Source organism: Saccopteryx bilineata, chromosome 12, assembly GCF_036850765.1.
Source record: "Saccopteryx bilineata isolate mSacBil1 chromosome 12, mSacBil1_pri_phased_curated, whole genome shotgun sequence".
Classification (NCBI taxonomy): Eukaryota; Metazoa; Chordata; class Mammalia; order Chiroptera; family Emballonuridae; genus Saccopteryx; species Saccopteryx bilineata.
The window spans coordinates 858,551-1,146,908 of NC_089501.1; the positions used below are offsets into that span (position 1 = coordinate 858,551).

Sequence of the window (288,358 nt, forward strand, 5' to 3'; positions counted from 1 at the left end):
ACCTGAACCTGTTTCTTTCTGGACCCTCCCTGACAAACTATCCTTTACTGAAAAGGTTTCAGCACAGCTCAGAAAATTTGAAGGCTAATTGTCACAGTGAAAAGTGAGAACTAACTAAATACCTGGCAGACTGCCAGTTGTTCTGCCATTTTCATGTTTTGTTTTTACCAGTATCCCTAAGTGATTTGCATGCACACTATAGTTTGAAAATAATTTAACTAATTCATGTTCCTGGTTAGCTGGTTGACTAAAAGTGTGCCTCAGTGCACGCGCGTGCGTGCGTGCGTGTGTGTGTGTGTGTGCATGCAAGGCTATCATCTAAATATGTTACTTTCAATTATTTAGTGAATTCATAATCCAGACCTGACTACACTAGAGTTGCTAAGAATCATCTATACTCCACGCAGAAATAAACCGCCTCTGCCCTTACTCTTCCTCTGCCTGGTATTTTCTCTCCCAGATCTTTGCATAGCTCTGCCTCACTTCCTCAGTTCGCTCCTCAGAGAGTCCTTTCTTAATCACCTTATCTAAATGGTGTCCGCATCTTCAATCCCCTAACCCGGCTTTATATTTCTTCATATCACTTATTCATTTCTCTTATTATCAAAGATATGGGGTTTTTAGAAAATCGTAATTGCCTGCTGTCTCCCCAACTCCTGCAGTAGAATGTGAGCCCAGTGGGAGCCAGGAATCTGTCTGCTAAGCTCTCCATGTAATCCCTGAGTCTCTGCTTACTCAGTTAAAATATTTTGCCTCATTTTCTGCAAATCACATGAGTGATTTGGTAGCACAAATTACTTTTCAATTTTCTTTTCATGAGAAGAAATTCAAGAAGTCTTGCTCATGATTTTGTACTAATTTTTTCAGTTGAGATTTCTCTTTGTGTTTGAGTATATTTTAAACTTGGTTCCTATTACACAAATTTGTTGATAAAAAAACTAATGAATAAATCTTTTGCAATTGTGCTTTTAACTAGTTAGCTGTTTCATTTTTACTTACTGTGATCCAATTCTTATCTATATGAATGAACTCCGATTTTGTTTTTCTTTGAGAAAGAGATACAGGAAGGGAGAGAGATAAGAAACATCAATTTATAGGAGATGACGTCAGAGTAATGGCGGGGTAGGAAGCGATACCGATAAATCTCCCCCAAACCTCAACAAGATCTTCAACCAGAAACAGAAAAACCTATACTTGGAGCTTCCAGATGCTTCGCAATACACTCAAAGGTACGGTCGAGTGAAAAATTGGCTAAATATATAACCAAACCCCGAAGGAAATAGGGAGTAAGAAATGCTCCGCCTTCCTCACTAACCTAAACAGGGCGGCTTTCTCTGGTAACTGTGAATATAGAAACTGAGGCGGGCAAAGGGGGTGAATAGATCCAGGCCGCGGCACAAACGGCTGAACCAGGCTGTGGCACGGAGATCCAAGCCAAGGAAAAACCGATCCTGTGGCAACCCGGGCAATACAAGCTAACACTCGCGCCGAACCCAAACAAAGAAAGACAAGCAGGGCAGCCATTTTACCCTGGTCGGTGCGCAGTTAGTGGGCGAGAGATTTCTTCCTAAGCCCTGGAAGTGGGTGCCGGTGTTACCCCACAGAGAGGCAGAGTCAGAGGCCTTTCTGTGGGCCAAATGCAGAATCTCTGGGCAGCCCCAGCGCTCTGGGAAAGCCGCGCACGAGAGGGAGCGAGAACTAATTCCAATGGTGGAAATTTTCCGTGCTGGTGGGGGTTTCACTCAGAGGGAAACGCGGCCGGCGTCATATCCTGGTCTGCGCGCGCAGACAGTGAATGAGAGATTCCTCCGAGTGCCTCGGCAGTGCGCGCCCATGTTATAGCACAGAGGGGCAGAGTCAGGGGCCTTTGTGTGGGCCAACGCGGAATCTTGGGCCGCCCCAGCGCCTTGCAAAAGCTGCGCACGGGAACGGAGCGAGACTCAATTCCAACGCTGCAACTTTTCCCTGCAGTTGGGGGTTTCACTCAGAGCGTGAGACTGCTGGCCGGATATCCTGGTCTGTGCATGCAGATAGTGAATGAGAGTTTCCTCCAAGCGCCCCGGAAGTGGGCGCCCTGCCTGTGTTACTGGACAGAGTGGCAGAGCCAGAGGTCTTTGAGTGGGTGGAAAGCCCGCCTGATTATGCTAGCAGCTCGGACTGACTGAGCCTTACCCAGAGCCCTGTGCTGAGTGGAAATAGAGTGGGGAGTTGCCAGCTCTTTGAGCCTCTTACTATCCAGGCAGAGGCAGCAGCAACCCCATAGCTGGATTATCAGGCTACTAATTGAGGAAGGAAAGACTAGGAGAAAGGCTCCAGGAACACGGACTCTCTCACTGTCGGAGCCTATAAATGCTAATGAGCTTCGACTGCCAACGAGACTAAAGCACAATACATGAAATTGCCATAGAGACTTATCAACTGCAAACCTCTACCTGAGCGTGCCAAAGGGGCAGAACTCGGGACACAGAGTCACCGACCAGGAAGAGGGAGAGAAAAGAAAAAGCAAGAAGATAACCTCTCAAAATCAAGAATAATCTGCAGACTTTATAACCTATCCCATTTTATTATATTTGTTCGTTTGTTTCTCTTATCTTCATTCTTGATACTTTTTTTCCTCCTCCAATCTGGCCGATTAACTCTCTGCCGGTCTTACTCTCTCCTCTCCTTGAACTACACTACCCATAAGTGTTACATCTCCCATAATCTTTTCTCTCCTCTTCCTTTCTCTCTATGAGGGTTGCACTCCAAAACCCTTAACTCTCTCTCTCTCTCTCCTTTCTTTTTTCTTCTTTTAGTGGTTCCCTCTTTTTTCTCTCTCTCTCTTTCTTTTCTCCCTCTATATTAGTTTATTCCTTTCTCCTTTACATCTCCTCTCATTCAAACCTCATTAACAAACAAATTATCTTATCTGGGACTCAAACTTATGTTTGTGGCATTTTGGGGGGTTTTTACTTCACCTTTTTAACTCACTAGCAGTGCTCCCATCCCTGGCTCTCCATTTTATCTAGTTCTTGTTCCACTAAATACAATAGTAATTTTTTAATTTATCCCCCTATTTTTCTGTTTTCCTCTTATTCCTCTCATCATAACTCTTAGACAACCAACACCTAAAAGCAAATCATTTTATTCTTGACCCAATTTTTTTCCTTATTTGCTTTTTGTGGGTCCATACCCTCTTTTTTTTCTTTTTTCTTTTTTTTTTTTTTTGCCCCTTTATTACTTTTCCCCAATTCAGGCCCTCCATCACAGGCATTGTTTGTTAAAATTCACAGTTCACCACAAGATTTTCTCAAGAAAGAGGGGAGAGGAAAGGAGAGGAAAAAAGGAGGAGGGGAATAATTTCCTTTTTTTTTAATTTTAATTTTATTTTATTTTTCTTTATTTCATTATTAATTTTTTAGAAAAAACAACTCTTTTCGATTTTTTATTTGTTATTATTTTTTTATTTTTTTAAACTTTTTATTCTTTATTAAATCTCATTAATACTATCAACAAAACCACCCTCAGATGCCATTAAGGAAGAGAAAATCGAATATCATGGATACAAAAGAAAGAGAGGTATCACAGCTAGATGAGGAAAAATCTATGGAGAAAAAATTTAATATATTGGAAACCTTGGAGCTAAATGACAGAGAATTCAAGATAGAAATCCTAAAAATCCTCCGAGATATACAAGAAAACACAGAAAGGCAATTTAGGGAGCTCAGAAAACAACTCAATGAACACAAAGAATATATGTCCAAGGAAATTGAAACTATAAAAACAAATCAAACAGAGACGAAAAACTCAATTCACGAGCTGAAAAATGAAGTAACAAGCTTAGCTAATAGAACCAGTCAGATAGAAGAGAGAATTAGTGAAATAGAAGACAAGCAACTTGAGGCACAACAGAGAGAAGAAGAAAGAGACTCAAAAATTAAAAAAAATGAGATAGCCCTACAAGAATTATCTGACTCCATCAAAAAGAATAACATAAGAATAATAGGTATATCAGAGGGAGAAGAGAGAGAAAATGGAATGGAGAACATACTCAAACAAATAATAAATGAGAACTTCCCAAGCCTGTGGAAAGAACTAAAGCCTCAAGTTCAAGAAGCAAACAGAACTCCGAGTTTTCTTAACCCCAACAAACCTACTCCAAGGCATATCATAATAAAATTGACACAAACCAACAGTAAAGAAAAAATTCTCAAGGCAGCCAGGGAAAAGAAGAATACAACATATAAAGGAAGGCCCATTAGATTATCATCAGATTTCTCAGCAGAAACTCTATAAGCTAGAAGAGAGTGGACCCCAATATTTAAAGTCCTGAAAGAGAGGAACTTTCAGCCACGAATACTATACCCATCAAAGCTATCCTTCAAATATGAAGGAGAAATAAAAACATTCACAGATACAGAAAAGATGAGGGAATTTATCACCAGAAAACCCCCACTCTAGGAATTACTAAAGGGGGTTCTCCAATCAGATACAAAGAACAAAAAAAAAAACAGAGCCACAAGTAAAAGCTCCAAGAAGAACACAATAAAACCAAATTTAAACTGTGACAACAACAAAAAGAAAGAGGGGGAGAAGATGGAGATTAACAGTAGCAAAGGACGATGGAGTGCAAAAGTACTCACAAATAGTTTGCTACAATGAACAGGGTAGGGACCCTTTTCATTACTCAAAGGCAACCACCATTGAAAAAACCACCACAGAAGCACATAAGATAAAAAAGATAGCAACAGAGGAAAGATGTATGGAATACAACCAAATCAAAACAAAAGATAGAAAAACAAAAGAGAAGGATCAAACAAGACACAAAACTAACAGAAAGCAAGATATAAAATGGCAATAGGGAACTCACAAGTATCAATAATTACACTAAATGTAAACGGATTAAACTCACCAATAAAAAGGCACAGAGTAGCAGAATGGATTAAAAAAGAAAATCCAACTGTATGCTGCCTACAGGAAACTCATCTAAGTAACAAGGATAAAAACAAATTCAAAGTGAAAGGCTGGAAAACAATACTCCAAGTAAATAACATCCAAAAAAAAAGCAGGTGTAGCAATACTCATATCGGATAATGCTGACTACAAGACAGGAAAAGTACTCAGAGACAAAAATGGCCATTTCATAATGGCTAAGGGGACACTGAATCAAGAAGACATAACAATTCTTAATATATATGCACCAAACCAAGGAGCACCAAAATATATAAGACAGCTACTTATTGATCTTAAAACAAAAACTGACAAAAATACAATCATACTTGGAGACCTCAATACACCGCTGACGGCTCTAGATCGGTCATCCAAACAGAGAATCAACAAAGACATAGTGGCCTTAAACAAAACACTAGAGTACCTGGATATGATAGACATCTACAGGACATTTCATCCCAAAGTGACTGAGTATACATTTTTCTCCAGTGGACATGGATCATTCTCAAGAATTGACCATATGTTGGGCCACAAAAACAACATCAGCAAATTCAGAAAAATTGAAGTTGTACCAAGCATATTTTCTGATCATAAAGCCTTGCAACTAGAATTCAACTGCGAAAAAGAGGGAAAAAATCCCACAAAAATGTGGAAACTAAATAACATACTTTTAAAAAATGAATGGGTCAAAGAAGAAATAAGTGCAGAAATCAAAAGATATATACAGACTAATGAAAATGACAATACGACATATCAGAATCTATGGGATGCAGCAAAAGCAGTGATAAGAGGGAAGTTCATATCACTTCAGGCATATATGAACAAACAAGAGAGAGCCCAAGTGAACCACTTAACTTCCCACCTTAAGGAACTAGAAAAAGAAGAACAAAGACAACCCAAAACCAGCCGAAGAAAGGAGATAATAAAAATCAGAGCAGAAATAAATGAATTAGAGAACAGAAAACTATAGAAAAAATTAATAGAACAAGGAGCTGGTTCTTTGAAAAGATCAACAAAATTGACAAACCCTTGGCAAGACTTACCAAGGAAAAAAGAGAAAGAACTCATATAAACAAAATCCAAAATGAAAGAGGAGAAATCACCACGGACACCGTAGATATACAAAGAATTATTGTAGAATACTATGAAAAACTTTATGCCACTAAATTCAACAACCTAGAAGAAATGGATAAATTCCTAGAACAATACAACCTTCCTAGACTGAGTCAAGAAGAAGCAGAAAGCCTAAACAGACCTATCAGTAGAGAAGAAATAGAAAAAACCATTAAAAACCTCCCCAAAAAGAAAGTCCAGGCCCTGACGGCTATACCAGCGAATTTTATCAAACATTCAAAGAAGACTTGGTTCCTATTCTACTCAAAGTCTTCCAAAAAATTGAAGAAGAAGCAATACTTCCAAACACATTTTATGAGGCCAACATAACCCTCATACCAAAACTAGGCAAGGATGGCACAAAAAAAGAAAACTACAGACCAATATCTCTAATGAATACAGATGCTAAAATACTAAACAAAATACTAGCAAATCGAATACAACAACATATTAAAAAAATAATACATCATGATCAAGTGGGATTCATCCCAGAATCTCAAGGATGGTTCAACATACGTAAATCAGTTAACGTAATACACCATATCAACAAAACAAAGAACAAAAACCACATGATCTTATCAATAGACGCAGAAAAGGCTTTCGATAAAATACAACACAATTTTATGTTTAAGACTCTCAACAAAATGGGTATAGAAGGAAAATATCTCAATATGATAAAGGCCATATATGATAAACCATCAGCTAACATCATATTAAATGGCACTAAACTGAAGGCTTTCCCCTTTAAATCAGGAACAAGACAGGGTTGTCCACTCTCTCCACTCTTATTTAATGTAGTACTAGAGGTTCTAGCCAGAGCAATCAGACAAGACAAAGAAATAAAAGGCATCCATATCGGAAAAGAAGAAGTAAAGGTATCACTTTTTGCAGATGATATGATCCTATACATTGAAAACCCCAAAGAATCCACAAAAAGACTACTAGAAACAATAAGCCAATACAGTAAGGTCTCAGGATACAAAATTAACATACAGAAGTCAATAGCCTTTCTATATGTCAACAATGAAACAATTGAGAACGAACTCAAAAGAATAATCCCCTTCACGATTGCAACAAAAAAAAATAAAATACTTAGGAATAAACATAACAAAGAATGTAAAGGACTTATATAATGAAAACTATAAACCATTGTTAAGGGAAATCGAAAAAGATATAATGAGATGGAATAATATACCTTGTTCTTGGCTAGGAAGAGTAAATATAATCAAGATGGCTATATTACCCAAAGCAATATACAAATTTAATGCAATTCCCATCAAACTTCCAATGACGTTTTTTAAAGAAATAGAGCAAAAAATCATCAGATTTATATGGAACTATAAAAAAACCCCGAATAGCCAAAGCAATCCTAAAGAAAAAGAATGAAGCTGGAGGCATTACAATACCTGACTTTAAACTATATTATAGGGCCATGATAATCAAAACAGCATGGTATTGGCAGAAAAATAGACACTCAGACCAATGGAACAGAATAGAAAGTCCAGAAATAAAACCACATATATATAGTCAAATAATTTTTGATAAAGGGGCCAACAACACACAATGGAGAAAAGAAAGCCTCTTCAAGAAATGGTGCTGGGAAAACTGGAAAGCCACATGCAAAAGAATGAAACTGGACTACAGTCTCTCCCCCTGTACAAAAATTAACTCAAAATGGATCAAAGATCTAAACATAAGACCTGAAACAATTAAGTACATAGAAGAAGACATAGGTACTCAACTCATGGACCTGGGTTTTAAAGAGCATTTTATGAATTTGACTCCACAGGCAAGAGAAGTGAAGGCAAAAATTCATGAATGGGACTACATCAGACTAAGAAGTTTTTGCTCAGCAAGAGAAACTGATAACAAAATAAACAGAAAGCCAACTAAATGGGAAATGATATTTTCAAACAACAGCTCAGATAAGGGCCTAATATCCAAAATATACAAAGAACTCATAAAACTCAACAACAAACAAACAAACAATCCAATAAAAAAATGGGAAGAGGATATGAATAGACACTTCTCCCAGGAAGAAATACAAGTGGCCAACAGATATATGAAAAGATGCTCATCTTCTTTAGCTATTAGAGAAATGCAAATCAAAACTGCAATGAGATACCACCTCACACCTGTTCGATTAGCTATTATTAGCAAGACAGGTAATAGCAAATGTTGGAGAGGCTGTGGAGAAAAAGGAACCCTCATACACTGTTGGTGGGAATGTAAAGTAGTACAACCATTATGGAAGAAAGTATGGTGGTTCCTCAAAAAACTGAAAATAGAACTACCTTATGACCCAGCAATCCCTCTACTGGGTATATACCCCAAAAACTCAGAAATATTGATACGTAAAGACACATGCAGACCCATGTTTATTGCAGCATTGTTCACAGTGGCCAGGACATGGAAACAACCAAAAATCCCATCAATAGATGACTGGATAAAGAAGATGTGGCACATATACACTATGGAATACTACTCAGCCATAAGAAATGATGACATCGGAACATTTACAGCAAAATGGTGGGATCTTGATAACATGATACGAAGCGAAATAAGTAAATCAGAAAAAACCAGGAACTGCATTATTCCATACATAGGTGGGACATAAAAGTGAAACTAAGAGACATTGATAAGAGTGTGGTGGTTACAGGGGGGAGGGGGGAAAGGGAGAGGGAAAGGGGGTGGGGAGGGGCACAAAGAAAACAAGATAGAAGGTGACAGAGGACAATCTGACTTTGGGTGGTGGGTATGCAACATAATTGAACGACAAGATAACCTGGACTTGTTATCTTTGAATATATGTATCCTGATTTATTGATGTCACCCCATTAAAAAAAATAAAATTATTAAAAAAAAAAAAGAAACATCAATTTATAATTGCATCACTTTAGTTGTTCATTGATTGCTTCTCATACACACCTTGACAAAGCGGCTCCAGCAAAGCCAGTGACCCTTTGCTCAAGCTAATGACCATGGGCTTCAAGCCAGCGACCTTTGGATCATATTGATGATCCCATGCCCAAGCTGCCAAGCCTGCGCTCAAGCTGGACAAGCCTGCACTCAAGCCAGAGGAGCCCGCACTCAAACCAGTGACCTTGCAGTTTGGAACCTGGGACCTCAGCATCCCAGGCTGATGCTCTATCTACTGTGCCACCACCAGTTAGGTTGGATTAATTTAGATTTTTAAATCAATTGCAGAGGTCTGCTGAACTAATTGACAAATATAGATCAGAGTTTCTCAGAGCTAGGGATTTGCAGTACATTTTTCCTTATTTTTGTTGTATTTTTTTTTGTTTTATGTTTTAAATATTTAAACCTTTAAACATTGTAAGTGATAAAAATATTCTATAATTTAACCTTAAAATAATTATATAAAAAATTCAGTGTTTCTAAGGAATATGGAAGGATCATGTCTATTTGCAAGGGGTAGGGAACCAAAAGCCAGAAGGTGATGTTAAGATGGTTTCTTACTCACCATATTCAATGAGACATGAAAATTGCTTAAATGTAAAAGAAAGCTTATCCAATATAGGAAATAAAGAATGACTTTCCCCAAAAGAAAACATCTTTATAACACAGTGGTTCTCAACCTTTCTAATGCCGTGACCCCACAATATAGTTCCTCATGTTGCTGTGACCCCAAACCAAAAAATAATTTTGGTGGCTACTTCATAACTGTAATTTTGCTACAGTTATGATTCAGAATGTAAATACCTGATATGCATTATGTATTTTCATTGCTACAAATCAAACATAATTTAAACATAGTGATTAATCACAAAACAATATTTAATTATATATTGAGAAATATTTATTACTAATTCCAATAAGTAACATTTCACCATGGCATAGCATGGGTTTAAATATAACAACAGTAATATAACAGTAAACAACAGTGTGATATTTTGCAACAGTATGCTGCCAAATTCAGTGAGATGGTTGTCGTTGCTTCTTGCTTACCAATTCAGAAATTCTTGGGGCAAGGCACAGTGAAGATAATTTTCCACAACAAATCTACTTCGGTATTTAGACTTGATTACCAGCAAGCTGGAAAACCCTATTTCGCAAAGATATGTTGTTGGGCCCTGGCTGGTTGGCTCAGCGGTAGAGCGTCGGCCTAGCGTGCGGAGGACCTGGGTTCGATTCCCAGCCAGGGCACACAGGAGAAGCGCCCATTTGCTTCTCCACCCCTCGGCCACGCTTTCCTCTCTGTCTCTCTCTTCCCCTCCCGCAGCCAAGGCTCCATTGGAGCTGGGGATGGCTCTGTGGCCTCTGCCTCAGGCGCTAAAGTGGCTCTGGTCGCAACATGGCGACGCCCAGGATGGGCAGAGCATCGCCCCCTGGTGGGCAGAGCGTCGCCCCCTGGTGGGCGTGCCGGGTGGATCCCGGTGGGGTGCATGCGGGAGTCTGTCTGACTGTCTCTCCCTGTTTCCAGCTTCAGAAAAATGAAAAAAAAGATACTGAAGATATGTTGTTGGAAAAGGAAGAAGAAGGCGCAGCACAGTCTCAGACAGAATAGGATATAACTGTAAACACTTAATCCAGAATTTTGTCAGTGGCATCGTAGAGAAATCTGTTCTCACTGCATCATTGTTAATTAGGTCAATGAACTCTTCTTGCATTGTCTCCGGAACATCTTCAACTTTCACTGTGAGTGGACTTCTGGCAAGTGCAAATGGGGTGTCAGGTAGATTAGGAAAGTATGATGAAATTTCGTCTGCAAGCATGTGCAAATGTTCTTTCACAGAAGTCAAGTGCCTTAAACAGTCGGCTGTTTTGGCAACTGTGCAACGAGCTAGATGCGCCAAACGATGCTCTGTTATTTCACACTGAAGTCAGATGGCTGTCAAGAGGAAAAGTTTTAAAACGTGTCTTTGAGCTTCGTGATGAACTGAAAACATTTTTTAATCAGAAAGTAAGACCACAATTCAAAGCACTTTTTAGCGATAAAACTGAGCTGCAGAAAATAGCTTACTTGGTGGACATCTTTGTCATCTTGAATGACTTAAATTTATCACTGCAAGGACCAAATGCAACGTGCCTCGATTTGTCTGAAAAAATTAAATCATTCCAAATGAAACTTCAGCTTTGGAAAAATAGGATAAAAATAAAATTTACATGTTTCCTACATTATCTGCCTTCTTTAAGGAACATGACATTGAGCCAGATTTCTATAGGAGGCAGATCTTTTACACTGCAGAATCCGCACAGCAGATTCCTCCGTGTGAGGCCTCTTTCAGTCTATTGGGGGTGGCGGATTCCACCTTTGGAATTTTTCTGCTCTAGGAAAAGTTCTAGTGTGGAAAAAATTAAGCAACATGCTCTATATTTGAGTGGAATCTGCTGAGGCCTCCCATTGACTTGAATAGGAGAGGAAGAAATGTGTCGGAAACTGTCATTTCTCCGCCTCTTATTGAAATCAAAAGGAGGCTGCAGGGGATTGTGTGTGGTAACCCGAGATTCTCGGGAGCTCTCTTCCACAAAATCCGCTGCACTCCCAATGAAATCAATAGAAGGCAGATTCAATGCCGGAAACCGCTGATTTCAGCAGTTTCCTCATTCAGAATATGGGAAAATAGTGGGAGATATGGGAGATAATTATACATTGGGGAACAGTGTGAACTACATCTTATAGTGGTCTCTTAGAGTATAAGACCAATGTAGTTCACACTGTGTAAATGTATGGTGCTTTGTGTAAGTGTAAGCTGCTTTGTGTACTGTGTAATGATTACATACAAAGCACCTTACACTTACACAGTATTGTGTGTATGGTGTGTGTACTGTTTTTACATTATTAACCTTTTTTACACCAGCAGGCTGTCTCGCAGGCTCTCGGCTCTCCACCTCTTGCCTCTCCGCCTCCTAGGCTTCTGTCCTCGGGCGCTTGCTGCACCCACCCACTGATGATGTCAGCAAGCGCCGGACACATGTAATGCGCTGCTATGGACGAGCAGCTGCGCTGCTATGGACTGTGGAGCGTCCCTGTATCCCCCCTCCCCCGCTTCCCCCGCCCCTTAGGCCCTGGACAGATGATGCAATCACGTCTGCGCATGACCGCACGTCCATAACAGCGTGCATTCAAGCTGAATAGCGCTGCTGCAGATGGTAGCACGGCTTCTCAGCGGCTAAAGCCATCGGAAATATGTATTTTCCAATGGCTGTAGGCGACCCCTGTGTTTTGGTCGTTCAACCCCCGCCAGGGTCGCGACCCACAGGTTGAGAACCACTGTTATAACATGTATACATGCCATAATATTGGAGACATAATACTCACCCTAATAGTCATACCATGTTCATCCTTTACTCAATTTTTGAGCTTTTAAATGTCATTTTCTTATATTACTTTAACCAGAATTATGGCCAGGCCAACCATCTGAATATTTTCATAAGTGATGACACTTGAAGGCATCTAATCAAAGTTAGGCAGCTAACAGTTCACAAAGTAGAAAATACCAAGTTCACTACATTGTATTGCATGTCATAAACAACTAGTCAATTGTACCTCATGAATAACAACTCGGCAATGGAATTTACTTTTTTATGCAAAAACATAAACAAATCTTGAAAAAAATAAGCTGAACAAAAGAAGGGTGTCACATGCTATATGATGTATGGTACCATTTATATGAAATTCTAGAAAAGGCAAAGTTAATTGGTAGAGGCAGCAATTAGATTACTGGTTACCTGAGGTCAGGGAGAGGGGACCTAAATGCAAGAGTACAAGGAATATTGCGGGTGATGGAAATATTTTGTATTTGATTGTGGTGATGATAACATGGTTGTATACATTTGTCAAACTCATCAAAATATATGTCTAAAGTGGATGTATTTGGTTGTATATAAATTATACCTTAACAAAATCGATTTGAAAAAAATATTTAAGTCCATCTTCTCAAAACTTTTATTCCATGTATTTTTCTCATCGAAACAATTCCAAGATTCATTCAATATGATTAGTGCATTATCTGTTAAAAATGTGTTCTTATTTACTGTATGTGTTAACACTCCCAGTAACGATAATAATAAAATTAGCCATGTTTTATTAAACCACTATTCATGTTATTTAGTGAACATTTTCTTTAGGATCTGCCTTATATGAGCATCCATACCTAAATATCTGCTCCTGAAAGCCTTCTCATTGGTTTATTTTTATTTTCTAAGAAATAATAGAGAGATGTGACAAGTGTCATAATTTTAACACATTATGAAATATACAAATGTATATTTAAAGGAGTAGAATAGAATGGTGAGTGATGATTTCCGTATTAGCCTCTTTGGTTAGTTATTCTTATAAATAATAACTTACTGAACATAATTCTTTTTCTTACTATAGCTAGTAATTGGACTTACATGAACAAAATAAGACTAACAAGGGAAAAAAATAGAAAGAGCCCAAATGAAATTATTTATATTGTGAATCGCATAGTAAAAATAAAAAATAAAACAAATTTGGCATTTCTGAGATACCTTGGAAATCACACTCCATGCTGGTTGGTTCTGTGGCTGCCTGTTAACATGTAAGTTACTTTTGCACTCAGATTGAGATAGTCATTTTTTTGTTGGTGGCGGTCGTTGTAATTCTGCTAATGCTGGTGCTCTTATTATAGCAATCATATAACTCAATTGGCTAGGATTGATTTGTTGACTTTGGGTCTTATCGATAACTTTTACTGACCTTGTGAAATTCACATCCTCATTATGGCATATGTCCAAAATGCTTCAGGAAACAAACTGTGTTGTCACAAGCGTATGATTCTGTGAACACTGGACAGAAGAAAGGTTGCTCTGCAATGAGAAACCATAATACCCAAACCAAAGATTTTCCTTGAAAAGCCTAGTATGAAATACGCATATGTATGTGTTTATTTCTTCTCCGGCTGGACATATCTAACTCCCTATTCCTACATTCTTTGAGTTCCAAGGCCTTTAAAGCTTGCTTTGAATTCTGATGAAGCTGCATCAACACAAAAACCATGAAGTCTTATACATATCTGTGTCGACACAGAGATCCTTTACAGCTCTCATAGCAAAACTGAACTCCTGCAGTAAATAATTGTTTCACACAATAAGATGTAATCCCTTAAATCTTTTACCATTCATTTCTTATCATTTGATTTGGAGACTTATGTGTTGGGGATGTGAATGTGTTAGTGAAGAAAATAATGTTATGAAACCCAGAGAAGCAGCTTTTTATTGGTATTCCTGAAAAACAAATCCATATTTTCTAAAAGAGCAAAGCAAATGATCACATTCGCTACAGTAACTTCATCAGTTAGTTCATAAATTTCCTGGAGTGTCCACCCACAGTATGTAGAAGCCTGTTTTACATGCTCTGGAGCATTAGGAGAAGAAACATTGGAGGAGGCATTTTGCCCCCAAGGAATGTAAATTTTAATTAGTATTAAATGAGGGACATATAAGAACACTATGTGTGTATGTGTGTACATATACACATATGTCTACATTCATCTCTCTTCATCATCATCCAGCTTCTGCAGCGAAATACAAAGATTAACTAGGACTGCTGGGTTTTTCTCACGCTGAGAAAGAAATTTTTTATTTGCATAATCATTCTTTTCATTGTTAAATTAGCAGGGTGAAGCAGTGATTTTTAAGTTTTTTTATTGAATTTATTGGGGTTACATTGGTTAATAATATTATATAGGTTTCAAGTATACACTTCTAAAATATATCATCTGTATATTGTATTGTGCGGTCACCATCCAAAGTCTGGTTTTCTTTCATCACCATTCATTCCATTTACCCTCCTCTACCTACCCGAACCCTCTTTTCCACTAATAATCACCATACTGTTGTCTTTGTCTATGTTTTTTTTTCTTAATCCCTTAATCTATTTCACCCAGCCACTTAGCCCCCTTTCCCTCTGACAGCTGTCAGTCTGTTCTCTGTATCTATGTGTCTGTTTCTATTTTGTTTATTTTGTCCATTAGATTCCACATATAAATTAAATCATATGGTATTTGGTATTTTTCTGACTAGACTGTTTCACTTAGCATATCCTCTAGTTTTCTCCATGCTTTCACAAAAGATAAGATTTCCTTTTTTTTCTATGGTTGAATAGTATTCTATTGTGTAAATGTACCACAGCAGTTTTATTATTCTTATAATTATTATTATTACAGTTATTTGTTCATCTACTGATGGGCACTTGGGCTGATTCCAAACTTGGTGATTGTAAATAGCACTGCAAGGAACACAGGGGTTCATATATATTTTTGAATCAGTGTTTCAGGTTTCTTCAAATATACTATATTCCCAGAAATGGGAATGCAGGGTCCTAAGGCAGTTCCAATTTTAATATTTTGAGGAAACTCCACACTGTTTTCCATAGTGGCTGCACCAGTCTGCATTCCCAACAACCGTGCACGAAGGTTCTGTTTTCTCCACGTGCTCGCTAACACTTGTCATTTCTGGATTTATTGATGAGTGCCATTCTGACAGGTGTGAGGTGATATCTCATTGTGGTTTTAATTTGCATTTCTCTGATGATTATGACATTAAGCCTCTTTTCATATGCCTATTGGCCATTTTTATGTCCTTTTTGGAGAAGTATCTATTCAGGTCTTTTACCCATTTTTAAATTGGATTTTTTTTTTTTTTTGGTGTTGAGCTGTTTGAGTTCTTTATAAATTTTGGATATTAACTCCTTATTAGATGTATCACTGATGAATATGTTCTCCTATTTGATGAGTTGCCTTTTCATTTTGTTGATGGTTTCTTTCCTGTACAAAACTTTTTTAGTTTGATTAGTATTATTTGGTTATTTTTTCCTTTTGTTTCCTTTGCCTGAGGAGATATATTAGAAAAAAAAAAATTGCTCCGAGAAATATCTGAGGTTTACTGCCTATGCTTTTTTTTGTATTTTTATTTTTTATTTTAACAAAGTGAGAAGTGGGGGAGAGGCAGACAGACTCCTGCATGCGCCTGACCAGGATCCACCCAGCATGCCCACCAGGGGGCGATGCTTGGCCCCTCTGAGGTTTTGCTCTGCTGCAATTGGAGCCATTCTAGCACCTGAGGCGGAGGCCATGAAGCCATCCTCAGCACCCGGGCCAACTTTGCTCCAATGGAGCCTTGGCTGTGGGAGGGGAAGAGAGAGAGAGAGAGAGAAAGGAGAGGGGGAAGGGTGGAGAAGCAGATGGGCGCTTCTCCTGCGTGCCCTGGCTGGGAATTGAACCCAGGACTTCTACGTGCCAAGCCAATGCTCTACCACTGAGCCAACTGGCCAGGGCTGCCTATGCTTTCTTGTAGGATTTTTACAGTTTCAAATTTTACATTTCATCTTTAATCCATTTTGAGTTTATTCTTGTATATGGTGTAAGTTGGTGGTCTAGTTTCATTTTTTGTATGTATCTGTCCTATTTTCCGAGCCCCATTTATTAAGTAGACTGTCTCTACCCCACTGGATGTTCCTGCCTCTTTTGCCAAATATTAATTGACCACTTAAGTGTGGGTTTATTTCTGGGCTCTCTATTTTGTTCCATTGAAGAAGTGGCCAAGCCTCAGGGGTGAGGATGGAAGCTACGCAAGCCTGGGGAGGTACATAAACTCAGTTTCATATGCTCTGAATTTACTTTATTAAAATAAGGTAGGTTAAATGCTTGACTTTTTCCCTTTTGAGCCATTTTTTCAGAATGTTGAATTGGTTCCATAGCTCCTCCAAGGGTGATCAATAAGGAATTTAAGTTTTTAATATTTTTAGGAGGGTGAGCATATCATTATAAATCCATGATTTAAAAAAAATAGATTAATTTCAATCCACTGAAATTTGTATTTCACATAAATGCATATTTTATAAATGTCACAATTATCCTTTCTTTGGCCAGTGAAGCCACTTTAAGTTGTTTCCTGATTCCTACATGTCTCTAATAGTCTTTGAGAGCTTCCTTTCTTGCTTGTGCAACAAAGTATCTTGTGCATTTCCTGCTGCAGGCCTGAAAGGGCCATTTCTGCAGAGGGCTCTGGTTCATGTTGGTGGTAGTGGTTTTAAAAGATAGAAAAATTAAATTCTTAACAAGAAAACTAAAATTTTGACAAATGCATATAATGAATATATATATTTCAAATCTAGAGAAAAATTCCATTTTTTTAGTTGAGTGATTTGGCATCATCTACTTAAAAACTCCTAAAAGAAGACAATTCCTGCCCTGGCTGTGTAGCTCAGTTAGTGCGTTATCTGGAAGCAGGGAGGTTGCCCATTCGATCCCCATTCAGGGCACATTTGGGAACGGATCGAGGTCCTTGTCACTCTCTCTTTCCTTTCCTCTCTTACTAAAATTAATAAATAAAAAATTAAAGAAAGAAGAAACAAAGATAACATTTCATTCAATTTATCAATCAACATTACTTGGATACTTGGATACTTTTTGTTTGAAAATTATGTGATGTTAGTTGGGCCAAAGGAGGGATGCATGAGGCCTGATGAGTTGTATAAGAAGTTTATTTATGCATCTGTAAAACAGACGGGCTGAGACCCTAGTGACATCAGCAGAGAACTGCAGGAAGGAGGTGTCTGATATAAGGGCTACTGCAGGCATCTGCCCATGTGGGGGTTGGTGCCCCTGGAGGTGCTCAGATTAGCATTTCATGGTTTGTGGCCTCTTTTCCAACCCTCAGGCCCCTCCCGATGGCCCTGTCCCAAGGACACTTCCTAGAACCTACCAGGGTGGGGGGAGTTGCCTAAGGGAAGGGAGAAGTCAGGTGACGGAGATTGTTAATGAAGAATCTGCCCCAGTGGAAAGTTGGGTGGGGGGAGTCTGAGTGTAAAGAACCTTGAATTTGCCTGACCAGGTGGTGGCACAGTGGCGCAGTGGATAGAGCGTTAGACTGGGATGCGGAGAACCCAGGTTTGAGACCCCGAGGTCGCCAGCTTGAGCATGGGCTCATCTGGTTTGAGCAAGGCTCACCAGCTTGGGCTCAAGGTCACTGGCTCAAGCAAGGGGTCACTTGGTCTGCTGTAGCCCCCCGGTCAAGGCACATATGAGAAAGCAATCAATGAACAACTAAGGAGCGCAACGAAGAATTGATGTTTCTCATCTCTCTCCCTTCCTGTCTGTCTGTCCCTATCGGTCCCTCTTTCAGACTCTGTCTCTGACACACACACACACACACACACACACACACACACACACACACCCTTGAATTTAAAGGAGCCCTGGACCCAAACTTAACATGTGAGGCCTTCTCAGTGCTCATAGGGTTTTAAGAGTGTATGTGGGTCCTGAGACTGGAAGCTTGCAATGGGCCAAGGATCTGTGTACATTCATTTTACAAAAGAAGCTTATTAAGTATAGTGGTTAAATGTGAATGGGCCGTGGGAGAATGAGGCATAAGAAAGAATTGACTTATTAGCCACTTACCTTCCATGTACTGGATTCTGCCATCAAGAGTTCAAGAGTGAATTTAAATATGGGGTTTTTCTCTCCAGGGTATTTCCAGATAATTTGAAATTAAGAGGAGAAAATAACTAAAAATACTGTGTCTTATGGCCTACTAAATTCCATAGACAGAGGTGGGGGAGGCCTACAGCCAAAGTAGAGTTGGGGGAAGGCTTCTGGGAGAAAGAACCATTAAACTTGGTTGTGAAGAGTGATTTTCCCAGGTAGAGAAAAGGCTGTGGTTCTGGAGAAAAGAACACTCAAGCCATGTAAAACAGCCTCTGCAAAGCCAAAGAGCAGGGAGAGAGAATGTTCCAGTGGAATGGCAAAACATTTGTGTGTTGGAAACAAGGAACAGGAAAGTGGAGCCGGCCTGCAGAGAAGGGCGTGGAAGACCACGAGTCTGGAGATGCAGGTAATGATGTAACTGAGAAGGGGGTTATACACCATTCTAAACCGTGTGAGCTGTTTAGATAACTAAACAAGTCTGAGTTCAGGCCCTGGCCGGTTGGCTCAGTGGTAGAGCGTCGGCCTGGCGTGCAGAGGTCCCGGGTTTGATTCCCGGCCAGGGCACACAGGAGAAGCGCCCATCTGCTTCTCCACCCCTCCCCCTCTCCTTCCTCTCTGTCTCTCTCTTCGCCTTCCACAGCGAGGCTCCATTGGAGCAAAGATGGCCCGGGAGCTGGGGATGGCTCCTTGGCCTCTGCCCCAGGCTCTGGAGTGGCTCTGGTAGCAACAGAGCGACACCCGGGAAGGGCAGAGCATCGCCCCCCGGTGGGCAGAGCATCCTCCCCTGGTGGGCATGCCGGGTGGATCCTGGTCAGGTGCATGCGAGAGTCTGTCTGTCTGACTGTCTCTCCCGGTTTCCAGCTTCAGAAAAATACAAAAAAAAAAACCCAAGTCTGAGTTCATGTGGGAAGTATCATTTAAGAATACAATTTTGTCATTTCCTTTATAGATAAAATGTTGACCTTAAAAAAAACCAACTTTCAAGCTTAGCTGGATAGGGCAAAGAGCACAGTGTTCTGAACAGGCCTGTGGACATCAGGAGGGCAGGGCTGCGGGCTGGCAGAGCGGGGGATGCATCTGGGAAGCAACTGCCCCAGACGGCCACAGGACTCCCGAGCTGCTTCTCTGTAGCTCTGACTCCGGCTTCTGCAGTGCCTCTCAACTTCCAGTCTTGACATCGCAGGACGTGCCATTAGGAACTCTTTTTCTTCCCTAGTTCCTGACTTTGCTGATGATTTCTGAGTGACTGAATCTTCTAGGACAAGGGTCACTAAATAGTGATGGGAGTTAATATTTGAGTTCCAAAGTCTCACCCGGTGGATATTTAAGCTGGTATGAGTGCAGGCTTGTGGCAGGGTTTTAAGATTGATCCTTAATACTCTGGTTTCTCTTCAGATCGCATAAATCTTTCGCCTTTTTAAGATTGATCCTTTTGGGCATAGGCACTTCCATGGGAAATTTCAATAAAGTCTGACAAATGAGACCCTGTAGACAGTATTACCCTAGTGTTTATATTAGGAGAAATAGGTGCTTCAGTAATAAAGATACTCCAAAAACACGACCTTAATAATGATAATAAAGTTTCTTTCTCCCTCTCACATAGTAGTTTCGAAGTGAGAGTGGCAGAGCAGCAGAATAACCCTGCTCACAGGAGAACCCAAATTTGTTCCAAGTCATGGCTCTGCCATCTCCTGGCCAGTTTGCCTCCAACTTCAGTGCATATGAATTCCCTAGGGATCTTCTCAAAAGGCAGATTCCATTTTAGTAGGTCTGGGTGGGACCTGAGATTCTGCATTTCTAATAATTATCAGCTGCTGCTGCTGTTCCCTTCTCACACTGCAGTAGCAAGACCCATGAACGTTATCATTGTCTACATTGTCAGAGCGGAGTCACTACTACAGTCAGAGTCTGACCTGCAGGACGGGGAACGTAGGGTGGCAGAGGCTTCCTTGTTGACTTGGAGGTGACACAGATCACTTCTGCTCATGTCCCTTGGGTGAAATCTTAGTTACATGGCCACACCTTCTGCAAGGACGGCCGGCCGAGAAAGGTCATCCTGCCAGGCAGCCATGTGCACAACATAGCTACAACTCTGTTACTTTCAAAGAGCAGGGAGCAGATGTTGGCAGACAACTCCCAGGCCCTGCCACATGACTTTATCTGCAGTGCCCTCGTGCCTCCCAGAGAGCTCTGGTGGCCACCCAATCAGGTGAGCGCACTCAGAAAAGTGTCCAGGATGCTTTCCAGACCTGCACTTCACAGCATTCTGCCCTTCAGCACATTCTCACAATATTTCTTTCCTGGAATTTCCTGAGCACAGAGGTGGCCTATTTAGGAGAGAATTCAAGAGCAGATTTTCTCTTTCTACCTTCATGGCTTTGGAAGTGATCAAGATGACCAGATTATACCTCTTCAAGATCTACTTGTTTAATGCTTCCTGTTTTGGTAAGAATAAATTGACACTTCAAGCCTAGTAGCTCATTATTCTAGCAAAGACAGCTTGCTGGGTTGGATCAAATGGGCTGCCGGTTTTCCCGTCCAGTGAGTGAGATAAGATAAGGAAGGAGTCCAGGCTGCTGGCCTGAGAATGAATCATAATCACAGTGCATATATAATAAAGCTCAGCTTGTATGTGGATAGACAGCAACAACATGTGGTCAAATAGCTCAAGGATATTGAATGAAAAACTGACTGTTCACGAGTGATGATATTTGCCTTTCTGTTTTTATTTGCCTGATTGAAAAGTGTCTGGCTTATTTAAACTGAAGGAAATTTTCATTTCCTGATATTCTTCTCAATACTCAGGCAAATGAAATAAAATTAACTAAAAATGGAATCAGGTGATCTGTTTTAGCCAAAAGGTTAGAAGGGCAAAGAATAATCTAGTAAACAACTCCATGTCTGCTTTAATATGTCCTTGATAAATGAATGTGTTGGGAGAGATATTAAGCTGCTCTCTGAAAAAGAAAAAAAAAACCCTGAATATGTACAGTCCCCCAGAACTGCAGGCTAGGGAACAATGAACCCTTAGTTGGATTTTCTCACCAGCATGGCATTTCTGTGCTGTTTTTCATTAAAGTGAAAAATTTCAAAGTCGGAAAATAACCCTGAAATCTTACTTATGAAATCAAATAAGCCTACCATGTCCTTCCATTAGCCCAAACAATTGCTGCCAATTACTGTGACCAGATTTTCTCATTTGTGCTTTTTAGAGAAACAAATTTATTTCAGGAGGAAAGCTGAGAATTGAATCATTTACAAAGATGCTTAAGACCATAGCAGTGGTCTAGAAGAGCAGAATAAATTCTCCTTGGATTCTAAGTCAAAAGATGGAGACTTAAATCCCAGCCCCTAGTTTTCAATAATCATGATAATGATGAAAAGAGTGGTAATGAAGATGTTGATGATGACAATGACAATGACAATAGCCAGTGTTTGTGGAATGCTTCCTGAGAACATGGCACTGTTCAAATGCTTCCTGTGAATTAACTCATTTAACCCTCATAAAAACTCTTGGAGGCAGGTAATACCACAATCCCCGCTTTATAGTTTAGAGAAAATGAGGCACAGAGATGCTACGGAACTTTGCTAAACTCAGACAGTGAGGGTAGCGGCCACTTCTCACCCAAGACCTGTTTATTTTGGGGGGGGGGGGGGACATATCCAGCTGACATTTCCCAGCATCTTTTGCAGTAAGACCTGCAATGGCATGTGAAAGATATGTGCATGTCTAGACTAAAACTGTTAGAAACAGGATGCCCCCTTACGCTTTTCCATCTATCCACTGGCTGGACGAAGGTGATGACGAAGCCCTGGAGGTGACAGAGCCACAGGTGGAAGGAGCCCAGTCCCTGCATCACTTCCAGCAACCAGAACGCCTTTCCTGGAGTATCCCACAGACAAAAAACAACTTCTACTCCATCTGAATCATTCCACCTTTGAGGGTCTACTTGTGACCCCAGGCTAGCCAATCCCAGCTGAGTGAACACCTCAGGAAGTAGGGAAGTCTGGATTTCAGTCCAGGCCTTTGGGCTCCATAGTCCGCCTCGGTTAACTTGCTAACCTACTTCTTCACTTGAAAATGAGATTGATTGCTGCAACCTGTCTCTGCAGGCTTCAAAGCCAGTGACCGGAGGCTTCCAGAAGATGGAATTCTATGCAGTTCCTGAGGCAGTTTGGGGCAGAGTAAGAAGTGTCCTGGGCAAGGTGGTCTGCTTGGTTTTGGTAACAGGTATTGGAGACTGTCTCTCTCTGGGGACCTCACTCATCAGCTGGGCTTCTGTGGGCTCCATGATGCTCCTTCTGCCATTCCCCATTTGCCATTCCCCATCTGCCATTTACCATCTCCAGATGTCTCTGGCCCAGCCCCAGCCAGCCCTCCTCGGTAACGTGCGGCATTGATCTCCCTCGAGGAGGCTGCGCTGGAACACTGCCAGTTCTCCCGACTCTAGTTCCTCCCACTATAGTTTTCTTCTCTTTCCCAACTGTCCACTACTGAGATCTCAGTATAATATAAGCCAGCCTGCCTGACTTTTCACCCTGATAGTATCTACTCTGCCGACTTAGAAGGGTTATTGTAAGAATGAATTTAGGTGCATGAAAGTGTGTTGCAAACATTTGGTATAAAATTAGAAATTATTATTAACATGTTTAAGTCTTTATTTCTCATGCGAAAGATGAAATTTTATTTTGTTCAAATAAATATTAGTTGAGAAAATGATTACAAAAGTTTTTTTAAACAATAGTCTTTAAAATTTGACTTTGCAGATGAAATTAATCCAAATATGCTATGTGTCATAAGAGAGTTCTAGAAAGAATTGGAGTAAAAAATGAATGTGGCATTGGAGTATAGAAATAATTATAAAAGTTCACAACTACTGCCTGGCCAGGTGGTGGCATGGTGGATAGAGTGTCGGACTGGGACACAGAGGACCCAGGTTAGAAAACCCAAGTCACCAACTTGAGCACAGGCTTATCCGGCTTGAGTGCGGGCTCACCAACTTGAGTGTGGGGTCGCTGGCTTGAGCTTGGGATCATAGACATGACCCCATGGTCGCTGGCTTGAGCCCAAATGTCACTGGCTTGAAGCCCAAGGTTGCTGGCTTGAGCCCAAGGTCGCTGGTTTGAGCAAGGGGTCACTTGCTCTGCTGTAGCCCCCCTCCTCCCATCAAGGCACATATGAGAAAGCAATCAATGAACAACCTAAGAGCTACAAACAAAGAATTGATGCTTCCCATTTCTCTCCCTTTTGTCTCTCTGTCCCTCTCTCTGTCTCTGTCTCTGTTACATACACACACAAAAAGTTCACAATTGAGAAGTGTTAATAGCTGCAAATAACACATTCACTAGTAGTTCTTAATGGCAGAGACTGCTGGCTCCTTTGTGGTTTCTTTATGCTGAATTATGACATGGAAGCAAACTGTTAATTATGAAAGACTGAGATGAAGCCTTCGCAATGACGACCTGTAACTCTTTTTATTCATCTTTGGCAGATGCTTTCCCAGGGCATCACAAGCTCTGCCCATGGGGTTGGAAGTGTTTCTATAATATTCATTTTAATTCATGAGCACAATGCTTTCTTCCAGATCTGCATATCCTGCCTGGTTGATTTTAAAGAATCAGGTTTCAGCTTCCAAGCAAAGCAATTCAAAATAAATGGAATAGAAACACCAGAATGGAGAGGACGCTTTTATTTGCTTGAGTCATTGGCCAATACATTATATATTATATATTATATAATATGTACACTACATAGTTATACTATATAACATAAAAAGTATTGAATATATATTATAATGCATAATATAATACATATTGAAAACCTTTTGTTCTGGAATAATTTTAGATTCATAGACAATCCCAAATCAGGAACAGAGAGTTGACATATGTTCTTCAGCAGCCTCCCCTGATAATAATGCTGTATAGAACCATAATATATTGTCAGACTAAGCAATGAGTACTGCAAATTATTAACTCAACTACGGCTGCTGCCTGCAGGTCACAGCTTTCCCACTACTCTTTCCTAGTCCAGGTTTCTATCCAAGATTTCACTGCATGTAGTTCTGATGTCTCCTTAATCTTCTCTGGTCTGTGACAGTTTCTCAGCCTTGAAGAGTCCTGGTCAGGTATTTTGTAGATTGTCCCTTAATTTTTAAATTTGTTTGATGTTTTCTTATGACTAGACTGGGGTAAGAAGTTTGGGGGACAAATACTACAAAGGCAAAATACAATTCTCATCACATAACAGCAAAAAACTTGACTTATAATGAACTTGACTTATCACAGGTGGTGTTTACCTTGGTCACTTGGACAAGGTAGTGTTTGCCAGGTTGCTCCACTGTAAAGTTACTTCCACCCCTTGCCAGTCTATCCTTTAGAAGCAAGTCACTAAATTAAGGAAGAAGGAGGATAAATATCCACCTACTCAAGCGTGAAGTATCTTCAAAAATTATTTGAAATTTTCTGTAAGAAGGATTTGTCTCTTTCCTCAAATTTTTCTTCAATCAGTTATTTATATTAGCATGGACTCATAGATATTTATGTTATACTTTGGGTTATAATCTAATGCTATGTTATTTTCTTTTTTTAAGTGAGAAAAAGAGAGTTAGAGAGACAGACTCCTGCATGCACCTTGTCCAGGATCCACCTGGCCATCCTGTCTGTGGCTGATGCTCAAATCAGCTGAGCTATCCTCAGCGTCTGAGGCTGACGCTTGGACCACTGAGCCACTGGCTGCAAGAGGGGAAGAGAGGGAGGACGGGGAGGAGGGAGGGAGATAGAAGCAGATGGCCACATCTCATGTGTGCCCTGACTAGGGATTGAACCTGGACATCTGCACACTGAGCCATCACTCTATCTGCTGAGCCACCAGCCAGGGCTGGTTATTTATTTCATTACTCAAATCGGTCTAGCTTGGCCCACTGGAAGCACTTTCATGTTCACTCTTGAATCCCTTTGACATGTCCTGTCTTTTTAACATTTATTTATTTATAAGCATGTTTTTTTCTTTCTGGCACTAAAAGATGTTCCTAGTTTACCCTGTGTTTTCATGACCCTACAATGAGCCATTTAGTCAAGAAGCCCTGGTTCATTTTATTGGAGAATCCTGCTTTGTATTTCATAGTCTCTGGAAGCTTTAGCAGTGTTCTCTGTAGAGAAAACTTTGGCTCAAAGTGGATCTAACTTGGGCTCAGACTGAGAATTAAAATATAGTAGCATCAAGTTGCCCTACAAGGGGCTTCAGGGCAGGATCCAGAGGATTTGTATCGTGTGTGAGGTGACAGGGCTTTCTTTTCCTGACCTTTTAGGCCTGGTGCTGAGAAATGAAAATCCTTTGCCCTGTCTCTCAATAGGACTTGGTGTGCCTATATCATATATGTCTAAGTTAATTATGCCTTTGTGATTATTATCCATGATAGTCTTCCACAGTTAATCTTAATGCCTCTTTTGCCAATGGTTGTTTTAGAGAGAAGTCTCTTTTCTCAGTCATAAATTGTTGTTGCAAGTTCTTGTCTATAGAGGTTGTAAACAAGGAAGAGACTGGTGATGTCCTATGGAGATGATGTGTTAGAGAAAGGCTGGTAGTAATGAATTGTCTATAAGTAGCAGAGAGATGATATTGAAGAAGAATTCTTGACTGGTATTAATAAGTAAATGTCTTTGGTCAGAATGTTCTTTTAAAAAATTTACTATATCTGTAGCAGGACAATGTATTAGTATACTATTTTCTACTCTATTCATACTGTTGTAGAAGATGCAAAGAATAAATAGTTAATATTCCCTGATATTGTCATATAATAAATATACATTTGGTTTTTGTCCTCAGTTCTTGCAAGAGCTCTTAAAACCTTTGGAATTTTGTGGTAGGTATGACAGAAGCATCTTTTATTATTTAAAATAAGCTCCATTCAACCATAACTGAATTTACGCTAATAAGGTGACTTCTGCAGGATGGAGGCTGGTTGCCAGAGCTGCCAACCCTCAATTAGAGGGTCAGAATGGTCAGCCTCACCCCCTGACTTCTGGGGAAGGGAATGAGATTGGAGGTTGACTTGATCACCAATACTGAAGATTTAATCAGTCATGCCTATGTAACAAAGCCTATATAAACACACTAAATGATAGAATTTGGAGAGCTTCCAGGTCAGTGAATGCACTCATGTGCCAAAAGATTGACACATCCCAACTCCAACTCCACAGGGACAGAAACTTCTGTGCTCAGGACCCTTTCTATGCACCTTTTCACTCAGCTGTTCATCTGTATATCCTTTATTTAAAAACAAACAAACAAACAAACCTTTATATAGTAAGCAGTGTTTCCCTGAGTTCTGTGAGGCATTATAGCAAATCATCAACCCTGAGGAGGAGGTCGTGGGAACCCCTAATTTGTCACCACGTTGGTCAGAACTACCAGAGACTTGCACCTTGCAATAGGCATCTGAAGTGGAGGCACCTGGTGGGACTGAGTCCTCAACTTTTGGAATCTGACACTAACTCTCTGCAGTTGGTGTCACCTAGTTGGTGTCCAGAGTGTTGGAGAACTGGTTGATGTAGGTAAGAAAACCCATACCTATTTGGTGTCAGAAGTGTTGTGAGTAAACAGTTTTCTCTTTTATTCTCCTCTTCTTTTCCCTCTGTTTTCTTCACACACACACGCGCAACACACGCACATACACTCTCAACTCCATAATCAGGTATTAGATCTTTGCTCATGTGCTGTGGGATCTATAGCTCCTGGGAGGAATTAACAGTTACCAGGGGTTGGGTAGCAAACTCTAAAGATGAAAAATTTCAGCTAATTGTCTAAAGGGAAAGGGAGAGTGTACTCTGCAAGAAAGGAAAGGACTGGGATAGAATCTCTAGAATCTACATTTTCCTGGTACACGGGTGGGAGAGGGTGGAGCAGAGTGCCCACATGTCAGCTTGTGGACAGAAGGAAGAATTCTGAAAGAGACATACCTGGGGAGAGTCTTGGCCTCAGGAAAAGAATCGATAGTGAAATAGCAGCAGCTACAGACTGAAAATCTTTTGCAGGGCTTTTCCACAATTTTACGGAGAACAAAGAACTCAAAAGTGACAACAGCATATATCAGCCTTAGTGAATGATGGATGTGGAGCAGACTTGCTTTGATTAGAAAAGTAAGGGAAAATTACAGCATCTGAACTGGAAGAATGGCTATCATGACTCATAGGACTCAGTTCATAGTTGTACTCATGACGATGATTTACTACAGCAAAAGTATACCAGGCACAATCAACAAAGAGAAAAAAAAATGCACAGGGTAAATCCAGGGGGAACAAGTACAAGCTTTCAAGGATCCTCTCCCAGTAGAGTCACATAGGATGTGCTTAATTCTCCCAACAATGAGCTGTGACAACATATGTAAAATGTTGCAAACCAGAGCAGTTCATTAAAGACTCAGTGTCCAGGGTTTTTATTTGGGCCACCCTCTGCCTGGTATATACGCAAATTCCAAACTCTCCAAAGAAAAGTATGTCTTCTTCATAAATCACATTGTTTGTACAGATAATATAGAGACAGTGAGCCACTCTTAGTAGTTAATGATGGGAACCCTCCTGAAATCTAAGTTCTCAGGCACCAGCCAAGGGCCAACTTTGTAAGCAAATCTTTTGAAGGATAACATCAGGCCTGCTACTGTTAACTCTTTTCTTCACAGCATGGTTTTGGATTCTGTTTAGGTAGGATCATTTGATAGAAGAATATTCGCACTACTCTCACTCCCCTTCAGAATGTTGGGATTGGTGGTTTTGGCTGGCTCTTCATCTCAATTGTACCCTTGGAATTTTTCATTTATGGAGGTGACTGAGTGACAACAGGAGAAGTGATGGCCATTGAAAGAGGAATTTATTACAGACAGTTTCCAAGAGAAGGAGGAGGTGGAGGGAGGAGGCTACTTAGGGCCATGTGGGGAAGCACCAGGTTTATTCAGGAGGCAGAGGAGCAAAATGAAAGCATGGCCCAGAGCCTTTCTGTGTTTCCTGTGGGAAAGGCAAGGCAGGAGATTAGTTAGTTTGACTAATGTCAGTAACCTCTGGGTTATGCAGGTAGTCTCCAGTTTTCTGGTACTTGACTCTAAATTGATTTAGGGCAAAGGAAATATTTAGGGCCTAGTGTGTGAGAGTTAGATAAAATTTGAAGGTGAGTTGTTTATTATCTCTAGGAATTACCGAGCCCTAACAAAGACCTTGTCTCCCCACCAGCAAGCTCCTCAAGATGTCAAAAACATTATAAAACTAAAAACATGATTACTACAAGAACCATGTAGTGTTTACAGTTAGCACCATCCATCTCCATCTATCAGAGTTCCACGAATAGGCAGATCCACTTTCAAACACCAAGAACATTGTTGGTACAATTAATGACCACTGGGACTGGATCATAGACTCACAGACTTTTAAGGAAAATGATTTATGAACATTTAAGAAAATGTTTTAGGTGCATTTGGTAAAATGGCTGGAAAGAAATAGAAGGATTCCAACTAGGTAGAAAGATCTATTTTATGAGAGTGGCTAGATCATATGTAAATATTGGTTAAATATTTGGTTTACATGAACCATAGTATAAACTGAAACAAATACAGGTGAATTATGGCAGTGGTTCTCAAACTTTTTGAAGTTGGGGTGCATTTAAAATCCTACAAATAATTGTAGATGCACTATGTACAAATTTCTGAGAAATATGTTATAATAATTAAGTCAAATATTAAAGAAAAAATAAAGTCCAAGCGTGTTTTTATGGTAATTAAACAAAATAAATACAACAAAATTAAATTTATACTGACATTAAAAAACATTTTTATGTTACATTTTTTGAGTTATGCTTTTTAGAATTTGTAAGAAAGAGGGGTTAAAAATAAAAAAATGACAAAAAAATTATCTTTTTATATATATAGATACATTCTTAGTAAGATTTAGTAAATTCGGCAGGTCCCGGTGCGAATGTGTTAAGTTTTTTCATTCTTGTGTTTATGAGAAACATGAGCCTGATGTGTCCTAGTGATTTCTTCAATGTTTCAGCATATATTTGAAAGGCAAACTCTCATTTCCTCGTCAATACATTGAAGAATTCCTCTCTTTTTACTCTTAATTGTGTTGAGGGTAGAAAATCCTAATTCACATAAATAGGATGTTGAAAATTGTAATAAAATGTTCAAAGCTTTTATAGATATTGCCACATATTCTTCTGTTATAGAAATTCAAAAGCCTTCAAGAGACAATTCCTTATGTTTATCATCAATCCAAACCCTCCGCCATACATATCATCTTAACTTTACACCAAACAAAGAAACTTGTCTCCAGTCTTTCTGGGGAACATGGGGGGTAGTGTAAACAATCCAGCACCACAGCTTAACAGCCTTTTGCAACATAATCAGGCAAGTGAGGTGCAGGGTTGGGCAGACTGTCAGCTTACAGCCAATTCCCCACACCTCTGACCCCCAAAAATCTAAACTCCAAAAACCCTGTTGGTGTTTTGGCCCCCAACGGGCACATATTTCTCTGGAATACTATAGGGCACACCTCGATATCTTCTAGGGCGCACCAGTGCACCCTGGTTCACACTTGGAGAACCAATGAATTATAGCAAAGAGAAAAGGCAGTTTGTCACTGGTTATTCATAGATGTATGAACTGAGAAGCAACTGCGAGTTACTTTTTGAGTTGGAACATGAATTGTTCAAAACCACATGTGAGCAAGAGAAGACTTATATCTGAAAGTGAGGGAATAACAATGATTTGTGGAGAATAGGGGTAGTTTGCAGTGAGTGAGGTCAGTAAAGATACTTGTAGATAAAAAAACAGGAACAAATAGGGGCAGGTAAGAAATAAAATAAAGGGAAGACAAATTCTCCAGTCTTAACAATATGAAGAATGGATGGCAAAATGGGAGAAATCTCATAAGTGTCTCTCAATGGATGAATGGGAAAACAAAATGTGGTCTGTAGACACAATAGAATATTATTCAGCCATAAAAAGGAGTGAAATTTTGTTACTACAATATAGACCTTGCAGGTATTGTGCTAAGGAAAATAAGCCTGACACAAAAGGACAAATATTATATGATATCACTTACATTAGTTACCTAGAATAGGTGAATTCATTGGAACAGAAAGTTGTGTAGTGGTTACCATGGAGCTGGTGGGCAGGAGAGAATGGGGAGTTCTTTTGAGTAGGTACAGAGTTTCTGTTTGGGATGAATAAAAATTTCTAGTGCTAGATAATGGTTATAGTTACACAACAATACGAATGTACTTAATGACACTGAATTGTATACTTAAAATGGTTAAAATGGTAAATTTCAGGTTATGTATATTTTACTACGATAAAAAAAGAAAAGAAACACAATTGAAGGGGAAAAAAATAGATGTAGTTAAAGTGACCCTGAGAGGGATTCCAAGGTGGTGATGGAGTAGTCGGATGTTCCAACTGCCACCTCCCAGGACCAAATTGGATTACAACTTAATTTAAGAACAATAATCTTAAACGAAGAGGAATCTACAACGAAGGATCACAGAAGAAGCCACACTGAGATAAGAAGGAAGGGTGGAGATGTGGAGGCGACTGCCTAGCCCCCAGGAGTGAGTGGTGGCTAAGGATTCGGAGGAACTCTCACAGCAAGGAGGGTTGCCCTGAGAGGTGTGCGTCCTCAGCCTCAGGCCAGGGGCTCCAGACTAGAGTGCCAGAGCCTAGAAGAGGCACCCACATAGCATTTGGAGGTGAAAAGAGCCAGGTTTCTGTCTGTGAGAAAGAGACAGAGCTCTCAGAGAAAACTTCATCTAAAATGGCCTGCGCAAGTAAATCTCATTCACAGCTACTTACCTGGGGCTCCGGTGGAGGAAGAGCTGAGAGGATTAGAGTTGCATGAGGATAGTGTAAAAGTTGGAAGCCCAGAGAAAGACATTGCGGGGGACAGCCACTGGAACCCCTGTGCTGAGTCATTCTCTAATTCTGCCGTCGCCATCTTTATTGAGTGGGGCAGTCCCTTCTGAGCAGCATAAGCCTGGGGAAAAGCAACTTCTATGCCCCCAGGAGTCTCTCCTACCCCAGTCATGGAGACTGGGTTGTTCTGAAAGGCCAGGAAGCAGGAGACACATCAGTAAATCAGTTTTCTGGTGTTGAGGCTGAAGCTTTTCCACACATGCTCCCGAGTCTAAGACTCATAATTCTGCCTCATGAGAGACTCAGTAGAAACTGTTTGGCATGTGGGAAGACCACACCTCTGGGTCTCAGAGGCCACACCCACCAGACTTCTGGGGCCACACCCTACTGAGGTCTGCGAAAAAAGTCTGGACAGACTGATAATTGGGGCCGAGGGTTGGAGCCATACCCACCACTGTTCCTAATACATGAATTGCCACAGACTCTAGACTCTACCAGAGGTTTTTTCAGTGGCCAAGCCCAATAAGTCCCATCAAGGTGGGACTCAGGGAACCTTGACCTTTTAAGAAGACCTTGCTCCAGGCCTAGAGTGGATAAAAGCTAGCCTGCATGTGCAGCTTGGTATTTCCATGAGCACCTGGGCCCAGCAGAGGCAGCCACAAACACTGGATTGCTTGTGGCTCAAAGAAGGTTGCTGAGGGCCATTCATGGGCAGTGTCTTCCACTGGTCTGCACAGGGTGTCCTCCATGGAGGCCCAGGGTGGGCATATCCAGTGGCCAGCTGCAGAAAGCTTTGGTTCAGGACCCTTGCTAGTGGGGTATCCTAAGAAAGGGCTCTTCACACCTGGCCCAGTGGAGGTGAGTTCCACTCTCTGATCAGCACTGGCACAGAGGCTCATGTGCATTGGATAGGGTGGAACTTCACAATCAGCCAACCTGGGTGCTGGATATTCTGCCTTGTTGGACTAGATTCCTCAGGGGGAAGGGAGAGAGGCCAGGAGCATAGACATTTAATGTGTGGGTCCCTGTGATCTTATTGTTAGACCTGGTCAAGGGGCTTAGCCACTTTCTGGGGGGGGCACAATCAGCCTCAGGAGAGCACTCTCTCAGTCTTCCTCCCTGAGACCAGAGTCTAACCAGCAGTAAGAACTTCTGCAGAGGGGACTATGAGCCACAGTCAACCTAAATTGCTGCTCATCTTACTAAGGAGAAATGAAATTTGAGGGTCCAGCAGTGTCTGAGGGATTAGGGTCTAGAGTAGGGGCCACTTTTGCCATTATAAGCTCCTGACCAAGACAGCCCTGAAGTAAGGGGTTACAATAAGGTTGTATTCCCAACATCAGCTGCCCTTGCATGCAACCTGTAGAGAGGTTGGTTGGGTGAAGGCCATTTGAGCCCACCCTACAATCTTTCTACAGAAGACTCTGTGGGAAGACTCAGCAGCTGCAAGAGAAGAAGGAGCAGCTGAAAAGTGAAGACTAATCTTACAGAACTTGAAGCTTTTATGGAGCTGCTGTCATCTCTAAGCAGGAGGAAGCTGATCCTTATACAAAGGTTGGCCCCACTCACATTACCCAGGAACAGAAAATGCAGACAGAAACAGCAAAAGCAGCAGCAGCTATAGGTAGGTAGCCTACAGTGGGTTACAAAAAACAGCTGACACCAACCCAAGAAGATCTAGAACCAACACAATGGGTAGTGGGTGGCAGATAGCATCAACCCTAGACTCAACTACCTACAAAAGCAGCACACCCAATGGTGATATCAAGCAGGCACCAGACACTGTGAAGAATAAATATGCCCAAGAGGACAGACATTGCAGAGTGTGTAATACACATAATCAAGATTGACCCTTACAGCCAGCTAGCCTTAAGGGATAAACGTACCCACAAAAAGACCAACTTCATCTATACTCACATATAGCAAAAGGGAAAATAGTACCCTTAAGAAGCATTCCTAGAACAAGGAAAACAAGTGGCCTGGAGGACAGTACCACTGAGCCCATCTTCTTCATACAGACCACACAAAAATTTCAAAGTCAAACAGCACTACCTAATACATTTACAAAATGGGCAGACAGAGAAACACAACCAAAAGAAATCAACAAGAGAAATCACCAGAAAAAGAACTAAATGAAATGGAAGTAACCAAACTACCAGATGCAGAGTTTTAAATAATGATTTTTAGGATGCTCAAGGATCTTAGAACAAAAATGAAAGGATATAATGAGCACCTAAATAAAGTGATGGCAAGCATCAAAAAGGACATTGAAATCATATAAAAGAACCAGTCAGAAATGAAAAATACAATATCAGAAATGAAGACTGCAGTAGAAAGAATTAATAGCAGACTGGATGAAATAGAGGATTGAATTAGCGATTTAGGGAACAAGATAAACAAAAGCATAGAAGCAGAGCAGCAAAACCAAAAAGGCTCAAAAAGTCAGAAGAAATTCTAAGAGATCTCTGTGACAACATGAAGAGAAACAACATCCCATCATAAGGGTTCCTGAAGGAGAAGAGAAGAAGCAAGGGATAGAGAACCTGATTGAAGAAATCATAGTTGAAAATTTCCTTAAATTGATGAAAGAAAAAGTCACACAAGTTCAAGAAGAACAGAGAGTCCGATTAAAGAGGAACCCAAGGAGGCCTAAACCAAGACACATCATAATTAAAATGCCAAAGTTAACAGACAAAAAAAGAATACTAAAAGCTCCAAGAGAAAAGCAGTTAATTACATACAGAGAAGCCTCCATATGGATGACATCTGATTTCTCAACAGAAACACTCTAGGCCAGAAGGGATTGGCAAAAGATATTTGAAGTGATGTAAAACAAGAACCTACAACCAAGGTATTTTATCCAGCAAAGCTATTTAAAATTTAATGAGAAATAAAAAGCTTCCCAGATGAAATAAAAAAACAAAATAAAACAATGAAAGACTAAAGGAATTTATTACAACCAAACTAGTACTGCAAGAAATGTTAAGGGACCTGCTGTGAAAAGAGCAAAGAAATAGAGAAAAAAGATTATAGATTTAAAGAATAAAATGTCAGTAAATAAGCACATATCAATAATAACCTTAAATGTAAATGGATTAAATGCTACAATCAAAAGACATAGGGTAGCTGCATGGATAAGAAAACAAGACCACTACATATGGTGTCTACCATCTAGAGCCAAAGATACACATAGACTGAAAGTGAAGGGATGGCAAAAATATTTCACACAAATGGAATTGAGAAAGAAGCTGGGGTAGAAATAATTATATCTGACAAAATAGATTTTAAAACAAAGGCTATAGTGTGGGATAAAAAAGTCACTACATAATAATAAAGGGAACAATCACGCAGGAGGATATAACCATTGTAAATATTTATGCACCTAATATAGGAGCACCTAAATATAGAAAGCAGACTTTGATGAACATAAAGGGAGAGATAAACAGCAATACTATAATAGTAGTGGATGTTAATGCCCCACTAACATCAGTGGATAGTTCCCCATACAGAAAATTAACAAAGAAACAGTGGCCTTAAATGACACACTAAATCAACTGTATTTAATTGATACCTCCAGAACCTTTCATCCCAAAGCAGCAGAATGTATATTCTTTGCAAGTGCTCATGGTACATTCTCTAGAATAAACCACATGTTAGGACACAAAACAAGTCTCAATAAATTTAAGAAGATTGAAATCATATCAAGCATCTTCTCTGATTATAATGGCATGAAACTAGAAATCAACTACATTAGAAAAACTGAAAAACATTCAAACACTTGGAGGCTAAATAGCATGTTATTAATAATGAATGGGTTAACAATGAGATCAAGGAAGAAATCAGAAATTTCCCGGAAACAAATGAAAATGAAGACACAACAACTCAAAATTTATGGAACACAGCAAAAGCAGTCCTGAGAGGGAAGTTCATAGCACTACAGGCATACCTTATGAAGCAAGAAAAAGTTCAAATAAACAACTTAACCCTGCAACTAAAAGAACTAGAAAAATAACAACAAATAAAGCACAGAGGAAGTAGAAGGAAAGAAATAATAAAGATCAAAGTGGAAATAAATGACATAGAGGCTAAAAAACAATACAAAGGCTCAGTGAAACCAAAAGCTGGTTCTTTGAAAGGTATACAAGATTGATAAACCTTTAACCCAGACTCATGAAGAAAAAAAAGAGAAGAGACTCAAATAAAATTAGAAATGAAAGTAGAGAAGTAACAAATGACACCACAGAAATACAAAGTATTATAAGAAAATACTATGAAGATCTATATGCCAAAAAAATGGACAACATAGGTGAAATGGATAGATTCCTAGAAACATACAATCTTTCAAAACTCAATCTGGAAGAATCAGAAAACATAAACAGACCAATTATAACAAATGAAATTGAAACAAGTTATCAAGAAACTCCCAGCAAACAAAAGTCCTGGACCAGATAGCTTCACAGACAAATTTTAACAAACATTCAAAGAAGAACTAACATCTATCCTTCTCAAGCAATTTCAAAAAATTCAAGAGGAGGGAAGACTTCCAAGCTCCTTTGATGAGGCAAGCATGATCCTCATTCCAAAACCAGGTAAAGACACTACAAAGAAGGAAAAGTACAGGCCAATATCACTAATGAACATAGATGCTAAAATTCTCAACAAAATATTAGCAAACTGAGTTCAGCAATACATCAAAAAGATTATACATCATGATCAAGTGAGATTTATTTTGGGGAGGCGAGGCTGGTACAATATTTGCAAATCAAACAATGTGATTTATCACATAAACAAAAAGAAGGATAAAAATCACATGATAATATCAATAGATGCAGAAAAAGGATTTGATAAAATCCAGCACCCATTTTTGATCAAAACTCTTAGCTAAGTAAAAATACAGAGAACATACCTCAACAAAATAAAGGCCATCTATGACAAACCGACAGCCAACACCATACTCAATGGACAAAAATTAAAAGCAATCCCCTTATGATCAGGAACCAGGCAGAGGTGCCCCCTTTCACCACTCTTATTCAACATAGTTCTGAAAGTCCTAGCCTCAGCAATCAGACAATAAGAAGAAGTAAAATGCATCCAAATTAGAAAAGAAGAAGTAAAACTATCATTATTTGTTGATGACATGATACTGTACATAGAAAACCTGAAAGTCTCAGTCAGAACACTCCTGGACTTTGATAGATGAATTTAGTAAGATGGCAGGATATAAAATTAATATTCAGATATCAGTGGCATTTTTATACACCAACAATAAATGGTCTGAAAGAGAAATTAAGGAAACAAGACCCTACATCATTGCAACAACAACAAAAAGCACCTAGGTATAAATTTCACCAAGGAGGTAAAAGTCTTGTACTCAGAAAATTATAAGACATTGAAAAAAGAAATAAAGGAAGATACAGACAAGTGGAAGCATATACTGTTTTCATGGATAGGAAGAATAAACATCATTATAATTTCTATAATAGCCAAAGAAATCTATGAATTCAATACAATTCCTATTAAAATACCAATGGCATACTTTAAAGATACAGAAGAAATATTCCAAAAATTTATATGGAACCAAAAAAGAACACAAAGAGCTTCAGCAATCTTGAAAATAAAGAATAAAGTGGAAGATATCACATTTCCTGATATGCAGTTATACTACAGGCCATAGTTATCAAAACAGCTTGGTACTGGCATAAGAACAGTCATACAGATCAATGGAACAGAATGAAGAACCCAGAAATAAACCCACAGCTTTATGGTCAATTGACATTTAACAAATGAGGTAACAGCCTACAATGGAGTAAAGACAGTCTTTAATGAATGGTGTTGGGAAAATTGGACAAGTATGTGCAAAAAATCAAACGAGACCACCAACTTACACCATTCACAAAAAGAAACTCAAAATGGATAAGAGACTTAAATGTAAGTCGTGAAACCATAAACATCTTGGAAGGAAACATGGACAGTAAACTCTCTGATATCTCTCATAGCTGATTTATGTCCACAGGCAAATGAAATAAGGGACAAAATAAACAAATGGGACTATATCACACTCAAAAGCTTTTGCACAGCAAAAGACACCATGGCCCTGGCCGGTTGGCTCAGCGGTAGAGCGTCAGCCTAGCGTGCGGAGGACCCGGGTTCGATTCCTGGCCAGGGCACACAGGAGAAGTGCCCATTTGCTTCTCCACCCCCCCTCCTTCCTCTCTGTCTCTCTCTTCCCCTCCTGCAGCCAAGGCTCCATTGGAGCAAAGATGGCCAGGGCGCTGGGGATGGCTCTGTGGCCTCTGCCTCAGGCGCTAGAATGGCTCTGGTCGCAACATGGCAACGCCCAGGATGGGCAGAGCATCGCCCCCTGGTGGGCAGAGTGTCACCCCTGGTGGGCGTGCCGGGTGGATCCCGGTCGGGCGCATGCAGGAGTCTGTCTGACTGTCTCTCCCTGTTTCCAGCTTCAGAAAAATGCAAAAAAAAAAAAAAAAAAAAAGACACCATGAACAAAATAAAAAGACAACCCACACATAATTTGAGAACATATTTGCCAATACGTCTGATAAGGGGTTAATAACCAAAATTTATAAAGAACTTCTAAAACTCAACACCAGGAAGGTAAACAATCCATTCAAAAAATGGGCTAATAAACTTGTGGACCGTATATGGCAAAAAGCCTTTTTAGATTCGAGGCTTAGCAAAAGGCTAAGTTCTCTCCCCCCCCCCCCCCCCCCCCCCGCTTCACCTCCATATTGGCTATGATGCTGAGTATTTGCACCCACTTCACTTGCTTGCTTAAGTTGCTGGAAGCAATTTACATGCCCTTCCTCTGACTCTTTGTTTGTTCAGATGTTGGTTGATTTCACTTATGCATGGTGGGGGTATTCCTATTTTTGCCTTGGGAGAGTTCCTGCTTTGGCCTCAGATGTGTAACTTTTTAACAAGGACTTCCTTGATATGCATATGGCTATATAATAAAGCAAACTGTAGCTATGGGGCACTCGGATATTGCCATCAGCATTTGAAGAGTCCTCCCGGTCCCATCTTTTTTTCTTAATAAGTATGTTTCCTTAATTCCGCACCAGTATTAGGAGCTGGGCTGGTCCGCGGCATAAACTAAATAGACTCTTCTTCAAAGAGAACAGAGAGATGGCCAATAGGCATATGAAAAAATGTTCAACATCACTAATCATTAGAGAAATGCAAATTAAAACCACAATGAGATACCACCTCACACCTGTCAGAATGACGCTCATGAACAAATCAACTCATAATAAGTGCTGGCGAGGGTGTGGAGAAAAGGGAACCCTCCTGCACTGCTGGTGGGAATGCAGACTGGTGCAGCCACTGTGGAAAACAATATGGAGATTCCTCAAAAAATTAAAAATGGAACTGCCTTTTGACCCACCTATCCCACTTTTAGGAATATATACTAGGAATACCAAATCACTTATTCAAAATAAGATATGCACCTTCATGTTCATTGCAGCATTGTTTATAATAGTTAATATCTAGAAACAGCCCAAGTGTCCATCAGCAGATGAGTCATAAAAAGCAGTGTGTGTACACACACACACACACACACACACACACACACACACACACACAATGGAATACTTACATGGCTGTGAAAAAGAAGGAAATCTTACCTTTTGCAATGGCATGGATGGACCCGGAGATTATTATGCTAAGTGAAATAAGCCAGGCAGAGAAAGAAAAATAGCATAGGGTCTCACTTATATGTGGAATCTAATGAAAAAAGTGAACTGGGGAACAGAATAGAGGCGGAGCTAGGGTCACAGGGAGCAGAGGGACAGCTGTCAGAGGGAAAGGGGATGAAGGGAGTTATGGGAGGGGGAAAAATGGGGTGTATTGGAGAATATGGGAGTGGAGGGTGAGGGTGTTATATTGAGTGGGACCCTTGAATTCATGTTAAATCAAGAAATTAAAAAAAATAAAGTAACTCTGAGGTAAGTATGGATAACAGGATTGGTAGTGGTAACTCTGAGATGTGAGAATCTCATGGTTAGTAAAGCTGATATTAAGGTCATACATTTTATATTCATGTAGACATATCAGCTTTTTCTAGTTCCTGGTCACTGACAGTTCCATTACCCTCCCTGAACATTGTATGAATGCATGGCTTGGATCCAAGGAAGAAGAGCAGGGTTTTTGATAGAACAATGTAACTGTATTAATGCTCCTGAAAAAGAAAGTGCCTTATGACAATAAATCAGCAGATTTGCGTGAGTGTGTATAACATAGAAACACTCTACATTTGTGGCAGTAGTAAAACTATGGGGTACAACTCTAAGAATAATAAATCAAAGGACTGGCTAGTGTTTTGGACAGAGTACTGGATTAGGCATCCAGACCTGGAGTCCTAGTTCTTTCTCTGCCATAAACTGGACCTTGAACAAGACACTTATCCTGTCTGAAGCTCAGTTTCCTGAATTGTCCTTTGTTTCCATACAAAATAAGGGAGCTATTCATGTTATATCTATTCTTTAGTAATTATCTTTAAATTTAAAAAAAATTTTTTTTTTTGCATTTTTCTGAAGTTGGAAACGGGGAGGCAATCAGACAGACTCCCGCATGCGCCCGACCGAGATCCACCTGGCATGCCCACCAGGAGGCGATGCTCTGCCCATCCAGGGCGTTGCTCTGCCGCAATCAGAGCCATTCTAGCGCCTGAGGCAGAGGCCACAGAGCCATCCTCAGCACCCAGGCAAACTTTTGCTCCAATGGAGCCTTGGCTGCGGGAGGGGAAGAGAGAGACAGAGAGGAAGGAGAGGGGGAGGGGTGGAGAAGCAGATGGGCGCTTCTCCTGTGTGCCCTGGCCGGGAATCAAACCCGGGACTCCTGCACACCAGGCCGACGCTCTGCCACTGAGCTAACCAGCCAGGGCAAAAATTTTTTAATTTTTAATTTTGTCTGAACTACTTGTTAATTTTGTCTAAAATCAATCAGCCTCTCTACCTTTGGGGCGGACACTGTTGAGACCCAACGCAAAGGCTAATCTTCATGTGCTCATTACCATAGAGTTTGCCTCCCACAAAGGTGTTGAAAATGCCAGTCTCACTTTTCCAGTTTACCTTCCCTCAAAACCATAAGCATGTTACAGAATTCCCACCCATGGGACTTAGAGGAAGTCTGCTGGATGGGAAACGTTTTCTACCTGGAAACAAGAGTCATGTGAGAAGCAAGGTCGGTATTTCCTCTTCAGTCATATACTGTGATGTCTGCAGCAGCCATCTTACAATCATAAAGAGACAAATTGAAGAATCAAGTCCTCAGTCTTCTTTGAGGATTCTTTTCAGCTTCCTGACCACTAAATATTGATGCGCCTTGGGCTCAGTCTTCAGAATTATTCCCCAGGTAATTTTATTTAGTTATATTTGCTACAATGGTGAAGCTCAAATATCTCCACTCCGACTGATGGCTCAGTGTATCTAACTGTCCAGTAGACATCAAGGTCCAGTTGCAAGGGCATTTCAAATTTAACATCATCTAAAACTCTCCTATTTATTTTCCTCTTAAAACTGCTTTTTCTCATTTCATTTCCAGCTCAGTAAATGGTCTGGCCAAAATGTTTTGAAAACATCTTTGATTCATCCTTGATGCTTTAAAAAAAATTATATTCTACATTCAATCAATCAGAAAATGCCTCTTGGTTCCACTTCTACTGCTACCATCCTTCTCTGAGCCACTACCAACACTTACCATATTATTGCAACAGATTTTAAATCAGTTAAAGATGGAATCTGGGTATGAGGAAATGGTTCGCAAACCTACTCTATTCTTGGACTAAGATTGTTCAGACATAGAGGGTAGTTAACACAGCAAATAAATAATGGAATCAACTGAATGTAAAATGTCTTTGCCAGCATAATCACAAGGACTTTTTATTGCTTCTCTTTCCTTACATTATTGTTTTCCCCACCTTTGTGATGAAAGGTGATTAATTGTGAATAAATGCTAGGTTTACTTCTTATTTTTCCTGAAAGATTGCTCCTAATTCTAACATTGCTTCACCAAGACAAGCATGTGTCCTCCCATATTTCTTTCCACCACTACAGTGCTCCAAAGGGTGCTGCTGGAGACATCTTGGTTTGACCTTGCTTTCTCCCACCTTTAATAAACCTGAGGCAATCTGAAATTGCAGGAAACAGCAGGTAGTCATAACCTGACCCACTGCTTGGCTCCTCACAGAGCTGAATATGGTGGCACTCATTAAATATTCAGCAATCTATTCCAGTTTAAGACAAACAGGCGTGATCTTTTCAGATGGTCTAGTGGGTCTGCATTTCAACTGAAGAATGACTTTCCTGCCTCATTAAACATTTAGTCTATTTCTTGGCGTGGTGCAGCTAGCTGCCTGTCGTGACAGCAAACTGAGTGTAGCAGGGCAGACTCCCTTCAATGCAGGAAAACTTTTATCATATTCTCATTGCTGATCTTTGCTAAGATGACAAAAGTGGATGGAAGTGTCAGGAAGAAAACTAAACACTCTTATTCCCAGAAAACTGGCACATGTTCTTAAGAAACAAATATTAGAGCTATCTAGTATCTAGGATGGTTGTCAATAACATTATTACCATTTATTTCAGTCCTGAAAAGCATTATCTTTGCTCTGTAGTCTTAATGAAAGCATGAGCGATTTCCACAAACTTAGCTAAAAGCTTTTGTAAATGTGTGCTATTATTCACACTAATAATGACCTAAAAGACATGAAAAGTGTAAGCTTTTTTGGTTTCATCATCTTGTTTTTTTTGTATTTGGAGCTTTTTGGCCCTCCTGATACTTATCATCATTATTTTAAGATTATCATTTTGTCATATTAATTGTTCCAAGAGACCATTTATGATTTTGGTTGTCAATTGCTGCTTTTGTAGCATACATATACTCAAATGTCCCCAGTAAGTGCTGAGTGAACCAGGAATTCAAAGAATCTGTGTTCCTACTAAACTAGTCAAATGATAAAAATCACAACTACTGTTTATTTGTGAAGTGCTTTAAAATTGTGCTCACATGTTTAAAAAAAAAATTGAGACAACTGCATTTCTTCTTCCAACTTTAAAACCAATAAAACATTGAGCTATTAAGTATGAATTCATTTTAAATATAAGCTCTCAAATTATTTCATTTTCCTTTCACTTCCTCTCCCTTCCATCAACGTTTTCTTACATTATAGCGTCTTCCTCATGATCTCATAAAGCCAACTTCTAAAAAAACTTTTGTGCATAAATCACATGCTGTTTTACTTGTTGCTCAAACTCTGGGGTTGGGTTTTTTACTGCTTTTAATGTATTTTGTCATAGGAGACATTCCTTTGCTTTGGCCTAATTATTCTGCTTTCTACTAATTCTTTTTTTTTTTTACATCAATTCTTTGTTGCAGCACCTTAGTTGTTCATTGATTGCTTTCTCATATGTGCCTTGACCAAGGGGCTACAGCAGACACAGTGACCTCTTGCTCAAGCCAGCGACCTTGGGCTCAAGCTGGTGAGCCTTGCTCAAACCAGATGAGCCTGTGCTCAAGTTGGCGACCTTGGGGCCTTGAACCTGGGTCCTCTACATCCCAGTCCAACACTCTATCCACTGCGCCACCACCTGGTCAGGCTCTACTAATTCTTAAATATCATTTAGTAATGAAATTTTCAAGCTGACTCTGATGTTGGAAATTGTCTAATCTAACTTTCTTATTGTGTAGATGTAAATCTGAAGTTTAGACAGGTTACATATACTTCCTGAGAATTGTTTCAAGTCCTTCTTGATTTCTCAATCTATTTTCTATCCCCTGAGAGATGTTTGTTTCTATTTGCCCTCAGACCCCAGGCCTTTATCATGCTCCACTTAACATGCCTATTCCAGGGAGTGCCTTTCTGGGTTGTATATATTTTTCTTTCCTCCCTGGTATCTCTCCAGCCTCCTCACTTTGTGTTTGGGGAGGGGTGTTGACCTTTGATAGCCATATTTTGTCATCTTCTACCTTAGACAAATTTATTAAACCAAGAAAAAGTTGTACATAAACAATTCTCCACTGCCTATAATGGTAGCATCAAGTACCGTTTTCTGAGTCTTTGTCCTCATATCACAGGGCTGGCTACAAAGTGTTCAGTCTATCAGATCCCCAGACTTGTTTCTATCAGCCATGTATAACACACAGAATGTTGACACCAAGAAAGTGCTTAGTTTAAGTTTTGTCCTGATTCCTTCAGTTAATGTCCAAACACACATTTAGATTTTATCCTTTCTACTTAATTTTTCTGTGTTTTTAAAAAATATTCTTTCTATATCTAAAGAATGTGACAAGAATCGTCACTGGCCTAAGTTCTGTGTGGATTTAATTGAAGTATGCATAGGAACAGGGTCTGGTTCTTCGGATTCTCAGGATTGTCATATCCAAGTGACAAATCAGAACACTGATTTATTTGTTTGCATGGAAACATAGAATAACTGCAATTGGAGTCCTTTTCTGGCAGGGCTGGCTCACCCTTGTATACCTGGCCCCTTAACTAACCTTTCTCTACACTTTGGCTGAGCCACAGTTCCCTAAGCACATTGCTCCTTGCTGTAAGACAGTGGTTCTCAAAGTGTGCACCAGGGCGCACTGATGTGCCCTAGAAGATTTCTAGGTATGCCCTATGGTATTCCAGAGAAATATGTTCCTGTTGGGGACCAAAAACCAACAGAGTTTTTGGAGTTTAGATTTTTGGGGGACAAAGGTCTGGGAAATTGGCTGTAAGCTGACAGTCTGCCCAACCCCATACCTCACTTGCCTGATTAGGTTGCAAAAGGCTGTTAAGCTGTGGTGCTGGATTGTTTACACTAACCCCCATGTTCCCTGGAAAGACTGGAGGCAAGTTTCTTTTATTCTTTGGTGTAAAGTTAAGATGATATGTATGGTGGGGGGTTTGGATTGATGATTAAACATAAGGAATTGTCTCTTGAAGCCTTTTGGATGTCTATAAAAGAGACTATGTGGCAATATCTGAAAAAGCTTTGAACATTTTACTACAATTTTCAACATCCTATTTATGTGAATTAGGACTTTCTACCCTCAACACAATTAAGAGTAAAAAGAGAGGAATTTTTCAATGTATTGATGAGGAAATGAGAGTTTGCCTTTCAAATATATGTCGAAACATTGAAGAAATCTCTAGGACACATCAGGCTCATGTTTCTCATAAACATAAGAATGAAAAAACTTAACACATTCATATCGGGACCTGCCAAATTTACTAAATCTTACTCAGAATGTATCTATATATATAAAAAGATAATTTTTTGTCATTTTTAATTTTTAACCCCTCTTTCTTACGAATTCTAAAAAGCATAACTCAAAAAGTGTAACATAAAAATGTTTTCTAATGTCAGAATAAATTTAATTTTGTTGTATTTATTTCATTTAATTATCATAAAAGCACACTTGGACTTCATATTTTTTCTTTAATATTTGACTTAATTATTATAACATATTTCTCAGAAATTTGTATATAGTTTGCCTACAATTATAAATATTTGTAGGATTTTACATGCGTCCCAACTTTAAAAACTTTGAGAACCACTGCTGTAAGATTATGGTACAATTGAGTAAAGGACATTGGCCTCATTGCAGGCCCAGAGCTGTAGCCTGGTCAACTTTGCCAGCTCCCAGCATATGATGTGAAATAAGAGACCCTTAAGCACTTATTTAAGTGGATCCATTTTAATTTTCCTGCTCCTATCAACATTTTCCCAATGAATATTTGAGTTGCTTAGATCAAATTTTGCTTGATTTCCCCCATTAGATTTATTAACTTCACTCCAAAAGTGCCTTTTCTGATTTTTTTTCCTCATCTTCTTCCTTAAAGAGTGTATCAAATACATGACAAATTTAGATGCAATATTTAATAATGTCAGAGATCCCCAGTTTTGAGTGTTCACCCTATTTCTGTCTACCATTAACCCCGGCCAGCCCTCCTTGTTCATTGTGCTCTCCTCTGGTCACTGCTCTGTAGACCCCTGTCTGCCTTCCATCTGGATGGAATTTCTGGGGATAAAGAACATAGGTCTCACGTTTCATAGCACAATAGCAACCTTAGCCTCCACTTATCTGGTTTCCAAAGCACATGTCCACACTCAATCAGCAGCTTAGAACACTGCGTTAGAATGGCAACAGGCTTCCGTGCCAGCCCTTGTAGTCCATTCCTGGCTCTCATCCACCATCCAGCTTCTAGCAAAGCTTGGCACAAAGGTGTGCCATTCTGTCTGAGAGCCTGGCTACTACTTCCACCTCCTCTACTTGGTTAGAAAACAATAAACTTGACCATGATGGTTTGGTTCAAAGTGATCAGTTGGAGAACTCAGTCTCATGGAGGCCACTTCTGCGCTGTCTGTAAAACAACTGTCATGTGACTTGTTACTAGCACGTGACTCAGTGTTGCTTATATGGGATTACATGTGAGAAGTATCCTTTATGATCCACTGTTAGCACTTCCATAACACTTTGTTTTCCGTTGTTTCATGGCCATTTGTGTAGTTGTTCATCTCTCCTGTTTGCCCTCTCTCTCTAGATTGTAAATTCCTGGCTTGTGGACCCTGACTTTCTTATCTTTCCCCTTACCTACAGCTTTTTGGCCTATAAGGAGCTGAATAAAATGTCTGTATAAGGAATTTCACAAAATATATCCTAGAACTGTGATTGAGAATGCACAAAATATTTCATGGGTGGTGATGAACTGTTAGGTAGCAAAAAACTATAGTGTGGTTGTGAGAAGTTTGGACATCTGATCTTCTTACAGCATGATATATTTTTTGAAATAGTACTTAAAGGAAAGGAGATTGTGTGTTGGATTGGTCATCTGAGGATATACACATGACCAGAAGGCAGGAGTCAATGTGGTCATACAAAAAGACACACGGCTTGCTTCATCCTCAAACATCCCCTTTCTGTGTTTTCCCCAAGGTTCCTATTTAAGCTAATCTTTTTAGGGGAACTTTTCAGCCCTGTTCAATCAGAAGAGAGGAAATATGAGGCAGAGAGAGAAACCGTTACAGGAAGAGGTTTTTCTGAAGAATGTGTATGTTCTTTGAAATATTTATATATTAAAGAGAGTATGGATGGATTTGCATTTTCTGACCAGAAACATCTGGTTTGCCTTGAGGGAAGATTAGGTAGGTGTACCATAGCAGGAAGATGAAGAAAAAACTTCAATATCCAGCCTTTGACATCTAGAGTAGGACTTCTGAGTCTTCAGAAAAGCATTTGTTTTGAAAGGCAAGCTTAGTGGAGAGAGGAAATTTCTTTAGCACCTATCAAGAGCTGTCCTGTGGACCATAATAAAAGGCAGGGACAGGGAGACATCAGTGCAGGACATAGGGGTAGGTGGTTGAGCAGAAGAGGAGAGAAATGGAGGGGAGCTGGCAGTGAGACCCATATGTCCTAATCACCCCTCTTTGAGCTGACCTCCAGGAGCCATGGGGAATAGGTGCAAAAGCCAAGGGCTTTGTGCCCCACACCCCTCCATATCCCTAGGAGGATGGCAATGTCCACTGGAGGGCACATGTAAAGGAGAAGTTGGCTTGACAGATGGCCGTGGGACAGCTCCCAGCTCTCCACAGCCGGCGGGGGCTGTGTAGGAAGCCGAGGTCCTTCTGTGGCCCACTGAAGAAATCCAGAGGTTCTGGGAGGACAGAGGACTATTTGGAGTCTGAGATCAGAATGAAGAAGTGACAGAGAAAGGGGAAGTGGCCAGCATGCTGGATCCAGGCGGCAAATAACAGAATGCAGGTGCATGAGCATATTGAGCACGGTCGCCAGGGTAGGTCCAGAGCAGACCGTTACTGTGTGGAGAGATCTGCATCCTAGAAGGAAGGTGGAGACAGACTAGCCAGAGCAGAGACTGTCCTTTGTCAGGGAAGACATTTGTTCATGGAATCCACTTGTTATCTAGGAGCCCTGTGAGTTAAATAGCATTTTTATTTTGTCACTAAAGAAGCTGCAGCTCCTGAAGTTGTGGGCAATATGCCCAGGTTCACCCAGGGTCTGGCAGAGTTGGGGCTGTTTCAGCATTCAGCTCCAGCAGCTCATCCAGGTGTTTAACATCACTTTTTCTGCTCCTGTGAAGTTTTTTTATGTTTTCTGGTTTCTACTTTTACACATCTTGTTTATTTTGAAAGATTCCCAGAATTCTTCCAAGATATACACTCCAAACAAATAAAATGCAGTGAAGGTTGGCACCGTGGTAATGACTCAATCAATTACCTGTTAATAAAAATGCTGTAGTGATCCCAAAGGAAAAGCTCCACGCAGGATGAAAGTGGCTGTTAGAGAACCCTTCTCCCAGGTGATCTATGACTCACTCATTTGGAGCTCAATGGATTGATGTTTTGGACTCCACAGTCAACAGGAGGTAGTTAAACATAACAGAGTATCTAATTTTCAAATGCATCACACTTTCATTTTCCTTTGTTCTGTATATTGTCAGAGTTCATCACAGTAAGATTACTACTACCTCAATACCTATATTTTCCTCATTAATTAACCAAAACAGAAAGTACTACCAAAAGGAGCTTCATTTCCTTTTTAAAACTTTATTATTAATTTTAATTTATTGTGTTTACATGGATTCAAGTGTCCAACCAAATATAACTCCCTCACCCCCACCCCCTTGTCCCCACTTAGACCCTTCTTGCCCCCCTTCCCTCTAGGATTTGCTGTCCTGCTATTTACATCTCTGTGTTACGTACATATAATTTCACTAATCCCTTTATCTTCTCTAATCCCATCCCCTCAACCCCCTTCCCTCTGACAGCTGTCCCTCTGCTCCCTGTGACCCCACTTCTGCCTCTATTCTGTTCCTCAGTTCACTTTGTTCATTAGATTCCACATATAAGTGAGATCATATGATATTTGTTTTTCTCTGCCTGGCTTATTTCACTTAGCATAATACAGTGTGTCCGTAAAGTCATAGTGCACTTTTTTTTTTTTTTTCATTTTTCTGAAGCTGGAAACAGGGAGAGACAGTCAGACAGACTCCCGCATGCGCCCCACCGGGATCCACCCAGCACGCCCACCAGGGGCGGTGCTCTGCCCACCAGGGGGCGATGCTCTGCCCATCCTGGGCGTCGCCATATTGCGACCAGAGCCACTCTAGCGCCTGAGGCAGAGGCCACAGAGCCATGCCCAGCGCCTGGGCCATCTTTGCTCCAATGGAGCCTTGGCTGCGGGAGGGGAAGAGAGAGACAGTGAGGAAAGCGCGGCGGAGGGGTGGAGAAGCAAATGGACGCTTCTCCTATCTGCCCTGGCCGGGAATCGAACCCGGGTCCTCCGCACGCTAGGCCGACGCTCTACCGCTGAGCCAACCGGCCAGGGCCCCATAGTGCACTTTTGACCAGTCACAGGAAAGCAACAAAAGACAATAGAAATGTGAAATCCGCACCAAATAAAAGGAAAACCCTCCCAGTTTCTGTAGGATGATGTGGCAGCATGTGTGCATGCGCAGATGATGATGTAACACTAGGTATACAGCGGAGCAGCCCACGGCCATGCCAGTCGAGATGTGGACAGTACAGAGGAAAGTTCAGTGTGTTCTGTGGCTCGCTAAATTCAAATCCGTGACCAAAGTGCAACGTGAATATCGGTGCATTTATAACGAAGTGCCACCACATAGGAATAGCATTACTCAGTGGGATAAGCAGTTGAAGTAAACCGGCAGTTTAATTTTGAAGAATGAGAAACCCCATTGTGGTAGGCAATCAGTCAGTGGCGAGTCTGTAGAGGCTATACAGGATAGTTACCTAAGGAGCCCTAAAAAATCTGTGCGTGAGCCCACATCAAACTGCACTGAATAGATATGAAACTGGGAGAGTTTTCCTTTAATTTGGTGCAGATTTCACATTTCTATCATCTTTTGTTGCTTTCCTGTGACCGGTCAAAAGTGCACCATGACTTTACAGACACACTGTAGTCTCTAGCTCCATCCATGCTGTTGCAAAAGGTAAGATTTCCTTCTTTTCCACAACTGCATAGTATTCCATAGTGTATATGTACCACTGCTTTTTTTTTTAAGTGCCAGCACTCAAGGCTTCTCTCTCTTTTTTTTAAAAAATTTTATTTATTTATTTATTTGTTTGTTTATTTATTTATTTATTTTACAGAGACAGAAAGTGAGTCAGAGAGAGGGATAGACAGGGACAGACAGGAACGGAGAGAGATGAGAAGCATCAATCATTAGTTTTTCATTGCGCGTTGCAACACCTTAGTTGTTCATTGATTACTTTCTCATATGTGCCTTGACTTCGGGCCTTCAGCAGACCGAGTAACCCCTTGCTGGGGCCAGTGACCTTGGGTCCAAGCTGGTGGGCTTTTTGCTCAAACCAGATGAGCCTGCGCTCAAGCTGGCTACCTCAGGGTCTCGAACCTGGGTCCTCCGCATCCCAGTCCGACGCTCTATCCATTGCGCCACCGCCTGGTCAGGCCTGTACCACTGCTTTTTAATCCACTCATCCACTGATGGACACTTGGGCTGTTTCCAGATCTTGGCTATTGTAAACAATGCTGCAATAAATATGGGGGTGCATATCTTCTTTTGAATCAGTGATTTGGTGTTCTTAGGATATATTCCTGAAAGTGGGATGGCTGGGTCAAATGGCAGTTCCCTTTTTAATTTCTTTTGGAAACTCTATACTGTTTTCCACAGTGGCTGCACCAGTCTGCATTCCTACCAGTAGTGCAGGAGGATTCCCTTTTCTCCACACCCTTGTCAGCACTTATTGTGTGTTGATTTGTTAATGAGCACCATTCTGACAGGTGTGAGGTAGTATCTCATTGAGGTTTTAATTTGCATTTCTTTAATGATTAGCGATGTTGAGCCTTTTTTTTTTTTTTTTTTTTTTTTACAGATACAGAGAGAAAGTCAGCGAGAGGGATAGATAGGGACAGACAGACAGGAATGGAGAAAGATGAGAAGCATCAATCATCAGTTTCTCATTGCAACACCTTAGTTGTTCATTGATTGCTTTCTCATATGTGCCTTGACCATGGGCCTTCAGCAGACCGAGTAACCCCTTGCTCAAGCCAGCAACCTTGGGTCCAAGCTGGTGAGCTTTTGCTCAAACCAGATGAGCCTGCGCTCAAGCTGGGGACCTTGAAGTCTTGAACCTGGGTTCTCCGCGTCCCAGTCTGATGCTCTATCCACTGCGCCACCGCCTGGTCAGGCTGAGCATTTTTTTATATACCTATTGGCCATCTATATGTCTTCTTTGGAGAAGTGTCTGTTCAGTTCTTTTCCCCATTTTTTTTTTATTTTATTTTTTTAATGGGGTGACATCAATAAATCAGGATACATATATTCAAAGATAACAAGTCCAGGTTATCTTGTCATTCAATTATGTTGCATACCCACCACCCAAAGTCAGATTGTCCTCTGTCACTTTCTATCTTGTTTTCTTTGTGCCCTTCCCCACCCCCTATCCCTCTCCCATTCCCCCCTCCCCCCCCGTAACCGCCACACTCTTGTCAATGTCTCTTAGTTTCACTATTATGTCCCACCTACGTATGGAATAATACAGTTCCTGTTTTTTTCTGATTTACTTATTTCGCTTCGTATCATGTTATCAAGATCCCACCATTTTGCTGTAAATGTTCCGATGTCATCATTTCTTATGGCTGAGTAGTATTCCATAGTGTATATGTGCCACATCTTCTTTATCCAGTCATCTATTGATGGGCTTTTTGGTTGTTTCCATGTCCTGGCCACTGTGAACAATGCTGCAATAAACATGGGGCTGCATGTGTCTTTACGTATCAATGTTTCTGTGTTTTGGGGATATATACCCAGTAGAGGGATTGCTGGGTCATAAGGTAGTTCTATTTTCAGTTTTTTGAGGAACCACCATACTTTCTTCCATAATGGTTGTACTACTTTACATTCCCACCAACAGTGTATGAGGGTTCCTTTTTCTCCACAGCCTCTCCAACATTTGCTATTACCTGACTTGCTAATAACAGCTAATCGAACAGGTGTGAGGTGGTATCTCATTGTCGTTTTGATTTGCATTTCTCTAATAGCTAAAGAAGATGAGCATCTTTTCATATATCTGTTGGCCATTTGTATTTCTTCCTGGGAGAAGTGTCTATTCATATCCTCTTCCCATTTTTTTATTGGATTGTTTGTTTGTTTGTTGTTGAGTTTTATGAGTTCTTTGTATATTTTGGATATTAGGCCCTTATCTGAGCTGTTGTTTGAAAATATCATTTCCCATTTAGTTGGCTTTCTGTTTATTTTGTTATCAGTTTCTCTTGCTGAGCAAAAACTTCTTAGTCTGATGTAGTCCCATTCATTAATTTTTGCCTTCACTTCTCTTGCCATTGGAGTCAAATTCATAAAATGCTCTTTAAAACCCAGGTCCATGACTTGAGTACCTATGTCTTCTTCTATGTACTTAATTGTTTCAGGTCTTATGTTTAGATCTTTGATCCATTTTGAGTTAATTTTTGTACAGGGAGAGAGACTGTAGTCCAGTTTCATTCTTTTGCATGTGGCTTTCCAGTTTTCCCAGCACCATTTATTGAAGAGGCTTTCTTTTCTCCATTGTGTGTTGTTGGCCCCTTTATCAAAAATTATTTGACTATATATATGTGGTTTTATTTCTGGACTTTCTATTCTGTTCCATTGGTCTGAGTGTCTATTTTTCTGCCAATACCATGCTGTTTTGATTGTCGTGGCCCTATAATAGAGTTTGAAGTCAGGTATTGTTATGCCCCCAGCTTCATTCTTTTTCTTTAGGATTGCTTTGGCTATTCGGGGTTTTTTATAGTTCCATATAAATCTGATGATTTTTTGCTCTATTTCTTTAAAAAACGTCATTGGAAGTTTGATGGGAATTGCATTAAATTTGTATATTGCTTTGGGTAATATAGCCATCTTGATGATATTTATTCTTCCTAGCCAAGAACAAGGTATATTCTTCCATCTCATTATATCTTTTTCGATTTCCCTTAACAATGGTTTATAGTTTTCATTATATAAGTCCTTTACATTCTTTGTTATGTTTATTCCTAAGTATTTTATTTTTTTTTGTTGCAATCGTGAAGGGGATTATTCTTTTGAGTTCCTTCTCAGTTGTTTCATTGTTGGCATATAGAAAGGCTATTGACTTCTGTATGTTAATTTTGTATCCTGCGACCTTACTGTATTGGCTTATTGTTTCTAGTAGTCTTTTTGTGGATTCTTTGGGGTTTTCAATGTATAGGATCATATCATCTGCAAAAAGTGATACCTTTACTTCTTCTTTTCCGATATGGATGCCTTTTATTTCTTTGTCTTGTCTGATTGCTGTGGCGAGAACCTCTAGTACCACATTAAATAAGAGTGGAGAGAGTGGACAACCCTGTCTTGTTCCTGATTTAAGGGGGAAAGCCTTCAGTTTAGTGCCATTTAATATGATGTTAGCTGATGGTTTATCATATATGGCCTTTATCATGTTGAGATATTTTCCTTCTATACCCATTTTGTTGAGAGTCTTAAACATAAAATTGTGTTGTATTTTATCGAAAGCCTTTTCTGCGTCTATTGATAAGATCATGTGGTTTTTGTTCTTTGTTTTGTTGATATGGTGTATTACATTAACCGTTTTACGTATGTTGAACCATCCTTGAGATTCTGGGATGAATCCCACTTGATCATGATGTATTATTTTTTTAATATGTTGTTGTATTCGATTTGCTAGTATTTTGTTTAGTATTTTAGCATCTGTATTCATTAGAGATATTGGTCTGTAGTTTTCTTTTTTTGTGCCATCCTTGCCTGGTTTTGGTATGAGGGTTATGTTGGCCTCATAAAATGTGTTTGGAAGTATTGCTTCTTCTTCAATTTTTTGGAAGACTTTGAGTAGAATAGGAACCAAGTCTTCTTTGAATGTTTGATAAAATTCGCTGGTATAGCCGTCAGGGCCTGGACTTTTATTTTTGGGGAGGTTTTTAATGGTTTTTTCTATTTCTTCTCTACTGATAGGTCTGTTTAGGCTTTCTGCTTCTTCTTGACTCAGTCTAGGAAGGTTGTATTGTTCTAGGAATTTATCCATTTCTTCTAGGTTGTTGAATTTAGTGGCATAAAGTTTTTCATAGTATTCTACAATAATTCTTTGTATATCTACAGTGTCCGTGGTGATTTCTCCTCTTTCATTTTGGATTTTGTTTATATGAGTTCTTTCTCTTTTTTCCTTGGTAAGTCTTGCCAAGGGTTTGTCAATTTTGTTGATCTTTTCAAAGAACCAGCTCCTTGTTCTATTAATTTTTTCTATAGTTTTTCTGTTCTCTAATTCATTTATTTCTGCTCTGATTTTTATTATTTCCTTTCTTCGGCTGGTTTTGGGTTGTCTTTGTTCTTCTTTTTCTAGTTCCTTAAGGTGGGAAGTTAAGTGGTTCACTTGGGCTCTCTCTTGTTTGTTCATATATGCCTGAAGCGATATGAACTTCCCTCTTATCACTGCTTTTGCTGCATCCCATAGATTCTGATATGTCGTATTGTCATTTTCATTAGTCTGTATATATCTTTTGATCTCTGCACTTATTTCTTCTTTGACCCATTCATTTTTTAAAAGTATGTTGTTTAGTTTCCACATTTTTGTGGGATTTTTTTCCTCTTTTTTGCAGTTGAATTCTAGTTGCAAGGCTTTATGATCAGAAAATATGCTTGGTACAACTTCAATTTTTCTGAATTTGCTGATGTTGTTTTTGTGGCCCAACATATGGTCAATTCTTGAGAATGATCCATGTACACTGGAGAAAAATGTATACTCAGTCACTTTGGGATGAAATGTCCTGTAGATGTCTATCATATCCAGGTGCTCTAGTGTTTTGTTTAAGGCCACTATGTCTTTGTTGATTCTCTGTTTGGATGACCGATCTAGAGCCGTCAGCGGTGTATTGAGGTCTCCAAGTATGATTGTATTTTTGTCAGTTTTTGTTTTAAGATCAATAAGTAGCTGTCTTATATATTTTGGTGCTCCTTGGTTTGGTGCATATATATTAAGAATTGTTATGTCTTCTTGATTCAGTGTCCCCTTAGCCATTATGAAATGGCCATTTTTGTCTCTGAGTACTTTTCCTGTCTTGTAGTCAGCATTATCCGATATGAGTATTGCTACACCTGCTTTTTTTTGGATGTTATTTGCTTGGAGTATTGTTTTCCAGCCTTTCACTTTGAATTTGTTTTTATCCTTGTTACTTAGATGAGTTTCCTGTAGGCAGCATACAGTTGGATTTTCTTTTTTAATCCATTCTGCTACTCTGTGCCTTTTTATTGGTGAGTTTAATCCGTTTACATTTAGTGTAATTATTGATACTTGTGAGTTCCCTATTGCCATTTTATATCTTGCTTTCTGTTAGTTTTGTGTCTTGTTTGATCCTTCTCTTTCGTTTTTCTATCTTTTGTTTTTATTTGGTTGTATTCCATACATCTTTCCTCTGTTGCTATCTTTTTTATCTCATGTGCTTCTGTGGTGGTTTTTTCAATGGTGGTTACCTTTGAGTAATGAAAAGGGTCCCTACCCTGTTCATTGTAGCGAACTATTTTGTGAGTACTTTTGCACTCCATCGTCCTTTGCTACTGTTAATCTCCATCTTCTCCCCCTCTTTCTTTTTGTTGTTGTCACAGTTTAAATTTGGTTTTATTGTGTTCTTCTTGGAGCTTTTACTTGTGGCTCTGTTTTTTTTTGTTCTTTGTATCTGATTGGAGAACCCCCTTTAGTAATTCCTGGAGTGGGGGTTTTCTGATGATAAATTCCCTCATCTTTTCTGTATCTGTGAATGTTTTTATTTCTCCTTCGTATTTGCAGGATAGCTTTGATGGGTATAGTATTCGTGGCTGAAAGTTCCTCTCTTTCAGGACTTTAAATATTGGGGTCCACTCTCTTCTAGCTTGTAGAGTTTCTGCTGAGAAATCTGATGATAATCTAATGGGCCTTCCTTTATATGTTGTATTCTTCTTTTCCCTGGCTGCCTTGAGAATTTTTTCTTTGCTGTTGGTTTGTGTCAATTTCATTATAATATGCCTTGGAGTAGGTTTGTTGGGGTTAAGAAAACTTGGAGTTCTGTTTGCTTCTTGAACTTGAGGCTTTAGTTCTTTCCACAGGCTTGGGAAGTTCTCATCTATTATTTGTTTGAGTATGTTCTCCATTCCATTTTCTCTCTCTTCTCCCTCTGATATACTTATTATTCTTATGTTATTCTTTTTGATGGAGTCAGATAATTCTTGTAGGGCTATCTCATTTTTTTTAATTTTTGAGTCTCTTTCTTCTTCTCTCTGTTGTGCCTCAAGTTGCTTGTCTTCTATTTTACTAATCCTCTCTTCTATCTGACCTGTTCTATTAGCTAAGCTTGTTACTTCGTTTTTCAGCTCGTGAATTGAGTTTTTCATCTCTGTTTGATTTGTTTTTATAGTTTCAATTTCCTTGGACATATATTCTTTGTGTTCATTGAGTTGTTTTCTGAGCTCCCTATATTGCCTTTCTGTGTTTTCTTGTATATCTCGGAGGATTTTTAGTATTTCTATCTTGAATTCTCTGTCATTTAGATCCAAGGTTTCCAATATATTAAATTTTTTATCCATAGATTTTTCCTCATCTAGCTGTGTTACCTCTCTTTCTTTTGTATCCATGATATTCGATTTTCTCTTCCTTAATGGCATCTGAGGGTGGTTTTGTTGATAGTATTAATGAGATTTAATAAAGAATAAAAAGTTAAAAAAATAAAAATAAATAAAAAATCGAAAAGAGTTGTTTTTTTAAAAAAATTAATAATGAAATAAAGAAAAATAAAATAAAATAAAAATTTTTAAAAAAAGGAAATTATTCCCCCCCTCCTTTTTTCCTCTCCTCTTCTCTCCCCTCTTTCTTGAGAAAATCTTGTGGTGGACTGTGAGTTATAACAAACAATGCCTGTGATGGAGGGCCTGAATTGGGGGAAAGTAATAAAGGGGCAAAAAAGAAAAAAAAAAAAAAAAAAAAAAAAAAAAAAGAAAAAAAAAAGATCGTATGGACCCACAAAAAGCAAATAAGGAAAAAATTTGGGTCAAGAATAAAATGATTTGCTTTTAGGTGTTGGTTGTCTAAGAGTTATGATGAGAGGAATAAGAGGAAAACGGAAAAATGGGGGGACAAATTAAAAACTTACTATTGTATTTAGTGGAACAAGAACTAGATAATATGGAGAGCCAGGGATGGGAGCACTGCTAGTGAGTTAAAAAGGTGAAGTAAAAACCCCCCAAAATGCCACAAACATAGGTTTGAGTCCCAGATAAGATAATTTGTTTGTTATTGAGGTTTGAATGAGAGGAGATGTAAAGGAGAAAGGAAGAAACTAATATAGAGGGAGAAAAGAAAGAGAGAGAGAGAAAAAAAGAGGGAACCACTAAAAGAAGAAAAAAGAAAGGAGAGAGAGAGAGAGTTAAGGGTTTTGGAGTGCAACCCTCATAGAGAGAAAGGAAGAGAAGAGAAAAGATAATGGGAGATGTAACACTTATGGGTAGTGTAGTTCAAGGAGAGGAGAGAGTAAGACCAGTAGAGAGTTAATCGGCCAAATTGGAGGAGGAAAAAAAAGTATCAAGAATGAAGATAAGAGAAACAAATGAACAAATATAATAAAATGTGATAGGTTATAAAGTCTGCAGATTATTCTTGATTTTGAGAGGTTATCTTCTTGCTTTTTCTTTTCTCTCCCTCTTCCTGGTCGGTGACTCTGTACCCCGGGTTCTGCCCCTTTGGCACGCTCAGGTAGAGGCTTGCAGTTGATAAGTCTCTATGGCAATGTCATGTATTGTGCTTTGGTCTCGTGGGAGTCGAGGCTCATTAGCATTTATAGGCTCCGACAGTGAGAGAGTCCGTGTTCCTGGAGCCTTTCTCCTAGTCTTTCCTTCCTCAATTAGTAGCCTGATAATCCAGCTATGGGGTTGCTGCTGCCTCTGCCTGGATAGTAAGAGGCTCAAAGAGCTGGCAACTCCCCACTCTATTTCCACTCAGCACAGGGCTCTGGGTAAGGCTCAGTCAGTCAGAGCTGCTAGCATAATCAGGCGGGCTTTCCGCCCACTCAAAGACCACTGGCTCTTCCACTCTGTCTGGTAACACAAGCGGGCGCCCACTTCTGGGGGGCGCTTGGAGGAAACTCTCACTCACTGTCTGCGACCAGGATATCCAGCCAGCAGTCTCACGCTCTGAGTGAAACCCCCAACCGCAGGGAAAAGTTGCAGCGTTAGAATTGAGTCTCGCTCCGTCCCCGTGCGCGGCTTTTGCAAGGCGCTGGGGCGGCTCGAGATTCCGCTTTGGCCCACACAAAGGCACCTGACTCTGCCCCTCTCTGTGATAACACGGGCGCGCACTGCCGAGGCCCTCGGAGGAATCACTCACTCCTTATCTGTGCGCGCAAACCAGGATATGAGGCCGGCCGCGGTTCCCTCTGAGTGAAACCCTCACCAGCACGGAAAATCTCCACCGTTGGAATTAGTTCTCACTCCCTCCTGTGCGTGGCTTTCCCAGGGCGCTGGGGCTGCCCAGAGACTCTGTCCTTGGCCCACAGAAAGGCCTCTGACCCTGCCTCTCTGTGGGGCAACACAGGCACCCACTCTCGGGGCCTAGGAAGAAATTGTCGCCCACTAACTGCGCACCGACCAGGAGACCGGGTAAAATGGCCGCTCTGCTTGTCTTTCTTTGTTTGGGTTTGGCGCGAGTGTTAGCTTGTATTGCCCGGGTTGCCACAGGATCAGATTTTCCTCGGCTTGGATCTGTGTGCCACAGCCTGGTTCGGCTGTTTGTGCCGCGGCGGCCTGGATCTATTCACCCCCTTTGCCCGCCTCAGTTTCTATATTCACAGTTACCAGAGAAAGCCGCCCTGTTTAGGTTAGTGAGGAAGGCGGAGCATTTCTTACTCCCTATTTCCTTCGGGGTTTGGTTATATATTTAGCCAATTTTTCACTCAATCATACCTTTGGGTGTATTGCGAAGCATCTGGAAGCTCCAAGTATAGGTTTTTCTGTTTCTGGTTGAAGATCTTGTTGAGTTTTGGGGGAGATTTATCGGTATCGCTTCCTACCCCACCATTACTCTGACGTCATCTCCTTTTCCCCATTTTTTTAATTGGATTGTTTGCCTTCCTGGTGTTGAGTTTTAGAAGTTTTTATAAATTTTTGTTATTAACCCCTTATCAGAGATATTGGTGAATATGTTCTCCCATTGTATGAGTTGTCTTTTTATTTTCTTTATATTGTCTTTTGCTGTGCAAAAGCTTTTTAGTTTGATATAGTCTTATTTGTTCATCCTGTCCTTTATTTCACTTGCCTATGGAGATAAATCAGCAAAGATATTGCTGTGATAGATGTTGGAGAGTTTACTTCCTATGTTTTCTTCCAAGATGTTTATGGTTTCATGACTTACGTTTAAGTCTTTTATCCATTTTGAGTTTATTTTTGTGTATGGTGTAAGTTGGTGGTCTAGTTTCATTTTTTTTTGCATGTACCTGTCCAATTTTCCCAAGACCATTTTTTATTAATTTTAATTTATTGTGTTTACATAGATTCAAGTGTTTCATCAAATATATCTCCCTACTCCCACCCCCTTGTTCCCCTTGATCCCTCTTTGCACCCTCCCCCAACACCTTCCCCCCTTCCCTCCAGGATTTGCTGTCCTGCTCTCTTTATCTGTTTATGTATAAATAATTTCACTAATTCCTTTCCCTTTTCTGATCCCATCCTCTCCTCCTCTCTCCCTCTGACCACTTTCCCTCTGGTCCATTTGACCCTGCCTCAGTCTCTATTCCATTCCTTAGTTCACATTGTTCATTAGATTCCTCAAATGAGTGAGGTCATATGATATTTTTCTTTTTCTGCCTGGCTTATTTCACTTAGCATAATACTCTCCAGCTCCATCCATGTTGTCACAAAATGTAAGATTTCTTTCTTCACATCCTCATAGTATTCCATTGTGTATATGTACCACTGCTTTTTAATCCACTCATCCACTGATGGACACCTGGGCTGTTTCCAGATCTTGGCTATTGTAAACAACGCTGCAATAAACATGAGGGTGCATGTCTTCTCTTGAATCAGTGATCTGGTATTCCTAGAATATATTTCTAAAAGTGGAATAGCTGGGTCAAATGGAAGTTCCATTTTTAATTTTTTGAGGAATCTCCATATGGTTTTCCACAGTGGCTGCACCAGTCTGCATTCCCACCAGCAGTGCAGGAGGGTTTCCTTTTCTCCACATCCTCACCAGCACTTATTCTGTGTTGTTTTGTTGATGAGTGCCATTCTGACTGTTGTGAGGTGATATCTCATTGTAGTTTTAATTTACATTTCTCTAATGATTAGTGGTGTTGAACCTTTTTTTCATATGCCTATTGGCCTCTTTAGAGAAGTGTCTATTTCATTCTTTTGCCCATTTTTTGATTGGATTGTTTACCTTCTGGTGTTGAGTTTTAGAATTTCTCTTTAAATTTTTCCAGATTGATGTTTGGAAGATTATACATTTCAAGGAATGTATCCTTTTTACCTAGGTTGTCCAGTTTTTTGGCATACAGATCTTCATAGTATTTTCTTATAATCCTTTGTATTTCTGCAGTGTCAGCAGTTACTTCTCCACTTTCATTTTTAATTTTATTTATTTGAGTCCTCTCTCTTTTTTTCTTGATGAATCTGGTTAAAGGTTCATCAATCTTATTTACCTTTTCAAAGACCCAGCTCTTGGTTTCGTTGATCTTCTGTATTGTTATTTTAGCTTCTATGTCCTTTATTTCCACCTTGATCTTTATTATTTCCTTTCTTCTACTTCCTCGGGCTTTATTTGTTGTTCTTTTTCTAGTTCTTTTAAATGCAGTGTTAAGTTGTTTATTTGAGCTTTTTCTTTCTTTATAAGGTATATCAGTAGTGTATGAACTTCCCTCTCAGGACTGCTTTTGCTGTGTCCCATAAATTTTGAGTTGTTGAATGTTCATTTTCATTTGTTTCAAGAAAATTTTTTATTTCTTTCTTGATCTTATTGTTAACTCTTTTGTTATTTAATAGCATGCTATTTAGCCTCCAAGTGTTTGAATGTTTTTCAGTTTTTCTGTTGTAGTTGATTTCTAGTTTCATGCCATTGTGATCAGAGAAGATGCTTGATATGATTTCAATCTTCTTAAATTTATTGAGACTTGTTTTGTGTCCTAACATGTGGTCTATCCTAGAGAATGTACTATGAGCACTTGAAAAGAATGTATATTCTGCTGCTTTAGGGTGAAAGGTTCTGAAGATATCTATTAAATCCTCTTGATCTAGTGTGTCATTTAAGGCCACTGTTTCTTTGTTAATTTTCTGTATGAAGATCTATCTTTTGATGTTAGTGGGGTATTAAAGTCCCATACTATTATAGTATTGCTGTTCATTTTGCCCTTTATGTCCAACAAAATCTGCTTTATATATTTAGGTGCTCCTATATTAGGTGCATAAATATTTACAATGGTTATATTTTCCTGTTGGATTGCTCCCTTTATCAGTACTTTGTGACTTTCTTTATCCCTTACTATAGCCTTTGTTTTAAAGTCTATTTTGTCAGATATATGTATTGCTACTCTACCTTTATTTTTATTTCCAGTTGCATGAAATATTTTTTTTCCGTCCCTTTACTTTCTAGTCTATGTGTATCGTTTGTCCTGAGGTGGGTCTCTTGTAGACAGCATATGTATGGGTCCTGTTTTCTTTTCCATGCAGTTACCCTATGTCTTTTGATTGGAGCATTTAATCCATTTACATTTAAGGTTATTATTGATATGTAGTTGTTTATTGCCATTTTATTCTTTAAATCTACATTTCTCTTTTTCTAGATTTTTTTCCTTTGCTCTGTTTACAACAGGCCCCTTAACATTTCTTGCAGTATTAGTTTGGCTGTATTAAATTGCTTGAGGTTTTTTTTGTTTGTTTGTTTTTTGTTTTTTGGTCTGAGAAGCTTTTTATTTCTCCTTCTATTTTAAATGATAGCCTTACTGGATAAAGAAGTCTTGGTTGTAGGTTCTTGTTTTGCATCTCTCTGAATATTTCTTGTCAATCCCTTCTGGCCTCAAGTGTTTCTGTTGAGAAGTTGGATGTCATTCTTATGGGGGCTCCTCTGTAGGTTAACTACTTTTCTCTTGCAGCTTTTAGTATTCTTTCCTTGTCAACTAAGTTTGGTATTTTAATTATGATGTGTCTTTGTGTAGGCCTCATTGGGTTCCTCTTAATGGGACTCTCTAGGCTTCTTGAACTTGTGTGACTTTTTCTTTCATCAATTTAGGGAAGTTTTCTGCTATGGTCTCTTCAAACAGGTTCTCTATCCCTTGTTCTTTTTCTTCTCCTTCAGAAACTGATGTGGATGTTGTTTCTCTTCATATTGTCACAGAGCTCTCTTAGAGTTTCCTCTGACTTTTTGAGCCTCTTTTGTTTTTGCTGCTCTGCTTCTGTGCTGTCGTTTATCTTGTCCTCTAAATTGCTGATTTGGTCCTCTGCTTCATCCAGCCTGCTGTTAACTTCTTCTAGTGCAGTATTCATTTCTGATATTGTATTTGTCATTTCTGACTTATTCTTTTTTATTATCTCAATGTCCTTTTTAATGCTTGCTATATCTTTATTTAGTTCCTCATTATGTCATTCCATTTTTGCTCTAACATCCTTGCGCATCCTGAAAATCATTATTTTAAACTCTGTATCTGGTAGTTGGTTACTTCTGTCTCAGTTGTTTTTCTGGGGATTTCTTTTGTTGATTCATTTGGATTGCATTTCTCTGTCTTTCCATTTTGTTTGTGCATAGACTCCTCCTTTGGGTGTGCTGTTTGTGTAGTTAGCTGAACCTAGGGTTGTTGTTGTCTGCCTTCAGCTTCTAGTTGTGTTGTTTCTAGATCTTCTTGGGTTGGCATCAGCTGTTGTTTGTAATCCACTGTATGCTATTTGTCTGCAGCTACTGTTCTTTTTGCTGTTTGTGTTGGTGTTTTCTGTGCCTTAGCTCGGTCAGGTGTGAGAAGCCCTTCTTTCAGATATTACTCTAACAAGGCTTGTTAGGTCCTGGACTAATGCTCTTTGCATTTGGCCACTGGATGTGCCAGCCCTGGACCTCCTTGGAAGGAACCTGGCACCAACCAGTGGGAGTCACTGCTTATGACTGGCCCTTAGCAACCTTCTTGGAACCACAAGTGATCCAGAGTTTGGGCCTCCGTTGGCCCAGGTGCCATTGTAAATATCAGCTGCACTCCTAGGCTGGATTTTATCTACTCTTTGCCTGGGGAAAGTCTGCTTAAAAGTTCAAATTCCCCTGAGTTCTGTTTTCTGCCACCTCTTACTGCTGGCTGCTTGTTAGGCTCAGCATGGTAATTCAGGGATTCAGAAGAGTAGTGGGTGTGGCTTGCCCCTTGGCCTCAGGTTTCATTTTATTGAGACTTTTTTTTTCAGCCCTCAGTAGGATGTGGTCACAGGAGTCCAGTGGATGTGGCCTCTGAGATCCAGAGGTGTGGTCTGCCCGCTGGCCTGCCACCAGCCCACTGCCAGCCTGCCCCTGTCCCTCTGGCAAGCACTCAGCAGAGTGGTGGGGCGGTGCAGCTCAGGCCTCAGCACCCAAAACCTGTGTCCCTGATGCACTCCCTGTCCCCGAGTGACCCCTTGCCCTAACTGGAGCAGGAGAGACTCTGGTAGGTGGAGCAATTGCCTCCCTTTGAGGGTGCTGCTGGAAGGTGTTGCTTCTCCCAGGAAAAATGGCCACTTTAGTATTGGGAAATGACTCAGCACAGGGGTGGCCTTCCCCTAAAGTGTCTCTCCCTGGGCCTCCGAGTTTACACTCTCTTCTTGCAACTCCAGTCCTCTCAGCTCTCTCCGTCACTGGAGCTGCAGATAAGTGGCTGTGAATGAGGTTTTCTGTGCAGGCCCTTTAAGATGGAGCCTGGGTCTGAGAGTTCTGTCTCTTTCTCACAAACAGTAACCTGGCTCTTTTTTCAGCTAAAAACTGTCCTGGCACCTCTTCTAGGCTGTAGGGCTCCAGGCTCAGGCTCTGATCCTAGGGATGAGGACCCACACCTCTCAGGGCAGCCCACACTGCCATGAGAGTCCCTCTGGGACGCTGCTCACTCCTGGGAGCGGGGCAGCCCTTTCCGCGTCTCTGCCCTTTCTACCAATGTCGGTGTGGCTTCTTCAGTGATCCTTGGTTATAGATTCCTCTTAGTTTAGTCCAAATTTGGTTTTTCAAGATGATTGTTCTTAAATTAAGTTGTAATCCAATTTGGTCCTGGGAGGTGGCAGTTGGAACGTCCGCCTACTCCATCGTCATCTTCTAGATCAACTTTGCATCTTTCCTAGTCATTCCCTTCCCCAGGGCAGTTTGTTCAGCCAGCTTGGTTTGCAAAAGGGAGCTTGAGCTTTAAAACCTGTGGTGGTGTAGTGGATAAAGTGTCAACCTGGAATGCTGAGGTCATCAGTTCAAAACCCTGAGCTTGCCTGGTCAAGGCACATATGGGAGTTGATGCTTCCTGCTCCTCCCCCTGTTCTCTTTCCTCTCTCCCCCCCCTAATAAAAATGAATAAATAAAATCTAAAAAACAACGACAAAAAACCCTGGTGTTTGCAGGGTGTAATTTAAGTGTGCTTGGGGACATGGGTGGTAAAATGCACCAAAGAGACTTCATTTCTTAATCAAGATATTGTCATAATTTATGTCCCCAAGTTTTTCTTGAGAGTTAAAAAGTATATACATTTCTCGCAGAAAAATTAACAAAGGAGAGGTGGTGAAGGCGCTGGGCCTGAGGACAGGGAATCTACTCCATCTGCTTCTTGCTCAGAGCAGAGGCACTTAGGGACCCAGGTAGTTTTAGCCTATCACAGGCTGGTACATGCTAACTCAAGGTATCCACCTCTTATCTCCACCAGCATGTCCCTGGGAAGTTCAACTGCAAAACCAGAGTGGAGGGAGGTGCATGTTGACAAAAAATCTGATTAAATACCACCCCTCTTATTTTGTTGGGAGACAAAATGTGTTCACATTATATATTTATTCAAATCTTATTGGTGTAATATGTGTTTTGTTTATAAACACCAGGCTAAGAGTTACTGTTGGGTATTATGCAAAGGCTTACATAAGTGTATACTTTTAGAGGGTTCAGGTCTTTACCCTTCTAAAAGTATCATAAACTTGACATAAATAATTGCTTGAATTTTCAAAATTGCTTACTTCTTAAATTTGAAAATATTGGTAATGACTGCATGTTTAGTGCTGGGACTGACTGTATTTGTCTTTCTTTCCTTCTTTTGGAGGAGAGATAGTGAGACAGACTCCCGCATGTGCTTCAACCTGAATCCACCCAGCAACCTGTCTGGGCTGATGCTCGAACCAGGAGCTGGGACCAATTAAGCCAGTGACTGCAGGAGGAGGAGAAGAGAAGGGGTAAGGGGAGAGAATGAGGAATGGGAGAAAAGGGGAAGAGGGAGAGAAGGGGGAGAGGGAGAGAAGGGGGAGACAAGCAGATGGATGTTTCTCTAGTGTGCCCTGACTGAGAATTGAACATGGGATGTCCACACACCAGACCAATGTTGTATCTACTGAGCCAACTGGCCAGGGCCTGTTATTTGTCTTTCAAATCTTGGGTGCCATAATGATGTGTAGCATTTCCTGTACTCCACAGCCAGCCATCCTGCCCAGCCTGGCTTTACAGTATAGGGACTAGAGCTTGGTACATGGCTTTGCTGGATACTGCAATGGTTGGGACCTTTAAATTTCATGATCCAAAGATTTACATGCATACCACTAAGGAGTTAAATTTAAGTAGTCTTAGGAAATAAAATTATCACCTTTCTTAAGAAAAATTACAATATTCTTGTAATATATGCAAATTCAACTGAAGTTAGAATATGCCAGGACTTCTCACTTAGCTGATTTTTTATTTCATGTAATTTTCAATAAATTTAGATACATTTACTACCACATTTACCCATGTATAAGATCCACCTAGTTTTGTAAAATTTGGGATCTAAAAACTGGGTGCATCTTATACAGTGGTTGTAAATTTTTTACTTGCAAATCCCATTGTTTTGACAGTGATGAGGAGTTGTATGAAGATTATGATGAATAAAACTTGAGTTCAATAACTTTATATATTACATTGTTTTTTCAAATTTTGGGCCCCAAAATTAAGATGCGTCTTATACACAGGAGTGTCTTATACATGGGGAAATACAGTAATTATGACAGGATTGCAACATCATTACAGACATTTGAAAACTCAAGAAAACTTTCCGCATAGCTCCCCTTAAGAACTAATGCCACTTTGGTGTGTCTCATCTGTGATTCCTCGGCTGACCCCCATATCTGAGTCATCTGGGAGCTTGTTACCTTGCAGAGCCCAGGTTCTTCCTCTGAGTCAAACTCTCCATGGGTTGATACGTTTAACAAGCTCCCCAGCTGGTTCTGATTTTCCGCTGGGAGACTGACTTGCTCAGCTACCCAGGGGATCATTTTATCACCACTCCATCTGGAGGGCCCACTGCAGGCTTTGCTGCATAGATAATCTGTGCCTAAGGGCAGTGGGAAGCCACTCAAGGCTCAAGGTGGAAGGTAACCTGATCTTACTTGCTTTTTATAGCTCACTCTGGAGTTAATGAGTAAATAGAATTTGAGTGGATCAAGACTTGGAATCACTCAGTGGTAGAGCATCGGCCTGGCGTGCAGGAGTCCTGGGTTCAATTCCCGGCCAGGGCACACAGGAGAAGCACCCATCTGCTTCTCCACCCCTCCCCCTCTCCTTCCTCTCGGTCTCTCTCTTCCCCTTCTGCAGCCGAGGTTCCATTGGAGCAAAGTTGGCCTGGGCACTGAGGATGGCTCCATGGCCTCTGCCTCAGGCACTAGAATGGTTATGGTCACAACAGAGCGATGCCCCAGAAGGGCAGAGCATCACCCCCTGGTGGGCATGCTGGGTGGATCCCGGTCAGCACATGCGGGAGTCTGTCTGACTGCCTCCCCGTTTCTAACTTCAGAAAAAAAAAATGAAGACTTGGAATCAGAGAGACAAATTATGAAACATGATGGGGCTGGAGAGAAGAAGACACAGCTGGGGCATAGTTAGAAGGTGCAACTGGTAGAACCTGGGATGACTGGATTTAAGAAGGAAATAGTAAGACTTCTTGCAGGCTTAGGAAACAAGTAAGGACTATTCATTGAAAGAGGACATGCAAGAACCTTATTTGTATATCTATCTCTTTTATTGTAATTTGTCTCAAATAATTTTCCCAAAGAATGGCATTTAAATATGTACTTTAATTTAGGCAAAATATAACTATCATTAAGTTATAAGGTAATCTGCAAGAAGGAAAAGTAGTAACTTTACAGTAGTGGAAAAATCAGGCAGACACCACCTTAACCAAATGATTCAAATTGATATCACCAGGAATAAGGCATACTGTGAGGAAAACAGCTGTGTTAGGCTTCTCAATGGTTTACTGGCTGCAAGCACTTTGCTTGATTAGTGCGTGAATATGTGGCAGCGCCACATGTGGATAGTCTATGTAAGGCTGTGGGTGCTTGTGCTTAGGGTGGATTGCGGATTGCAGTGGCAGATGGCAGATTGCAGATTGCCTGCCTGCCACTGTGAGGGGCCGTTTCTCCTGTTTGTTTGCTTGAAAAAATGGTTTTCCCCTGCCGGTTTGCTCATCCACTTTTGCTTGCAAGAGTCTATTAAATGGGAATGGCCCAATGCTTTTTGTCTTTGCAGTTTTTCTACCATCTGCCTGAATCCAATGTGGACCTGCCTGGCCTCGACCGCTGGCATTACATCTGGCATAGTGGGCAGGATTTGGAGCAGATTGGTATAGGGCCACCAACACCCTTGAAAAGTGGGTTAGGGGAGTGGTTCTTGTTCTCCAGCATATGGTTCCCTGTGGCTATCCTTTCGGAGCCATGGACTGGGTGTTTTTTACAGCCCAGAGCAGGGGTCCCCAAACTTTTTACACAGGGGGCCAGTTCACTGTCCCTCAGACCATTGGAGGGCCGGACTATTAAAAAAAACTATGAACAAATCCTATGCACACTGCACATATCTTATTTTAAAGTAAAAAAAACAAAACGGGAACAAATTCAATATTTAAAATAAAGAACAAGTAAATTTAAATCAACAAACTGACCAGTATTTCAATGGGAACTATGGGCCTGCTTTTGGCTAATGAGATGGTCAATGTGCTCCTCTCACTGACCACCAATGAAAGAGGTGCCCCTTCTAGAAGTGCAGCGGAGGCTGGATAAATGGCCTCAGGGGGCCACATGCGGCCCGCGGGCCATAGTTTGGGGACTCCTGGCCCAGAGAGAAGGGACCAAGCACCAACAATGACGTGAACTGGAGTGCTGGAGAAGGAGGCTGACCCTTCTGAAGAGTTGCTGCATGACAGGAAGGCTGAGCACCAATGGCTCTGGAGAAGTAATAGTCTCTGGAGAAGGAATTACAGGTTTGCAAGTTGCAATTTGCCCCGGAAGCTGAACATTGGCAGAGACTGTTGTTTGAGAAATAACTGCGGGTTTAAGAGCTCAAGTCTCAACTTCAGACCAAGAGCCGGCAGCTGTAGGAGCTGAAGCAGGTGCCAAAGAAGGAGCTGCATACATGCTGGCAGAGTGGCTCTGAGTCAGCAGGAGCAGGTGTTTCCAATTCCTTGTCTTCTGAGGAGGAGGTTTGGGCTGAAACTGCCATCCGCAGACTCAGAGCCTGGCCAGTAGTCACCCAGAAGGTAAAATCCCAGCAGCCAAGAGTCCCTCAGGGGAAGGCACAGCCCCCTCTGCAGGTATGCAGCACTCTGTGGTCTGGCCCTACACCCATACAAAGCTGATGGAGTCGGGGGTGAAATTCAGGCAGAAACCCACCAAGGCCCTGGCAGCCTGGTTGCTACAGTTGTGGGACCTAGGGGTGGATGGTATCATGCTCTCAAGAACAAAAATGGAGAAATTGGCCACCATTACCATGCACAACTTCTTGAGGCAGCGTCTTCAGAACTGCCATGACAACCCAGGAAATGATCCCCTATCAGAATGGGTGATGGCTGCCATTCGTACAGCCTGGCAGAATGCTGGGGACTGGCTGGGGGCAGTGAGTCAGTGACAGTCCTATAGTGAGCTGCCCCAGGCCCTCCAGAAACTAGTTATGAAGAATGCTGCTTTCAACCCAAGGTCTTGTAGGCCAGTTGAGGAAGTGTTTACAGCAGGGAGGAGGGACCTTATTCTCTGTAGTGCCCCATCAGCCCTTTTTGGGTCACTAGTGGCTATCCTGGGCCCCTTTGTGGGGCAGCCCATCAATGTGGTTACACAGATTTGGGGGAGCTGGAGGCAGCATGAAATCATAAAGCTGTGAGGGCAGTAAGGGAAAGGGGACTGTAAAGGCCGAGGGACCCGTCCAACAGAGATGGGCAGGGGGCTGGAGAACCCATGTGAAATCAGCAACCCATTGGTCCACTTCTAATGTGCAGCAGGTGTTGGCATTAGAAGATAATAGATGGGTTTTTTTTGGCTTGTTTTTTGTTTTTTGCAGCAACAGCTAAGAGAACTTATCAAGGTGGCTCAGGCCTTGAATGTGTTTGACTCCACTAGGCCCTGTGAGCTTGGACCTCTGAGAGGTTTGGATGGGCTTGTGGCAATGGACAGAGCACTATGGAAAGGTGCTGAGGTCCATTAAGAAAGAGCTGTATGGCTAGTTGCCTGTAATGGACCTTTACCTTGGTGATTTGCACAGACAGCTGGGTTGTCTATCGTGGATTGAGCACTGGACAGTGTAGTGGATTCTTGGACTGTGACCAGAGAGGGGCACTGGCTCCCTTGCTGGATGGACATGCCACTTGTGGACAGTACTATGAGACCTTGATGTGGGGTGCAGCACCTGCAGAGGCCCTCCCGCACTGGAAAGCTGCTCCCATCCAGTTGCAGAGATGTGGTTTCAATGGACACAGCCCTGGACTATGTACATGGCCACCCACCTACCATGGGGTAGGAAGCTAGAGGTGCGCCTCCAGTTAACTCCCTGGGCAGAGAGCTCTGGGAGACATTGTGAAGGGCACCTTGGTAATTATTGTATAACTTGTGCTGTTGCTGTAGACTGTTTATTTCATGTACCTCACTCCTCGCACAGGGAACATCACACGGAAGATACCTGTTGTGCAGATTGTGAGGTGAGCTACCCTAAAGGGGTGAAATGTGGGAAAAACAGCTGTGTTAGGCTTGCTTGCTGGCTTACCAGCTGCAAACACTTTGGTTGATTAGTGTGTGAGCATGTGGCAGCACCATGTGTAGGTAGACTATGTAAGGCCCTGGCTGCTTGCCTTCAGCGTGGATTGTAGATTGCGGATGGTGGATTGCCTGCCCGCCACTGTGAGGGGCTGTTTTTGCTGTTTGTTTGCCTGAGAGGTGGTTTTCCCCTGCCAGTCTGCTCGTCGGCCATCGTGAGAATCTATTAAACAGAAATGGCCCAACACTTTCTGGCTCCACAGTTTCTCTGTTGTCTGCCTGAATCCAATGTGGAGCTGCTTGGCCTCGACCACCGGCAGTACACATACCTATTCTATGTTCCCCGATATTATGCACTGAGAAGGGCACAACGTCACAGTGGGGGATATTCTTGCCAAAAGCTCATAACCTCATTCTAGTTTTGAGAAAATGTCAGGAAAACTAAAACAGAGATGTTCTACAAAATAACTGGCCAGTCCTCTTTAAAGGTGTTAAGGTGGCCCTGGCCAGTGGCTCAGTGGATAGAGCATTGGCTGGCTGTATGGACATCCCAGGTTTGATTCCCGGTCAGGGCATACCAGAAGAGCTCCAGATTATGTGCTGACTCAGTAGTTAATTCATAAGACAGCCGCCTCTAATAGCTTCATCACCCATAAACAAGGGAGCCGGAATGGATGAACTCAAATGTATTATACATATTTCCAGTGCTAATGTTCTGTAACTCCATTGTTTGGAAATTAGTTTGTGTGGAAAGGCAAACTGCTTTTTTCCATAAAAAAGGGACGTGGGCCAGAATGACTACACTGAGGGAGTTAGTTGTCCCTCAAAACAAAGGAACCAGAAATAGCGTCTCAATCTTAAATAACATTTATTGTTGTTGCAAAGAAGTCTTTCATGAGATCAGTTCTCACATTTGTATCGAGATATATTGGTTATGACTATAGAAGCAAATTTCACTGAGGTGTTATATATGGAGTATGCCTATGACTCTTATTCAGCAATTGAATATTCACAATGCATTGGCCGCCATTTAGTAAATTATCCAAATATGCCTTTTAAAAAAAACAACAACAAAACAACATGTGCCCGCACAGGGTGTGGGGGGAAAAACCGCTAAGGGCTTGCTGAAAAGAAGAAGCCTAAAAAAAGATAAAATAATTCCTGCAGCAGTTCTGTTCAACTGCAGTCTGTGGGTGCAGGAATAATGTTCACGTGGGGAGTCTCATGCCCAGTGGTGTCTCGGTTTTAATGGTGTGGAAGCCCTTGAGGTTTTTTGCGGCTGCCGAGAGCAGAGTAAGTCCCACTTACTGAATCCAGTCAATGTTCAGGCACCGTGCTATGAATGCAAACATGTCTGAAACTTCTTCTATCACTTTGGCCGTGGGCTTTCCAGCCCCATGGCCCGCCTTGGTGTCCACATGGATAAGCAGGGGGTTGCTTTGCTTCCGGCTGCGGCCCACAGTGTACTGAAGGGTGGCAATGAACTTTAGGGAGTGCAGAGGGACCACACGGTCATCGTGGTCAGCAGTGAGGAGAAGCATGGACGGGTACTGGATGTCGTCGGCCTCTGGTAACTTCACATTATGTAACGGAGAGTATCTGGAAGGCAAAGACACTTTCGTGATGCTAAATATCAACAGCAGTTGTTTGTTCACTAGGATGATCAAGGAGGACTGCAGGGCACAGTGGCCTGTGTGGTTTACCAGTCTAGCAGCAGCAGCAGCCAGGGCTACGCTACCTAGTACGTAGGTGAGCACCACACCGCTGTGTGGGCCTTCACTGGCCAGGGCCGCTGCCAATTGGAAGAGCTGTGTCGTTTATTTGGCTCCTACTATGGAGGGCTGTATAAGAAAAGAAACTCTCAGGGCTGTTGAAATAACCCCACTATAGGCACACTTACTGTTTTGAGAATTTTCACATTCTTTAAACTTATTTTCTCACTGCTACTAAGTGGACTGATTGTCATTTTAGATTATTAACCTTTTCTTTGTTGAAAACTTGAAATCAGCTTTCTGTCCCTTTCACATCTATAGAACCTTTATTCCAGGCTCAGCTGGGCAGTCTTAAGAAGATTGTGCATCCTCGCCAGGTCTACGTTCCTGAGTGTACACCTGGACGGGCTGCTGGCCTCCGGCAGGAAGGAACTGCCTTGGGCAATGGTGAGAAGGTTCGTGGAGGAACAGAGAAGGCACTTTCTGAAGTACGAGATAAGTTCCTAGTCGGCTAACAAGTGTTTTAGAATAACAGCATAGTTGAATTAAACACTGATTGATATAGTTAAGTGAGGGAAATCTCTGGGTATTTTTTCTTTACATTTCTTTACATTATTCAATATGGATGTCATGTTTTTCAAAGGGTTCAGCATTAATGAATAGAACCAACTACTTTAGTTGAGTTTTACTTTGGAGGGTAGCTGAAAATGGTAAAATTGCTATTCAGTTAACCAAGTCACGGCTAAACATTCTGGGGTTTAGCCCTCCCAATTGATAAGATGAGATGTCAATGAACCAGTTTTCTGACCTCATTTTGGTGTTTCTGGATTAGCCCCAGACTTCCAGGTAACAAACAGTTCTATGGGGAAACAAGATTGGAAAACTCTGTCTAGTAATATAACCCAAGATACACCTGCCACCTTTATACATGAAAGATCCTGAGATACGCTCTAGAAAAAAATCTGTTAGGCTTTATTTATCCACCTCTTTTTTTAGGGGCCCCCATTAATATTCCAGATGGTGCTTCATGGGACATACTCCAGGGGTGTGGGGCTTGAGCAGCTCCCTACATGGCCCCTTCTGGCTCCATGGTGTGGGGCTAAGCTCTCAGCTTGCTTGGGAGCGGCAGGTAAGAGGAAAATGCAGGCCTGTGAGTGCTAGGCTGGAAAGTTCAAGTCTGAAGTGGGAATATAGGTGAGTGGGTAGAATGGGTTTACAGTCGTGATACAAACAATAAGTGATAAAGAATAAACCGAGTTTCGCATACTCACAACTTTAAACCTACATTTACCTACCCTGTATATCACAGACATCATGAGAGGAAAAAAAATTTAGAACTTTCTTTTTTTGCTTTCAAATTAATTTTAGAAGTATCAGGTTCCATCAAATATTTTTCTGTCTTCAAGATCCAATTAACTCAGTATTTTCAGTTGAGTCCCCCTAAATGTGTATTTCTTCTAAGTTAATTTGAATTATGGCTTCTTCAAATATTCAGCTTTTACCAGTATTTGTCAATGAGGCTATTTGTGCATTTAAAAGTAATAGTTTTTAAATGCACAAAGTAAAGTATCCCTACCCCTGCCAAAGAACTGGATTTAGTAGTTTAAAAGGATCCAATTTAAGAAATTCAGTCATTTTAGATGAATTTCTAACTGGAAAGAACTAGGCATAAAAAGCATACAAAATGAAAGAAAAAATCTTGATAAATTTACAGTTAATTGAGAAGTGTGGGGCACAGGCTTGTTTTATTTCAACAGCAATTCTTAAATACTGCTGATAATCCCTAAACCAGTGGTTCTCAAACTTTTTGAAATTGGGGCGCATTTAAAATCCTACAAATAATTGTAGGTGCACTATGTACAAATTTCTGAGAAATATGTTATAATAATTAAGTCAAATATTAAAGAAAAAATATAAAGTCCAAGCATGCTTTTATGGTAATTAAACAAAATAAATATGACAAAATTAAATTTATTCTGACATTAAAAAACATTTTTGTTAATTTTTTGAGTTATGCTTTTTAGAATTCATAAAAAGAGAGGTTAAAAAATGACAAAAAAGTTATCTTTTTATATATATACATTCTTAGTAAGATTTAGTAAATTTGGCAGGTCCCGGCACGAATGTGTTAAGTTTTTTCATTCTTGTGTTTATGAGAAACATGAGCCCGATGTGTCCTAGCGATTTCCTCAATGTCTGGGCATATATTTAAAAGGCAAACTCTCATTTCCTCCTCAATACATTAAAGAATTCCTCTCTTTTCACTCTTAATTGTGTTGAGGATAGAAGATCCTAATTCACATAAGTAGGAGGTTGAAAATTGTAGTAAAATGTTCAAAGTTTTTTTAGATATTGCCACATATTCTTCTTTTATAGAAATCCAAAAGGCTTCAAGAAACAATTCCTTATGTCTAATCATCAATCCGTGATCAGTGGATACAGCTGCCAGTTCTTCTTCTATTAATGTTAAACCAAAATCACTTGAAGCTTCCACAAATGGGTTTTTAATCCAATCGTATTGTTCAGTGTTAAGTGATGGAAAATGCTATAAATTAAATTCTGCCCATCAGCTTTCAAGTTTTATTTTATTTACACTTAACCTTTTCTCACTTCCAGAATCAGATTCTTCAATACCATGTTTCTTTTTGAGAAATCTATCAGTTTTATTTGGGTGTATTTATCTAAAAATAATATAATGATGTGTTAATAATAAATATAATAATGATGTGTTAACAAAAGAGCGGTATTTCTGTAATGAAATGGTATAACAGAGTAACTATATTTATTTTTATATCTGGGCACATGCCGTGAACCAGCGCAGCTAGTAATTCCAGGTCCTGAGTGGGAACAGTGCAGAATTAAGAAAATACGGGATTGGGAAGGCCCTGTAATTGCTGCTTGCAAGAACAATGTGCGCCCCAAAACCACATCTTGCTTTATTTATAGGGCAAAGTGAGGCCATTAGCAAATCAATGGTCTCTGATCATGTTTCCAAGGCAACCCAAGAATTTTACCAAATGCAGAAAACCCCACCATACATATCATCTTAACTGTTCACCAAACAAAGGATAGAAGAAACTTGCCTCCAGTCTTTCCGGGGAACATGGGGGTAGTGTAAACAATCCAGTACCACAGCTTAACAGCCTTTTGCAACCTAATCAGGCAAGTGAGGTGGGGGGTTGGGCAGACTGTCAGCTTACAGCCAATTTCCCACACTTGTCCCCCAAAAATCTACATTCCAAAAACCCTGTTGGTTTTTTGATCCCCAACAGGCACATGTTTCTCTGGAATACCATAGGGCTCACCTGGAAATCTTCTAGTGCATACCAGTGCGCCCTGGTGCACACTTTGAGAACCACTGCCCTAAATAAACCCTTATATGTGTGAAGAAAAGAGAGTGAAGAGCCAAGAAAGAATGTAGCCTGTGGTCTGGTGAATCTAATATCTGTCATTTTCTCATTATCTCCAAAGTTGGTTGAGGCTACGAAAGGGAAGCTGGATAGTATTTCTGTAATGCAACTCGGAGCTTCAAATATACATAGTTACACTGAGAGCACAAAATAAGTTTACATGTTCCTCTTTATTTCCTTCATTCTTGATTTAAAAAAGAACTCCCATATAATGATATAAGGTATAGTGACACGACACTTTTTTAAAAAGTAGTTTTTGCTTAATGTACTATTAACTTTAGTAGCTTTTAAAAACAATCCTGTTTTCTTAACTCACAGTTCTGTAAGTCAGAAATCTGCATTGGTTTAAGGGTTTTCTGCTTTAATCCATCCAGACTAAAATCAAGATGTCAGTTGGCTGAGTTCTTAGCAGGAAATTCCAGGGGAAAAAAAAATCTATTTCCAGACTCTTTAGGTGGTTGGCACAATCCAGTTCCACAAAGCTGTAGGACTGAGGTCCCCATTTCTTTGCCCTGTGGTTCTCAGGTGCTAGAGGCTCCTTTGTGCATCTTCAGAGTGAGCAGGGGTGGGCAGGTCCTTCCCATGTTCCAGTCTCTGTGACCTCCTTTTTTGCTGCATCCCTGACTCCAGCCAAAGTGCTCTGACTTTAAGGGTGATGTCATTATAGATTGGGCCCAGCTGGATAATCTTATTTTCATGTCAGATGATCAGTAACCTTAATTTAATCTGCAAAGTCCCTTCACATCAGTACCCAGATTAGTGTTTTAAGTGAAGAAAGTAGCAAATCTTTGCCAGGGGGTGAGCTGGGGTGGGGCACACATTTAGAATTCTGCCTTTCACATTTCTGTAGTTTGTTTTTGCTAAAGACAACATTAAAACAAGGCAGACAGACAGTATTCTCATCACTTCCCCTACTTTTAAAGTAAATTCTATGCAAATATGAGACTTAGAGGAGAGCAAGAAGTCAAATGGTATAATTCTGAAGTCAATCAAAGGGATATCAAAATGTTAGCAACACATACATCAATATAAATGAAAACCTTACTTGATAAGCCATTCAAAGTGGTGTTCGCTGTCTGAGCACCCGTAATCGGTGGTCCAGGCATGACCGATGGTGTATTTATGGAACTTTAGCATGTCCATTACTCCGACTTGGGCAATAACACAACCGAAGAGGTCAGGACGCTGATTTGCACAAGCAGCTAAAAACCAAGGTGAAAAACCAGGGAGGCAGTCTATCATTAAACACTTAAATAAACCAAATCAAAACAACACTTAGATGCTTTCAGAACCTTGGTTGCCTTTTTACTTAGAGCACAGGAAGAAACCATCATAAATTACCTGCTTAATGGTCTACAAGCTTTCCCCCCTCCTTCCACTATATTGGAGGGTGGAATATTCTCACCAGTAATAGAGATTTACTCCTCAAAGTGAATCTCAATGGAGAAGGGTTATTTGAAAAACTCAAGGAAAACCTATGTCCCCTTCCTCTTATCTCTACTTACTTTCACAGCTGATGAAGAAGGTTAAGAAAACTGTTCAGGATCTCAAAACAAGCCTGCGATATTGTGATATAATAATATATATATTAGTCGTTGTCCCTGACACAGAATTCTGGAGTGTCTTTTGTAATTTATAACTAGCCCCTTTCAACCATACCTGAGTTTATGCTAATGAGGTGACTCTTGGTGGGCCTCTAGATAGCTTCAGGATGGGGACCAGTTGCCAGAGCAACCAACCACATGATTAGAGGGTTGGAACTGTCAGTCCTACCAACCTTAACTACTGGGAGGGACTAGAGCTTGAATCATCACCAGTGGCTCAATGAGTTCATCAATCATACCTAAATAATAGAACCTCCATAAAACCCCCTAAACAACAGAATTCAAACAGCTTCCAGGTTGATAAACATATTCAGGTGCCAAAAGGGTGGTGTGCCCAGAGCGCAGGCAAGTTCTACACCCACCCCTCCCCCACACCTTGCCCTATCTTTGCGCCTCTTTCATCTGACTGTTCCTGGGTTCTAGCCTTTATAACAAACTGTGACTGTGAGAAAAGAGTGTTCCTGAGTCTAAGAGTTGCTCTAGCAAATTATCGAACCTGAGGAGGGGGTCCTGGGAACCTCAGTTACTAGCCAGTCAGTGAAGAATAGGGGACTGAGACCCTGTGATTAGCATGCGAAGGGGAGCAGTGTGGTGGGTCTGAGCCCTCACCCTGTGGGGTCTGTGCTAACACTGAGTAGTGTCAGAACTGGTTGGTGTGGGAAAGTGTTTTGAGAAGAAATAGTTCTGCAGCCCATGGCAGAAGAGGGGCCTAAAACCCAGCTCAGTGTTCTAATCAACATTGGCACACCATCTTGTACTGTTTTAAAGATACTCATCTTTGTATATATAAGTCACTTAAATAATTATTTTTTGATAATTCAGCAACTATTTATTGAACATTGGCCATGTGCCTAGCAGTGATAGGTCAGTGAATATTTCAGTGGGAAAGACAAAGAAACGGACAAGCAAGGACAGTGTTGAGAAAATTCAGGTGCTATGAAACTAGGGCACAGGGGTACCCAACAAGGTGTAAGGTGGTTAAGGAGGAAGTCACATTAAAGCTACACATGACTAGGACTTCATCAAGGGATTCGTACTTCTCCTGCCTCTGGCAAAAAATATAGTTCCTACCCTCTGACTTCAGAGCTTATTCATAATGCTGAATCCTTAGTCCCACCCTTGGAGATCCTCCTCAAAGGCGGGAGAGACAGGCATCTGTCCTTTTAAATAAGCACTGTGCACTCAGCATCCTGCTGGGGGAACTCGATCTCTGCAGACTCCTTAAGGGACCAGGTTTGTCAACAGATACAGACCAATGCCTGAATATAAAACTCTGAAAGTATAAAGAGAGTTACTGGATGAACCAGTAAATTTCACAATTCTCCCACTATTGAAATTAGATGGTATTTTCAACATCTTCTGTAAATCTTAGACTTGTCCTTAGTTTGTCTTTCTTTTACAATTCACACATGTAGTCCATAGGCAAAGTCAAGTGGGTCCAATTCAAAATACAGCCAAATTTGACCACTTCTCAGAACTTCTGCCACTACACCCCAGGTCCATGCCACCACCGTCTCCCACTGGATAGAAGTCTCCTACCTGGACTGCTTTTTGGCCTTAACCTACACTAACACCATTATAGGTAAGTCAAATTGTGGTACTTCTCTCAAAACTCCCCCAAAGCTTCTCATTTCTCAGTAAGCAGTTCCTCTAGTCTGGCTCTGAGGTGCTGCCTGGGTTAGCCCGCGCCACCTCTTACCTCTCCCTCGCTCGCTGTGCTCAGACACGGACGTGGGCCCCTCCCCTTTGCTAGAACCCTCTGAGCTCATGCTGGCTGCAGGGCCTGAGGTGTACTGCCTGCCTCCTTAGCCTAGAATGAAAGCTCCATGAAGGCAGAGGCACTGTCTGCATTGTTCATAAGGTTTTTTATCAGTATACTTTCTAAACTTAAAACAAATTATCTAGGACATATATATTTCACCTTCAAAGGACAATGTTTTTTTTCAAGATTATATTATTTTGGGGTAAACAGTTCAGAAAAGGAGTTCAGGTTTTGACATGGCTCAGTATATTTCCAAGACAAGGAAAAACAGTGTGTGTGCTGCTACCTGGCCACCCTCCTCCAAAACCGTGGACTGAAAACCCCAAGAACTGTCACATGTGTTTTAAGCTGAGCTTACATATGCTATTCCACCTTTGTACGATGGTCCCTGATGTCCTAATGACACTGGATGTAAGACTCAGCAAGCAAAGTTTAGGTCCACTATACATGTCCATACAACGTCCAGTGCTACTGAGAGAGAAAATGCAAACTAAAATTTCATTACCACCAAGAGTTAGGTACTTGGAGGCAGTGCTGGGCCCTGACCCCAGCATCACCATTCGTGCTGTGTCACACTGGGTAAGCTGCTCAGCCTCTGCGTGCCCAGTGTGCCCTCCTCTGTGACATGGAATACTCTAGTCCCCTCTCCTAGGCTGCGTGCTCGCCAAGGGCTCAGCCTGGGCCCGACACACGAGGTACTCATTATCTTGGGAGCTTTTCTGTGGACTATTTCATTACTATTGTGCCGCGTGTCCATTTCTGTATGTACCTCACTTTCCTCATGTCTTTTCTCTGTTCCCACAGCATTTAGCATCACCGGGTGTAGTAGCTCAACAAATGTTTAGTGCTATTCACATCTTACAGGTTCCAAGTGACACAATTCGAGGGGTTATCAGGTTTTGTGCTACCTGACGCCTAGAAACCTGGGGCTCTAGTTTGTGGGGCAGGGGGTCCCACCCAGCCGGGGGGAGAACTGCAGGCCAGCCTGGAATAGCACAGAACAGGAGGGCAGACAACTTCTCTGGCTATCATGAGTCAACTCTGGAGTGTGGGTTCAGCTGGGTCTTCAGGCCCAAACACAAAGGAGTTTTGCTTACTTTGTACCACTGCTTCCACCCACAAGCCAGAGCAAATCAAGAGCTGTCTACAGACAGTGTATCTGAAAACCCCAGAGTATTAACTAGTAAGTACCATGAATAAAATTTAGTTCTTACCCACTAAGAGGCCTCCGTTCGAACCTCCATTAATAGTCAGCCTCTTGGGAGACGTGTAACCTTCCTTGATAAGATACTGGGCAGCACACTGGAAGTCGTCAAAGCAGTTCTGTTTGTTGGCCAGGATCCCACCTACAATGTTCCAAGGTGGAAGATAGTTAATCAGCAACACAAAACATTAGCAAACACCACTGTTTAACCCAATGGGAATTCAAATGATGACAGGGATAGTTTCAACTACTGCTCAATTTAATTTAAATACAAGGGGCTAATTCTACATTTAGAAAAATGCCTCAATTCAAATTTTGTTATTCATTGTGAAAATCCACAACAGTTCCACAATTGCTAATTCATTCTGGAATTGTTTGTTTTCTAAGAAATCCTGGAACTTCAAAGGTGAATGTCGCGCAGAGAAGAAAGAAATGATCTGTTACGTCAGCGAACCATGAAAATGAAAGACCCTCCACTTTGGAGAAGCCGAACTGAAGACTGGAAGGAGCCTGGAGCAGCGTTCCATCCCAGCGAGAACACGCCGGCCTGTGCGGCTTCCCTCCCAGGAGGGCAGACATGAGTGCTCCGTGTGGGCACACGGCTCACCCTCTTTGCAGGAGTCTGAAACGGGTAAGTAAGGAATATGTCCTCCAATTTTGTTGTAAATAAGAATTAGGTGGGGAGATTTCTTAAGTCTTTAATGAAGAGAGTCTCAAACATCTCCCCAGGGACTTTGGGCTTTTTCATTGTAAAGCCAGTAGCCTCGACCACCACCATCACAGCTGCCTGGCCTGTGCAGGTTCCCATTGAATTCGGATAGATCGGATATATCGTAATGAAACAAGGGAGCCAAGAACAGGTGGGCCATTACCTTTAATCCTAACTTGCACCTGGCAAGCGAGTAAATACACACAGAGGGAAAACACTTCCCTTTCCATTCAGGCCTCCTAAAACCACTGACTCATCGGAGGTCTCCTAGAATCAAGGGCCCCACCTCTGTTCCCCTTCAGCTCCCCACCATCTTGCTCCCTGCCTCCTCTACAACCACGTGGTCTCCCCCCAAAAAGGCCTCCTAGCTCCTTCTTTTAAAAATTTTGGGCACGAAAATCCCTCCTCCAGCACACATTAGCATAACCAAGCCCCTTCCCAAGCAGAAAGGTAATTAACCGAATCACCTGGGTGATGGCCATTCATGTGGGCAGAACCATTTTTAACAATAAAAGTGAGCAAAACCAGAAAATACAGATTTTACAAACTTATTTTTTCCCAACACTCAACTGGAAGTCACTCCAATGTTTAAAACCACACAAAGCACTTACTTACAGAGAGGAACATTTGTAAGGTCTTGGAATATCTAAAAGTAAAAAACAATGGCCAAGGCATGCCCTCCAAGGGACCGATGTCTAAAATAAGCACCTATAAACTGAAGAAAAGGCAGCCAGGCCTAATATGATATTTGAGATTAACCACGTCTGCAGAAATTCAATGAAAGATAAAGCAGTGGTACTAAAAAAACATTTTCATATCAAAACAAATGCTATTAAGATTTTAATAAGAAATTACTGGTGAATTAGAACAGCTAGGATTACTCAGTTTCCAGGATAATATCATTTTGGCTAGATGATTATGTTTTTTAAAGAGGATTATATTAGCAGAATGGAGTTTAGCTTCATCAACATTCAGTAGACTAGGGTCTGAGAAACGTCTGTTTCTGGTCCTTTCACTGTCTAAATTTAGAGAAAGTTTATGAATCAGTCTAAAACATGGTCTACTTTTAGCCTCAAACTCCCCAAGGCTTTGGATAATAAATTGGTTCTAATTAATAGAGAGATGAGAAAGAAAGTGTTGGCCAAGACCCGGGCACTCTGCTGGGTGAGAGCATGGTGGGCCCCTGATGACTGGGGGGGTCTTAGAGAAGAATCCGGTTTCTCTGCGGAAAGACCACAGGCGTTTGTGGTGTGTGTGTGTGTGTGTGTGTGTGTGTGAGTGTGTGTGTGTGTGTGTTTGTGTCTGGGTACATCACAAACATTTAAACTAGAAAATTAGGCAAGTTAAAGGGTCTAGAGCTGGCATATGAATTTGGAATGTAAATCAAACATACAGTATATAGAGATTTTATTCTCCTTTTATCAGTCATCTCTTAATATCACAATTTCACAGTATGATTTTAAATTTTAATATCAGGTCAAAGTTAAAAATATATAATGGATTCTATGCTGTTTCAAACATAATGAGAAGTGATAAAGTCTTTGGGAATGACATGGCAGAATTCTACCTAAGATGGGAGGCAGGCCTACAGCCCATGTGTTGATTACGAACTCTTGCTAAGACACTCCAACGGTTTGTTGTCCACCGTCAGCCCTTGGGATGTATACCCAGGGTTCGGGCCTTTCCTTAATCTCGACACCTAATAGGTACGTATGAAAAATGTCTTTATAGATCTGTCATTTCTGATCATTTGACTAGTGCAGAAAAGCAGAGCCATTGGCCTCAGGTTCGGGAAGGTAGAGAAGAACAGTGGATGAAGGGTAGTGTCTGATGTTTCTACTGTGGGAGAAGACCTCTCTTGCCTGGTGCTGCTGACCAACCCCACGTACGAGTGGCTCCCTTTGTCCCTGAAGGCCTCCTTATAAATGAGGGCTGGTGATGAAAGAGGAGGAGCAGGGAGCTAGAGGGCATGACGGGGCCACGTCCTCCCCACAGGACACAGGAGTGAGGTAAGCAAGAAACACGATTTTCAGGCCAGTGGTTAGCCCATGAATTCCAGATACACAAAAGCCTGGAAGGGGGTGTGTGCTCCATATATTAAGAAAAGGGAGAGGTAAGGCTTTACAAATAAAAATTACTATTTTTTAAAAGAGTTGTGAGAATCCAGGAACAAGGCTGAGTACAGAAGCAATCAACTCAGTCGACGAGCATACATGCCTCAGGAGGCCAGGGAATGGAGAGGGAAGCATTTAAACCAGAAAAGAACAATGCCCTGGTTCCTGTGTCTGAAACCTGCTTGTGCAGAGTCATAGCAGCAGCGCTTGGACGGTGCTATTTCTCAGTGACGCTGGGGAATGAGAGAACCAGCAAAGGGTGCCCACAGTGGGAGCAGGAAAGCTCTCTTTCAGGTTGCTCTTGTAAGAGAAAATGACCCACTTTGAAGTCTTTTTTGAGATAGCCAATTAATGCTGAACTGTAGAAGCCAGGCTAGCAGGAGAAAGAACAAATACCCAAGAGTGCCCCCAGACTCACTTCTGAGAGATGGAGAAAAATTTACCCACTGTATTGCCAACACAGCAAATAATTCTGATTATGGTCTACAGTGAATGCTTCTGAAAAACAGGTACTTCATTAAACGAAATACAACGAAAAACAAAATGTGTAAAGACCAAGTTGTTTTTAAAGGAAGGAAATATCCTTTTCATTTGGTTATAATATGTTTTCTGTTCCTAACCCCCTCAGCCATTCAGACACAGCTCTGACTATGCCGCATTGTGTTTCTGCAGAGAAAACACCTCACCTTTATGCCACGTCTCTCCGTATTCGCCACCTCCTCTGATGTTGGCCACTGCGAGGACGCCACCCATGTGTCTCACAAAGATAAGCCTGGACACACTGAGAAACAGTAAAAAAAAAAACTAATGGCCTTCCATTATCGCCTAGTAAGGACCACATTATTTCCCTCCATTTCAGAAAAAAATGTACCCCCAAAACATCCATGTGTAGTATCATCTAGTTTGGAGCCCAATATTTTTATGTTACTTGATTAAAGTAAAAAAAAAAAAGTATGTGTGTGTGTGTGTGTGTGTGTGTGTATATATATATATATATATATAACCTCTGTTGAATGTTTAACTGCAAAACACACATGTTCATGAGTACTCAGTATATGTCATTTTTCAATATTGGTAAACCTTTCACTGTACAAAGTTGGAATGCAGAAGTTCTCATTTCATACTGAATCTACCTGTCAACTATCCTGGCAAACCAAATCCCACTAGCCACGTGACACAGGTCTGGTGTGAACGGGCGGCTCGCAGGAACACCCAGTAACGGCTCCTGCTCTGCTCTTCTTTTTTCCCGTATCTTTCTCCATAGTCCTCAATTTGGAAAAAAAAAGACAAGATTCTTTCTGAAATGTGGATTTTTAAAGTTTTACTGAAACTTAGATGTTATACTAGATAAGAGATGATGAGAAAGGTAGAGGAGCTGAAAGGACACAGCCCAGAAATAAGAAGGGAGAGCTCCCAGACGGAGTGTTTCTAGAAATAAACAAAAGAAACTATAGCACCAGGCTTCTAGGAAAAGAATGGAAAGAGAAAAAGGAAACTTTGGATTTTATGGTTTTCTCCTCTTTCCACTGATTCTAAAAATGCTAAGTGATACGTATTTTTCTAGCTGCTGTTAGTTAAAACTAAGTTGTCTTTGTGAACTGTTTCTGAGAATTTTACATTGTTTCTTTTAGTAACTGGGGAAACCGTGAGCTTCTGCCACCTCGGGCTCTGGATGGTCTGAGTGCTAGTTCCCGGGGTCTGGAGGACGGAGAGCAGAGGGGAGTTGGGGTCGGTGGCGTGAGTACACAATTAGACTAGGCTGGCCAAATGGATTTGCAATTGCTTGGTCTTTTCTTCATTGTTTTTCATGCACCTCTGATGGTCTCCACTGAAACTATCAGCATATCCCTGGCGTTCTGGGTGAAAACGGTAGGGGCTTTCCCTTACTTGTGTCCTGATTCCCAGCAGAGCAGGCTTCACACATACTTGTTGCACAAATGAACAAAGACAGAGGTTAACTACAGATTTGCTCAGGAGTTCGTGTTGCCTTGATAATAGCCTCCTTGTGGGGATCACGGGTATGGGCTTAGCATACAAGTCTGACTTGTTCATCAGATGAAGCATGTGATCACTGGCCCTACACTCAGGCATAACTGTGACTTGAAACTGAAGCTTGTATTTCATCACTGTGAGAGAAGGGGCAAACAATGACATACGGTATTCTTGTTGTAAGGATTTGGTGAACCCAATGAACAAACAGCGACTGCCTTGTATCCTAAGACTAACAGTTACAGAGAATAAATATGGCTTCTGCTTTTACCACATAGATAAGGATACTACTGAAACAGTGACTCTCACGGCCTGGGAAACTCTAATAAGAGATGGGTAGCCCGTCTGTGGGCTCGGGCTTTGCCTAAGATGGTGCTTAGTAGAGAGGAAGCATTCAAGAAGGTAGAATGGCGCCTGACCAGGCGGTGGCGCAGTGGATAGAGCATCGGACTGGGATGTGGAGGACCCAGGTTCGAGACCTTGAGGTCACCAGCTTGAGCACAGGCTCATCTGGTTTGAGCAAGGCTCACCAGCTTGAGCCCAAGGTCGCTGGCTCGAGCAAGGGGTCCCTTGGTCTGCTGTAGCCCCCCGGTCAAGGAACATATGAGAAAGCAATCAATGAACAACTAAGGAACCGCAATGAAGAACTGATGTTTCTCATCCCTCTCCCTTCCCGTCTGTCTGTACTATCTGTCCCTTTCTCTGACTCTGTCTCTGCCAAAAAAAAGAAAAGAAAAGGAAAGAAGGTAGAATGGTGAGGTCACTACAATGAGTGAAGAGCAACCATCGGTACACTCATATGATGGTGCCTCACAAACTCTGAAAATACTCTTCTACATGATTTTACACCTTCATCAGCTCCTTAGTAACAGAAGGACAAAATCAAACTGTTTCCCCAGATGTTCAAGACAGTTCACAATTTGGCAATAAACAACTTTGGGGCAGGGACCTCTTTTCAGTTTGATTAAATCCTAAATAATTAGCAGAATGGTCTACTGATATCAAGTACTCAAAGTAACATTTTTCTTGTATTTAAATTTGGGACAGCTGGTGTAATTTACCCTGAATTTATGTCCTGACAGTCACCAGCCCATGAATTTCTTCCCAAATCAGACAGATGAATCATTGAATCAGATTTCATGGGAGGTACTATTTATAAGTTGGCTTAGAACTGATCTTGATGGTAGGAGACTTCCACTGGAAGGAGGGGATAAAATATATTCTGAGTGCCAGGAGTGCTCCATGCTCACCTGTAGTTGGGGGTGATCGATATGTTGAAGCCACCGTAGCCATATAAGAAGGCAGGATGAGAGCCATCCAATTTTATGCCCTTTTTATGCACGATGAACATTGGAATCTTTGTACCATCCTTGCTAGGGTAGAAAATCTAGAAAAGAGAGAAGAATAAACGTAATACTACTTAGTACACAGCATGCTTTTACATGGGAAAATTCAAGGGTAGCAATACTCTCTTCAAGATGCAGAGCAGCAGAGTGGAGGTCCAGGACCACAAAGGTGCCCAATGGTGGAGCAGGGAAGAGTTCATGGGTCTGAAAATAGGGCCACTTGAATTTGAATTCCTGTTCCAGAGCGACCAGCTAGGAGACGTCGGGCAGACTGTTCATCCTCCCTTAGCCTCAGTTCTTCCTCCCTAAAACATGGCCTTCCTGGGGCACACAGAAAACACACATTTGTTTTCCGCCCCAGCTCTGGAAAAAGTCAGATTTGGTCATCCTGCTGAACAATTCAATCTAGGGAGAGTTCTTTTCTAGAAAAGAAATTTCACATTCATCTTCCTCTCTAAATGTTAATATACTCAACTCGCCTGCAATTTTCTTTTTCCTTATGTGGGAGGCAGAGAGGCGGAGAGGCGGGGAGGCGGGGAGGCAGAGAAGCATGCTCCCACTAGCACCCTAGCCTGAATCCACCGGGCAAGCCCTCTATGGGGAGATGCTCTGCCATCTGGGGCTTGCTCCGTTGCTCAGCAACTGAGCTATTTTAGTGCCTGAGGCAAGGTCATGTAGCCATCTTCAGTGCTGGGGGCCCACTTGTTTGAGCCATTGGAGCCATGGCTACGGGAGAGGAAGAGAGAGTATGAGAGAGAAGGGGGAGGGTGGAGAAGCAGATGGTTGCTTCTCCTGTGTGCCCTAACCGTGAACCAAACTCGAGATTTCCACACGCTAGGCCGATGCTCTACCACTGAGCCAACCAGGCAAGGCCAGCATTTTTCTATGTACAACTATTAAATTAATGTTAGCGACAACAAAACATTAGCTTAAAGAGTAGATGAGAAACATAGAAATCCTATTATTCTAGGTCAAAGACATTTTTTCCAGGATTTTTAATTAAGGCTCATAAAATCTTCCTGAATCTGAGTAACTTCAGTCAACATTTCTATATTCATTACTTTTGGGATAAAAGGAGTAAGAGGACAAGGATAAGAAAGAGAGTATTAAATATTCAAGTATTGTCAATTTGTTATGAAGTGAGTTGATAAGCCAACAAAAGCCAATAATGGCTTGTTTTGGACAGAAAATCTATAGATAGCTTTCCCTTGGGGTATACATGGTTTCTTTACCTCAGCTGACACCTGGAAAGCAATCTGCTTACAGACATCTTGATGACCTTCCATGTTACAGTCAAATATATAAGCCTTCATACTTGGTGTGACCTGCAGCCATAGTTTATCCAGTGTTTCAGGTAGCAGTTCTATTGCAGAAAGATGCTACAAGGTGCTTGGAAATAAACAGTGGGAGGCGGGGGTGGGGGTGGGAGGCTGAAAGTGGAGAAGCCATGCAGATCTGCAGGAAGGCGCACAGGGCCACAATGTGTGCCAGCGAGTCTGGAAGGTTTCTGAAACCTTCCGAGAACAGCACAAAAGCATGTTTCTAACCTGGTGAGAAATATGGAGAAATAGATAAATCCGATAATTTAGGAATCATGGAGAATACTCCTCAGGGTCTAGAATCATCAGAGAGCACAGTATTATTTAAAGTTAACTTAGTGGCAGGTAGAAACCTCTGATAAAGTAAAAATAAATGCAGAATAAGTAAAATGCATTTCAAGTGATTGGCTGGCATTAATGAGCTAAAATCAAGGGCCTTCAGTGCAGACTTGGGGAGAATTTGGAGCACCCTAACCACAGCATCACGATTTTCTTCAGTGACTTTAATCAATGAAAATGATGACCCATCCAGCATCCTGACCTTTCAGAGGCTTAAATGCCTCAGTGTGAAGATCTTTGCTGCTACTCCATCCTATCTACTTGTTCATTCAAATATTTCCCAAGTCCAGTGCATTACGCGCTGGAGACATAAAAATGAACAAGACTTGGATAAATGGCTCACATGATTCTACCTGAACTGTGTCAGCTGTTCAAAACAGTGTTCCCTTTAACACCCCACCCTCAATTTCCCACCTGTCCTCAAATTCCTGCCCCAGCCTCTAAGTCAGTGGTTCTCAAAGTGTGAACCCTAGAAGATTTCCAGGTGCACCCTATGGTGTTCCAGAGAAATATGTGCCTGTTGGGGACCAAAAAAACCAACAGGGTTTTTGGAGTTTAGATTTTGGGGGCCAGAGGTGTGGGGAATGGGCTGTAAGATGACAGTTTGCCCAACCCCCCACCTCACTTACCTGATTAGGTTGCAAAAGGCTGTTAAGCTGTGGTGCTGGATTGTTTACACTACCCCCATGTAACCCGGAAAGACTGGAGGCAAGTTTCTTCTATCCTTTGTTTGGTGTAAAGTTAAGACATTCATGCTGGGACCTGCCGAATTTACTAAATCTTACCAAGAATGTGTGTATTTATATATATATATATATATATACATACATATATATATGTATGTATATATATATATAACTTTTTTTGTTGTTTTTTATTTTTAACCCTTTTTACGAATTCTAAAAAGCATAACTCAAAAAATGTAACATAAAAATGTTTTTTAATGTCAGAATAAATTTAATTTTGTTGTATTCATTTCATTTAATTACCATAAAAGCATGCTTGGACTTTATATTTTTTCATTAATATTTGACTTAATTATTATAACATATTTCTCAGAAATTTGTAGTATATAATACGCCTACAATTATTTGTAGGATTTTAACTGCATCCCGACTTCAGAAAGTTTGAGAACCACTGCCCTAAGCCCTTTTTGTGCAGGTCACCCCTCCAGAGGGAACACACTGCTCCGTACCTGCTCTGCCCCCAGTCAGGACTGATGCACCCCTAGTTCCCCCTAAGCTAACTGTCAGACCCTTTTTCTGTCCCCAGAACACTCTTTCCTGTTGCTCTGTGATGACCTGGCTTCCTTCCCTGGCACCGCTTCCTTTGCTGTCACCTGTAGGGTTTCTAATGCCTGCCAGTCGGTCTGCAATGCGCCCATCTGGCTCCACGGCCAAGGCATCCTTTTAGAATACCAACACAAGCACAAAGCCCCCTTTAAACCTGCAGTCGTAAAGACATACTTGTAAAACTATATCCAAGCTTAAGTTGGTGTGGTTCTGATGTTAAATAACACTCTGAACACTGACCACAAGTGAAAGGGCACTGTAAAGATGACTGCAATAAAATAATCTTCAAAAACTCCTTACAAGAAGGTTTTTTTCAGTCTTGAAATAAATATACCTCATCTATGCCTGTATATATATTCTATCAAGTCTCTCTACACACACACATGTACACACACATATACACAGTTAGCAGCAGCATTCTTTGCCATTTCCATTCATGGAAAGGCAAATGATTTTTTTCTTGTATTTTTCTGAAGTTAGAAGCAGGGAGGCAGTCAGACTCCCACATGTGCCCTACCAGGATCCACCCAGCATGCCCACCAGGGGGCGATGCTCTGCCCATCTGGGGCATTGCTCTGTTGTGGCCGGAGCCATTATAGTGCCTGAGGCAGAGGCCATGGAGCCACCCTCAGTGCCCGGGCCAGCTTTGCTCCAGTGTAGCCTTGACTGAGGGAGGGGAAGAGAGAGAGACAGAGAAGAAGGAGAGGGGGAAGGGTGGAGAAGCAGATAGGCACTTCTCCTGTGTGCCCTGGCCAGGAATCAAACTTAGGACTTCCAGACGCTGAGCTGATGCTCTACCACTGAGTCAACTGGCCAGGGTCTTGATCTGACTTTTCAATGAAAGCATAAACTGAGTCCTGAGTCTTTTTGAAAACTATGGAAAGAATCCATGTGGACATTTTAGACAGAGTCATTAAAAATAGCCCAGGCATTTTCCATCATGCACTTTCTACTTCCTTAACTAAAACTGAAACTTCCTTAACTTGAAACCACTTCCTTAAAAACTTTTCTTTAAGAGGCTCTGGGGTATTTTCTTTCCCACTGCCCTAGATTTGCTCAATTTGGAGGAGAAGCTAGTAAGCTCCTCGTTCCCATTTGGTTCCCAAATCTGGCCAAACCAGGAAGCTCCACTTCAGAATCCATGCCACTGGTTCTTGAACCTTATTGTCTGGTTCTACACATTTGTGATGGACACGTTAAAAATATAGTTCCCCAGGCTGCCTTCCTCAGAGATTCTGCCTCCACAGGGCTGGGGTGGAGCCTTCAAACTGCAGTTAGTAAGTCTCTTCACTAGTCTGACACGGAGGGACCAGAACTCAAAAAACCTAGTCAGATCATCTGTTTTTATCACCTTCTCTGTTCTCATCAATTAATATAAACTAAAATCAGTTATTTTTCCATAATCCCTGAAAGTTTCAATATGGGACTCCATAATTCTTTTTACCTGAGTCCCCTGTAATTTTCTCCAGTAAATTTTTTTTTTAGATTTTTATTTACTCATTTTAGAAAAGGGTAAGAGAGAGAGAGAGAGAGAGAGAGAGAAAGGGGGAGGAGCAGGAACTCCCATATGTGCCTTGATCAGGCAAGCCCAGGGTTTCAAACCGGCGACCTCAGCATTCCAGGTTGATGCTTTATCTACTGCGCCACCACAGGTCAGGCTTCTTCAATGATTTTGTCCATGAAATTACTGACTGGTCCAGCATCCTGACCTCCCAACAGTCTTAAATGTCTCACTATCAAGACCCTTGCTACCATCCCACCTATTCAATACTTGCTGAGTCAATTATGTGCCAGCACTGCACTAAACACTGGAGACATAAATACGAACAAGACTTGAATAGTTCTTTCCTTCATGGGACTTAAGAGCCTACAGAAATAAACCAACAGGCACTACAAACACTCATCGCCTTAACTTTGCCCTTAGGACTCACCCTTCTGCAAGCAACTCTGACAGTCCCCATGTGACTCCATTTTGTTCTTTCACCACCTCCTTCCCTTTCCTACTCTTGGGGCATCTGATTTTACTCTTTCAATTTATGTATGTATGTATATATTTATAACTTTTACTAAAACATTCCACCCCTTATACTCTGTCTGGCTGTAAGTCCCCCTTGGGCTTTCTTCCTCAGCTTGGGACTCTTAGCCAACCCTTTAAGTATTACTAATGTCTAAAACCCTCTAATTCTAACCTAACCCACTGGATTCCTTCTCCTCTGCGCTGTTGGGTACTCAGGAAATGCCAACTCACTTCATAACAAATTGACAATACTTGAACTCATAGGCTTTGAACTTATGCCTTTAGTTACGCCTGCTACCCAAATGAATTCCTTACGTGTTTCCTTGTGTTTTGCTTCCTATGCCTTTTTAAAATGTCTTCCTTATACCTTTTTTGTTCCTAAGTCAATTCCAGAGTAGTTGTTTTCAATGTTTTCCATTTTCTTCCATGACCAGCACCACCCATTTGCACCCCCTGCTCTTTTTGTCCGCCACATGCTAGGAGGGCTTTCTGCCGACTTCACTCCCTATCTACCACCTCAGAGAAAGAAGGATCGCTCAGCCTTGACTCCACTCCTCACCCACTCCACCCCGATCTCACTCTCCCAATTACCACAATTTTCTTTTTGTATTATCTTTCTTTTCTTGGCATACAGACTCAAATTTCTCCTTTACTATATAACAGAACAAAGACTCCAAACCTTCTGCATTGTCCTGTCCACCCCTCAAGTTAAGTCTCCATCTCCCTCCCTCCCTGACCAAACATACCCAGTAACTTGTACCCACTACTTGTCGCTTGTTACCCTGTTCATTTCTCTGTCCCCATCATTTTTCAAAGGGCCTCAGTGAACATTTGTGTCTTTCCTCCTGTCCCTCTGTCCCTGCCTCTACCCAGGGGTGTATACCCTTCCCAACCTTTTCCCAAGTTTATAGAGACACATCTCTTTATAATTATTCACACACAATTACATGTGAATTAATATTATATGGATATTTGCTAAGTTTACTCCTCCTACTCCTCACTTTGCAATACTTCATGGAATTCTATCCAGGATAAAGCATCCTGATTTATCTCATTAAAAAAAATCACTGCCTAATATTCCATTGTATGGGTATATGTACATTTATTTAAACATTTGTTCACCTAAAGATATTCAGACTATTCTTTTATTCTGTTAACAATGATGGAATGCATTCTTTTAAGGTAAATATTATGTACTCATGCTATGATGTCTGTGGGATATATTCTTAGACATGAACTTTGCTAGATCAAAGTGTATGTGCATTTGAAAATTCAATAGATAAATAATTCTCTAAAAATGGTGTATTAAGTTAATCGCCTAGAGACAATGATTACCTACATGTCCCTTTCTCACCAGCAGTGGATGTTAAAATGGATTTTAATTTTTGCTAGTCTAGAAGACAAACAGTACCATCTCATTATTGCTTTAAGAATCAGTTTTTACATTAGTTAAAATTTTCATCTATTTACTAGTAATTTTCTATCTCCTCAGAGAATAAAGTATGACTCCCCTTTTACTATGTTACTGTTCAAATAGTTTATAGAAACTCTTCTTACATTAAGGATATTAACCTTTTGCCATCATTATGTTTTATTTGTATTTCTTTCTAGTCTATGACCTGTTGTTTTTTTAAAATTGATTTTAGAGAGAGGAAGGGAAAGAGATAAACATGGATTTGTTGTTTCACTTATTTGTGCATCTACTGGTTGATTATAGTATGTGCCTTGACCAGGGATCTAATTTTCCCTAAATGGCCAACTATTACACATCATTTATTGAAGAATCACTCTTTCCCCCACTGCTCAGAAACACCATTTTGAACTGGTTTCTTCCCAGGCCTCATCTGTTTCAATCCCCACCTGGCCCCACCACTCCTTTGGCTCCTGGGTGGAGAATTTCTCTGGTTCTTTTTTAATTGCTCTAATTCTTTTTCAACCTTCTTTGTGGGCCCATTACTAGCTCTTCTTCCTGTTGCCGAATGCTACTGTTCTGCAATTTTGTCTGGTTAGTCTTCTCTTTTCTGTCTGAAATATCCCTCTGCCATCTTAGAAAGCTCTACTAAACTACTGAGGACCCCCTGTGCACAGCTGCAGGCCCACAGGAGGGTCGTGGCTGCCTGGTCCGTGCTCCTTTTCCACATACTCTTGTTTCGCCTAGGAGCTGCAGTCTCTTGCTTCTCTCTCTTCTCAGCCACCCGCTGCCAACTCTCTGAATCATATCTTGTGCCAAGGACCCCCATGCCCAGGCCCTCACTGAATCATTTTAGTTCTCACAATCAGGCCCCTCCTCTCTATTTGGCAAACCTCAAAATTCTCTACCCCATTAGCCTCAAACCAACTGGTCTAGAATAAAACCTTAAATGATTATTAGTAGCATACAAAAATTATAATGTAAATGATATATACAGACAGTCCCAGCCTTACAGTGGTTTTACTTACAATTTTTTTTCAACTTTACAATGGTGCAAAAGAGATACACACTCATTAGAAACGATGCTTTGAATTTTGTTCTTTCCCAGGCTAGATGTGTGGTCCCACACTCTCTTGTGTACTGGGCAGCAGCAGTGAGCCAGCTCCCAATCTGCCACACAATCAGAAGAGTGAAGAACAACTGCGTCTTTACTGTGTAGTATTAAATGCATCTTCAACTTACAGTATTTTCAACTTAGGGATGGGTTGGTACATTAGAATGTAACCACATTGTAAGTCTAGGAGCATCTGGATATATAATACAACAGCCATTAGTGCTGGATGAGTAGACAAGAGCAGACAATTGCCAGAGCTTAAACTCACATGTTACTTCTCCATTTGCAACAGTTTATTACTACCACAATACTCAGGTTCAAGTTAAAAAGTAAAAACACTTATATTTTTCCTCTTACATATAACCAAACAAGACAGCTGACAATACATATCCATTCTTTTTAAGTGCCTGTAGGTACCACCCTTTCATTAGATGACAAAGCTTTTATGGGATCCTTAATGGACAGGGAAACAAAGTGCTCACATGGCGCTGACAGGCACCCATTTGAGAAACAGAAAAAGTCTGTCTGTTATCCAGGCTCATCATGTGATGGGCCCTGTCTTTCCTGCTCGCTGTCAGCAGCTGAACAAATGGGTTGTGCAACAGATCGAGGACAGCAAAGAGCCTGTGACAGCAGCGTTACCAACAGGGTCTCCCCCTGGCGTAATCTTTCATCCTAACAGATGACAAACACACCTAAGAATCTAAGACGACTGTCTCTGGAAGCATCCATGAGATCTTAAAGAGGGACTACTTTAGTGTGCTTTTCTTTTTTTTTTTTTTCATTTTTCTGAAGCTGGAAACGGGGAGAGACAGTCAGACAGACTCCCGCATGCGCCCGACCGGGATCCACCCGGCACGCCCACCAGGGGCGACGCTCTGCCCACCAGGGGGCGATGCTCTGCCCATCCTGGGCATCGCCATGTCGCGACCAGAGCCGCTCCAGCGCCTGAGGTAGAGGCCACAGAGCCATCCCCAGCGCCCGGGCCATCTTTGCTCCAATGGAGCCTTGGCTGTGGGAGGGGAAGAGAGAGACAGAGAGGAAAGCGCGGCGGAGGGGTGGAGAAGCAAATGGGCGCTTCTCCTGTGTGCTCTGGCCGGGAATCGAACCCGGGTCCTCCGCACGCTAGGCCGACACTCTACCGCTGAGCCAACCGGCCAGGGCCTTTAGTGTGCTTTGCTTTTTCTTTCCTTTTCCTTTCCCTTTCCCTTTCCCTTTCCCTTTCCCTTTCTTTCTTTCTTTCTTTCTTTCTTTCTTTCTTTCTTTCTTTCTTTCTTTCTTTCTTTCCTTTCTTTCTTTCCTTTCTTTCTTTCTTTTCTTTCCTTCCTTCCTTCCTTCCTTCCTTCCCTCCCTCCCTCCCTCCCTCCCTTTCTCCTTCTTTCTTTCTTTCTTTCTTTCTTTCTTTCTTTCTTTCTTTCTTTCTTTCTTTCTTTCTTCCTTCCTTCCTTCCTTCCTTTCTTCCTTCCTTCCTTCCCTTTCCTTTCTTTCTTTCTTTCCTTTCTTTCTTTCTTTCTCTCTCTCTCTCTCTCTCTTTCTTTCTTTTTTTTTTTTTTTTTTTGTATTTTTCTGAAGTTGGAAACGGGGAGGCAGGCAGACAGACTCCCGCATGTGCCCGACCGGGATCCACCCAGCACGCCCACCAGGGGGCGATGCTCGGCCCCTCTGGGGCGTCGCTCTGTTGCGACCAGAGCTGTTCTAGCACCTGAGGCAGAGGCCACAGAGCCATCTTCAGCGCCCAGGCCATCTTTGCTCCAATGGAGCCTTGGCTGCGGGAAGGGAAGAGAGAGACAGAGAGGAAGGAGAGGGGTAGGGATGGAGAAGCAGATAGGTGCTTCTCCTGTGTGCCCTGGCCGGGAATTGAACCCGGGGCTCCTGCACGCCAGGCCGACGCTCTACCACTGAGCCAACCAACTAGGGCCTAGTGTGTTTTTCTATGAAACCTTCATCAGGGACACCACACATAAGAAAATAAATAAACACCCCCACAGTGATTCAAAGCAACAGTGGTTTCCAAATATGAATGAACCAGCCAAAGGTTGAGCAAACATTAAACTAACAACGCTTCTTTCCTTAAATTTTGTTTACCTTCTCTTAGAAAAAAAATTCCTCATTTTGGAGACTCACATTGTAGCATCGAAAACCAAGACCATTAAGCACAGCGAGGCATAAGGAACCGCACCCTCTATGAAGGGCACACTGCTCCGCGATGGACAGGGATGGGTGTTTTCCGGGCGGCTGCAAGACTGCCAGCCTGGTAAAGAGTCTGTGCCAGGTCTTTCTCAGCACCAAGGAATTAAGATAATTCCAAATTCTGGGAACTTAAAATGTTTGAGAGATGAGGAGAGGTGGTCATTCCGGGACCTCACCTCACCAGTCACCCCGCTTACTTTTACAAATGACAAACCTAAAATCCAAAAGAGTAAGAAATCTGCTAAGCTAACACAGCAGCTTATGGAAAATTACCATATAGGTCTCCCAAGTCCCTGCTCCAGAATTTTTTCTTCCGTGACACAAAGTAAATCCCTTCAATTTATGCCTTCCTTGTAAATACCTTTATTGGGAGTAATTATGCAAATTTTTGAAAATGTTAGAACACAGATTTAAGATAGTCTCCCCTCACCCCCAACAATGATTACTCGTCTCTAGAGAATCTAGGAGACAAAGATACTATGCTTTCTTTGCCTGTCTTTGTTACTCTCTTGAAAAGGAGACTCATTTAAGAATGTCAAAAGCCATGTCCCAGATGAGAAGTTATTATCTATTATTATTATCTGAAATTGGAGATAGATTATTAAAGTAATAAAAATGCCACCACACCCTCTCATGTTGCACCACTAAAAACATTCAGTTTCAATAGTATTTTTAAAAGGCTTAACTGACACAATTCATTTCACAAACAAAATAAATGCTTGAGGGAACCATAATAAAAAGCATCTTCAAATATCTAAGTAATTAAATTTAAAGCAGCTTCTAATTTTGTACATTTAAAACCATATTTTAATGAATGACTGCTTAACAGATAAGAGCTCACAGATTTCTGAGCTGAAATCCTTTAAATTAAAAAAAGAACTATATTGCTCTGGTCAGTTGGCTCAGCGGTAGAGCGCTGGCCTGGTGTATGGAAGTTCCGGGTTTGATTCCTGGTCAAGACACACAGGAGAAGCAATCATCTGCTTCTCCACACCCCCTCTCCTTCTCTCTTTCTCTCTCTTCCCTTCCTGCAGCCATGGCTGAAATGATTTGAGCAAGTTGGCCTCAGGCACTGAGGATGGCTCCATGGCCTCACCTCAGATGCTAAAAAAGCACAGTTGCCAAGCAATGGAGCAGCTGCTCCAGATGGGCAGAGTATCACCCTGTAAGGGGCTTGCCAGGTGGATCCCAGTCAGGGTGTATGCAGGAGTCTGTCTCTCTGCCTTCCTGCCTCTCATTTGATAAAACAAAAACAGAACAAAACAAAACACTATATTAAGGGAAAGAAAGAAAAGGTCTGTGCTTACATAAAGTACATAGTCTAAAATGTCAGAAATGACCCATCCTTATCATCAAGCATGACTTTCCAAAGACATCACCAAATAGAAAGTGGTTTTACTCTGGAACAGTGGTTCTCAACCTTTCTAATGCCGTGACCCCGCAATACAGTTCCTCATGTTGCGGTGACCCCAAACCAAAAAATAATTTTGGTGGCTACTTCATAACTGTAATTTTGCTACAGTTATGATTCGGAATGTAAATACCTGATATGCATTATGTATTTTCCGATGGCTTTAGGCGACCCCGCTGGGGTTGCGACCCACAGGTTGAGAACCGCTGCTCTGGAAGCATGTTTTGGTGCAAGGCAGCATCTCTGAGTACATGGCTAGCTGTCTTAACATCTGAATATGGCCTCAGATAGAGGAAATAAAATATCTGCCTTTAAAGAAAAAGAGGAGCAAGTAAACATAAACCAAGGAAACATGAATGTTCTTCAAGAGAATGACATTGGTCATGAAAAGATCAGCTGTCTCTACCGAAATGATTACTTTTCTTGAGAGGAATACATTTAGTAACAAAATCAGTCATAAGACACTCAAAGATGTGCAACCATTTAAGCTCCTGAAAATAACCTTCATCCCTACATTTGATCTGGTTCAGATTTGGTGCTATGAGTCAAATGCCAGGACTCACATTATCATTAGCAGCGGGACCGCTTATCCACGGAAGATGAAGGTGAACTGCAGAGGGCCAGCCCTTCGGAGAGGAGCGTGTCTGGTGGCGGCAGCTCCTGCTTAATTTTAGAGCCTGACAGGCAGGTTTAAAGGACAATGTTCATAAAAGGGTGTTGAGCTTTCCTTTTTATCAGAGTTGACAGGAGCCACTTGTATGGCCTATGCTGAGTGTGGCAAATACATCTGACAAGGATGGGTGAGAAGGGGTGCAGGCCGACTTCCACATGTCCCCAACTGGGATCCACCCGGCATGCCCACCAGGGGGCGATGCTCGCCTGCAATCGGAGCCATTCTAGCGCATGAGATGGAGGCCATAGAGCCATCCTCAGCACCTGGGCCAACTTTGCTCCAATGGAGCCTTGGCTGCAGGAGGGGGAGAGAGAGAGATAGAAAGGAGAGGGGGAAGGGTAGAGAAGCAGATGGGTGCTTCTCCTATGTGCCCTGGCCAGGAATCGAACCCAGGACTTCCACATGCCAAGCTGACGCTCTACCGCTGAGCCAACTGGCCAGGGCATGCGGCTACTTCTATAAGTGGGAAAGAACTTTAAAATGGCACAAATGACAGCTCATTTGACTTTGGAGCCTAATTGTTAGAAAGTTCTTCCTTCCCTGAAAACATCAAAATAACTAAAAGCATAGAAAACAAAAGTTAGCCAAGGCTCTGGAGACAGAACCTAGTGATAGTAAATTCCTATATAAGCTAACTAACAACTAAAATTTCCATACATTTAAAAACAGATATTAAAAATCTTGCCAGTTAGTTTATATATTTTTCACAATAGAGTTTTCCTTAGTCCTTATATAGGTCAAAATACGTGTTACTTATTTTACTTGTTTTGTTTAAAACAGTCACACAGTTCTTACCATGTACCAAGCAGTATTCTAAGGATTTTATAAAATATTCCCTCATTTTAATTCACATGTGAGGTCTATGACATGAATACTCCCACTTTTTAGAGGGGGGTCTTTCTGACCCAGAGGAGTATTTAGTCCAAGTCATGTATCTCCTAAGTGATGGAGTCTGGATTTGAACCTGGGCCGTCTGACTCGACTCAATGCATTTGTGACTCTAAGTGAGGGATCAGCAAATCCCCTGAAACCTCCCGCCAGGGGCACTTCCTGAACCCTCCATGGCAGGATCGTGCCCTCACATATGTCCCTTCTGGGGTTATGTGTCTATTCTGTACCTAGAGGGGGCCTGGAAGACAGTAGGACAGAAGGCACTTGAAAACAAAAGCTAGATAAATGCATGAATGAATGCTTAAACCGGGCCCTAAGCTTCAATCAAACAGCATGAGATTAAATATTTTAAATGGCAGTTCATTAAAAAAATCCATACAAAAATAGCAACCTAAAGTCTAGCATCAAAATGCTTGTAAGTTGAACAGTAATAAGACAAATTAACTCAGGTTAAGGAACTTAGAAGCGACATAGGCACATGGGTATGGTTACAAATTTCCAACTTAGTGAAAAAGATTTAACAGCTGACATTTTTCTTATGCACAGCTGTTAATCTATTTTAGCCATGCCTGGCAGAGGAGCTGTATGGATTTTAAATTGTTTAGTTATGGTAATTTACTGCATGAGACTGCACCCACATGATAAAACTGGACAAGAATACTTGAAATCCATTTCAAACCCTCATTACTTTAAAATTATAGCAGACTGCTTATTTATTTTATTGCATTAGAAAAATAAAAATAAAATCAATAACCAAAATGTTGCAAAGACAAACTCTGGGCAGGACTATCAGTAACAGAACAGAACAGAAAGAACTGCAGAGCTTTAAGAATCTGTGGCTGGTAGTTACGCGCACCGTAAAAGGGTGAACTCCAGAAATGTTAGCCAGAGGAGGAGGAGCAGCAGGGTGGGGGTGTGGACGGACAAAAGCCCAGGAACCAGGACGTTGGCACAGATTGTCCAGTTACCATTTGCTGTTTGTACGTCCAAGGGGTGAGATACCACAAAACCCCGCGAGAAGCAAATGCACACAAAATTTTATTGCAGAAAAACAAATTATTGGAATACTGAAAAGGTGAATTTGGAAGTAAAATTCTCTGGCACAAAGACATATTTCTGTTGGTAAATATGTCCAACAGTGTAATAACACTCTGATCCACTTCTACCTAGAGCCTCTCAGACAATATAAATTCAAATCATCAAAGAACAGCCTTCCAGCGAGTGAGAGGCAGGAAAGAAACCCATCTTAGAAGACTCGAGGCGCTTACAGAGGCATCATCAAGAAGCCAGGTCCTGAGCACTGTGGTGCATTTCGCTCCCCCCACTAGGAAACACGAGGCTAGGAGTTCAAAGAGGGTCACTTAGAGCAGTGGTCCCCAACCCCTGGGCCGCGGACCGGTACCGGTCCGTGGGCCATTTGGTACCAGTCCATAGAGAAAGAATAAATAACTTACATTATTTCCGTTTTATTTATATTTAAGTCTGAACGATGTTTTATTTTTAAAAAATGGGCCCTGGCCGGTTGGCTCAGTGGTAGAGCATCAGCCTGGCGTGCAGGAGTCCCAGGTTCAATTCCCGGCCAGGGCACACAGGAGAGGTGCCCATTTGCTTCTCCACCCCTCCCCCTCTCCTTCCTCTCTGTCTCTCTCTTCCCCTCCCGCAGCGAGGCTCCATTGGAGCAAAGATGACCCGGGCGCTGGGAATGGCTCTGTGGCCTCTGCCTCAGGCGCTAGAATGGCTCTGGATGCAACAGAGCGACGCCCCAGAGGGGCAAAGCATCACCCCCTGGTGGGCATGCCGGGTGGATCATGGTTGGGCACATGCGGGAGTCTGTCTGACTGCCTCCCGTTTCCAGCTTCGGAAAAATGAAAAAAAAAACCAAAATTTCATTGAAAGTTTTTTTGCGAAGTGGAAAAGGGCCAGTGAGGAGACAGAAGAAGAACCTACAACCTTGAAGAAAAAGAAGGCTTCATTTAACAGACAATACCAGGAGTCCTACTTGAATTATAGATTTATTGCAACTGGTGATTCTCATGCACCAAGGCTGCTCTGCATAATATGTGGCGACCAGCTAAGTAATGAGGCAATGAAGCCTTCAAAACTGCTTCGCCACTTGGAGACCAAGCACCCTACTTTAAAAGACAAGCCTTCTGAGTATTTTGAAAGAAAAAAGCATGAACATGAAGGACAGAACAATTATTGGTGGCCACAACATCAATAAATGCGAGTGCACTGAGAGCATACTTGGTGGCTAATCGTATTGCTAAGGCTAAGAAGCCATTCACCATTGGTGAAGAATTGACCCTTCCAGCCACTAAAAACATTTGTCGTGAACTTCTAGGAGAGGCTACGGTTAAAAAGATAGCACAGATGCCTCTTTCGGCTACCACCGTCACACGGCGCATTGAGAAAATAGCAGAGGACATTGAATCACAATTGTTAGAAAGGATTAATAAATCACCGTTGTATGCTCTCCAGGTTGATGAATCTACAGATATTGACAAGGTAATGCTACTTGTTTACGTGCGTTACCTTTATCAAGAGCATGTGCGGGAGATGATGTCAGAGTAATGGCGGGGTAGGAAGCGATACCGATAAATCTCCCCCAAAACTCAACAAGATCTTCAACCAGAAACAGAAAAACCTATACTTGGAGCCTCCAGATACTTCGCAATACACCCAAAGGTACGGTCGAGTGAAATATTGGCTAAATATATAACCAAACCCCGAAGGAAATAGGGAGTAAGAAATGCTCCGCCTTCCTCACTAACCTAAACAGGGCGGCTTTCTCTGGTAACTGTGACTATAGAAACTGAGGCGGGCAAAGGGGGTGAACAGATCCAGGCCGCGGCAAAAACGGCCGAGCCAGGCTGTGGCATGGAGATCCAAGCCCAGGAAAAACTGATCCTGTGGCAACCCGGGCAATACAAGCTAACACTTGCACCAAACCCAAAGAAAGAAAGACAAGCGGAGTGGCCATTTTACCCGATCTCCTGGTCGGCGTGCGCGCAGTTAGTGGGCGAGAGATTTCTTCCTAGGCCCCGGGAGTGGGTGCCCATGTTGCCCCACGGAGAGGCAGGGTCAGAGGCCTTTCTGTGGGTCGAGGGCAGAGTCTCTGGGCAGCCCCAGCGCCCTGGGAAAGCCACGCACGGGAGGGACTGAGAACTAATTCCAACAGTGGAGATTTTCCGTGCTGGAGGGGGTTTCACTCAGAGGGAAACGCGGCCGGACTCATATCCTGATCTGCGCGGGCAGATAGTGAATGAGAGATTCCTCCGAGTGCCTCGGCAGTGCGCGCCCGTGTTATCACACAGAGGGGCAGAGTCAGGGGCCTTTGTGTGGGCCAAAGCGGAATCTCGGGCCGCCCCAGCGCCTTGCAAAAGCCGCGCACGGGGACGGAGCGAGACTCAATTCCAACGCTGCAACTTTTCCCTGCGGTTTTCTTCACTCAGAGCGTGAGACTGCTGGCCGGATATCCTGGTCTGCGCACGCAGACAGTGAGTGAGAGTTTCCTCCAAGCGCCCCGGAAGTGGGCACCCGCCTGTGTTACCGGACAGAGTGGCAGAGCCAGAGGTCTTTGAATGGGCAGAAAGCCCGCCTGATTATGCTAGCAGCTCTGACTGACTGAGCCTTATCCAGAGCCCTGTGCTGAGTGGAAATAGAGTGGGGAGTTGCCAGCTCTTTGAGCCTCTTACTATCCAGGCAGAGGCAGCAGCAACCCCATAGCTGGATTATCAGGCTACTAATTGAGGAAGGAAAGACTAGGAGAAAGGCTCCAGGAACACGGACTCTCTCACTGTCGGAGCCTATAAATGCTAATGAGCCTTGACTGCCAACGAGACTAAAGCACAATACATGACATTGCCATAGAGACTTATCAACTGCAAACCTCTACCTGAGCGTGCCAAAGGGGCAGAACCTGGGGTACAGAGTCACCGACCAGGAAGAGGGAGAGAAAAGAAAAAGCAAGAAGATAACCTCTCAAAATCAAGAATAATCTGCAGACTTTATAACCTATCCCATTTTATTATATTTGTTCATTTGTTTCTCTTATCTTCATTCTTGATACTTTTTTTCCTCCTCCAATCTGGCCGATTAACTCTCTGCCAGTCTTACTCTCTCCTCTCCTTGAACTACACTACCCATAAGTGTTACATCTCCCATTATCTTTTCTCTTCTCTTCCTTTCTCTCTATGAGGGTTGCACTCCAAAACCCTTAACTCTCTCTCTCTCTCTCCTTTCTTTTTTCTTGTTTTAGTGGTTCCCTCTTTTTTTCTCTCTCTCTCTTTCTTTTCTCCCTCTATATTAGTTTCTTCCTTTCTCCTTTACATCTTCTCTCATTCAAACCTCAATAACAAACAAATTATCTTATCTGGGACTCAAACTTATGTTTGTGGCATTTTGGGGGGTTTCTACTTCACCTTTTTAACTCACTAGCAGTGCTCCCATCCCTGGCTCTCCATATTATCTAGTTCTTGTTCCACTAAATACAATAGTAATTTTTTAATTTGTCCCCCCATTTTTCCGTTTTCCTCTTATTCCTCTCATCATAACTCTTAGACAACCAACACCTAAAAGCAAATCATTTTATTCTTGACCCAAATTTTTTCCTTATTTGCTTTTTGTGGGTCCATATGCTTTTTTTTTTTTTTTGCCCCTTTATTACTTTTGCCCAATTCAGGCCCTCCATCACAGGCATTGTTTGTTATAATTCACAGTTCACCACAAGATTTTCTCAAGAAAGAGGGGAGAGGAGAGGAGAGGAAAAAAGGAGGGGGGGGAATAATTTCCTTTAAAATTTTTATTTTATTTTATTTTTCTTTATTTCATTATTAATTTTTTAAAAAAAAAACTTCGATTTTTTATTTTTTTATTATTATTTTTATTTTTTTTTAACTTTTTATTCTTTATTAAATCTCATTAATACTATCAACAAAACCACCCTCAGATGCCATTAAGGAAGAGAAAATCGAATATCATGGATACAAAAGAAAGAGAGGTAACACAGCTAGATGAGGAAAAAACTATGGAGAAAAAATTTAATATATTGGAAACCTTGGAGCTAAATGACAGAGAATTCAAGATAGAAATCCTAAAAATCTTCCGAGATATACAAGAAAACACAGAAAGGCAATTTAGGGAGCTCAGAAAACAACTCAATGAACACAAAGAATATATGTCCAAGGAAATTGAAACTATAAAAACAAATCAAACAGAGATGAAAAACTCAATTCACGAGCTGAAAAACGAAGTAACAAGCTTAGCTAATAGAACAGGTCAGATAGAAGAGAGGATTAGTGAAATAGAAGACAAGCAACTTGAGGCACAACAGAGAGAAGAAGAAAGAGACTCAAAAATTAAAAAAAAATGAGATAGCCCTACAAGAATTATCTGACTCCATCAAAAAGAATAACATAAGAATAATGGGTATGTCAGAGGGAGAAGAGAGAGAAAATGGAATGGAGAACAGACTCAAACAAATAATAGATGAGAACTTCCCAAGCCTGTGGAAAGAACTAAAGCCTCAAGTTCAAGAAGCAAACAGAACTCCAAGTTTTCTTAACCCCAACAAACCTACTCCAAGGCATATCATAATGAAATTGACACAAACCAACAGCAAAGAAAAAATTCTCAAGGCAGCCAGGGAAAAGAAGAATACAACATATAAAGGAAGGCCCATTAGATTATCATCAGATTTCTCAGCAGAAACTCTACAAGCTAGAAGAGAGTGGACCCCAATATTTAAAGTCCTGAAAGAGAGGAACTTTCAGCCACGAGTACTATATCCATCAAAGCTATCCTTCAAATATGAAGGAGAAATAAAAACATTCACAGATACAGAAAAGATGAGGTAATTTATCATCAGAAAACCCCCACTCCAGGAATTACTAAAGGGGGTTCTCCAATCAGATACAAAGAACAACAAAAAAAACCCAGAGCCACAAGTAAAAGCTCCAAGAAGAACACAATAAAACCAAATTTAAACTGTGACAACAACAAAAAGAAAGAGGGGGAGAAGATGGAGATTAACAGTAGCAAAGGACGATGGAGTGCAAAAGTACTCACAAAATAGTTCGCTACAATGAACAGGGTAGGGACCCTTTTCATTACTCAAAGGTAACCACCATTGAAAAAACCACCACAGAAGCACATGAGATAAAAAAGATAGCAACAGAGGAAAGATGTATGGAATACAACCAAATAAAAACAAAAGATAGAAAAACGAAAGAGAAGGATCAAACAAGACACAAAACTAACAGAAAGCAAGATATAAAATGGCAATAGGGAACTCACAAGTATCAATAATTACACTAAATGTAAACGGATTAAACTCACCAATAAAAAGGCACATAGTAGCAGAATGGATTAAAAAAGAAAATCCAACTGTATGCTGCCTACAGGAAACTCATCTAAGTAACAAGGATAAAAACAAATTCAAAGTGAAAGGCTGGAAAACAATACTCCAAGCAAATAACATCCAAAAAAAAGCAGGTGTAGCAATACTCATATCGGATAATGCTGACTACAAGACAGGAAAAGTACTCAGAGACAAAAATGGCCATTTCATAATGGCTAAGGGGACACTGAATCAAGAAGACATAACAATTCTAAATATATATGCACCAAACCAAGGAGCACCAAAATATATAAGACAGCTACTTATTGATCTTAAAACAAAAACTGACAAAAACACAATCATACTTGGAGACCTCAATACACCGCTGACGGCTCTAGATCGGTCATCCAAACAGAGAATCAATAAAGATATAGTGGCCTTAAACAAAACACTAGAGCACCTGGATATGATAGACATCTACAGGACATTTCATCCCAAAGTGACTGAGTATACATTTTTCTCCAGTGTACATGGATCATTCTCAAGAATTAACCATATGTTGGGCCACAAAAACAACATCAGCAAATTCAGAAAAATTGAAGTTGTACCAAGCATATTTTCTGATCATAAAGCCTTGCAACTAGAATTCAACTGCAAAAAAGAGGAAAAAAATCCCACAAAAATGTGGAAACTAAACAACATACTTTTAAAAAATGAATGGGTCAAAGAAGAAATAAGTGCAGAGATCAAAAGATATATACAGACTAATGAAAATGACAATACGACATATCAGAATCTATGGGATGCAGCAAAAGCAGTGATAAGAGGGAAGTTCATATCACTTCAGGCATATATGAACAAACAAGAGAGAGCCCAAGTGAACACTTAACTTCCCACCTTAAGGAACTAGAAAAAGAAGAACAAAGACGACCCAAAATCAGCCAAAGAAAGGAGATAATAAAAATCAGAGCAGAAATAAATGAATTAGAGAACAGAAAAACTATAGAAAAAATTAATAGAACAAGGAGCTGGTTCTTTGAAAAGATCAACAAAATTGACAAACCCTTGGCAAGACTTACCAAAGAAAAAAGAGAAAGAACTCATATAAACAAAATCCAAAATGAAAGAGGAGAAATCACCACGGACACCGTAGATATACAAAGAATTATTGTAGAATACTATGAAAAACTTTATGCCACTAAATTCAACAACCTAGAAGAAATGGATAAATTCCTAGAAAAATACAACCTTCCTAGACTGAGTCAAGAAGAAGCAGAAAGCCTAAACAGACCTATCAGTAGAGAAGAAATAGAAAAAACCATTAAAAACCTCCCCAAAAATAAAAGTCCAGGCCCTGACGGCTATACCAGCAAATTTTATCAAACATTCAAAGAAGACTTGGTTCCTATTCTACTCAAAGTCTTCCAAAAAATTGAAGAAGAAGCAATACTTCCAAACACATTTTATGAGGCCAACATAACCCTCATACCAAAACCAGGCAAGGATGGCACAAAAAAAGAAAACTACAGACCAATATCTCTAATGAATACAGATGCTAAAATACTAAACAAAATACTAGCAAATCGAATACAACATATTAAAAAAATAATACATCATGATCAAGTGGGATTCATCCCAGAATCTCAAGGATGGTTCAACATACGTAAAACGGTTAACGTAATACACCATATCAACAAAACAAAGAACAAAAACCACATGATCTTATCAATAGACGCAGAAAAGGCTTTCGATAAAATACAACACAATTTTATGTTTAAGACTCTCAACAAAATGGGTATAGAAGGAAAATATCTCAACATGATAAAGGCCATATATGATAAACCATCAGCTAACATCATATTAAATGGCACTAAACTGAAGGCTTTCCCCCTTAAATCAGGAACAAGACAGGGTTGTCCACTCTCTCCACTCTTATTTAATGTGGTATTAGAGGTTCTCGCCACAGCAATCAGACAAGACAAAGAAATAAAAGGCATCCATATCGGAAAAGAAGAAGTAAAGGTATCACTTTTTGCAGATGATATGATCCTATACATTGAAAACCCCAAAGAATCCACAAAAAGACTACTAGAAACAATAAGCCAATACAGTAAGGTCGCAGGATACAAAATTAACATACAGAAGTCAATAGCCTTTCTATATGCCAACAATGAAACAACTGAGAAGGAACTCAAAAGAATAATCCCCTTCACGATTGCAACAAAAAAAAATAAAATACTTAGGAATAAACATAACAAAGAATGTAAAGGACTTATATAATGAAAACTATAAACCATTGTTAAGGGAAATCGAAAAAGATATAATGAGATGGAAGAATATACCTTGTTCTTGGCTAGGAAGAATAAATATCATCAAGATGGCTATATTACCCAAAGCAATATACAAATTTAATGCAATTCCCATCAAACTTCCAATGACGTTTTTTAAAGAAATAGAGCAAAAAATCATCAGATTTATATGGAACTATAAAAAACCCCGAATAGCCAAAGCAATCCTAAAGAAAAAGAATGAAGCTGGGGGCATTACAATACCTGACTTCAAACTATATTATAGGGTCACGACAATCAAAACAGCATGGTATTGGCAGAAAAATAGACACTCAGACCAATGGAACAGAATAGAAAGTCCAGAAATAAAACCACATATATATAGTCAAATAATTTTTGATAAAGGGGCCAACAACACACAATGGAGAAAAGAAAGCCTCTTCAATAAATGGTGCTGGGAAAACTGGAAAGCCACATGCAAAAGAATGAAACTGGACTACAGTTTGTCCCCCTGTACAAAAATTAACTCAAAATGGATCAAAGATCTAAACATAAGACCTGAAACAATTAAGTACATAGAAGAAGACATAGGTACTGAAGTCATGGACCTGGGTTTTAAAGAGCATTTTATGAATTTGACTCCACAGGCAAGAGAAGTGAAGGCAAAAATTCATGAATGGGACTACATCAGACTAAGAAGTTTTTGCTCAGCAAGAGAAACTGATAACAAAATAAACAGAAAGCCAACTAAATGGGAAATAATATTTTCAAACAACAGCTCAGATAAGGGCCTAATATCCAAAATATACAAAGAACTCATAAAACTCAACAACAAACAAACAAACAATCCAATAAAAAAATGGGAAGAGGATATGAATAGACACTTCTCCCAGGAAGAAATACAAGTGGCCAACAGATATATGAAAAGATGCTCATCTTCTTTAGCTATTAGAGAAATGCAAATCAAAACGGCAATGAGATACCACCTCACACCTGTTCGATTAGCTATTATTAGCAAGACAGGTAATAGCAAATGTTGGAGAGGCTGTGGAGAAAAAGGAACCCTCATACACTGTTGGTGGGAATGTAAAGTAGTACAACCATTATGGAAGAAAGTATGGTGGTTCCTCAAAAAACTGAAAATAGAACTACCTTATGACCCAGCAATCCCTCTACTGGGTATATATCCCAAAAACTCAGAAACACTGATACGTAAAGACACATGCAGCCCCATGTTTATTGCAGCATTGTTCACAGTGGCCAGGACATGGAAACAACCAAAAAGCCCATCAATAGATGACTGGATAAAGAAGATGTGGCACATATACACTATGGAATACTACTACTCAGCCATAAGAAATGATGACATTAGAACATTTACAGCAAAATGGTGGGATCTTGATAACATGATACGAAGCGAAATAAGTAAATCAGAAAAAACCAGGAACTGTATTATTCCATACGTAGGTGGGACATAATAGTGAAACTAAGAGACATTGATAAGAGTGTGGTGGTTACGAGGGGGAGGGGGGAAAGGGAGAGGGAAAGGGGGTGGGGAGGGGCACAAAGAAAACAAGATAGAAGGTGACAGAGGACAATCTGACTTTGGGTGGTGGGTATGCAACATAATTGAACGTCAAGATAACCTGGACTTGTTATCTTTGAATATATGTATCCTGATTTATTGATGTCACCCCATTAAAAAAATAAAATTATTAAAAAAAAAAAGAATCTTAGATAGTGTGACTGCAGGGCTGGGGGAAGGGAGAGAGAGGAGGTTATAGGAGGAGAAATGGTGATGGATGAAGACTTGACTTGGGGTGATGAACACACAATATGGAGTACAGAGATGTGTTGTGTAACTGGGCACCTGAAATCTATATAGTTTTGTTACCCCAATAAATTCAATTTAAAATTAAAAAAAAAAAAAAAAGAGCATGTGCATGAGATATGTTATGTGCACTATCATTGCCAACCAAAACCACAGCCACAGAACTATTTAAATCGCTGCATGACTATATATCAGGAAAACTGAAATGGTCTTTTTGTGTTGGCATATGCACCGATGGAGCTGCTGCCATGACCGGAAAGATGTCTGGATTAACTACTCGGATTAAGGAGGTTGCACCTGAATGCGAGACTACACATTGTGTCATTCACAGGGAAATATACCACCGGAACTTAACAGCGTATTGAATGATGTCGTTAAAGTTATTAACCACATCAAAGCACACGCCCTTCACTCGCACCTGTTGGAGCAGCTTTGTGAGGAAATGAATGTGGAGCACAGACACCTTCTCTTATACACAGAAATAGATGGTTATCCCGAGGGAGGTCCCTGGCCAGAGTGTTTGAATTACGAGAGCTGCTGCAGAGATTTCTCTCAGAAAAAAAGTCACTGCTAGCAGCACATTTCAGCGACGAGGAATGGGTCGCAAAACTTGCTTACTTGTGCAACATATTTAACGTCCTCAATGAACTCAATCAGTCACTTCAAGGGAAAATGACAACTGTCTTCAAGTTGGCAGATAAAGTAGCTACATTTAAAGCCAAACTGGATTTGTGGGGACGACACATGAACAGGGGTATATTTGACATGTTTCAAACATTTGCGGGAATTTTGGAAGAGACTGAGCCCAAGCCTTCATTGTCCCAGCTGGTGCACGATCACCTGTATTTGCTTTTAAAAGAGTTTGAAGAGTTCCCAACCACAAAAGAGGCATGAATTGCCAAGGAGTGGATCCGCTATCCATTTGTCAACAAACCAGGTGAATCCAGCGTGTCTATGCAAGAGGATCAACTATTGGAGATCGCAATGACAGCAGCCTTAAAAATATGTTCAAGACTACAACTCTGCTGGTGTTCTGGATTAAAGTCATGGCAGAACACCCTGAGATCAACACAAAAGCACTAAAAACCCTGTTGCCATTTCCGACATCCTATTTGTGTGAAGCGGGATTTTCTGCAGTGACAGCAACCAAAACAAAATTACAGAATAGACTGGACATAAGCAACACACTTTGGGTGTCATTGTCTCCCATTACCCCGAGAACCCTCTCATTGCAGAGAAACAAGCTCAGGGCTCCCACTGATTTAGCTTTATGGTTATTGAGAGATAGGCTACTAATCTCTCATTCTATATAAACATTATAATAAATAACTCTTAACTTACAATATTCATAACAATGGTGAGTTGTATTTTTCATGCACTTTATATTTGTTTTTGTGTTGTATCTTATTTTTAAGGCATGTTTAAATGTTACCATAGCAACTAGAAAGAGTTTGGAGGCAGAGAGGATGTTACTCGTTACGTTGTTGGTACGATGTTAAGAGGACGCTTCTAATAAAGTTGCATACGAGTACACAGTGGATTCATGTTTATTTTTATTGTCGTAGGTTCATCATTGGTAGCGAGCCTGAACCTATCATATTACATATTGATGTCAGACATGAAACATTGTCAGAATAACAAATTTAAATACAGCCTGAATAATGAGGACAAGCTCGTTCCTCCTTTAACTTAAACTTAGCCCAATAAATATCTTAAGTCCGACAATTATATTTAAAAATACCATAGTTTTTGTGCCGGTCGCATAATTTTATTTTGTGCATTTAACTGTCCCACCCTAAAGGCCAGTCCGTGAAAATATTTTCTGACATTAAACTGGTCTGTGGCCCAAAAAAGTTGGGGACCACTGACTTAGAGGATACAGAACTAGAGACTCAGAAGAGCATTACAAATACCTAGTGGGAGGCAACTCATCAGGGGTCGGAAAAGAGGAAGGGCAAAAAAGGAGGGCAAATCACAAAGTTCAGAAATCACAGCACTAATTTTTCTGTGATTTATAATCCAAATTTGGATGTGTAAAATATTTTATATTTGTACAGTAGAATAACTAGCAAAAATCTCATCAGTATTTTTTTCTCATTTGATGGCTATGAAATTTCCTCCCACTTACCCCAACACAACCATGATAGATCTTGTCTACTAGTTTTAAAATGTGTAAATAATATATTTTTAATTACACGCAAACCTTTTTTTTGTTTGTTTTTGTTTTTTTTGTTGTTTTTTTTTACAGAGACAGAGAGAGACTCAGAGAGAAGGACAGACAGACACAGACAGGAATGGAGAGATGAGAAACATCAATCATTAGTTTTTCATTGCGACATCTTAGTTGTTCATTGATTGCTTTCTCATATGTGCCTTGACTGCGGGCCTTCAGCAGACAAAGTAACCCCTTGCTTGAGCTAGCGACCTTGGGTCCAAGCTGGTGAGCTTTTGCTCAAACCAGATGAGCCCGTGCTCAAGCTGGAGACCTCGGGGTCTCGAACCTGGGTCCTCGGCATCCCAGTCCGATGCTCTATCCACTGTCGCCACCGCCTGGTCAGGCCACACAAACCTTTTTATTAGCACTAGTAATCAAGGTGGCATTAAGGTAGAAAAAAAATCCACTTTAAGAAAAATGAATAAGCAAATCATGTTTGTGGAAGAGCTAGACAAGGACACCATGCTGTTCTGACATGGATGGCATTCAGGATGGTGGATGGGAAGCACCTGACGATTATGATGCATTGGGATCAGTGTGCAGAAGCTGGCTACAAAGCCAGCACACTTAGTACAAAAACTTAGTGAATTCCAGTTACAATCTCGACTGCCTAGTAATGAACACATATGGCCCAGGCTTGTACGGAGACCCCTCACTCCCTAAGAGGCAGCTGGATTCATTGGCTCCCCTCACAGCCTCTTCAGTCCATTGCTACCTGACTTGAACTGAATGCTCTCAAATGCTCATGGCCAAAACCAACACTGCAAACTGTATCGCCCATGACTTCTCTGCAATACCATGCCATCCTCCTTGAAACTTCTCCCCCAGCTACCATGATGCAAGTCCCCTCCACCCCGATCCAACTAGATGTTAGTGCTTCCTTGAGACTATACCTACTGCTGGGGTTTCCAAGCCAAGCCCATTGGTTCACCAACCACCTCCCTGCCAACCTTCACGATTCTCCCTGACTCCTGAGCACTTGGTAGATACCAGCACATTCGGTACAGGCCCTTTTAAGGGCGCTCTATTGTAGAGGGGATACCAGACACCCAGGGTAGGACCCATCTCCTTTACCTGGCTCATTTCCTGCCACTGCTTCCAGCCACAGTGCTGGTGACTTCTCTGCTTTTGGACAAGCTCGACGCTCTCCAGTGCCCTTTGCTGTCTTCCCAAAATGCCCTTCCTGGCAGCCTTGTTCCCAGGAGCCATCTCAGGTTCTCTTCCGCCTCTGGGTTCCCGCAGAACCTGTGATCAACTTTCAAACAGTTTTTCCCGCTATCACATTGCTAAGAATGTTTGCTAACATCCCTACTTCCCCAGTAAATGCTATCCCCTTCCTTATATCCCAGCACTGCCAGACCACAAGATAGTAGCTTAATAAATGTTTGTGAAATAATTATGCAAACATTTACTGAAGTAATCTTCTCACTTGAAATTTTTATTTTATTCAAATTAGTATTAGTCAGTATAACTATCATTGTCTTAAGCACCTGCTTAGGCACAGGGATGCTATACGCACGTTAGACTAACAACATGGAAAGACATTATAAGAAGCACAAACAAGGAGATTCCAAGATGGTGACGAAATAGGTGGATGTTCCAACTGCCACCTCCCAGGACGAAATTAGATTAGAACTTAATTTAAGAACAATTATCTTGAAAAAGAAACTCTGGACTAAAGGAAGAGGACTCTATAACCAAGGATCACAGAAGAAGCAACACCAAGACTGGTAGGAAGGGTGGAGACGCAGAAAGGGCTGCTCCGCTCCCAGGAGCGAGCGGTGGCTGAGGGTCCGAAGGGACTCTCACGGTGAGGAGGTTTGCCCTGAAAGGTGTGGGTGCTCAGCCCCAGGCCTGGAGCCCTAGCCTAGAGCCCCAAACCTAGAACAGGATCACACATAGCATTTGGCAGTGAAAAGAGCCAGGTTTCTGTCTGCGAGAAAGAGACAGAGTTCTCTGACCAACAGGCTCCATCTTAAAGGGCCCACACAGAAAATCTCGTTCACAGCCACTTACACGGGGCTCCAGTGGAGAGAGAGCTGAGAGGACTAGAGTTATGAGAGGAGAGTGTAAAGTTGGAGGCCCAGGGAGAGACATGGTGGGGGATGGCCACCAGAACCCCTGTGCTGAGTCATGCTACAAATACTGCAGTTGCCATCTTTCTTGGGTGGAGCAGTCCCCTCTAAGCATCATCAGCCTGGGGAAAAGCAACTGATCCACCCTCAGGAGTCTCTCCTGCTCCAGTCATGGTGACTGGGTCGTGCTGAGAAGCCAGGAAGCAGGCAGAATGCCAGTGACTCAGTTTTCTGGTGATGAGGCCAGAACTTTTCCCTAGATACTCCTGAGTCTAAGACTGATAATTTCACCTCATGGGAGACTCAGTAGAAACTGTCCAAAGTGTGGGCAGACTACACCTCTGTGTATCAGAGGCCACACCCACTACCCTTCCCAACAAGCAGCCAGCAGACAGACACTACAAGAGGTGGAACTCAAGGAAGCTTGGCCTTTTAAGCAGACCTTCCCCTCAGGACCAGAGTGGGTAAAAGCCAGCTTAGGTGTGCAGCTGGTATTTCCATGTACACCTGGGCCCAGCAGAGGCAGCCACAAACTCTGGATGGCTTGTAGCTCCAAGAAAGTTGCTGAGGGCTAGTATAGGCAGTGTCTCCCACTGGTCTGTACCAGGTTCCTGCCACAGAGACCCGGGGCTGGCACATTCAGTGGCCAGCTGCAGAGGGAATCGTTTCAGGACCTAACAACCCTTGCTAGAGTGATATCCTAAGGAAGGGCTCCTTACATCTACCCAGCTGAGGTGAGTTCCACTCTCTGTAATCAGCACCGGCTCTTGTGCATTGGATAGGGTGGAGCTTCACAGTCAGCCAGCTGGGGTGCTGGATATTCTGCCCAGTTGGGCTGGATTCCACAGGGGGAAGGGAGAGAGGCTTGGAGCATGGACATTTAACATGTGGGTCCCTGTGAGCCTATTGTTAGATCTGGTCAAGAAGTTTAGCCACTTTCTGAATGGGTGGGGCACATGAGTACCAGGAGAGGACTCTCTCAGTCTTCCTCCCTGAGACTAGGGTCTCACCAGCAGTAAGAACTTCTGCAGAGGGGACTGTCGGCCATACTCAATGTGAACCTGCTGCTCACCTTGTTGGGGAGAAGTAAAATTTGAGTATACAGCAGTGGCTGAGGGATTAGGCTCTGGAGTAGAAGTCACATTCCCTGTACTGAGCTCCTGACCAAGACCCCTGAAACGTTGTATTCACCACCTCAGCTGCCCTAATCCACCAAGTGTGTAACCTGTAGAGGGGTTCGTTGAGTGAGGCCAGTCTGAGCCCACACTACAGTCTTTCTACAGAAGACTCTGTGGGAAGACCAGGCAGCTGCAAGAGGAGGAAGAGCAGCTGAAAAGTAGAGACAAATCTTAAGGAGCTTGGGGCTTTTACGGAGCTGCTGTCAGCTCTAAGCAGGAGGAAGCTAATCCTTATACAAAGGTTGGCCCCTCTCACAGTATCCTGGCACAGAAAATGCAGATGCAAACAGCAAAAAGAGCAGTAGCTACAGACAGGTAGCCCACAGTGGGTTACAAATAACAGCTGACACCAATTCAAGAAGATCTAGAAACAACAGAGTTGGTAGTGGGTGGCAGACAGCACCAACCCTAGACTTAGCTAGCTACACAAAGAGCACGCCCAATGGAGGAGTCTAGCAGGCACCAGACACTGCTAAGAATAAATGTGCACAACAGAGTGGACACTGAACAGTGTCTAATACACATGGTCAAGGTTGACCATTACAGCCAGTCAGCCTGAAGAGATAACCATACCCACAAAAGGACCAACTGCATTCAATACTCACATACAACAAGAGGGAAATAGTACCTTCAAGAAGCATTCCTAGAACAAGGAAAACAGGTGGCCTGGAAGTCAGTTACACTGAGCCCATCTTCCTCATAAAGACACTGCGACAAATTTCAAAGTGAGATTGCACCACCTAATACACAGACAAAATGGGCAGAGAACTGTGACCCAAAAGAATCAAGAAGAGATATCCCTAGGTAAAGAACTAAATGAAATGCAAGTAACCAAACTACTAGATGCAGAGTTTAAAACAATGACTTTTAGGATACTCAAGGATCTTAGAGCACAAATGGATGGATATAATGAGCACCTAAATAAAGAGATAGCAAGCATCAAAAAGGACATTGCAAACATCAAAAAGGACATTGAAATCATAAAAAAGAATCAGTCAGAAATGACAAATACAATATCTGAAATGAAGACTGCACTAGAAGGAATTAAAAGCAGGCTGGATGAAGCAGAGGATCAAACCAGCAATTTAGAAGACAAGATAAACAGAAGCAGAGCAGAAAAAAAAGAGACTCAAAAAAACTGAGGAAACTAAAGAGACCTCTGTGATAACATGAAGAGAAACAACATCCACATTATAAGGGTTCCTGAAGGAGAAGAGAACAAACAAAGGACAGAGAATCTGTTGGAAGAAATCAGTTGACAATTTCCCTAAATTGATGAAGGAAAAAGTCACACAAGTTCAAGAAGCACAGAGAGTCCCATAAAAGAGGAACCCAAGGAGGCCCACACCAAGACACATTATAATTAAAGTGCTGAAGTTAAGAGACAAAGAAAGAACACCAAAAGCTGCAAGGGAAAAGCAGTTAATTACCTACAGTGAAGCCGCCATAGGATGACATCCAACTTCTCAACAGAAACATTTAAAGCCAGAGGGACGGGTAAGAAATATTCAAAGTGATGCAAAACAAGAATCTACAACCAAGACTTCTTTATTGAGCAAGGCTATAGTTTAAAATTGAAGGAGAAATAAAAAGCTTCCCAGACAAAAAAGGACTCAAGGAATTCATTATAACCAAACCAGGACTTCAAGATGTGTTAAGGGGCCTGCTGTAAAAAGAGCAAAGGAAAAAAAGAAATTGAGGTACAGAGGACTGTAAATTTAAAGAGTAAAATGGCAATAAATAAGTACATATCAATAACAACCTTAAATTTAAATGGATTAAATGCTCCAGTCAAAAGACATAGGTTAGCTTCATGGATTGGAAAACATGACCAGTACATATACTGTGTACAAGAGACCCACCTCAGAACAAAAGATACACACATACTGAAGGTGAAGGGATGGAAAAAAAGTTATTTCATGCAAATGGAGATGAAAAAAAAGCTGGGGTAGCAATTCGTATATCTGACAAAATAGACTTTAAAACAAAGGGATAAAGAAGGTCACTACATAATGATAAAGGGAGCAATCAAACAGGAGGATATAATCATTGTAAATATCTATGTGCCTAATATAGAAGAACCTAAACATATAAAGCAGATTTTGATGGACATAAAGGGTGAGATCAACAGCAATACTATAATAGTAGGGGATTTTAATACCCACTAACATCAATGGATAGATCCTCCAGACAGAAAGTTAACAGAGGCCTTAACTGACACACTAGATCAATTGGATTTCATTGATATCTTCAGAACTTATTACCCCAAAGAAACAGAATGTACATGCTTTCAAGTGTTCATGGTACATTCTCTAGGACAGACCACATGTTAGGACACAAAACAAGTCTCAATAAATTTAAGAAGACTGAAATCATACCAAGCATCTTCTCTGATCACAATGTCATAAAACTAGAAATCAACCACAGTAGAAAAAGTGAAAAACATTCAAACACTTGGAGGCTAAATAGCGTGGGTTAACAACAAGATCAAGGAAGAAATAAAAAAATTTTCTTGAAACAAATGAAAATGAAGATACAACTCAAAATTTATGGGACACAGCAAAAGTCATCCTGAGAGGGAAGTTCATAGCATTACAGGCAGGCCTTAAGAAGAAAAAGCTCAAATAAACAATTTAACTCTGCATCTAAAAGATCTAGAAAAAGAACAACAAATAAAGCCCAGAAGAAGTAGAAGGAAGGAAATAATAAAGATAAGAGAAGAAATAAATGACAGGCTAAAAAAACAATATAAAAGATCAATGAAACCAACAACTGGTTCTTTAAAAAGGTAAATAAGACTGACGAACCTTTAACCAAACTCATCAAGAAAAAAAGAGAGAGGACTCAAATAAAATTAGAAATGAAAGTGGAGAAGTAACAACTGACACCGCAGAAATACAAAGTATCTTAAGTAAATACTATGAAAATATATGACAAAAAACTTGCCTACCTAGGCAAAATGCATAAATTCGTAGAAACGTACAATCTTCCAAAACTCAATAAGGAAGAATCAGAAAACCCGAAATAGACTGATTACAACAAATGAAATGGAAACAGTGGCCAAAAACTCCAGGCAAAAAAAAGTCCTGGACCGGATGGCTTCACAGGCCAATTTTGCCAAATATTCAAAGAAGAACTAACACCTACCTATCTTTCTCAAGCTTTTTCAAAAACTTCAAGAGGAGGGAAGACTTCCAAGTTCCTTTTATGGGGCAAGCATCATCCTTATTCCAAAAACAAGTAAAGACACTACAAAGAATGAAAACTATAGACCAATATCCCTGATGAACCTAGATGCTAAAATGCTCAACAAAATATTAGCAAACCGGATCCAGCGATACATTAAAAAAAAATCATATATCATGATCAAGTGGGATACATTTTGGGTAGGCAAGGCTGGTACAAGTGGGTTTTATTCTGGGGAGGTCAGGATAGTACAATATTCGCAAATCAATTAATGTGATTCATCATATTAACAAAAGGAAGAATAAAAATCACATAATATCAATAGATGCAGAAAAAGCATTTGATAAAATCCTGCACCCATTTAGGATCAAAACTCTCAGGAAAATGGGAATACAGGGAACATACTTCAACATGACAAAGGCCATTTATGACTAACCCATGGCCAACATCATACTCAAGGGGCAAAATTAAAAGCAATCTCCTTCAGATCAGTAACAAGGCAGGGGTGCTCCATTTCACCACTCTTATTCAACATAGTTCTGGAAGTCCTAGCCACAGCAATCAGACAACAAGAAGAAATAAAAGGCATCCAAATTGGAAAATAAGAAGAAAAAATATCATTGTTTAAAAATATATATTACCATTGTTTGCTGATGACATGATACTGTACACAGGAAACCCTAAAATCTCAGTCAAAAATCTACTAGACTTGATAAATGAATTTGGAAATGTGGCAGGATATAAAATTAATATTCAGAAACCAGTGGCATTTTTATGCACCAACAATAAGCTGTCTGAAAGAGAAATTAAGGAAACAATCCCCTTCACTATTGCAAAATAAAATAATAATAAAGTACCTAGTAGTAAATTTAAGCAAGGAGATAAAAGATTTGTACTCAAAAAATTATAAAACATTGGTAAAAAAAATCAAGGAAGATACAATCAGGTGGAATCATATACCATGTTCATGGATAGGAAGAATAAACATCATTAAAATGTCTATATTACCCAAAGCAATCTATAAATTCAATGCAATTCCTATAAAATAACAATGGCATACTTCAAAGATAGAGAACAAATATTTCAAAATTTATATGGAACCAAATAAGAACACGAATAGCTTCAGCAATCTTGAAAAGGAAGAATAAAGTGGGAGGTATCACACTTTCTGATATGAAGTTATACTACAAGTCCATAATAATCAAAACAGCTTGGTACTGGCATAAGAACAGGCACACAGATCAATGGAACAGAACAGAGAACCCAGAAATAAATGAACGCCTTTATGGTCAATTGATATTTGACAAAGGAGGTAAGAGCATACAATGGAGTAAAGACAGTCTCTTTAATAAATGGTGTTGGGAAAACTGGACAGGTACCTGCAAAAAAATGAAACTAGACCACCAATTTACACCATTTTCAAAAATAAAGTCAAAATGGACAAAAGACTTAAATATAAGTCGGGAAACCATAAACATCTTGGAAGAAAATAAAGGCAGTAAACTCTCCGATACCTCTCTCAGCAATATATTTGTTGATATTTCTCCATGGGCAAGTGAAATAAAGAACAGGATCAATAAATGAGACTATATCAAACTGAAAAGCTTTTGCACAGCAAAAGACACCAGGAACAAAATAAGAAGACAACCCATACAGTGGGAGAACATATTCGCCAATATGTCTGATAAGGGGTTAATAACCAAAATTTATAAAGTGCTTGTAAAACTCAACACCAGGAAGGTGAACAATCCAATTAAAAAATGGGCAAAAGAACTGAATAGACACTTGTCTAATCATCAGAGAAATGCAAATTAAAACCACAATGAGATACCACCTCACACCTGTCAGAATGGTACTCATTAATAAAACAACACAGAATAAGTGCTGGTGAGGGTGTGGAGAGAAGGGAACCATACTGCACTGCTGGTGGGAATGCAGACTGGTGCAGCCACTGTGGAGAACTGCATGGGGTGTCCTTAAAAAATTAAAAATGGAGCTGCCTTTTGACCCAAATATCCCACTTTTAGGAATATATCCTAAGAACATCAAATCACTGATTCAAAAGTAGAAATGCAGCCCCATGTTTATTGCAGCATTGTTTACAATAGCCAAGACCTGGAAACAGCCCAAGTGTCCATCAGTAGATGAGTGGATTAAAAAAGTATGGTACATATACACAATGGAATACTATGCAGCTGTGAAAAAGAAGGAAACCTTTCCTTTTGTGACAGCATGGATGGACCTAAAGATTATTATGCTAAGTGAAATAAGCCAGGCAGAGAAAGAAAAATATCATATGATCTCACTTATATGTGGAATCTAATGAACAAAGTGAACTGAGGAACGAAATAGAGGCAGAGGTGGGGTCACAGGGACCAGAGGGACAGTTGTCAGAGGGAAGGGGGATGAGGGATGGGATCAGAGAAGGTGAAGGGATTAGTGAAATTATATACACATAACACACAGATACAGATAACAGGACAGCAGATCTCAGAAGGAAGGCGGGAGGGAGTTAGGGTAAGAAGGGCAAAGGGGTGTAATGAGGGACACGAGGGTGGGTGGCGAGGGTATTATATTGAGGACACTTGAATCCATGTTAACACAATAATTAAAATTACTAAAAAAATACACAAACAATGAAGAAGACAAGAACTATGGATACAAATCAATAAAAATATTAAGAAATGAAGAAATTTAAATACATGAATTAGGTTGCTTTGGAAAATGTCAGAAAAGTTAAAAGCCAAAGAGAGCAAATTAAACTTCCAAAGTCTTTAAAAAGTAATAAAAATAAATCCAAAATAATGATCACACACTTTCATAAAACATAAAGAATGGGTTGATTGAATTTGCATGTTAGAATTGCTTTTTTTATAGGTCAACTTGTTCAAAGTGTCCCCAAACATTTGTAAGCAGGTAATAGCACAATAAATGTGTGCTAGGAAAATATAAAAAATTCTTACTTTGATGCTCTAAGAAGGAGGGGTAGTATTATTTCCTGCTTTGGTCATAGACTATATATGACCCCTAATACACTTATATTTTGTTTTTAAATTATTGATTTTAGAGAGAGAAGGAGAAAGGGTCAGTGAGAGATATAGATAGATAGATTGATAGATAGGTAGATAGATGGATAAAAAGAGGTGCATTCATTTGTTGTTTGACTTAGTTGTGAGTTCACTTGTTGCTTCCCATATGTGCTCTGACTGGGGATAGAACCTGCAATGTTAATGTTTCGGGACAACGCTCTAATTCACTAAGCTAACCAGCCAGGGCAGACGCAAAATACTCTTAAAAGACTAGATCATGCAAAAAGTTCAACAGAAGTACAAATGACAGTAAACATTCATTTTTCTGACAATATTTGCTGGTTTTGAATAGACAGGACCAATTACCACAGGAGAGGAGAGGCAGATGTCTCAGCTTAGAGATGTTACAGAAAGGACATGTTCCATATTCATAGGTTTCTGGCAATCACAACTAAACAACTTCAGAATGTACCATCTATCTGGGCCTCTATTAGTCAAGTATTTCTATGTATCTACTCTGTGCTCTTAGGGCAGTGGTCCCCAACCTTTTTTGGGCCATGGATCGGTTTAATGTCAGAAAATATTTTCACGGACCGGCCTTTAGGGTGGGACGGATAAATGTATCACGTGACCGAGACAAGCGTCAAGAGTGAGTCTTAGACGGATGTAACAGAGGGAATCTGGTCATTTTTTAAAAATAAAACATCGTTCAGACTCAAATATAAATAAAATGGAAATAATGTAAATTATCCGTGGCCCGGGAGGGTTGGGGACCACTGCTCTAGGGACATAGCAGGGGGCAAAAACACTTTCCAAATAAGAAGATAATGTCAGCTGGTGGTAAGTGCGATGGGGAAACACTAAGGCTGGATGCAGCAGGAGCAGTCTGGAAGGCCTGCTCTCTCAACGGGACTGACAGGGACAGGATCTCTGATCAGAGCAGTGAATGGGGGTGAGCCTTATAGGCAGAGAAAGGGAGGGCGTTGGGGGTGGGGGAGTGTGTGCTCACTCACAAGCAGAGCAGCAAACAAAGCAAGAGGGCTGGTCAGACAGAGGATGAGGGGAAGAGGGCAGGGGCCGAACTGTGGGGTCCGTGGGCTTACTCAAAACTGGTCCAACTAGCAAAATGAACATAAATCATAAGGGATATGCTATTTATTAAGAAACCGCTTTAATTTATGAAACAATAGCAAATAGTCACTTCCTTTTGACCACTGATCTCAGAACTGGCTGCCCTGCCTACTAATACTGACCCCAGTCAGGAAGTTGGCTGCTAATGTATCAAGAAGAACATTAATCATTTACCCACACTGACACCAGCCCAAACTCTAAACACTGTGGGGGCATTATGTTTACGAGAGACTGAAACCCAATGAAGTCACCCCAGGAGTTTGGCTAGATCACAGGTACATTTCCCAGAAGAAAAAGCAGCTTCTGAGAGGCACCCTAGCAGACAGGACCAGTTTCAACTCCACCACAAACCAACTGGCCACTGGCTGGGCCGCCAGGGCGGCCCCTGAGGCTGTGGAGGAGAGTGGGAAGGGAGGACCCCAGAGCCCCAGGGAGGGCTCTACCCCCGAAGGGTGGGAGACAGAGGGAGGTGCCCCAAAGGGGTAAGACAAAGGGGCAGGTGGGCAAGGAGGGGTTGGAGTAAGTGGATGGAAAACTGGAGAATGAAGACAAGTTCAGTTTCCTGCGACACAGCCAGGGGCCCTAGTGGACAGCAAGCCCCCCACCCCACCCCATCCCAGCCCCAGGCTGCCACCCTGCCTCCAGCACCACCCACCCTCCTCTCACAGATCCCGAGGCAGCTGAGAATTTGTGGGCCCCATGCCAAGTTCCTGGGTCAAACGTTTTCATGAAGGACTAGTGGAGGCCCATGCTATGGGCAGAATTCTGAAAAGCCCGGAGGACAAGGCTGCACAGGACAGTCTACAGTTAACATCAATTCAGGCGAAGCAGGAGCTCAACCAGCAGTTCTAATTCAGTAAAGAAGGAAAACAAACATTACTTACAAAGCACTGTGTTGACAAACTCTCCCACAATCTTGAGTTTGCCAGAGGAAATAATAAGGTCCTTGGAGAAAAAAGGTGACGAACAGTTCAACAGGTTTTCTAGAATTGCTTGTATTTTTAGAGAATAGACTTAGAAAATGAAAGCTCAAAAATAATGGAATGGATTCCTACTGACAGAATTTAAGGTGCTGTGGTCAAAGGAGGAGCCAGTTACAAGGCAAGCCCCCCCCTCCACCAAGGCCCACTCTGCTTGCTCGGGGGGGGGGGGGGCTCGTGGTGTCAGCAGGATGCGTCCTGCTTGCCTGTCATCTCTTCTCCCAGCACATGAGGGCTGGCTGTCACCAGCTGTCCATTCTGAAGCTGGTTTGTCCTCACCTCATGGTGTTAACCAGCAGACCTTCCACACAAAAGGACCGTGGGCCACTATGGCATGGAAATGCTTTCTGCACCCCCAGGACAGGCAGTGCTTGTGGGGAGGTGCCTCGGGCAGGGCCTAGAGAGAGCCCTGTCTGACGGCTGACCAACAGCACACCAGAATGAGAGGTAACACTTTTCTGACTTTAAGCCCCTGAGATTTCGGAGGTGCCCGTTAAGCACAATGGCCAGGATATCTTTTTTTTTTTGTATTTTTCTGAAGCTGGAAAAGGGGAGAGACAGTCAGACAGACTCCCGCATGCGCCCGACCGGGATCCACCCGGCACGCCCACCAGGGGGCGATGCTCTGCCCCTCTGGGGCGTCGCTCTGTTGCAACCAGAGCCACTCTAGCGCCTGGGGCAGAGGCCAAGGAGCCATCCCCAGCGCCTGGGCCATCTTTGCTCCAATGGAGCCTCGCTGCGGGAAGGGAAGAGAGAGACAGAGAGGAAGGAGAGGGGGAGAGGTGGAGAAGCAGATGGGCGCTTCTCCTGTGTGCCCTGGCCGGGAATCGAACCTGGGACTTCTGCACGCCAGGCCGACGCTCTACCACTGAGCCAACCGGCCAGGGCCCAGGATATCTTGAATGATACAGAAAAGAGCAACTGGGAAGAAATCCATTAGTAAGACACAGAAAATTCTAATGTACCCAACAAAAATGTACATATTTCAAAATTTTAAAACTACTTTTGACTTTTAGTTGAAACTAAAAAACTGTTATAGGGAAAGAAATAGGTAAGAAGAGCATTCAGGGCCTAAGAGAGCTCACGGAAGGAAAGTGAGGAGCTGGTACTTGGCGTTGCTGGGAAGCCCCCACTCACTCTTGCACCACTTTCCCCTTCTCCCCTCCTAGAATGGAGAAGGCCACGCCTCGGTGAGTGCCAGCCCCTCCCCCAGGGCCTGGGTTCCCCTGGCCTTCTCCAGGAACTCAGCTGCTGTGGTAGATCCCTTCCTGCTAGACCCAACTCATCACCATACCAGAGTAATCTGGTCTCTCCCACCTGAATACGATAGCTATGCCGCTGACTCCCATACCCCTCTACCCCTAGCAAGTTCATCTTCTCCAAAGACTGTCTATCCCAGTGCTTCTCATTTCCCTCCCCTCAGGCCTTCTCCCTGACCCTGAACTTACTGCTACAAAAGCTATGGAAGGCTGCATTTGTAAAATGTCTTGTGAAATTAAAGTTTGAATTTTTGGATTGACAGTCTTCTTAGCACAGCTGTACATGTTATTTTGCTGACAGAAAACAACAAATCTGAAAAGTACTCTGTGGGAGAGATAGAAACCACAGCTGTTAAAGGTTATAGATGTTCTGTTCACTTATCAGATTATTTTTTCTTGAAAAGTTTAAAAATAGGAGCTTTTCAGATTATAGCATTAATACAAGATTTGTGTAACTAGAAAAATTATGCAATGCACTAATGTTTGAAAGCCAAGTGAATCCCCTAATCCCTCAATCCACTCACCGCAGGAAACCAGTATTATGAACACCATGTACACGTCTCCCCTTTTTCTTAGCTGCCATCTACCTGCACAACTCACTGAAAGTGCTCCTGTCAAGATCACCAAGGGGCCCACTTTGTCAAATTCAAGAATTCCTCTTCTTTCCTTACTTGTCTAACCAAACACACCGAGTGTAGTCTGCTACGCCCGCCTGTTACTCTCTATCCTTCCTCCGTGGTTCCAGCCCACCTGGTTTTCCTGGCACCTCTCTGTGGTGCCTCAGGCTGCTTTGCTGGTGTTTCCTCCTTCCACTCCCTCCTAGATGTCCTGAGCCTTCTTCACTCTGTACATGTTCCTCCTTGTATTGTCTTTGATCTTGGATTCAACAACACACTTAAAACCCCAACTCAGATCTCTTTTGACTCTAAGACGCAAATATCCAACTCAGTATTTGACATGGCCACCTAGATGACAATTTAATAAGCAACGCAAACTTGACAATGTCCGAAACACCTTTCCTCCCAAACCCACTGCCAACAACTTGATACACGGTACCAGTGCTGAGCTCAACTTCAAAATCTCAGAGTCCTCCCTGCTGTAGCCCTGTCCTTCGCCCTGGCACATGCGGTCCCTTCATGTTCCCTGTGGATTGTCCCCTCCAGGTATATTCCAAACACACCCTTCCCCAACGTCCACTGTCTCTACTTTAGTCCAGGCCAACTTATCTCTCACTGGTCTACTGCTAAAGAGGTCTACGAGCTCTTTCTGGGTCCTACCTGCCCTTCCTTCTATTCTCCATATGGGAGAAGATGGTTTTCTAAAATCAGAACATGTCCCTTTCTATTAATAATAGTCTAGCAGCCTGCAAAGACTCTTACTACACTTGGGATTGCTAACAAGGCCCTTCCCTCTCCCACTCCCACTGCCAATCCCCTCGGCTCATCACGCCCTCGACTTCTCTCTCAGGTCCTTGCTGAGGCCAAGAGCTTTGTTCTCAGTGGGACCTTTGTTCGACATTCTGGGCTCATTTCCCTTCATTTTCACATGGTTAGGTCCTTCTTAGCCTACATTCCACTTAAATGAAAGCTCAGAGGAACTTTTGTTGACCACTCAATTCACACTCATCATTTTCTGCAACAGTCTTTTATTTCATTTGCAGCCCTTCCCCTAACTTTATTTTCATATTTATTTTCCGTTCACTTGTTTTTGCCTGCATGTCCCACAGGGCGAAGACCACATCTGTCTAGGTCACTGCTACTGTCCTAGTGTTCAGCACAGCACAATGCTTGGCCCAGAGTAAATTCTTAATAGATACACAGGTCAGATGCAGGAAGTGGTTTTCCCCATCCCACCTCTGCCTACAGATTCTGAAGGCTGACAAATTTCTGAAGGCAGGAGAGGAGAGCTGCCGGCAGTTACACACAGACTTGTAGGAAGGGTAACCATCTAGCTCTGAGTAGGGAAAGCTCCAGAAATGCCCCAACACTCCTTTGTCCTTCCTATCTCTGAGGAGTCTGAGCAATGATTCAAAGTTGGCACTTCAACCCAGTCAAACCTGCAGATTCTCAACCCAACACACTAGCCAAAGTTTATTCACATTTTTCTCTAATATTTTCCAAATATTTAAATGAGCTATATCCACAGTGAATTCTAGAGTTGAACTAGATATATCATATACAAAACATGGAAAACGTTAAGGTTCAGAGGTAGGCAGCGCACACATAATTTTTACTTGCACCCTAAATGGGTTTTCTGTTTGAGACTCAATTTCAGAATTATCCACTACCTTAATTAGAATCAGAGAGCATATTTCCTGTTTATGCAATGTTAATATTCATAACTACTCACTTACATACACATATGTACAAACAAATGCAGCTGGAGGCAAGGAGGACAGAAGGCATCATCTATAACTAAACTCAGCAGAACTGACTAGCAGATGATTTTAATCACATAAGATTTAATATGAGCTACATATATCAATACAGCAGGAATAGATGATTCACAATCCTTTCGAGACATTAACCAAGGTAAATGAAGAAGCTTTCTCTAGTGTCTTCATAAAGTCACAGTATTTTATATCAATTTCTCCAAGAAGATCCAGAACTACCCACACCTCAGGGTACTCAACTGTTGCCTGTGACCACCTGATCAGAGAAGCCAGCACTTCTCAGAGGCGGCAGCGCCATGCTTAGGAGCATCACAGAATAGCAGACTTGGGTGTGAGGGCCAGATATGCCACTGTGAGACCTGGGGCAACTTATTTAACTTCCCGCCACTGTAGGTTCTTCATCCAGAAAACGAGGACCATGACAGCCTTGATCTCAAAGAGGGTTTTTCTCTGAAGAAACGAGGCGACGCAGAGAGCCCTCTGGCGCAGAGTCGGGCACACTGTGTGCACATGCCCAGGCTACGCTTCCAAGGAACAGCTGAATACCCCCTCTCCCTGCCTTCTGCTCTAGACTGAGTCCCCAAAGGCAGGAATCAGAAGAGAAGCTTCTATACAGGAGTTGGGACTTGGTCGAATACTAAAAAATGCGTAGTTTCAGAAAATGGAGTAAGAAAAGGAGCAGTGCCTGGACGGAACACGAAGGAAGGAGAGCTGGGCAGACGAGAGCTGAGTACGGGGTCAAGGGCTCCGGTGGCGGGTGGGCCTGGATGGTGGAGGACCTGCGGGAGGACTCTGGGCAGTGAGGTGGCCCCTCTGCAGGGATGGAGGCAGGAGGGCATAAAAAGTTGGACCGAGGTTGCCCTGGCCGGGTAGCTCAGTTGGTTAGAGCATTGTCCTGATACACCGAGACTGTGGGTTCAATCCCTGGCCAGGGTTCATAAAGAATCAGTCAATGAATGCATAAATAAGTGGAACAACAAATCAATGTTTCTCTCTCTCCCCCTCCTTCCCACTCTCTCTAAAATCAACAACAACAATAATAACAAAAGAGTTGGGTAGAGGAGCTCAGACTCGACACAGACAATGACCAGAAACCCGACGGTGTCCTCTTGAGTACCGCCATGATGCCTTTTACTTCACAATATTTTACCATCATGTTTACCCCTATTGCAACATTCTAATCTGACTCTTACATTTAGTTATCCCTGAGAGCAAACAATGAGAGCTCTAGTCTACTTCTCTAAAACCAGGAGGCAAAACCATTACTGACCTAACTTCATTGGTCTGAAGAGTCTACAAACTACTCACCAGATACCTGATATAGAAACATCCTTTTAGGGGTAAGAATCTTAAGGATTTAGAGGTCTTTCAGTCTAATTTTTAATTTTTAATTTTAGAAGTGAAACAAACAAACCCCAAACCAAAAACCACTGAGCTACACAGAGTGCGAATATCTTCTGAGAACGAAAAGTGCAAGATTAACACATCTCTGGAGGTCTACATTCTAGTCTTGGCTCTGTCAATTATTAACGGTGTGACCTTTGTTTAAATACATTAATTGAGTTTTAGTTTCCTCATCTGTACAATGAGGGGGCTGAGCTAGATTAACCCCAATGTATATGCAATGGGAAGGTATGTAACTTTGTCCACAGCCCAGAACCATTTTGGCAGAAAAACAGACATCAAGGAAAAAGCCAGAGGCAGCTATGAAATCAGGGACCTGACCACCTCCCCAAAGGCTGAGTCATGCCACACTTCCATTCTAGAGAGAGGCCCCTCCCCTCACACCCTCTGCAGTTACATCAAGGAGGCTGGAACCACAGCAACAGCTGTCTAGGGCCATGAGGTAATTTTGGGAGCAGAAGTCACGTGTGATGAAGCCACAGGAGAGAAGGCACTTTGATTGTTTATACCTTGGACACCAAGACGGTCTTGACTGATTCACTCTATGCTTCTTTTATTTAAGAGGGAAACAAACATCTCTCTCTTGAAAGTCATGCTCATTCTGACACTCTTCCTGTTGTTCACAGCTGAAATCTAATCATACCTTGAAATTCGGATTCATTTTTAAAAACAAATTATTATTAAGTAGCAAAAGATAAGTGTCATCAGCACACACATTCAGAGATGATACGATGCTACTGACTCAGTTCTAAAAAGCTGGAAATGACTTCCTACTTTCTAAAATATTAGATAATGAAACATAACATTTTTTCCCCAACATAGTTTTCTCCCAAGGAGCTGGAGCTAGTTGTTAGCTTTGAGTAATCTGAAATCTACCCACTCAGTATCAGCAAAGCTGTCCAACCTGCAACTGTCATGGATCTCAAAAGCCGGGATTCTAAGACCAACGTAAACAAAATTTAAACCTATAAACTCAGTATGACCTTTAGATATCTAAATATTAAAAGAAAACTCTATACACACTAATGAGTAGGACCATCACCCGATCTCGGGCAGTTACTGCTTCTGACACTACATTTTTAAAGAATAAACCCAGACTGCCTTCTAGAAGTCAATCTAAACATTCAAAACAAATCAATACCTATTCGAACCTAACATCTTGGTAAAACAAACTGAGCCAATTCCTGTGAGGCTGAGTCCCGACCAAGTTTCCCAGAGGAGTCAGCCAATAGGGCTTCTTTACCTGGCTGACTTCCCATGCTGCTCGTCACCATGGTGGGGTTCAGCTGCTTTCCCCAGCCAGGCTCACTGCAGCTCTCTGCAGTCCCCATTCATAATTTAAACAGGATCTACTTCCTCAGGTCAAAGTTCAGAGACACTCAGGAAGGCTCAGTACAGCCTGGGCCAGCCTGAGCTGTCATCCACCTTGCCCAGGGGAAGGCCCACAGGGGGTTCAGAGTCTCCCCAGGCCTATCGTGGGGGTTGGAGGCTCAATTTTCAAGGCCACCTTTTGATTTTTACTAAAAGTGAGTCACATAATCCCAGGTTGCTGCAAAGTAATATCCTTTTTCCAAGCACAGAAAAGGATTTATGTCCAGTGATACAGAGACTACAGCAACTACAGACTCGGACCCCATAAATCATTTCTCTATTATATGATAGCAAGAAAACAAAGACTCTTATCAGTCACAGTCAGACCATCATAACAGCTGACATCTAAAGAGGAAAGACACAAACATGCACCCTCTGAATATTATGCCTGTAACCTAAATTGCCTGCATGACAAAGAGAAGTCTAAAGAAGGGCAGGAATTTCTTCATGCAAGAGTACGTCACAGCGAAGCAGGCTGAATAAATAAGTAACATGAGTCAACAACAACTGACTAAATTAAAGCAGGCTTCCAACCACAAGCATGGTGAATCCTCACAAAGTTCTTTGTTGAAAATGGCCCCCCATTCACTGTTCACTAACACAGTCTGAAGATTTCTTGAGAACACAATGTCATAGAAAACGCTGCCACTAGCTCGACAGTCAGCTCACCAAGGGATGTGAATGTATGTGCCATGTGCTCAGCACAGCAGTTAAGCAATTAATGAGTATCACACATTCTGAGAACACATTCTCTGAATGGCAAAGCCTGTATGGAGCAACACAAATCAGTTACCACCAAGGTTAGAAAAATCTTGACTAAATTAAAACATTTTTTTTTAAATTTTATTTATTCATTTTTAGAGAGGAGAGAGAGAGGGAGAGAAACAGAGAGAGAGAAGGGGGGAGGAGCTGGAAGCATCAACTCCCATATGTGCCTTGAAAAGGCACGCCCAGGGTTTCGAACCAGCGACCTCAGCATTTCCAGGTCGACGCTTTATCCACTACGCCACCACAGGTCAGGCCAAATCTTGACTAAATTAAAGAAAACAAAATGCCTACTCCTTCTACCCCCAGGCATCTTGGTAAATGCAAAGAATCATCTTTTTTTTTTTTACTTTTCTGAAGTGAGAAGCTGGGAGGCAGAGAGAGAGACTCCTGCATGCGCCCCGCCAGGATCCACCCAGCATGCCCACCAGGGGGCGATGCTCTGCCCATCTGGGGCGTTGCTCTGTTGCAACTGGAGCCATTCTAGCACCTGAGGCAGAGGCCATGGAGCCATCCTCAGCGCCCGGGCCAACTTTGCTCCAATGGAGGCTTGGCTGCAGGAAGGGGAGAGAGAGAGAGAAGCAAGAGGGGGAGGGTGGAGAAGCAGATGGGCCCTTCTCCTGTGTGGCCTGGCCGGGAATCGAACTCAGGACTTCCACACGCCAAGCCAATGCTCTACCATCGAGCCAATCGGTCAGGGCCAAGAATCATCTAATTTTAACATTTCCATTTGGCTACACAGCAAACCACCTTTGGGCTGTTATTGGTGTTTCAAGGGTATCATTGTAGGTAAACCTCAAAAGTAAAATTCCTACAAAGTGTAAGAGAATAGGAATTAAGATAAAAATCTATGGTACATATTTATAATTCTTACTACTTTTGTACTTAAGGTTTTTTTTACCATAAAATTGGCTCTTCCTTCCGAAAAATTGTCTTTTATAAAATGTGGAAACTGTCATTAATGGAGTTTATTCACAGTACACGTAGTGCATGCACTGTTCTTTTTCATGTCTATAAATTTCATTTCATTTTGAGAGGAGAAAAGGCCAATCTCTCAACTAGATGAAAATGAGATACTGAGAAACCAAAAAGTGCGTTTTCGCTACACTACCTTCCCCTTCGTCATGCCACATCCAGCCAGGCACAGACACTGCTCCTCGCATAGGAGGTCACTGCCCAGGGCCACCCTGCTGTGCAGGATCGGGAGGGCAGGGTTCCTTTCTTCTTGAATTTACTGTGAAATCATGGAACCACACCGCTACGAAAAGGCAGAGGTGGTCTCTGAACGAAGGGTGGTGGTAAAATTGTTCATGAATTCAGTGGGGAATGAGGAGCTTGGGAAGCCCCTCAGAGCCCTGCCTGGCTTCCCCTCTGCTGTGAGGACAGCCCCCTTTTCCTGGCCAGGAGGGTCTCAGACACTGCAGTGTCGACCAAAGCTTGCACCTTTCTGTCCCTCCCTGTAGTGACATCCTTGGGGTACATGACCTTTCAGATCTCTGTCTCAACTTCCCAGTCTGACTATAAATTTCCAAAATTAATTTAACTAAATTAATATAGATTTCCTGTGTCTCAAATTTCCCTATATTCCCACTGAATGTCATGTCATAAATATTTGCTGATGGACTAAACTTAACTAACATTTTCCTATTTACTTTTGTTTAAAATGAAACATATTACTGATTAACAAACATAGACAGATTTTTCAGGTAAATCACGTATTACCCAACCTGTTTAATAAATGTAATTTCTACTGTTCAATAATTCAACTTCCTTTTAAAACATGGGCACAGAGATTCTAATCAAAGTTATGTGGTCATGTCATTCACAACAAAGGAAGGAGAAAGAAAAGATTGGATGATTGTAGATCTGATAAAACTATCTAAAACTAAATTCCTAATACAGCCCAGACTGGAAGAAAAATGAACAGCCTTCCAGGATCTGATTCTCAAAATTATCTTTCTGACATAGATCCATTTTCCACCCACAGCTGCAGTCAGGGATGGAGAAAGGCTATGTAAAGAGCAACTTTGTTCTGCAACTGTCATATTTTGTCAGCAAAATATGACACCATATCCTCCCCCTGCCTCCTCAACGTGCTCTGGGTCCTGAGTCAAAGAAACTACACAAAGGACAGCTCTCTGTGGCTTATGCTTCTGTTTCTTTAACACCCCTCCCCATTCTCTTTCTTTGACTTGGTCTATCTTACCATCTACATCACCAGGTCGATGGGCACAGTCACAACCAGCATTAACTTCACTGGCCAGCCACGCAGGGTAATCCATGCTGCAGTATTTGCTTCAAAATGACCACAGTGCCTCAAAGTCTGCTTGTGCCCCAAACAGGCTGGGGATCGTCTTTTTAAACTATATACAGAATAAATATAAACACCAGGTCACATGGAATTAAAAGTGGCAATACCCTAAAGTGACTGAAAACAAAAACAGAATACGTGTTGTGTTTCAAAATGCTGTGGTGTCTATGGTACCCCATCAAAATGCTTCCCATTCATGCCCAGACCCTGCTGGAGGGCACTCCCACCATGGTGGGGGGCTGTCAGCCATCCCACTGAAAGCCTCATCAGAATGTGAGAATATCTGTCACACTCACATTTCATGTCCGAGCTCTGCAGCACATACTTGAATCTCAACCACTGCAAGATGGATAAGTGAAAAGAGTCTGTGGTGCCGTCCATTTCAAAGGTACCCTTACACAAGGAAGAACTCTATTTTAATGACTCAGTGCAGTATGTGTACAATCAATAGATATAAAATCTTCTACTGGCATTATACAAAGTCCCTACCCCACCCACAGTTACAGCTCCATTTTCTAAACCATGGAAATGAGGAGCAGTGCATTAAGATCTGTAAACAATGTATCCTGTCCAGTTACCATGTCTTTAAATATTTACCAGGAACCGTTCTCCCCCTACTGCAGCAGTACAAATACAAGGTTGTCAGTATTTGCATAGCTCAACGTCAGGGAAGTTATTGTGAAGTAGAGTTGGGCACAGAAGAATTCAGGGACTCTTCCGATGACACAGGCAACTGACACCACCCAAGCACACCCTCCCCCCGTTTAATCTGGAAATTTCAGGCTGCTCTGAACACGGCTCAGACTTTCACTCCACACAAGCACCTGCTCAACTGTAAAGTTTTATCTTTCCATTTGTAACTGAAAACTATATCAGGTGGGAACCAGTTTCTTTGTTTATTAATGTAATTTTGTCAATTATTGAGATAGAAAAAAACAGCTATTTGATAGGAGGGACAATTCGAGCCATCGTCACTGAGAAGAGTTGCTTCCTTGTAAGAAGCTGCCTCCCTGACAGCTGTCATCATTGCAGGTCCCTTTCTCTCCAGACTCCAAAGGTAACTGCATACTTGGGCAGTGTTTGGGAAGATAGAAAAGAGCATTTTGCTTTTTTTGCTATAGACCTGAAGGGTCGTGTAGTAGAGATGAGGAGACAGGGGGTTTCTTGTAGACAGCTCAGCCCGATTCTAGGGCAGCCAAGGCAGCCCCCTTGAGGGTGGGCACTGTGCCTGGCATCTGTGCCATTCCTGATGGGAGAGGCAGCGATACACCCACGTATGCACACCACGCCCCAGCCCAGCCCTGGGGATGCCCCGGCAAGGACTAGAAGTGGGCCCTGAGATGGGCAAATGTTACAGTTGATAGGAACAAATTTTCTACACATGGAGAAAAGGGAAAACAGAAAAGAATGACAGGCAAAAAGTGATTCTGAATTCTATGCAGGACGAGGCTGAATTAACAAACCATCTTACCACCAGACAGAGGCTACCTGCCCCCCCTACAGGATCTCTCTCCATGCAATGGCTCACCTTGAAAATGAAAGAGGAAACAAGCCAGAATAGATATGGAAGATAAAAATCTGTTATATCGATGGCCAACACTGATTGAAAAATACCTGATTATATGCTATGTGCCAGACACTGAGTATATATCTCATCCCATACCCTCCTATAGGAATCCCGCAAAATACATTTTACAGCTAAAAATATTCATGGCAGAAAGGTTAAAGGACTTGCCCAATGTCACCCTCTGAGTGTGTGCAGATTTCGGGGCCAACAGAGCTTCATGACAAAGGCCCTAATGCATCAACTGAGAACATTCTGATTTTATAAATACTAGTTATATAGACCAGGGATCAACAAACTTTCTCTTAGAGGACTAAATACTAAGATATTAAATACTTTAGGTTGTGTGGGCCATATGGTCTCTGCTGCACCCATCCAGCTAAAGCGCTAAAGCAGTCACAGATACTATGTACACAAATGGGGGTAAATGTTCTCCAAGAACCTGCAGGCCAGTCTGCCAACTCCTGCTACAGATCAGGGGGCTGGCAAGCTGCAGAGCTAGCCAGATCCAGCCCACCATCGGTTTTTGTTAATAAAAGATTTAATTTTTTATTCTCAGGATCTAGTACATCATGTACTATTCTAGATAGTAAAGAGTAATTCACCAAGCTAAGATAAGGGGCCCTGGTTTCACAGAAACATTCTCAGGAGCACCAGACTCTTTGTTTTAACCTTCCTTCACAAAGCACGTTCTGATTCCTAAATTCCTGATCTGCGGTCCATGTGGCCTCGCCTCCAGGTGGGAGAGCCCTGCTACACACCTCCTGCCTGACAGGTGCACTCACTCCCACTGCAAAAGGGCACACACATTCTGCTCATCGATCTGTAAGTGATTCAGTTTCCAGGAGGCTCCGTATCTTTGGGGAGCTGAACAGATAAGAATGGAGATTCTTAACCTAAAAGGATGGTGACCAGAGGCTAAGCTTGTGGTGCCATAACAATTAATTAGTTAATTCATTCATTTTCATATTTTATAGCATGCCCACTCTGTGCCAGGCAGAAATACATATGAACTTCAGACTGAAAGGACTGATTTGTAGCACTTGACTGAGTACTTCAATAGAGCAACTCTATGTTGTTATTTATGACACCACAAGGCTTGAGCTAGCACACAACCCACTTTCAAGAAAACAAACTAACATAGGCAATCTGTGTTGCTCTGATAGCTACTGAAGAAAGACGCCCCAAACAAGGGACTCACGCTTCCTGTCAAGAGCTGCAGCTATGGGAGGACCCGTAAGCTGGGGGCGGGCGGGGACCAGGCCTGGCTCAATGCACCGGAAACAGCAGGAGCTGTCTTCTGCATTACTGTGGATTACCTCCACAGCTCCCGACAAGCTGGGGTGGGAATGACCTAGCCTAAAGGTCAGACTTTCTAACTCACATATCAAGAGTAAACACACCTCCGTACCTGGATTGTCTGGTAATCAGAAGCATCGATGCCTTTCACAGTCACCTCTCGGAAGACTCTTGGCTCCAGCTCCTCTTTGGTCAGATCACAGTGATAAATGATGCCTAGAAGGAAGTGGAAGTTTTAGTTTAGTTTATAAACACACTAGACACAAGGGGGGCAAGGATCACCGAGCACAATCAGATGCCACAAGGAACAAGAGAGGAACATTTGGGAGTATTAGAAGAGGGAAAAAAACTAACTGTGGAAACTAAACATGTCTTCTCCACACCATGTCACTTGAGTACAGGTTAAAAATAAATAAATAAAAAGGAAAACTGCATGCGGGGCCATTTTATCTAAGAGCCAATTAAGATGAAAAGTCAAGATTTTCCCAAAGTCAACAGCCAGGCAGGGGTCTCTGGATGGCAATCTGGGGCTCTTGATTGCCACCTACCTGACACCCATTTTTTCAGGGACACACAGCTGGACAGCAATCAGGGACCAAAGACGATTGGGGAGCCATTTTCAAATCGCTTTTTAAATTTAATTGATATTTATCAATTAACTGGTATAAACGATCCCACAAATGGCTAAACATGCACCAAGATTTCCAACTTATTTAACCACTAACTCAGTGGTTCTCAACCTTTCTAATGCTGTGACCCCGCAACACAGTTCCTCATGTTGCGGTGACCCCAAACCAAAAAATAATTTTGGTGGCTACTTCATAACTGTAATTTTGCTACAGTTATGATTCAGAATGTAAATACCTGATATGCATTATGTGTTTTCCGATGGCTTTAGGTGACCCCACTGGGGTCGCGGCCCACAGGTTGAGAACCACTTCACTAACTAAAACTCCTTCCTGAACTTAATGCTTCTCTACTCTAACATTTAAGGACTAAAGCAGTGGTCCCCAACCTTTTTTGGGCCACAGACCGGTTTAATGTCGGAAAATACTTTCACGGACCAGCCTTTAGGGTGGGATGGATAAATGTATCACGTGACCAAGATAAGAGTCAAGAGTGAGTCTTAGATGGATGTAACAGAGGGAATCTGGTCATTAAAAAAAAATAAAACATTGTTCAGACTTAAATATATGATAAATAAAATAGAAATAATGTAAGTTATTTATTATTTCTCTGCGGGCCGGTACCAAATGGTCCACGGACTGGTATCGGTCTGCGGCATGGGAGGTTGGGAACCACTGACCTAAAGCGAAGAAACAATAATGACAAGTTCTACTGTTCGGAAACAACACTGCTGTGGTTAATGAAACAGAATGAGTCATCCAGAGTGGCTGTATGGAAACAGCCCTCCCACGTAACAGTGTAAATATATGCTGTCAAACATAGAGAAGATCGATTTCGTGACCCCCACACTTGTTGGAAAACCAGAAACCAGCCCTGGCCGGTTGGCTCAGCAGCAGAGTGTCAGCTTGGCATGTGGAAGTCCTGGGTTCAATTCCCAGTCAGGGCACTCAGAAGAAGCGCCCATCTGCTTCTCCACCCTCCCCCTTCTCCTTTCTCTCTCTCTCTCTCTCTCTCTCTCTCTTCCCCTCCTGCAGCCAAGGCTCCATTGGAGCAAAGTTGGCCCAGGCACTGAGGATGCTCCATGGTTTCCACCTCAAGCACTAGAATGGCTCTGGTTGCAAGGGAGCAATGCCCCAGATGGGCAGAGCATCGCCCCCTGTTGGGCATCCCATTCGGGTGCATATGGGAGTCTGTCTCTTTGCCTTCCCACTTCTCACTTCAGAAAAATACAAAAAAGCCCTGGCTGGATAGCTCTGTTGGTTAGAGGATCATCCTAATACACCAAAGTTGTGGGTTTGATCCCCAGTCATGGCACAAACAAGGATCAACCAATGAATGCATGAATAAATGGAACAGAAAAATACACACACAAAAAAAGAAACCCAGAAACCAAATGGTCCTCCCACAGGACACATTCTAACTGATTGATCTTGTATCAATTTGTGGCTGCTTTCTTTTCAAATGCTCTATGTGCTTCACTAACAGTTAAGAAAAAATACTCTGCCCCCGACTGGCAAAGAGTAGTACATGTAGATTCCTAACAGCATGACTGCAAAACCCTACAAATTTTATCTCAATTATCACGCCTACTGACAAATTATTGTAAGGTACTATAACAGGGTGTCGAATTAACATCCACAGTGGGGAGATATGTAACATGACTGCAGGATTGGTGATCTTCATTTAAGCTATATTTAGAGTATAACTTAAGTCCTTCCAAACTACACTCTGGGCATATGTGAATTTTCCTAGATGAATGGAATCTCGAGGGCAAAGGTTATGTTTAGATATACATAAATTTTTGAAAAGCTTCTTGGTCAGTACCCAACCTCTTCCACAAAATACAGAAAACATCCCGTCTGAATCTTTGAAAGAAAAATAAAAACACTCAACCAAACAACTAAAAATAGAGATGGCAGAGCAAGCATGTGCCGTTGGAGCACCTGGCTCCCCTGGAATCACTGCTACCTCTAGCGCAGTGACCGGCAAAGGCCCTGGGAGCCAGGTTCCCAGCGCTGACAGTTTCTGGGCCAGCGAGCTTAGAGGATTCACCAAAGTACTAGAATGCAAATTCTCTAGTGAAAGACAAAAGAATAGGAAACACACTCTAAATGTCTGTTTATCTAGGAAAAAAACAACAAAAAACTGAGACATCAAATCCTCCAACAGCAGAATGAAATAACTGTACTACAGGGGCTGGCTACTGCCTGACCTCTCCTCTCCTCTTGGAGGAGGCTGGGTTAACACTGAAGCTACCACTGCTTGATATATTTGATCTATACTTGCTATGTATTTACAGACCCATCTGGTTAGCCACTTGCACAGTCACCCTATAATGTGAATCCTTATGATGTAATGATGGCTTGTATCCTGTCTGATTTGCCTTGTTAAGTATAAAGGAAGGTGGGGTTTGGAGCAAATATCCTAGAATCATGAGCCAGAGAGGACTGGTTAGGTGATCTCTAGGAAATCCATTTCAAAATTTAAGGGTCAAAGGGAGAACTGGATTATGGAGATTCCTTTCCATGTCTGGACTTGAGAGGGGTCTCTGATGAAACAAGTATTTTAATAAGGTTATTCTATTCTAGCAACAGGAAAGAGGCAAGGACGATCAGTTGGGACACTCTTGCTATAATCTGAAATAAATGTAAGGAGATAAAAGAAATGGGAGTAAAGAGGAGCAGGTGACCCCATAAGAAACCATGAAAGAAGAATCAGAGAGATATAAAAAATTGGATATGTAAAGAAAAGGCAAAAAACTCTGCAAAAGACCCACGCAGATACTGTTTTACCTGATTATAGGTTGGGTCTGAAGGTTTTTAAAACAAAACAAAACAATTCTCTTAAAAATTTTTGTGCACCTAGGTATTTACCCAAAGGAGTTAACTTATTTATGTCTCCAGGAAAACATGCTCATAAATGTTTACAGCAGCTTTAATCATGATTGCCAAAACTGAGAAGTAACTGAGATGTCATTCAGTAGGTGAACGTGTAAACATAAACTGTGCTACATCCTGACAATGAAATACTCAGTGCTAAAATATAATACGCTATAAAGCCATGAAAAGACATGAAACACCTTAAATGCATATTACTAAGTGAAAGAGGCCAATTTGAGCACAGAGGATTTCTAGGATATTTGGAAAAGGGAAAAGGAAGGAGATAACAAATGGTTGCCAGGAGTTGGGGGATGGGAGAGGGGTGAAAAAGCAGAGCACTGAGGATTTCTAGGGCAGTGAGAATATTATGTAGACACTATAATGATGGACACATGTCATTATACATTTATCCAAACCCATAGATTCGCCAAGAGTGAATCCTAAGGTAAATTACGGACTTTGGGCGATCATGATGTGATGTTGGTTCATCAACTGTCACAAATGTAACACCCTGAAGGGGTGGGGGCACGCTGAGAGGGCGGAGGCCATGCATGTAGGGGAGCAGGGGCTATGAGAGAAATCTCTGTTCCCTGCCCTTAATTTTGCTATAAGCCTTAATCTGCTCTAAAAAATACTTTTTTTTTTTTTTTTTTGCCTTTCCCAAACAGTTTGGGAAGGTTCTTCAATTTCTCACTGCTGCTTCCCAGAGCCATGCACCGAGGCTGCTGGACTAGATTTTTACGATAAGCAAATCTGTCTGGAGCTAACCCTAGACAGCCTTCCGAGGTTCCACAAGCACAGAATTAATCGGCTCAACCACTAAGTGGTTTGAGCCACAGGGAGTAAGAGAGAGCATCAAGCTTCAAACTGCCTTGGCTGCCTATTTTCTCCATGTGTGACTCAAGGTACATAAGTCCTAAGTGTCTTGAGCTCAAGGCACATCTTCACTCTGAACCTCCATGAGGACAACAGTCAGCTGTGGCATGCACCTGCCAGATGTATCACATGTCCATAGCAGCTGGAGCTGCAGTAATTTTTGGCCCTGGGGCTTTACTTATAATTTACTATCTCTGTTGTTTACTGTAGTAGCAGATAGCTAACTTTCAGAGACCTGGGTAGACAGCCTTTAAGGTGATATGTATGTGTGTGGAGATATATATACACATACTGACAATCCTTGCTTTTAAGAGATTTAACTATCTGATGACCATTTTTACATTTGGACCAAAAGGCCTGAGTCTGGAAGTATTGTTCTCTGGTTTTAGATATCGAGTTGCACAAAGGAGACAAAAAGCAGATAGAGGTAAAATGAAGAACGGAGAAGAACAAGCCATTACAGCAACGAATTAAAGCTTCTTCATAAGCTGCCTGGAGGTACAGAACTTAAGAAAACACTTCTCCTTCCGAACTTCACAGCCACAGGCCCAGGTAACATTTCACTGCTTGGCAAAGAACGCACTGTTTTACCCTGGGACAATGAGTCCTTTCCTTCCGAGGTAGTAATGAGCTTGTTTCTAAAATAAATGACCACATGGGGTCACTGAGGGAGTTACAGGCCTTCGGTGACTCTGGCTTTTATTAAGAGCAGGTGAGTCCCCCTCCCCGCCCCCACTCTGTTCTTCTCTTTGACCTTTAACTATTTCAATTGTTTAAGCTGTGAGCTTTTCCAATGTAAAATTTCTAGAACCAGTGTAAACTGAGCAAATAAGCTGTGGACCCTACAGCAGCGGGCTAAGACTGGTGGTTTTTCTTGGTTCCTGTCCATTGGCTGCTGCTGTAACCCAGTCCCCTGGGGAGGAAGGGTGAAGTACAGGACACCTAGATGTGGGGTTCTTGACCTGACAGTCCCTGACTGCTGGCCCTGGTTTCCGTGGCCTGTGGGCACTTTCCCTAGACTCCTAGAACCTGTGAAAGGTACGTGGGAAAGTCAAGCTTGATAGGTGTCCCAGGTATGCAATTAGACCTCCTCACTAAGCATCACTCTTTTGGTTTTAATAACGTTGACAGCAACCTGTCAAATGATACCATTCCTATGAACTGCTTGCTCTGTGATTCTGAGGTGCAAAAAAAAAAAAAAAGGTGGATGAGGCATCTTTGGCATCTGGCCAAACCCCAGAAGGAGGGCTGATGAAGCCATTTCCACACCTGCCCAGCTCTCCCTGATGTCTGCTTTATTTGCCAAGGCCCAAACTACTGCAACAAAACTGGGTAGGACCAAAAGGACTTTGGAGGAACTTGGAAAATGAACAAGAAAATGTGCAGGAATTTTTTTAGCCAGATTGATTTTTAGGATAGGGTCCACTTGGTCAAATGCAAACTGCCAATTGAACCAGGCTCCTGGGACAAATCGCAACACATGTATCGGTTCAGCTGTAACGTGTATCCTTCAGCTGTAACAAAAATAGGACAGCCAAGTAGAGAAGCCCCCCCGCCCCCCCCAAAATAGCAAAATGAATGTGACCAACTTAAAAAATTAAAAAGAGAAAAATGTTTACTATGTTTACTTTGGGGAAAATTAATCCGTACCATAAAATGCAAAACTAAAATTAATAAGCACTTGTTTCCGTTTATTAGAATCAAATAACCAGGTTTTTTCTATATGATGCAAGACTGTATTTTAAAAATTCTCTTAAGTTCAGTTTAACAACTGCAGAAGTTATTCTTAGTATGTTCTAGAAAACAATTTTTAATATCAGATGTGACAATATAGATTTTTATTTTAAGCTTTTAGTTCTCATATAAACCAAGGCTGAATCTGAGGTTATACTTGTTCATACTAATGTTTCTGATCAACCTAGAATGACATTCGGTCCTGTCCCAGACACAGAGACTCAGGATATAAGGTTAACAACAGTGCCATTTAGGCGGTCACATTTCCTTTTGTTCTGAGCATGTGCCTTACTGTATTCTTCCCATTAAGTGATTTGGCTGTAATAGAGCATCTGTGATTTCAATAACACAGCATTATAGTCCCATTTCCCAAAAGAAACCCAAACATTAGTCTGATTTTAAAAATGAACCAGACTTGGTGAAAAGGCTCTCACCTGGAGATAAAAAGGAGGTAAACTGATAAAAGATTTCGGAGTCTTTCTTCTGCCCGCTGTACCCCACGATGCTGCCAACCTCGAGTGGGAAGGTCTTCAGGAGAGCACCAGTGGCCAGGTCGTGAAGCTGCAGGGTGTTCTTCACATCATGGAGGTAGCACAACACCAGAAAGTTAGACCTGACGCAAGCCACCCATTCTGCAAAGACAAGAATCTAGATGAAGCCTCACACAGTCCTGAAAAGGAGGGGAAAGCACAATGATGTCACTGAGCAACAGTTCTTGAGCTTTCCATTGTGCTAGGCAGCGACAAGACTTGTGAAGTGATTCTGAAACTGTTTTTAATCATTCAACTAGTGTTTAGCATATTCCTTTAATAAATGATTGTCACTGTTATGTCCAGAGGAAACAAAATATTCCCCACCTTGGGCCAGGGGCTTCCGATGGTGTAGATAACGTGTGTACTATAAATAACCCCGCCTACCTATTTTGTGTTCAGTATCATGCCACAGGAGATATGAAAAAGAAAACAAGCCCTGGCTGGTTAGCTCAGTCAGTTAAGAGTGTTGTCCCCAAACAAAATGGTTGCAGGTTCGATCCCTGGTCAGGGCACACATGAGAAGCAGCCAATGAATGCACAATTGAGTAGAACAAATGAATACTTCCCTCCCTCCCCTCTCTCGCCCTTCCTCTCTCCATCTCTCTAAAAATCAATCAATAAATAAAACTCTGGCTGGATAGCTTGGTTGGTTGGAGTGTTATCTCAGTGGGGAGGTTGCTAGTTTGATTACCCGGTCAGGGCACAAACAGGAACAGCTTGATGTTCCTGTCTTTCTCTCCCTGCCTCTCTCAAAAAAATAAAAAATAAGAAAATAAGAAAAACCAAATTATGATCCATTTCTATTGGGATTGTTTATTCAACAAAAATATGGCAAGTTCTTAGTATGTGCCATGTGCCATGTAGGGTGCTGGGAGCCGAGCAGGAAGATGATGTCACTTGTGCCCTTCCAACATAACCATACGAAAACACAAGTAGTAACATGGAAACAAAGCTAAGTAGTTAGCTGAAGGAGCAAAAAAGTGAGAGCCTTTCAGCAAATGACAAATTGAGTCCTGGGTAGAGGGGTGTAGAGATGGGAGTCCCTGGGGTGGTGGCAGCAGGGATGAGGGGTGGGAAGACAGGCAGGTCACGGAAGGAAGGCCAGACCAAGGAATGAGGGGAAAGAAAGGAATACGGACAAATGAATGAATGCACAGCGGGAAGGGAGGGAGGGAGGAAGACTGGTAAAGAGAACAAGTGAGAGATCTGTTTTTAAAGAAAACAGTTGTTCAGTTTGGAAGTGGGTGGCCATGGTGGTGGACTGAAGGGGGACACGGTGAGCTGGTAAGAGCACAGTTTAGTTCCGGCTTGGCTGTTAGGAGCTCCTGTTGGACAAAGGGAGATATAAATAGAGACTACATCAGGGAAGGCTATAGAACAATGAAGGGGCACATAGCGGGGAGAGGAGACCAGGAAGAACACTTCTGCCGTAAGCCAGTCAAAGCAAATCAGGTGCGGATCAAGTCTGGAGACAGAGAAAACAAATAAAAGGCATTTCCTAAGAAGAATCCCCAGGACTTGGTGACTGTGGGGAAATGGAAAGTAAGGTGGAGAGATCAATCCTCAGCTGCCAAGGCTGCAATGGCAGGAATGGTGCTGTCATCTGGCGAGCGGGGAGGGCAGAGACGAGCACGGTGGCAGGGAAAGGGGAGAACAGAAGGGCAGGCACAGAGCTCAGTCCACTTCGTTCTAGACAAGGTCAGCCTGAAGTAAGGCCAGGCCACACCGAGAGAGATGCTGTCGCAAATGGCTAAGGACAGGGACGCCGGTAACGGCTCAGACCTGTGGGTGACCAGCCCTTCCTGGATTTCATGATGGGAAGTGTGATTGTGGGATCCTTGATACTGCTTTTAAAACCCACGAAATCAGTAGTTCACTTATAACATTATCAACCATCAACACGAGGAAGGCATCCATCAAGGAAGGCTGAGGGGCACCGGAGGCCGGCGTCTGGCTGGGTTGTTTAGATGACCACAGCAAATTGGTCCTCAAGTGAAGACACAGAGAACTTTTACAGCTAAAGGTCATTTGCTCACTTTCCAATACAATTTTTTTTAAAGTGCCTTAAGTAATTTATCTCATGTGGCCTTAATGTTTTAAAGAAAGTATGAGGGAACGGTGGTAAAACATAAGTAAAATAACTCCTTCAAAGAATAATTAATCTGTGTTAACTATGAGTACATCAGAATTATAAAACAGACCAAGTGAGCAAGAAAAGGACAAAGTGATTTGCCGACTGCCATTAATAAATGCTCTGACTTGACAGCGGTACTTTATGGCTCATCCCTGGTTTTTATACTCAGTAGGGCATTGCAGGCTAATGACATAGCGAATTTAACTTTTTGAATCAATGAGTTCTAGAAAATATTGATGGTTTCCCCTTTCCAGTTTAAAGAACTTATAATCTTCCAGAAAGAAGGTTATAAAAATATATCACTCTCCCCCCAAATCTCTAAGCGGTGATTTGCATTTCATTAGATCTACACGTGAAAAAGGATGTCACCTTAAGGCATAGTTGAATCACATTTTTTGTGCCTTTAAAAGGCAGAAAAGTCACATGCCTGGGAAGATACTTATTTCTGAGAGCTCCCTATTTATTCAAGAACCACTGATCCCGTCTGACTTGCACCTGAAATGCATCCAGGACACCCAACATGAAGACTGAAGCCACCAAAGTCTCACTTGGACCAGCCAACATATGAGGTCAATTCATGTGGCTCTTAGGAAGCACTCACTACATGCCCAGCTATTACCACCTTTGTGGGGGGTCATTCTGTTTCAATTTGGACAGAAGCCATCAGGTAACCAAAGGCACTATGAACCTGATTCCTCACATGAAGATGTTCAGGGAAATGGCCAATAACCTGTGTATTGACTCATGGATCCCTGACCCAAATATCAATAAGGGCACAGAGTGGTTCCGATTTTCTGGGAAAGAGCCCAGTCGTGCTGTAAACCCGCTTCCCGCTGGGGAGATCCAGCCAGAGAGCAGATCCAGCCAGAGAGCGAGCACTGGTGTCTGATCCAGACCTGGGAGCTGAAGGGACGAGGACATCTGGAAGGCTGGAGAGGGTAGACAGGCACTTCAGGGGACGAGCCCGGGCTACTGTTCTGGAGGGGCGGATGTGGGTGTTTCCGGAAAGACCAAGCATGAGCTTGTCTTGGGTCCTGTCCAACAGGACTGCCTCGCGGGGTAGGAGACCTCAGTACAGAACAGTACGGAGGAGTGCGGCCAGATGCCCCGGGGCTGGGGTACAGACCCCAGTAAGCTTCATCCTGGGCCTGGGTACGGCAGAGAAAGGGGCCAGGAGGGGCGCCCACGGGCAGCTCTCCTGGAGACAGCCCGAGCCAGCAGCTGCCCAGCTTTCCTCTCAACCCACTATGCAGGCCAGGTTTAAGTACCAGCCAGGCACAGAGCACCCCGCCTTGAGTCAAGGGAGAAAGAGTCCCTCACCTTTCTAGGACGTGGATCTGGGTCTGTCTGTCTGTCTGTCTCTGGCAGCTGGGCTTTTAATTCCTTGGAAAACACCTGCAGGGACTGTTTCACTTGAGATGGGGCCATGGGGCAGATCTCAAAAGGATTTGTTTTCTTTATTCTATACCTTATTCGTTCCCATTTTGGAATGGCCCTAGCTTTTATCTGCATTGAACCCATTAGCAGAAGTTCACCTCCAACTAGTAAACTCTCCATTGTCTTGAACATAACTGGACTCTCCCTTTTGTGTAAAAAAACTGTAGCAAAATTAGCGAGTTTTATTCTAATCAAATCCAGCTGTCAGGCAATAAATAATTTATAAAGCAGTATGTCATTTTGGAAAATCACATAGGAAATGAATAAAGGGAACTTAAAGGCATTCGGAAACACGACTGAAACAGAGGTGAGATTCTCGGGAGGTGACTGGGGCCCCGGGCACACAGCGGCACTGCAGCGGATCTCAGTTCACTCTCAGCAGTCTCTGGTCTAATAAGAGGACTGCAGATCCACCCTGTGAACTACAGTAGGTGTAACGCAAACAGCCAGAGGGTAGTCAAAAGCTAAAAAGCTACGGTTTTTGAATCCAAATGGTTTAAAATATTAAATGTGATTAGCAGACAATAAGTATATGAAGACAACTAATATTTAAAAAAAAAAGGCACTACCTTTGAAAGTCGACTCATAGCTTCACAGTAAATTATGAAGATCCTGTATAACATTGTAGTAACTACAAAAATGTCATAGAGTAAATTACTGGTTGCATTATTTAGACACCTCCTGCCCAAAGATTAAAGGATGAAGGTTCTTTACTTTGTAATTGAACACCACAGAATGAGAGAGATACAATCTGCTAATGTTCTCAGAAGAAACAAATGCACAACTTTCAAGCAGCACACAGCCTTACCCAAGACATCTTTCTCATGCTCGGGAATAAGCACTTTCCACTTAGACTCCTTGGGGTCCGTGAAATCGATGTTGATCAGGCGATAGTTGGGAGCGTGGCGATTTGTCTTGAACGTGAACACCGTCCCCTCGTTGGTCACGTAGTCATATTCTCCTTCAAAGTTGTCGATCAGTTTTACCCACTTCAGGATTCCTGGTGAGAGACCAAGCGTCCCTGTCACCTCCCAGTGTTTACAGAGGTGGGGAATGTGTGCAGGGAAGGGAGGGCACATCTTTTCTGTCTCCAGAACACAAAGTGGCACAATATTTGGAAGTTCTAAGGTCTGAGAAGGAGTGAGGACAATTGTGGGTAAATTTTGAGGTTTTAAAAAATGTGAAGGAATTATTTTTGTCCTGGAAAACCTGGCTGTGCAGGAGAGTGAAGGACTTCTCCTCCAGCCCACCACTCCACATAACCTGGCAAACCCTCTTCTGCTGAGCGTGTCCTCAGACCTGAGCGCTCCTCCCTATGCTATGGTCATCACCCCATTCCAAGTCTTCACCAGGTCCCCTCTGGGTCTATGTCGGTGGCCCTCATCCGGGGATGATTCTATCGCCCTAGCGGACACTTGGAAATGTCTGCAGACATTTTCAGTTGTCATAACCTAGAAGGCGAGAGGAAGGCTCCTATCAGAATCTAGAAGCAGAGAAATCACTAGACGTGCTTCAGCACACAGGGCAGCCCCTGCAGCGAAGAACTAGCTGGTCTGCAGCAGTAGCTTCCTGCCTGGTCTTCCCATGGCCAGCCTGGGTCCTCTCAATACAGCAGCCACCACAATAGTGTAACAGCCCACACTGGGCCATGCTGGTGCCCAGCTTAAAAACTTCCCCAGGGCTCTCTGAATAAAATCCGAACCCCTTTTTATGACCTCCCTGGTGTTGCCTGTTCCAGTCCTCACCCAGTGAGACAACCTCAGCTTGTTTCCACTTTCACTGCACCTCTCTCTGTCCTCCAGCAACACATGCCCTCATTAGGTTCCTTACACACGCTTGTCACGGGGCATGTCTTCCACCTGACCCCTCCCCTCTGCAATGGCTGGGCACCCCTCACTGCACTCAGACAATTTCTTCACAGCATTTCTCTCAAGGTATGTACTTGTTTACACTGTCTTTTCTATTCACTACTTATTACTCAGCACCTAAATAGAGTGGCAGGTACTTCAAAGGTACAAAATAAAATTGATGTTGAATGAAAGAAGTAATACTTTCCAGGCCTTTAGTGCTAAGAACCAGTCTGGAGATGGTCAACACTCCATACCATCTTAAATGTGGTTCACTATCATCATCATTTAAATGGCTCACTAAATGCCACTTTCAATATTTAAAAAACCCACCAAGAAGACACCTGCTTCACAATGTTATCAGAACTGTATGTTCAAAGTACATCCCAGAAGTTTTATAAACAAAAAGTTCTATAACTTCTAAACTGTTGAAAGGCAATGCCAGATGCTAGCTATTCTCCAATTAATCTCCTAGTTTCAATTTCACAGTGAATTTGCGACATTAATTTGGATAGTTCATTTATATTCTTTGAGTCTTTCAAGGCAATTTTACATTCATTAAGTATCTTTATATAATTGGTTGTTGAATTAAATTTATCAAGAAAATTATCCCATGGTGGAAAGAAAGTGAGTTTTATGGTCAGACACACTGGATTAAAACTCCAGCTCCAACAGCAGTTAGTTGTATGAGTTGAGCAATCTCTTAATCCTTTTATAAAACTCATTCTACTCAACTGTAAACCAGAACTAGTAAATACATTTTAAAAATCCTTATAAAGTTACTACTAATACCTACTGCACAACAAAAACTCAAGAAATATTTAAAAATAAACAACTGAAATTAAGACTAATAATAAGATAAGCAGTTTTAAAAATCTACAACTTTCCTACATGCTAGCAATAACCAGTTAGAAAATACGGGGGGCGGAGAGGGTTCAGCAGGGGAAGGGCTCATTTACAATAGAAGCAAAATTAATAAAGTATTTATGAATGCACTTAACATGCAATGTGGACTCTATATAAAGACAGTTCTAATTTTTTTCTAAGGAATCTTAAAAACAACGATAAAAGTAACAAAACCTGAATAACTGGAAACACATACCATAGCACTAGATGGGAAAACTCAATATTTCAAAGAGGCAAATAATCCCAGAGGAAATCTACAAATTTAACACAATTCTAATCAAAATCCAAATGACTTTTAAGGAATTTGACATCATTCTCAAGTCCATCTGGAAGAACAAGCAGGTAGAGATGACCAACACATTTCTGATCACAGAATGAGGAGGCGTTTCTTGCGCTATGATTCTCTGAACAAGTCCCCTCACTTGTGAAGGTAACCACCATCCTGAATTTTATGGTAATCTTATTTTTGTTTTTACTGTCTTAATATGCATCCTTAAATACCTTACTTTGAACTTCATATATAATGAAACCATACAACATGTATTCTCTTGCATCTGACTTCATTTGATATCACATTTATTTGTTTTTGTATTTTTCTGAAGTGAGAAGCGGGGAGGCAGAGACAGACTCTCGCACGTGCCTGACCAGAATCCACCCAGCATGCCCACTATGGGGTGATGTCTGCCCATCTGGGCCACTGCTCCATTGCAACTGGAGCCATTCTATCACCTGAGGCAAGGCCATGGAGCCATCCTTAGTGCCCAGGGCGAACTTTGCTCCAATGGAGCCATGGCTGCAGAAGCGGAAGAGAGAGAGAGAAAGAAGAGGGGGAATGGGTGGAGAAGCAGATAGGTGCTTCTCCTGTGTGCCCTGACTGGGAATCAAACCCAGGACTTCCACATGCCAGGCCGACGTGCTACCACTGAGCCAGCCAGCAAGGGCCTTGATATGACATTTATGAGATTTTCACCCTCTGGCTATTATTTCAGCTAAATCCCATCGTATGCAAAGAACACACTCTGTATAGTTTCAATCTTTTAAAATTAGTTCAGAAAAACTTTATGGTCTAATCTTTTTTTTTTTTCTTAAATGACTTTAAATGTTCCTGTGTGCCTGTATGTGACTAAAAAGAATGTGTATTTTGTAACCTTTGAGTGTGATATGTTAACTATATCTATTAAGTCATTTGTTAATCATATTGTTTAAATCTATATATTTACTGATTTAGGGGGCCAATTTTTTCTGTTAGTTCCAGAAAAGATCTGTAAAAATGGTCCCCTACGATTGTAGATTTATCAGCTGTGTCTAATCTCATCTTTAATCCAATAACTTAATTTTTAATGTTAATCATAACTTTATTTGTAGAATTTCTACCTAGTCCTCCGTTTGGTCATTTTTTTTACAGTATTGTTTCTTGCTTTGCTGCCATGTTTCTCATTTACTTTTTGTAAAAACAGCATCACACTCATTGCTTATTTTTAGAAGTGTATGTAACATATTAGTTTTACATTAAGAATCTGATAATTCCACACTGGTGTTTCAGCTGGCTCTATTTCTCATGCTGGTGAATTTCTTCATTGGCTTTGTGATTTCCGTTGAAACATTATCTGCAGGAATTCTTGGAAACCTGAGCAGGTTGGCAGTCTTCCAGAGAACGTTTGTATTTTCCTTGTTTGCCTTTTGGAAGGCAACCAAACTGGGAGTACTTTAAATTCTTGGTTTGAGAATTTTTGGACCTCATAGGGACAATCAAGACAACCTGCACCCATGTGAAAGTCAGCCTTTCTCATATTTTATGAGAAATGACATCCTGCCTACCCGTCCGCTATACTGGTGCCAAGGTAAAGACAGGTAGGTTTCCATCCCATACACACTCTCCTCCTCACCTCTTAGCTCTACCTCTGGTAGGTTAATTTTTCAGTCACCCTTACACTGAGGCAATCTCTCATTAGACTCTCCACCATGGAGAACCACAGGCATTAGCTTTAATTCCCCTGCCTGAGGTGGCCATTAAAGGGAAGTTCAGCCTCCAGGGCCTCCCAAAAATATTCTGGGACAATCCAGGATTCCTGCTTTCATTTTGTCTTTGGTCCCAATGGTTTATCTTCTTTTGTGTCAACTTTTAATATGCCTAGAAAGATGCTTTATAAAGTTTTTACAACATGTTGGTTGCTTCCATTGGAAGGCTATTCAGAACAAATAATCTGACAAACTCCCTTAAACAGAAGTCCATACAATTAATTTTCATAATACATTAAGCTCTGTATTCAAGTTACAATTATATTTTCAGTGACAAACAGCTGACCTCAAAAGCAGGTGACCACTCAAAGGTAAATGCATCTTAGTTTACATAAACCAATGCTTTAAAAGAAAAAGAACCTAAAAACTACTCCTTCGAAGAATAAGTAAGAAAATTAGCTGGCAATGAAAAATTTGTAGATAATCAGAAAGGTACATTTCTTTATGAGAAGAATGATAAAACAATTTTCTGGAGTATAACTTTTGTAGACACAGAATCTTGGTTCAGGGAAATATCGGATTCCTTAAATGTTCCCCAACAATAAAACACTTTGCGACATGAAACCTTATTTCACAAAGTAACCATCTTAGAGTTTCTGCTTGAAAAGGTCTTGTAGCAATTGCAGTGGTATTTATCATAACCCTATCCACTTCCATGATATAAAAAGCCACCGAAATATCCGACAAAGGCAAAACAGAGTAGAAGCTTCTTCAGTACCTCAGTATAATCAGGTGAGCCTGAAGATGTGCCACATTTGTTTTAAATAACCAAGCTCCACTGAAAACACTCACACGCACACACACGCATGCACGCATGCACGCATACATACGCGCGCGCACACACGCACACTCAACAAGTTTGTGGTTTTATTTGCCATCAAATTCTAAAGCTTTAACCTTAGTCATTATAAATAGACAGATACTACAAGTCATAAATTCATTTAGAATAGGGAAGGTGGCTGGATTTATATAAATCCAGCTATGAATTTGAAAAGCAGTTCAAAGTATCAGCCCTCACAGAGCAGCATGCTTAAAACCGGAGCTCACTAAATCTTTCTGCTTTCCCAAAACTCCCGCTCCTCAGGGCTTTGGACATGACCTAATTCAAGAGAAATGGCATTTCAGATGAACAATGGGGCTCATTCAATCTTGCCATGCATAAGTTAGAAAATTGCTGATTTAAATGGAAAAAAAGAAAAATTACTTTTAAGAAGAGACATGGCCCTGGCCGGTTGGCTCAGCGGTAGAGCGTCGGCCTAGCGTGCGGAGGACCCGGGTTCGATTCCCGGCCAGGGCACACAGGAGAAGCGCCCATTTGCTTCTCTACCCCTCCGCCGCGCTTTCCTCTCTGTCTCTCTCTTCCCCTCCCGCAGCCAAGGCTCCATTGGAGCAAAGATGGCCCGGGCGCTGGGGATGGCTCCTTGGCCTCTGCCCCAGGCGCTAGAGTGGCTCTGGTCGCAATATGGCGACGCCCAGGATGGGCAGAGCATCGCCCCTGGTGGGCAGGGCGTCGCCCCTGGTGGGCGTGCTGGGTGGATCCCGGTCGGGCGCATGCGGGTGTCTGTCTGACTGTCTCTCCCTGTTTCCAGCTTCAGAAAAATGAAAAAAAAAAAAAAAAGGAAGAGACATGGCTAAACTCCCAAACCATCTCCCTGTATGCTCACCTTTTCTGAGGTTCTTTTTGTCTGTAAGTGACATTATTCACTCTGAAGCCAAAAGAATTCAGTTCCTAAACTTCTCTACATTAAAGTCAAAATTACTTTTTACGAACCTGCTTTATGGTGGGGGAGCGACTTGCTTACTGAGTGAAGACTACCTTGCAGTAAGTCATCTCAGGCTTTCCCTAGAGCAAAGGCATTTACTTTCATTGCTTTTTTGGACATCAATGGTATTAACTATGTTTCATAGGAAGTGGTTTGTAAGCTCTCTAATAAGAGGAACTAAAAAGTGGTTATATACTTTACAGAACATAAAGGGCCTGACGTAACGACGACAAACAAATGAAAAGTGTGGGTTCTGCTTCAAGATGGAGGGGACCAGAAGGCTACTACTGGTCCTCCTGGTCGGATGCCCTCCTTCCATCTCGTGATGGTGAGAACGTGGGCTTGGGAGTTCAGCTGACATGGGTCTGAATCTTTAAATGGCATGAGGAAGGCTAACTGGTTTCACCAACCTCAGTTTCCTAAGGACATAGGCTCCTCAGAGGCTGCTGAGAAGACTGAAAGATCTAAATTTAAATTTGTAGTTCAGAATTTGGCACACCTAAGCTAAATAAACACCACTTACTACTAGGCTGAATAACCCCAGCATTTTTCAAACTACAAAAATAAGCTAAATGTGGCTTCTGAACAGCACGACTTGCTAATAGTGAACTTCTAAAGTTTAATTCCCATCTCTCACACCACACAGCTCTTTTCCTAGAAAAACCCTTAGGAGCACTAATTTTAAATTAGTAAAAGTACTGATTTTATCATTATTATTTTATTCCCAAATTCATATGTTGCTTATTTTTATATTGCCTCTTGATGTTCTAATTCTTTTTTCAGTCCCACTCTGATACGTATACTATTTTTTAATAACTCTCTACCTGTCACAGAAGTCCTCTGCTGGTGGTCTAGCTTTTATGCTCAGATGATTTTGCTAAACTGTGGATAAATCATTTGTTTAAAGGTTCTCGAATGTTTCTCTCTCCCTTTCCACTGTAACCCCAAAGATGGCCAGGCCCTCCAAGTGTGACCCATACGTCAATATTGTCTCAACTACCTAACAACAAGAGGTCGTCTGCTTGGCATTAGCCAGAGTTGGCTGAATGTAGTTGTCTGGCCAATACCGAGCTGCCTTTTATCTTTATGTGTAGAGTGATTTCTTATGCAGGAGAAAGCCAATTTTCATTAATGACGTGAGAGCATTAAAGACAGGGTGAGTACTGATAAGTTCCTCAGTCTAAATTGACCAAACTTTCAGCAAACAAGGACAAAAGGTTAATAAAAGTCTGGACGGAGTACAAGATAAACTGATACTGCTTACAAAAATCAAATATGTTAGCACCATCCATTTTCCTCCAAAATGATTGATAAATGCTGTGACATAAACAAAGACCACTTCAGGCTTGTTTTAAGGATGGTGTCATTGAAGGAGAAGAATGTGGCATTCCTAACAAGGATTTTACACATATGTAGTTCCTTTTACCTACCAAATGCCTCCTAAAGATTCTATTAAAAAAACCTATGATATAAATTTAAATTCATTCAGAACAGGGCCAAATGGTCACTGCCCCTTCTGCTGCTGATAACCCTAAAAATAGGGAGTAAAGTACCTGATCTACAAAAAAGAAATGAAAGAACTAAAGAGAAAGAGAAATAAACAAAGGAAAGGAAACAGAGAGGAGATGGAGGGAGTTTAGCATTTTCAATCTCCAGAGATTTCCTAACGCTGATGGCGCTCAGTCCCAGCACCCCTGACCTGCCCTGAAATGGTGTACTGGCGGTCTCACGGCTACTATCTGGCGGACAGGGGGCACTCCACAGGCAGGGACAACAGCCCACAACAGGGCTTCAGTACATGTCTGCTTCCCCTATATCTGCCGATGGCGTAAAGACAACAGAGGAACCAAATTCAATTTTTTTTTTTTTTTTTTTTTTTTTTTTTTTGTGGCAGAGACAGAGAGGGAGACAAAGAGAGGGACAGATAGGAGAGGGACAGATAGGGACAGACAGGAAGGGAGATGAGAAGCATTAATTCTTTGTTGCGGCACCTTAGTTGTTCACTGATTGCTTTCTCATATGTGCCTTGACCAGGGGCTACAGCAGGTGCAGTGACACCTTGCTCAAGCCAGATGAGCCCGCCACACTCAAGCCAGTGACCTCGGGGTTTTGAAAGTGGGTCCTCTGCTTCTCAGTCCAATGCTCTATCCACTGCCACTGCCTGGTCAGGCCGAATTCAAATTTTAAAGACGTTAGTAGCATCTTCTAACTTAAAAAAAATTCAGAAACATATCACATTAAGTTAAATGTATACAAAAGTATACTGAAAACTCACATTTTTAGGGTATAAATTAAGTTCTCATGAACATTTTTTAAAAGTTCATACATTTGAAAGAAAAGAGGTCTAGGCCTGATATTTAATGGTAATGTTAAAAAAAAGTGAAAATTTGTTCTAAATGTAGTCTAAATGAAACAACTATATATATAATCAAAATAAAATTATTTATAACAAATTTGGAAGCAAAATATGTATTTTATATAATTCAAAAGAAACAGTCTTAATTTAGAAAAGTACACAACATATAATTAAGAAAATGCAGACACAAATCATTTTCTTGCAAGGTTCAGGATGAAAAATTTCAATTAATATGCAGCCATGAATCACGTTAAAAATCACAGGGTCAAGACTTTTCTACAGACAACTGATAAAATGTCATGCTGGCCTGTGTGATACTTCGATACTTCTTCACTTTTTAAACGAGGAAGAAATCTGCTCATACCACATACAGGACTGGAGAAACACAGGCTGATCTAGTCATCATTCTTAGAGTTTAATAAAGGACAGAAATTTAATTTAAAATATTAGGAGACCAGGAAAGTACCGATTCAAAACACCCAGGAGAGACCTGAAGATGGCAGCGGAGTAGGCGGACACACAGACGCCCAGCTCTCACCACCAAACTGGAATACAAATCAATTTAGGAAAAATCAGCATGAAAAACCAACTCTAGACTACAAGAACAGCTCTCAAAAACCAAGGAGCAAAGAAGAAGCCACAACAAACCTGGTAGGGAGCGCCTGAATCTCCCCTGCTTACAGGAACGGGGGGGGGGGGGGTGAGGCTGAAAGCCCAGAGGGGATCTAACTCCAGGGAAAGAGCAGAAAATACTGCTCACAGCCACTTGCCTGGCGACCAGGGAGCAAGGTTTGTTGAAAAGACCAGCTTAGCTCTCAAGTGGAAAGGAAAGAGAAAGGGACAGACTGTGAGGGGCTAAGGAATGCAGGAAACGACCTAAAAAAAAAGCTGACTCATTTGTGCTGAAAGCGGCCATAGCTGGGGGAGGGACTGATCCTTCCCCACAAAACAGTACTGAATTGCTTCCAGATCAGAGATCTCCAGACATCTCTCCAGCTCCAATCAGTGCAACAAGACACAGCTGAAAACAAGAAGTGGAGAGGAGGGGCAGTAACTCAGGTCTCCATGGAGATCTGAGATACACCTCCCTCTACTGAAGCTGAGAAAACACCCTGCCCCCAAAGAGATTAGTTGGTGGAAGAGACCTTCAGAGGCTCAGGGTACACCCATCACATTCCTGGATACAGTTTCAAGGAAGCCCCCTGCTGAGATCAGTAAACAGGACTATCACCTGTTAAGAAAACAAACAAATCAAGACTTCAAAGCTGCCCAAATCCCAAAGTGAATTACAAATAATAGCTGATACCAAACCAAGAAGACCTAGAAATAACACAACTAAAAACTGGAGGCAGATAACACCAAGCCTAGACTCAACCAGCTCTATAAGCAAAACACCCAAACATAGACATAATGAGAAGACAAAAAAGTGCAATCCAAATAAAACCACAAGAGACACCTTCAGGAGATGAACTGAGTGATATGGAAATAATCAAACTTCCAGATGCGGAGTTCAAAATAATGATTGTAAGGATGCTTAGGGATCTTAGAACAACAATGGATGGTCATTATGAACACCTAAATAAAGAAATAGCAAGTATAAAAAATAATCAGTCGGAGATGATAAATACAATATCAGAAATAAAGACCACAATGGAAGGAATTAAAAACAGGACAGATAGAGCTGAGGATCAAATCAGCGAGTTGGAGGACAACTGGAATGAAGGCATGAAAGCAGAGAAGAAAAAAGAAAAGTGACTCAAAAAGTCTGAGGAAACTCTTAGAGAGCTCTGTGACAACATGAAGAGAAATAACATCCGCATCATAGGGGTTCCTGAAGAAGAAAAAGAACAAGGGATAGAGACTTTGTTCAATCATATCATAGCTGAAAACTTCCCTAAATTAATGCAGGAGAAACTCTCACAAGTTCAAGAAGCACAGAGGACTCCATTAAAGAGAAACCCAAAGAAATCTACACCAAGACACATCATAATTAAAATACCAAAGCTAAGCGATAAAGAGAAAATATTAAAAGCTGCAAGAGAAAAAAAAGTTATCACCTACAAAGGAGCCCCCAAAAGGATGACATCCAACTTCTCAACAAAAACACTTGAGGCCAGAAGGGAATGGCAAGAAATATTCAAAGTAATGCAGAACAAGAACCTACAACCAAGACTACTTTATCCAGCAAGGCTATCGTTTAAAATCGAAGGAGAAATAAAAAGCTTCCCAGATAAAAAACAACTCAAGGAATTCATTACAACCAAACCAATGCTGCAGGAAATGTTAAGGGGCCTGTTGTAAACAGATCAAAGTGGGAAAAGAATATAGCAAAAAAGGAATACACCTTTAAAGAAGAAAATGGCAATAAACAACTACATATCAGTAATAACCTTAAATGTAAATGGATTAAATGATCCAATCAAAAGACATAGGGTAGCTGCGTGGATAAGAAAACAGGACCCATACATATGCTGTCTACAAGAGACACACCTTAGAACAAAAGATACACATAGATTGAAGGTAAAAGGATGGAAAAAAACACTTCATGCAAATGGAAATGAAAAAAAAAGCTGGGGTAGCAATACTTATATCAGACAAAGTGGACTTTAAAACAGACTATTAGAGATAAATCGAGTTGATCTAATGTGTCCAATAAGTCTGCTGTTTCTTTGTTAATTTTCTTTCTTAAGGATCTATCTAGTGATGTTAGTGGGGTATTGAAATCCCCTACTATTATAGTATTGCTATTGATCTCACCCTTTAAATCCATCAAAGTCTGCTTTATATATTTAGGTGCTCCTAAATATATAAAGATAGAGATAGTTAGAGATAAAGAAGGCCACTACATAATGATAAAGGGAGCAATCCAACAGGAAGATATAACTATTATAAATATCTATGCACCTAATATAGGAGCACCTAAATATATAAAGCAGACTTTGATGGATTTAAAGGGTGAGATCAACAGCAATACTATAATAGTAGGGGATTTCAATACCCCACTAACATCACTAGATAGATCCTCAAGAAAGAAAATTAACAAAGAAACAGTAGACTTATTTGACACACTAGATCAACTCGATTTAATAGATATCTTCAGAACCTTTCACCCTAAAGCAGCAGAATATACATTCTTTTCAAGTGCTCATGGTACATTCTCTAGGACAGACCATATGTTAGGGCACAAAAGTGCTCTCAACAAATTTAAGAAGACTGAAATCATATCAAGCACTTTCTCCAATCACAATGGCATGAAACTAGAAATGAACCACAACAGAAAAGCTCAAAAATTCTCAAACACATGGAAACTAAATAGCAGGGTGTTAAATAATGAATGGATTACGAATGAGATCAAAGAAGAAATAAAAAAATTCCTAGAAATGAATGACAATGAGCATACAACTCAAAATTTATGGGACACAGCAAAAGCAGTACTGAGAGGGAAGTTCCTAGCACTCCAGGCACACTTTAAGAAGTTAGAAAAAACTCAAATAAACAACTTAACCCTCCATCTAAAAGAACTAGGAAAAGAACAGCAAGTAAAGCGCAAATGTAGTAGAAGGAAGGATATAATAAAGATCAGAGCAGAAATAAATGACATAGAGGCTAAAGAAACAATACAGAGGATCAATGAAACTAGGAGCTGGTTCTTTGAAAAGGTAAACAAGATTGATGAACCTTTAACTAGAATCACCAAGAAAAAGAGAGGACTCAAATAAATAAAATTAGAAATGAGAGTGGAGAAATAACAACTGACACAACAGAAATACAAAATATTGTAAGAAAATACTATGAAGAACTGTATGCCAAAAAACTTGTCAACCTAGATGAAATGGACAAATTCCTTGAAACATACAATCTTCCAAAAATCAATCTGGAAGAATCAGAAAACCTAAACAGACCAATTACACCAAATGAGATCGAAACAGTTATCAAAAAACTCCCAACAAAGAAAAGTCCGGGGCCCGATGGCTTCACAATGGAATTCTACCAAATATTCAAAGAAGAACAACTCCTATCCTTCTCAAATTATTTCAAAAAATTCAAGAGGAAGGAAGACTTCCAAGCTCCTTTTATGAGGCAAGCATAATTCTGATTCCAAAACCAGTCAAAGACAACACAAAGAAAGAAAATTATAGGCCAATATCTCTGATAAATATAGATGCTAAAATCCTCAACAAAATATTAGCAAACCGGATCCAACAATATATGGAAAAAATCATACACCATGATCAAGTGGGATTTATTCTGGGGAGGCAAGGCTGGTACAACATTCGTAAATCAATCAATGTGATTCATCACATAAACAAAAAGAAGGAGAAAAACCATATGATAATTTCAATAGATGCAGAAAAAGCATTTGATAAAATTCAGCACCAATTCATGATCAAAACTCTCAGCAAAGTGGGAATACAGGGAACATACCTCAACATGATAAAAGCCATCTATGAAAAACCCACAGCCAACATCATACTCAATGGGCAAAAATTAAAAGCAATACCCTTAAGATCAGGAACAAGGTAGGGGTGCCCCCTTTCACCACTCTTATTTAACATAGTCCTGGAAGTCCTAGCCACAGCAATCAGACAAGAAGAAGAAATAAAAGGCATTCAAGTTGGAAAAGAAGAAGTAAAACTATCATTATTTGCAGATGATATGATATTGTATTTAGAAAACCCTAAAGTCTCAGTCAAAAAGCTACTGGACCTGATAAATGAATTCAGCAAAGTGGCAGGATATAAAATCAATACTCAGAAATCAGAGGCATTTTTATATGCCAACAATGAACAGTCAGAAAGAGAAATTAAGGAAACAATCCCCTTCACTATTACAACCAAAAAAATAAAGTACCTAGGAGTAAACTTAACTAAGGAGACTAAAGACTTGTACTCGGAAAATTACAAAGCATTGATAAAAGAAATCAAGGAAGATACAAACAAGTGGAAGCATATACTGTGCTCATGGTTAGGAAGAAAAAACATCATTAAAATGTCTATATTACCCAAAGCAATCTATAAATTCAATGCAATACCAATTAAAATACCAATGACATACTTCAAAGTTATAGATCACATATTCCAAAAATTTATATGGAACCAAAAAAGAACACGAATAGCCTCAGCAATCTTAAAAAAGAAGAATAAAGTGGGAGGTATCACACTTCCTGATATCAAGTTATACTACAAGGCCATTGTACTCAAAACAGCCCGGTACTGGCATAAGAACAGGCAAATAGATCAATGGAACAGAACAGAGAACCCAGAAATAAACCCACAGCTCTATGGACAACTGATATTTGACAAAGGAGGTAAGGAAGTATAATGGAGTAAAGACAGCCTCTTTAACAAATGGTGTTGGGAAAATTGGACAGCTACCTGCAAAAAATGAAACTAGACCATCAGCTTACACCACTCACAAAAATAAACTCAAAATGGATAAAAGACTTAAATGTAGGCTGTGAAACCATAAGCATCTTAGAAGAAAACATAGGCAGTAAGCTCTCCGACATCTCTCGGAGTAATATATTTGCTGATTTATCTCCACGAGGAAGTGAAATAAAAGACAGGATAAACAAATGGGACTATATCAATCTAAAAAGGTTTTGCACAGCTAAAGACAATAAGAACAGAATAAAAAGACAAACCACACAATGGGAGAACATATTTGACAATATGTCTGATAAGGGGTTAATAACCAAAATTTATAAAGAACTTGTAAATCTCAACACCAGGAAGACAATCCAATCAAAAAATGGGAAAAAGAAATGAATAGATACTTCTCCAAAGAGGACATACAGATGGCCAATAGGCATATGAAAAAATGATCAACATCACTAATCATTAGAGAAATGCAAATTAAAACCACAATGAGATATCACCTCACACCAGCCAGAATGGCGCTCATCAACAAAACAACACAGAATAAGTGCTGGCAAGGATGTGGAGAAAAGGGAACCCTCCTGCACTGCTGGTGGGAATGCAGACTGGTGCAGTCACTGTGGAAAACAGTATGGAGATTCCTCAAAAAATTGAAAATCGAACTGCCTTTTGACCCAGCTATCCCACTTTTAGGAATATACCCCAAGAACAGCATAGAACGGCTCCAAAAGGAGAAATGCACCCCCATGTTTTTGGCAGCATTGTTCACAATAGCGAAGATCTGGAAACAGCCCAAGTGTCTGTCAGAGGGCAAGTGGATTAAAAAGCTTTGGTATATATATACTATGGAATACTACTCAGCCATAAGAAATGATGACATCGGATCATTTACAATAACATAGATGGACCTTGAAAGCATTATACGGAGTGAAATAAGTAAATAAAAAAAAACTAAGAACTACATGAATCCATACATAGATGGGACATAAAAATGAGACTCAGAGACATGAACAAGAATGTGATGGCAACGGGAGTGGGGGGTGGGTGGAGGGGGGATGGGGCAAGGAAGGAGAGAGGGGGTGGGGGAGGGGAGGGGCACAAAACCAGATAGAAGGTGACAGAAGACAATTTGACTTTGGGGGAGGGGTATACAGCACAATCAAATGTCAAAATAATCTGGAGATGTTTTCTCTCAACATATGTACCCTGATTTATCAATGTCACTTCATTAAATTTAATAAAGATAAAAAAAAACCACCCAGGAGAATATTAATAGGTACTAATGGAGGATGGCTTATAAAGTGGAACACCTGAGCACCAGGACACCTAAGGGAGCAAGTGAAGTCATTCAAGACATGCTGGTGCCACTTACTAGAAGACTATGTAAAGAAAAAATTATTCTGGCACCTGTAAGATGGTAAAGACTTCATTCAGGACTAATGCAATAGGTGTCAAGACTATCACAATAACAGAGCATTCCAGCTTAGCTCCTACAGAAAAGACAGATGGGGATTTATAGCTAATGAGCAGAACTGGAGGTTGGGAGTGGATGAAAAATTGCTAAGAGGAGACAGCAGGGTAGGATTCTTGCTAAACTGACCCATTAGGACTCCTGGTGAAGGCACATGAAGGTACTCTGATAGCAAGTAGGGGTGGGGAGAGAAGGAATTTGATCAGATATCGAAGGTGGGGGAATTCTGTCCAAGCTGATTTAGTAGAGTTCTTGTACAACTGGGCTGTGCAGGCCCAGCAAGGAGGTAGAGGGGGAGGAAGCAAGGCTGAGGCCCAGTTGAGCAGAGGGCTCGGAGGAGCCTGACTAAGGGCTGATCAGGGAGAATTTTGTCATCTGTCAGGCATGATTCTGGGCACTGAGGACAGCACCGGGAGCAAGACAGCAAGGTCACTGAACTCACGCAGCTCACAGACCTCAGTGTGTTTGCATAGAGAGATAAAGGAACCAGAACAGGGGACAGGAGCAGAAGGGCCAACTGTGGAGGGAAAGGTACCAACCAAAAGCACAAGGAAGTTTCTGGGGCAGAAATTCCTTTTCCTCAAAGAAAGAAGAGTGCGACTCAGAACATGCCCCGACCACCAGCGCAGAAAGGGCTGGGACATTCTTTGGAGGGGCCCTGCTCAGCTGCTGAACATGTGGGACAACGATAGGAGCTTCTAAGACCCAGACAGAAGGCCTGGTAAGGCGAGTCAGGGGAGTGACCTGAAGAGCGGAGCAGCACAGGTCCCATCTGCAGTTCCTGCCGAAAGGTTCAACAACCCGCAGTTTGTAAGGAGCGTGCGAATGCAAATGGCAGAAATGAGGTTCTTCAAAGAGAGGCAGAGGGTCACAGGAGAGAGACTGGCCCACAGGGCAGCAAGCAGGCTGGCGGGCAGTCAGCAAGTCAGGGAACACAAGTTCAAATCTACACGATCAATGTCAACGACAAAGGAAACCAGTTTTGTGAAGAACTCTTTTTTTAACTCTCAAACTTTCAAGACTTTTTTCCATCCTGTATTTATGCAGTTTTTTCCCCCTATGTGCTGTCTTTTTCTATGACATTCAACAGCCAGCCACCACAGTATTTGTCCTTTTTTTTTCAAAGTGCATAATGTGAAAAGGTACTCTTGGCAAAAAAAAAAAAAAAAATGTGCTGACAAAAATGACAGGGTAGAGAAGAGCTGGTAATTCTCCCTGCCTCTATGGTCAAAAGGATTAAAACCACAGCATAAAGTCTTCAGGGATCAAAAGGGGGATACATTTCAGTAATATAAAGTTAAAGATTTCATAAGATTGGATTTAGCTTTCAGTCACCAGCTATTCAGGTTTTCCTCATTCAGTAGTTAACAAGGACAGTTAGCACTGATGTTAAGTGTTCATCTTCCCCTTAGTTTAAAAAGCAAAACAAAAATGAGGGAGCTTATAAGAAAGAGCAAGACAAAGACCCCGGGTAGTGGTCGTTGTCACCACGGGGCACATCCCCTTACTGAATTTTCAATTATCCACCTGCAAAATTAGACACTTTTTCCCTCATAGTCTCCCACTACAGGCACATCTATTTATGTTTCCTTCAGTGAAAGAATTCTTTTCTGATTATGAATCTGGCTTTGCAGAAAACAAATCAATACCAAGAGCTGTGTTGAGAGCAGCTTTAATACGCAATACAAGTGTGTACGTTGGGGCACGCTCCATCTATTTTACTACACTACTTAAAACCAAAAGGGGGCAATTCCCAATAATCCTCTTTTGTCAAGAAACAACGGGGTGGGGGGAGGAATACTTGAAAACCTGCTACATGCCAGGAACTCTGCTAAGCCCTTTCCTATGCATTTTCATTATGCCTCACAATTCCTTGTGAAGTAGCTATTACTTTCCCATCTGTAGTTATGGAAATATTAAGACAGAAAATAACTTCCCCAGGCCTAGGGTCATCAGTTATTTAGTGATGGAGCTGAGACTAAAATTCAAATTTGATTTGAAAATCTTATCATTATTGTCTCAATATATCCAATTGCATTTAATAGAAATTATTTTTTAAAATTTAACAATCACTATTTCAGTCCGCTGTGTCTCTCCATTTTATAAACTAAATATATTTACTAGTGTCTTCATAGTTAAATTCACGTATAGTACTTATTTCTTTAAATCAGGGGTCCCCAAACTTTTTACACAGGGGAACAGTTCACTGTCCCTCAGACCATTGGAGGGCCGCCACATACAGTGCTCCTCTCACTGACCACCAATGAAAGAGGTGCCCCTTCCAGAAGTGCGGCAGGGGGGCGGATAAATGGTCTCAGGGGGCCGCATGTGGCCCGCGGGCCTGTAGTTTGGGGACGCCTGCTTTAAATAGTCATAACCATATCATAATAAACTAGCATTCAATTAAAACAAACACACAAAAAATCCCCCCCGCCTCCTGAAACCAAGTCTCTCTATTCTTGTCTTACAAAATTGACTTTTGAACCCACAGGTAGAAACTGATACACATTTCATCTTTTTACAGCTGGTCAGTCACTGCAACTATCAAGAGCTTTCAGAATCCTAGGACTGCCACTCAAAAGAATTAACTACTCTGAGGTTCATATTATCCACAGATTTACTGCTAGCAAAGCAATAATGGAAAAAAATGACAGGCCCAGCACTACACTCAGAATTTGGCAGCTATAACTGGAGAGCTCTCTCCATGTTGATCCCAATCTATCAGTACATAACTCAACAGCTTCAAATCTACTTCAAATTCTAATTTCTTGTTTATAGAATATTATATACTTTTCTAAATGTCTAAAATGAATTCTAAAGCTGGGTCAGTTTAGTAACTTTATTAAAAATAAAATTAGGTGAGCATTGTGAGACTTGTGTGCTCTACTCCTCTCCCTGTGGCTTTCCATGAGCTCACTGGGATGGTGTTACTTGGAACTTGGAAGGTATTTTGTAGAAGTGACTGAAGTCTATCTGATCAGTTGACCCTAAGTAAGGGAGATATCCTATACTGTCTGAGTGTGTCTGATTCAATAAGTTTAAAAGTCTTCTGGCAGAGCTGAGAATTCCCCAAAGAAGAAAATATTCTGCTTATGGCAGCAGCTTTAGCTTCTGTCTGAGTTCCAGCCTGCCCTACCTGATGGCCTACTCTACTGATTGCAGACTTGGCCGGCCCCAAATCATGTAAGCCCACTTCTTACAATCAATCTCTTAATATACATGTCCTTCTGGTTCTGCTTCTTAACTCAAACCTTGACAGATACCTTCACAACCATCGATATCTCACAAATACAAAATACCTAGAAATGACTTGAACAAGAAATATGTGGGATAATATAGGGGTATAACTTTGAGATATCTAATCCCAAATAAGCATACAGATTCACACACAGTCCTAGTCAAACACAGAGCTGAACTTTTGTTTAGATCATGACAAAATAATCATAAAGTTCCTCTGGGAAAAAAAAGGGGGAACAATTTGGAAAATAGTAATTGCTAACATTTATGAAGTCTTTGCACTGGGCTGCAAAAACAAAATAGACAAACAAACAAACAAAAAACACCTAGGAAGCAGAGAAGACAGCTGTCAAGTAACTGAAGGAAAGATCAAGCTAGGAAGGTAGGCTGGGACCTGGCTCATTTTGTAAACAGTGTCATCCAATCGGAATGTAGTATAGCAATTTAGGGTTTCTGAGATGCCCCTTTTTTCTTCTTTATGTTCATTCATGGCTGGACTGTCTAGAATTTTGTTTATGAGGGTCTCATGCACTTCTACACAATTGACTTCATTCTGGAATCCCAATCTGCAGGTATCACACCCTCTTCTTGAATTCCACACTAATGTTTGCCATGATAAACTGGGGGATGAAAAAATATATAAGGTGAGAAAAAAAAAAAACCAAGAGGTCAGGAAGAAATCACAGAGGCTTTCCTGAAGTTCTGCTGGTACTGATAAGTTTCACTCAAAGCATCACTATCCATTATTAGAGTGGACACAGCAATAGTTCAGTCTTTGAATAAGTAAGTAAAATTTTCTTCTCTGTATTTGGAGTAGTCTACGGCCATACCACCCTGAACGCGCCCGATCTCGTCTGTATTTGGAGTAAATTAAGCAATGTGTTTTTTTTTAATTTGTTAACCTCTATTGTTTAATAATAATCTTATCCAGGAATTTAAATATTTAAAATGATTAAATAGAAAATGAAACTAGAACTCTCTGGAGAAAGAACACTATAACTGGCATTTATAAAGAACTAGAGAAAGGCAAGTCCTTCCCATCTCCTGTCACACAGAAATAGAGAGAAGGACCACAGCGCAGTAATGGCTGCTCCTGTTTCTTTCAGATTCGATCTTCAGAGGTTTGCTCAGTTCTATGTACACCTGGACTTATCCCTCAAATGAACAATTCCTGGGTGGTAGTCTGCTCCTGTCAGGGAGTGTGAACACCGATGTGGTTGATCCCATTTTCTTGAGATCAAAATGGATGTATCTTAAAAAAAAAATAGGAAAAAAAAGCCCATGTATGTTTATTAAATGGATATATATTTAACACTAGAATAAGAGTATTGACTTCATTCTGCTGTATGTGTGGCTAGTACTCTGCAGTATCTAAGAATGTTTGGATATGACTCTTACTTAGAGAATTTTAAAAATGGTACAATGACCAATCAATAACAAAAAATGTATAGTCTTATAATGTAATATATACATTAATACCAATAATGAGGTCATCTAATAACAGAAAAGTATACTCAATATTGTATAGTTTGAAAATCTGTGACACCATCTCTAAAATATATTTATTTTACATTAAGCAGAACACAGTATAATTGGTGTAGTGTCTTATCTGGTGCCAGCATATCTGATAAAATTTTTGAGCCTGGGAATTTTTTTTAGCACAGTAAATCATGCAGTTGAAAGCTTTAATGCTTGACGGTGGTGCTGGTATGACATAAGTGTTGGAAGAGAACATGTAAAATGAGCCACCTCCAGAATTAGTAACTCGCTGCTTCTATGTTTACATCATGACATACAAAGCTTCAGGAAGAAAAAGCAGGCTATCATTGCGCATGTGGCTCTGTACTGAGGCGCTGTCTTATGAGTACCTGCTAACCTAGTTAACAGTACTGTTTTACAGACCAAAATGCCAGCTTCTCCTTAACACTCTTCATTTGCAATACTCACAGGATATTTTCACACTTACATGTAAGAAAAATATGGTTAACCTCGACCTACAGAGAAAATGCTACAGCCAACAAATACCTTCCTTCAATTTTTCTTCATTTTATGGGATGTGGGAAGAAATAAAACCTATGAATAAAGATGATACGGTTAAATTAAAGGTTTCTTGGAAAATCAACTAGAAGACAAAATAACTGCTTTTTAAGGGAGCTTTCTGGAATAATTATCTGTGATTGAAAGGTAACTTACCAGTGATGCCATTGGATTCCTGCTGCAGGTCACAGTACCATAGGCGATTCACGGGATCACAACCCTCTCTTATCGATAACAAGACATAGTGACCATCGTCAGACAACTATAAAGGAAACAAAAACCATGCCTGAGGATGATTACAATGTACGCTTTTGTGAGAGTTCTGTTAAATATTAAGTAAAAAAAATAAAGGTTAAACTCAAACACAGTAAATATTCCTCAAAGTTATGAAGAGATTAAGAAAGTTACCAGAAAAAGAGATGGACATACTCTTAATCACAGTTTAACAAAACAGTGAAACAAATAAGGAGAAAGTATCAACAGGTGTAACTGAATGTCATAATGGCGTGATGTGATATTTACTTAAATTCAGCCTAGTCCTTAACTGCAAATACAGACAATCTGTCATTTTGAATATTAATGTTCCTGACTTTGGAGTTTCGTAGCAGGCTACATTTTCAAAAAGTTGTTCTAAATGAGTAAAAAATTAGCAAAATGGGTATGGATGCAAAGAAGTCCGTTTATGGTTCACATTGGTCGCATTAACAATTTCTATTGAACAACTCTTCATGACTATCTTCAGTTACCTCTACCACAAGACATCAGAGAGCAAAGGCCTGTGCTAATATCATGTTAAACAGGAAAATCTTAAGTAGCAAAAAATAACCTTGATAAAATACTAATGTAACAAACTATGGTTTTGAGTTGTTAAAATATACCTGCTATCAAACTATATATATATAGTTGAAATATGTATATATACATACATATGTATATATATATAATATATAAGTATATATATATGCACACTATAATTTTTTCATTAAACAATTTTAAAAATTAACCCAAGTTGATATATGGAATTTTCATTTAACTGTTGTGCCAATCTAAGAATATAGCACAACTAGTTAATCCATTGTCCTATAAATACCGTATTTCCCCATGTATAAGACGCACTTTAATTTTGGGGCCTGAAATTTGAAAAAAAAATTGTATTGCATAAAGTTATTGAATTCAATGCCCTGGTTAGCTGGCTCAGTGGTAGAGCATCGGCCTGGTGTGTGGAAGTTCCAGGTTCAATTCCCAGTCAGGGCACACAGGAGAAGTGCCCATCTGCTTCCCCCTGTCCTTTCTATCTCTCTCTTCCCTTCCTGCAGCCAACGCTCCATTGGAGCAAAATTGGCCCGGGCACTGGGGATGGCTCTATGGCCTCTGCCTCAGGTGCTAGAATGGCTCTGGCCACAATGAAGCAACGCCCCAGATGGGCAGAGTATCGCCTCCTGGTGGGCATGCCAGATGGATCACAGTTGGGCGCATGCAAAAGTCTGTCTGACTGCCTCCCTGCTTCTAACTTCAGAAAAATACAGTCCCCCCAAAAGTGTTATTGAACTCGTTTCATTCATCATAAAATTCATACAACTCCTCATCACTGTCAAAATTCCCATCCATTAGCTTCTTCTCATCTGTGGCTGATGACCAATCACTCTTCATATATTGCATTGTCCTCAGTCCCATCTATGGCATTTGAAATGTCACACTTCTTAAATGACTTGACAATGATCTCAATCTTGATATTATCCCAGTATCTTTTCACCCAGGTACAAATTTCTCCTATAGTTGGTTTCTTCACTCTTTCTGCTGATGTCAAATTGTCCCCAGAAGACTTCAACCATTGGTTCCATTCATCTCTCATGGCAGCTTTGAAGGGTTTGTTAATGCTGACATCAAGTGGTTAGAGCTGGGATAGCAAGCCTCCAGGTATGACGGCAAGTTTTGTTTTTTGCTCTGCAGTAATCTTCTTTGTGTTTTTTGTTATGTATGCCCTGAATTGATCAAGCACCAACAGGGCAGGTTTGCATAAGAGCACATCTGGTCTCCTTCTCCAAACTTTCTCAAACCGGATCTTCATCCCATTTTGACCCATGCAACCCTTGTCATGAACATGGACAATCACTCTTCAAGGAATATCTTCTTTTGGCATTGTTTTGCATTTGAAAATCAGCATAGGAGGCAGCTTGGTTCCATCAACACAGCAAGCTAGAACAACTGTATAATGGCTCTTTTCATGTCCTCTTCTCTTCACAGTTATAGTTTTCACCCCCTTCTTATCAACAGTTCCATTACTTGAGACATCGAATTGAAGGGGAACTTTGTCCATATTTGCAATCTGTCCCAACTCAAACTGATGAGTCTTCCAACATGGAATGACAAAATGATAAAATTCAAGGACCTTCTGCTCATAGCTTTTAGGCATCTTTTGGGCAGTCTGGTGCATGTATGCATGCTTAGTCCATTCTGTGTCATGAACCTGAAGCTCCAATTGTGTCCTCCTTTGAAATCAGTAACTTCCTTTTCATCAGCAATTCTTGCCTCATGCGGAACCATCTTTGTGGACACAGGAATTCCAATTGCCCTTTGCTCTTCAATCCATATCTTCAATTCCCTCTCTAAATCAGGCCATTTTGCTGACTTGCCTCTCATGGCCTTCTTCTGCCATGGTGTTTTCAGTAGGGTTTCTTCTTCCCGTAGCCAGTCTTGGATTCATTTTTCAGTAGAAGGAGAACCAAATTTACATTCAGCAGCATGATTCCATTCACTTTTGCAAATTGCATCTCTTTTAACTTGAGTTCAGCACTGTATGAAAATTTTTTCTGAGTCATTTCTGGGCAGAATGTGGCAAAACGTAACCTACCATAATATACTCGTAACAAGTGAGAAACAATGAGCACAAAGATAACAAGTGTGAAAAAGCGGCAAATGCAAATAAAAAAATCTACAACCACTGTATAAGACACACCCAGTTTTCAGACCCCAAATTTTCCATTAAAGGGTGTATCTTATACATGGGGAAATACGGTAAACATTTAGTTTACTTCATTTCTATTACAAGCAACATTTTAGAAAAAAATTCTTGAACATGTCTATTTGTGGCCTTTTATAAGCGTTTGTTTCCCTTATATAAGTATTTCTATATAACTAAAAGTAAAATTGCTCAGGGGTTGGATATGCACAAATTCAACTTTATGAGCTATTGCCAAATTAAGTGGTTAACCAACTTATACTCTTACATTTCAACAGTGTACAACAGTTCCTATTTTTCTACATCCTACTGTGTAGGATAATTTAATGTGTCCACTTGGCTAGGCCACAGTATCTAGATACTTGGTCAAACATTATTCTGGATGTTTCTGGGAAGGTACTTTTTTGGATAAGATTAATATTTAAAGTAGTGCACTCTGAATAAAGCTGATTAACCTATGTAATGTGAGTGACTCTCATCCAATCAGACAAAGGCCTTAACAGAAAAAGACTTACTTCCAAAAGCAAGCAGCAACTCTGCCAGTAGATGGATTCCAACAGAAACTCTCCCCTGGGCTTCCAGCCTGCCAGTCCATCCTGCAGACCTTAGACTTGTCAAACTCCCACAATCACGCTAGCCAAGTTCTAAAATATAAATCTTTCTCTCTGCACTTATACACAGACCCTCTTAGTTGTTTCTGAGAACCCTGACTAACACACTTACCAACTGTCATTTGTTCATTCAATAAAAATTTCCCAAGCAGATATGTTCCAGTCATTTTCTAGGTGTTAAGGATACATCAGTGAACAGATCAAGAAAAAACAAACCACGTTATAGTCTAGTGGAGGAGACACACACAAATATAGAATTGCATAGTACAATATAGGATGATGAAGGCCATGGAGAGCAGGCAGAATGCATGGGAAGGGACTGGAATATGCAGTATGGCAGTCAAGGTAGGCCTCATTAAGGTCTTTCCATCATTGCCCTCTGACTTACACTGTTTCAGATGGAAAGTCGTTTCTTATCTTCTTCTCCCTATCTGTAATGTGTTTTCTTCACTGGCTGCTTTAAAGATTTTAAACATTTTTTATTATCTCTGATTTTCTGAGGACTAATTATAATAGGCTTTGCCATAGTACCATAGTAGCCGGCTTGAGATTTGCTGAGTGTCTTGGATCTGCAGGTGTCTATTCATCAAATTCATAACATTTTTGGCCATTTTTTCACTCATATACAGAGTGGGGCAAAAGTAGGTTTACAGTTGTGTGTACACAAAAACATGTATTCTTGTTATTTATTAATTATTACATTACTTTCCACATGAACAACTGTAAACTTGCTTTTGCTTCACCCTGTATATTTTTGTGTCCCCTTACACCTAAGGTAAGTCTTCAAATACATAATGTTGAATCAGTTAGTATTGTCCCATAAATCAATGACACTATGTTCATTTTTGTTTCAATTTTTTTTTCTCTTTGTGGTTTAGTTTCAATGATCCAGTCTTCAAATTCCCTGATATTTTCTTTAATAGTCTCTAAACTGATGTTAAGCCTATGTAGACAAGTTGTCAATTCAGATATTTTTTTTTACCTTTAAAAGAATATGTAATTTGTTTTTATATTTTTTCCTTTGTACATTATAATGTTTTCTAAAACTCTTTAAAATCACTTTTATAATAGCTTTTAAAAGGTCTGCTAATTCTCTTACCTGTCATTTCTGGATCTCTTTATTGACTAATTTTTCTCTGGTTATGTCACATTTTTTGCTTCTTTACACATAGTAACATTTTTTTATTTTTCCAAAGTTAGAAGCAGTGAGACAGACCGACAGACTCCCGCATGCGCCCAACCAGGATCCACCCGGCATGCCCACCAGGGGGAGATGCTTTGCCCATCTGAGGCATTGCTCCTTTGCAGCCGGAGCCATTCTTGCGCCTGAGGCGCAGGCCATGGAACTATCCTCAGCACCCAGGCCAACTTTGCTCCAATGGAGCCTTGGCTGCGGGAGGGGAAGAGAAAGAGAGAGAAAGGTGAGGGGGAAGGAGCTGAACCTGGGACTTCCACATGCCGGGCTGACGCTCTATTGCTGAGCCAACTGGCCAGGGCCCATAGTAACATTTTTATTGGATTCTGAATATTTGAATGTTGTCTAGCTTTTTTTTTTTTGTCTTCCTTTAAATGTTTTGAGCTAGATAATTTGTTGGAAAATCAGTCTGATCCATTCAAGGCTTGTTTTTAAGCTTTGTTGGTAATGTCCACAGACTACTGCTAAGGCTTGGCTTCTCCAGGTCTCTGCTGAATACTCTGGATATTCACAAGGTCTTTCTACTTTGGATAGAATGTGAGTCTTCCATATTCATTAAACCTCTGGTAGTTATTCTTAGCTTGAATTATGGTGCCTCCTATGCATGTGCCACTAATGGCTAAAGATGTAAGGGGATATCAAGGCACATTTCTGGGACTCTTCATGGGTAGTTTCTTCCTTCTTTGGTACTCCATCTGCAAATTCCAGTGGTTTCAGTCTTCCTAAATCTCAACTTCTGGATCCTAAATTCAGTGAGACTACAATATTCTGTGGGCTCCCCTCTTTGTGCTGGAGTTCAGGAAATGCTTCTAGGTAGAGAGCTGGGCCAATCACAGTGTTCATTTCATTCACAGATGAAAGCCCTGTGATGCCAGCAGACTCATATCTGCAAACAGTTGCTTTGTCTATTTTGTATCATTTTCTAATAGCTTGTTGCAAGAAGGCTAGTCTAGTACCAGTTACACCACTATGGCCAGAAGCAAAAAGTCTGTCACAATGTTTTTATTTTTTAAATTATTTTATTTTATTTTTTAAGTGAGAGGAGAGGAGATAGTTAGACAGACTCCTGCATGCATTATGACCAGGATCCACCCAGCAATCCCTGTCTGAGGCCGATGCTCAAATCAACCAAGCTATCCTCAGCGTCTGGGGCCAACATTCTAACCAACTGAGACACTGGCTGCAAGAGAGGAAGAGGAAGAAAAAGACAGAGAGAGAAGACGGAGAGAAGAGGGAGAAGGAAGGGAAGAGAAGCATATGATTGCTTCTCGTGTGCCCTGACCGTGGATCGAACTTGGGATGACCGCATGCTGGGCCGATGCTCTATCCACTATGCAACCAGCCAGGGACTTATTTTTTAACTTACTTTTAATTTTTTATTGTATAATGACATTTTTAATATATATTATTTATATGCTTAAAATACAGATATAAGAATAACATAGGATTAATTCAAAAGAATACCTATGATTAATAAAAATACATAATGATATATTTCCTTCAGTCTCATTACATAGTAGTATATTTTTACTTTTTCTGTTTCTTCTTCCAATAGAACTGCCATAAACTTTGGCATATGCTTCTTTTATTTTATGCAGAGGTCAAACTGTCCAACATAACATTCATATTGACTTGTTGCACTGCTCTTATCAAGCCCATCTACGTATCATTTTCAAAGAAAACTTTTAGGTGTTTTATGATAGAGTTACTGAACTGCATAGTCACCTGGTCTTGTGTTAATAACCAAATCTTCATGGACATGAAATTTCTTTAGAATCCAATAAGAAAAGGGTAAAGAAAGTTTTTTCATAATCTGAATCTACATGCACTTTTTCAAACTAACGAAAGTATTTTCTTTTATATATTAAGAGAATTAACTGTGTGTATAAAATTGTAAGTATACTAAAAAGCTGGGAGACTAAAATCGTCCAGGAAATTAACAAAAGGAGTGAAAATGGATTTTAATAGCTTTAAGAGTTAATCATTTTCCTCTCAGTGCAGGAAACTTTATCAACTTTATTTTAGAGACGCTTTTGAATTTCTTTTCTTTTGTAATAGCAGTCAATCATAACAGCCCTTTAATATTAAGTACATCTGCAAAACTTAACTTAGAAAAACTTTAAAATGTCAAACTAGTCACCTACAATGTTCTTTTACATTACTCATTATGGGTTTGTGATAAAGAGATACTGTCAGGGTAGTCACCGCACACATGACGTGCATTAACTAACATTTCTAACTGGTAGCCGTTAAATCTAATTGCCCAGTGTTCCTAAAACAGTGTGGTACTACAGCAACGGGGGAAAAGAAATCAACCTAAACTCTGCATGATATGTTGCTTGTTATGCCAGAAACAGACATAACAGAAAATTCTAGGAAAGGATAACCCATTCCAAATAAAGTAAGTAATGTAGGTTTAGACCTGACACAGCCGCTACTGTTTCTAATCCACCTGGCTGTTTTACTGGCAGATAAGCTTGGTTATTTAAGCATCTATGGTTTTTTTTGCTTGTTTTTTTTTTTGTGTGTGTGTGACAGAGAGAGATAGAGAGAGGAACAGATAAGGGCAGACAGACAAGAAGGGAGATTGATGAGAAGCATCAATTCTTCGTTGCGGCAGGCACCTTAGTTGTTCAATGACTGCTTTCTCATATGTGCCTTGACCAGGGGGCTACAGCAGAAGGAGTGACCCTTTGCTCAAGCCAGTGACCTTGGGCTCAAGCTGGTGAGCCTTGCTCAAACCAGATAAGCCCACGCTTAAGCCGGCGACCTTGGGGTTTCTAACCTGGGTCCTCCATGTCCCAGTCCGACACTCTATCCACTGCGCCACCACCTGGCCAAGCAACTATGGTTTTTCTCTTCTCTTTTAATGAGCGATAGAGGTCAGGTGAGAAAAGTGACTGATCAGCAAACCCCACCTTACTATTACAAAGACCAACTCTCCACCAGGAGCTGTGTTACGTGTATATACAAGCAGTACCGCCTTCTAGCTTTACTCACATCGGTCTTTAGTCTGGCTTCCTGACTGTTCTGCCTTCCCAAGCATGCTGCTGAGATTTTCCTGCATGCTAATCAGCATGATGGATACGATCACTTCATGCAGTGCTAATGAAAAAGAGGACACAGACAATGAGCCATGGGCACACACAGTCCAGTTAGGAATCCACCCCGGGATGAATATAAAGACAACCATTCAGCCACTCCTGGGATGAAAATGCAAAGTGCAGGATTCCCAGGGAGTGCATAAGGAACTGAATGGTCACCAGCAAGGACACCTGCTGGCAGCCTCAGGCTCAATTATTAGAGTTAATGTCAAGAGGACAACGGTGCCGTTTAAAATGATACACACACCAAACATGGGGGAATGTCTCTTATGAGCCCCTCCTAAACTTTGTATTATATAAAAATGTTAAAATAGAACAGGGTGCTATGACAAAACATCTTCCAGAAGGGCTGGAGCTTTGTTTGCTCTTTGTTCCTAAGCATTAGCCGACCCTACCACAGGAGTGGATGCAAAGCAAGGTGGTCGGGGAATAAATGCATGACCTGTGCCGACCACAGCACAGAAGAGGGCTGCTGAGCAATTTCTGCTCCAAGTCACAACATTCCGGCGTGTAAGGGACAGGTGAGGCAGCATTCCACGAGGGACGTCTAGGCTTTACTGACTGTACATGTTCTGTAGGTGAGGCTGGGTGCACATCAGATCCAGAAGGTCTTTGTGAGGATGAATGTCTGCAGGCGAGGGGGGAGACTAAGAAAATTAATATTCATGAGTGCCTATGGTGAGTCAAGCATCAGGCACGATTTTACACGTTAATATATGTATAATATACACAAATGTGTACACAATGTTTTTGTTAATTCTAAGGGTCACAAGTAAACACATTAAAATTGCTTATGGAGAGATATGCAATGAATATTAAGAAACAGGATTACTTCTGTACAAAAATCACTTTTCTTTTCCTTTCAATTCTTAGGTATAATAGAATGAGGTTTTCAGTAATAGGATTCAGCTAAGTAACCAGAGTCTGGCTATTTTCTCCCTAATCTTTTCTAAACGGACTTGATACATTTTTGGAATCTTTATTCTACAGCACCCTCTGCTGGGAAAAGTGCCTCAAAATGCTTGATTTCTTTGTTGTTGTTTTCTCTCCAAATGCTCTACAAATCATTTTGAATAAAGAGCTTTATTTTTCTGTCCAAGAGAACCTTCTAAAATGACAATTTCTATCCTTCCGCAATCACTGCCATGTGACTAAAGTCTCTTGATCTATATTAAATAATAATTTGTCACTGTTCTTTCCAGCCTGTTGAGACCAGCTCAGCAGTGGATGTGCACAAAAGGAAGGCGCTGCAGGATTTAAGAAAAACATACAAGACGCAACATACAGAATAGATGGGTGCAGGGGACTCCCAGCCTCTAGGACTGAGAGCCCAGATCTCTGCAGCCTCATCGTATTTATTCATGTCTTTGCTCATCAAGCAAATCAGCAGAGCCTGGGTCAAATTAGTCTACAATGGATTCAGGTGCAGAGAAAGATGACCAACCGATGCCCCCAGGCATGTAGGAAAATGGCTATGAGGATCAGCTGCTTCCTATAAATAATCATAGTAGTGCTTGCTGGAGCTGCGTTCTGCCCCCACAGGACTTGGCCTTCTGAAGTCCACACCAAAGACTTGTCTCAAGGCTGCTGTTTAATCTCTCAGCCATTTTCCTACACAAGCCAAATGTTAGCGCTCTCTGTTGGGTGTCACTGGCATGAGGACGCTGCTGGGAGGGACCGAGAGCAGGGGGCTGGTCGGTGAGGAGGGCAGCGGCGACACTGCACTTCTAGGATGGAGCAAGGCAGGGATGCGGCTTCCCGTGGATCAAGAGGCACCCAGAAGGTAGCTGGCCGCCAGTCCTCCGAGAGGTCCCTGCTGATAAAGGACGGTGGCAGGGGTAGGATGTGGCAGAGGTACAGTTCGGAAGGGAATCCTGCTGGGAGCAGAAGCTTTGAGGGACAATGCAAAAGAGAATAGTCAAAGAGTTTACAACCCACATCAGGGAACAACAAAGTACAGAGGTTCCCAGAATTGAGGGGACCTTATTACCAAAGGGTACCTAAGGGAGCTGGTGGGCTGTGAGCAGCCAGGAGACATCAACAGCTCCTGAACAGCAAAAGCCCTGTTGCCCTTCTCCGCCTCTTCCTGCCCGCACAGACACCGAGGACAAAAAACCGAGGTGAGCACCCAAGGAGAGGTAAATGGGGATCGTGCCACTGTTCATAATGGCCTCGCCTGTAGACGTTATTTCCACGTCCAGCCTCCTCATCCCCAGCGTTTCCTTCTGCCTCTTCATATTCCCCACCTCCAATCCCCCAGCAGCTCTGATCTGCCCGTACTGTTTTGAACTAGGTTGCATTTTCTAGAGTGTTTTATAAATGGAGTTGAATACTCTTTCTTTTCTGGTTTCTTTCACTAAGCATAAATAACTATTTTGTTCGATGGATCAAAAGTTATTCCCTCTTATTGCTAAGTAATATTTCACTGCAGAGACATACCACAATTTGTTCATTCATGTACTTTTTAGTGGGTATTTGGATTATGTTCAGTTTGGGGATGTTATGAACAAGGCTGATCTGACTATTCATGCGCCAAGTCTTTGGGAAAAACAAACAAACAAACAAACAAACAAACAAATAAAACCAGGGGAAGGACTGAACAATCCCACCCATCTGCCCACCAAATTTGAGCTGGGGAGAAGGAAGAAGAGCATCAGCTGGAGTTGGTACTTTGTTTTGGACTGCAATGGATCTTTAGTAATAGTGACAGTTCTAATACCCAAAAGTGCCCAGAAGGCTATGGGTTCTGCCAGGTGAAAGCTGCTTCCTGGGGAGAGACGCTGTCATAGGCAACAGTGGGAAAGTAAAGCTGCTTCCTGGTTGTAACTTATAGACTTGCTGAAGGCAAGAAAGGCCCGTCCAGGGCAGGGAAGCAGAGGAGGGATCTGGACTGCAGCAGCCAAAGGGGAAGAGGATGCAGCAAGCCAGGGAAATCTGTGCACACTCACACACTCAGCCAGCCTCCCACGTGCAACTCGAACCACACCTACAATGTCTGACAAGCCACATCCCACTGCTCTCATCTCAAACCCAGCAGCCGCGTTCACACCCAGGAAGCCTGCCTCACAGTTTATGAGATGCTGTGATAAATCCTCCAACCACAGACTCTCAGAGCTGAAAAGCCCTGGAGAAAACAAAGGAAACAGGCTTGGGGAGTGGAAGTGACTTGCCCAAGGCCACCCAGACAGGAGTGCTTTCTGCTCCAGTACCCACCACTGCTGTCACACTGTCTCTCCGTTCAGAGACATTGTTAAATGTGTTGATGAAACTCAAGCGGCCCTTGGGTTACGACACAGTTCCATTCCTAGACAATGACGTAATCTGAATTTTGGTGTAAGTCGAAACATATGCTAACCTAACACAAATGGAACACTTGAACTTTTACCAGTCCAAAATGGCGTAGGTAGTGCACTGGGGGACGCCAACTCTCTCACTCACAGGCCGCATTACTGCATATTCTTCCACCGCGCACAACTGAACTAGTTCACCCATGTATTCTGTAAGTATGATGCTAACAGCATCAGCCGAAACACTCATGTCTCAATTTCTTAAAGTTTTTTATGGGAGTGAGAGTTGTAAACTTGAAACATCATATGTCCAAACTGTTGTAAACCGAGGACCCTCTGTACTAGGTTCAAAATGATAATCCTCAGAGGTGGGTGCACGGGGTGCATCCTGGGCCCCAACTTCTAAAGGGCCATGCAAAACCCCAACTTTACACTTTTTTCTAATGACACCAAGTTTGGTTTCATATGTGCAATTTTAACATTAAGACTACATAATATTTTTTATTTAAAAATATGGTTAACATGTATTTTTATTTTCCCTGTCTCTCTTTTTTAAGGGGTCCAATATTTTCTTCTGTGCCTGGGGCCTCAACAGACCTTAATCCACTTCTGATGATAAAAGCAACATTGCAACACATGCACGGTTATGAAAAGAACTACTGCTTTTCTCTAAGGAACTGATCACTAAATAAAGGCTGTTTGGAAACTTTGCTTCATTTCCAGTGAATGCCCCATGTGCTCAACCATACACTGTGATCCACATTTTTCTGACCTGGAACCGAACCACTAATTTAGGATGGGCTGGGGCTCCTGAAGGTTTATACCTAGAGAACCACAGTCCTCATGTTGAAAGGACAGAGTGCTCCTTTATGCAGATCACACAGAACAGGGTGAAGGAGGATGGGAACCCTCACCAAAGTCAGCCAGACCTGCCCAACCAACCCTGGCAACTGCTAGGGTGACATCTGTCTAATAAGGCAGCTCAGGCAGTTGGAATAGAGCTGAAGGGAAGTCTCCACCCAGTTTGTGTTCACTAAACCCACTGGTTTTCTTATAGACTTTCTTTGCACTATTTATTAATTAGGGTCCTGATCCATTATAAAGTTCCTTAGGACTCACTTTGTCCCTTTAGCTTTTTTTTTTTTTTACAACTTTATTACTTCTGTTCAGTACAGATGCATCTCTTCACTTCATTCTGTAATAGCCACTGCTGTTGTTTTTGGGTGGCCTCTTTCTTCTAACCAGAGATACAGAGTGCATGGGGGTTAAGAAGACAAAGGGGCCTGACATACCCAGCAGGTAGTTCCAGTCATGGACTTGCAGACGAACCACTCTAACAGGTATCCTATTCTGTCCATGCAATGGATAATCACTGATTCTCAAGACTGCGGTAAAGATTATATTAGACAAGATATGCAGAGTGAACATCTATTGAATAAACGGTACAAGAATCATGTGAACTATTTAAGTCTGTTTTTCTTTTCAGTTTCCTAGCTAGAATTGAGTATACAGATGTTAAATGTTTATATGATGTATCACCACTCTATTTTTAAAATCTATAGCTCAAAGCAGCATTATGCATAATAATGCTATGGAAACACCTCAAGTGTCCATTCCTGAATGAATCCATGAACAAAATGTGGTATATACACTGACGAAATATTATTCAACTTTAAATAGCAGGGAATTCTGACATTTGCTATGACATGGACAAACCTTGACATTATGCTAAGTGAAACAGCCAGACATAAAAGGACAAATGCTCTATGATGACAGTTATATGAGGTACCTAGAGTAGTCAAATGCATGGAGACAGAAAGCAGAATGGTGGTTAGCAGGAACTGAAGAGGAGGGGATGGGGATGCATTGCTTAAGAGGAACAGTTTCAGTGTTGCAAGATGAAAAAAACCTGGAGATGGATGGTGCTGACTGTTGCACAACAATGGGGATGTACTTATCACCACTTGTTGGGCAGATAAAATATAAATATATTATGCTCACTTTGTTAAAGATGGCGCTGCCCACTTGGAAGCTTGTCGCCCAGGTGATATAATGTGTGTTGGGGGCGGGCTGTGGGCAGGCAGGATCCTTGTAGCCTGGAGCTTGGTTTTAGGACTAAGCCTTTCCCACCCTTTTTGATATGGGGTGGTGCAATCCCATCATGCCTCAGATAAGTGACTTTGTATTAGAGACTTCCCTATTTTGTATATTGGATTAAAGGTTTGATTTCTACACTATAAAATGGGGGCAGACTGGGAGCTTGCTCTCTCAGTTCCTGAGATTAGCGTTAGAGAAGAGAGTAGAGAAGGGTCTCATGGAGGAGACCAGGAGAAGCAGCCAAGATGGTGGAGTGCTGAGTAAAAAGTCAGTTTGTGCAGAGTTTGTGCAGGGAGAAGGAAGGAGATGGGGAACAGAGGTGAACGAGTCTGGTGAGCTAGAAACCTTTGATTCTAGGAAACTCAGATAAAGTCAGTAGCTTTGTGAGTGCTGAATGAGTGGGTTTGGAGCCCAGTGCATGTTTTTACTTGCCCGCCGGGTGCAAGCTAGGATTAAAGATAATGGCCCACCAGTTCATGGCTCTGTTGTTTCATTACCATCTGTCCGATTCCAATGCAAACCTGCATGGGCCAGGCAGCTGTGATGATGGTCGTGAATACTGGCTTTACACCACTCTACACATAAAATGATTTAACTGGTAAAATTTTATGTTATGGATATTTTACCATGATTTTTTATAAGGTATTAAAAACTAATTGCTTCAACCATGTGTTAATAAAGAGATCTGAGCAACTAGAGTTGCATGCATATTCTACCATTAAGCTGTTTTCTTTTAGACCAGTTTGCTAAAATATACTGACATTCTGGTATTTATTTTTAGTATTCCTGTTATTGTGGCAACCAAATAATTTTAATTTGATTAGAATAGGCCTGATGTAATAAGTTAGCTTTGAATCAAAAAATTTCTCCAGGAGAGCATGTTTTTGACCTTATAATGAATCCAGAGAGAATAAAATTTGATTACTAAAATATGTTATTTTAGGTTTTCCATATCAATAACCCCCTTAACTCCCCAAAAAAGGGAAGTGAAAGAGACACATATGACCTGACGTTTTAGGTGTTTTGGGTAGCATACTTTATATTCCTAGTTGTTTTACTCAGATTAAAGTAAAAATGAGGAGATGACGTCAGAGTAATGGCGGGGTAGGAAGCGATACCGATAAATCTCCCCCAAAACTCAACAAGATCTTCAACCAGAAACAGAAAAACCTATACTTGGAGCTTCCAGATGCTTCGCAATACACCCAAAGGTATGATTGAGTGAAAAATTGGCTAAATATATAACCAAACCCCGAAGGAAAAAGGGAGTAAGAAATGCTCCGCCTTCCTCACTAACCTAAACAGGGCGGCTTTCTCTGGTAACTGTGAATATAGAAACTGAGGCGGGCAAAGGGGGTGAATAGATCCAGGCCGCCACGGCACAAACGGCCGAACCAGGCTGTGGCACACAGATCCAAGCCGAGGAAAATCTGATCCTGTGGCAACCCGGGCAATACAAGCTAACACTCGCGCCAAACCCAAACAAAGAAAGACAAGCGGAGCGGCCATTTTACCTGGTTTCCTGGTCGGTGCGCAGTTAGTGGGTGAGAATTTCTTCCTAGGCCCCGAAAGTGGGTGCCCGTGTTGCCCCACGGAGAGGCAGGGTCAGAGGCCTTTCTGTGGGCCGAGGACAGAGTCTCTGGGCAGCCCCAGCACCCTGGGAAAGCCACGCACGGGAGGGAGTGAGAACTACTTCCAACGGTGGAGATTTTCCGTGCTGGTGAGGGTTTCACTCAGAGGGAACCGCGGCCGGCCTCATATCCGGGTGTGCGCGCGCAGATAAGGAGTGAGCGATTCCTCCGAGTGCCTCCACAGTGCGCGCCCGTGTTATCGCAGAGAGGGGCAGAGTCAGGGGCCTTTGTGTGGGCCAAAGCGGAATCTCGAGCCGCCCCAGCGCCTTGCAAAAGCCGCGCACGGGGACGGAGCGAGACTCAATTCCAACGCTGCAACTTTTCCCTGCGGTTGGGGGTTTCACTCAGAGCGTGAGACTGCTGGCTGGATATCCTGGTCGCAGACAGTGAGTGAGAGTTTCCTCCAAGCGCCCCCCAGAAGTGGGTGCCCGCTTGTGTTACCGGACAGAGTGGCAGAGCCAGTGGTCTTTGAGTGGGCGGAAAGCCCGCCTGATTATGCTAGCAGCTCTGACTGACTGAGCCTTACCCAGAGCAATGTGCTGAGTGGAAATAGAGTGGGGAGTTGCCAGCTCTTTGAGCCTCTTACTATCCAGGCAGAGGCAGCAGCAACCCCATAGCTGGATTATCAGGCTACTAATTGAGGAAGGAAAGACTAGGAGAAAGGCTCCAGGAACACGGACTCTCTCACTGTCGGAGCCTATAAATGCTAATGAGCCTCGACTCCCACGAGACTAAAGCACAATACATGACATTGCCATAGAGACTTATCAACTGCAAGCCTCTACCTGAGCGTGCCAAAGGGGCAGAACCCGGGGTACAGAGTCACCGACCAGGAAGAGGGAGAGAAAAGAAAAAGCAAGAAGATAACCTCTCAAAATCAAGAATAATCTGCAGACTTTATAACCTATCACATTTTATTTTATTTGTTCGTTTGTTTCTCTTATCTTCATTCTTGATACTGTTTTTTCTTCCTCCAATTTGACCGATTAACTCTCTACTGGTCTTACTCTCTCCTCTCCTTGAACTACACTACCCATAAGTGTTACATCTCCCATTATCTTTTCTCTTCTCTTCCTTTCTCTCTATGAAGGTTGCACTCCAAAACCCTTAACTCTCTCTCTCTCTCCTTTCTTTTTTCTTCTTTTAGTGGTTCCCTCTCTTTTTTCTCTCTCTCTCTTTCTTTTCTCCCTCTATATTAGTTTCTTCCTTTCTCCTTTACATCTCCTCTCATTCAAACCTCAATAACAAACAAATTATCTTATCTGGGACTCAAACCTATGTTTGTGGCATTTTGGGGGTTTTTACTTCACCTTTTTAACTCACTAGCAGTGCTCCCATCCCTGGCTCTCCATATTATCTAGTTCTTGTTCCACTAAATACAATAGTAAGTTTTTAATTTGTCCCCCCATTTTTCCGTTTTCCTCTTATTCCTCTCATCATAACTCTTAGACAACCAACACCTAAAAGCAAATCATTTTATTCTTGACCCAAATTTTTTCCTTAGTTGCTTTTTGTGGGTCCATACGCTCTTTTTTTTTTCTTTTTTCCTTTTTTTTTTTTCTTTTTTTCTTTTTTGCCCCTTTATTACTTTTCCCCAATTCAGGCCCTCCATCACAGGCATTGTTTGTTATAACTCACAGTCTACCACAAGATTTTCTCAAGAAAGAGGGGAGAGGAGAGGAGAGGAAAAAAGGAGGGGGGGAATAATTTCCTTTTTTTAAAAATTTTTATTTTATTTTATTTTTATTTCATTATTAATTTTTTTAAAAAAAAACAACTCTTTTCGATTTTTTATTTTTTTTTTATTTTTTTTAACTTTTTATTCTTTATTAAATCTCATTAATACTATCAACAAAACCACCCTCAGATGCCATTAAGGAAGAGAAAATCGAATATCATGGATACAAAAGAAAGAGAGGTAACACAGCTAGATGAGGAAAAAATCTATGGAGAAAAAATTTAATATATTGGAAACCTTGGAGCTAAATGACAGAGAATTCAAGATAGAAATACTAAAAATCCTCCGAGATATACAAGAAAACACAGAAAGGCAATATAGGGAGCTCAGAAAACAACTCAATGAACACAAAGAATATATGTCCAAGGAAATTGAAACTATAAAAACAAATCAAACAGAGATGAAAAACTCAATTCACGAGCTGAAAAACGAAGTAACAAGCTTAGCTAATAGAACAGGTCAGATAGAAGAGAGGATTAGTGAAATAGAAGACAAGCAACTTGAGGCACAACAGAGAGAAGAAGAAAGAGACTCAAAAATTAAAAAAAATGAGATAGCCCTACAAGAATTATCTGACTCCATCAAAAAGAATAACATAAGAATAATAGGTATATCAGAGGGAGAAGAGAGAGAAAATGGAATGGAGAACAGACTCAAACAAATAATAGATGAGAACTTCCCAAGCCTGTGGAAAGAACTAAAGCCTCAAGTTCAAGAAGCAAACAGAACTCCAAGTTTTCTTAACCCCAACAAACCTACTCCAAGGCATATCATAATGAAATTGACACAAACCAACAGCAAAGAAAAAATTCTCAAGGCAGCCAGGGAAAAGAAGAATACAACATATAAAGGAAGGCCCATTAGATTATCATCAGATTTCTCAGCAGAAACTCTACAAGCTAGAAGAGAGTGGACCCCAATATTTAAAGTCCTGAAAGAGAGGAACTTTCAGCCACGAATACTATACCCATCAAAGCTATCCTTCAAATACGAAGGAGAAATAAAAACATTCACAGATACAGAAAAGATGAGGGAATTTATCATCAGAAAACCCCCACTCCAGGAATTACTAAAGGGGGTTCTCCAATCAGATACAAAGAACAAAAAAAAACAGAGCCACAAGTAAAAGCTCCAAGAAGAACACAATAAAACCAAATTTAAACTGTGACAACAACAAAAAGAAAGAGGGGGAGAAGATGGAGATTAACAGTAGCAAAGGACGATGGAGTGCAAAAGTACTCACAAAATAGTTCGCTACAATGAACAGGGTAGGGACCCTTTTCATTACTCAAAGGTAACCACCATTGAAAAAACCACCACAGAAGCACATGAGATAAAAAAGATAGCAACAGAGGAAAGATGTATGGAATACAACCAAATAAAAACAAAAGATAGAAAAACGAAAGAGAAGGATCAAACAAGACACAAAACTAACAGAAAGCAAGATATAAAATGGCAATAGGGAACTCACAAGTATCAATAATTACACTAAATGTAAACGGATTAAACTCACCAATAAAAAGGCACAGAGTAGCAGAATGGATTAAAAAAGAAAATCCAACTGTATGCTGCCTACAGGAAACTCATCTAAGTAACAAGGATAAAAACAAATTCAAAGTGAAAGGCTGGAAAACAATACTCCAAGCAAATAACATCCAAAAAAAAGCAGGTGTAGCAATACTCATATCGGATAATGCTGACTACAAGACAGGAAAAGTACTCAGAGACAAAAATGGCCATTTCATAATGGCTAAGGGGACACTGAATCAAGAAGACATAACAATTCTTAATATATATGCACCAAACCAAGGAGCACCAAAATATATAAGACAGCTACTTATTGATCTTAAAACAAAAACTGACAAAAATACAATCATACTTGGAGACCTCAATACACCGCTGACGGCTCTAGATCGGTCATCCAAACAGAGAATCAACAAAGACATAGTGGCCTTAAACAAAACACTAGAGCACCTGGATATGATAGACATCTACAGGACATTTCATCCCAAAGTGACTGAGTATACATTTTTCTCCAGTGTACATGGATCATTCTCAAGAATTGACCATATGTTGGGCCACAAAAACAACATCAGAAAATTCAGAAAAATTGAAGTTGTACCAAGCATATTTTCTGATCATAAAGCCTTGAAACTAGAATTCAACTGCAAAAAAGAGGAAAAAAATCCCACAAAAATGTGGAAACTAAACAACATACTTTTAAAAAATGAATGGGTCAAAGAAGAAATAAGTGCAGAGATCAAAAGATATATACAGACTAATGAAAATGACAATACGACATATCAGAATCTATGGGATGCAGCAAAAGCAGTGATAAGAGGGAAGTTCATATCGCTTCAGGCATATATGAACAAACAAGAGAGAGCCCAAGTGAACCACTTAACTTCCCACCTTAAGGAACTAGAAAAAGAAGAACAAAGACAACCCAAAACCAGCCGAAGAAAGGAGAAAATAAAAATCAGAGCAGAAATAAATGAAATAGAGAACAAAAAAACTATAGAAAAAATTAATAGAACAAGGAGCTGGTTCTTTGAAAAGATCAACAAAATTGACAAACCCTTGGCAAGACTTACCAAGGAAAAAAGAGAAAGAACTCATATAAACAAAATCCAAAATGAAAGAGGAGAAATCACCACGGACACTGTAGATATACAAAGAATTATTGTAGAATATTATGAAAAACTTTATGCCACTAAATTCAACAACCTAGAAGAAATGGATAAATTCCTAGAAAAATACAACCTTCCTAGACTGAGTCAAGAAGAAGCAGAAAGCCTAAACAGACCTATCAGTAGAGAAGAAATAGAAAAAACCATTAAAAACCTCCCCAAAAATAAAAGTCCAGGCCCTGACGGCTATACCAGCGAATTTTATCAAACATTCAAAGAAGACTTGGTTCCTATTCTACTCAAAGTCTTCCAAAAAATTGAAGAAGAAGCAATACTTCCAAACACATTTTATGAGGCCAACATAACCCTCATACCAAAACCAGGCAAGGATGGCACAAAAAAAGAAAACTACAGACCAATATCTCTAATGAATACAGATGCTAAAATACTAAACAAAATACTAGCAAATCGAATACAACAACATATTAAAAAAATAATACATCATGATCAAGTGGGATTCATCCCAGAATCTCAAGGATGGTTCAACATACGTAAAACGGTTAATGTAATACACCATATCAACAAAACAAAGAACAAAAACCACATGATCTTATCAATAGATGCAGAAAAGGCTTTCGATAAAATACAACACAATTTTATGTTTAAGACTCTCAACAAAATGGGTATAGAAGGAAAATATCTCAACATGATAAAGGACATATATGATAAACCATCAGCTAACATCATATTAAATGGCACTAATCTGAAGGCTTTCCCCCTTAAATCAGGAACAAGACAGGGTTGTCCACTCTCTCCACTCTTATTTAATGTGGTACTAGAGGTTCTCGCCACAGCAATCAGACAAGACAAAGAAATAAAAGGCATCCATATCGGAAAAGAAGAAGTAAAGGTATCACTTTTTGCAGATGATATGATCCTATACATCGAAAACCCCAAAGAATCCACAAAAAGACTACTAGAAACAATAAGCCAATACAGTAAGGTCGCAGGATACAAAATTAACATACAGAAGTCAATAGCCTTTCTATATGCCAACAATGAAACAACTGAGAAGGAACTCAAAAGAATAATCCCCTTCACGATTGCAACAAAAAAAATAAAATACTTAGGAATAAACATAACAAAGAATGTAAAGGACTTATATAATGAAAACTATAAACCATTGTTAAGGGAAATCGAAAAAGATATAATGAGATGGAAGAATATACCTTGTTCTTGGCTAGGAAGAATAAATATAATCAAGATGGCTATATTACCCAAAGCAATATACAAATTTAATGCAATTCCCATCAAACTTCCAATGACGTTTTTTAAAGAAATAGAGCAAAAAATCATCAGATTTATATGGAACTATAAAAAACCCCGAATAGCCAAAGCAATCCTAAAGAAAAAGAATGAAGCTGGGGGCATAACAATACCTGACTTCAAACTCTATTATAGGGCCACGACAATCAAAACAGCATGGTATTGGCAGAAAAATAGACACTCAGACCAATGGAACAGAATAGAAAGTCCAGAAATAAAACCACATATATATAGTCAAATAATTTTTGATAAAGGGGCCAACAACACACAATGGAGAAAAGAAAGCCTCTTCAATAAATGGTGCTGGGAAAACTGGAAAGCCACATGCAAAAGAATGAAACTGGACTACAGTCTCTCTCCCTGTACAAAAATTAACTCAAAATGGATCAAAGATCTAAACATAAGACCTGAAACAAGTACATAGAAGAAGACATAGGTACTCAAGTCATGGACCTGGGTTTTAAAGAGCATTTTATGAATTTGACTCCAATGGCAAGAGAAGTGAAGGCAAAAATTCATGAATGGGACTACATCAGACTAAGAAGTTTTTGCTCAGCAAGAGAAACTGATAACAAAATAAACAGAAAGCCAACTAAATGGGAAATGATATTTTCAAACAACAGCTCAGATAAGGGCCTAATATCCAAAATATACAAAGAACTCATAAAACTCAACAACAAACAAACAAACAATCCAATAAAAAAATGGGAAGAGGATATGAATAGACACTTCTCCCAGGAAGAAATACAAATGGCCAACAGATATATGAAAAGATGCTCATCTTCTTTAGCTATTAGAGAAATGCAAATCAAAACGGCAATGAGATACCACCTCACACCTGTTCGATTAGCTGTTATTAGCAAGTCAGGTAATAGCAAATGTTGGAGAGGCTGTGGAGAAAAAGGAACCCTCATACACTGTTGGTGGGAATGTAAAGTAGTACAACCATTATGGAAGAAAGTATGGTAGTTCCTCAAAAAACTGAAAATAGAACTACCTTATGACCCAGCAATCCCTCTACTGGGTATATATCCCCAAAACTCAGAAACATTGATACGTAAAGACACATGCAGCCCCATGTTTATTGCAGCATTGTTCACAGTGGCCAGGACATGGAAACAACCAAAAAGCCCATCAATAGATGACTGGATAAAGAAGATGTGGCACATATACACTATGGAATACTACTCAGCCATAAGAAATGATGATATCGGAACATTTACAGCAAAATGGTGGGATCTTGATAACATGATACGAAGCGAAATAAGTAAATCAGAAAAAACCAGGAACTGTATTATTCCATACGTAGGTGGGACATAATACTGAAACTAAGAGACATTGACAAGAGTGTGGTGGTTACGGGGGGGAGGGGGGAATGGGAAAGGGATAGGGGGTGGGGAGGGGCACAAAGAAAACAAGATAGAAGGTGACAGAGGACAATCTGACTTTGGGTGGTGGGTATGCAACATAATTGAACGACAAGATAACCTGGACTTGTTATCTTTGAATATATGTATCCTGATTTATTGATGTCACCCCATTAAAAAAATAAAACTATAAAAAAAAAAAAAAAAAAGAAAAATGAAAAAAAAAAAAAGTAAAAATGTATATTATTTTATAAATAAATATGTACTGTCTATAATAAGCAGAAGCCTTAGGTAAGAGGAAAAGCAGGCTAAGAAGAAAACTTCATAGAGATAGAGACATTACAAATGAAGTCAGAAGAGCCATTAAAGATAAATATGTCAGAAATACGGCAATAGTAAATATACAAGAGAAGTTTGTAGGGTGGTTATTAGGGAGAAAGAAAAAGTATGAGAAAAGGGTACAGTTTCCAGTTTCAGGTAATGAAACGTAAGTCCTGTATAGTCATTTTTAACAGACTATTAAAGTCTGGGAAAATATTTCTATGAAAGGCCAGAAAGTAACTATTCTGAGCTTTGTGGGCCAGCTGGCAACTACTGAACTCTGCTGTTAGAGCTCAAATGCAGCCACAGACAATACGCAAACAAATGGGTGTGGCTGTTTCAATAAAATTTTATTTACAAACACTGGCCAGATCTGGTCTGAGGGCAACAGTGTGCCAAGCCCTGATCTAGCAAAACAAATAAACAAAGGACAGTTTGGAATAAGGTATATCAACGTACACAGACTAAAATACCATGGATTCCTATGCTCCGCCCCAGTGAACCAAACCCATGAGCAGAAATTCAAATTTAAAATGTCCCTTTCTTACCCAAGTCCTAATAGTCGCTCAGAGGAGCTATACTGCTCAAAGTGCTAAACAGTTTCTAGTGGATTCTTCAATCCCACTAAAAGTGGGATGATAGCCTATTATATTAAAATATTCAAAGGTTTCCTTTCTTTAAAAAAATATTTCTTAGTACCCAGAAGTGAATTCACAAAAGTAAATTCTTACTCTAAGCACCTCTAAGTATTTTTCAGTTGATTAGCAAGATACAGAATAAAACCCAGTCCAGTAATTTCAAAGACGCATCACCTCAACAGACAGTGGTTATCGTCAAGATCCCCAAGGACTGTATAAACTATCTATATAAAATGGAAAGATATCTGAAGAATACATATTTTAGTGTAAAAACAAGTAAGCAATATACATACACAAAGAATACACTTGTGTAAAAAAGAAAAACACTGCATTTTCTTTTATATATATATAAAAGGAAAAATTTTAGGATACTTTTCTCACCTCTAAGAAGCAGGATGCCAAGTTTCACAGTGCTCATGTTTTATGTCATCTGTACTCTTAAATTTTTTATCATAAGCATGTACAACTTTTAGTATTAATATTTTTATGTTGCAGTTAAAAGTTCTATAATCACCTTATTATTAAGAGTCATTTTGAATGCCAGTATTTTTGACAAAAAGACAATTCTCTCAAAGGATTTCTACCATTCATAAAGGTCATCATAAAACAATAATATTTATATACACAGTCCATGGGACACGGTCTTTTTGGGTAATTTTTCATAGCAGTACATTACCTCAGCTCCGCCCATCCATTTAGGCTCATCGGGAAACTCAGCACACAGAACATCTTCTGACTGATCAGTCCCCAAGACATGGTAGCAAAGCTTTTGGTGGAGATTGCTTGATGTCTCTGTGCCTGAAAGAGTTAAATATTTATACTGAAAGGCAGTTTACAAGTTTAAGAGAATCTATTCCACTCATATTGTATAATGCTAGGAACAAAGTTATATGCCTGGTTGCAGGATATAAGGTTATTATATAAAAGTTAGTCACTTTTATATATACCTGCCATGAACAAATGAAATTTGAAACTAAACATACAATACCACTTACATTAGTATCCCCTAAAAGAAATACTTAGGTATAAATCTTAACAAAATACATGCCAGATCTATATGAGGAAAACCATAAAACTCTGATGAAAGAAATCAAAGAATAAATGAGAGGTATTCCATCTTCATAAACAGGAAGACTCAATATTGTCAAGATGTCAGTTTTTCCCAACTTGATTTACAGACTCAATGCAATCCCTATCAAAATCCCAGCAAGGTATTTTGTGGATAGAAACAAACTGATTCTTAAGTTTACATGAAAAGAAAAAGATCCCAAAATAGCCAACACAATATTGAAGAAAGAACAAAGTTGGAGGACTGACTTCAAGACTTACTATAGGTAATCAAATATTGATGATATTGGCAAAAATAGACCAATAGATCAATAAAACAGAGTAGACAGCCCAGAAATCGGCCCACATAATATAGACAACTAATCTTGATAAGGAAGCAAAGGCTATATAATAAAGACCTTTTTTTTTCCAATGAAGTGTTGGAACTGGACATCCACATGGAAAACAAGCTAGACCAAGACCTTACACACTTCATAAACATTAACTCAAAATGGATCACAGACATAACTGTAAATGCAAAACTCGAAAACCCCCAGAAGACAACATAGGAGAAAACCTTGATGATCTCAGGTTTGGTGGTGAGTTTTTAGATACAACACCAAAGGCACAATTCATAAAAGAAAAAACTGATAAGCTGAACTTCATTAAATTTAAAACCTGCTCTGTAAAAGATACTGTCAAGGAAATGAAAAGACAACCCACAAACCTAGGAGGAAATGTTTGCAAAAGACATATCTGATAAAGGACTGTTATCCAAAATATACAAAGAACTATTAAAAACTTGGCAATAAGAAAACCAACTAATTAAAAACTGGGCCAAAGACCTTAACAGACACATTGTCAAGGAAGGTACATACTAGAGATGACAAATAAGCACATGAAAAGGTGCTTCACATCATATGTCATCAAGAAAATGCAAAGAAAACAATGAGATACCACTACATGACTATCAGAATGGCCAAAATCCAGAACACGGACAGCACCCAATGCAGATGAGGATGTGAGGCAAGAGGAACTCGTACTCACTGCTGGTGGAATGCAAAATGGTACAGCCAGTTTGGAAGACAGTTTAGCCATTTCTTCCACTCCTTGGTATTTACCCAAAGGAGCTGAAAACTTATTTATGTCCTTGCAAAAACCTGCACACAAATATTTATAACAGCTTTATCCAAAATGGTCAAAACCTGGATGCAACCAAGATGGTCTTCAGTGGATGAGTGGATTAATAAATTATGGTACACAGACAATAGAATATCATTCAGTGCAAAAACAAAATAAGCTACCAAGCCACGAAAAGATATAAAACAACCTTAATGCGTATTACTAAGTGAAAGAAACCAATGAAAATGCTAGATACTCTATGATTCCAACTATACGATGTTCTGGAAAAGGTAGACAGTAATACTGGTGAGACAGTAATAAGATCAGTGGTTGCCAGGGGTTAGGAGGGAGGGGGGATAAAAGGTGGAAAACAGAGTAATTAAGGCAGTGAAACTACTCTAATAATACTATGTTAGGTAAAGATCATTATACGTTTGTTTGAACCCATGGAATATACAACACAGACTTTTAAAGTCTAATATAAACTCTGAATTTGGGGTGATTCTGAGGTGTCAATGGAGGCTCACCAACTGCACCACTCTGGCGAGGGGTGTTAATAATGGGGGAGGCTACGCATGTGTGGGGGCAGGGGATGCATGGGAAATCTCTGTACCTTCTGATGAGGATGTGAAGGTAAACTGCTTCTGCTGTGAACCAAAAATTGCTATAAAAGCTAGTTATTAAAAAACAACAACTTAACAATCAGTTAGGCGTCATCCTGAAAGTAAATCACACATGCTGATTTTGGAGGCTACTATGAGATTGAACTGTTTTGTTTTGTTTTTAATTTTGAAAATGCACAAAGCTTTCAGAACAATGAAGAAAAAAAGTAAGATAACACCATAATATATATTAAAAACAAAACAAAACACAGAGCCCTTGAGTACTTGGTGATCTTCCAAAGTCTTTTTTCCCAGAAGCTGGTGAGAAGTGCAGTCTGAATCGCTTAGTTTTTACTGTAAGCACCTCCATCACACATCCCAGGAGGCTGCTGACGTTCTCCGGACCACAGGGCAACAATGACAGTCGGGAGGTGCTGGCTGTCTTAGTTTGATCACATTTCTGTTTTTGCCACAGCAAGTGGAAGGCAACTAAAATTTTCCATGTTTTTCACAAGTTAACTTAATAACACTGTTCTCCAACAAGAAATGGCCAGTTATATACTATTTTGATCTCCCAGAGCTTAGAAATAGCCAACACTTTCTAAAACCACTGGCACTCTTATCATAGGCAGCTATTTCAATGCACAGAGCCCAGAGGTCTTTCTTCACCCAACATCCTTGATTAAACAACCTCTTAGGTTCCTCGTCTTGTAGTTCCTTGGTGAATTCAGAGAAAGGTACTGCAGTAGTGTAATCAAGAGGCAGCAAGCACTAAACATAGATAAAAGAGATGAAAAAGTGTTACAGCCTTATTCCCAGTTCAACTTGGGGGTAAACAGCCAAGAAAGCGTATCTAAAGGTGACAAAGATACAGGCAGTCATGACAAGGGGACAACATGTGCAGCAGAAAGCACCAGAGTAGCTGTGCTTCTTGCCAGCCACAGGCTCCGACACAAGTGACTGAGACTCTGCCTCCCAGATCCAAACCTCTAACAAAGGGATTATAAATCCACCTGTAAAGATCAGTCAAGACAACATGAAAATGCTATACACCACCTGGAAATATGGAGTACATAAAGATGTACTCCATCTTTATGTCAGCTTGTCCAGCAAGGTACAAGGTATGGGGCCCTCCCTGCCTGGGAAGATGAGGAGTGAGAGGGGAAAAGAAAGAGGGACCAGTGAACACAACAGGATCTTTGTGCTACTGAAGAGGAGAGAATAGATGTGTGTGGGAAGTGAATAAGGAGAAAAGTGTCAAGATAAATGCAACCAACAGGGCACTTGCAACTCCTGATCAGGGAAGACTTGATTACTGCAGTAGAAAAAATTTTTTAAATATTCAGTGTGATTAAATAAGTTGGTTTTACCAAAAAAATAAAATAAAAATCCATCTTCTCCATTATCCCCTTGGGAGACAGAACACATTTGTGAAGGACTGATTGCAATAATGACCTCAATTTTTTATGGTTCCTCGTATCTATTTCACCACCCTCTGAATAGGGGCTGGGCAACAGAATGCAGAGGTGATAATATAACTAGCAAGCCTAGGCATCCAAGGTTGTGCCTTTGGCTCTCTCTCTCTCTCTTGGAATCCTGCTGAGCTGCCATGAAAATTAGTCTGCTAGACTGGTAGAGGATGAGAGACCACATGGAGCAGAACTGAGGCCCCAGACATGTGAATGTGTCAAGCCAAGATCAGCCAACTGCCCTGCAGCTGATCATAAATACATGATCAAGCTCAGCTAAGCCCAGAAATGCTTCCTGGCCAACCTATATACACTTAAGCAAAATAAACAGTCATTATTCTAAGACACTAAGATTTGGGGTGATTGGTTACACAACAAAGCTAACTGATACAATATTCTTTGAGGAATCTTGGCTCTAAATCAGACAACCTCTGTTAGGGTTTAGCTTCTCTTTTTGAAGTTATATGAGTCACACTTCTGAAGTCTTAACTCACCATCACTTTTTCCATCTTGTTGGGGGTAAGAGTTGTAGAACATTCCCTTCCCATCGTGGGTCCAAGCCATACAGCTGAACTTGACTCTTTCAAGCACATCTGGAAGCTCTTTGGCACCACTGACTTTCATAAACTTGATCGTCACCCAGTCTGAGCCACTGGCACTCAGTCCATAGGCAAAATATTCACCATCTTCACTGAATGCATAGCCTATGGAACACAGGAGAAATCAAACAGTGATGGAGACATGATCCCAAGCCCTGCTCTGCCTTCTGTGTGGTCCGATGACGCTCTCTGTCATACATGAGAGCAGAACGTGGTAGTGAGGAACTCTGGGGGCTGAGCCCAGGTGTTACAGGAATTTGCTTTATGACCTTGGACAAGTCTGCATTTCTTCACCTGTAAAATGAAGTATTGGATTATAAGACCACTAAGATGCTTCCATTAGTTAATGTCTATAATTCAATAGGCAGTTCAGTTAAGCAGAGCTCATCTTGGACTTTCAGCATATTTCATTTATACTCTAAAATGAATGGGAGGGAAAAGGAGTAAGGAAACTGCCTGTACAGTAATGACATTATGACACATACCATGTAACAGAACTAAGGTAATTTTTTGTGTGTGTGTGCATTTCTCTGAAGTTGGAAACGGGGAGGCAGTCAGACAGACTCCCGCATGCGCCCGACCGGGATCCACCCGGCATGCCCACCAGGGGGCGATGCTCTGCCCATCTTGGGGCATTGCTCTGTTGCAATCAGAGCCATTCTAGTGCCTGAGGCAGAGGCCACAGAGCCATCCTCAGCGCCCGGGCAAACGTTGCTCCAAAGCAGCCTTGGCTGCGGGAGGGGAAGAGAGAGACAGAGAGGAAGGAGAGGGGGAGGGGTGGAGAAGCAGATGGGCGCCTCTCCTGTGTGCCCTAGCCGGGAATCAAACCCGGGACTCCCGCACGCCAGGCCGACACTCTACCACTGAGCCAACCGGCCAGGGCTGAACTAAGGTAATTTTTGAAAAAGACTCCAAACTATCTGCAGTCACTCTTTACAACCTCATTCTCTGAGCACGGCTGGCACCCAAGGATAATCTTCCATATCACCTGACCACCGCAAGCAGGTAAGTAAAGCCTGAGGGTTTGCAATGAAGATCTCACACAGTGCACATTCCAAAAGGGACCATGGAAAAGAAAAGCAACACCATCCATGGACTACTCTCCCATGTCCAATCCTTTAGGGCCATGACAGGCAGAGACTGTAATCACTATGGAATGTTTCCTGACAAATATGTACACTTTTCTAGTAGCTTTCAGAATCATGAAGTATATACGGCATTTGGTACCAGACAGTGACACCAGAAATTTCCTCTTATGATGTTTGCTGAACAAGGGTTGAAAATTACCCTAAGACACCCAGCTACATTCAGAGGTTTTCTACTAATTATTTTACATAAAACTTGTATTAATTGCCTGACCAGGCGGTGGCGCAGTGGATGGAGCGTCGTACTGGGATGCAGAGGACCCAGGTTCGAGACCTCGAGGTCGCCCCAGCTTGAGCGCGGGCTCATCTGGTTTGAGCAAGGCTCACCAGCTTGAACCCAAGGTCGCTGGCTCCAGCAAGGGGTTACTCAGTCTGCTGAAGGCCCATGGTCAAGGCACGTATGAGAAAGCAATCAATGAACAACTAAGGTGTTGCAATGCACAATGAAAAACTAATGATTGATGCTTCTCATCTCTTTCCGTTCCTGTCTGTCCGTCCCTGTCTATCCCTCTCTCTGACTCTCTCTCTGTCTCTGTAAAAAATAAATAAATTAATTAAATTAAATAAAAACAGGAGGAATGTTAAAAAAACAAAAAACAAAAAAAACTTGTATTAATAGAAAATATGTTTAAAATTTCAAAATCCTACTGATTAATCACTTATAATTCCTATAAAACATTCAGTCTCATAAGTATATAATTGCAAAAAAAAATTAGAAATGATGGAAAGAAAATATTCACTTTCCATTCTACATAACATTGTAGTGTTTGGATTATTTATATATAATTAGAAACTTTACAGGAAAAATTTAAATAAAACATTTTGACTTGAAATATATATTTTAAAAAAGGATATACTATCAAAAGAATCTGAATGTTTACCCATACTGTAACTTCCCTATTATTACCAATCAGAAAGACTGAAGCCAGGTCCCAGTCTAATTTTCCCTTTCATCCATCAGGGCCTGTATATGGCAAGAATGCTATTAAAAAAGTTATTGAGATGAATTAGCAGAGCAGGAAGTGAGACCCTATTATAATGAAGTCTTTCTGGATGAGTTGCAAGATAGACCTTTGTTAAAACTAAATGAATTCCTATATTCCTATACAGGGCATACTACTGCACAGAACCAATGTATTAAGTTCATTTAACGTCAGGTCTGACCAGGCAGTGGTGCAGTGTACAGACCATTGGCCTGGGATACTGGGGACCCAGGTTCAAAACCCTGAGGTCACTGGCTTGAGCACAGGCTCACCAGCTTGAGCGAGGGGTCACTGGCTTGAGCGTGGGATCATAGACATGACCTCATGGTCGCTGGCTTGATTCCAAGGGTCACTGGCTTGAGCAAGGGTTCACTGGCTCAGCTGGAACCCCCACGCTTCCCCAAATCAAGGCACATATGGGAAGGCAATCAATGAACAACTAAGGTGCCGCAACGAAGAACTGATGCTTCTCATCTCTCTCCCTTCCTGTCTGTCCCTGTATGTTTCCTCTCTCTCTCTCTCAAAAAAAAAAGTGCATTTAACTCCAAGCTCCAATTCATAGAGGGACACTCTTATAAGTTGGCTGGCATCTTATTTTCAATACTGGTTACCTTCAATACTAATTAGTAAAGGATCATCATTTACATACACAGCCTATGTGGGGATAGGAGGAGAGGGAACCACTAAATGAATGCCTTTATGAAAGGGTCTTTGTACTGATCTGCTGGATTCCCAACTAACAGATTCTAGGACTTCAGTGTTCCAACTGCTCAATCCTATAGGACTAAACCTATACCTGTGCTTTTTTAATAAAACAGAAGATGCTAAAAAAGATGTGCCAACTTCACTAAAATCATCTATAATGCTACCAAGACATGGTTCTCAGAGTCTACAATTATTAAACCATAGAGCAGCAAACCTGCTGACCCTAGAACTAGTGCTGATGGTGCAGAGTTATTTAGGAGGCATACAGAAACTGCAGACTAGAATTATTTTTTACTCAGTTATTAAACTTATATCTTTAGGGTGCAGGGTATCAAGCTGTCCAATTTTTACAAGATTGTATTTTTTAAAACTTTTCATTCTAACATACTGATAATTATCTAAATTTATTAATAAATTTCCCCTCCCAAGGAAAGAGATCTCATAAAAAGTCCTTCCTATTTTATATTTATAGTGGAAACATTTTTTTGCATAGCTTAAATTTTTTATAGAAGAAGATTACTGGTAATTTTTTCCTAACCACAGATAGTTCTCAGGGATGTTGGAGGAAATGATGATGATTTCCGGATCCCAGAAGCCCTAGAAGCTAATTTGTGTCCGGCATGAAGTTTTCTCCAGCTCCGCTTCCTGCCATCAGAACAACACACGACGACTCATGTGCTCTAAATATGCTGTGCAAAATTGAGCTTTCCGCTTTGCCAGGTGGTGGTGCAGTGAATAGAGCATCGGACTGGGATGCAGAGGACCCAGGTTCGAGACCCTGACATCGCTAGCTTGAGTGTGGGCTCAAACGCTTTGAGCAAAGCTCACCAGCTTGAACCCAAGGTCGCTGGCTCGAGCAAGGGGTTACTCAGTCTGCTGTAGCCTCACAGTCAAGGCACATATGAGAAAGCAATCAATGAACAACTAAGGAGTCACAATGAAAAACTAATGATTGATGCTTCTCATCTCTCTCCATTTCTGTCTGTCTGTCCCTGTCTATCCCTCTCTCTGACTCTCTCTAGCTCTGTTAAAAAAAAAAAAAGCTTTCCTGACATTGCATGTGCATCTGTTCTGCGATATGGCACGCGTTGTTTGGCATTTCAGAGCAGAGGTGACTATAAGTGAAGACCCTGGGAGTCCCATGGGCTGGCTGTGGAGCACTCACCTCGAAGTGCCACGGTGCCATCATCGGAGAGGACATTGGGGTCTAGGAATACTCTGGCTTCATCCTCTAAGGAATCCTGTACATATAATACTCGTTGGTTCTGTAAACCTGTATTGTAAAAATAAAAATACCTGGGAACAGAGACAGTTTTTATTTAGCTGTGGAGTCTCCTACTTCTGAAGAAAAACCAAATACACATAAGTAAAGAAAACACCCACATCCACACACATAAAATTACAACTGCAAACTGGCCACACCAGGGACATGGGGACTAAGGTGGAAGGTCTTACCATCTCCCTGTAACTAAGGTTTGTTATCTGAATTGCTATAGTATTTAAATTCCGCATCTTAGTCAAATACAGACAAAGTCTTTTATTTGCTAAAATGAATACTAATATTTAAATAGAGCAGTAACTTTTTTTCAATGAAGAAAGCAGATTTTCTAAACTGAAATTGCTGGTTCCCTTCCCTGACCAGGCTTCTAGGTGGGGGTTGGCAAACCTTTTCTGTAACGGGCAAGACTGCAAATATTTTTAGCTTTGTGGGCCATACAGTCTCTGTTGCTACTACACAACTCTGCAGTTGTAAAAAAATCAGTCATGGATAACACATAAATAAATGGACATGGCTGTGTGCCATTTCCACTTTGTTAATAAAAACAGGTGGTGTGCAAGATGGGCATGAAAATTGCACTTTGCTGATCCTTGCAGGGGAAGACAGGGCATCTAGAAATTGTAAATTCTAGATGGGGCTTCCAGAGAGGCTTAAGAATCCAACAAGAGAATACGTTTAAGTGAGTGTAAGCAGGAGAGGAGCAAGACAGGTGAATTATTAGGTTCTACTTCTTGGTCAATTTTCATTTTTGGATAGACAAAATGTATACAATAAAATCTTTTTAAGTGGTATAAGCCAAAGATAATTAGTTTTACAGGTAAAGAAATCTCCACTGTTGTTTATGGAATATCCCATTTCCGTACTTACTAGCCATAAAAAAAGCAAGAATTTCTTTCACTCTAGATTGCTTTCTAGGACATATCTCTACTATATTTCTACCTTTTTTTCATTTTTTGGCAATTATCTTTAATTATAGCTGACATCTACTAAATTTCTTAATTCTTATTTTAAGAATTTGGACAACAGACCAAAAGATATTATTCTCATATTTAAGCATAAAAATGAATCAATTTTATAATGAGTTAATTTGATAAACTGACAAGTTATTTAGAATCATTTTAAAATTTAAGAAAGCATTCAATTAGAAAAGTAAAACACATTTAAATGAAAGCAACCTCACATACCGCTTTCCTTTCTTGAAGTGGCAGCTATACTTGGGATAGTCATACAGTTCAGTCATTTTCTCTTTGAATAAACCTCTGATAGGACATTGCTCAAGAAATGGTACAGTAATCTTGTTCTGAGCCTCCACAAAAGCCTGCAGAAAAAATTTCAATGGTCAGAGCAAGTCATATATAAAATTTTCCATGAAAAATGTTATACCTTAATATGTATCAAGAGATTCAGCAATTCTACTTCTGGGAATACATCCAAAGAAAAGAAAAACATTATGATGAAGAGCTATCTGCACCCTCATGTTCAGAGCAGCATTATTTATAATAAACACGATTTTAAAATGTCTTAAGTCTCCACTGATGGATTAAAGAATAAAGAAAATGTGACCTATATGTATATATACAATGGAGTATCATTCAGCCACAAAAAGCAGGAAATTCTGCCATTTCTGACAACATGGATGGACCTTAATTGCATTATGCTTAGTGAAATAAATCAGCGGAGAAAGACAAACACTGTATGGTTTCCCTTACATGTGAAATCTAAAAAAAACCATTCATGGGAAAAAAGATCAGATTTGTGGTTAACAGAGGTGGGGCGGTAGGGGACAGTGGGGAGGGGGTCAATGGGGTAGGGTAGGGGGGAAAAGGAGGGCAGGGGAATTGGATAAAGGTAGTCAAAGGTACAAACTTCTAGTTATAAAATAGTAAGTATTAGGGATGTACTGTCTAACATGACGGCTATAGTTAACACTGCTGTATGACATATGAAAGTTGTTAAGAGAGTAAAACCTGAGTTCTCATCATAGAGAAAAAATAGATTTTTTTCTTTGTATATCTCAGATGATAGATGTTAACTAAATTTAATGCGGTAAACACTTCATAATATACAGTGTGTCTGTAAAGTCATGGTGCACTTTTGACCGGTTACAGGAAAGCAACAAAAGACGATAGAAATGTGAAATCTGCACCAAAAAAACTCTCGGAGTTTCATACCTATTCAGTGCAGTTCGATGTGGGCTCATGCACAGATTTTTTAGGGCTCCTTAGGTAACTATCCCGTATAGCCTCTACAGACTCGTCACTGACTGATGGCCTACCAGAATGGGGTTTCTCCACCAAACTGCTGGTTTCCTTCAACTGCTTATCCTACCGAGTAATGTTATTCTTATGTGGTGGCGCTTTGTTATAAACACACCAATATTCACATTGCACTTTGGTCACGGATTTGAATTTAGCGAGCCACAGAACACACTGAACTTTCCTCTGTACCGTCCACATCTCGACTGGCATGGCTGTGGGCTGCTCCGCTGTATACCCGGTGTTACGTCATCATCTGCACATGCGCACATGCTGCCACATCATCCTACAGAAACTGGGTTTCCCTTTTATTTGGTGATTTCACATTTCTATCATCTTTTGTTGCTTTCCTGTGACCAATCAAAAGTACACCATGACTTTACGGACACACTGTATATGTAAGTCAAAGCATTATGCTATATAGTGCTTTATGTTAATTATATCCCAAAACTGGAGGGGAAAAAGAATAAAAAAAGGTATCAGTGAAAGCATGTTTTCCCTCAATAAATAATAATGACTAATACTTAAATGGCACTACATATGTACGAGGCAAGTATTAACTCATGTGGAACACAAAATCAAAGGTTCCTTTTTCTTTTTAGCAAGAGAGGGAGAGAGAAAGAGACAGACAGACAGACATAAAGGCAGTCAGGAAGAAAGAGAGATGAAAAGCATCAACTCGTAGTTGCACCACTTTAATTGTTTACTGATTGCTGCTCATACGTGCTTTGACTTGGGGGGAGGGGCTTCAGCCAAGCCACTGACCCCTTGCTCAAGCCAGCAACCCTGGGCTCAAGCCAGTGACGCCGCGCTCAAGCTGGATGAATCCACACTCAAGCCCATGATCTCAGGATTTTGAACCTGGGTCCTCAGTGTCCCAGGTCACCGCTCTATCCATTGTACCACCACCAGTCAGGCTCAAAATTTAGCCCAGCTTCATGGATAGGGAAATTGAGCCTCAAAGTGGTTAAAAAGCTGCCCAACAGCATATGGCAAGGAAAACAGCAGAGATGCCTCCTGTGAGTCCATGCTCTCAGCAAACACACTGTACTGCTGCTCGTGTCACACGTGGTCGGTAAACTACACTCACACTGTGCCAGGTTCTGCGCTGCTTAGTCAACAGCCAGCCAGTGATCCCAAACAACATCAGAGTAAAAGAAGTAAAGTTAGAGATACCTAAGTGCTATTTTATAAATTTTGTTTTTGGCTTACTGTCTTTCTAAGACCTACTACCTTATCAACTTCACAGAACTTCACTAAAATTTGAAGCTAAAGAATACTTTTTAAAGATGGAAAATGGGTAGCATTAAATATTTATAATAAATGGTTTATATCAAGAGCAAGAGGTGGCCTGTCAGAAGTCAAGAGACCTGGCCACAAGGCAAGAAAGGGCATAGTTTATAACAGATCAGCTGTAGCCAACATACTCTATTCATAACTAAGCAGTAATAAATTTAGACTTAGGTTTTGATTTTTAGTTACAAATTTGATACACGGTTGTAAAGCCACACAGGACAGCATTTTGGACATGACTAAGTGTGTGCAGAAGCATCACCTGATTTCATGGGGGAAGGAAATGCCATGATTTTTTCTTTTTTTTTTTTTTTTTTTGTATTTTTCTGAAGTTGGAAATGGGGAGGCAGTCAGACAGACTCCTGCATGCACCTGACCGGGATCCACTCGGCACGCCCACCAGGGGGTGATGCTCTGCCCATCTGGGTTGTTGCTCTGTTGCAACCAGGGCCATTCTAGCGCCTGAGGCAGCAGCCTTGGAGCCATCCTCAGCGCCCAGGCCAACTTTGCTCCAATGGAGCCTTGGCTGTGGGAGGGGAAGAGAGAGACACAGAGGAAGGAGAGGGGGAGGGGTGGAGAAGCAGGTGGGTGCTTCTACTGTGTGCCCTGGCCAGGAATCAAACCCGGGACTCCTGCACGCCAGGCCAACGCTCCACCACTGAGCAAACTGGCCAGGGCTTGACTTCTTGACAGATATGGAAATGGAGGCATTCCATATCGTGGTCATGGATCACGGTCATGCTGAGTTACCAGTAGCTCTGAAGCCAGAATCACCTTATCCCAGTCACCGTAACAGTGCCTGAGGCTGACACCATGTCTGATACTGGACGTGAAGATGAAGCAGACCCACCTATGGGGGAGAAGGGGCTAACCTGGGCCTCCTATAATTTCCTCCTACCTGGGCTGAGCTGGGCAGGGTAGGGCGGGCACCTCAAGGTGCTGAAACACCAATACAGATTTAGTAAGAAACGAGAGTGCTTCAGCACTGGTCCCGGCATTGAGGATGGAGGGGTGACAAGTCCAAGGCCAGCTGCCTGTTATCGTGGAGCTAACATTCTACTAGGGAAGCCAATACACAAGCCAGAAGGTTCCAGAGAGCAGTCAGTCCTACAGTCATCATGGAGAGGTGCTGCTACTCAAAGCAGCATCCACAACCTGTGCTGGTCCTGCACCATTTGCTACAAGCCAAGGATGTGAGGAGCAGAGACTGAGAGGCTGTGTTATGAGCAATGTGACCTTGCTGAGACATCTTTGTTATGGTTCATAGAAATACCAATCCACATGGTTTGGAAATTTAAAGGCCAGTGATTCACCACAGATCCTGGGAAGTACTGAGAAGAAAGACACTTAATTCAGGGAAGGCAGCAGGGAGATTCTTCAGAGAAGGTTTGAACTGAGGTCTGACAGGCAAGAGGGAACAGCCATGCAAAGGGGGGAAGAACTTGCCAGGCCTAGGACCCAGCACATAAGTCAGTGAGGCTAGGAATGAGTAGGAGAGAGCAGAGACCCAGGCAGGGGCCGAGCCCGATCATAGGGCACCTGCTGGGCAGTTATGAAGTTTGAAACTTTGTTCTAAGTGTAAACAAGCTATGGTCACTTAGGGAGACAGTTACCTAATCTGGTTTGCTCTGGGTGAAGAATAAACTGCAGGGGAGCAAAAGTGAAAACAGGGAGGTCAGTTAGGAAGCTGGAGTAGTAGTCTGGTGAGAGAAGAGACCACATGGAGTGGAATGGCTGGTCTGTAAATGGAGCAAGAATGGCCACTGAAACGGGAGTGGGACAGAGAAAATGAGCACCATGCACATTAACATGTTGGTTTGATGGCTGCTTCCCAGAAGGGCCTCACTAGGACATTCTAGCCACTCAGGGCTCCCCCCCTGAGACCCAGCATGCTGAGAGTCCTGGTTGGTCCCTCCCCTTCCAGGGGTAGGTCCTCTGAGGAGGGAAACCTGCTGACTTCATTTCCCCAATCCTTCTGATCTGTGTTTGTATGGGGCTACATCTAGGCCTTATCCTGCCTGCAGGTGGGTCCAAGAGTCACAGATTGCTCCGTTTGTTTTCCTTGGAAAGCTAGAACAGTTTCTCTGATTACTCTGTTTTGGTTTGCTTCTTGCAGATGTCTCATGGCATAATCACACCTGCTGCAAAAGAATCCATCTCAGGTGAAAGCAGACACACTGGTTCTTCTCACTTCAAAAGCTCATAAACCCATTATGCCAGGTATACGAATGCTACCAAATAACTAAATAATTCTAGGATTATTACATTCAATTTTGTCACCTCTCAACCACAAGTGTTAGTCAAGTACTTTAAATAGAGCAGTATTTAAAGACTGGGCCCTTTCAAGTCAAATACCTAGATGCAAAACCAAACAGTGCTCAAATTCCTTAGGGTCTAAAGCTCTTTCATAACATACATCCTCATGCTTGAGCAAATCCTTTTTATGAAGGTGCGGGAAATTTTCTGTAAAGGGATTTTGTAAAATGTAGGGTTCCACAGAATGCCAATAAAATTTTTAATATTTTACCTAGGAAAATACCTTCTTGATCATTTATGGATTCGATAGTCTGGTTTTCCTTGGTCTAAAAATTACAACAAATGTGGGGGAAAGGGAAGGTGTAAGGATAAAGGAAATAACCTGGAGGAATTATATGTTGATACACAAGCAGAGGGAGGAGAAGGAATGACCTCAGGGTCCCTCAGCTGTCTCAGCATCCAATGGATGCTATTAAAATAACTGAACCCAAAAGCCCATTCAAACACCTGCAGCTAAGCCTCCAGAGAGGTGTAGCAGTGTAGATTTTACAGCTATGGATGAATCTGAACGCATTTTCCTAAGAATAGCTGCTCAACGCACAGAAATCCTGTTTATATATCATAAAACTTCAAAGCAAAGTTTTTTCAGTTATGCAAGATGAATAAATTCCAGAGATCTGCTGGATAACACTGTGCCTGCCTCTAAGTTAACAATACTGTATTATACACCTAAAACTTTAAGAGGGCAGGTCTCATGAAATTTAATTCTGACCACTGAAGAAAAAAAAGAAAGAAAGAAAAGAAAAAAAGGAAAAGCGCCCAGGAGAAGATTGCTCTGCTGGAAGCCGGAGCGTCCTTTAGCCCTACTGTCTCTAGAAAGAATTTTTTCGAGTTGTCCTCACATGCACTGTATTTTAATCCACAAAATACCGCAAGTCCTTTTAGAAGTAATATTCTTACATAGATGAATAAAAATGATGCATAGTTACTTGTTAAATATATACACAAAACAGCATGATTATATAACATGGGATTAAAGAGATGAATTAAGGATAAAAATAAGTGCTACGGAAGAACAAATGAAGGAGAAAGAACTCCCAGGTGAGGGTGAAGTGGGCTGGGATAGAGCCCATACAGAGATGGTCAAATTGACCAGGGGGAGTTCCAGGTAGAAGACCAATTCAGGCATGGGTATCAACCTCCAGTCTTCCCAAATACCAATGACAACTAGGGGTAGTGTCATCTATACTCCACAGATTTTGAGGAGTTTCTGCTGCAAATTCCAAATACATCTGTGTGTGTGCATGTGGGCTCCTTGTATCCCAGTGACCAGAGGGGGTTAGTACACTTCCATCCCCTCTGCGGGAAGTTTAGCAGAACCTGGAAATGACTCTCCAACTGCGAGATAACCCCATAAAAAGAAATCAAAAGGCGTCAAAGGTATCCCTGAGGCTGCAGGACCCAGGGCCAGGAAGGCTGGACTGTCACATGGAAAACTGGAGGCAGGTCATGCCAAACAGAAAATCTGATGTAGCTGCTTTAGGAAACATGCCTAGCAACTGGGACTATAAATGGAATAATGTATTTTATAAAACTAATACGAGGACTCTATACTTCAAAGAAAAAAGAGTGCCCCTTATTTTCCAGCACTCACTGAATTATTTACAAAAATTAGGAGTACACCAGAGGACAAAGGAATCCTTAAAGCCCCGAGAAGCACTGTGACCACAATGCTATTAACCACGACTAAGGGAGGTGCCTATCTCTTCCTGGCCTCACAAACCCCTGACTCATTCCCAAAGAGAATTATCGAATTCAATCCATGAAATCGTGAAATCCACTGGGCTTGTCTTTTAACATTAAAAGCTCAGAGTGAGTCCATTTACTCTCTCTGAGAACATCTGTTCTCAGGTTAAGAGAAGCTCCCCATGAGTGTACGGCTGCACATGCCGAGCAGAGCAGGGGGAGCCTTCCAGCAGCCCTCCCAGGTCTCCCTCCAGTTCTTGCCTGTCCCCATCTGGGCTAACCAGTGTCCTCACTGAGGCTAGTACTGTCTACCAGAAAAAAGCAGAGACTCACATTTTGACCTGAGAGTCAAGCCTTGTTTTCAAATCGAGTCTTAGAAGGGAGCCTGCTCGAAGCTGAAACTTTAACCCCATCCACCCATCTAGCTCAGTTATCTGGTGTACACTACTGACCAGAAACTTTGCAACCTAACTAAAGCCCAATCACGAAGAAGTTAAACACATACACATCCTTTCTCGAATATTCTGTGTATCAATGAGGGGATCCAAACTAGAACAAGAACATTTAGAAGAACAACAGAAGACCACTAAGAATTCAAGTTCATGGGGCGTGGGGAAAACATTTGGCATTGACTTTTTAAATTTTGGTACCTTTGGGAAGTCCCACTGATAGAGTGGGGGATGTGACCTCTGCTGGCCATCAGAGCACCCCCCCCCCCGAACTGCACTGGCCCAGGGTCCATCCATGCAGGATGAGACTTGTGATAGTCTAGAGCAGCGGTTCTCAACCTGTGTATTTTCCGATGATGGCTTTAGGTGACCCCTGTGTTTTGGTCATTCGACCCCCGCCGGGGTCGCGACCCACAGGTTGAGAACCGCTGCTCTAGAAGCTTGGTATCATGAGTCCCACACACATAGGTTAGCTGACTGATCCAGTCCCACAGCACTGAACTCAGGAGTGTACTGGAACAGGTCAGGAGACAGTGTTGGTGCCTGGGTGTGCCATGTACTGTAGGACAGTGATCACACTGTGATTGGTACGGTACATCTGACCCTGGGCAAGATGCTCAGTATAAAAAAAAAAAAAAGGCTGGGTCTAGAAAGTGATAGTTATGCCTTAAGAAAGTTTGGGGTTTACCCTCTCTCTCAACCAGATTTTGTCATTTCTGGGTATTGGTAACTTGTACCACCATCTATCATAGATATTACTGATATCTCTGTCTCTTTTCTAACTATGCTAACTCCTTTCTACATCTTTTATGTAAGTAAACCCTGCTCATTTTCACAAGCAGAGTCTTTCCTCAATTCTTAGCTACAGGCAACAGTCCATAAAGTAGTCGTGAACCCAGACAAAGCAACAAGAATCGTTTGCAGGGAGATAGGAGTTGTCACCCTAAGTCTGGGGCTGTAAGGGTCACGTGACACCTGAGAAGGCTAGGCCCGTCCTTCCCTACCACACAGGAGAGGATACTGAAAATAAATGAGCTAAAAGACAAAGAGAGATAGTTTGCCAGAAATATCATGTGTACTCCTGGACCATCATTTATATGAGCGAGTGTGAGCTGGGGTTCAGGCACTGCTCACGGCGAGCCCTGATGAACACAACTCTTCTGTGAGTCCTGCAGATCGCTGAGCAAGGGAGGCTGCGGGGAACGTGTGTATGGGGAGGGGAGGGGGGGGTTGCTGAGCAGGAACTGAGCAGAACTCTGCCTGAGGGCTGGCTGGGGAAGCCTGAAAAAGATGTTTTATCAGTAAAGGAGAAATAGTGACATTGAACTAAATGCTCAAACAAAAAAGTTTTAAAGAAACAAACAAAAAATAATGAACTAGAGAAGTAAAGGAGTATAACATGTAAGTCCTAGAAATGCTTCTTTAAAAAAAAAAAAAAAAGAGGAGGAAAACACATTCTACCAAAGGGGAGAGAAGTTACAGGTAACTAAAAATTAGCAACAATAAAGAACCATAACAACAGACTGGGAAAGTAAAGTTTCATATAATTAAATACTACATATAACCCATGCTAGCAAATTTTGAAGTCCCAATGACGCAGACCATTTTCTAGGAAATACAAATGATTAAATTGATCCAAAAAGAAAGAAGATCTGAAGTAATAGCCATGAAAGGAAGTGGAGAAAAAGAACCCAAAACTGCAATGAAAGAATTTTTCCCAAATAGTTCTACAGATGAGCTCTTTCAATTATTAAGCAGAATATTTCCATGCTATTTGACTGTTCAATAATTAATGCAATGGCAGGCATTTAGTCAGCGCTGACCTGTGTCTTCCACTGTGCTGCATTGTTCAAAAACACTACCACTTAACTTTCACCACAACCTTACAATTTTCTCCAATAATCAGAAAACTGAAACCTAGAGAGGTTAAACAGCATGACCAATGTCACACATCTAGTAAAATCATAGAGCTAAGATTCAAGCCTGTCTTTCTACCTTTAATGCTTCTCTTTCATGACTACACACTATTGCCCTCCTATGAATAAATAGGTCCCATGGTCTCTAAGGGTTCTCTCATTAGTTGCTGGGGGGAATGGGTAGAAGGAAAACTCTGGAAGCAGGGAGACAATTTAGGAAGTTCTTTTACATCCAGTTCAGTGGCAATGTATGCTTAAACAAGGACAATGTCAGCGAAGATAAAAACAAAGAGAAAGGTCTGAGATGTTACGAGGTCAGAACTGGAGCTCCAAAGAATCTTGCATATGATTAGGGCTGATGCTCTCCCTAACTCCAACAGTCAGAGCGCCATGCAATTGTCTATAGAAGAGTCCCAGGTGTCTTTATTATGAAATATGCCTTGGTTTCCCCCAATGAGAAAAATTAGAGCCATAAACACTGCCTCCCACACACAATTCACAAAGATGCTGTAAACCAGGGGTAGTTAACCTTTTTATACCTACCGCCCACTTTTGTATCTCTGTTAGTAGTAAAATTTTCTAACTGCCCACCGGTTCCACAGTAATGGTGATTTATAAAGTAGGGAAGTAACTTTACTTTATAAAATTTATAAAGCAGAGTTACAGCAAGTTAAAGCATATAATAATAATTACTTACCAAGTACTTAATGACGGATTTTCGCTAAGTTTGGCAGAATAAATCTTTATAAAACGACTTACTATAGTTAAATCTATCTTTTTATTTATACTTTGGTTGCCCCGCTACCGCCCACCATGAAAGCTGGAACACCCACTAGTGGGCAGTAGTGACCAGGTTGACTACCACTGCTGTAAACAATAGAGAGGAGCTGACTAAAACTTAAGCCTCTTGAACATGGCCTCATAATAACCAAAGGTGTTATTATCTTTCCCTAACCATGTCTGACTAAACATTCTCAAGGGCCATTTCCCAAGCTTTTTGGATCTTAAGAACTACCTGTGAGGTGCTTGGGAAACAAGAGATTCCTACTGAGATCAGATGCTCCAGAAGTAGAGCTTGGAAATGTGTAACAAGTGCCCGGGTCCTCTTCAGGACCCTGTGCTTTCTTCCCTGAATATGCCAGATTTTAGATACCTAAGTGTGAAGAAAGAACAGAAAAAAGCAAGCCTGGGAGAAGTCATAGTTACCATAGTTCTTTAATTGTTGGTTCTTCCCAAAGACACCATATCTAATAGCATTTCTTACAGAGAAACTGTAGGTGATTGAAACCAAAGCTGAGTTAACTGCCTGCAGGGAAAATATCAACCTTAAATATATACAATAGCTAATGAAGATGAGCATCTTTTCATATATCTGTTGGCCATTTGTATTTCTTCCTGGGAGAAGTGTCTGTTCATGTCCTCTTCCCATTTTTTTTTTTTTTTTTTTTTTTTTTTTTTTTAAATATTGTTTTATTTATTTTTAAATATACTTTTAATTTTAGACCAGATTTAATTTTTATTTATTTATTTATTCATTTTATAGAGGAGAGGGAGAGACAGAGAGAGGAGAGACAGAGAGAGAAGGGGGGAGGAGCTGGAAGCATCAACTCCCATATGTGCCTTGACCAGGCAAGCCCAGGGTTTCGAACCGGCAACCTCAGCATTTCCAGGTCGACGCTTTATCCACTGCGCCACCACAGGTCAGGCCCCCATTTTTTTATTGGATTGTTTGCTTGCTTGTTGTTGAGTTTTATGAGTTCTTTGTATATTTTGGATATTAGGCCATTATCTGAGCTGTTGTTTGAAAATATCATCTCCCATTTAGTTGGCTGTCTGTTTGTTTTGTTGTCAGTCTCTTTTGCTGTGTGTAGTCCCATTCATTTATCTTTGCCTTCACTTCCCTTGCCTTTGGAGTCAAATTCATAAAGTGCTCTTTGTAACCAAGGTCTATGAGTTTAGTAGCTATGTTTTCTTCTATGTAATTTATTGTTTCAGGTCTTATATTTAGGTCTTTGACCCATTTTGAATTAATTTTAGTACAAGAGGACAAGCTATAGTCGAGTTTCATTCTTTTGCATGTGGCTTTCCAGTTTTCCCAGCACCATTTGTTGAAGAGGCTTTCTTTTCTCCCTTGTGTGTTGTTGGCCCCTTTATCAAAAATTATTTGACTATATATATGTGGTTTTATTTCTGGGCTTTCTATTCTGTTCCATTGGTCTGAGTGTCTATTTTTCTGCCAATACCATGCTGTTTTGATTGTCGTGGCCCTATAATATAATTTGAAATCAGGTATTGTAATGCTCCCAGCTTTGTTCTTTTTCCTTAGGATTGCCTTGGCTATTTGGGGTTTTTTATAGTTCCATATAAACCTAATGAGTTTTGATGGAATTTTGATGGGAATTACATTAAATTTGTATATTGCTTTGGGTATATAGTCATTTTGACTATAATTATTCTTCCTATCCAAGAACAAAGAACATTTTCCCATTTCATTATATCTTTTTCGATTTCCCTTAACAATGCTTTGGAGTTTTCATTATATAGGTCCTTTACATTCTTTGTTATGTTTATTCCTAGGTATTTTATTTCTTTTGTTGCAACCATGAAGGGGATTGTTTTTTGAGCTCGTTTTCTGATGTTTCATTGTTGTCATATAGGAAGGCTATGGACTTTTGTATATTAATTTTGTATCCTGTGACCTTACTGTATTGGTTTATTGTTTCTAGTAGTCTTTTTGTGGAGTCTTTGGGGTTTTTGATTATCAACAAGACAGGTAATAACAAGTGTTAGAAAGGCTGTGAAGAAAAAGGAACCCTCATCCACTGTTGGTGGGAATGTAAAGTAGTATAACCACTATGGAAGAAAGTACGGTGGTTCCTCAAAAAATTAAAAATAGAACTACCATATGACCCAGCAATCCTCTACTGGGAATATACCCCCATAACTCAAAAACACTGGTACGTAAAGACACATGCAGCCCCATGTTCATTGCAGCATTGTTCACAGTGGCCAAGACATGGAAACAACCAAAAAGCCCTTCAATAGATGATTGGATAAAAAAGATGTGGTACATATATACTATGGAATACTACTCAGGCATAAGAAATGATGACATTGGATCATTTACAACAACATGGATGGACCTTGATAACATACTGAGTGAAATAAATAAATCAGAAAAAACTAAGAACTATATGATTCCATACATAGGTGGGACATAAAAATGAGACTCAGGGACATGGACAAGAGTGTGGTGGTTACCAGGGATGGGGAGGGGAAGGGAGAGGTTGGGGGGATAGGAGGGGCACAAAGAAAACCAGATAGAAGGTGACGGAAGACTATTTGACTTGGGTGATGGGTATGCAACATAATCAAATGTCAAAATAACCTGGAGATGTTTTCTCTGAACCTATGTACCCTGACTGATTAATGTTACCCCATTAAAATTAATTTAAAAATAAATAAAAAAATGTATACAAGCACATTAACATTAAATAAATGGTTTCGGGTCTGCTTTTCTAAAACAGAACTTTACCTTATAGTGAACAAACAAGGTTAGATACCTAGCTTCAAGTCAGGGTGTGGCTCAGCTTCCTTCTGACACTGACCTCCAGCAGCTCAAAGGTCAAGTGGCTTGCCCGTCTCCAACCTCTGGTCCCTAGGCTAGAATGTAGTCATTCCATGTCTGCATGGGCCATGTCTGTCCGCTAATGACAGTGTACCCCTTCCTTCCTGCCCCCTTCCCATTTGACCTAATTCCTGGCACAGTGGACACACTGTGAAACTAAGGACGGGAATAAAGGGAGGGTACAGCACATATGGAGAAAAGAGAGAATGAAACCAGAGGACTTGTGGCTGTGGGATGGCCAGCAATCCATTCTCCTTCCCCAGTGTCCTCCCTTCTCAGAGGGACAGTAACTCCAGTAGTTGTCCTCTGGACAGAACACAAAGAGGGTCCCTGGGGGTTTTCTACCAAATCTTTTCTTATTGCCTCCTCTCCTGAGACATGGTTACTTGAACAAGTGACAGAGGTTGAGCACCCGGAGATCACTGACGCCAAGCACAGTGCTGGGGGAAGAGTGGAAGGAAATGCCTACCACGGAGCCCTAGAAATATCTGCTCCTGCCTCTTCCAAGCCCGGCCCTTCAGTCCATCCCAAGAGCTGGCCTCACGTGCTTGCCGTCAATTCCCTACGTGCCTAACGTGGCCAGAATCAGTTTCTATTCCTTGCATCAAAAACCTAGTTGCAAAGGCAAGAAAAGGAGATAGAAAAAGAAAAGAGAAAGCAATGCTTAGAAAAAGTTGGTCTCGTGCCAGTAACGCCTTCATACTTTGACAACTCTCCCATCCACAGGTCAAAAGAAAAGTTGTTCCGTAAATACATATTTCAACTGTGGATTTATGAGACCTCTGTTTCCAAATTACAGTAAGGCTCAACATTTCCATAGGAGGTGGTAAGACACCTGTGACCTCAGAAGTCTTAGAGACTGAGATAGTATGTGGTAGTATATTTACCTAAAGCATCTCCTGTTTCCACTGGAGAAGTGATGACCAAGTAGTAATTCTCAATCCACATCCTGACGTGAAATATTAGTGGGCATTTCACAGTTTTGCCAGTGGGGTTCAGAAGGCAGCAATAAAAAATAATGCTGCCAAACAGCTTTAAAGTACTCTTGACCTAGATTAATCATCATGCCTGAGAACATGGAAACAACATTTAGAAGTCACAGTTCCATTTAAAAAAAGAAACGAAAAATCAATGCTCAGAATGTGTTAAAACAAACAAACAAACCATAGAATTCCAAAGGAAAATCCTGCTTAGTTTCACTGCTGAAAATTAAAGAGTCTTTAAAGTTAAACATTCCTGCCTGACCAGGCAGAGGAGCAGTGGATAGAGCTTCGGACTGGGACGTGGAGGACCCAGGTTTGAAACCTCGAAGTTGCCAACTTGAGCCCGGGGTCACTGGCTTGAGCATGGGATCATAGACATGACTCCATGGGCAGATAGCTTGAAGCCCAAGGTCGCTGGCTTGAGCAAGGTGTCATTCGCTCTGCTGTAGCACCCCCTTCCCCAGTCAAGATACAGATGAGAAAGCAATCAATGAATAACTAAGATGCTGCAACAAAGAATTGATGCTTCTCATCTCTCTCCCTTTCTGTCCCTCTCTCTGTCTCTCTGTCTCTGTCACACACACACAAAATTACAGTAAAGTTAAACATTCCTTTTTTTTCTTCTTTTTCCAAGTGAGAGGAGGGGAGACACACAAACTCCAGCATGCACCCCAACCGGGATCCACCTGGCAACCCGTCTGGGGCAGATGCTCTGCCCATCTGAGGCCACGCTTGCAACTGAGCTATTTTTAGTGATTGAGGTAGAGGCTCCACGGAGCCATCCTCAGCGCCTAGGACGGATATGCTCACACCAATAGTGCCATGGCTGCAGGAGGAGAAAAGAGAGAGAGAGAGAGAGAGAGAGAGAGAGAGAGAGGGAAGGGGTAGGGGTAGAGAAGCAGATAGTTGCTTCTTCTGTGTTCCCTGACTGGGAATTGAACCTGGGACATCCACACTCCAGGCTTATGCTCTGCCACTGAGCCAACCAGCCAGGGCCTTAAAGTTCAACATTCTGACAAAGCAATCGGAGGACAAGAGTCTGAAGGCCTGTATTCTAATACATTTAAGCAGAAATGCAGAAGCTGTACTATCTATGTTTTTACAGATCATTGTTGTGCATGGAAAATGAATTTTTACCTACATTTGCTTAGTTGGGTGCCATTAAAACCTTGGAGCTAAATGAACTGAGTATGATTACATTCATTGTATAGGTGAAGAAAATGAACCCAGGTAAGGTAGCTTACTGTGCTCACAGAACATAAAAATGCAAGACCAAGGGTTCCAATTTGTGTGTTTTGATTTCTAGTCCCTTCTTGAAAATACTCTATTCCTTCATCCTGCCTCCTAACAGAAGTAACATCACAAATGCCTGTAAAACTCACAGGATGCAGGAACTAGTTACAGAGTAGAGTCATAGTATGTCTTAAAGTCTTCAAAGAGTACCATAAACATCAGTTTTTTTCATTGCGACACCTTAGTTGTTCATTGATTGCTTTCTCTTATGTGCCTTGACCGTGGGCCTTCAGCAGACCGAGTAACCCCTTGCTCGAGCCAGCGACCTTGGGTCCAAGCTGGTGAGCTTTTTGCTCAAACCAGATGAGCCCGCACTCAAGCTGGCAACCTCAAGGTCTCGAACTTGGGTCCTCCACATCCCAGTCCGAAGCTCTATCCACTGCGCCACCACCTGGTCAGGCTCTTTTATACTTTTAATTAATGTATTCTTCAGCTCCACAGTCATCTCTATCTGCCGTCTTTAGATATAGGACATTGAACTCGAACTTCATGGCACTGGTACTGGAAGCCCTGGAAGCAAGCATTCCCTTGTTGGTTCCACAGGGGTCCACACCCTGACAGCACAGTGGCCTCACAGGGAAATGCAATGAACAAAGGAATCCTGCTCACCTAGCACCCTGCCACTTCCTGCACACGCTGTGCTGGCAGATCTGGGCCACACTGGTACCGGAACAGAGCAGAAACTCCTTATACCACACACTTTTAGGGTTGACCTTAAAGAATGAAAACAGAGCAAGAAACAAACAAAAAAACAGACGTCATAATAGACAGAAAGGATACCTGAAAGCAGGTATTGACCTTCTTAAACTTTGACTTGCATGACATTAAAATACACAGAAATCCTAGGCTACCCAAATATCCTAGAGATGATCAGAAGTCCTTTAAGATTTAAATCTCTCGTGCCAAGGAAGGAAACAGTACAGGGACAGGAGAATATAAAGGTGACATATCCAGAATTTCTTACCTGGCAAGACAAGGAATTTTCTCCTCACTACTTTCCCTAACTCTTTATCAGCAAGTATAATGGACGACCCCTAACTATTCAGCCAAAATGGGATTTGGGAAGGGAGAGCAAACAGTGTCCTAGTAAAGAAGACCTCTGGTGTGTCTTGATCCTCTTTGAAACAAATGGTCATTTTATTTTTTAAGAAAGAATGAGCATAAACAAAAAGCAATGTTTTGCTTTTTTGCTGATTCCTATTAGAGTTCTTCTCTCATGAGCCACAAAGGAAATGAAGCTGTTGCCACTCTCACTTTACCCGGGGCAGTTCTCAGGAGGAGAAGAAATATTAGTCATTCCATATATGCAGTTGATATTCTACATTTGGTTACCTCCAGTACCAAAACCCCAGGGCAGAGTTTCTGTGAAAGCCAGACTTGACAATGATTTATAAATAAGGAGTTATCCCCTGAAGAGTCTACATTCTTACTTTCTCTGTGTATCTCCCCTTCAGTAACTCGGTAACAAAGTCTGGAAAATTCAACTATGAAACTGAAACCACAAAAGATAGTTACATGGGGAGACTCCTCAAGAGGTAACAGGGTTGCAAAACCAAGCCCAGTGATGTAAAGAGAATGTGTCACCATCAGGAAAGACAGCAAATGGCACAGAGTGGACTGACTGCCCCATAATGAGGGAGAGGCCAGTGACCCGCCAGAGAGGCTGTTGTCTCGGCGAACAAAACAAAGTAAGCAAGGGCCTGAGAGTTGGGAGGGTGGTCCCCCGCCAGTAGAGAGAAATCTCTATGATTCCCCCCAGATCTGTGGTCCATCTACACAGTGAAGAACATAGGATGATTTTGAAGGCTCTGGATTTGGCCACTGGGCCTCTGATGATCATGAAGAGAATGGTTTACATGGATGAGAGAAGTTATAGGAACAGTGACAGCGGAGGAGGGGGTCCTGGCTACATTAGGGGCACGCAGAGTGGCTTGTGGACAGTTAGAGAAAAAGAGGGAGGAGGCCCGGTGTAAGATCTGAAATAAGATCTGAACAGGGCACACCGGAAGGGACCTAGAGACAGACTGAGGGAATTAGAAAGAGAATGCAAAGAGCCAGGGCAGAGTATGAGGTCTGGGGTTTGCTTATTTGTCACAGTAAACTAGAGGGAAATTTAGGAAGTTAAAGATTAGGAAGTCAACCAATGCATGTTAATATCATGGATGGCAGAGCAGGGCAGAGTCCTGTTATTAGTAGACTGGAGGCTCAAATTACCTCAGTGTCAAAATATTGGGATGCAACAAGATGCTACAGGCTTCCTCCTACGATCTGCAAAAGGCCAATCTGGAAACGCCTGTTGACCGGGAAGTATGGGTTGCCTGTTGGATCCTGCCTATCTAGTTTTCAAATCATTTTAATGGCTGAAAACCTCCCGCTCTGGCACCTCAGGCTGCAACTTCCCACTTTACACCAGTGAAATTTCTCTCAATTCAGACACTAATATCTAAAGTGCTTTGAACCAGAGCTTTCTCTTTTCTTATTTTCGTTATTTAGTTAGCATTTCCATATAGATTCTCCTAGAATCATTTTTACAAAGGTAGTTTTTAAAGTTCTGATAATTTGCAGCACTGCAAATTTATATCCTTCCCTGACTTAACATTCTACCAGAAGCACTTTTCATCTTAGTAAGCAACCTGCATCCCCCAACATCTTCATAGCTACATATGCTGTTTCATCAAGCAGATTCACCATATTCTGCTTAAACACTATACTATTGTTGGAAATGGAGATCATTTCCAATTTTTCACTACGATAAATAATGCCTATAACTGGCCCTTTTCTAGATCTCTATATGTCTGATGGACTTTATTACTCTCCAAGTAGACTTAAAGTCTCTTCGTCATTTTCAAGTATTTGCTTTGCTGTTGCTATCAGACAGGCTGAATTTTTCATCACTGATGGTATATATGAGTACTGCTGGGATCATATTTACTTTGTACATATTCACTTTATTGAACTCATTAATTCTAGAAAGTTTTCAGTTATTTCCCTTAGGTTTTCTAGCTACACAATCATATAATCTACAATTAATAATTTTAGTATTTTCTCCTGTCCAAATGTTGGTTTGTCTTTTATTGCACTGGTCAAAGTTTTGCAAACACATTAAAAAATAGCAGCGACAGAGACAGTCAAGCCCACAGTTTAGGCTGTTGATTTGGTTGAGCTATCATCTTGTTAAAGCACTATTATTCCAACTTACAGTTTTACATTATCTTTATTTTTAATATGCATTAGGATAATTATATAGTTTCAGTTAGATTAGTAATATTAAACTATTCTTCAATTCCTGCAATAAACTCTTTTTGTTAAACCTTCTAATATTTATTTATATTGTTTACATCTATATTCAAAAGAAAGGCTGGCCCATATGTTCGTAGTCCAACAGCTGTGTTTGGTCTCAATTAATATATATATTATACGTGTAAAATACACACTGGATTCAAAACTTAGTTTGAAAAAAAGAATGTAAAATATCTTAATATTTTATATCAATTATCCATTACACTGCTAATATTTATGTACAGTTGACCCTGGAACAACACAGGTTTGAACTGCAAGGCCCACTTACATGTGAATTTTTTTCAATAAAGATACAGTTAGCTGGTATCTCCGGTTTTGCATTCTCAGATCCAACCAACCACAGCTGAAAACAGTATTTTCTTTGTCTTAATAAATAAATTTTTATTAATGGTAATGGGGTGACATCAATAAATCAGGGTATATATATTCAAAGAAAACATGTCCAGGTTATCTTGTCATTCAATTATGTTGCATACCCATCACCCAAAGTCAGATTGTCCTCCATCACCTTCTATCTAGGAAAACAGTATTTTCAATCCATGGTTTGGAATCTGCAGTTGAGAGCAGTGGTGGGATCCAGCCAGTTTGCACCAGTTCGGCAGAACCAATACCTAATTTTTGGTTGAGTTCAACAAACAGGTTGTTAAATGGCACTTGTAATCAGGGTTCTCTCTAAGGTGGATGCCTGGGCAGCTGCCCAATTTAGAAATCACAAATTTACATTCCTTAATCTTTTTTAACATTCATCTGAGCAACGGTATATTCTAAGTGCCTGTAGGAATGTTCATTCCGTCCATGGATGAAAAAAATTGCAATTAAGGACGCCAATCAAGAAGCAATATGGAAATATCTTCAATAACAGTTTTACTGTTTTTCATCAGGTATTAATATTTTTTCATTAATATTTCAAAACTCTTCCTTATAACAATCTAGTTTTATGTACTTCTTTAATTGTTCTTATTTAAGTATGAAATGCATGAAATAATAAACTACCTTTTGGTATATTGCTTTTTTATACTTAAAATTGTCATTAGAGCAGAGAACCAGTTGTTAAATTATTTGAATCCCACCACTGGTTGGGAGGGTGGGGTCCTAGATCCAATCCTCTGAGACCAAAAGTTATCCACAGATCTTGAACCGCTTGGGAATCGGCACCATTAACTCCTGCATTGTTCAAGGATCGACTGTACTAGATTAAATAAAATATATTATTACAATTATTTCCACCTGATCTTGTTATTTTTTTAAAATATGGCTACTAGAAAAATCTGAATTATCATATATATGTGACTTGCATTATACAGCTACTGAGCAGCATGGGTCCACTTTTTCCTCTTTACAAAACATCTATGTTAAGTTTTCATATCAAGGCTGGATGTACTTCAAAGAATCAATTAAGTTGTATAAGATTTTCCACAATCTGGAACATTAGCTTAAAAAATGCATTTATACAGGCTTTGACAGCTTGAAAGGACTCATCCAGATCCAACTCCTCCCACCCTGATATTTGAGGGTTTTCTAAGGTACAAGTCTGCTCTGACTCTTTTTTTTTTTTTTTACAGAGACAGAGAGAGAGTCAGAGAGAGGGATAGACAGGTATAGACAGACAGGGACTGAGAGAGATGAGAAGCATCAATCATTAGTTTTTCATTGTGCGTTGCAACACCTTAGTTGTTCACTGATTGCTTTCTCACATGTGCCTTGACCACGGGCCTTCAGCAGACCGAGTAACCCCTTGCTGGAGCCAGCGACTGTGGGTCTAAGCTGGTGAGCTTTTTGCTCAAACCAGATGAGCCTGCGCTCAAGCTGGCGACCTCGGGGTCTCGAACCTGGGTCCTCTACATCCCAGTCTGACGCTCTATCCACTGTGCCACCGCCTAGTCAGGCTGCTCTGACTCTTTTTTTTAAAGGGAAAAGCCTTAATGGCAGGCACTGTCAGAACCAGAAAACCCACATTAAATATGAAATTAAATCAAAGAACTACTGATAGCATTTCAGATCTTATTGTCAAGAGTTATCAGTGTTCCTCGCTTCTGGACCAGGTTTGTTTTTTTTTTTTTTAAATTCTTTTAGTAAGGTTTTTATTTTTTTAATTTATTCATTTTAGAGAGGAGAGGGAGAGACAGGGAGAGAAAGAGAGAGAGAGAGAGAGAGGAGAGACAGAGAGAGAGAAGGGAGGGAGGAGCTGGAAGCATCAACTCCCATATGTGCCTTGACCGGGCAAGCCCAGGGTTTTGAACCAGCGACCTCAGCATTTCCAGGTTGACACTTTATCCACTGCGCCACCACAGGTAAGGCCTGGACCAGGTTTTAATGAAAATGTAACAAGCAGCCTTTTCTTTGTTTTGGAAGCAATGTGGAGATTCTCCAGATGTGGTTAGTGTACCTTTGTGTATAGGTGAGTAAATAACTACAAGTGGAAAACATTCATGCTGCTCTTCTGCTCATTAGAAAAACACACCTTACTTTTTCAGTCTGAGACCCAAATTCAACTCATCAGATCCCAGATGACACATTAGACTTCTGTTTAGAGAGGAATAAGAAAAGTGTGCATGGAGGATACCAAGGGAAAGCTAAGTTTGCACAGGCCCTCTGACATCTGAGGTATGCTGTCTGAACAGGTTAGCGTGGGAGTTTGGGGGTGAGCCCACAGTCCACGCAGAAGGACCTACAAAGTCCCACAGCAAGCACAGACATGAATATATGTCTACAGCTTGTATTCCCAAAGCTATTACACCCAGAGTCCTTATTTTCTTTTGTTATTTTTAAAATCTAAAGTTGAAAACCACCTGGGCTACCTGGGTTCCCATGCAGGGGTCTCCAAACTTTTTACACAGGGGGCCAGTTCACTGTCCCTCAGACCATTGGAGGGCTGCCAAATACAGTGCTCCTCTCACTGACCACCAATGAAAGAGGTGCCCCTTCCGGAAGTGCAGTGGGGGCTGGATAAATGGCCTCAGGGGGCCGCATTGCAGCCTGCGGGCCGTAGTTTGGGGACGCCTGCCATACTGGCTCCACACTTACCAGCTGAGTGACCTTGGATATATTACTTAATCAGTCAGTAACTCAATTTCTTCATTTGTAAGATGGGGAAATAAAAAGATCTATTTTCGGGTTTGAGAATGAAATGAGGTAAGGTAGGCAAAACTACCAGTAAAGTGCCCAGCACACAGTAAACATCTAATAAATGTATACCATGAAAATAACAGTGTACACTCATCAGTTCTACCAAATGCTGACTATAAAATCACTAATTAGCAAAGTCTCATCTACTAATAAGTGGCTTGTCAACCACAGGACCAGCCATTATTAATTAAGGAACAGCAAAGTGTACATTCATTAACACATAAACCAAAACTGAACCATCCTGACAGTGCTGAACCACTCAGTTCACCACCAACGCCTGAAGAAACACAGGTTGCATCCAACACCTCAGTGTAACCACCACACAGTCCGTGGGGACAGTTTTCCAAGAGACGCAGAAGCAGCTCATTCCCTTCCCTGCTGCCTGCCTCCCATCCATCACGGGTTACGGAGCTGCCTGTGATTCTCCACTCTCAGGCTCAATCCTTACCGTCAGCCCAATGCTGGACGATCAAGGTAGTCCATGGCAGGCTCCAGGGGAGGGGGCAGCCCCCACCTGCCCCCTGCTCCTCCCAGCCTTACCTGCAGAGGTACAGCCTATGCCAGCTTTAGATACTCGTCTGTTTCTCATTTGGGAATGTCTACCCATCTATCTCTATAACCCAATGCTTCATGAAAGAAAAATGAAAACCCAAATATGAATCATTCTCACCCAGAAAAGGGAGAGAAGGACTATAGGTAGAAGTAAAAGCCATTACAAAGTCTGAAAATTATGCTGTACTTACTACTCCAAGGACAAAGGCTAGGAAAGAAGGTGCAGGGGTTTCTGCAGTGAGTAGCCACGTCTTAGCTCCTCCTGTACCTGTGGTCCCTCACCACAATTTATACCAGGAGGAGGGAAATGCTAGAAGGAATATGTGAGGGTGGAGACAAAGAAAAGAGGCAAGACAGCACGTAGGAATGAAGGAACAAAGAGACGACGTGGGATTTACTCGAGTAGGAGCAACCTCTCTCTGCCTCCACTTTTTCCTCTTCCATGGCTTTCCGTGCCTGCTAACCCCATTCCTGTCCTCATCAAGCTTTTTCCCAAGAAGACAGCAGAATCTGTAACCCCGCCGACCAGGAGCTGCGGAGCAGCTGAGGGGCAAGGGGGAATCTAAATCCACTGCCGGATCCACATCAGGAGTGAATACTTCTTGGCAAATCTGAATTGCCTTGGAAATGAGAGTCAGTTTTCCAGAGAGCATTGGTACACACGGTGGAAAGCGACCACAAGTGCAGCAGGTGCTTTCTGAGGCTGGCCGGGAAAACCACCCAGAGTACATTTAACATCTCTTTTTTAAAAAAAAAAAAATGAGACCTGGCTGGGTAGCTCTGTTGATTAGAGCAGTGGTCCCCAACCCCCAGGCCGCGGACCAGTACCGGTCCGCAGAGAAAGAATAAATAACTTACATTATTTCCGTTTTATTTATATTTAAGTCCGAACAATGTTTTATTTTTAAAAAATGAACAGATTCCCTCTGTTACATCCATCTAAGACTCACTCTTGACGCTTGTCTGAGTCACGTGATACATTTATCCGTCCCACGCTAAAGGCCGGTCTGTGAAAATATTTTCTGACATTAAACTGGTCCATGGCCCAAAAAAGGTCGGGGACCACTGGGTTAGAGGATACACCAAGGTTGCAGGTTCAAGCCCCAGTCAAGCACACCCAGGAAGCAACCAATGATTGCAGAACTAGGTTGAGCAACAAATCAATGTTTCTTTTCTCTCCCTTTCTGTCTCTCAAGTCAATAAAAAAAATTAAAAAGAAAAAGAAAAATTGCTAAACGTTCTCTGGGATTCTAAAGAAGCTCCAATAAACTTCTGGGATGGTAAGCATATTAGAAACTATATGCATATTCTTATGTACTAAGTAATACGTAAATACAGTTATAAATAAGTCAAAGAATTTGAAGTGGATTAAAGAAACACTATTCCCTCATCCAGGCAAACTTAATTAATCACACACAGCATATATAAATGATGAGTCCCAGATGACAAGTCCTGGGCACTACAAGGAAGAAAATAATATCTGTGGGATATAGTACTTAAAGGTAGCTGTATTAATGAAATGACTTCAGCTCAAAAAATTATGTGTTTCGGCCCTGGACGGTTGGCTCAGCGGTAGAGTGTCGGCCTGGCGTGCAAGGGACCCGGGTTCGATTCCAGGCCAGGGCACATAGGAGAAGCACCCATTTGCTTCTCCACCCCCCCCCCCTTCCTCTCTGTCTCTCTCTTCCCCTCCCGCAGCCAAGGCTCCATTGGAGCAAAGATGGCCCGGGCGCTGGGGATGGCTCCTTGGCCCCTGCCCCAGGCGCTAGAGTGGCTCTGGTCGGGGCAGAGCATCGCCCCCTGGTGGGCAGAGCTTCGCCCCTGGTGGGCATGCCGGGTGGATCCCGGTCGGGCGCATGTGGGAGTCTGTCTGACTGTCTCTCCCCGTTTCCAGCTTCAGAAAAATACAAAAAAAAAAAAAAAAAAAAAAATTATGTGTTTCTCCAAAAGAATAGGAAAGCTTTATGTTTTTAGACAGAGCAGAAAAGTCTCCCCTTCACCCCCTTACTTCTATAAAATGTAAGATACTTACTAGTTTATTTAGAATTTCATTCATTTGTTGGTTACATTAAAACAAGTAGGTAATCTAAAATCAACATTTAGTCTCCAAGACCTGATATTTGTTCAGTGTATTAGGTTTTCTTTACTTTGAGGGAAAAAAATGTGTCAGGCAATTCTTTTCCTTCACATTATTTTTCTCCTGGTTTTTATTTTTTTTGGTAAGAATTAGTTTTCTTTCGGATATTTTTATTTCAAATAGTTGGTTCAGCGGTGTCACTATAAACCATAAAAATTATTCAGAACGGTACCTGATCATCTCTGGGGTCTAAAAACATTATACTTTCATCTTCTCCCATGAAACACTTGACAAAGTGGCAGTACTAACAAGAACATTCAGCATCCCACAGCACAAAACACAGGAAGATACCAGGAAGGAACAGGCAAAGTTACCAATGTCTACAGTTTGCTGCTAGCCACGAAGGAGGCCTTATCTTGAATTATAAGCCCCAATTACCTTTGTCTGCTCACTGTCTGGGTCTTCAAGCCAAGCATAAGGGTCAGGAATTTTATGCCCATGATAATCCTGTACCTGCAGAAGACAAAATGTTTTATTAGGTATTAGTGTCTAACCCCAATTAAATTAGTATTTCCTGAACATGATGGAGAAACAAGAAAGGAACAGATAAAAATATCCCAATTGGCTCACTGGCAACGTATCTGCCCAAATTACCCCATGAACCAGAGTTGGCTGGTTCTCAAAGGTGTCAAGCCACCCTCCATGAAAAGAGTGTTTTAGCTGGAGAGGGAAGAAAGATGAAAGGTCAGAACGCGAAACAACTCCATCTGTACAACACAAAACAAAGGCCTGCTGTTGGGCTAAAGAAACTTGAAAACATGTCAGGGGCACAGCACAGACTCACACAATGCTGCGGGGATGAAAAAAGGGCACTCACACATGTTTATTCTCCTGCTCTTACTCAGCTAATGATTAGAAAATCTCCCTATAGAGAGAGAGAGTGTGTGTGTGTGTGTGTGTGTGTGTGTATAAAACACATGATCAGTTTTGCCTTGTCTAAGCTGCCAAAACGAAAGTTACTAATGTGTAGTTAAAATGATTCTAATTGACACCAGCTGAAAACGCCGGCTTCCATGCAATGAAAGTGTACTTCTAACTGAAGCTTTTCTTTCTTTCTTTCACTGTTTATAAAAGGAGCAAAGGCATCCTCCATTCAGACAACCTGATGAATAAAACTGCTTCGTGTTAATAGGGCCTGGCTGGGAGGAAGCCTCAAGGAGCTTCCATGGGAGATGGTCATCAGCACTTGCTCGGGGTGTCTGAGAAGCCCAAATTCCCGGCCTGGCCTCAGAGCCTGTCCGAGTCTAGAACAGCAATCTGGAATCACACCTCCCCAGGTGATTGATTATACCTAAAGAAATTTTGCAAAGAAAAAACTGTTACAAAACCTCTCCATTTCATACCATCAATGATTAATCTATAAGTTAGTTAAAACCACGTTGACAATATCTTTCCAATCAAGTCTCTCTGAACAACTCCAATATTCAGGTTAAAGCTTCTCATATAAGATTGTGTGAAAGACTACTATCTTAGATAAACTTTTCATCTGTGTCCTTGCTCCATTCTTTCGTACTGGACGGCAGGGGCTATTCTCTAAGGACAACAATCACTCTCCTGGGAAAGAAAATCCCGTTTTTACTTCTGGTCAAAGTTCAGTGTGCCTGCTATCAATTGAGAAGAATGTCCCTGAGCCTAAAACCCTACACTAGTGGTTCTCAAAGTGTACGCCCTAAAAGAATTCCAGGTAAGCCCTATGGTATTCCAGAGAAACATGTGCCTGTTGGGGACCAAAAACCAACAGGGTTTTTGGAGTTTAGATTTTTGGGGGACAGAGGTGTGGAGAATTGGCTGTAAACTGACAGTCTGCCCAACCCCCCACCTCACTTGCCTGATTAGGTTGCAAAAGGCTGTTAAACTGTGGTGCTGGATTGTTTACACTATCTTCCCCCCCCCCCCCATATTCCCCAGAAAGATTCTATCCTTTGTTAGGTATAAAGTTAAGACGATATGTATGGTGGGGGTTTTCTGCACTCAACACAATTAGGAGTAAAAAGAGAGGAATTCTTCAATGTATTGACGAGGAAATGAGAGTCTGCCTTTCAAATATATGCCCAAACATTGAAGAAATCGCTAGGACACATCAGGCTCATGTGTCTCATAAACACAAGAATGAAAAAACTTAACACATTTGCAATGAGACCTGCTGAATTTACTAAATCTTACTAAGAATGTATCTATATATATATATATAAAAAGATAACTTTTTGTCATTTTTTAACTTCTCTTTTTACGAATTCTAAAAAGCATAACTCAAAAAATGTAACATAAAAATGTTTTTTAATGTCAGAATAAATTTAATTTTGTCATATTTATTTTGTTTAATTACCAAAAAAGCACGCTTGGACTTTATATATATTTTTGTTAAGATTTGACTTAATTATTCTAACATATTTCTCAGAATTTTGTTTATAGTACATCTACAATTATTTGTAGGATTTTAAATGCCTCCCAACTTCAAAAGGTTAAGAACCACTGCCCCAGGCTGTCTGCAAAGGGTCTGCATCTGTCCTCCTTGAGTGTCGGGGGAGAACACTTGGGGACATGCACACCTGGAAGGATGTGCTGTTCAGGTGGAACACTCAGGAACTGCTCGTCCAACAGCTGACAGGCGCAAAGGGCATAACATCAGACTAAAACCTCTTCTGATGAGTCTTCATAAAATAACCAATTTTCACGGGAAAAAAACACCAATTTTCAATTCTTACCTAAAGCTTCTAAATTTCAGCTGTCACAAATGAAAGAAAGCTTTTTATCTTCTTATCCTCGTCTTTTACATTTTACATACCTATATGTGGTTATAAATTATGCTTAAAATAGCAACCTTCTTTTTCTTGACAATAAGAAAGCAGATAAAGAGTGCTGTAAAGCAGTGGTTTTCACCCATCGGTCAGTGGACTGGCGCCAGTCCGCCAGAAATTTTGTGCCTGTCCACTCACTTAAGAGTGAACCACCCTGATGTTGTATGAAGGTTATGGTCTATAATCACTGGGAAATTTCTGGTGGCCTGGCACTGATCCAAGGACCAGTGGTTGAAAAACCCTGCTATAAAGGATCTTCCAATTCAACATTTTTAGGTTTGATGGCAGGAACAAGGTTGGGCAACATGCCCAGGGCCATACTGAACCAGAGCTGGGGCTAAAAAGAATCTGCCAACAACTTTCCTCTAAATATTCCTTCGAGGGGACAGAACAGACACTTTAAACATGTTTCTAGATTATGATGTTACTAAAACTCAGACATATCCAGGGACTTAACTTTTCATAAGGAAGTGGAAAAGGTTAACTGGAAACCATGTTCATTTTATGACTAAGTGTTGCCAAGAACTACACCCAAAGCAATAAATCTTTACTGAATATCCACACTATTGTGCCCAATGTTTTAAAGAAACCTTGTAGGAGGGTTAATGATAGTCCTACTTTACAGATTACAGAATGAAATTCAGAGAGGTTAGTAAGAATAAAGGCCACAGATTTACTGTTTACCCAGATCCCTATGAGCTAACCATTGTGCCATAGACTATAGCCACATTATCTCATTTGTCCTCACTGCGAGGACAAAATTTTCCTCATTTTCCCAGAAGAGGACACTGAAGCTGGAGAGAGCTAAAGCAATGGACAAAGGTCAGATGGCTAATAAGGTAGGGCTGTGACCTACTCTGAGTCCATCCCAAAGCTGGACTTAACCTCTTGCTAATGAACCAGGTCAGGTGTAAATTGGCAGGTGGACAGCTGGACCCTGACTCAGAACTCTCTATGTCCTACCCTGTGCTGACTCCTGCACAGTGTTGACCACTGAGGAGACTGCCCAGTATGTGGCTGAAAGATGTCCAAGTGAGAGACAGAGAGCTACAGCGATCTCTAGTACTTGCTGGAGAGAAACAAAGCCATCCTAGTACTCAAGGCTGTAATTTGAGCAAAGCTGTAAGTCCAGTCTAGGGCTTAGTAATCAGGACTCTTGTCACAGGAAAAAGATACCCCATGTAGCTATGTGGGATTAGTACACTGTGGAATCCACAGAGCAGGGTTCAAGCTGGACCATGGCTACTTTCCCTTGGCCATGAGGCTTTGTGCTATCATGAGTTCTTTGGTGAGAAGGAACTGAGAGTATTAAAATCCATGGTACTGTATATATAACCTTTCAAGTTATTCATAATCTGATGTCTTCATGAAATTCTCACTTAGCCCCTCCAAGAACTACTAAACAAATAAATGAACTGTAGGATTCTGGTAACACGAATAGAGAAAAACAAAGTGAGAAGCAACCCCTATTCCAAAAAATAAAACTTATCAAACCACATAATGGGTTACTGTTTCTATTTTTATCAATCCTGAAAACTCAAAGATCCTCAAGACCTGAACTGAGATATTCACATGTCTTTCCATTACCAAAGTCTGGCATACTGCAGTGCTAGACTGATGTGAATGAATGAAAGATGTAGAAGCAAGTAAGCCCTTACTGTAAAAGCAAGTAAGCCCTCTGGTTGGTTTGCCAAGCCAGCCCTAATATTTCATATATGAGAAAGAAGACCTAAACAGGTAAATGAAATGATCTGCCAGAGGCCATCCTACTAGTGAGCAACAAAACTAGAACTAGCACTTGGGTCTTCTTACTTGTTCTGTCCCTATCCTGTTCGGAAGAATCACTTTACAACCAAACACAAAGGAAACAACCTTTTGAACCACAGGATTAGGGCTTCTTGAGCTGTTAGAGTAAATTTAATAAGCAAGCAGCTAAACAGACTGAGAAATATGGTTAGCAGATGGCCACTGGTCAAAGAAACCGTGACTACATCAGTGCCACTTGGAAGTTTTAATTTAAAACAATATGTCCTTTACTCTAAAGGCTTAGTACCCTTTAACCTGAAGTAAGATATGCGTTACACTACAATCTGGCATAAATCGGGTCCAGCAAAAAGAAAAAAAATTAGAACTGTATTACAAAATTATTTTTATTGTGATTCTATTTTAAGTAATCTGAGAAATTTGGCTATTTCTAAGAGAATCATGCCTATATTTGAATGCACTAATTAACCTGGCATCTTATGATGCCAAATTAACTTACACAGAAAAAGGTGTTTGCCCACCAACTCCAACCACTGAATGGATCTCAACAGTAACTCTGAGTTCATCTACAGTTTAGGTAAATGGTGGCTAACCCCTCTACAAGGCAAAACTTAAACTCATCCTGAAAAAAGCCATTCCCTTCCTCTTCTAAACCTCCTCTCACCCCCTCTCAACTCCTTTTCTTGTCTAGGAAAACTTGGATCAGCACTGCCACACTACGGGGTCAGCATTCTCCTGCCTGTTAGCCTAGTCTCTACATCCCCAACGCTCAACAACACCCGGCCTGGGGAAAGGCAGTCGCTCAATACACGTTTTTAAAATCGAATGAATGAACTTCAAACTCTAAGAATTTTAAATTTGGCAGTTTAAAAAGTTTGCTTTGTGTTTAAATTCTACATTATCTACACACATACACTCTCCTACCACCATTATTTACGCAAGAGCCTCTTCCCGTTAAAAAGCAGTGACACTTTCTACCTGGGCGTCTGCCCTTGACCCCATTGATTTTAGGAAGCCACCCAGCGGCGGCAGAACGCAGGCTCCGCCACCAGCAGGCGGATAGTGACGGCCACCGGAGACTCCGGAGCTCCGAAAGAGCCCCGCGCCCCCTGCCCGTTTCTTGCAAACAAAGGCCGAGGGGGAGGAGAGGGGAGGGACACAGGAGCCGAGGGGAGAGGGACTGCGGGTAGAGCAGCTGCGGGCGGTGGCTGGCGCGGCATGGGTGGTGAGGAGCCGGTTGGGCGCGGGCTGGTACTCACAGCGGTCTCGTCGCGGTACACGTCGGGGTACTGGAAGGACAGCATGGCCGTGGCGAGCAGGGGGCAGCGCGGGGCGCGGGCTCTGGCAGGACGCGAGCGAGCTGGCCTGGCTGCGGGCCAAGGTGGGGCGCGGGCAGGAGCCGAGCGGGCGGTGGCACGCGGAGAACTATGGGCCAGGGCAAGCTCTACCGACCCGCAGCGCGGTGGCGAAGACGTGCAGAAAGCAGGAAGCAGCTGTCGGCGAGGCCGGGAGCCCCTCCCCGGCGGGCGGGCCCAGCGGCGGCGTCTGCGGCAAGAGGGAGCGGACGGCGCGGTGCGTGCGCCGGGCTGGGCGCACAGCTCCCTCTGCAGGAGCACCGGCATGCGAGAGCCTCCTGGGCGCACGACCGCCGCGCTGGGGCGCGCCGCACCCACGCCCGACACCCGGGCTGCCGCGCCGGGCACGCGCCGGCCGGGCACGCGCCCGACACCCCAGCGCGAACTACAGCGCGGGGCACCCGTCAGGTTACGCTTGCTGGGACCAACCCTCCTCCCGCCCTCTCCGGAGTCCCTAAGTTGCCAGCTTCGCCATTTCCCCGCTCCCGAGGACTAAGGGAATGAACAGCAGGGGTTGTTTATTGATCGATTTCCCTATTTTCCAGTTCTTTGGGTGTGTAGGGGCGGTAGGGACCTTGCCTCTCCCCAGCCTTGTGAGCGAGCGGAGGGCTTGAGGTACCCTAACTTCCACTGCTTGCGACTTTGGATTTTGAAGGGAAAGGATAATGGATCGTGGTGACCAAGAAAGAAAAAACACATCTCCCTTCATTTCATCATCCCTGGTGGACACAGCGTGGTTTAACATCCAGATTACGGAAATTCTTTGAGATGTTGGTCGGACAATGGATGTGCCCTTATTTGAGATTTACCAATTCAGAAGGGACCAAGAAAACATTTAGGGTCTTTTGTTCATTCTCCTGAGTTCTTTTATTCCTCTCCTGCCAACATGTTTATTTAGTGAGCACCTACTATGGTCCCTGCGGTTGGGGTAATGGTGGGGTGTTAGAGATGCTTGACCTCAAACTCATGATGATAATTACCTTTTGGCTAGTGATACGTGTTCTGGTCTTGCTTTCTGGACTAGCTGGAAGAAGCTTTATAGCCTTAATCATCAGAGATGTGGTGCTTGTCCAATGTGTTTTGCACTCCTGATTTCTTTTAAGTCCTGGGAGGAAATCATGGGTGTGACCAGAAAGTCCTTCACATCCTGAATTCCAAGGGGACAAAGTAACTACTGTAAACTCTGTTTGTTTATATTTTGGGTTTTTTGTTGTTGTTGTTTCTGTATTATTGTCTCAGTTCCATGCCTCACCATTAGTTCAGTGTTTCTCTTCATGGTGGGATGTTTTATAATAAATTTTTGCATATGTTCCCAGACCCTTCCTTTTTGGGCAGTCTGAGAATCCTCAGATTGTAGTGGGGGGAGCTCACTCTACTGATGCCAGCTTAGTGCAAACAAATACAAGGACATAGCATGCTACAGCCCAGAACCCCTGATCCCAGTCAGCCTGTCCAGGGGCTGCCACACATTGCCCTATGCTTCTGCCACTTTTGGGGTTCTTAAGAGCAATCCAGAACACATGACCCAGCAGATCTTCTAATGACAACAACAGTAATAATAGTCAACTGCTTATTGAGTGCTTCTTATATGTCAGGAATTTTCATATTTAACTTTATGAGATAAAAGCTAATATTATCCCACTTTTACAGTTGAGAAAACTGAAATCACTTTTGCCTAGGACTTAACAAATTAAAAAAAGAAAAAAAACAGAGCTAAAATTCAAACCCAGGTCATTCTGATGCCAGCACTCATTCTTTTTTAAAAAAAATAAATAAATTTATTTATTTATTTATTTTACAGAGACAGAGTCAGAGAGAGGGATAGATAAGGACAGACAGACAGGAATGGAGAGAGATGAGAAGCATCGATCATCAGTTTTTCATTGCGACACCTTAGTTCATTGATTGCTTTCTCATATGTGCCTTGACCAGGGGGCTACAGCAGACCAAGTAACCCCTTGCTCGAGCCAGCGACCTTGGGTCCAAGCTGGTGAGCTTTGCTCAAACCGATGAGCCCATGCTCAAGCTGGCGACCTCGGGGTCTCAAGGTCCTCCGCATTCCAGTCCGACACTCTATCCACTGCGCCACTGCCTGGTCAGGCCCAGCACTCAATCTTAACCACTCTGATGATCTCCCTCTTTATAAATAAGTAGGAGTACTCTATGACCTACAAGGACACCCATTAATAGGAGGAACTTCCCTAGGACTTCATTTTAGAGGTATCTAAAGTAGAAATTATGGGAATATGGTGTGCAAAGGACAAATCAAACCTCAGGTATCATCCTCTGTTTCTCTCTAGGCAGCTATCCTGGTGCCCAGCTCCTCTGGGCCCTAAAAGCCTGTAGGGTTAATACTGATCATGGCCCTTCCACACTTCTAGCAGATGGCTCTTGAAAAGTGCATCATGTTCTGCAAGGAACAAACAGACCTTGAAGAAGCTTTCCTGCTCCCTGAGTCCCAGCACATACAATTCCTGATATTGGCTTTGGGCCACTATGGTTGGCCACTATTGTTGGCTTTACTGTATAAGCCAGACCACGATGTGACCAGTGCAGACCCTCTGCTGACTGGCTGCCACTGGTACTTCCCCATATGTAAGTGATAAAAGCTATGTCTGCTCCATCTGATCCTCCTTGTGTTTTTATTAAATATCTGAGAGACAAGTGGACATACCTGGTCTCAAACTCCTGAATTCCAGTTGGCATTGCTGACAGGATATTCCAGAAAACCCCTAGGTTGAGTCAACCATGAACAGCATCTCTGTTGAGGAGTTGCTGGGGCTAATCCCAGAGACGTTGCTGGAGGAAATCCTAGAGAAGGTGCTGGGGGAGATCTCAGGGCGCCCAGCCAACTGTGTGTAGCATGGTGTTGCCCCACTGGTGGATTCTTAAGGTCCACCAAACAACTGGGTGGGTGCCCCCAAAAGTCCTGTGAATGTCCTAGCTGTTTTGAAGGTTATGGAGGACCATTAGAGTCTGGGAAATAAAAAGGCTTTAAGAGAAGCTGCAGAAGAACTTACCTGGCCAACGTTCTACCACTGAGCCAACTGGCCAGCGCTGGGCACCTTGCGTACTGTAACACAGAAGCAATTAGCTGCTGAAACAAGAGTGCAGCATTTAGAGAAAGAATTGAAACTAAAAAGATATGAGAGGGTTGCAGGCAGACCATAAGGAAGCCTTAGGATGACAGTTAGAACAGGGATTTTTTTTTTTTTTTTTGTATTTTTCTGAAGTTGGAAACGGGGAGACAGACAGACTCCCGCATGCGCCTGACTGGGATCCACCTGGCATGCCCACCAGGGGGCGATGCTCTGCCCATCTGGGGCATTGCTCTGTTGCAACCAGAGCCATTCTAGCGCCTGAGGCAGAGGACATGGAGCCATCCTCAGCGCCCGGGGCCAACTTTGCTCCAATGGAGCCCTGGCTGCGGGAAGGGAAGAGAGAGACAGAGAAGAAGGAGAGGGAGAGGGGTGGAGAAGCAGATGGGCGCTTCTCCTGTGTGCCCTGGCCAGGAATTGAACCCAGGATTCCTGCATGCCAGGCTGACGCTCTACCACTGAGCCAACCGGCCAGGGCCCTAGAACAGGGATTTTTTAAACATCATGGAGCCTCCTTCTGGAGGTCTGAAAGTTGCTGTGGTCCTGGGAACAAAAGGGGCCTTAATACCACCCCAAACCTTGTGCAGGCTGTCAGAGTAGGAAGGGTTAATAACACAATCTTAATGTGAAGGGAAAAGTAGCAATTATAAAACCTCAAGCCTGAGTAACCCATGCCTGATATCTGCCCTCCCTCCTCTCTAGCCTCCTTGGAAACTTGTCAAGGACAAATGAAAATCTTGCCTTCTCTTCACTATTAACAATACTCTTTATATATATATATACACTAAAAAATAAAATTATTCCAAAGTCTTTTTAGATAATGGGGTCTGGGAAAGCATATGATATTACCATTGGTTTAAGTTTAATGAATATCTTTTAAAGACATTAACAGAAAATACGTATTTGCTTTGCCTGGGTTTCTAAAAGTTTCCTGTTATTTCTTTTAAAAAATATCAGTGTGTTTGCCAATGAAAGAACCTATTTCTAGAAGTTATGAAATGTGTTCATAAAGATATCAATCTAAACAATTCTAATTAGGTCAGAAAGAAACAGTACATTTAAAAAATTTTTTTATTAATTTCAATTTACTGGGTTAACATAAATTCAAGTGTCTCACTCAATATAACTAACTCCCTCACCTCCACCCCTCTTTGTCCCCTATGCCCCCCCTCTCCCCCCTTCCCTTTGGGATTTGCTGTCCTGTTATCTGTATCTCTGTGTTATGTATATATAATTCACTAATCACTTCACCTTCTCTGATCCCATCCCCTCATCCCCCTTCCCTCTGACTGCTGTCCCTCTGCTCCCTGTGACCCTATCTCTGCCTCTATTCTGTTTCTCAGTTCACTTTGTTCATTAGATTCCACATATAAGTGAGACCATGTGATGTTTGTCTTTCTCTGACGGGCTTATTTCACTTAGCATAATAAACTTTAAGTCCATCCATGCCATCACAAAAGGTAAGAATACCTTATTTTTCACGGCCGCATAGTATTCCATTGTGTATATGTACCACTGCTTTTTAATCCACTCGTTCACTGACGGACACTTGGGCTGTTTCTAGATCTTGGCTATTGTAAACAATGCTGCAATAAATATGGGGGTGCATATCTTCTTTTGAATCAGTGATTTGATGTTCTTAGGATATATTCCTAAAAGTGGGAGAACTGGGTCAAATGGCAGTTCCCTTTCTAATTTTTTGAGGAAACTCTATACTGTTTTCCACAGTGGCTGTACCAGTCTGCATTCCCACTGGAAGTGCAAGAAGGTTCCCTTTTCTCCACACCCTTGCCAGCACTTATTGTGTGTTGATTTGTTCATGAGCACCATTCTGACTGGTGTGAGGTGGTATCTCATTGTGGTTTTAATTTCCATTTCTCTGATGAACTGTGGCGATGAACATTTTTTTCATCTGCCAATTGGCTGTCTGTATGTCCTCTTTTGAGAAGTGTCTATTCAGTTCTTTTGCCCATTTTTTAATTGGACTTTTTACCTTCCTGGTATTAAATTTTAGAAGTTCTTTATAAATCTTGGTTATTAACCACTTATCAGATGTATTGGCAAATATATTCTCCCATTGTGTGGGTTGTCTTTTATTTTGTTCATGGTGTCTTTTGCTGTGCAAAAGCTTTTCAGTTTGATATAGTCCCATTTATTTATTTTGTTCTTTATTACACCTGCCCATGGGGATAAATTGGCAAAAACATTGCTACGAGAGATATCAGAGACTTTACTGCCTGTTTTTTCCTCCAGGATGTTTATGGTTTCATGACTTACATTTAAATCTTTTATCTATTTTGAGTTTATTTTTGTGAATGGTGTAAGTTGCTGATCTAGTTTCAGTTTTTGCATGTACCTGTCCAATTCACCACACAATTTATTTTTTTCAATATTTTTAAAATTTTAATTTATTGTGTTTACATAGATTCTAGTGTCCACCGAATGCATCACTCTCACCCCCATGTTCCCCACAACATCCCCTTTCTCCCCTCCCTGCAATGCCCTCCCCACTTCCCTCCAGAATTAGCTTTTCTGCTCTCTATAACATTGTGTTATGTGTGTATAATCTCACCAATCTCTTTCCCTTTTCTGATCCCTTCCTATCATCCCCGTTCCCTCTGTCCGCTTTCCCACTGGACCCATTAATCCCGCCTCTGTCTCTGTTCTGTTCCTCAGTTCATATTGTTCATTGGATTCCTCAAACGAGTGAGGTCATATGATATTTTTCTTTCTCTGCCTGGCTTATTTCACTTAACATAATAGTTTTCAGGTCCATTCATGTTGTCGCAAAAGGTAAGATTTCCTTTTCTCATGGCTGCATAGTATTCCATTGTGTATACTGCTTTTTAACCCACTCATCCACTGACAGGCACTTGGGCTGTTTCCATATCATAGCTATTGTAAACAATGCCGCCATAAACATGAGGGTGCATTTCTTTTTTTTCTTTTTTTTTCTGAAGTTGGAAACGGGGAGGCAGTCAGACAGACTCCCACATGTGCCCGACTGGGATCCACCTGGCATGCCCACCAGGGGGCGATGCTCTGCCCATCTGGGGCGTTGCTCTGCTGCAACCAGAGCCATTCCAGCGCCTGAGGCAAAGGCCACAGAGCCATCCTCAACGCCCGGGCCAACTTTGCTCCAATGAAGCCCTGGTTACGGGAGGGGGAGAGAGAGACAGAGAGGAAGGAGAGGGGGAGGGGTGGAGAAGCAGATGGGCACTTCTCCTGTGTGCCCTGGCTGGGAATCAAACCCGGGACTCCTGCATGCCAGGCCGACGCTCCACCACTGAGCCAACCGGCCAGGGCCACATTTCTTCTTTTGAATCATTGATGTGATGTTCTTAGGATTTATTCCTAAAAGTGGGATGGCTGGGACAAAAGGCAGTTCCATTTTTAATTTTTTGAGAAGTCTCCATACTGTTTTCCACAGTGGCTGCACCAGTCTGCATTCCCACCAGCAATGCAGGAGGGTTCCCTTTTCTCCACATCCTGGCCAGCACTTATTCTGTGTTGTTTTGTTCATGAGCTCCATTCTGACTGGTGTGAGGTGATATCTCATTGTGGTTTTAATTTGCATTTCTCTAATGATTAGTCATGTTGAGCATTTTTTCATTTGCCTATTGGCCATCTGTATGTCTTCTTTGGAGAACTGTCTATTCATTTCTTTTGCCCATTTTTTGATTGGATTGTTTATCTTCCTGGTGTTCAGTTTTACAAATTCTTTATAAATTTTGGTTATTAACCCCTTATCAGACGTATTGTCGAATATGTTCTCAAATTGTGTGGTTTGTCTTTTTATTTTGTTCATGGTGTCTTTTGCTGTGCAAAATCTTTTTAGTTTGATATAGACCCATGTGTTTATCCTGTCCTTTATTTCCTTTGACCGTGGAAATAAATCAGCAAATATATTGCTGTGAGTGATGTCGGAGAGCTTATTGCCTATGTTTTCTTCTAGGATGCTTATGGTTTCATGACTTACATTTAAGTCTTTTATCCATTTTGAGTTTATTTTTGTGAATGGTTGTAAGTTCGTGATCTAGTTTCATTTTTTTGCAGGTAGCTGTTTAATTTTCCCAACACCATTTGTTAAAGAGACTGTCTTTACTCCATTATATGCTCTTACTTCCTTTGTCAAATATCAATTGTCCATAAAGGTGTGGGTTTATTTCTGGGTTCTCTGTTCTGTTCCATTGATCTATATGCCCATTCTTATGCCAGTACCAAGCTGTTTTGAGTACAATGGCCTTGTAGTATAACTTGATATCAGGAAGTGTGATACCACCCACTTTATTCTTCTTTTTCAAGATTTCTGAGGCTATTTGTGTGTTTTTTTTTGGGGGGGGGGTCTCATATGAATTTTTGGAATATTCTATATTTTTGAGATATGTCATTGTTATTTTAATAGGAATTGCATTGAATTTATAAATTGCTTTGGATAAAAGAGACATTTTAATAATGTTTATTCTTCCTAACTATAAACACAATATATGCTTCTACTTGTTTGTATCTTCCTTGATTTCTTTTATCAATGTTTTATAATTTTCCAATTACAAGTCTTTAACCTCCTTGGTTAAATTTACTCCTAGGTACTTTATTTTTTTTTTGTTGTTGCAATAGTGAAGGGGATTGTGTTCTTAATTTCTCTTTCAGACAGATCATTGTTGGTGTATAAAAATGCCTCTGATTTCTGAGTATTAATTTTATATCCTGCCACCTTGCTGAATTTATTTTTCAGACTTAGTAGTGTTTTTACTGAGACTTTTGGGTTTTCTATGTACAGTATCATATCATCAGCAAATAATGATAGTTTTACTTCTTCTTTTCCAATTTGGATGCCTTTTATTTCTTCTTCTTGTCTCTTTGCTGTGTCTGGGACTTCCAGAACAATGTTGAATAAGAGTGGTGAAAGGGGGCACCCTTTTCTTGTTCCTGATCTCAAGCGGATTGTTTTTAATTTTTGCTCATTGAGTATGATGTTGGCTGTCGGTTTGTTATAGATGGCCTTTATTATGTTGAGGTATGTTCTCTATATTCCCATTTTGCTGAGAGTTTTGATCATAAATGGATATTAGATTTTATCAAATCATTTTTCTGCATCTATTGATATAATCATGTGATTTTTATCCTTCCTTTTGTTTATGTGGTGAATCACATCAATTGATTTGTAAATATTGTATCAGCCTTGCCTCCCCAGAATAAATTCCACTTGATCATAATGTATAGTATTTAAAATGCAGGCCCTGGCCGATTGGCTCGGTGGTAGAGCATCAGCCTGGCGTGCAGGAGTCCTGGGTTCGATTCCCAGCAGGGCACATAGGAGAAGCACCCATCTGCTTCTCCACCCCTCCCCCTCTCCTTCCTCTCTGTCTCTCTCTTCCCCTCCCACAGCCGAGGCTCCATTGGAGCAAAGTTGGCCCGGGCACTTGAGGATGGCTCCATGGCCTTGCCTCAGGTGCTAGAATGGCTCTGGTTGCAACAGAGCAACACCCCAGATGGGCAGAGCATTGTCCCCTGGTGGGCATGCTGGGTGGATCCCAGTCGGGTGCATGCGGGAGTCTGTCTGACTGCCTCCCCATTTCCAACTTCAGAAAAATACAGATAAAATAAAATAAAATAAAATAGATCTGGTTTGCTAATATTTTGTTGAAAATTTTAGCACCTATGTTTATCAGGGATATTGGTCTATAGTTTTCATTCTTTCTAGTGTCTTTACCTAGTTTTGGAATCAATGTTATGCTTGCCTCATAAAAGGAGCTTGGAAGTCTTCTCTCCTCTTGAATTTTTTGAAATAGCTTGTTAGTTCTTCTTTGAATATTTGGTAAAATTCCCTGTGAAGCCATCCGGTCCAGGACTTTTGTTTGTTGGCAGTATTTTGTTAACTGTTTCAATTTCATTTGTTGAAATTGGTCTTTTTAGGTTTTCTGATTCTTCCAGATTGAATCTTGGAAGACTGTATGTTTCTATGAATTTATCCATTTCACCTAGGTTGTCCTATTTTTTGGCATATAGATCTTTATAGTATTTTCTTACAATTCTTTGTATTTCTGTGGTGTCAGTTTTTCTCCTTTTTCATTTCCAATTTTATTTATTTGAGTCCTCTCTCTCTCTCTCTCTTTTTCTTTTTCTTTTTGTATTTTTCCAAAGCTGGAAACGAGGAGGCAGTCAGACAGACTCCTGCATGCGCCCAACCGGGATCCACCTGGCATGCCCACCAAGGGGCGATGCTCTACCGCAATCAGAGCCATTCTAGCACCTGAGGCAGAGGCCACAGAGCCATCCTCAGCGCCTGGGCAAACTTTGCTCCAGTGGAGCCTTGGCTGTGAGAGGGGAAGAGAGAGACAGAGAGGAAGGAGAGGAGGAGGGGTAGAGAAGCAGATGGGTGCCTCTCCTGTGTTCCCCGGCCGGGAATCGAACCCGGGACACCTGCACGCCAGGCCGACGCTCTACCACTGAGCCAACCGGCCTCTCTCTTTTTCTTGATGAGTCTGGTTACAAGTTTGTCAATCTTGTTTACCTTTTCAAAGAACCAGCTGTTGGTTTCATTGATCTTAAGTATTTTTTTTTAGCCTCTGTGTCATTTATTTCCACTCCTATCTTTTTTATTTCCTTCCTTCTATTTCCTCTGGGCTTTATTTGTTTTTCTTTTTCTAATTCTTTTAGATGCAGGGTTATGTTGTTTATTTGAGCTTTTCAGGCAAAAGTTAATAGTAATAAGTAATTATATACTATTTGTATACTTATATTTTTATTAAAGTGTATGTTTGGAAATTCTATGAAAATCTTCAAGAGTCTACAAGATTCTGAAATACTTTCATTTGTAATTCTGATTGTTATCTTAAATGTTGTCATGGCGACAATGAACTACCCAAAGTAAGCAAAGTTTGGTTCCCAATGCTCACATGGGTACCACTTATTGTGGCGACAGTGAACTGCACAAAGTCCAGATGCTTCGAAGGGCTGAGGGGAGGCAACAGCCCCAGTTTGCAGACTGAAGGACTGAAGCCCCACCCCTAGCCTGACTCAGATATTTATTAGCCTATGCAAATAACTCAGGTAAATAAACAGAAGAAGTTTTCAGGGGTGAAGTGAAGGACAAGGAACATGCTGACTTCTAATCTCTGTTCTGAGAGCCTAACAATTTTCTTGTTGCTGAATCTTATCCTACTGTTTTGCTGTTTCCAGCATGGAGTCAGAGAGGTCCTGGACTCTCATTTCCTCAGGGCTTTTAACCTAAGGAGCTTCTCTGCCTCTAATTGTTTACCCTAACTCTGCAAGTCTTCACAGCATATTCCTACAAAATGTTGTTAAAAGAAACATACTCCTTTGCCAATTGTGTTATAATCAGGTCTATAGTCATGTCATTTTAAGTTTTCTTTCTGCATTTTAGAGATAGCCAAGAGCAGTTTGCCTACATGGGAAGGCCAGCAATGGGCATTCACTATCTTAACCATGGTAAACTTGCATAGCTATCTGCCAGGGGCTAGTTGTAACTGATTCATCAGCTTGGTCCAGGCCAGCAGAAATGCTATTGTATCATCACATTGATGGTGTCATGTTACCTCTGGTTCTTTTCCTGCCCTAGAGAAAGCTGCTTCCTCTTTATTGGCCCACTTCAGACTATGAGGATAGAAAGTCAACAAATGCAAAATGCAAGGTTCTGGCTTATCTGTCAGATTCTTGGGGGTTGTTTGGTTGGATGAAACAAAGGTGATGCCAATCATGGTTATTGAAAAGATCCAGATATATGCCAAGCTGCAGTGGTCAATGCAGTAGCAAGAATTTCTTGGGTTTTGGGGTTACTAAATAGTTTTTATTCCCCATTTAGCTCAGCTAGTGTGACCCTTGTACAGCTTATTATGGAATGAGATCATCTTGGATTGGATGGAGTATCATAAGGCAGCTTTTCAGGCCACTAAGCTGGCTGTAGCTACTATCCAGGCATTAGGGATAGTAGACCAGGGCCAGCCATGTGAACTGGATGTTTACATAACACCTGAGGGGAATGGCTGGGGCTATGGCAGAAACAAGGACAGCTGTGTACACTGCTAGGTTTTTGGTCCCAATTATGGTATGGAGCAGAAAGCTGGTATAGCCCCATAGAACAGCAGGTGAGCATTGCATACCAGGCCTTACCATAGAAACAATCACCGAACCTGCTCCAGTAGGTATATATATCCTATCACCAGATTAGTGCATTTGGTGCTGAATAAACCCAAAAGCGTGGTAGTCCAGATGGCTACCTTAACCAAATGGAGTGTGTACGTACAGCAATGATGTGAGCTAGCAACCAGCTGCCTGAGGAAGGGACTGCAAGGAATACTGGTCCTGGTAACTTACCAGGCTACCAGTCAGACAAAGCCTGAGTCTGAGCTGTGACCCTCCCTGGTCCGGGTATGGAAGCCCCCCATCCTGGAGGAGGCCTGGTATACTGTCAACTCCTGCTAAGGAGTACCATCTCGATGGTGTACAGTTGCATAGCAGCCAGTGGCTGGAAACATTTAGCTAGAAGACAGTAAAGGTAATGCAGCAATGGGCTGAACTGCGGGCAGCATAAATTTTCATAACCCAGGAACCTGGGTCCCTAATAGTCTGCACCAATTGTTGGGCAGTGTATAGAGGACTGACTCTCTGGCTCCCTGCATAGGAGCAGCCAGTTGGAGCATACATCAGAAACCCCTTTGGGGTCAAGACATGTGGGCTGATTTTTGGTGAGTATTCCAGAGCAAGGCTGTCATGAAGTCTCATGTCATGGGATATCAGCCTCTGAACAGCCCTGGTGATGAAGAGCTGACACTTTGGTGTGGATCCGGTGGTTGTAAGATGTACCAGCAGGTGACACCACAGACTTAACTGTACCAGAAGATGCATCATGCTGGTCAGTGCACCATGTAAGAGACCCATGCCCCCTCCCACAGGAGGGTGGTAAGATCCAACTATATCGGACCCTTACCTCATAGTGAGGGATCGAGGTATGCACTTACCTGTGTTGATATGACGACAGAACTTCTGCAAGCACACCCAAGTGGAAAGGCCAATCAAAGAGCAACCATCTGGAGGCTGCAACAGCTCTGTGCCTCTGACAGCACCCCTGAAGTAATTAAAAGTGACCAGGGAACCCATTTTACCAGACACCTGGTCCAGAATTGGGCAGAGAACCGGCACATTGATTGGCAATTCTATCTGCTCTATAAGCCAACTGGAGCTGGACTCACAGAACAGTGCAATGGACTGCTGAAACAGGCTCTCAGGATGGATACTGACTCATATCAAGGATGGATGACATGTTTGGCAATTGTCTCAGGGTCTTGAATGAGCAGCTGCAGGGTGGACAAGTTGCCCTGGGGGCGTTGTTGACCCAGCCCTGGTTGGCACCTGTGAGTATCCAGCTGCAGTCCACACTGGGATAGCTAACTCTGTTTGGGATTAGATGGTACAGATTAGCCCCAAGTGATGCTCCATTATTTTCCCTTGTTGGGGAGGGTCTGGCCTAGGACTTGCTTTTGCAACTGGCGGTCTCAGATAGTTGGCCAATGCAAGTCCCATTTCCAGAATTCCAGTAGTCAGACCATTCCCAAAGGGACATACATTGCCTCAGTTTGGCAGATTAGGACCCCACCTATACACCTATCCTCCATGGGTAGGGAGGGGGGCACAAAGGCAAGGTATAGAAAACAAGGCATGCCTTTCAGAGTGTGACCATACTGACACAGGATCATACAACTGCCTGCATCTTACCTGATGGTAGGGATTTGCCTTTGTTAGTACCCTTATCTTACCTATATATCATCCCTAGGTTAAGTATGAGTAATTCTTTTTTTCAATGGGCAGGACACTTTGCTAACATCCAGAGCCACAGTGCATGTTGGGTGTGCTCAGAATTTCCCACCTCAGCAGGGGACGGGCTACCCTGGCAAATATATCCAGCCAATCAGACAGAACGGACCTAGTTGCAGAGGGGGAACCACACTGACCCTACTTTCAACAACACCAAGGGGCAGGTGTTCTGCCTGGTATGGAGGGTGTACAGTGGGTTGGGAACCAGACTCAAGCCTGGCCTCAGCTGCCTCTCAGCCATGTAGTTTGGACTGGATTAAGTTGGATGGCCACCTTAGGCACTGACTCATATATCCCAGCCCCTCATTGTATTGAAAGAACTAGTGGGGCTGGTAATGTAACCCACGCCATGGGGTGGCTACCACAGTCTTTGTGTGAAAACACAACTTACATCTACATCACTGCCAATGACTTCTGGGGTTGACAAAAAGCAACCTTCCAAACAAGGGCCTTCCCCATCTTGTGGGGAACCTTCTGGGTCTATGGACCTTATGGTTGGCCCTTTCTGTCTCACAACTGGACTGGAAGGGGTTCCTGGGGGTATCTATGCATCCCTGGCCATGGTTTAAATACATTGCCTGGGATACCAAGGAATTAGGCTAGCATCAAGACCTGATATTGGGTGTAGTACATGGCCTAGTGGGAGTAGGCCTTTGGCTTTCTTTGCCTCACCTAAAGGTAACATCATGACAGGGCGAGCTGTAGATACTCTGGCCCAGTATGTGGCCTCTGCTTTGAACCATTCCAGAGAGGCTACTGCCTAACTGACGGGTGAGGTAGCCCAAATGCGTCAGGTTGTTTTGCCACGTGCTTAAGGAGGCAGGCTACTGATCATTTGTTGCTTCTTGGCTACCTCAACCCTACCCCAAGTTCTTGTCGAAGCGTCACTCCCAACCACATTTAGTAATCCTCAAGAAAAGATTTCTGGTAAATGCACAAGGACACTGAGTTGAGGTGTAAGTAGGGGCTGAGATCCACCTTGTTCTCCACTTGCCACACTGAGCACACAAGCACTGGCTGCACTTGCCTGCAGGAAGGGCTATATTTATATTCTCACAATGGTCCATTGAAAAGAGGTGGCATTTTACACAAGACTGCCATCTTGTTGGCATCTCTTAAAGACTGATGCCCTGGATGCTGCCTGGATGATCCATCTTTTAGTTTGATTGGTTTCCAGGTAGCTAGCTACCCTACTAATTGGTGAATTCAGTCTTTTCTGACTACTTTTCCTCAAATATTTATACTCTTTTTTCCAATGTAACTTTTTTATTGCTTTTTTAGAGACAGAGAGAAGAAGGAAGAGAGAAATAGAGAGGGGGAAGGATTCATTTGTTGTTCCACTTAGTTGTACATTCATTGGTCACTTCTTGTCTGTGTCCTGACTGGGGATTAAACCCTCAACCTTTGTGTTCTGGGACAATAAGCGACTGAGCTAACTGGCCAGGGTCTTCCCATGTAAGTTTTAATGAAAATGTTAGGTTCTTGTATATATATCACCTGTACAGCATCATGAAATGTGAAATAGCACCCAGAATAAGTGAGGTTCTTTTCCTGGCCCTGCACTAATGGTTGCCCTGGCTTAGAATGAGTCCTTACATCATCATTATTTTTATTTGTAACATGAGAAAATGGAACAGGTGGCTTCAAAGAATCCTAAGAGTCTGCTTCTAAGTGAGAACTAAAGTGAAGATATAGGAACTTCAAAACTAACTCTGGAATTAAGAATAAAATTGCCCTGAGGAAAAGGGGGTTTATACCTTGTGAACAGATGGAGGTGAGAGTGGGCAGTGATTGTCAACCAAAAGGACTTTCTCTGTAGTTTTCTTTTGTTTTTAACTAACCATGAGGGCAGATTTGGCTCAGAGGTCATCACTGGCCTTATAGTCTTTACTAAATTCACAGATCTGACCTTTTCAAGAACTGTAGCTTTTCCCTTCTACTACCCTTTTCTTGATAGAGGCATGTGGTTAAAGGATATATATATGAGCTGTCTGGAATTACAGCTGTGAAATCTAAATCTCCACATCTTCCTCCCCTTCTCGACTTAATGCCCAACTGAATTAGAGACTAAAATGAGAGGACAGAGCTGAATTCAATCCAGATGAAAAATTTGGGCAGAGAAAGTAGATCAACAATGAACGTGAAGCATGTTTCTAGTTCAGTTCATGGAAATTATCTTTACCATTTCTAATGAAGTTCTCAAGTTAGGGGGTACTTAGAGATCTGGAGAGAGGGAACTTTTCCCACCCACATGTAGAATGAATTTGTTTTATTTAACCAGAGCAAGGTGAAAATGATCTATTCATCTGTTTTAAGTTAAGAACTGAGAACTTAAAACGATACAGTGAACACACAATACAGTGTACAGGTGATGTGCTGGAGAATTGTGCTCCTAAAACCTGTGTAATTTTGTTAACCAGTGTCACCCAATAAATTGAATAAAAAGGAAAAAACTATTCAGTAAATAAGTAATAGAAAAATGTGTCAGTTCAAACTTAATGCCTATAGAAGTAGAGAGGTGAGTCAAGATTTAGAAGGAGCAGAGAGGGAAGGAAAATAAGATAGACAAAGCAAGATGGAGTGACAGCATCTCAGACTTGCTAATATCAAGAAAGGTAAAAATAAGCATAAGAAGATAGTATGGAGACAGACAGTAAACACATGAAAACACATGCAGACAGAGTTGGACAATAAGAGAGACAGTCTTCCACGGAACAACACCTTATCTTATGGCCTTTAGAACATTAATGTTAAAATTCCTTTAAAAACTTCAAAAACATATTTTATTTATTCATTTTAGAGAGAGGAGAGAGGGAGAGAAAGAAGGGGGGAGAAGCAGGAAGCATCAACTCCCATATGTGCCTTGACCAGACAAGCCCAGGGTTTCAAACTGGTGACCTCAGTGTTCCAGGTTGATGCTTTATCCACTGCGCCACCACAGGGCAGGCTAATATTAAAATATTTTTGTTCTGTTGAAACGTTTACAATTTTGGGATAATGAATCACATGCTCTTTTGATGTTTTTCTTATTAATATAAACTAAGCTGCATATCTGACCTACACACTCACAGTTCTCTACCCTGCTCAGTATCTCCAGTTTTCTCTGGAGTTACTGAATAGCAACAAGACTATTTTTCCCAGTTACTACCGCTTTTCTCATGCAGTAATCACAGGTATTGTCTTGAGTTAGTGATCTCAAGTTCACTGGGTTGGTCTTATTTGACATGCATAGTTTAATCATTTCACAAAAGACCAGAGTGTAGTATTATACCCTCTAATATGTAATGTGTGCTGGGAAGCTCGTCTTCAGTCCAATACCCTCTGCACTTTTAGAGATTCAATTAAACCTAAAGAGTTTGGTGTCTAGCTGGTTTAAGGGTTGCCCAAACCCCTAGGACAATCTCAGTTCTCTAAGCTTACTCTTGCTGATAGCTCAAATTCCATCAAAAGGTAGCTGACAATTCCCAATTCTGCATAAGCCTTACTTACCATTCTCTCCCTTTGGGCGGGGGGGCGGAGAAAGAAGAATCACTTTGTTTTTGTTTTTCTAATAAAAGTGCTACATATTTGGGCAAGAAGGCAGGCTAGATAATTCCTGCTAAAGGAAGAATTGTTAATGCATTTGCCAGGCTCTCAGAAGCACCTCCCTTACTACCTCCACACAGATTGGCCGTTAAAAAACATGAGTGATCAGGAGAATGGGAAGCAGTGGGGTCACTGGGATACAGAACACCTAGCAGCATCATTTACGCTGTGTTCTATGTAAATGGTACCCTCTGGAGTTTATGCAATGTAGGTTCCCTGTACACACTTCAGAAAGACTGTCCTGAAAACAAATAGCTATGTTTGTGTTGTCTATCACAGGGGCCATCTTTGAAGTAAAGCATCCTCTTGAAGGCCTGGAGGTTTTCTACTGAGAATCAACCATGATTTAACTCACAATCACAGATCAGGCAAGGAAATGATACTGGCTTTTAGTTTGTTAGCATTCAGTAACATTTTCATATTTGCCATCTTTCCAATGTTGAGCCCTCCCCCACAAAGCCAAATCTGAATCTGCATTAGCTTGGTAAACTCTACTTCCTCCATCTTGATGATTCTCTGAGATCCCACACCACCCAACTCATGCACCACACAGCACCAGGGGCTATTTCAGCAGCAACTAGCTGGTCTTGGCCTACTACAGTCTTTCTTTAAAATCTCTCAAAGGCTCTCAGGCCCCAAGCAGGTGGTTGTTGGCTTCAGTGTGCCTTGTGTCTTTCTCTGAATGAACACAGGTTCAGCACTGATGAGGAAGCTGAATCTATATTAATCTAGTAAACACTACTTGCCCAACCCTGGGAGCTTCCTGAGACCCAACCTCACCCAACTTCCATACCTCCTGAGGCTCTTGTCCTGGTAGAGCATTGCAGGCAGCTGGCAAGCAGCAGCAGCAGGACTTGGGGTCCCCTGTGCATTTTGTGAGCTGCCCCAGGCCTGGCACTGGTGGAAGCCACCTTGGTTTGTATCATAGCCCCTCCCATACACTTTCAGGTACAGCACAGGCAGCTACTAACGGCGGATCACTTTGCAGCTCCCACCAGGTAGCCGGGGGCCAGTCACAGGCAGTAGCTGACCTTGGCTTGCACAGGGGCTTCTCTCAAGATGCCGCAGAGCCAACATACTCAGTGACTGCTGTTAGACCACAGCAGCATGATCCATTAGCATCACAGTGGCATATTTAAAGTGTTTTCAAAGTGTGGTCTCAATAGCACCAGAGACTACTGGCATGAATCCTGCTCTATAGTGTCAGCTCCCACGGCAGCTTGTATTCTGTGGTTGTGGCCAACCCTCCCAGCCAGTCAGCCTGAGAGTCAAACTCACCCACAGACATGCCAACAACAATCAAGATTCAACTATAACAGCAGGGCCACAGAAACCCACACCAGGGACTCTCCTGGTGCACTTGGCTTAGGTGATCAGGGAGACTATGCCACTGGGCCCAACAGAACACCTACTACATAAGACCATCCTGCTAACACTGGAAGATATAGCAGATCTGCCTAATAATAGATACAAACGCAGAGGGGCAGCCAAATAAAGACACAAAGAAACATGTTCCAAATGAAAGAACAGGAGAAAACTCCAGAAAAATATCTACATGAAATGCAGGCAAACCATCTATCAGATACCAGAGTTTAAAACACTGGTTATAAGGATGCTCAAGGAATTTAGTGAGAACTCAAACAAAGAAATAATAAGCATAAAAAAGGACATAGTAACCATAAAAAAGAGCCAGTCAGAAATGAAGACTACAATAACCAAAATAAATAATACACTAGAAGGAGTCAATAGCAGATGAAAAGAAGCAGAGAATTAAATCAGCAATTTAAAAATTAAAGTAGAAAAAAACACCCAGTTGGAACAGCAAAAAAAAAAAAAAAAAAAAGTAAGGATAGTTTAACAGACCTCTGGAACAACTTAAAGCATACCAACGTTTGCATCATAGGGGTACCAGAAGGAGAACAATAAGAGCAAGAAATCGAGAACTTATTTTAAAATATAATGACTGAAAACTTCCTAATCTGGCAAAGGAAACAGACATACAAGTCCAGGAAGTGCAGAGTTCCAAACAAGTTGAATCCAAAAAAGCCACCAAGTTACATGATTAAAATGGCAAAAGTTAAAGACAAAGAAATAATTTTTTTTTAAAGTGAGAGGCAAAGAGGCAGAGACAGACTTCTGCATGGGTCCCAACAGGGATTCACCCAGTAAGCCCCCTACTGGGTGATGCTCTGCCAATCTGGGGCCACTGCTCAGTTGCTCAGCAACCAAAGTCTTTTAGTGCCTGAGATGAGGCCATGGAGCCATCCTCAGTGCCTGGGGCCAACTTGCTTGAACCAGTCAAGCCATAGCTGTGGGAGGAGGACAGGGATGATAGAGAAGCTTCTCCTGTGTGCCCTGACTGGGAATCAAACCTGAGACTTCCACATGCTGGGCCAAAGCTCTACTACTAAGCTAACCAGCCAGGGCCAAAAGAATTTTAAAAGCAACAATAGAAAGGCAGTTAGTTACTTACAAAGGAGCTCCCTTAAGACTGTCAGCTGGTTTCTCAACAGAAACTTTTCATGCCAGAAGGAATTGGTACAAAATATTCAAAGTTATGAAAAGCAAGGACCTAAAACCAAGACTATTCTATCCAGGAAGGCTATTGTTTAAAATTCAAGGTGAAATAAAGAGCTTTTCAGACAAGAAAAGTTAAAGGAATTTGTCACCACCAAATCAGTATTATAAGAAATACTAAAGGGACTTCTCTAAGAAGTAGGATGGAAAAAATATATAAACAATAAAATGGCAAAAACTATGTACTGTCAATAATAATTTTTAATGTAAATGGATTAACTAACTTAATCAAAAGATAGTGTAGCTTAATAGATAAGAAAATGAGACCCATATAGAGGCAAAAGTAGACTTACAGTTGTTTGAGTAGAAAATAATTCAATAATTAATAAAAATAGTAATATAAGAACAAACTGTTTTACCTACTCACAACTATAAACCCACTTTTACCCCACCCTGTATATGCTGTCTACAAGAAACCCACTTCAGACTGAAAGATACACACAGACTGAAATTAAAAGGATGGAAAAAAATATTTCATGCAAAAGGAAACAATAAAAGCTGAGGTAGCAAACTTATACCAGACAAAACAAACTTTAAAACAAAGGTTATAATATGAGACAAAGAAAGACATTTCATAATGCGAAAGGAATCAATTCAACAAGAGGATATAACCCTTGTAAACATTTATGCACTCAACACAGGAGTACCTAATTATATAGAGCAAATATTGATGGCTATAAAGGGAGAGATCAACAGTAATACAGTCATCGTAGGGAACTTTAACACCCCATTGGCATCCATTGATAAGTCTTCCAGACAGAAAATCAATAAGGAAATAGCCACCTTAAATGACACATTGGACCACATGGATTTAAATTATATTATTTTTAGAGTATTTCACCCCAAAGTAGCAGAATATACATTCTTTTTAAGGGCACATGGAACATTTTCTAGGATTGATCTCATGTTAGGTCACAAAACAAATCTCAATAAATTTAACAAGATTGAAATTGTATCAAGCACCTTCTCCAAACACAATGGTATAAATCTAGAAATCAATTACAAGAAAAAAAACTCGAAAAATGCACAAACACATGGAGGCTAAGTAACATGCTACTAAACAATAAGTTAACAATAAGGTCAAGCAAGAAATCAAAAGATATCTTGATGCGAATTTAAAAAAGATAAACACAATGACCCAGAATCTACAGGACACTGTGGAAGCAGTCTTAAGACAAAAATTCATAGCAGTAGAGGCCTACCTCAAGAAAAAAGAAAAATCTCAAATAATCTAGCCTTACACTTAAGGGAGCTAGAAAAAGATCAACAAACGAAAACAGCGCAGTACTCACATTAAAACAGACATGTAGATTAATGAAACAGAATCAAGATCTCAGAAATAAACCCACACTTCTATGGCCAATTAATATTTGACAAAGGAGGCAAGAACATACAATTGGGTAAAGACAGTCCATTTAGTAAGTGGTATTAGGAAAATTGGACAGATGTATGCAAAAAAAGATGAAACTAGATCACCTTCTTACACCATATACAAAAATAAACTCAAAATAGATTAAAGACTTAAGTATAAGACAGAAACCATGAAACTCTTAGACAAAAACATAGGCAGTGAACTCTCTGACATTGCTCTTAGAAATACTTTTTATGATATAACCTCTTAGGTAAGGGAAACGAAATAAACAATAAACAAATAGGACACATCAAGCTAAAAAGCTTTTACACAGCAAGGGAAATCATCAACAAAATGAAAAGACAACCTATAGAAAAAAGATATTGGCCAATGATAATTCCAATAAGGAATATACAAAATTTATAATGAACTCACAGAACTCAATCGTCCAAAACCAAACAATCCAAGTAAGAAATGGGCAGAAGACCTGAATAAGTGTTGTCCAAAGAGAACACATAGTAGATGGCCAACAGGCATATAAAAAGATGCTCAACATCACTGATCATTAGAGAAAGGCAAATTGAAACCACAATGAGCTGTCAACTCATACCTAACAGAATGACTATCATCAATAAATCAACAAACAACAAATGTTGGCAAGGATATGGAGAAAAAGAAACCCTTGTGCACTATTGGTGGGAATACAGATTGATGCAGCCACTGTGGGAAACAGTATGGAGTTTCCTGAGAAAGTTAAAAATTGAACTATCTTATGGCTCAGCAATTCCACTTCTGGGTATTTATCTGAAGATTTCCAAAACACTAATTTGAAAAGCTATATAAACTTCTATGTTCATTGCAGCATTTATTATAGCCAAGATATGAAAGCAGGCTAAATGTCCATCAATAGAAAATTGGATAAAGAAGATGTAGGACATTTATACAATGGAATATTACACGGCCATAAAAAATGAAAACTTACCATTTGGGACAGCCTGAATGGACCTGTGCTAGGTGAAACAAGCCAGACAGAGAAAGATAAATGCCATATGATTTCACTTATATGTGGAATCTAAAGAACAAAATAAATGAAGAAACAGACCCATTGACACAGAGAACAAACTGATGGTCACCAAACGGGTAGGGAAGTTAGGGGACTGGATAGAAATGGTGAATGAATTAAGAAGCACAGATCGGTAGTCACCAATAGTCATAAGGACATATACAGTACAGCATAGGGAATACAGTCAATAATATTGTAATAACTATATATGGTGCCAGGTGGGTACTAGACTTATTAGAGAGAATCAGTTTGTAAATTATATAAATGTCTAACCATTATTCTGTGCACATGAAACTAATATAAAATAATATTAAATGTCAATTATAATAGGGAAATAAATAAACAATTTAAAATAATTTTAATGATTTTTAAGGAAAACAAGCAAAATAAATAAGCTTTGGGATTCTTGAGTGTATTTTAAAGAGAGTGTGACAACCCAGAATAAGATATATATGTAGAATATAAAACTTATGAACACAGAAAAATATTTTCCAAGAAATTTGTCATGCAATATAATGGCAATTACCATAGTATATACTTTTGTGGTGCTCAGGAGGTTTTGTTTATTTAGATTGACTTCTGTAGCAGTTTGCAAGTGTTTTAAAATTTCAAGTTGTCTTAAATGTACAAATGATTTTCCAAATATATCCATGAAGCACATTCTGAAATCTCCAAAACATCCCTGGATAGTGGGAAATATTTATGTAAGATGAAAGTGAAGGGGAATGAGCTTAGGGAAATATCTGCAATTACACGAAGCAAGTTAACTCAATTAACATTTCTGACCAAAAAAAAAAAACTTGCTTCTGACTTAAAATGATGAAAACAATTGCTTCATTTATTAAAATTTGTGAAATATTATATTTATATATTTTTAGAAGCAAATGCTTTTCCTGATTTGGATAACCTTTGCCTGAGAAAATGTTAACTATTTTTAAAATAATTTTTATAAATTGTAATTTTATGATTTATTTTGATAATTCTGAACATGCTTTCCTGAAGTTACTTCCTTGATGATAAGAATGAGGCTTAATATTTCTTGATGAATGTAAACTTAATAGTACCTATGTGAATTTTTTTCTACCTCTGAAGGTACAAAACTGATTAATATGTTTTAGAGCTTTTCCTTTAATTACAAAAGAACTGCACATATATATTAGAACATTTAGAATATATAGATAAGCCAAAAAATTAAATAAGACTTTAATGTTAATTAAAAAGTGAAAAGTTTATATTAAGGATGATAATAGATATTTATAGCACATATAAGTATTAAAATCTAGTATGCAGAATATATTTTAACTATTCTGAGAAGTCAGTAAGAAAAAAATTATCAGCCCAACAAAATAGGCAAAAGGTTTAAATAGGTCGTTCATAAAAGAAGTCCAAATGGCCAATTAACACGTGGGAAAGAGCTTAACTTTACTAGTAATCAGGAAAATGCAAATTAAAACCACAGTGTCGTACTCTAAAATCTACTCATCAGAAGTGTGGGCTTATTCCTGTTGGTTTCCTTATCTTCTCATGGCAGCCCCAATTTCACAGACGGTCTGTCCACCCCCTTATTCACTAACAGGCACCTGCCAAACTCGCTGAAGCGCAGCTATAACGGTTTCAAAGTTCAATGCTCTGCCCTCTGCTGGCCTGACTCAGATTTGGTAGCTTTGCTTTCACTTCAGACTCGGGCGGCTCTTACTGTTCAGTAATAATTTCTATTGAGAGCTTTATTCGACATCAACTGCTTCACCAATTCTCATTGCCCCTAGGTCTCTTCACTTATTTTGTGAAGTTTCCAATTCATAGAGAACTTGAAAATGCTTATGCCATCGTACAGTTTCTGCAGATGCTGTATCAGGCTCTACGAAAGGGAGACTTCTTAAGGCTGCTCACCTCCTCAGGGCTTAACCTCTCCAGTGGCATCTTTATCTAAGGCCAAGGTCTGAGGCTTACTCTACTTTCTAAGTTACTGATCCTCTCTTAGTCCTCAGGTAGGTAGTCCAATACTACCTACCTAGATCCTTAAGGTGGAGTTAGGCATCCCTTCCCTGAAGTGCTATACATATCAAGAAAGTCTGCAGTGATATTGATTACTTCCAGTTTATTATAATTAAGACCATTCCCATGAAAAAGCGTGTGTACTGCACTGACACCTGCCATAAATCACTCATCCTGTGTATATAGCCCAAGACTGTCTGTTTCCAATCTTCTCTACAAAGAATGTACACATTATATATATATATATATTATATATATATAATATATATATATTATATACTGTAAGGTAGTCTCTCATTATAATACAGGACCAACACAAAGTGTATTACTAAAAATTTACCTAGAAACTCAAGATTTGCAATTATAATTCAAAACTTTAACATGAATATGATTTTCTTTGCTCCTTCTCCCCTCTTGACCTTCTGAGACTTAGTTCTTCAGAATCAATTCCCTTAGAATTCTAGTGTGTGTGTGTGTGTGTGTGTGTTTGAGTGTGTATACATATACACCTTTCCATTATGGAAATTGCTTCTCTCCAAAAGGCTTTTACAAATATGAGAGTTCTTGTTCAGATTATTATTTGCTGGCCTACAGGTTTTGACAACCCATTAAAATCTTCTACACCTTCAGATTAACATCTTTGCCTCAATTCTAAACCTGACCTAAAATATTTCTTTTGCATTTATGTCAGTTATCAGGAAATTTATTCCTCGCCTATATCTAATTGTTATATTGCTCTTTCTGGAATTTTTCCAATTATCTCTTGAAAACAATTTACCTATGTCTATGAAAGTAAAATGAGGAAAATGGATAAAAGAATAATTTCTGGGATAAAATGCAGATATTGGGTGAGGTATCAAAACTTCACCTGGTTTTCCCTCAAATGAAAAAATGAGTCTTTCTCCAAGAAAACAATCACTTAACAGTTATATATAGGTAACATCCCTGTATAAAAGGTTGAATTAAATCATGGAATTATATAAAAATAAATAAATAAATCATGGAATTATAAAAAGACATAAAGTCATCATTTTGTTCTCAAACATGGCCTGATTATTATATTAGGATTTTGATAGCCAGTTCAGAAGTAAGTCTTTGATTTAATTAATCTTTTATGAGGATGTACTATTTTCCAGGTACCGTGTTAGTAGATGGCGATCCACTATTATGAATATCACAAACATAGTTCCTGTTTTGATGGAGCCTAGATTCTGGAGGGGAGGCCAGTGCAGCAGGACCTGCAGGACAGGGTGCAGTGGGAGGACAGAGGTCACCTAACTCATTCTTGCAGAGATAGCGTAGGGTTCCTCAGGGTAGCCATGTTAAAGCTACAATTGTAAGAATGAGTAGGAATTAACAAGGTGCAGTCCAGGAGGTGGAGGGTGAGGTGGGAGGTAACGAATGTTTAAGGGGGCATCCCATGGAGATGCTGAGAGCGGAGGGCAGGACACATCTGTGGCCGTGAAGCTTAGGTCCCTCTGGAGCACACTGAGCAATGTGGGAGTTCCCTCCTGCGGGGGAAGCAGAAGAAGAAAACTGCTCCAAATCACACAGGCCTCTTGCACTTGTTGGTAGAGAGCTAGGAGAATTGTGCACTGGCTTTACAACAAATAGATTTAGTACTGTGTGTCAGATAATGGCATGGATGTAATAAAAACAACAAGAGTCAGGGTAGATCTAGCTGCAGTAGTAAAGAGATCTTAAACATTCTGTGCCTGACGGCCCTGGCCGGTTGGCTCAGTGGTAGAGCGTCGGCCTGGCGTGCGGAAGTCCCAGGTTCCATTCCCGGCCAGGGCACACAGGAGAAGCACCCATCTGCTTCTCCACCCCCACCCCCTCCTTCCTCTCTGTCTCTCTCTTCCCCTCCCGCAGCCAAGGCTCCATTGGAGCAAAGATGGCCCGGGCACTGGGGATGGCTCCATGGCCTCTGCCTCAGGCTCTAGACTGGCTCTGGTGGCAACAGAGTGAGGCCCGGATGGGCAGAGCGTCGCCCCCTGGTGGGCGTGCTGGGTGGATCCCTGCACACATGCAGGATCCCTGCACGCATGTCGGGCGCATGCAGGAGTCTGTCAGACTGTCTCCCCGTTTCCAACTTCAGAAAAATACAAAAAAAAAAACCCAAAACAAAACAAAAAAACATTCTGTGCCTGACAGAACAAGAAGTTTATTTCTTCCCCACTTTATTGGACCGAGTGGTTTCAAGCCAGTAGCTAAGGGTAGGATAGGGGAAGGTGGACTCTGCTCCTTGCACAGATGCAGGGTGGTTGCAGCTGAGCTGTCTCGAACACACAGCCTCCAGTGCCACCACCACACAAGGGGAGTAGTGGATTTGAGTAGGTGGTTTTTAAGGGCCAGGCCTGAAATGAACACACTGTGCTTTCTCCCACGGGTCATCAGTCAGAACCATCAAGTGGCTATACATCAAGACATCTGGACAATGGAGCCCAGCCATCGGCCAGGAAGAAGAGGATTTGGGGGGAGCCTGGCAGGTTTGGCCCTGTGGTGGAGAGATTAACTGGCAGACGGTCCGTCAGAACCATTGCTCAGACTTTTCCCTCAAAACCTTTTGTCTGTTTGCCTCCGATCATTTCATAGTCCTTGTCTTCTTTCAATTTCTATATAGGTCCCCTTTGATTATTCTTCTTAACTCTACCCACCACTCTATCCTCAGCTGCATCGGATACATTGATCAAATCCTCTGACTCTCAGCATAACAGGCTGTTTGCTTGCCCAGCTCAGCCTGTTTGAAGGAAAGAGTAGCCCTACTGGTCAGATGGGGTAACCAGAAATGCTGGTTGGAGAGTCAGTAGGTGGTGCTGTGTGTCAGCAAGACACCAATTCCAATGCAATGCACGCTGAATGTGTGCAAGGATGTAGTCACTTTAGAACACAACATTGGCTCACTTGACCTACTTCCTCAAGACTACACTTTCAATAAGAGGGACCACCCCCAGGCTGACCAATGGGTTGTTGAAAATAGTGATGTTGACATGCTCTGATCTGACTGCCAACAAAAATTTTCCTTTGTGCAGATGCTTTCTTCATGTTGTACTCAGGAAGGGCGAAGAAGTTCGACCTGTCTGGGTTGGAGAGCTCCACGAACTGCTCTCCTTGGCTCCTTGGGAGTTACAGAAAGAGGTGTGCATGTTGTTTTAATGGGAGTTGGATCTAGTACTTTCATAACTACTGATTAGTCCTGTTTGCTGTTGAGAAATTCTAGGGCTCAACATCAAAGGTCTCATTGTTCGGTTCTTTCTCCTTTTCGCTGTGTCACCTTGGTAAGGTAGCCTTTCACTCAGCAATGTCTGCTGGGTCATTTTTCATAATACTGAGAAAGTGTGGGTGATGGTGGTAAGATAAAGATTTGGAGATACTCGTTCTCATCAAGAGTTTAAAATTGACATTCAGCAGAGATGATGAGGGATGAGAAATGTGTTAATGAAGAATTTGTTTTTATTTGTTTATGTCCCTTGGGTCTGTTTTATTTTTATACAAATTTAAATATTTTAAAATCATATATCTGTGCTTGTGATTAATCAAGCCCTCCACAGGCATTGTATAACATAGGTGCTACCTAGAAGAAGGAAATCTGCATATTAACATGTTTATTACTCTCTTAATATACCAGTCTCATATAAATGCAGGTAAAAATTGATCTTCCTTAAGGCTAATTAGGTCTTACAGTGTATAAGAGATTAGTATTTTGGTATTGTCTATAAACATCACATAGTTATAATTCACCATCTAATTTTAGCCATATTTCAAGTTAAGCCTACCATATAAACGAACTCTCTCATTAGTAATGCTCATCTATTATTATTCTGTTAGTCTTTTCTTTCTCCTTTTCTCCCTCCCTCCCCTCTCTTTTTTTCTTTCTTTCTTTCTCTTTCTTTCTTTCTTTTCTTTCTTTCTCTTTCTTTCTCTCTCTCTCTTTCTTTCTTTCTTTCTTTCTTTCTTTCTTTCTTTCTTTCTTTCTTTCTTTCTTTCTTTCTTTCTTTCTTTCTGTGAGAGAAGAAGAGGCAGATACAGACTCCTGCATGTGTCCCTACTGGGATTTACCCAGCAAGCCCACTAAGAAGCGATGCTCTGCCAATCAGGGGCATTGTTCTGTTGCTTAGCAACAAAGCTTTCTTAGCTCCTGAGCCAGAGGCCATGGAGCCATCCTCAGCATCCAGGGCCAACTCACTCCAATTGAGCCATGGCTGCAGGAGGGGAAGAGAGAGAGAGAGAGAGAGAGAGAGAGAGAGAGAGAGAGAGAGAGAGAAGAGAGAGAGAGAGAGAGAGAGAGAGAGAGAGAAGCAAGAGGGGGATCGGTGGAGAAACAGGTGGGAGCTTCTGTGTGCCCTGACTGGGAATTAAACCCAGGACATCCACATGCTGGGCTGAAACTCTACTACTGAGCTAACTAGCCAGGGCCTTTTAGTCTTTTTAAAAAACTTTCCTTAAAACATCTCTTCTAAGAAGCCATCCTCTTTGCCTGACCAGGCAGTGACACAGCTGATAGAGCATCGGACTGGGATGCAGAGGAGCCAGGTTTGAAGCCTCAAGGTCATGGGCTTGAGCGCTGGGTCACTGGTTTGAGCCCAAGGTCACTGGCTTGAGCAAGGGGTCACTTGCTCTGCTGTCACTTCCCAGTCAAGGCACATATGAGAAAGCAATCAATGAACAACTAAGGAGACTAAGGAGCCACAACAAAGATTGATGCTTTCCATCTCTCTCCCTTCTTGCTTGTCTGTCCTTCTCTCTGACTCTCTCTATCTCTGTCACAAAAAGAAGAAGAAGAAAAAAAGAAGCCATTCTCAATCACCTCCACTTCACTCATATTGCTTCTTTGTATTTTATATATCTTTGTATCCTAGTTATCCTAGCGAGGATCCTGGATCAATCAGGATAGGCCAAGTAATACTGTGGTAACAAATAGTCCCCAGACCTCAGTGTCTTAAATCACTCATTGGATTTTTCTCTCATACTTCCTATACAGTATGGCTCAGTAGGGACTCGGGACCGAATCCAGACTGACAAGAGGCTCCATCCTCACACGTGTTCCATAATCATCACATTAGGGCGAAGTAATTGTAGCAAAATACACATTGGTTTTTCATATTTTATTGGCCAAAGGAACACACATGGTCATAATTAACTGCAAATCAAGAAGAAAGGTATAGGTTAGATTAGCAAACATTACCTCCTATTTGAATAAGTCTTACAATTTTAAAGCACTTTCTTTTCTCAGGTAAGTAGGAAAAGTTAATTACTAACTTTTCCATCTACATATAAAAAAGTCAAGCCTTAGAGAGATTAATATATATATTTACCATTAGTTTTTATTAAAAATTTAAATTTATTGTTAACATGGATTCAAGTGTCCCACTCAATGTAACACCCTCAACCCCCAACCGCATGCTCCCCATCGAACCCCTTTGTCCCTCTCCTCCAACTCCCTCCCCCCCTTCTCACTGAGATCTGCTGTCCTGTTATCTGTATCTATGTGTTATGTATATATAATTTCACTAATCTCTTTACCTTCTCTGATCCCATCCCTCATCCCCCTTCCCTCTGACTGCTGTCCCTCTGGTCCCTGTGATCACACCTCTGCCTCTATTCCATTACTCAGTTCACTTTGTTTATTAGATTTCACATATGAGTGAGATCATATGATATTTGTCTTTCTCTGCTTGGCTTATCTCACTTAGCATAATAATCTCCAGGTCCATCCATGCAGTCGCAGAAAGTAAGATTTTCTTCTTTTTAGTGGCCACATAGTATTTCATTCTGTATATGTACCATAGCTTTTTTTATCCACTCGTCCGCGGATGAACACTTGGGCTGTTTCCAGATCTTGGCTATTGTAAATAATGCTGCAATAAACATAGGGGTGCATATCTTTTTTTGAATCAGAGTTTTGGTGTTCTTAGGATATATTCCTATTTGATCCCAATAGCTGGGTCAAAAGGCAGGTCCATTTTTAATTTTTTGAGGAAATATCATACTGTTTTCCACAGTGGCTGTATCAGTCTGCATTCCCACCAGCAGTGCAGGAGGGTTCCCTTTTCTCCACACTCACCAGCACTTGAGTGTTGATTTGTTAATGAGCACCATTGTGACAGGTGTGAGGTAGTATCTCATTGTGGTTTTAATTTGCATTTCTCTGATAATTAAATGTTAAATGACATTGAACATTTTTTCACAATCCTATTGGCCATCTGTATGTCCTCTTTGGAGAAGTATCTATTTAGTTCCTTTGCTCATTTTTAAATTAGATTGTTTGCCTTCCTGGTGTTGTGTTTTAGAAGTTTGTTAAAAATTTAGAAGTTTGATATAGTCCTATTTGTTTATTTTGTCCTTTATTTCACTTGCCCATGAAGATAAATTGACAAAAATATTGCTATGAGAGATATCGGAGTTTACTGCCTATATTTTCTTCCAAGATGTTTATGTTTTTGTCACTTACATTTAAGTCCTTTATCCATTTTGAGTTTATTTTTGTGAATAGTGTAAGTTGGTAGTCTAGTTTTATTTTTTTGCATGTCCAAATTTTTCAGCACCATTTATTAAAGAGACTGTCTTTACTCCATTGTATGCTCTTACCTCCTTTGTCAAATATCAATTGTTCATAAAGGTGCAGATGTATTTCTGGGTTCTCTGTTCTGTTCCATTGATCTCTATGCCTGTTCTTATGCCAGTACCAGGCTGTTTTGAGTACAATAGCCTTGTAGTATAACTTGATATCAGAAAGTGTGATACCTCCCATTTTATTCTTTATTTTCAAGATTGCTGAGGCTATTTGGGTTCTTTTCAGTTCTATATAAATTTTTGGAATATTTGTTCTATATCTTTGAAGTATGCCATTGGTATTTTAATAAAAATTGCATTAAATCTATAGATTGTTTGGGTAGTATAGACATTTAAATGATGTTTGTTCTTCCTATTCATGAACACAGTTTACACTTCCACTTGTTTGTGTCTTCTTTGATTTTTTTTTTAATGTCTTATAATTTTCCGAGTACAAGTCTTTTACCCCCTTGGTCAAATTTATTCATAGGTACTTTATTATTATTTTTTTGTTGCCATAATGAAGAGGATTGTTTCCTTAATTTCTCTTTCTGACTGTTTATTGTTGGTGTATAAAAATGCAACTGGCTTCTGAATATTAATTTTATATCCTGCCACCTTGCTGAATTCATTTATCAGATTTAGTAGAGTTTTTACTGAGACTTTAGGTTTTCTACATACAGTATCATGTCATTAGCAAATAATGATAGTTTTACTTCTTCTTTTCCAATTTGGATGCCTTTTATTTTTTCTTCTTGTCTGATGCTGTAGCTAGGACTTCCAGAACTATGTTAAATAAGAGTGGTGAAAGTGAGCACCCTTGCCTTGTTCCTAATCTTAAGGGGATTGCTTTTAATTTTTGCCTGTTGATTATGATGTTGGCTGTCAGTTTGTCATATATGACCTTTATTATGTTGAATATGTTCCTTGTATTTCCATTTTGCTAAGAGTTTTGATCATAAATGAGTGCTAGATTTTATCAAATGCCTTTTCTGCATTTATTTATATAATCATGTGACTTTTATCTTTCCTTTTGTTTGTGTGATGAATCACACTTACTGTTGCAAATATTGTACTAGCATTGCTGCCCTGGAATAAATCTCACTTGATCATGATGTATGATCTTTTTGATGTATTACTGGATCCAGTCTGCTAATATTTTGTTGAGAATTTTAGCATCTATGTTCATCAGGGATATTGGCCTATAGTTTTCTTTCTTTGTAGTGTCTTCATCTGGTTTTGAAATGAGGATAATGCTAGCCCCATAAAAGGTGCTTGGAAGTCTTCCCTCCTCTTGAATTTTTTGAAATAGCTTGAGAAGGATAGGAGTTAGTTCTTCTTTGAATGTTTGGTAAAATTCACCTGTGAAGCCATTCGTTCCAGGACTTTTGTTTGTTGAGAGTTTTTTGATAACTGTTTCAATTTCATTTGTTGTAACTGGTCTGTTTAGTTTTTCTGATTCTCCAGGACTGAGTTTTGGAATATTGTATGTCTCTAGGAATTTACCCATTTCACTTATGTTGTCCAATTTTTTAGCATATAGATCTTTATGGTATTTTCTTACAATTTTTTGTATTTCTGTAGTGTCACTTGTTACTTCTCCAAATATATTTATTTAGGTCCTCTCTTTATTTTCTTGATGAATCTGGTTAAAGGTTTATCAATCTTGTTTATCTTTTTAAAGAACCAGCTCTTGGTTTCATTGATCTTTTGTATTGTTTTTGGCCTCAATGTCATTTATTTTCACTCTGATCTTTATTGTTTTCTTCTGTGTACTTCCTCTAGGCCTTATTTGTTGTTCTTCCTTTATTTCTTTTAGGTGCAGGGTAAGGTTCTTTATTTTTACTTTTTCTTGCTTCTTAAGGTATGCCTGTAATGCTATGAACTTCCCTCTCAGGACTACTTTTGCTGTGTCCCATAGCTTTTGAGTTGTTGTATGTTCATTTTCATATTTTTCAAGGAAATTTTTTATTTCTTCCTTGATCTCATTGTTAACCCATTTGTTATTTAATAACATGCCAATTAGCCTCCAGGTGTTTGAATGTTTTTCAGATTTTCTATTGTAGTTAATTTTAGTGTCATGCCATTGTGATCAGAGAAGATGCTTGATATGATTTCAATCTTCTTAAATTTATTGAGACTTGTTTTGTGTCCTAACATGTGGTCTTTCCTAGAGAATGTGCCATGAGCACTTGAAAAGAATGTATATTCTGAATATATCAATTAAATGCAATTGTTCTAGGGTGTCATTTAAGGCCACTGTTTCTTTGTTAATTTTCTGTCTGGAGGATCTAGCCATTGATGTTAGTGGGTATTATAGTATTGGTGTTGATCTCGCTCTTTATGTCCATCAAAATCTGCTTTATATACTTAGGTACTTCTTTATTAGGTGCATAAATATTTACAATGGTTATATCCTCCTGTTGAATTGTTCCCTTTATCATTGTGAAGTGACCTTCTTTATCCCTTACTATAGCCTTTGTTTTAAAGTCTATTTTGTCAGATATAAGTATTGCTACCCCAACTTTCTTTTCATTTCCATTTGCATGAAATACTTTTTTCCATCCCTCCACTTTCAGTTTCTGTGTATCTTTTGTTCTGAGGTGTGTCTCTTGTAGATAGCATATGTACAGGTTCTGTTTTCTTATCCATGCAGCTACCCTATGTCTTTGTATTGGAACATTTAACCCATTTCCATTTAATGTTATTATTGATACATACTTATTTATTGCCATTTTATTCTTTAAATCTACAATCTTCTTTCTTTTTATAGCAGGCCCCTTAACATTTCTTGCAGTACTGGTTTGGTTGTAATGAATTCCTTAGGTCTTTCTTTGGGAAGCTTTTTATTTTTCCTTCGATTTTAAACAATAACCTTGCTGGATAAAGTAGTCTTGGTTGTAGGTTCTTGTTTTGCATCACTTTAAATATTTCTTGCCAATCTCCTCTGTCTCAAGTTGAGAAGTTGGATGTCATCCTTATGGGGGCTCTTCTGTAGGTAATTAACTGCTTTCTCTTGCAGCTTTTAGTATTCTTTCTTTGTCTCTTAACTTTGGCATTTTAATTATGATGTGACTTGGTGTAGGCCTCCTTGGGTTCCTCTTTAATGTGACTCTCTGTGCTTCTTGAACTTGTGTGACTTTTTCCTTCATCAATTTAGGTAAATTTTCAGCTATAATTTCTTCCAATAGATTCTCTATCTCTTGTTTGTTCTCTTCTCCTGCAGGAACCCCTATGACATGGATGTTGTTTCTCTTCATGTTGTCACAGAGCTCTCTTAAGAGTTTCCCCAGTCTTTTTGAGCCTCTTTTCATTTTGCTAATCTGCTTCTGTACTTCCGTTTATCTTGTTCTCTAAATCGCTGATTTGATCCTCTGCTTCATCCAGCCTCCTGTCGATTTTTTCTAGTTTAGTCTTCATAAATGAAATTATATTTGTCATTTCTGACTAGTTTCTTTTTATTATTTCAATGTTCTTTTTGATGCTTGTCATCTCTTTGTTTACGTTCTCATTGTGACCATTCATTGCTGCTCTAAGATCCTTGAGAATCTTAAAAATCAGTATTTTAAACTCTGTGTCTGGTAGTTTGGTTACTTCCATTTCATTTAGTTCTTTTCCTAGGGATTTCTCTTGTTGATTTATTTGGGTCATATTCCTTTGTCTCCCCATTTTGTCTGTGTATTAGGTAGCACTGTTGGACTTTGAAATTTATTGTAGTGTCTTTATGAGGAAGATGAACTCGGTGAGACTGACCTCCAGGCCACCTGATTTTCTTGCTTGAGGAATGCTTCTTGAGGGTAGTATTCACCCTCCTGTTGTATATGAGTATTACATGCAGTTGGTCCTTTTGTGGATGTGGTTATCCCTTCATGCTGGCTGGCTGTAAGGGTCAACCTTGATCATGTATATTAGACATTGTGCTATATCTGTCCTGTTGGGCATAGTTATTCTCCACAGTGTCTAGTGCCTGCTGGACTCCTCATTTTGGTGTGCTGCTTGTGTAGCTGAGTCTGGTGTGGTGCTATCTGCCATCCACTACTGGTTGTAATGGTTCTAGGTCTTCTTGGGTTGGTATCAGTCATTATTTGTAACCTGCCATGGGCTATCTATCTGGAGCTACTACTATGCTTGCTATTTTTGTCTGCATTTTCTGTGCCTGGGTAATGTGGGAGGGGTTAAACTGTGTATCAGGATAAGCGTCCTCTTGCTTAGAGATGACAGCAGCTCCATATAAGCCCAAGCTATGTAAGATTTGCCTCCATTTTTTAGCTGCTCCTCCTTCTCTTGTGAGCTGCCTGATCTTCCTACAGAGTCCTTTGTAGAAAGACTTTAGTGTGAGCTAGACTGGTTTCACCCAACCAACCCCTCTACAGATTATAAGCTTGATGGGTCAGGACTGCTGAGGTTGGAATACAACGTTAGTGGAACCCCCCTACTTCAGGGGGTCTCTTGTTCAGGAGTTCACTATTGGGAAAGTGGCCCCTACTCCAGAGCGTAATCCCTCAGACACTGCTAGATACTCTAATTTTCTTTCTCCCCAACAAGCTGAGCAGCAGGTTCAGATCAAGTGGGGCTGACAGTCTCCTCTGCAGAAGTTCTTTCAGTTGGTGAGGCCCTGGTCTCAAGAAGGATGACTGAGAGAATCCTTCCCTGGGGCTGACTTTGTTTCCCCCTAGAAAGTTTCTAAGCCCCTCAATAGACCCAATAGTAGGCTTGCAGGGACCTATACTTTATTTATTTTTATTTTTTTTTAATTTTATTTATTCACTTTAGAGAGGAGAGAGAGAGGGAGAGAGAGAGAGAGACAGAGAGAGAGGAGAGAGAGACAGGGGGTGAGGAGCTGGAAGCATCAACTCCCATATATGCCTTGACCAGGCAAGCCCAGGATTTCGAACTGGCGACCTCAGCATTTCCAGGTCGATGCTTTATCCACTGCGCCACCACAGGTCAGGCGGACCTATACTTTAAATGTCTGTGCTCCAAGCCTTTCTCCCTTCCCCCTGTGGAACCTAGCCCAGTGGGGAAGGATATCTAGCACCCAGTTTGGCTGACTGTGAAGTTCCACCCTATCCAATGCACATAAGCCACTGTGCTGGTGCTGATCACAGAGTGTGGAACTCACCTCAGCTGGGCCAGGTGTAAGGATCCCTTCCTTAGGATACCCCACTGTCAAGGGTTGTTATGTCCTGAACCAATGCTCTCTGCAGCTGGCCTCTGGATGTTCCAGCCCTCGGCCTTCTGTGAGGGAAGCCAGTGCAGACCAGTGGGAGACACTGGCTGTGATTGGTCCTCATCAACCTTCTTGGAGTTACAAGCTATCCAGATTTTGTGGCCACCTCTGTTGGGCCCAGGTGTACATGAAAATACCAAGCAGCTGGCTTTTATCAACACTGGGCCTGGGGGAAGATCTGCTCAAAAGGCCAAGTTTCCCTGAGTCCTGCCTCCTGCAGCCTCTGTCTGCTGGCTGCTTGTTGAGCTCAGCAGCTGAAAAAACCTAAGCTATTGTCTAGCCCTTGCAGCAATTCAGGGGTTAGGAAGGATTGTGGGTGTGGCTCTGCCCCAGGTGGTAGTTTGTCCAGACTTTTTTCACAGACCTCTTTCTTGGGCAGAGCAGTCCCTCTGGGGTGTGTAGGGTGTTGGCCCCAGGAGTCTAGTAGGTGTGGCCCCTGAGACCTAGAGATATGGTCTGCCCACAGTCCAGACAGTTTCTACTGAGTCTACTGCTGTGAATCAGTGTGGCTAGTAATTCCAGGTCCTGAGTGGGAATGGCATGGAATTAAGAAAATAGGCTTAAAGAGAAGAAAGATGGGCTCGGGAAGACTTTTTGCAATGCAGAAGATAGCTTGCAAAAGGCGAGCCTCCCCCCCCCCCCCACCTGCTTTATTTAAAGGGCAAAGTGAGGTCATTAGCAAATTAAAGAGATCATTAAAACAAAGTCACATTTCCAAGGCATCCCAAGTGTAAAGCCAGTAGCCACGGCCACTATCACAGCAGCTTGGCCCATGCAGGTTCCCATTTAATTAGGACAGTTGGTAAAGAAACAACGGAGCCAAAAACTGATGGGCCATTATCTTTAATCCTAGCTTGCACCCGGCGGGCAAGTAAAAACACACACTGGGCTCCAAAACCCATTCACATTCAGTGCTCACAAAGCTACTGACTTATCCGAGTTTCCTAGAATCAAAGGTTTCTAGCTCACCAGACTTATTCACCTCTGTTCCCCATCTCCTTCCTTCTCCCTGCACAAACTGGCTTCTCACTCAACACTCCATCATCTTGCTGCTTCTCCTGGCCTACTCCACATGGCCTCTTTCTGCTCTCCTCTCTGCTCTCTCCTCTAATATTAATCTCAGGAACCAAGAGCGCAAGCTCCCATTCTGCCCCATTTTATAGTGTAGAAATCCAAACCTTTAATCCAATATACAAAATAGGGAAGTCTCTAATACAAAGTCACTTATCTGAGTCATGATGGGATTGTACCACCCCACATCAAAAAGGGTGGGAAAGGCTTAGACCTAAAACCAAGCCCCAGGCTATAAGAATTCTGCCTGCCCACAGCCCACAGAGACAAACATTAATATCACCTGGGTGATGGCCTCCACGTGGGCAGCACCATCTTTAACAAAGTGAGCATAATATATTTTATCTGCCCAACACCAAGAATTCTACCAAGTGCATAAAACCCCCACCATACATAACATCTTAACTTTACAAAACAAAGGATAAAAAGGAAATTGTTTCAAGTCTTTCCAAGGGACATGGGGGATAGGATGAGTATAAATAATCCAGCACCATAGCTAACATGAAGGTGTGGAAAATTGGAAAAGTATGGCCTTTAGCAACTTCACAGAACAAGTGAGGTGGGGGTTGGGCAGACTGTCAGCTTACAGCCAGTTCCCCACACCTCTGTCCCCCAAAAATCTAAACTACAAAGACCCTGCTGGCTTTTGGTCCCCAACAGTCTACCGTGAGGAGGAAGCACTAGTCATAGACTCTGGAGTATGTGGGTGGGGAAAGCTCCGGCCCCAACACCAGATACCGAGTCACTGATGGGCCCCCTGCTTCCTGGTTGACTTCTCAGAAGGGCCCAGTCTCCATAGGGTGGGGCAGGAGAGAGTCCTGAGGGTGGGGCAGTTGCTTTCCCCTAGGCTGATGCTGCTCAGAAGGGACTGCTCTGCCCAAGAAAGATGGCAACTGCAGTTTTAAAAAGTGACTCAGCACAGGGATTCTGGTGGCCGTCCCCCACAGTGTCTCTTCCTGGGCCACCAACTTTACACTCTCCTCACACAACTCCAGTCCTCTCAGCTCTCCCTCTGCCGGATCCTGGGTAAGTTGCTGTGAATGAGATTTTCTGCACTGACCCATTAAGACGGAACCTGCATCCCCGAGATCTTTGTCTCTTTCTCGCAGACAGAAACATGGCTCTTTTCACTGACAAATGCTGTGTGGGTGCCTCTTCTAGGCTCTGGGGCTCTAGGCTGGGGCTCTGGGCCTGGGGCTTAAAACCCACACCTCTCAGGGTGACTAGAGGCAGATAAGGTTGGTTGAGGCCCCAGGCACAGAAGAAAATATTGGGTTCTTTACATTAGAAAAAAGTATAAAGTTGGGGTTTTGCGGGGCCCTTTAGAAGTCGGGGCCTAAGGTGAGTGCCCAGTGTGCCCGCCATTAAATCTGCCTCTGAAGGCGACCCTTCCTGCAGTGAGAGTCCCTCTGGACCCTCCGCAACTCATTCTTGGGAGCAGGTGGCCCTATCCGCATCTCCGCCCTTCCTACCAGTCTCAATGTGGCTTCTTCTGTGATCCTGGGTTATAGACTCCTCATTGTTTAATCCAAAATTGATTTTTCAGATAATTGTTCTTAAATTTAGTTGTAATTCAGTTTGGTCCTGGGAGTTTGCCATTGGAACATCTACCTACTCTGTCGCCATTTGGGAATCTCCCAAGAGATTAATATATTTTAAGGTCAAATATGTCCCTTTTAGGGTAGACTATCAAGACTGGTGGAGTTTTAAAAAATAAATTATCTACAATTATTCAATAGCATATTTGTAATGTTTGAATGAACAAGTGTTAATGCTGTGGTTCAAGTCTGGTGTTTGTAGGAGTAGAAACTAAATATTTCTCTGGCTATGGGGCCCTCAGCAATCAAGGGAAGTCCAAGTCCTTTAAAGTCTTCCCTCTCAGCTGTTCTAGGAGTCATGGGGATATTTACTGTGTGCTAATCAATATGGTCAGCCTGGCACCATGTGGTCCTCTGTCCTTGCCCTGTCTGCGTAGGGACAGTTCCTGCTAAGCACTTTGTGCTTGTGTTGAAGGAGTTCACACCCCTTGCAGAGAGATGACACACCCGTGAAATGGAAATGGGTTGCGGCCTTGGAGAAGCTGTCTCTTTTGACTTAGGAAACTACAGCCCACAGTTGGAAAAACTCTTTTAGCTTGCTTTTATTGACTTTGGTTTCAGCTCTTCTCTTTCAGACTCAGTCATGAGCCTTTAGCCACTTTGTGACATAAACAGGATCTCGCTGTCCTCTTGGGTCAGAGATATGGGCCTCAGCTTTCTTTTCTCCTAAAGATGAATTCTTTCTTAGAAAGCCCTTTAATCACTCATGCAAGCAGACACCTGGTGAGTCCACCTTACCATCTTCTAGGCATGCCCATACTTGTCTGACTGCCATATCAATTGTACCTACTTGCTACAATATTTTAGAGAGGCATAGACTTGTTTCTCCATATGAAAAAAATATTACTAATTAATGTAATGGATCTAAGCACATCAGTATTTCATGATCTGTGCGAAGATCAACATGCATTTCAGATGTTCTGCCATCTAAGCAAGTGATAACGACTGGTATAGGAAAATGAACACTGAACTCCAAGGCCCAAACTTAAATAATCGTCTCAGATCAGCAGTCTGTGAATGACTTTGAGAAAGTATCTCAGCCTTTCTGAGCCCTTTTGCCATTCATAAAATAAAAGTAGTATGGATGGATTTCTGAGGACATTTTTAACTATGAAATTTGTGAGTTGTGCACAGAATTTACTATGTGCAATTACTGTCAGCAGGTGGCAGCAAAAACCCAATCTTTAATAAGTCTACGAGAAGGGAAAGCTAACTGCCGTTGATTTATCCTCAGAATTTTAGAGAAAGTTTAGTTAATTTTGTTCATCTTAAATATACAAGACACTGTGATAGAAAGAACATTTGTACAATGTATGTTGTAAAATGAATGGAAAAGTATGATGTTTAAAATTAATATGGTTACTATGAATTTAGTACTTTTCTTCTAGTTATATTTTCAATGTGGCTGTGGCTGAAGGTCTTAGGACACCAAAACTACCATATAAAGTGATATTTAGAATGGGTCATTTATATTTTTAATTTAGCTATGGGAGGGTGGATTAACAACTACCTTCAGAAGTTTCTTTTTGCATGTTGTATCTGTTTGGCATTTTTGTATTGTGTGTTGGAAAAGTTAATATATATTGCAATATATGCTATCATTATATTTTATATTTTATCATAGCTCAAGTCTCATTAAAATGAATTCCAAAGAACTATTAAAAATATAAAACCTTATTCATTTATTAAAATTTTGCTGATTTTAACAGTTTGAAGTGAATAGGCTGTTTATGGAACATTGACATTTTTATTATCCGTAAGTTTTATTGCAATTACCTAAACACTAATATAAAATATATGGATAATTTATTAAAATGTCAATGCAAATGTATTTATGCCACTTGATTTAATATTACTAATAAAACAATGATATATGGAACTGGGTAAAATGCTTCAGAAAAGACTTGAAGATAGGAGCTTTATTGCAGGTTGTCTCTTAAAGGAATTTATAATTTTAATAACATGAATATTTAGATAGCATGTTACTCTTTGAAAATTAAAGGGAAAGGCCTGACCAGGTGGTGGCACAGTGGGTAAAACATCGGACTAGGACACAGAGGACCCAGGTTTGAAACCCTGAGGTTGCTGGCTTGAGCATGGGATCATAGACGTGACCCTATGGTCGCTGGCTTGAGCCCAAAGGTCTCTGGCTTGAAGTCCAAGGTGACTGGCTCGAGCCAAAGGTCACTGGCTTGAGCAAGGGGTCACTCAGTCTGCTGTAGCCCCCTGGTCAAGGCACATATGGGAAAGCAGTCAATGTACAACTAAGGAGACTAGGAGCCACAACAAAGAATTAATACCTTTCATTTTTCTCCCTTCCTGTCTGTTTATTCCTTTCTGTTCCTCTCTCTGTCTTTGTAACAAAAAAAAAAAGAAAGAAAAGAAAATTAAAGGGAAGTTATGGAAACTATAGTCTTGAGCTCTTCCTGAATTACAGACTTGTACATTCAAATGCCTTCTTGACATCTGTACTGAGGCTCACTATGGACAAAATAAGCTAAGTATGAACAAAAGAAAGCTTTATATGAGTATGAAACTTTAGGTAACTTAGATAATCAGGTCCCTTGCTCAGGAGGTTTAATTACATTATTTATTAGCAGTGTTTGAATCTTTATAAAATTCTTTATATTAAAAAAATATGTTAGCCTGACCAGGCAGTTGCTCAGTGAATAGAGCGTCATACTGGGATGCAGAGGACTCAGGTTTGAAACCCTAAGGTCACTGGCTTGAGCATGGCTTATCAGGCTTGAGCGCAGGCTTATGAGCTTGAGCGTGGGGTCGCTGGCTTGAGCGTGGGATCAAAGACATGACCCCATGGTTGCTGGCTTGAATCCAAAGGTTGCTGGCTTGAAGCCCAAGGTCACTGGTTTGAGCAAGGGTTCACTTGCTCTGCTGTAGCCCCCTGATCAAGGCACATATGAGAAAGCAGTCAATGAACAGCTAAGGTGCCACAACAAAGAATTGATACTTCTCATCTCTCTGCTTTCCTGTCTGTCCCCCTCTCTGCCTCTGTCACACACATACACACAAATATATATGTTAACTTAAAATCAGTCATTGTCAAGTTGACCACCAAGATTACAGAGCTACCAACAGACAGAGAAATACTAAAAATTATACAAGGTACAATCCTGGTTGGTTGATTAGGATAAAATTCTGAAAAATACTCTGAGACTTTTAAAGTACATTCTTCTCTAATGTCACAAATTCCTATTTTACAGCTGAAGAGATTTAATGGTGATAAATGATGGCTACAAAGCCCAATACTCTCCAAACTTTACACTTTTTTTTATACTTAAACTAGTGTTTACTCTGACCCATGTGCCATAATACCCTTACTGACCAGAGGTACCCACTAGCTATATGTGGCTACTTAAATGTAAATTAAATACAATGAAAATGTATCTCCTCAGTCACACTAACCACATTTCAAGTGCTTAGTAGCTATTTGTCTAGTGGCTCCCATTTTGGATAACACATATATAGTACATTTCCATTATTACAAGTAGTCCTACTGGGTAACACTGGCCTAAGAAGTGGAATACTATGACCTTCTGTGTGTTCAGGTGTCATCCTTTCTATATATAATACCCAGTTTTTACAACTGGCAAAATATAAAATACACTTTGAAAGGAAAGCACATATTTGCTCTAAAATTGATCTCCTTAGCTGTATAAAGATGGTTTAATCTTTGTAAAGTTGGTGTTAAGTATTGTTTGGCTGGAATATGTCACAAGAAATAAAATAATATGATACCTTTGAAAGAAAATGTCTCTTGATGAAATCCTTTTTTGAGGTTGCTTTATCTAATGCAGGAGAATTTTTTTTCTTCATTTAGAAGATGCTAATTATTCTCTTTTAGGCCTGATAAACTGTATCTAGCTCTATATAAGTGGACAGTTGTGCCAGCAAATAGAAAAGTTGGCCAGTAGCACAATAGATTATCTTTTGACCCACCTCCTCTTGAACTGCCTTGGCTGCATGTATTTAAAAGTCTAGGCACAGGACATTTCATCACAGTAGACTCTGTGATATCTGGTTATTGATCTATGAATGAATCTTGTCAACATGACTGTTTATTCTACTTCAAAATATTTGTGAGTCAGCCAACTCAGGTAGCTACTTATTCTCTTTTAGAGCCTGGAGTTGTAAAAACATGTTAAAATAAAGTGTTTTCCCCACTGAAAATATTACATTATTTTGTGTTGGCATGATATTCTAGAACAATATTTAAGAACACTATTGCCCCTTTTTATAGGTGAAAATAACTTAGAGAGAAGCTCTTGGTAAGGATGAATACACTTTATATCTTCAGCACAGATTCACTGGGCACACAGAAGTGTTACAAAATCTAGTAGCCTTGCCTAAGTAGTGGGATGTTCATGCTCCTTTGTTTGGGAAAGTAAGAGGACTTTAGAAAGCTTGGTGGACATAAAAATTATGAAGGAATATCAGAGCATACATCCTGCATGAATTTTTTAATAATAATAAACTTATTAAAACATTCATACTCCAACAATATTAAAAAAGATAAATAGCAAAGAGCGTTAGCTATCACAAGAGCTAAAGAAAACATTAACAGCCAGACTTCTTCTCACTTTAAATGTCAGCTCTGATACATGCCTGGCTTAGTGTCCCAAGCAGGACAATCATGCATGACTGTGCTTGTTGTACAAAGGGCAATCTACACAACCATAAAAGATGGTCTCCAACAAGGCATTTAGTTACATCATCAGAGAGTCACAGTCACTCCCAAAAGCGATCAGAGCATACAGAAGAATGTTCTTTCCCTGAAGTTGGTGCCTAACTAACATCCCTTTGAGGTCACTGAGCTGGAGCATACGTGGTAAGTGCTTTCTCTTTCGGAGATGTTCTGAGATATAAGCTGAAAACTCGTGCAGACTTTGAGCTAGTAGTAGTCTGCATATGCCTGCCTCTTTCAACATTCCAGAAATTTAGAGCAACTTTAAAGCAAAGAATCAAGAAATATTCATGATTTTAAAAGTACTATATTCAGCTATGCCAATACCTAGAGCATTTCAAATTTTAAGTTGTTGGGAAATACTGGGCCATTATACTAAATTTCTGGTTGTGAGACTGATCTGTCCTTAGGAATTGACCAATGAAAAGTATAGGCAGATGGTCAGCAGACTGGTAGATATCCAAGAATAAAATTACTTATGTTCAATTGGCATTTTGTTGTAGTGGGTCTTCATAGTTTGGTGGCAAAGAATCAGGGGGCTGGGGTTACCTTCTGGCTCTGCCTCTTAGTTCCTTACTAGCTCATTCATAAAATAAATGTTTGGGTAAGAATATTCCTAAGCTCTCTTCCAATCCTTAGTTATAACTCTTGTTGTATTCAAATTTATTGAAAGAGTATGTCATAAGAGAATATTTTTAGATCAATACTAACCCACAAAGACTTGTATGTATTGCTCAATCAGAACTTTCATGTTTGAGGAAGTCTTTAATCTCTAACATTGGTATATCAAATTGCCCCTCTATTATCCCTACTTATTTACTTTTAAAAATTAAACCTTTATTTTGGGATAATAGTTTTAGATTTACAGAACCAGGTTTGCAAAAATATAACAGAGTTCCCATGTACTTTGCATCCAGTTTACCATATTAGCATCTTATATTACTATGATACATTTGACATAATGAGTGAGTCAATTTTAATACACTGACATTAGTTAAAGTCTATGCTTTATTAATATTTCCTTAATGTTTACCTAATGCCTTTTTCTGTTCCAGGAAGGATCCAATCCAGGACACTACATTACATTCAGTTAGGTCTCCTTAGGCACCTCTTTGTTGTGAGTTGCTTACACTTTCCTTGGTTTTGATGACCTGGACAATCTTGTGCAGTGTTGGTGAGGTATTTTGTAAGCTGTTCCTCAAATGAGATTTGTCTGTTGTTTTTCTCATGATTAGACTAGAATTAGGGACTTTGTAGGAGAAAGACCACAGAGGTAAAGTGCCATCTCATTACATCATCTCAAGGGTACATACTATCAGTAAGACTTATCACAGTTGTTGTTGATCTTGATCACTTGGGTGTTTATGAGATGTCTCCATTGTAAAGTTACCTTTTTCTATTTTTTACTTTTTGGAAGAAAATCATTTTGCTCAATCCACATTTAATGGGTGGGAAAATTTAACTAATTTTTAAGTCACCAGAAAATTTTAGAGTAAGATCATGACCCCATAGTATTCCATAGTATATATGTACCATAGCTTTTTAATCCACTCGTCCACTGACAGACACTTGGGCTGTTTCCAGATCTTCGCTATTGTGAACAATGCTGCCATAAACATGGGGGTGCATTAATTTTACCTTTTGCGACAACATGGATGAACCTGGAAACTATTATATTAAGTGAAATAAACTAGGCAGAAAAATAAAAATATATGACCTCACTCATTTGAGGTATCTAATGAACAATATGAACTGAGGAACAGAACAGAGACAGAGGCAGGAATCAATGGGTCCAGAGGGAAAGAGAACAGAGGGAATGGGGATGATAGGATGGGATAAACCTGAAGGGAAGGGGGGAGGGCGCTGTAGGGAGGGGGGCAAGGGAGGGGTTGAGGGGAATATGGGGGAGAGGGGATGCATTTGGGGCAACACTAGAATCTATGTAAACACAATAAATTAAAAGAAAAAAAATTTAGAGTAAGGTCTTCTCAATGTTTAGCCACTAGCCAGTTCTGAGACTAGTAGGTAGATTAGGAACAAACAGTTTTGCTAGTTCTTACTAACATGGAACAAAATTGATGGGAGCAAAGAAAAATGGCTATGATTTGTCCTTCTGCAATATTTTAATATTTCACCCTTTTCTTAAGGGAAGTGGTACTAACTGTCAAGAAGTACAAAACAGAGAAGACAAGATGGCGCTGGAGTAGGCGGACGTACCAACATCTACCTCCCAGAACCAAAGTGGATTACAAACTAATTTTAAGAATTATCTCCGGAAAAACCAACTTTGGACTAAACTAAGAGGACTCTTCAACCAAGGAACACTGAAGAAGCCACATTGAGACTGGCAGAGGAGAATAGAAGCTCCATATCCACACATGCTGCAGATGGCTTTTCCAGTCTACCTGAATCATTACCAGCTAGAAGCAGTGGTCATTGGGACTTGGACGTGAGCTACAAAGTATAGAATTGTGACAACAATTCCAGTGCCATGCGGACTTTTCCTGGATGTGGACTTTTCCTGGACTCCTGCTCCTTGTAAGAGCTCCTAACAGACTGAACTGGGATTTTGTTGCATTTTTCAGGGATTTGGCATGGTGTTGGGGCCAACTTGGACTTGGTGAACATGTTAAGGACACTACTCTTTTATGGATTCTTGCTGTATTGGCCAAGAGTTTGCTTAAAGGCTTTAATTAATGTAAAAAAAAAAATAGAAGACTAGATAAAGAAGATGTGGCATATATACACCATGGTATACTATTCAGCCATAAGAAATGATGATATCGGATCACTTAAAACAAAATGGTGGGGTCTTGATAACATTATATGGAGTGAAATAAGTAAATCAGAAAAAAACAAGAACTGCAGGATTCCATACATTGGTGGGACATAAAAACGAGACTAAGAGACATGGACAAGAGTGTGGTGGTTACGGGGGGCAGGGGGAGGGAAGGAGGGAGAGGGGGAGGGGGAGAGGGAGGGGTACAAAGAAAACTAGATAGAAAGTGACGGAGGACAATTTGACTTTGGGTGATGGGTATGCAACAGAATTGAATGACAAGATAACCTGGACATGTTTTCTTTGAATATATGTACCCTGATTTATTGATGTCACCCCATTAAAATAATAATTTATTTATTTAAAAAAAGTGCAAAACAACATGACTTCCTGCCTCCCTCTCCCCCAAAGTCTAGCAAAAATAATCTATTACTTTAAAGGTAGAGGAAAACAGGCTTCTTTTTAGTTGCTTTAGTGAGGATTGGGGAGCTCTGGGTCAACCTAGTTTTTCTCAGTTCTAGCTATGGGAATCTTTATATTTACATTAAGCAGTTTCTGTGCTTCAGCACCCCTGAAACTTCTTTTTGTCTCCACCCCCCTAGCAACAATGGATTCCTGAAGTGTGAATGTTCCTGCCCCAACAAAACATTTTTAACCTATTATTTTAACTTATTTTTTTAAATTACAGGATATATGTTTTTATAATAAAAAATTGAAACAATCCAGAAGTACATAAAATATAAAAGTAGAAGGCCTCTCTGGCTCTGCACATGCTAGAATTTAGTCCATTATTAAATGTTGGCTTTTAATCAAAGATGCTGGCATGGCTTTATTTGAAAAATCCCTACTATAACGCAGTACACAGAAATTAAAAGATGAAAAGATCTGTTTAAAATTTGGCTTGGGCTATTCATTTGTTACTTATTTAGCAAATATTTAGTGGATACCAGTTATGTGCTAGGTGCTAGCAATATGTGGGGGTATAAATGATGTAAAAGCAAATGATCTGTCCTTAACCCTTTGAGTAGTATGAACGTTCATGTACATCCTCGTGCTTCCTGATCATCCAGAGTACAATCGATTTATTTTAAAAATGTGTAAGGCAAAATTGAAGAAAAAGGCAATGTATGTTCTTCTTGTTTCCATAAATTGGTTATCAAACAAACATGATTTTAAGTTAATAAAACTGTAACTGTAACTAATTTCATTTTTTTTAAAGAACTCACTTCCGGGGGTCAGCATGAAAAAAACTCACTACTCAAAGGGTTAATGTTGCTTACAATCAAGAGAGAGGGGCAACTTCCATAAACAACAAAGAAGTAAACCAATGTCTTCATGCAAGCACATCTGTCGTACACAGAACTTTGAAAAAGGAATTTTTGCTTTGTTAATAAGATTATACCCAACTCACAATATACTTTTTTTTTCCCCCAGGAGGGAAGATAGCGAGGCAGACTCCCTCATGCACCCTGACCAGAATCCACCCAGAAACCCCATCTTGGGCCAATGCTTGAGTACCAAACTATTTTTAGCACCTGAGGCTGATGCACTCCAATGGAGCTATCCTCAGCGCTCAGGGCCATGCTTGATCCAATTCAGCCACTGTCTGTGTGAGGGGAAAAGGGAGAGAAGGGAGAAAGGGAGGTGGGAGAAGCAGATGGTCACTTCTCCTGTGTGTCCTGACTGGGAATTGAACCCTGGATGTTCATGTGCTGGGCCAATACACATTATACTTTTTAGTTTACTTAGTTTATTAAATTTGGAATGCTATTAAATGTTCTTGTTTTAATTTTAAAAATAGTAAGGGTCCTAGATGGTTGGCTCAGTAGATAGAGCATCAGCCTGGCATATGAATGTCCCTGGTTTGATTCTAGGTCAGGGCACAGTAGAGAAGCGACCATCTGCTTCTATCCCCTTCCCTCATTCCCACTCCTCCCTCTCCCCCTCCCACTGCCAGTGACTCGACTGGTTCAAGCGTTGGCCCTGGTGCTGAGGATAGCTCAGTTGATTCGAGCATCCACACCAGACACAGTGAGGGGTTGCCCAATGGCTCCCAGTTGGGGTGCCTGCAGGAGTCTGTCTTACTATCTCTCCTCCTCTTACTTAAAAAAAATGGTGAGAACTGATTCTATTTTAGCTATATGAGGCACTTACATTATTTTTCTTAAACTGCACATGGTAATTAATTCTGGTTTTCTAAGATGATAAAAAAAGACTTTTTCAACTAATCATGCCACGAAAGGAGGGTGCAGAACCTAATATCTGAATCTTTGTGAGTGTGTTGGGTATACCACACCTAAAACCATTGATGGCAAAATAATTTCTATGGAGTAAGTCTGGTGGCTAAAGTAATCTTCTAACATCCCCTTGTCTATAATGACATAGGAAAATGTACCCCTGACAACAATCACCATTAAATAAGTACAAATTAATTTTATTGTAAATTAACTATGATTAAATCACCTTTGAAGCATTGTATCAGAGAAATTATAAAAGACAAAAAAAACCCTAAAAGAATTTATTTCCACTTATTTACAGAACCTTTCAATATATTTAAAAATTATTTAATGATTATGGTCTTTTTTATATATACAGAACTTTATGTTATTTTACTTTATATTATATTATATTTTTCCATGTTCACCCATTGCAGTTATTATTTTCATGCTTGCTTAACATTCATAGCACTGATATTTTATTATGTTATTAGCCTTTTTGTTGGAATTTTAGATTCTTCTCAGTTTTGGATAGTGTATTTAATGCTGTTCTAAGCTTATCTCTTTATTTAGAGGCACTTTCCAATAATATGATTTTCTCCTCATGAATTGTTTCCTTAAGATATGTTTTCAAAAATAGGATAGTGCATTACTTGCCATTAGATATGCATTGTCAACTTGTTATGCATTGTCAACTTGTTCTGCAAAATAAATGTTATCCATTCACAAAGCCTAGAACAATAAATGGACAAAATTTTTCTGAAATCTTGCCAATACTATATTGAAGCAATTTTATTAGTGGTAGGCAAACAAAACAAAACAAAACAAAAAAACCCTCATTTTTTTTATTTCTAATTTTACTGGTAAATTTTGTAGATATTTGGAAATCTCTCTTTATTGATCTAAGACACATGACACTGATCCACAGATCATGCCCTTAACGCCAAGATTGTGTTGGCAGGAAGCAAAAACCCAGTACAGGCCACCTAAGACTCTCCATGGAGATGGTTTTTTCTTCTCTTCTTTCTCTCTATTCTTTCTTTCTAAATTAGATTTTCTGGGTATATAGAAAATAAAATAAAATCATTATGCCAAAGAAATATTCATACTCCCATGTTCATTGAAGCATTATTTACAATAGCCAAGACATGGCAGCAACCCTAAGTATCTGTCAACAGATGATATATATGGAGTACTATTCAGTCACAAACAAGAAGCAAATCCTGCCATTTACAATCACGTGGATATATGGATGAGCCTTGAGGGCATTATGCTGAAATAAAATAAGCCAGACAGAGAAAGATAAATACTGTATGATCTTATTTGCATGTGGAATCTTAAAACAAAACAAAACAAAAACAAAATTCATAGAAAAAGAGATCATATTTGTGGTTACCAGAGGAAGGGAGAGGAGGGGGATGGAGGGTGAGGGGATATCGGAAGAAGGTGGTCAAAAGGTTCAAACTTCCAGTTATAAGATAAATAAGTACCAGGAACATAATGTACTGCATGATCTTATATATATCATAGTTAACACTGCTACGGGGTATGTTTGAAAGTTCCTCACAGGGTAGGTTCTAAAAGTTCTCCTCACAAGGAAAAAAATTTTTTTTTTGTATCTATATGAGATGATGGATGTTAATTAAACTTATTGTGGCGATGTCTTTGCAATATATGTAAGTCAAAACATTATGCCGTACACCTTAACTTTACACACTGCAGTATGTCAAATTTATTTCCATAAAAGGAAATAAAAAATGTCTTAGATTCTGAACTGCTGAAACCAGAACAGGAATTATACAGAACATCGAACAGTGAATGTCACAGTTGTACTCCCTCAAATAGCCTTTGACTCCCTAAAAGTAGCCTGTAATTTTTTGGTTTTCTGCAGGGAAGAGGAGAAGATAGTGCCACCTTCCAATCCTGGAGACCTTGCTTAATAAAAACAGTGACTGATGCTCTTATGGGATTGATCTCTCATATGGTCTCCCTCTGCCTCAGGGAACACATGAATAGTCACTGGTGTCACTCATTAAGAGAATCAAGCTAACACAAGGGAAAAAGAGTTCCAGAATATATTGTGAGTAAACAAATTGCTTAATAAAGTGTAAACAATATCAGGTCAGAATGCCCAGGGCATTCCATCACTACTAAAATATACAAAGGCCACTTTTTCAGATGTAGCTTTCTAAAGAGACATCTAAAGTGAATGTACTAGGCCCCGCAGTCTGAACTTTGACAATTATGTAAAATAAAGGACAAAGACAGGGTTATCAATAATAATAATTCATCAATGGGAGTGTGTTCTCTACCTTTCAATGTGTTGTGAACCCGTCAAATGGCACCATTGTCTCCTTAGATGGGCAGGCAATCCCCCGGGAATCTTTGTTGCCTTCCTTGAAAAACATTTAAAACAAACAAGCCCCTTTCTCTTCCCATAGACAGTACAAGCAATATTAATGGTTATCTACCTGTGATAAGTACAACAGTCTCATTTTACCTGACTTGAAAGGGTCATCTGTACTGTCAAGCCCAATTAACTTGTCTTACTCTCACACAAAGAAGGGAGGTTACTGAAAGGCCACATCTTGCCTTATATCTTGGCTGCTCTGGTAACAATGGCTTGATCAAAGGCCATCAAAGCATCAGGCCAATAAAAGCAGTCCCTGCTTTTTTGGATACTGGCATAGTGCCACACATGGGTGCCTGTGGGTTCTTATTGAAAGGTTCAGATGCCAAGACAGGGTTTTATACATACAGGTCCTCCCAGGGTTGAGAGAGGCCTGAGGCCACTTCCCAACTTTATAATAGTGTTATAAATAATTGCGGTGTATTGTAAATATTTATGGCTAATAAATGAATGCTTTTAATACAAAAGCAATGCAATATAATTGAGATTTTCATAAGATAATTATAGGATTTATAAAAAATAGTCACTTAAAATAGTACAGGATAGGTGGGATGCCCATGATGAGACAGAAGATTAAATTTGAATGATGAATATCTTCTGTCAATCAAAGACTTCCTTTGTGAAAAAGAACTAAAAGTACATATTTGAAGCCCTGGGTTAATAGGAAGCCTGAGTCAATTACAAGTCAATAGCTCCACTGGCATAGGTTCTATATGTGCTTATTTTAAGTTGATCACAAAACTGAAGTTACTTTCCTGGTCCACAGATGCTAGGCCAGTGATAAAAATCCATAGGGCACTCAAATATCTGTTGGTATATTGGGTGCTGTTTCATAGATTTCTAATGCTAGAAGGAAATAAACAACAACAACAACAACGTCATTTGTTTACTCTCTTCTCTCTAGGGCAGCTTGATTCTAAGTCACCTATATGCTTAGCTATATATGTATGCCACGGTGGTTCTTGCTTCCATTAATGGTTCATTTTGATGTTTATAAATCTGAATTTGTGATGCAAAATTAAATAGGACTGGGATTATTTGATCTGGAGAGAAAAGGGGGAATTTGGCAGGATTTTCAGATGTCCCATATAGATGGGTTTTCTGGTAATTCTGTTTTTAGAAGAACAAACAAACACACACACATGCACCGGCACACGTGTACACACATGCACACATCATCACTTATGTGGATTTACTCACACAGTGTTAGAGTCCAGATTAAACACTACAGGGCATTACTATTAGTACAGGTCTTGTCAAAATACATACCATATTCTCCAGATTTAGATCTGGCAAACCTAACAAGGATGAACATTGATAAAAGTCATTAAGTAGTTAAACGTCTTCTGTATCAAGTTGAAAAACAGAATTTTCACAATTCCATTAAGGATATAAAAGAATAAGTGGATTTAAATAGGTTGGACAAGGCATACATTCCAGACAGAAGAACTTTTAAACTTCAGAATACATTGCTAAGAAAACTTGTGGAGTTGCGGCCTCTGTTGGAATGAGGATACTAAAAACCAAACAAGATATTTTTCTTTGATGTAAGTGGTTTGATCCTTACTCTGGTACAAAAGAGAAATAAATGAAGAAAGATCATTTAAGGTCTAAAAATAGGTTATTTTTCAACTTGAAAAGTAGATTTAACTTTCCTGAAATAGCTCTAATACTTTTATTATTATTATTAATATTATCATCACCATTGTTATTTTGACTACTCCTTTTTGATGATCCCAACTCAACTAGACTGATTGGTTGATGACTTGAGTTTTAAAGGTACAACTGAATATATCTGTTTTCTTTAAATTAGGTCAGATCTGAGTTCTGTTATACTGAGGCATTTTGGAAATGAAAGTTTAATACTTAGCAAGAAAGTAAAACCAACAAGAGACAAACCAGGGATTATTACGAGCCACTCTAGCTAGACTAAAGGGATGGCAAATGGGCATGGTGAAGCATAATAGACCCTCATACAGAAGCTCTGGGTATTCCTGAGAGTGTGAGACGATGGTATTTCTGAGCAGGAGAAGCCCTTAGTGTGCATAATAAAGGCAAAGAACAAAAGGCTGGGTGACAGAAGCTTAGCACAGGACATAGCACCTTGACTCTCTTTTGTCTTCTCTCCTAGCCTTTCTTCATGTTAGTAGGCAGAGTTGCCTTTCTAGATAAGCGCCTATGATGCTAAGGTGTCTATGTCTGGCAGGATTAGCAACTTTAGTAGGTATTTTTGGACAAAAGAGAGCCTTACAACCTAACTAGCAGCAAATTAGTTGAACAAATAGTTTTGAGAATGTATTTTGGTACCACTGTCTACTCTGGTGGGCAGGATTAGGTCCCCAAAGATATCCATGTTCTAATCCTTAAAACCTATAAATATATTACCATATGTGACAAAAGGAAATTAAGGTTGCTAATCTGCTGACTTTAAAATAGCAGGATTTTCCTGGAATGTCTAGGTGGGCTCAATATAATCATAAGGGTTTCTATAAGTGGAAGAGGGAGGCAATAGAATAGGTCAGAATGATGTAGTACGAGAATGATTGGACTTACTTTTGCTGGCTTTGGAGAGAGAGGCAGAGGACCTGGAGACAAGGCTTGCGGGCAGCTTCCAGAAACTGGGAAAGGCAAGGAAATGGATTTTTCCCTTGAGCCTCCAGAAAGAAGTCAGCTCTATTAACATCGTGATTTTAGTCCAACGAGACTCATGTTGAACTTCTATTTTATAGAACCACAAAATAAATAAATTTGCATTATTTCAAGCCATTAAATTTGTGGTAATTTGTTACTGCAACCATAGAAAACTGATACACCTACCTTTGCAGTTCCAAATGATATTCCTCTCACCACACTAAGTAGTCCATTGGAGGAAGAAAACCAGAACCAGGAGTTTTCAGTAGCTTTATGCATGTGTCATTCACCCATGGCAATGAAGACTATTTGTGACGATCTGTTCTTTTCACTTAGATAGAGACGCAAACCAGCCTCACAGCAATATATGCTTACTTGCCTTTCTCACCTCTCCAACAAAAGCCCTCCTCACTGGCCCCAAATTTGGTGTTTTAATTTTTCTTTTCATCACATGATAGAAGATTTTCATGTACAAAATGCATGACGGATTTTGTTGGCAGTACTCGATTCTCGGCTCAAATCTTTGTGAGTGCATTGTGATTTCAGTTGTATTATTTACCTCTAGTTCAGGATTGTGGGGCACAAGTGAGAGGTGAGTTTTATTGAAATAACCATTTTCATTCAAACAAAATGCAAGTCATATGCAGCAAATACCACAAACCCACTTTCTAAGACAGAAAGTAAATGGCAGTTTAGGCTAAATAAGAAGTTGACTTACTTTCTTATCCTAATTTCTGCAGTGGATCCACTGAACTCACTAATATTCAACAGTGAAAACTAAACGTTATCTTTGTGGAATGGATACGGGGTTCATTCACCAAATTGGTCTTTAGTTTCCTATAAAATGAGAGTGAAAATAAAATGATCTTATGCTTTAGACAAGGAACTAGTGACAAAGATAAGAAAGTTTTTGAATTATGTCATGTCCTTGGGAAATAAGAAACTGAGATCTGAGTTAGGAATAGCCCATCTACCTTCTAGTCTTACTAAATGCTGCCTATTGTTAGTCTCTAGCATTCTAGTGCTGTGATAGCTACTGTTGATTGCATATTACATGAATTATTTAAACCTCTCTTGTTACAGGTGAGAAAATAAAGCAAAGAAAATTGCCCTGGACAATGTTGTAGTACTTGGTGAATCCAGGATTAAAATCTGGGCTTCTGGGACTTCACAGCTCTAGTTTGTAACATGGAACTTTATCAGCCTCAAAGTATGCTTTCCACTATGAGAACAGATAAGCTTAGCATGTCATCTTCTTGCACAACATAATCTTTACATTTGCATGCCCCCTCACACCAGGAATGTTCCTAACTTTCTTCTCCACCTACCCAAACTCTGCTTAACATGTAGAGCCCATCTCATTCCATTTTCTTCCCCCACATTTTCCTTACCTTTATAAGCAAGTTTTTGGGAATTGAATAATCATTGTAGTATCCTGGGCAACAGCCAGCACAGGGCTCTGCACATAGAAGGCAGCTGCTGAGTAGTGTAAATCCCCCTGCTCCTTGTCTCAGAAGATCAGGACTTGAACCTCTGCTTTCCCACATACTAGCAGTGTGGCCCAAGAGTCAGTGAGCTCATCTGTAAAGAAGAAGCAAAAAAGGAAAGAAAAATAAGTAATACCCACTCATAGATTTGTTCTGGAGATAAAATTAGCTATTGCTTACAAAAGTACATTCCAAAATAAAGTACTGTTCAAATATGAGGGATAGTAAGATTAAGTAAAAAAATTTCATAGTGCATTTCTTGAACCAGTCCTGAGATTGTTCAACTGTGTCCAATCGGACATGAGCACATTATCATATATACGTTATAATGCCATTGAGGAAAACTGCTGGGATCAGGACTGTTTATCCAGCTAGAGAATGCTAAGGCAAGTTTTCAAAAACAAACTCCAAGTGTTTGTCTGTTCAATAGACAATTGGGAGCGACTCTACAAAGTCTCTGGCCTCAAATTAGAGCAAAAGGGATTTGGTCCAGACATAAGGAAATGCTTCATGAATATAAAGACTATGAAACCCACTATTAAGGGAAATTGTGGAGACGTACAGCAGCCACAAATAAGTTACTTCAGGCTGCCAAATTGACCAAAGAGAAAAAGAGACATGTTTATTTTTCAAAATGTGGATATTCTAAAGCAATGAAATATCTTCTTTCACTATACTGACATACAGTGCTTTTTGCACTATAAAAGTAAATTCTTTAAAAGAGGTTTAAAATATTAGAGATGGCATCTCTTCTGGAGAAGAAAACAAAATGAAGAAACTATTAAAAATGGAACCACTCAAAACTCTATATTATGGACTGTTATAAAAACTTACCTAAAAATAAGAAAATCTGTAAGAGATTGTCTCAATGGCATTAAAACCATCCTGCTGCTTCCTGCAATAATAACTCTGTATCTCTGAGCACCCACCACTGTTATGCTAAAATTGGGGACCACACACCCTATTTGGCATAGCGAGTAGTAGGAGTCTAGAAGGCACAGCAGACTTAAATCCTTATGTGGATGTGACACAGAACAGGTGACAACTTTAATGCCATTACAGACGTTGCTTCATTCTAGCTGTCCTTTGTATGTGTGTTTCAGAAGAATGAGACCATTTCTGTGACAGCTGAATACTGACAGCAAATGTAACCGGAGTCCAGTTAAAGGTCACTGACCGAGCTCCACACTCTACTGTGAGCTTATCAGGGCCATCTCTTGAAATAATAGTCACTTCCAGGTCTCCTTCATCTTCTTCATTCTTTGCCTTCCTTTCGCCTCCCCCACCAGCGCCCACCCTTCCCGCCCAGGCATGTATCCTTCAGCAAGGTTCTCTCTTTTCTTGGGCTTTTCCTGTTGCCATCACAAAGCCCTCAATGTCCTTTATGGAGTATCTTAATCTAACCTTGAGTCAAAGGCCATTCTTGCCTCAGGAAAAAAGAAAATCCCCCAATTTAATCTTTTTTTTTTTAAAAGGAGAGGTTGTAGTTTTAAAGTCAATGCTCAATTAACATGTACGGAAGAAAATTACTAGCCTAAATTATGTAATTTCATAATTTCCTTAGAGAAACTGAGTGAAAATGTTTCTAACAATTGCAGAATCTGCCATGTGGGCAGTGTGCCTTTGCATTTCCTGGGTGATTGACTCTATATTCCTAAAATACAGAAGTACTGACTTAAAATGATTACCAAAGCAGACTTGTGTCATCAGTGCTTCAGGTCTTAGGACATTTCAGACACTTATTATGTTGAGCAGTTACATTCCACGTTCCAAGATCAGCAGTTAGGTGGAAATAAAAAGGATCAGTCTTTTATTGTATGTAAAGCCAGGAGCTGGGGCCACCATCACAGCCGCCTGGCCCATGCAGGTTCGCATTAGATTCGGACAGTCGGTAAAGAAACAACGGAGCCAAAAGCTGGTGGGCCATAGTCTTTAATCCTAGCTTGCACCTGGCAGGCAAGCAAAAACACACACTGGGCTCCAAAACCCACTCACATTCAGTGCTCACAAAGCTACTGACTTATCCGAGTTCCCTAGAATCAAAGGTTTCTAGCTCACCAGACTTTATTCACCTCTGTTCCCCATCCCCTTCCTTCTCCCTGCACAAACTCTGCACTAACTGGCTTCTCACTCAACACTCCGCCATCTTGGCTGCTTCTTCTGGCCTCCTCCATGTGGCCTTTCTCTGCTCTCTGCTGTGATCTCTCTGCTCTCTCATGATAATCATCCCAGGAACCAAGAGAGCAAGCTCCCGCTCTGCCCCTATTTTATAGTGTAGAAATCCAAACCTTTAATCCAATATACAAAATAGGGAAGTCTCTAATACAAAGTCACTTATCTGGGGCATGATGGGATTGCACCACCCCACATCAAAAAGGGTGGGAAAGGCTTAATGCCAAAACCAAGCCCCAGGCTACAACGATCCTGCCTGCCCACAGCCTGCCCCCAACACACATTAATATCACCTGGGCAACGGCCTCCACGTGGGCAGCGCCATCTTTAACAAAGTGAGCATAATACATTTATCTGCCCAACATTGTAGAAAATGTAACTATTTAGTGATGTGTGATGTAGAGAATTGCCAAAATCTCTAAGTAAATTACACACGATGTTTCATGGCTGGGTGTACCTAATGTTCTTGTACAGTGTTTCTTCCAGTGTAGTTTATTCCAGTTTCTTTGAAGAGAATGTACAGAGTTAAAGCATGGCAGGGAAGTTGGGGTGACTGACCCCAAGTCCTGTGCTCAGTGGTCAGGAACAGTTCTGAGAAGGGCAGTATCAGCTTGTCCTAGAACCCCTCTCTGCCTGCATCTGCACTGATTCTCCTGCTGCCTCGCTATGCTCTACTCACACCAGTCTTATTTTTTGTTCCTTAAACGTGCCAAGTTAGCCCCCTGCTTGGAGCCTTGGTCTTTAACACTGCCTGACTGGTACCCACAGGTATGTGTGCCCACTGGGCTCCCTCCTCACTGCATTCGGTCTCTGCAGCCATCTTATTTAAGGGAGCATCCTTTTCACTCGCCATTTCCTTTCCTTGCTTTAATTTTCTCCATTCACCTTATAGATTTTGTTTTATTCACAGCTATGTCCTCAATATCTCACCCACTGTCTGGCACATGGTCAGTGTTCAATAAACATCACTAAACTAATGAATGAATGGATGATTGGTTGTGCAACCTAACGGGAGGACTGGACACCTTCACAGATATCAATAGTTACAGTACAGTCACTGCCAGAAGCCTTGTGATGGTTCCTTTATTCCCAGTTTCCGTAACCCCAAACTCCCCACTCTCCCATTCACCTAGCATCGTGCCCCTGGGACGCTGTGGAACCTTCTTCTGCCACTGGGTGTAAAGTCAGAAGCCAGGGCCAGGGCCGCCATCACAGCCGCCCAGCCCTTGCAGGTTCACATTGGATTTGGACAGTCGGTAAAGAAACAATGGAGCCAAAAACTGATGGGCTGTGTTGGGCAGATAAAATGTATTATGCTCACTTTGTTAAAGATGACACTGCCCACGTGAGGCCATCGCCCAGGTGATATTAATGTGTGTTGGGGATCGTTGCAGCCTGGGGCTTGGTTTTGGGATTAAGCCTTTCCCACCCTTTTTGATGTGGGGTGGTACAATCCAATCATGCCTCAGAGAAGTGACTTTGTATTAGAGACTTCCCTATTTTGTATATTGGATTAAGGGTTTGGATTTCTACACTATAAAATGGGGACTGAGCGGGAGCTTGGGCTCTTGGTTCCTGGGATGATTAGAGGAGAGAGTAGAGCCAGCAGCAGAAGGAGGCCACGTGGAGTAGGCCAGAAGAAGCAGCCAAGATGGTGGAGTGCTGAGTGAGATGCCAGTTTGTGTGCAGTTTGTATCTGGGATAAGGAAGGAGATGGGGAACTGAGGAGAATAAGGCTGGTGAGCTAGAAACCTTTGATTCTAGGAAACTCGGATAAGTCAGTGGCTTTGTGAGCACTGAGTGTGACTGGGTTTTGGAGCCCAGTGTGTATTTTTACTTGCCCGCCGGGTGCAAGCTAGGATTAAAGGCTATGGCCCACCAGTTTTTGGCTCCATGGTTTCTTTACCGACTGTCCGAATCCAATGCGAACCTGCATGGGCTGGGCTGCTCTGATGGTGGCTCTGGCCATGGCTTCTGGCTTTACAGGCTGTCATCTTTAATTCTAGCTTGCACCCGGCGGGCAAGTAAAAATATACACTGGGCTCCAAAACCCACTCACATTCAGTGCTCACAAAGCCACTGACTTATCCGAGTTTCCTAGAATCAAAGGTTTCTAGCTCACCAGCCTTATTCTCCTCAGTTTCCCATCTCCTTCCTTATCCCAGATACAAACTCTACACAAACTGGCATCTCACTCAGCACTCCGCCATCTTGGCTGCTTCTCCTGGCCACATGACCTCTTTCTGCTCTCTGCTCTGCTCCCTCTGCTCTCTCATGCTTGTCATCCCAGGAACCAAGAGCGCAAGCTCCGGCTCCATCCCCATTTTATAGTGTAGAAATCCAAACTCTTAATCCAATATACAAAATAGGGAAGTCTCTAATACAAAGTCACTTCTCTGAGGCATGATTGGATTGTACCACCCCACATCAAAAAGGGTGGGAAAGGCTTAATCCCAAAACCAAGCCCCAGGCTACAAGGATTCTGCCTGCCTTTAGCCCACCCCAACACACAATATCACCTGGGCGACGGCTTCCGGCCTCCTCGTGGGCAGCGTAATCTTTAACAAAGTGAGCATAATACATTTTATCTGCCCAACACTGGGGTTATCTACTTATGCGTGAAAAACCCGGCAGTTTTCGTGGTTAGGGTCCATTTGAAGATTGTAGAACAGTTTCTCTCTTAAGAGGATTCAAATTTAAACCAGGCACCCCACCTTCATAAGCATTCCACCTAAACAGGTTATATATTTTGGCAATATATAGAATCAGACTCTGACACAATTCCCTCCTCTTTGCTAAATTCCTATCTGAGTAAATTTAAGGAGGAACTTAGCTTTAACAATAATATGATGATCTTATCTGTGAAAGTGTTTTGAAACATTCCTAAGAATGTAAAGAATTTTTTATTAAGACCAACAATATTCCTTCAGGACAGTCAGCTACCATGATTCCTGAGAAAGAAGGGTCAGAGAACTGACTAGCATTTATTAAGTGCCTGCTAACTATATTCCGTGCACTGACCTGGAGATTTAGAACTTCGTGTTGGCCTACCATAGAGTTCCTATTTATTATGCATTACTTGAGGCAGCCATCAGAATACCAGCAGCCTATGAGCCCACCTCTAGTACTTCAGGCATCTCAAGAGCTCTGGAAACATACATGCTATCTCTTGGATGACTGAGCATATTAGGTGGTGTAGAGCCTAAGCTGCTGTAACAAAGAGCCCATAAAACCATCACTTGAAATAAGAGAGAAATCATTTCTTTTCCATGTAACAGCCCAAAGCTGTCCTAAGAGGGCTGGAAAGGCAGCACAACCCTACAGGGTCAACCAGGAACCACTACTCTGTGAGGTCATCCAGGACTAGGTGTGTGGGCTGGTT

General features: G+C 41.1%; 1 protein-coding gene across 1 annotated transcript; it reads right to left on the bottom strand.

The window, feature by feature from the left end:
- Positions 1-70,414: 70,414 nt before the first annotated feature.
- On the bottom strand, positions 70,415-228,796 carry PREP (prolyl endopeptidase). Its single transcript, XM_066248268.1, has 15 exons — positions 228,530-228,796; positions 223,087-223,161; positions 198,959-199,092; positions 197,661-197,791; positions 193,558-193,767; positions 189,500-189,621; positions 166,076-166,181; positions 145,714-145,905; positions 141,236-141,433; positions 134,798-134,901; positions 85,318-85,454; positions 82,765-82,859; positions 79,266-79,397; positions 75,731-75,887; positions 70,415-71,162 (listed from the first exon to the last, which is right to left on the bottom strand). The coding sequence occupies exons 1-15, from the start codon at positions 228,572-228,574 to the stop codon at positions 70,868-70,870; spliced, it is 2,133 nt and encodes a 710-aa protein (XP_066104365.1). The 5' UTR covers positions 228,575-228,796; the 3' UTR covers positions 70,415-70,867.
- Positions 228,797-288,358: the final 59,562 nt, after the last annotated feature.

Coding starts and splice junctions, on each gene's coding strand:
- PREP (XM_066248268.1), bottom strand. CDS start 228,574: ATGCTGTCCTTCCAGTACCCCGACGTGTACCGCGACGAGACCGCT. Junction 199,093..223,086: donor CAGACAGTGAGCAGACAAAG/GTAATTGGGGCT, acceptor TTTTTTCTGCAG/GCTTTTGTGGAGGCTCAGAA. Junction 79,398..82,764: donor CGGAGAGACGTGGCATAAAG/GTGAGGTGTTTT, acceptor GGAACATTGTAG/GTGGGATCCTGGCCAACAAA.